Here is a 288,358-nt window from a genome sequence, read left to right as displayed (position 1 = left end):
GTTAGGCAGTTTCTCCATGGCTAATTGGGTTTCCCTGGTAGCTCAGTGGTAAAGAATCTGTCTGCCAATGCAAGAGACATGGATTTGATCCCTAGGTCAGGAAGATCCCCTGGAGAAGGAAATGGCAACCCACTCCAGTATTCTTGCCTAGTAAAGCCCATGGACAGAGGAGCCTGGTAGGCTACAGTGCATGGGACTGCAAAGAGCTGGACATGCTGCTGCTGCTGCTAAGTCGCTTCAGTCGTGTCCGACTCTGTGCGACCCCATAGACAGCAGCCTGGACATGGCTTAGTGACTAAACAACAAGAACCATGGCTTGTTTGGCCCTATCTTGAAGTAATACTCTTCTGAGGACTCTACTTGATGCTCCATGTCTTAGGAAGTGGGAATACAAACTATTCTTATCCCTGTGTGAGCTCCAAAAACTATTACATCTGATCCTTCTGATGATTCTTTCCCATGCCTTGCATAGATTTTCACATGCTTTTTCTAGTCATTTCACAGAAGAAAACTCATTAGGTACTCTTTGCAGGTCTCTGGAGTTTTCTTTGTGCAGCTTTATTATTTGTTTTCCTGACTTTTGTCTTTTCAATTCTAGCTACCAAAACATATATATATTCTACCTACCATATACCTCTTGAATTCTGAACTGTCTTTTAAACTCAGGAGGTTTGCCAGACTTTGTTAATACCATTCAATCAACTGGGGCAATTATAGATGCTTTACATGAAATGTTTGTATGTTGAAACTGTAGTGCTTAATGTGGCAGTATTTGGAGATGGAGTCTTTGGAAGGTATCTAGGTTTAGATGAGGTCAGGAGAGTAGAGCTCCCTTGATGGTATTAGTGACCTTATTGAGAAGAGGAAGAGAGAGTGCTCTCTCTCCCTCTGTCTGCCATGTGAGAGCATAGCATGAAAGTGACTGTCTGCAAGCCAGGAAAGAGGGCTCTTATCAGAACTCAACCATGCTGGACCCTGATCTGAGACTTCCAACCTCCAGAACTGTGAGCAATACATTTCTGTCCCTTAAATTACTCAATCTGTGGTATTTTGTTATAGCAGCTCAAACTGACTAATACAGTTGGTCTTGCCTTATTTTCCTTTTTTTGGGGAACAGTGACCATCTTACCTATTGTCCAATGTATAAAAAATATTTTTTTTCTGTATTTTGTGTATTTTTAAAATTGTTTTAGGACAGGAAGATAAATATGTTCCCAGTTACTCCTTCATGGATGGATGCAGACATCTCTTTCAATTATATTTTTGCTGAGCAAATGCAAATTCATTGTAATAAAAACTTGTGTTGAACTATGATCTACAGAAACCTAATATTAATTATGAAGAAATCTAAGATATTGTAAGCTTTCAGATCTGACGTCTTTTTCTCTTCCTCAACTTATATTGATTTGAATGGCATGAGGTTTAAAAAAATTAATATCAGTTAATGGAATTAAATATTATTCTTGAACAAAATTCATTCTTCCTCCTATTTAGTATGCAAATTGAAGAGTTTTGAAAATTCCTGAAACACCGAGGGGTCTTGTTATGACCTATGCAAAAATTAGAGAACAGCAAAATATTGCTTAATTCCCATGGCATGAAAGATACCGTGAAGTCAGTAAATTCCTTTAACATTTTGGTAAATAGATTCATTTGTTATTTTGTTGCTCATTGGATCCTAGAGATCAGAATTTTACCAGAAAATACGTCCTGGATAGGCGTAATTTTAATCATAAATAATACATTCCCAGGCCAAACAATAATGACTGTACCATTTTCTGCAATTTAAAATTATCCCTATCTCTTTTCTTTTCTCTGATAGTACAAAAGCAAGTATTGTGTTTTATCCAGTTTTCTTTAAGCAAAGGTTCAAGCATCAGAAATAAGGCCATCAGTACGATCCTTCCAGGACAGATTGGAGACGACAGAAAAAAAAATGAGAAGGTTTTTCCTGAAATTGCATTTTCGTTTTTCACCTGGAGAGAAAACATCTTTTAGACATTGCTTTAGATCTCTGAGAATGATTATGTATTAGGTCTTCAATGTGTTTTTTAAAACTCCCCTGAAGGGTTTGGGTGAGAGTAAGCAATCTGATAGAATTCTTATGCATTCACATCCCAGATTTTACCTAACTTTAGAAGGCTGTCTTTCTGACACCTTTCACAACTCTTAAAACAACTTACGATCTGAGAGATGATGAAAAGAAGCAACTGTGCAGACAGAGGCTTTGGGCTTCAGGCATTGGCTGGCTGCTTTCAGTGTCCTCTTTCAGTTTTGCCACCTTTCAGGGTTTTGTTTGGTATTCCATACAGCTTTTCAGAGACTTAATAGCCTTTCAGTAACCAGTGTAAGAAAAGGAACTGTGGCCAGGATTGACTGTGTTTGTGCTGGCTGGACTCAAAGGCACATGAAACCTCCTGCCTTACCTAGCACTTTAACCCTTTGTAGTAAAAATACCATGACCTCTTGTGACAAATCAAACTAACCTATATAACCAGTTCTAGATAAAGGGAGACAGATGTATTTGTAGCCCGTTGTGACCATTGTCACATTTCTTTTTGAACGTTGGTATTTGGAGAAAGTTGAGAGAATCCAGAGGAATTGGAAATCACAGTGTCTAAATTCAAAAGGAGCTACCACTTTGATGTTTTAATTTCATCCCTCCCTGACTTCCAGGGTTCTTGATCTAGATCTCATTTAGCCACATTAATACTTTTCCCTTTTCTCCAGACCTCATGGATACAACAGCCTTGCTTTCTAACAGCTCTCCCAACATTTTTTCCCCCCAATCTCACTAGGAACACCAAATGATAAATTGAGAGAGGCTAGCTAAATTTTCTCTTCCTTTCTTTGGTAGGAAATGAAATGTCAGCTACCTAGGACAGATTTTGGTAATAGTTTTTCATATGCCTTAAGGAAATGGCAACCCACTCCAGTACTCTTGCCTGGAAAATCCCATGGATGGAGGAGCCTGGTAGGCTATAGTCTATGGGGTCGCAAAGAGTCGGACCTGACTGAGCGACTTCACTCACTTATCTATTTTACATATTGAGATTTGATGGCTTGTTCTGATGTACCTGATTTGACACATGCATGTTGCTGTGATAAATATTGAGCAATATGTGAGCATATGACTTATGTTGAGTAGCATTCCTTTGTCAGTGATAATTCCATATGGTACCCAGTGGCATCAAGTTCATATACAGTGGTCCACAGTGTCTAATTTCTATCGAAAACCACAAGGATATCTTAAAATGAAGGAAAGCCTGCATTGATGGGGCAGAAAATATTGTGTGGAAAAAGGAGACAAATCTTTCAGTGATTATGCTGTAATTCACACTGCTTATGAGTAGGTTCCTGAGTTCAATAAGTACGGCAATGTATGGGTAATTGACTTCTTGAAGAGTGCAAATTAATAGCCATACAGGGTACGTGGAAAACATTAAAACTCAGCAACATGAAGGAGATTAAAATATAGCATTGAAACAGGCGAATAATCCTGTTTGAGAAAGTAATCATTGTAGAAGACAGAAATAAACAATGTGAATTTGCACAGGGGCCTCTTAATGTCCCCACTGAAAAAAGACCCTGTTGACCTTCTAGAAAAATTTTCCTGATGAATGATTAACCATTTGGCATCACAAACATGAATACATGCTCAAGGATTTTTGTTGGGATCAAGAATGTACACACATTACTACTTAGGTAAATGAGAGCATTTAGTTTTCTTGATTTTGTAAAATGAAATAAATCTCTCCTATGGGAGCCTATTTCACTGGGTAGCAGGGTGCTTGTGTTTATGTGTGTAGGGGTTTAGAGGGCCATATATTTATTAGAGAGCTTGGGAGAAAATCTGAAATCTACCAGTTAGTGATAATATTTCAATCTCTTCCAATTTAAATGTCCCTTTTGGATTTTTTATTATGTTGGCTACACTCACTCCTTCAAATTTCCTTTCTCTTTTGCTGCTTTCCTCCAGGTTGCTATCTGCAAACTGAAAGGAGGTCTAGGTTACTCTGTGTTATTAGAGAAAAGAGTGGTCTGATATCTATAAGTCATCCCATGACTTCTTACCGATTTTGGCTGTGTTGTTGTTCCAGTCTCCTGCTGATCTTCTCTAGCCTTTTGAGACATGGTGATGCATCTGAATGGGGCCTGTGGTTGCAACCATTTGCCTCCATTTACAGTGAGACTGCTCACTGTGGACTCTGTTCCAGCCCCAGGCCTTTGCGCACCTCTTCTGCTTCTGTTTCCTCAGTGGGACTTAAGACCCTTTCTGGATCATCCTCATATTATACAGGGGCTGAGAAATCCAAGGGTGCTATTTCAAACTCATATGCTCAGCATACTATGTCAGTCTTCAGTGAACTGTGTTTTGCAGTGTATTGCACGTAATTGAAGTTTCTAGAGTCTTAAATCCTCCTCTGAGCAGAACTGGTGAATCCTGCCTTCTCCCAGGGCTGAGGATTTCCTATAGCTGCTGTGGCACTCCCATCCCTTTCTCCCTATGGCTCCATTCTAATGAGAGGATAGGAGGACCTGTGCATGAGACCTCTTTACTCTCCCTCTCTCTTCCCATTTCTCCAAGGCCAATGAGATTGTTTTTCTTCTTCTTTCTTTCTGGCTAAGACTTCTGTGTCTTCTACTTCTGCCTAGGTCCTACTTTGCCTAGGTCCTCAGTGGTAAAGGGATCTTGGAACTGCTGCCTTCCGACTAGAGGAAGATTTAAAAATAATATCCCTGTTACTCATGGGATGCATGGCTTAGGAGAACAAAAAGTCTGGATTAAGAGTCCTTTCTGAAACAAGGCAGAGAAAAGTAAATAAGTATCTGGCCAATACAGGACTCTTTCCTACAGTATACTGGATGGGGTCATGCAGCTTTTACCTGTATCTCTCTTGTGACCAGTTCCTTGCTCCATGCCTCAGTCCATTCCAGAGTTGCACAGTTATATTTATTCTCCTGCATTCTGTGACCATAATAAGTTGTAAAGTACTTGAGAACAGGGACTTTAACTAGTTTTTCTTTGCATACTCCACAGGTCCAACATAACGCTTTATATGTAGACTGCTATCAGTAGTCAATATTTGCTGAAATAATGAGTGAATTCTGTTGAGGCACATTCTGCCACTATAATTCTTATTTCTTGCTCTGTTCTGCTCCTCAGTGCTCAGTATGACAGTCCTTTAGTATGACAACAAAGAAAGAAAGAAAGAAGTGAAGTCGCTCAGTCGTGTCTGAGTCTTTGCGACTCCATGGACTGTAGCCCACCAGGCTCCTCCGTCCATGGGATTTTCCAGGCAAGAGTGCTGGAGTGGATTGCCATTTCCTTCTCCAGAGGATCTTCCCAACCCAGGGATCGAATCCAGGTCTCCGACATTGTAGGCAGATGCTTTATTGTCTGAGCCACCAGGGAAGCCTGTAGGCAGATACTATGTTTTTTATTTAAGCCTGTTTTGGACAGGCTCACTATTTCTATTTCTTTCAGTTGCCCTCAAGATGATTTCTACACCACTCTGGTCACTTTAATTTGAATTTTTTAAACAGAAAAGCAGAGCACAGCTCTGTGGTCATATCAAGTGGCGTGGTCTATTACCGTTAGAAAACATGGCAAGGAGGTTAAAAGAGAAGAGGAAAAAATTTTACATATATATTAAAGAAAAAGACTTGGAAAATAAGTTCTCTGGTAAATAAAGAACAGCATGAATTTAAGGCTGAGTTTAGAATATATATTTGGAGATTAATAAAGCACTTGCTATAGCCTCTCATGAAATTTTACTTGCAAATTTGAGCAAAATTGGCTTGGCTAAACACAGAATCCTATTGTCTCAAAAAAATCACTCCGGAGTCTGTTAACAGAAGGTAATGCAAAATTTCAGGGATTTGGGATTAGGGGAAGATCCAGAAACCACTGGTAGGGTCTGAGAGAAGGTAGAGAAAGTCCTATGCACGGTTATGTGAATGTTTGGAAGGATGAAGTAAAGAGTAAGTATATGCATGTGTGTGCTTAGTCACTTCAGTCGTGTCTGACTCCTTGTGACCCCAAGGACTGTGGCCCACCAGGCTCCTCTGTCCTTGGGATTTTCCAGGCAAGAATACTGGAGTGTGTTGCTATTTCCTACTCCAGCGGATCTTACTGACCCAAGGATTGAACGTATGTCCCTTACTTCTCCTGCACTGGTAGGTGGGTTTTTTACTACTTGTACCACCTGGGAAGCATGGAATAACCGCTTTTTAAAAGTTCAGAGCTGCAAGCATGAACAAACACTGAGGTAAAACAAAAAGGATGCTAATAAGACATAGAAATAGTCAGCCATAAATTCAAATGCACAATATGTTGATTCAGACTGCCACAGGGTTTTACCAAATGCTATAGTTTTCAGCAGTTCTCTGTCTGGTTTGTGTGTAGTTTAATGAAATATCTGTTCAGTGAAGAATATGAGTGTTAGTGTCTAGCTCAGGCAGATCTTCAAAATGATTTTGAAGGCAGAACCTTCAGAATGATTAAAGTCAGACACATTTTTTAAACTCACTTATGGTATCTGACCTGGTACCTCTGGTAATCTCAGAACTTTTTCTAAAAGCTTAAAATCAATGGTAATGTTAACAATACTAACGTTTTCTTCATGATCATATTCCTGATGTATTCATATAGTCTCATAAAAATCTTTTTAGCAATGTGGACCTAAAGCTCTGAATACTTCTTTCAGTCCTTATTTATAATGCTTTCCAGGCTCAGCATCAAATGACAGTTGACTTTATATTTATTTGTTCCCAGATGCACTATGGTACTCAAAAATTTTGTATTTCTTTTTCAAATGTTCTGGCTTCCACTTACTTGTGTTTTAGAGGACTGTTTCTTTGAAATAATACTTATATGACTTTAAAACTGGCAAAGAAGTTGGAAAAAAATTTGCTATTCAATTGGTTGGGAGATTTGAGATATTCTCTATCTGAGATAACCAAATAATTTGTTGTTCACATTTGGGGAGGGAGGTGGGAGGGGGGTTCATGTTTGGGAACACATGTAAGAATTAAAGATTTTAAAATTAAAAAAAAAATAAATATCGCATTTATTTATTTAAAAAAAAAATAAAACACATTTGAGAGAGAAATGGCATGCTACCATTAGAACACTGAAATACTCGGAAAATGGACATTAACTGATACCGTTCTGGGAAAACTAAGACGTGTAGTCAACTACATTTGATGAATGGAATGGATCCCTCTAGCAGCTTTGAAGGTTATATCCGCAGCTATAGGATTTGAGGTTTTGAGGGAAGATGAGAAATTTTTCTAGGTTATTTGTCTCTACCTATCAGCCAAAATACATACAGTAAATTATCTACATTTTGGAAAGTTATTTCCCAGCTTTGAACTCTCAAATATTCTTTGCTTGCAACAGAGCTTAAATTGCTTATTTAACCTGTGTATTATGGTAGACAGGCATTCCAGTGAACTTCTGCAGGTGGGTTGCCAACTGAGGAATTATAGTGTTATGATGATATCTAGGAGAAGGATTACTGAGATGAAGGGTTGTAGAGTAGGGTACCTTTTTGCAAGTAAGGTCTATAAGTGCAGCTTAATGTCAGAGCAAAGCTGAACTGCCTGTGTACATGAGAGGATCTTGCCTTGGGAGTGTATGTACATGAGTGTGATTAGTGTAAAAAATAAACTGTGTATTTCAGACCATAATGCAAAGCTGAAGGGTAGCCAGCTACGTAGAGTAGTGACAATTCATTTTCATTTCATTTTTGAATGTATATGTAAATACTCACATTTTCCTTTTAACCCTTCTGAGTTGGACATGACTGAGCGACTGAACTAACCTGAGTGTGCCACCCAAAATTCTCGTGTATTTGGTCATCAGAGATACAAAGATCATAAGGCTGAGATCCATTACTTTGAGGGTTAGAGTTAAAACCAGCTAGCAAAGTAAGAGCCTGCATGCATGCTAAGTTGCTTCAGTCATGTCTGACTCTTTGCAACCCTGTGGACTGTAGCCCGCCAGGCTTCTCTATCCATGGGATTCTCCAGGCAAGAATACTGGAGTGGGTCGCCATGCCCTTTTCCAGGGGAGCTTCCTGACCTAAGGATCAAACTTGGTTGAACCGCAAATGAAAGAAGCTCACCACAAGAGATCACACGTTGTAATTCCATTTGTATGATATATCCAGAACAGGCAGATCCAAAGAGACAAAAGGAGATTTGTGGTGGCCTGGGTATGAAGAAGGCTGAGCGCCGAAGAATTGATGCGTTTGAACTGTGGTGTTGGAGAAGACTCTTGAGAGTCCCTTGGACTGCAAAGAGATCCAACCAGTCCATTCTGAAGGAGATCAACCCTGGGATTTCTTTGGAAGGAATGATGCTCAAGCTGAAGCTCCAGTACTTTGGCCACCTCATGGGAAGAGTTGACTCATTGGAAAAGACTCTGATGCTGGGAGGGATTGGGGGCAGGAGAAGGGGACGACTGAGGATGAAACGACTGGATGGCATCACGGACTCGATGGACATGAGTCTGAGTGAACTCCGGGAGTTGGTGATGGACAGGGAGGCCTGGCATGCTGTGATTCATGGGGTCGCAAAGAGTCGGACATGACTGAGCGACTGAGCTGAACTGAACTGAAGGTATGGGAAAAATGGGAAGTGACTGCTAATGGATATAGGGCTTCTTTTGATGTTGATGAAAATGTTCTAAAATTGATTGAAGTAATGGTAGTATAATTCTGTGACTATACTAAAAACCATCGAATTGAACCATTTGAATGGATAAATTGTATGGTATGTGAATTATGTCTTAATAAAACTGTTATTTTAAGAAGTGCCTTCTGTATCACTTACCTCAGGGAAAGACTGTTCTAATTTTATTATTTATCTTTATTGAGTTTGCCATTTATTTACCTTTCCAAGTTTGTTGTTTTTCTCTGGTGTCTTCTTATTGTCAAAAGTAGAGCATCTCTTACGTCTCCTGCACTGGCAGGGGGGTTCGTTACCTCTAGCCCCACCTGGGAAGCCCCAGAGTGAGAGCTTAAAGGCCAAAGAATGGGGATAGGGCTTCCCATGATTTGGGGACAACATTAAGAGTATGCGACTTGTGCCTTTTGACTATAAGAGAAACAAGCAGGTTCTTGAGGAAGACGCAAGTCTACCAGACGCCTTAGAGTACCATAGGGGACTCAGTGATATTTGCTAATATGTGAAGCATATTGAGCATTAATTAAAGGGCCAGCTGTATGACTTAGGCTAATGCAGATATCCTCACTCTGCAGGAGAGAACATATGCTGTGTGGGGACTACGGGGAGACCGCCTGGTTCCAGAGTCTCTGAAGACCCAAAAGGACAGTCAGTCTGCTTAGGCAGCTGCTTTCATCATAGTCAGTCTAGACATGACTTGTGCTATTATCTGACTTTTAAGAAACCCAGAAATTCATGAGAGAATAATCGTATCTCAAGTGTGGAAGCCTCCTATTGCCATGGGATGCTTGATATCTTTCTAGAACATTGACTCCGGATCCCCCCTCTTCTTACCGTATAGCTGAGCTTGTTAAAATAGTTTACTTCCGCTGTCTTCCTTTTCTCTTCTACCTTCAGTTCTGATTTCTATTCCTGTAGATTCTTTGAAAGATCTCTTAGTGGACTTGTTCAGCTCCTTGTGAATATCTGAATTATTTCCTAGACAGTCAGCCTCATGAAGGTAGAGTCTGAGTTCTGTTGTTCCCCACCATGTCCCCCAGTGTAATTCCTGCCTCGTATGAAGCATAATCTAAGTATTAGCTGAATGAGTGAATGAATGAATTATCCAGTGGTTATGGGCAATGCACTGACTAGTCCTTGATTCTTTCCATTGAAACATGTTCTGTCTCTTTACTTGGTTTTCACCTAGCCCATAAATACTGGCATTTATAGCATTTTGTCCTCGTTTTGTCTGACTTTCTGCACTTCTCTTGGGTGGCCTATCCTTGGAGAGGGGTCAGTAGGTGCTCCAGAGCACTGTGCCCAGTCAAGTGCTAAGACCTTCCTCTTCCACAAGTTGGATTAGTCTAGCGAACTGTCTGTTGGACATTTCCACCTGAGTAAGTGCCTCCCCCCCACCGCCAGCTTGTATTTGGAAATATCCCGTGGCACAGTACTCCTCCAGATTCTTCAGGCTTCTCCATATTTCAGCAAACTAAATACATTTTCTTGTGCTATCTATTCTTCATCGTGGTTTTCCTGAGGACTCTTCTGGATAAGTTTAATCCTTCGTCACTTTTTGCCAGCACAGTTTTTCTATGTTCTAGTTATTAAATAATCATTTAAGATTTAAATGTATGAAAAATGAAAAAGAGAAAGTTGGAGCATCTTAGAAAACATGGATGCTACAAGACTAGTTCTTTGGCTAAATAGTACCTATATCTGAGCTCCTAGTATGTATCAAGCTGTGTGTTAAGCACTTCTACACAGAAATTTTTAATCCTCATAAGAGCTTTGTGAAATTGTTATTATTATCCATAGTTTACAAATGAAGAAACTAAAGCTCAGAAAAATTAAATGTCTTATCTCAGATGATGCACCTAGTATGTGCTAGTGCTCTGACAGGTCGGATTGACTCCAGCCAAAGCCCTTAATCCACTGTGTGCCCATTTCCTGGGCCTCTTTATGTTTAATGTAGTCAGTCGTCTTGGTATGTTTGTTAGCAATATGCTTTCTTTGGTGAAACTTCGACTGTTTCTCTCTGACTCGGCCCCTCCTGCTTACACGTGATCTCTGAACCTCTTGCTTTTTCTGAGTCTTCCTCTTAAGATGCTGGGCTGACTAATAGAACCACCCTGACTCAGAGCCAGAAAGCATCACGATTTTGAGGGCTTTTGGTTGATCACCGAGGTGGCACGTGGGAAGCCTTGAACAAGAATAGGAACTTCGGGAGGCGGGGAGAGAATGAGTCTGTTCTGATATCATCAGGCTATGTTTTTCTGTTTTGCCACACTGGCAGGAAGTGGTGAGGATGAAGAGGCAGAGGGCTGAGAGATGACATCCAAGGACGAAGATTCGGGGATAAAAGAAAGAGTTGTTGAATTTGTGGAAAGACGCATCACTGTCCCAGTGTTTTGCTTATGGGCTGGGCTACTTTGATCTCAGACAAGGGCAACTTCAGTGAAAAGATGTCAGGAGAAGAGAACTTTGAGCACCAAGTTTGAGGTGAAAGATCATGGAAAGTGATTCAGATGCTTCCAAATGACTGTTTCTTTGAAGCTTCCTCTTAAAATGGAATCAGGCCTTGTAGGAAATAGGGAGTTAGGAAAACATCCCTGTGAACAATAGGTAATTAATAATTATTATTGCTGTTGTTATTATGGAGTGTTTTCTCTGTGATGGGCATCGAAATAAGACCAGTGTATCCATACTTCAGCGAGCCGCAACTCCTGTGCAGAGTATATAATTTCCTTTATTTTAAGGTTGAAGAAATGAAGCTAAAAGAGGTGAAAAGTGCCTTGTGCAGAGAACAGCCAAAGCATGGCAGAGCTGTACAGAACTCCACTGCATTCGATTTCTTGTTATTTTCCTTGGAACGTGCGCGGCTTTGGTCACTTCTATGCTTCCGGAGACTTAGAAGAATCATCTAGATCTTCTCCTGGTTTGCCCCAGATGCTCTTCTGCATTTCTTGCTGAAACTCCGGTACTCTCAGCAGTCCTAAAGGCTGCTGGGCGTATGGCTGCCTTCACACACACACTCAGGTTGCCTTGCCCTCCCGACCGCTTAATAAGTGAGGATACATTATCAGAGCTAATAGGACTCAAATGAAGAAAACTGGTCAAGTGAAACCCCATACATTGGCTCGTGTGCTTCCACCATCTCTTTTAATACCTGATGCTGGGGATTTCCATCCTTGTCTGGCCAGGCTACAAGGGAAAGGATTAGTGTGAATAACTCCCACAGCAGTGATGAGCATGCCGCCAGCTGCTCTGATGGCCCATTTATTAGCATGACAGAAATTCAAACCTACACATGGGGATCCTCTTTTCAGTGAAAATATTACCGCTTTGCTTCAGAAAGATGACCACTCCCCACGCCCACCCTCTTCATCTTGTTCTTTTCCTGCTGTTTCCTCTGTCACAGGGAGCTTGCCACCCTCTTCCTAGTCTCACCCTGACAAGCTTTTTGCTGGTGATGAACGAGGTGTGAAGTACATGGGGCAAAGCTCCCTGGAATGCTTGTCTCTGTAGTGCTGTGGGAACCACAGAGCCTAGGTTCTCAGCCTGGCTCCTCCGATTACCTCCTGCGTACTCTTGGAGCTCTTGCTTAACTTCATGGTGCCTAATTCCTTCACACTCCTTGGTAAACCGGGGTCATAAAAACACATGCCTTGTAGGTAAATATAAACGTTGAGAGCCATGTCTGGCACAGATTTAAGAGGTTAATTCATGTTAACTGTTGTTACTGGTGGGGCAACTTCACTCTGGCCACAGGATATGATTTGAGCTGCTTCAGCTGCAGGGTCACTGAGTGACCTCAGCCGTCATCTTGCTTCAGGCTGTCAGTGTGGGGGGCAGGCAACACAGACGAGAATGATCTAAATTTTCTTTTATTTCTTTTAAAGGTGGTCTGTTCATTACTCAAGTTTCAGGAACACTAGGAAAATGTTGCTAAGATTATGTGCCCCCTTTTTTCTTATTCTCTATTCACTTTCCTTCAACTATTTATTTTTCTCTGATTCTGTTTTGCTCCTTCACATTAGGCTTAGTGTCATTAGTCCTACTAATGACTTCTGGTCTGGTTGGAGTTAACTACTTATGTCGTCAACACCCCTTCTACATAGGATTCCTCTGCCCAGAGGGATTGGTTCAGGAATAGGCCAATGGCCAAGAGTGGGCTGATAAGATGTGAGGATAAGTTTGAAGGATCTGCCTGAAGCCAGAGTTCTCTTCTTCTGAATATTGTAGTTTTGCCACCATGAGGAAAGTCAGCCTAGTAATGAAATAAATGGTCACTGCAAAAAGTGAGAAAAGATATTCTGATGGAGTACTGAATCGATAATTTCAAAAGCCATCTTTTCTTTGAACTCTTTGTTACATAGACAACAAGTTTTCTGTTAGTTTAAACCAGTTGAATAAAAATAAAGAGCTCTGAGACATGTGTCATAGTTGTACAAACTTGTAATGAATTCCTGTTTTTTTATCAGTTCTAGTTCCAGGTGATTTTCACTTACCCATATTTGACAGTGGATTGTGGTTTGACTATAAAATTCTTTCTTCAATATTGGTGACTTCATTCTGCATCTAAATAACTAATTTAGGCTGTGTATCAGTTGTTTTCTTTTTTTAGTGCTGTGTAACAAATTGATGGCCTTCCCAGATGTCTCAGGTGGTAAAGCTGGCCCTCTTACTCCAGATTTAATAGGGAAACTAGCATGCTCTGCATCAGAGTTAGTGAGGATCAAACTTATTGAGGGTCACTTTTGTCACTCCATGTGGTATGCATTACATTGCCAACAAAGATGTGTCTAGTCAAAGCAATGGTTTTTCTAGTAGTCGTGTGTGGATTTGAGAGTTGAACCGTAAAGAAGGCTGAGCACAGGGGAATTGATGCTTTTGAACTGTGGTGCTGGAGAAGACTCTTGAGAGTCCCTTGGACTGCAAGGAGATCAAACCAGTCAATCCTAAAGGAAATCAACTGTAAATATTCATTGGAAGGACTGACGCTGAAACTCCAATACTTTGACCACCTGATGCGAAGAGCAGACTCATTAGAAAAGACCCTGATGCTGGGAAAGATTGAAGGCAGGAGAAGGGGATGATAGAGAGAGGATGAGATGGTTAGATGGCATCACTGACTCAATGGACATAAGTTTGAGCAAACTCCAGCAGATGATGAAGCCTGGCATGCTGCAGTCCATGGGGTCGCAAAGAGTCAGACATGACTGGGCAACTGAGCTACAACAGCATGGTATGCAGAAAAATGCCCCTGCAAACTGATCATGCCCTGATTCTCATAACTTGTGAACTTGTTACTTTACATTGCAAAAGGACTCTGTAATGGGGATATTATTCTGGATTATCCAGGCAGGTCCAGTCGAATCCCATGAATCTTTAAAAGTGTAGAACCCTTCTTGGTTGCAATTTGAGAAAGATGGTACAAATAAAGAAGAATTAGGGACTTAACTGTTGATGTAGTGGTTAAGACACCATGCTTCCACTGTAGCAGGGGATGTGAATTCAATCCCTGGCTGGGGAACTAAGATTCCATATATTGTGAGATGCAGGCCAAAAAAAAAAAAAAGAAAAAAGGTTCATATATACAATGGCTTGATTTCAGTACCTGTCACAGAGAAACCACTTCATACTAGGAATAATAATAATAATAATAATACCTGTTGCTCACAGTGGTATTTTTCTAACTCCCTGTTTCCTAAATGGCCTGATTCCATTTTACGAGATAGCTGCAAAGAAACAGTCATTTGGAAGCATCTGAGTCACTTCCCATGACCTTTCACCTCAAACAGAAGTTGCCCACTTCTGAGTTGAAAATAGCCCAGCCTATGAACAAAGCACTGGGATACTGATTTGTCTCTCCACAAATTCAAGAACGCCTTCTTTTATCCCCATATGTATGTCCTTCTTGGATGTCATCTCTCAGCCCCCTATCTCTTCATTCTCTCCATCTTTTTTTTTTTTTTTGTTTGCCAGTATAGCATAACAGAAAAATGATGTTAACTAAACAGTTACTATATGCCAGACACTTGACCTTGGACATTCACCTCTAGAACTGTGAGAAATAAATGTCTGTTATCTAAGTTACCGTCAGTGGCATTTTGTTATGACAGCTTGAGCTGACTAAGACAGGGCCAGTCATTTGGCCATGTAATGCATGTGAAGTATCCATATAATCCATTGATAGTTTAGAGAGGACACACAGAGAAATCGAGCATGGGGAAATCTTCATATAGGCATTTTCACTATTTTCATATTAATTTTGTATTCTAATGATTTAGAAAGAGTTGGCTGGAAATCTAAAGCTTCTAGACTAGCTTCTGAACATGAATAAACTATTTCAAGCTGGCTGTTAAAATCTCTGCTGTGTATTGTTTTCCTTGGGATGCTCTCTGTCGGGTACTAGCTTTTCCCTTTGCATAGTGTGCCTTTTCCCCAGGGATTCACATGACTCCTTCTCTTATTTCCTTCAGATCTTTACAAGGATATCACCTTCTCAGTGAGGCTGTCTTCATCCACTCTGTTTAGAATTACAAGTCTTCACCCCAGCCACTCTCTCTTTCTCTTCCCCAGCTTATTCATTTTGAATAGCTCGTAGCTCTATCTCACACACTGCATGCATTTCTTTCTTATGTTGTTTACTATTTTCCCTCAGTAGGATGCACATCCTCTAAGAATGGGGCTTTTTGTTAGCTGTGTCGACTGTTAGAGTCCTAGTACCTAGAACACGGTCTGGTACATGGTTCAATAGTTCTTGGATGAAGTGATGTTGTGTTCCAGGCTCATTTCCCCCCCCCCCCCCCACCCCCAACCCATATGGATTGTCTTATTAAATTCTCATAACTCTTTGGAGTAAATTTACTTTTATTATCATTCCAATTTTACCTGGAAGCCAAGGCCTTAGGAAATTAAATAACAACTAAAGTCCTATGCTTACAAAAGGCAGAGCCAGCTTTCAAACCCAGGCAGTTTATTTCTGTGTGGGCCCACCCCCTTATCCATTCATTATTAGTCCTCCCAATCTTTAATTTGTTTTGCTATTTGCTGATAAGTGAATAGCTTATTATTTTTGTATTGAGGTTGCATCAGCTGTACAAGTGAAGCAGACCTCTAAGGACTTGTTCAGGCAGGGCTTTCTTTGTTTGCCACGAAAGTCTGGAGTGATGTTTTCCAGGGACAGCATAGCTGGTTAAGGAAGGCATTGAGATTCCAGGTTCCTTCTGGTTTACCGTTCTATCACCCTTAGTATATTGGTAGCTCAACCTCTGAGCATATAGTCCACATATCAAGCAGGAAGAAGGTGAAAAAAGCAAAAGGCAAAGGACACTGAGAGCCATCTCTCCTTTTCAAATTTATTTTAATAAGACAAATAGTTGCTTTCTCGTCAGCTATAATAGTAGATATCTGTGTACATTTTATTGTCTGCAAATGACTGTGTTTCTGCAATTGGGCTACTTGAAACAGGATGGAGAGTAATATCAGTGAGGTAGAAAGGGAACATAGACATTGGGGGTTTACAGTAGTATCCACCATGCTTTTGTTATTTTCTTTGAAGCCTCTGTATCAGATGCCTTGTCCTATAATAATCAGCAACTCGGATAGCAAAAATAATTAGGAAAAATACTGATCTCACACTAGGATGCCCAGAAGTAGGAAGGAATTCAGAGCTGGCTGAAGGAGTTGGGCTTCTTAAAATCTCTGTCCTTTGCCATCTGTTACAATTGTCTTCATTCTTATGCTAGAAGCAAGGTGACTGCAGTGGGTCCAGATGTTAGATCCACACATGGCAACATCTGTAGGAAGAAGAGGGACCTATCCCTCTTTTCTTTTTGTCAAGAATGAAATTTCTTCATCTGAAAACCTTTTTTTTTTTTTTTAAATAAAATGAACTTATTTGTTTTTGAGTGTGGTGGGTCTTTGTTGCTGCAGGGTCTTTTCTCTAGTTGTAGAGAGTGGCAGCCACTCTTCACTGCGGTGCACGGGTTTCTCATTGCAGTGGCTGCTCTTCTTGTAGAGCGCGGGCTCTAGGCTGTGCAGACTTCAGTAGCTGCAGTGCATGGGTTTAGTAGTTGTGGCTCCCAGGCTCTCGAGCACAGGATCTAAGTTGTGGTGCATGGGTTTAAGTACTCCCTGGCATGTGGAATTTTACCAGATCAGAGAGCAAACTCGTGTCTCCTACACTGGCAGGTGAATTCTTCACCACTGAGCCACCAGAGAAGCCCCAAAAACCTTTTAATGGACTTCTCATGTCTTGGCAAGAATTGTGTTACATGCTCACCCCTGTACCCTGTATGCACACACACATTTGACTTAGACCCGAGAGAGTCATCCATCCCTTACAGCACCTCCAAAGCCCATGAGGGAGCTGGGCAGAGGCCAGAATACAATTTCTTATTCTGTTAGAAGGGAAGAGAGGAAGATAACAGTTGGATAATCAGTAGTATCTGCTAACATAATTATAATTTTGAAAACTATAATTTGGTTCATTATTTATCATTTGGTTTTTGAGTTATGACTTCCTTAAAGATGAATTTATGACAGATTTTTAAAAATACTGAAACTGTTAGATCACTATGAATCTGAGGCTTGGATACATTTTAATTCATAATCTTTGATCACATTCCTACAGCGAATCTGCACTCATCTGGCATATTAGCTCTGGAGGTGATGACAGTGAAGAGGTGAAAGAAATAAGGGAATCCTTCTAAAGAGGGGCAAGTCAATTTTTTCATGTGTTACTATCCTCCTTGTAATTCAGGACTGTGTCTGTGTTAGTCCTGCAATGCTGTCTTATGTGAGTGATGTCATGAAAACAAACAACAAAAAAAATCGTTGCAGCCATCAGACTCTCTGGGACACTCCATATAGCCTGAAACATTTTCCAGGGAAATTGATTTTCCAATTTAAACTTCATGTTTGACTGGTTGTGCCATTTATAAACAAATAGCTTGAATAATTTAGGTGAAGATTTACTGTAAGTTACAGATATCACTTTTTTTTAAAAAGCTGTCTAAATATACTGTTATCAAGGAAAGAGGCAAAATCAGAGAAGGCATTATTAGAGTTTTGAGCAGATTTTGTTGGAGTTTGCTACATTTGATGAAAGTTTTTATCATGCCTAGATCAATTTAAAATGAAATGAAAGTAACTTTAACAAGTGTATTCTGTGAGGGCGTGTTGTCCTAGACTTTTTGGTGTATATTATCTTATAAGCCATAATACCTCATTTTATATAGATGAAGAAGTTCAGAGAGTTTTAAGTAATTTGATCTAGGCTAAACTGAGCACCGAAGAATTGGTGCTTTTGAACTGTGGTGTTGGAGAAGACTCTTGAGAGTTCCTTGGACTGCAAGGAGATCCAACCAGTCCATTCTGAAGGAGATCAGCCCTGGGATTTCTTTGGAAGGAATGATGCTAAAGCTGAAACTCCAGTACTTTGGCCACCTCATGTGAAGAGTTGACTCATTGGAAAAGACTCTGATGCTGGGAGGGATTGGGGGCAGGAGGAGAAGGGGATGACCGAGGCTGAGATGGCTGGATGGCATCAGTGACTTGATGGGCAGGAGTCTGAGTGAACTCCGGGAGTTGGTGATGGACAGGGAGGCCTGGCGTGCTGTGATTCGTGGGGTCGCAAAGAGTCGGACACGACTGAGCGATGGAACTGAACTGAACTGAAAGGTAATCAACAAGTGGGCTTCTTGGTAACTCAGATCGTAAAAAATCCACCTGCAGTGTAGGAGACTAAGGTTTGATCCCTGCGTCGGGAAGACCCTCTAGAGAAGGAGATGGCAGCCCACTCCAGGATTCTTGCCTGGAAAATCCCACGGTCAGAGGAGCCTGGTGGGCTACAGTGCATGGGTCGCAAAGAGTTGGACACGGCTGAATGACTAAGCACAAAGGTGATGAAGTCAAACACAGCGCTGATGTGAACATCTATGCTGCTTTCACACCACTATCCATCACGTTTCAAAGGCACAGAGAAAACAGGTCATTGTCGTCTCCCTGTGGAGTGCAGAATTCAGGCACATCTTCTGTGGAACATCAGGCCTACAAGACGCCCTGTGAACCAGTGTCTCATGGCTGAGTTAATCTGGGAACGAAGACAGACTAAGTCACCACTTTAGAGAGTTTATGATACACAATCACAGAGCACAACCTCTGAGAAATTCTGCAGTTAAGGAATCTGTTTAACCTTGTGTAACCAAAAGGTTCCTGCACTTAATTGACTACTGAATACCTTCACCAAACTCTGTTGTTGATTCAAACGTACTAAAAAGTGGGCGCCTTTGTTTGGAATACTCTTTGAGAGATTCTGTGGTAGAAATTAAATGTAAAACTTGATGATATGTTGGAGTCAAACATAACCAATGCATCCTGGGAAACAAACTAATGTCTGTGTTTCCTTTTTGCTGACTTAACACAGAGTGTTTTTTGACTTAACTCACAGAGTTCCCAGTCTCGGTTCATTTCCTAAGGATTGTCAGGAACACCATGTTGCTTTATTACTATCATAGGGGACATAGGTTGGTTTGCTTTTTCCTTCCCTGTGATGTTCACAGAATCTTTCTCCTGTGACTCCTGGTTCATTTAAAAATATGTGAACAATGTAAACCAATGAGAATCCTCCGTAGCACTCTTCCACCAGTGCTATTGGAGATGTTCTTTTTTCCTCTGATGTTGCTGAGATCTCGAAGGTGTCTTGCGCTGCCAGGGATCATAATGTTTACACACATGGCTGGAGCCTAAGAATTGAATTCTGATGAAAATGCTTGAGCTCGTGGATCCTGCTGTGCCTGAAGCCCTAAAACATATCCCAAGATTTTCAGGTTATATGAGCAAATTCCCCCTTTCCCCTTCTCTCTATCTCTTCTTCCCTCCCATCTCCCTTCTTTCTTTCCTTCCTCTGTCCTCCCTTCCTTTCTTCTCTCACCTTCTCTCTCTCCCTTTCTCTCCATCTCACTTCCTTGCTAGTAGTTAAAGATTGCCACTGCTGCTATGAACTGAGAGTGTTGATTAATATGTCTGCTTTCAATCAGTTCAGTAAATCAGTATCTTTTCCTTCTGAAACTTTGTATATTACTGAACCGCTAAATCTCAGTTGTGTCTGATTCTTTGCGACCCCATGGGCTGTAGCCTGCCAGGCTTCTCTGTCCATGGGGCTTCTCCAGGCAAGAATACTGGAATGGGTTGCCATGCCCTCCTTCAGGGGATCTTCCAACCCAGGAATTGAACCAGGGTCTCCTGCATTGCAGGTGGATTCTTTACCAGCCAAGCTACTAGGGAAGTCCAAATAATAGAGGGTGTATGGAGAGTTGACCATAAAGCTGAGCAAACTGATGCTTTTTTAAAAAAAATTAAATTTATTTATTTTAATTGGAGGCTAATTACTTTACAATATTGTATTGGTTTTGCCATACATCAACATGAATCTGCCACGGGTGTACATGTGTTCCCCATCCTGAATCACCCTCCCACTTCCCTCCCCGTACCATCCCTCTGGGTCATCCCAGTGCACCAGCCCCAAGCATCCTATATCTTGCATCGAACCTGGACTGGTGATTCATTTCTTATATGATATTATACATGTTTCAATGCCATTCTCCCAAATCGTCCCACCCTCTCCCTCTCCCACAGAGTCCAAAAGACTGTTCTATACATCTGTGTCTCTTTTGCTGTCTCGCATACAGGGTTATCATCACCATCTTTCTAAATTCCATATATATGCGTTACTATGCTATATTGGTGTTTTGAATTGATGCTTTTGAATTGTGGTATTGGAGAAGACTCTTGAGAGTCCCATGGACTGCAAGGAGATCCAACCAGTCAATTCGAAAGGAAATCAGTCCTGAATATTCACTGGAAGGACTCATGCTGAAGCTGAAGCTCCAATACTTTGGCCACCTGATGCAAAGAACTGACTCATTGGAAACGACCCTGATGCTGGGAGAGATTGAAAGCAGGAGGAGAAGGGAACAACAGAGGATGAGGTGGTTGGATGGCATCACCTACTCGATGGACATGAGTTTGAGCAAGCTCTGGGAGTTGGTGAAGGACAGGGAAGCCTGGCGTGTTGCTGTCCATGGGGTCTCAAAAAGTTGGGCATGACTGAGCAACTGAACTGAATTGATACAAGTAAGTGCCAAAAAGACTAGGAAAGCTCTTCCACTGCCAGTAGAAATGGGGAGATTCAAAGTATGTCATCATTTTCACTGCTGTAATCCTAATGTCTAACACCATTCCTGGCTATGATGAGAAGCGTTCAAGGAATATATGTTGACTGTTTAATGAGCACATTGGGCATCATCTTTCAGGAAAGATCAACCCCCTTTTCTCTCTTTATAAACCCTGCACACTAATTTTGAACCAGAGGCTTAGAATTGTGAAAGAAACTGTATTTTCAAGGAGCTTATATGCGAATGGGATAGACATTTAGAAAATATATAAACTTTCAAAAAGTGAATCTGTAAAAGAGAAAGGCGTTTTCTGGGAAGACAAAAGAAATTCTGACTTTTCACAGATGTGAGAGCGCAAAACACAGACACCCACGTTAGAAAACTGGCTAGTTTTAGATCAACAATATGTTTGAAAATTTGAAAAAAATGTACATAAAATTTTGTGTTTACATTGTTTATTTTTCCACTTGTATTGAGGTATAATTTACATACAGCACTGTATAAATTTAAGGGGTGTGTGTGTTAGTCACTCAATCACATCCACCTCTTTTGTAGCCCGTTGGGTTCCTCCATCCCTGGTATTCTCCAGGCAAGAATATTGGAGTGAATAGCCATTCCAGGTTTAAGGTGTACAGCATAATGATTTGACTTACATATATCATGAAATGATTACTACAAGTTTAGTGAACATTCATCATTTCATATTGGAGAAGGCAATGGCAACCCACTCCAGTACTCGTGCCTGGAAAATCCCATGGATGGAGGAGCCTGGTCGGCTGCAGTCCATGGGGTCGCAAAGTTGGACACGACTGAGCGACTTCCCTTTCACTTTTCACTTTCATGCATTGGAGAAGGAAATGGCAGCCCACCCCAGTGTTCTTGCCTGGAGAATCCCAGGGACAGAGGAGCCTAGTGGGCTGCCGTCTATGGGGTCACACAGAGTCGGACACGACTGAAGCGACTTAGCAGCAGCAGCATCATTTCATATAGATACAAGATAAAAGAAAAAGAAAACTATATTTTTCCTTGTGATAAGAACTCTTAGGATTTACTCTCTTAACAATTTTCATGTATAACATACAACAGTGCTAATTATATTAAACATATTGTACCTTGTACCCCTACTACTTCATATTATAACTAGAAGTTTATACCTTTCGATCATCTTCATCCAATCCCCACTGCCCATGATATTTACATTGCTTCTTTTTTTTCCCCACTCTTTATTTTCATTTATCTATTTTTCCATTGTTTCTTTAAATGCTAGAAAATCTGGCAATGTGTGCTTGTGCGTCACTGTGGGGAAAATGGTCAATACTGAGTACCTGCTCATTCCTTTACGTGATATGAAACATACACACACCAACTTTGCACAGCTTTTACCACACCTTATTATCTTGTACCTAGTCCATTTCGCTCATCTGTGTCACCTGCTCTCATAAAGGTGTGTTAATGACACACTGCCCTCTTAGCGGCAGCCGAGATACAGCACCTGGGTTCAAGAATCACATAAGCCATCTGCTGATTAAAATGCCTTTTGAAGGATATTAGTATAGAAACAGAAAAGAAATGAGTGTTCTAGGATTGAGGTAGGAGGTCGATGGGTCCCTGGGCTGGACAGCTGGTGTTTGTCAAGTGGAGTAAAACCAAAGCTTTAGGTAAAACCAAGGCATTTAGTAAAACCAAGGCATTAGGCATCATGGAGTGGGAGGGGAGTTCAATATAAGGTACAAAGCACAGTGCCCGGCATTCAGTAAGCACTTAATAAGTGATAGCTTCTTTAAAGTTACAAACTCCTGCCTTCTGAGAGCAATTCTGTGCCCCTCTGCTTTATTTTTAATTGTTCTCACATTTTTGTGCACATGCTTCACTTGACGGCAAATTGATATTGGTGAGACGGGCACAGAAAACAGACATCCTTCCTTTTTGAGTATATTGATTTATTGCCAGTGGGAATGTAGAATTTAGTAGAGATAATGGTTGGTCTCGGAAGCTGTAATTCAAACAACTGAGAAACTCACAAGTAGGATTATCCAGCTCTGTGGCCTGTTCATCTATGTTTCTCTAGTGTCTGCACCATGCTTGACATGTGCTGAATGATCAATAGATGCTACCCAGCTACATCCTTCAGGATCTACTGGCAAGTGATTTTAGTAATAGCTGATATTTATTAAGTACTTAACTGAATTTAACTATCTATGCCGAATGTTTACACATACTGTCTCATTTAGTTTTTCCCCTTTCACATGTGAGAAAGTTAAGGCTTAGAGAAGATATGTCGTTTGCCCAAGTTCATACAGCTGCTACAGTGGCAGACATAGAATTCATCCCTAGGACTGTCTTCTTCTAGAACCAAATTTTTTTTTTTTAAACATCCCTACTCTAGTACTTTGGCCACCTCATGTGAAGAGTTGGCTCATTGGAAAAGACTCTGATGCTGGGAGGGATTGGGGGCAGGAGGAGAAGGGGACGACCGAGGATGAGATGGCTGGATGGCATCACAGACTCAATGGATGTGAGTCTGAGTGAACAATGGGAGTTGGTGATGGACAGGGAGGCCTGGCGTGCTGCGATTCATGGGGTCGCAGAGTCGGACATGACTGAGCGACTGAACTGAACTGAACCAGGCCATCCAGACACAGTTCTCTCTCTATACTTTGGTCTCATGGATAGATGAGAAATGATGAAAAGCAGAAACTGAGCCTTGCCCTGGTTACTGGACTGGTAGACACTGTTGGATTTCCAGCCTCTTGAAATTCATTGTCATTCTTGCAATTGTCAATGCTAGTACTTATTTAGACTTCTCATTAAAGCAATCTACCAGATGTTGGTATGACTCTTGTGCATGCAAGCATTCCTTGGGAGACAGTCATGGCCATACTGACATTCTTGGCTAGTGAGGTTGTAATGGCGACAGCAAAAGTAGGGTGCTTTGCTTTGAGAATAGGCTGTCAGGCATATATTTCAAAGTAAATGAATTTCCTCAAAACTCCAGTGTCGGCTGAGCTGTGTGAGAGAACTCAGCTCTCTTTCTCTGTTCTTACTTTATTCTGTAGCCTTTGGATTTTGAGACAGCTAGTGACTCATCAAGAGACCATCAGACATGTGATGTTTGCAAAATTGAGAAGAAGCAAAGACTCCACTTATGCCATGATCTAACCTTTTTTTTTCTTCCCAGTTTGACTGGGACATGGCAAAATTCCCGCCCCCCATTTGCATTAGCCAATGCTACGAAGATTCTCAATATGTCTGGCCTGACTCAAGAAACCCATTAGCTTCAGAGATCACTACCCTTTCCCTCTCCTCAACTCTATTTAATGAACAAGCCTATCTTGTTTGTGTGACATTTAATTTTATACAGTGTTAATTTAAGAAATGTATTAGTACAGTGGATGTATTAATGGCTGTGTCTGTTTGATCTATTACTGAGCTGTCAGTTTATCCCTGAGAAAATATTACTAAGCCAGGATCATTGCTCAATAAGAGTGATTCTGCATTGCTGATGGCTGTGCCCTTGTTTTGTCAAGGCTACATTACAGACATTCTTTATTTCCTACAAGCCCAGTTGGTACTGTTTGGGGGACGGAGTAGATTCAGACCAGATCAACCCCTACCTTTCCTACACAGATCTATTTGTCATGATCATTTTCATTGTCTGTTTATCCTTTGGATGGGACACTTTTTTTTTTTTTTCTGGTTTCTTTCTTAGACCTCAGTTTCAGTAGATTGAATAGTGACATATCTTGATTCACGTGCATGGTCTCTACTACTTTCAAGACCTCTGCTATTTTATTTTATTTTTTGTCTTTACTTTTATCCCTATTCTATACCTACTCCCATTTCCCTCCCTTCCTCACGACAACCATTCTAATCAACCAATTCATACTCCTTTGCTGTGTGTCTGTCTTCCAAAATGTGCATTGCAGTTTTACACACATGTGCTTTTACATTAGGTAAGTGATATGATATCAAGTATCACACCTAGTCATTGTTTTAAAATCAACATTGTACTTTTTAAGATCTACCCATGTTGCCATGTTGGCACCCCACTCCAGTACTCTTGCTGGGACAATCCCATGGATGGAGGAGCCTGGTGGGCTGCAGTCCATGGGGTCACTGAGAGTTGGACACGACTGAGCGACTTCACTTTCACTTTTCACTTTCATGCATTGAAGAAGGAAATGGCAAACTACTCCAGTGTTCTTGCCTGGAGAATCCCAGGGACGGTGGAGCCTGGTGCGCTGCTGTCTACGGGGTCGCACAGAGTCAGACACGACTGAAGCGACTTAGCAGCAGTAGCAGCAGCATGTTGCCGTGTAGAATCTAATCCTTTGCCTTTAACTGCTCTCTTCTTTCTTTCTAAGGCCTTGAAAGGAACTGTCAGTGTCTGGCATGCAGACCCACTCAGATCATTGTGCTTTTTCATTCGAGGTTGACATCAGAGTCAAGTGACAATGTGATGATCTCAGAGGAGCGCCTTTGCAGTTTACAGAGGACCCTGAGCTCATGACAGGAGACATCGACATTTTAAGAGTTGTTTGTCAGTTCCTGAAGGTACAATGAATTTTTTTTTTTATTTTTATTTTTTGCAGAGAGGTAAAGCAAAATCCTATACTGACATGAAAGCAATGGAAAAGACTTTTTCTGAGGGCAGCCTCAGTGTCTTCAGTTATGATCTAGAGATGATAATAGTACTCCCGTCATGAAGTTGCTGAGGTTAATAGGAGATAATTTATGCAATCTGTTTAGGACCGTGCCTGACACGTTGATAAGTGGCTTGCAATTAATATTCTAAGTCCGGTGTTCCATTCACATTATAGCATGCTGCCTTATAGCAAGAAGATTTGTTCTTTTATTGGTGTGGGCACTGTATGGATTATCTGAAAAATGTGAGAGTAAATGAAGATGGGGACTGATGCTCTACATCATGATATTTAATTGTGAGCTGGCACACTCATGCTTCATGTGCGACAGACGGTGAAGGCTGAGAGTGTGAACACAGCTCATGGTTGTAATCAAATACAGTATACAAAAAAGTTGTTATCTCCCAATCAGTATTCATAATTGTTACTGTGTTGCATGGTCATTGCACATAAATGGTAGATGGTGTATACACGCACATGCACTGAATATTATTGCTCTCACCAGCAGAGCAGGCTTTACTTTTCCAGTTGTTGTTCCTGTTTTGTTTTGTATTTCTAGTGTCACTGACCTTCATCCATGTGAGGGAGATGTGTACAGGGAGAAAGGGACCCTGACTGGGGGACAGCTTATTTCATTCTTTAAACTTTATTTTAAGAATTTAAAATTTGTTAGTAGTTGACATAGCCATTTTAAATGATACGTTTATTTTCTAAGAATTTCATGGTAAAATACATTCTTTCTGGAACAGTATTACTTTTGGTGGGGGAGAATTTTATTTTTTAATTAATTTTGATTGGAGTATAGTTGCCATACAATGTTGTGTTAGTTTTTGCTGTACAGCAAAGTGAATCAGCTATAAGTATGTATATATCCCCTTTTTTTTTCTTTTTTTGGATTTCCTTCCCATTTAGGGCTTTCCTGGTGGCTCAGATGATAAAGAATCTGCTTGCAGTGCAGGAAACCTGGGTTTGATCCCTGGGTCAGAACGATCCCCTGGAGACAGGAATGGCTGCCCACTCTAGTATTTTTTGCCTTGAGAATTCTATGGACAACGGAGCCTGGCAGGCTACAGTCCATGGGGTGGCAAAGAGTCAGACAGGACTGAGCGACTAACACTCTCACTCCTTTCACTCCCATTTAGGTGACCACAGAGCACCGAGTAGAGTTCTCTGTGCTATACAGTAGGTCCTCGTGAGTTATACTTGGTGTCGATAGTGCGTGGGGGGCATCTTAGAAGGAAGTATGGGTAATGCTTGAGGCCCTGAGTTTTGACATGGGGGCTGGGCAGTGAGAGAAACTGATGAGTCTGAAATCTCTCTTCTCAGTAATAGACATCAGGAGCTTCCTGGGGCCCATCTTAGTCATCCCTTGCTCAGGACAGCAGAAGCTTGTAGAAAATATGCAAAACCTGTGTCTCCCAGGGGTGGTCCCACAGAAACCCCAGACAACTGAGGCCAGGCTGCCTTTCTGCTGAGCCTGATAGCTTTGTCTGTATGGCTTGACATTCCTCTGACTCAGGGTTTTGCAAAGATGATCTGCAGGCAAAATCCATTCCACTGCCTGCTTCTGTAAATAAAGTTTTAAGGGAAGACAGGGACTCCCTAGTAGCTCAGCTGGTAAATAATCCACCTGCAATGCGAGAGACCCCGGGTTGATTCCTGGGTCAGGAAGATTCCCTGGAGAGGGAACAGTCTACCCACTCGAGTATTCTTGGGCTTCCCTAGTGGCTCAGCTGGTAAAGAATCCGCCTGCAATGCGGGAGACCTCAGTTCAGTCCCTGGGTTGGGAAGATCCCTTGGAGAGGGGAACAGCTACCAACTCCAGTATTCTGGCCTGGAGAATTCCATGGACTGTATAGTCCATGGGGTCACAAAGAGTCAGACACGACTGACTTTTACTCACTCAAGGGAAGACAGCCACCACGCCCACTTGTTTTCCTCTTGCCTCTGGCTGTTTTACAGTAAACCACAGAGCAGTAGTCATGGTAGAACCCCAGAATGGGCAGACTGTTGTATTTAACTTTGTCTGGACCTTTATAGAAAAACTTTGCCAGCCGCTGCTCTAACTCAGTGTGATGCTTCTTTTTCACAGATCAGTCTAGGGAGGCAAAGCAGGAGAGGGTGGAGAATGGGCATGCTCAAGTCAGATGAAGCAAAGGCTGCAGCTCTTCTTGCTGTATGGCATTAGGTCCCCATTTCCTCCTCTGTAAGGCAGGAAAAATGTGCCATTTCATAACGGGGAAAATCAACATGATAATGCGTGCAAGGTGCTTGCTGGTACCTGGAATTTAGTAAGCACTCGCATATGGGGCTTCCCAGGTGGCAGTAATGGTAAAGAACCTTCCTGCAAGTGCAGAAGACATGAGAGACATGGGTTCGATCCCTGGGTTGGGGAGATTTGCCAGGGTCCAGCCCTGGTGGATCCAGGGAATTTGAAGGGGAGACGGTGTCAGCAAGGAGAGATTTATTTATTTAGAGATATAAAGAGAGATTAGGAAAGAATAACGTAGTGAAAAAATAGAGGAGAAAAGAGGCTGATATTCCTTGGTTTACACAGAAAGCTAATAAAGTCTCAAGACAAGAGACTTGCTCTGTCCACGTAGGCCACAGGCGCCCACTTGAAGAGCGGAGAGTGCCCCGCCTTGGGCTCCCTCTCGCATGGGTCTTAGAAGCCTGGGCAGAAAAGTGAATGCAGAGAGCCTCTGTGTTCCAAGGGATCAACCTGAAAAAGAGAGGGAGGGAGAGGGAGAAAGAGAGAGAGAGAGAGTTGACACGGGGGAGGCCAAGCTTGTACAAAAACCCCATGACTTTATTTTCCAAAAGTGTTTATATACCCTAAGTTTTATATAATGGAAGATGCAGAGCCATGCAGGGACAGCAGTCCTGACCCTTATGGATACCAGGCTTTCTTTCTGCATATCTTTCCGTACACAAAAGGTCTCAGGTGATTTACATTATCTTCTGTCCAAGAGGCCTGTTAACATTTTATGGCTCTCTTCCTTGATGAATGTTAATCTCATTTTCCCTGAAGTGTTTTTCTTTAATATGCATTCCCCTCAAAGTACTAAATAAAGTTACATCCTTATAGAATAAAGGTGCAGTGGGTTACAAGAAAGAAAGTACTTAACCCAAAGATCTATGTTGCTACTTGTTTTTTTCTATATACCAACTATATTAATTAATGCACTCCCGGGTACACAACAAATAAAGGATATGAAAACTTGGCAGCAAATATTGGCTCAACAATGAAACCCTTAATCAGTTCTATTCTAATGATTTTTAACTCCTCAAAAGGCTCTACATTTCTAGAATTTTTAAGCCTCCTGTGCCTCTGGCGCGGTTGGGAGGCTGTAAACAATCATATTTGCAGTTGTAAAAGTCCGGACAAACCTGTCAGGCAAGTTAGAAAGCTATCAGAGGGGTTTGAATAGAAACACTTCAATTATACCCAGGAAACTTATTAACTAGAGCTCTAAGTTAATTTTCTTTAGAGAAAGGTGGTTGGGGATAGCCCTCCGTTAATGTCAGAGTTGTTGGTGAGAGACATGAAATAATAAAACAGACAGATTCTGGTTTCAGGGTAGATGCTCGGGCAGCGGACCCCTTGAGACCTGATCCCCCTTGACCTGTCAAGCTCTTCCGCATGACCTTGTCATGGGTGGGATCTCCCATGCTGGCTCCCGGCAGAGATTCCATATTCATTTGGGATTGCCTGGTGGTTGAGACAGTAAAGAATCTGCCTGTAATGTGGGATAGCTGGGTTCGATCCCTGGGTCAGGAAGATCCCTGGAGGAGCAAATGGCAATCCATTCCAGTATTCTTGCCTAGAGAATTCCATGGACTGAGAAGCCTGGCAGGCTACAGACCAGGGGGTTGCTAAGAGTTGGACATGACTGAGCGACTACCACTTTTACTTTCTTTCCATGCATATTATCTATTTGTAAAAATCAAAAGGTTGATGTAACTACACAGAAAGTAGAAGCCTGTGAGTCAGTCACTCTGGATGTTTGTGTGTTGGGAAGCATATTGCAATTGATTGTAAGGGGCCTGTTGAAAAGAGGCCTGGGTTGTTGGAGGTAAATTATGCCCCAATATTTCTCAAGGTCTGTCCTCGTCATTTTAAATACAGGAAGGTGCAGACAGAAGCTCTCTGCCATCAGCCTTGCTGTCTGCTCACGTATGTTGTGAGCGGAAGAGAGAATAGGAATTTCTTTCAGTCTATGGGGGTGTCTTCTGTCCCTCTGCATCAGTGGGGCTCAGGTCAGATCAGATGCTCAGGAGGGACAGCCTATTATAAATTGCAACAGCCATTCACTTAGGGAACCAGGAGGGATGTGACCTACTGCATCATTTCAAATGAGTGGATGGCCAGGGTCTTTCCTCACAGTGATATTAATAGAGGTCTAACTGGGGAAGTTAGACCCAGAAGGAAGGGGATGTTAGGTGGTGAAGTTAGACCCATGTCACAAGATAGAGCATGAGAAATTAAAACTCCAGATTAGAAGATCTCCCCACCCTCGAGTGGCCGTAAGACCATTTTCAGCCTGTGTTGCCATAACAGCCGTGCTTCCTGTGCAGCTGGTAATGAGCACTGTGTGACGGAGGGTAGCTCACACCTAAGGACTTAAGTATTTCCTTCCCATCACACTTTTAGTCTGTTAATAACATAGGCTGCTGCTATTATTGTGTGAAATATTTTTTTTAACATACTGTTATTTGCCCTGTATGACTTGCTAATGTACCTGCCATTTACAACAGGCTCTTAAAAGCAAGTTACTGATCTTAGCTGCTGCTGCTGCTGCTGAAAAAGTTTTGTGAGCATGAATTCTCTAAACATTGCTGATAAGCAGTGTTTCCTCATTTGGATCTAGTGTAAAGTCTGACACATATTAATAATTATTTGTTGAATGATGATAAAGCAATAAATATATTAGATATAGTTCCCATTTTATGGATTTCCAGGTATAAGAGGGGATGGTAAACACTAATCCTATTATATACATAATGATCAGCTCTGTGAGGTAGGTATTGATGGATAAGTAAGTTATGACCTGCTTAATACCATATACCAGTAAGTGGCAAAACCCGACTTTGATCCCAGGTCTGACCCTGTCCTCTTCATCTTTAAACTCTATTGTACTGTGTAGATAAGTAATGTATCAGAGATAACATACTTGTGGTGAGTGAGTAATTTGAAGAATATGATGAGAGCACTTACAGATAGGAATAAACTTTGTTTTTGCCACTAGGTTGTGAAGTGTGCTGCCTACCTGGAGTGATTGATCTGGGCATCAGAATATTCTCCAGTATGAGTCCACGTAGAGCAGGGATCCTGAATATTAAAGCAACCTTTCTCAGTGTGGACTTTGGCCACTTACATCAGAGTCACCTGGAATGCTTGATAAAAAATATAGCTTTCTGGGCTCTTTCAAGAAATGCTGCATCTGAATTTTTATGCAGTCCACCAAATAATTTTGTACACACTTAAGTTTGGGAACCACTACTAGTATTAAGTGTTTCTGTTTAATATGAAAGTGAAAGTCAAAGTCACTCAGTTCAGTTCAGTCACTCAGTCGTGTCCGACTCTTTGCGACCCCATGAATTGCAGCACGCCAGGCCTCCCTGTCCATCACCAACTCCCAGAGTTCACTCAGACTCACATCCATCGAGTCCGTGATGCCATCCAGCCATCTCATCCTCTGTTGTCCCCTTCTCCTCCTGCCCCTAATCCCTCCCAGCATCAGAGTCTTTTCCAATGAGTCAACTCTTCACATGAGGTGGCCAAAGGACTGGAGTTTCAGCTTTAGCATCATTCCTTCCAAAGAAATCCCAGGGCTGATCTCTTCAAGAATGGACTGGTTGGATCTCCTTGCAGTCCAAGGGACTCTCAAGAGTCTTCTCCAACACCACAGTTCAAAAGCATCAATTCTTCAGTGCTCAGCCTTCTTCACAGTCCGACTCTTACATCCATACATGACCACAGGAAAAACCATAGCCTTGACTAGACAGACCTTAGTCAGCAAAGTAATGTCTCTGCTTTTGAATATACTATCCAGGTTGCTCATAACTTTTCTTCCAAGGAGTAAGCGTCTTTTAATTTCATGGCTGCAATCACCATCTGCAGTGATTTGGGAGCCCAAAAAAATAAAGGCTGACACTGTTTCCACTGTTTCCCCATCTATTTCCCATGAAGTGATGGGACCGGATGCCATGATCTTTGTTTTCTGAATGCTGAGCTTTAAGCCAACTTTTTCACTCTCCTCTTTCACTTTCATCAAGAGGCTCTTTAGTTCTTCTTCACTTTCTGCCATAAGGGTGGTGTCATCTGCATATCTGAGGGTATTGATAATTCTTCCAGCAATCTTGATTCCAGCTTGTGTTTCTTCCAGTCCAGCGTTTCTCATGCTGTACTCTGCATATAAGTTAAATAAGCAGGGTGACAATTTACAGCGTTGACGTACTCCTTTTCCTATTTGGAACCAGTCTGTTGTTCCATGTCCAGTTCTGACTGTTGCTTCCTGACCTGCATACAGATTTCTCAAGAGGCAGGTTAGGTGGTCTGGTATTCCCATCTCTTTCAGAATTTTCCACAGTTTATTGTGATCCACACAGTCAAAGGGTTTGGCATAGTCAAGAAAGCAGAAATAGATGTTTTTCTGGAACTCTCTTGCTTTTTCAATGATCCAGCGGATGTTGACAATTTGATCTCTGGTTCCTCTGCCTTTTCTAAAACCAGCTTGAACATCAGGGAGTTCACAGTTCACGTATTGCTGAAGCCTGGCTTGGAGAATTTTGAGCATTACTTTACTAGCATGTGAGATGAGTGCAATTGTACGGTAGTTTGAGCATTCTTTGGCATTGCCTTTCTTTGTGACTGGAATGAAAACTGACCTTTTCCAGTCCTGTGGCCACTACTGAGTTTTCCAAATTGGCTGGCATATTGAGTGCAGGACTTTCACAGCATCATCTTTCAGGATTTGAAATAGCTCAACTGGAATTCCATCACCTGCACTAGCTTTATTCGTAGTGATGCTTTCTAAGGCCCACTTGACTTCACTTTCCAAGATGTCTGGCTCTCGATGAGTGATCACATCATCATGATTATCTGGGTCATGAAGATCTTTTTGTACAGTTCTTCTGTATATTCTTGGCACCTCTTCTTAATATCTTTTGCTTCTGTTAGGTCCATACCATTTCTGTCCTTTATGGAGCCCATCTTTGCATGAAATATTCCCTTGGTATCTCTAATTTTCTTGACGAGATCTCTATTCTTTCCCATTCTGTTGTTTTCCTCTATTTCTTTGCATTGATCACTGAAGAAGACTTTCTTCTCTTCTTGCTATTCTTTGGAACTCTGCATTCAGATGCTTATATCTTTCCTTTTCTCCTTTGCTTTTCACCTCTCTTCTTTTCACAGCTATTTGTAAGGCCTCCCCAGACAGCCTTTTTTTTTTTTTTTTTTTTGCATTTCTTTTCCTTGGGGATGGTCTTGATCCCTGTCTCCTGTACAATGTCACGAACCTCATTCCATCGTTCATCAGGCACTCTATCAGATCTAGGCCCTTAAATCTATTTCTCACTCCCAGTGTATAATCATAAGGGATTTGATTTAGGTCATACCTGAACGGTCTAGCGGTTTTCCCTACTTTCTTCAATTTAAGTCTGAATTTGGTAATAAAGAATTCATGATCTGAGCCACAGTCAGCTCCTGGTCTTGGTTTTGTTGACTGTATAGAGTTTCTCCATCTTTGGCTGCAGAGAATATAATCAATCTGATTTCGGTGTTGACCATCTGGTGATGTCCATGTGTAGAGTCTTCTCTTGTGTTGTTGGAAGAGGGTGTTTGCTATGACCAGTACGTTTTCTTGGCAAAACGCTATTAGTCTTTGCCCTGCTTCATTCCGCATTCCAAGGCCAAATTTGCCTGTTACTCCACGTGTTTCTTGACTTCCTTTTTTTGGATTCCTGTCCCCTATAATGAAAAGGACATCTTTTTTGGGTGTTAGTTCTAAAAGGTCTTGTAGGTCTTCATAAAACCGTTCAACTTCAGCTTCTTCAGCATTACTGGTTGGGGCATAGACTTGGATAACTGTGATATTGAATGGTTTGCCTTGGAGATAAACAGAGATCATCCTGTCGTTTTTGAGACTGCATCCAAGTACTGCATTTCGGACTCTTTTGTTGACCATGTTGGCTACTCCATTTCTTCTGAGGGATTCCTGCCCGCAGTAGTAGATATAATAGTCATCTGAGTTAAATTCACCCATTCCAGTCCATTTTAGTTTGCTGATTCCTGGAATGTCGACGTTCACCCTTGCCATCTCTTGTTTGACCACTTCCAATTTGCCTTGATTCATGGACCTGACATTCCAGGTTCCTATGCAATATTGCTCTTACGGCATCGGATCTTGCTTCTATCACCAGTCACATCCACAACTGGGTATTGTTTTTGCTTTGGCTCCATCCCTTCATTCTCTGGAGTTACTTCTCCACTGATCTCTAGTAGCATATTGGGCACCTAATGACCTGGGTAGTTCCTCTTTCAGTATCCTATCATTTTGCCTTTTCATACTGTTCATGGGATTCTCAAGGCAAGAATACTGAAGTGACTTGCCATTCCCTTCTCCAGTGGATCATGCTCTGTCAGAGCTCTCCACCATGACCTGCCCGTCTTGGGTTGCCCTGCAGGCATGGCTTGGTTTCACTGAGTTAGCCAAGGCTGTGGCCCTAGTGTGATTAGATTGACTAGTTTTCTGTGAGTATGGTTTCAGTGTGTTTGCCCTCTGATGCCCTCTTGCAACACCTACCATCTTACTTGGGTTTCTCTTACCTTGGGTGTGGGGCATCTCTTCACGGCTGCTCCAGCAAAGCACAGCCACTGCTTCTTACCTTGGACGAGGGGTATCTCCTTACCACCGCCATTCCTGACCTTCAACATGGGATAGCTCCTCTAGGCCCTCCTGCGCCTGCGCAGCCACCGCTCCTCGGGATGCTCCTCCCAGCCGCCGGCCCTGGCCTCGGGTTCGGGGTGGCCCCTCAGGGTCACTGCCCCGGGCCTCGGGTGCGAGGTGGCTTCTCCCAGCACTCTTTGCAACCTCATAGACTATACAGCCCATGGAATTCTCCAGGCCAGAATACTGGAGTGGATAGCTATTCTCTTCTTCAGTGGATCTTCCCAACCCAGGGATTGAACCTTCAGTCTCTGGGCTTCCTTGGCGGCTCAGTGGTAAAGAATCCACCTGCCAATGCAGGAGACATGGGTTTGCTCCCCGAGTTGGGAAGATCCCCTGGAGAAAGAAATGGCAACCCACTTCAGTATTCTTACCTGGAAAATCCCATGGACAGAGGCATCTGGAGGGCTACAGTTCACGGGATCACAAAGAGTTGGACACAACTTCACAACTTAGCAACTAATCCACCACCACCACTTGAAAGGATGTACCAGGCAGTTCAGTCAAGATAGCATAAGCCTACCTTATGCATTTTGAATGAGAAACCATTTAATAAAGGAGATTAGAAGGTTACATCACTATTGACGAGGTTAGGGAGCAGAAGGCAGCATGGCCATTCCAGACTTTCAAGGAATCCTAAAGTGCAGAAATTACAGGTAAGTTGCTGTTAGTTACCTCTTCTGGCTGGAGCTTCTAAGTGGATGAGTCTCAGGGGGACTACAGGAAATCAAGAGCAAGCTTCATATCTGAAACATGCCATCCCCCATGTGACGCCAACGCTACTGTCAGAGGACTGACTCCACCTTCTTCCTTCTGCATCTCACATGAAGGTCTTAGATTCTTGACCGAGTCGTACTAGAATTCTTGTGATAAGAGATTCTGAGCAATGACACTTCCAAGATATCAGCCTCTTTGGTACACGGAAGAGCATGGTGTGGAAAATCAACAAGTAATATCTGGCATCAAAGATCTTGAAACTCAGGGCTCTATTAAATAAAACCAAACAAGTAATTGAGAACTGAGCTTGTGAAAAAAAATCTCCAGGTGGTCTGCTAAGAGATAGTTTGCAAAAAGAGATACTAGCAATTTAATAAAACCAAACCCAAATAATAATAATACCAAGTAAGTGAAGCGTTTGGTTCCTACGTTACCTTTCCACCACTTGGGATGGATCACTTTGCTCCCGGTCCAGACTCACCTCTGTCCTCATCTTTGGGCACCAGGACCATGTCTCCATCTTGTCCTTGTGAGCTTTCCCCTTCTGATCCAGGCTAGTTCTACTCCACTGGCTCATTCAGTTGGAGTGGACATCTGACTGAAACTGGGACCAATGTGCTCTCTTGGGATTTTGAAGATAAAACAAGCAGTTGACACAATCAGACAGAATTGGGCTTGTACTTCACTGTCATTTTAAATTGTGACTTGAAGACCTGGCAACCCAGAACCTTCTTTTTTCTCTCCCCAGAGGTTTTTTTCTTTAACCTGGAGTCATAGAGAAGCAGCAAATATGGTGCATCATTAAGAGAAAGACATTATCAACTATAAATCCATGTCTCAGAGAGGCACAACCTGCCACTTACACTATGACATGATACCTTTTTATCATTTAGAATTTTTACTTTATGATTATTGAAAAAACTTTTCCCCTATTGCTGATAAAAAGGGAAATATCAGTAAAATAAATTAAGATGTTCCTAAAACTTCATGTTCAGAGTTCAGCTCTTTGAAATCACCTTTTCTATATTGTATCATCTGCTGTGCCATTGAGAACATTGGTGATGGAACATGTCTTTGAAAAAAAAACAATGCTCTACTGTGACTTTTAAAATTTTCCTCTAATGTAGTGATATCATTCTGAAGTTTGGGTGCAAACTTATGGACCCAACTGCATCAGATGTCACTGAAAGTTAAGATATTTATGAGATATAACAAACCCACAGCTAGCATCATACTCAATGGTGAAAGGCTGAATGCATTCCTTTTAAGCTCAGGAACAAGACAAGGATGCCCACTCTCACCATTTTTATTCAACATAGTTTTGGAAGTCCTGGTCACAGCATTCAGAGGAGAAAAGGAAATGAATCAAAATTGAGAAGGAAGAAATAAAACTCAATTGTTTACAGATCACATGACATTATACATAAAAAGTCCTAAAAGTGCCACAAGAAAACTACTAGAGCTCATCAATGAATTTGGTAAAGTTGTAGGATACAAAATTAATATACAGAAATTTTTTGCTTTTCTATACACTAACAATGAGATATCTGAAAGAGAAATTAAGGAAACAATCCGATTTACCACTGCAACAAGAAGAATAAAATACCTATGAATAAACCTATATAAGGAGGCAAAAGACCTGTTATTTTAAAGCTATAAGATGCTAATGAAAGACATAGAAGACCACACAAACAGATGGAAAGATATACCATGTCCTTGGATTGGGAAATTAATACTGTTAAAATGGCCATATTACCCAAGGCAATCTATAGGTTCAAGGCAATCTCTATCAAATCACCAATGGCATTTTTCAAAGGACTGGAACCACATTTTAAAAAATTTGTATGGAAACAAAAAAGACCCTGAATAACCAAAATAATCTAAAGAAAGAAGAATGGTGCTGGAGGAATCATGCTCCCTGACTTCAGACTACACCTCAAAGCTACACTAATCAAAACAGACACACAGAACAATGGAAGATGATAGAAAGCTCAGAAATAAACCCACACATTTATGGTCAATTAATCTATGACAAAGGAGGTAAGAATATACAATTGAGAAAAGACAGTCTTCTCAATTAGTGGTGCTGTAAAAACTGGTCAAGGTCATGTAAAAGGATGAAATTAGAACATTCTCTAACATCATATACAAAAATAAGCTCAAAATGGATTAAAGTTCTAAATGTAAGACCGGATACTAGAAAACTGCTAGAGGAAAGCATAAGCCAAACACTCTTTGATGTTAATTGCAGCAGTATTTTTTGGATCCATTTCCTAGAATAATGGGAAAAAAAGCAAAAATAAATGGGACCCAGTTAAACTTAAAACCTTTTTAACAGCAAAGGAAGCCATAAGCAAAACGAAAAGACAGCCTACAGAATGGGATAAAATATTTGCAAATGATGTGACTGAAAATGTATTAATTTCCAAAATGTACAAGCAACTCATATAGCTCAATATTAAAAAAAAAAAAAAACCATCAAAAAAATAGAAGAACTGAGTAGACATTTCTCCAAAGAAGACATACAGATGGCCAAAAGTTATATGAAAAGATGTTCAACATTGCCAGTTATTAGAGAAATGCAAATCAAAACTACAGTGAGTTATTACCTAATACCAGTCAGCGTGGCCATCATCAAAAATGGCTATCATCAAGTATTAACTCCTAGAGAGGGTGTGGAGAAAAGGGAACCCTCCTTCATTGTTGAAGGGAAAGTAAATTTGTACAGAAGTTATGGAGAACAATATGGAGGGTCCTTAAAAAAGCTGAAAATAGAATTTCCATATGATCCAGCAGTCCTACTCCTGGGCATATATTTGGGCAAAACTCATAAATTTTAAGGATACATGCTCCCCTATGTTCCCTGCAGCACCATTCACAGTAGCCAAGACATGGAAGCAACCTAAATGTCCATCCACAACTAAATGGAAAAGGAAGATGGGATTCACACGTACACACACTGGAATGTTACTTAGCTGTAAGAGTGAAATAATGTCATTTGGAGCAAGGCGGATGGACCTAGAGGTTATTATTCTGAGTGAACTAAGTTAGAGGAAGACAAATATCATAAAATATCACTTATGTGCTTGCTTAGTCATTCAGTCATGTCCAGCTCTTTGTGACTCTTTGGACTGTAGCCTGCCAGACTTCTCTGTCCATGGAATTTTTCAGGCAAGAATATTGGAGTGGGTTGCTATTTCCTCCTCCAGGGGATCTTCCTGACCCAGGAATTGAATCCAAGTCTCTTGTGTCTTCTGTGTTGCAGGAAGATTCTTTACCTGCTGAGTCATCAGGGAAGCCTGGGTATGATATCACTTATATGTGGAATTGCTCAAAATTCTCCAAGCCAGTCTTCAGCAATACGTGAACCGTGAACTTCCAGATGTTCAAGCTGGTTTTAGAAAAGGCAGAGGAACCAGAGATCAAATTGCCAACATTGGCTGGATCATGGAAAAAGCAAGAGAGTTCCAAGAAAAACATCTGTTTCTGCTTTATTGACTATGCCAAAGCCTTTGACTGTGTGGATCACAATAAACTGTGGAAAATTCTGAAAGAGATGGGAATACCAGACCATCTGACGTGCCTCTTGAGAAACCTATATGCAGGTCAGGAAGCAACAGTCAGAACTGGACATGGAACAACAGACTGGTTCCAAATAGGAAAAGGAGTACGTCAAGGCTGTATATTGTCACCCTGCTTATTTAACTTATCTGCAGAGTACATCATGAGAAATGCTGGGCTGGAAGAAGTACAAGCTGGAATCAAGATTGCCAGGAGAAATATCAATACCCTCAGATATGCAGATGACACCACCCTTATGGCAGAAAGTGAAGAAGAACTAAAGAGCCTCTTGATGAAAGTGAAAGAGGAGAGTGAAAAAGTTCGCTTAAAGCTCAGCATTCAGAAAACGAAGATCATGGCATCTGGTCCCATCACTTCATGGGAAATAGATGGGGAAACAGTAGAAACAGTGTCAGACTTTATTTTTTTGGGCTCCCAAATCACTGCAGATGGTGATTGCAGCCATGAAATTGAAAGATGCTTACTCCTTGGAAGAAAAGTTATGACCAACCTAGATAGCATGTTGAAAAGCAGAGACATTACTTTCCCAACAAAGGTCTGTCTAGTCAAGGCTATGGTTTTTCCTGTGGTCATATATGGATGTGAGAGTTGGACAGTGAAGAAGGCTGAGTGCCGAAGAATTGATGGTTTTGAACTGTGGTGTTGGAGAAGACTCTTGAGAGTCCCTTAGACTGCAACGAGATCCAACCAGTCCATTCTGAAGGAGATCAGCCCTGAGATTTCTTTGGAAGGAATGATGCTAAAGCTGAAACTCCAGTCCTTTGGCCACCTCATGCGAAGAGTTGACTCATTGGAAAAGGCTGATGCTGGGAGGGTTTGGGGGCAGGAGGAGAAGGGGACGACAGAGGATGAGATGGCTGGATAGCATCACTGACTCGATGGATGTGAGTCTGAGTGAACTCCGGGAGTTGGTGATGGACAGGGAGGCCTGGCGTGCTGTGATTCATGGGGTCTCAAAGAGTCAGACATGACTGAGCAACTGAACTGTACTGAACTGAACCATCTTGCTGGGGCTTCTCCTTTGCCCTTGGACATGGGGTATCTTTTTTTGGTGGTATCCGACATTCTCCTGTCGATGATTGTTCAGCAGGGAGTTGTAACTTTGGAGTTCTTACAGGAGAAGATGAGTGCACGTCCTTCTGCATCTCTATTGTGGTTCTTTCTCTTCTCTAGTGATTGTATTGTTGTTTATCAAAATCTTGCGTTTTTCTGGCCATACCCAATATCTTTGCGTAGTTTCCCTCTCTTGCTTGAGCTCACTCACCACCTTGTCAAGGTCTTTCTTCCCTGTGCTAAACAATGTTGAGCTCTCTTCATCCTCCTGTTTTTACTGCTGCCTTCCACCTATTCTTTCTCTACTCAAAATCACCTTTTTATCTGCATTTCTCTGATAATAAGGGATTTTCAACATCTTTTCATGTGCTTCTTTATCATCTGTATGTCTTCTTTGGAGAAATGCCTGTTTAGATCTTCCCCCAATTTTTAATTGGGATTGTTTGTTTGTTTTTGAAACTACATAGAGCTGTTTATATATTTTGGAGATTAATCCTTTGTCAGTTGCTTCATTTGCAAATACTTTCCCCCTTTGTGAGGGTTGTCTTTTCCTCTCATTTATCATTTTCTTTGCTGTGAAAAAGCTTTTAAGTTTAATTAGGTCCTGTTTATTTTTGTTTTTATTTTCATTACTTTAGGAGGTGGGTCAAAAAAGATTTTGCTGTGATTTGTGTCAAAGAGTGTTCTTCCTATGTTCTCTTCTAAGAGTTTCATAGTATCTGGTCTTATATTTAGATACTTAATCCAGTTTGAGTATATATTTTTTGTATGGTGTTAGAGAGTGTTCTAATTTCATTCTTTTACATGTAGCTGTCCCATTTTCCCAGCAACACCCACTAATTGTTAGAGAAATACAGATCAAAGCTATAATGAAGCATCATCTCACACTGGTCAAAATGGCCATCATAAAGAAAATCTACAAATAATAAAAGCTAGAGAGGGCATAGAGAAAAGGGAACCCTCTTGCACTGTTGGTGGGAGTATAAATTGATACAGTCACTATGGAGAACAGTATGGAGGTTCCTTAAAAAGCTAAAAATAGAACTACCCTATGGCCCAGCAACCCCACTCCTAGGCACATATCTGGAGAAAGCCATAATTCAAAAAGACACATGCAGTCCAATGCCCACTGTAGCACTATTTACAATAACTAGGACATGGGAGCAACCTAAATGTACATTGACAGATGAATAGATGAAGTTGTGGTACATATATACAATGGGATATTATTCAGCCATAAAAAGGAACCAAACTGGGTCCCTTGTAGTGATGTGGATGGACCTACAGTCTCTCTTACAGAGTGAAATAAGTCAGAAAGAGAAAATTGTATATTAATGCACATATGTGGAATCTGGAAAAATGGTATAGATGAACGTATTTGCAAGACTGGAATAGAGATACAGACGTAGAAAACAGGTATGTGGACATGGAGTGGGGGAAGGAAGGCGACACGGAATGGGGGAGTCGGGTTGACATCCACACACTGCTGTGCGCAAGGGCTCTCCAGGTGTCGCTAGTGGTCAAGAACCTGCCTGCCAGGGCTGGAGGTGTAGGAGATGCAGGCTCAGTCCCTGGGTGGGGAAGATTCCCCACTCCAGTGTTCTTGCTTAGAGAATCCCATGGAGGGAGGAGCCTGGCGGGTTACAGTTCATGGGGTCACAAAGAGTCAGACGCAGCTGAAGTGACTTAGCACAGCACACGCCATGTCTAAAGTGGATAGCCAGTGGGAAGCTGCCACATAGCACAGGCAGCTCCGCTCAGTGTTCTTTGGTGCCTTAGGTGGGTGAGATGGAGTGGGGGAGGAGGGAGATCCAAGAGGGAGGGGATATATGTATACATGTAGCTGATTAATTTTGATGTACAGCAGAAACTCACACAGCATTGTAAAGAAACTATACCCCAATTTTTTAAAAAGGGAAAAAATCATGTTTTCACTCCCAATTCCTCTTCTTTCAAGAAGCTTTCCCTTGTTATACTAGTCCAAGCTACAGCTTCCTTCTCTTAACAATTCTTATATCAAAACTATACTTCCTTGTTTTAATGTGACTGATGTTATTTTCTCAACTAGGTTGTCCTTTCTTGGAGGTTGGAGACTATATTTTAATACTTTGGTTCAGCAAATATATAGAGTTATGTTGTTTGTGTACTAGATTCTGAGCTTAGTGATGTGAAATAAATATGGTCTAGTAGATGAGAAAAAATACATAATAAAAACATGCATGCAAAAAAAGTGGTGTAAAATGGAGAAGGTATTAACAAAAATAGGGATCAAGATCTCTTGGGGTTTAGGAGAGGAAGAGCTGCCTTCCAGTAGGGAATATGAGAGGAAGATTTTCTGATGTGGCAGTACTTGTATTCTTGAAAGATGGTTAGGATCTGGGCATACAGAGAATGCGGTGGAGGTGGGAATCCTGGTGGCTCCTCACAGCTGATTCATTCAGTGACCGTGTGTCTAGGGCTGGTGTTGGTGAACTTTTTTGGCAAAGGTCTAGATAGGTAAGTATTTTAAGTATGGTCTCTGTGTCAGTGCCTCAATTCTGCCTTTGTGGTGTGGAAGCAACCATAGACAACAGTCAACAGGTAAATGAATAGATGTTCAGTCGCTCAGTCGTGTCTGACTCTTTGTGACTGCACGGACTGCAGCACGCCAGGCTTCCCTGTTTGGATGTGTTATAGTAAAATCTTAGTTATGAGAACAGGCAGTGATTCAGAGCATAGACTGTTGGTGTAGTTTGCCAACTCCTTGTTCAGGGTGTTACATGATTGAATATGTAATGGAACATATAATAACAGCTGCACCAATGCTCAAAATTAGTAAAAACTAGAAATAATTTGCTGAAATGCTGACAATAGTTGTCTTTGATTACTGGGGCTACAAATATTTTATTCTTCTGTCTACTTTTTGATTTTTTTCCAGACACTTTATGAGGACAAACAGACTTTATTTACAGAACTAAGTCTAGATAGTGGGCAGTATGGGCTTCCCCAGTGGCTCAGCAGTAAAGAATCCACCTGCAATGCAGGAGCTGCAGGAGACATAGGTTCGATCCCTGGGCGGGGAACATACCCTGGAAGAGGGCATGGCAACCCACTTCAGGATTCTCAGAGAATCCCCATGACAAAGGCGGGCAACAGTCCATAGGGTCACAAAGAGTTGACACGACTGAAGTGAGTTCACACACACACACACACACACACACACACACACACACACACACACACAGTGGGCAGTATACCGAACCTAGACCTTGGCACATAGATTTTCAGGGCATACTTGAGGTTGCCACATCAGTACCTTTTCTGCAAGTATTACCCGTAGTGCTAAAGAATCTATTGTCCTTGGAATGCCAGCTCAAGATCCAGGAGACAAGCTTGCATCACGACTGGGCTGTTTCTTCTGCTGCCCTCTGTCATCAGCTCCACAGAGCCATTATGTTGTTCAAGAAACATTATAGCAAAAGGCTGCCTAGGCGGAAACTAAATTGATTTTCTGATTCCACCCTTAACCCTCTTTTTTGTGGTCTCTGAAAGGAGCCCAGAGTTTTTATAGCACTCGATGTGACATGCTGCCAAGTCAGATAGGAGATAGAATAATTGCAGACTTAGCCTTCACCTCAGATCACAACAATGTCAATGAAATATGGTCAAACAACAACAGTTGTCTGATTAGAAGTGAGCTTAGGAAGCAGACGTTAGGCTTTAAATTCTAAGGTGGAAGTGCTGCTAATGATAAGAGCTATGACTTCTTAAGTACCTTCACTGTGCTTTGCTTAGCGTGTTTCCTTGACTTTCAAAACAATGCTTCAGGATAGGTATGGCTATCCCCATTTGACAGGTAGGGAAATTGAGGTTTGGAGGTGTATAGTGGTTTGTACAAGGTTATGACTTTACTTGGTAAAGTCGAGATCTGAACCCAGATCTGCTGATTTCAAAGGCTATTCATTACACTCTGCCACTCTGCCTCCTACTAGCCCTCCTTTCCTTCATTGCAAGAGGTTTGTGCCCACAGTTGAGTCTCAAAGTGACCCTGACATGCTTGAGCAGTCTTCCTTCGAGTCTCCCTGCTCAGGGAAGAGAGTATATGACAAGCTAAGTAACTATAGACAGCATGTGAGAAATCAAATAGATTTGGAGGGCGGGAATCAAAGACATTTGATTGAGCTTAATTAAATTTAGGCTATCGGCAAGAGAATAAATTCTTAGGAGAAAATGAGAGAATACCTCCCATCTTTTTTTTTTTTTCAGACCAAATGGTATTGCCAGTTTTCAGATGCTATTGTGATGGCCCTGTAAAGAACAATAATGGCTAAAGAAAATTTTGTGAGTTGAAAACAAACTTTGGGATGGGATTTGTAATAAGATTTTCTTAGTTTAAATTCAAAGTTTTTCAGTTACTATGTGTATGTATGTATTAGGTTTCTCAAGACAAACAGAGCCACTAGGAAATATGTATATACATATATGTGAGAGACAAGGAGAGACAGATTCTAAAGAATTGGCTTATATGATCCTGGGGCCTGGGAAGTCTGAATTTTACAGCATAGGCCCAGGCTGGAGACCCAGGAAAGAAGTGATATTGTACCTCAAGTCTGAAAGAAGGCTGGAGGCAGAATTTTATCTTTTTCAAGGTTCTCAGTCTATTTTCTCTTAATACCTTCAATATATTAGATGAACCCTTCCTCCATTATGGTGAATAGTCTGTTCTACTCAAACTCTACTGATTTAAATTTTAATTTCATCTTAATAAAAACACTTTCACAGCAACATCTAGACTTATGCTTGACAAGGTAAATGGGTATACCATGACCTAGTCAAGGTGACTCATATAACTAATCCTCACTTTTTGTAAACATCCATAAGAATTCAAGCACTTAGATCTTGTTTCCTTACCTGTTGAATGGGACTAATAGTAGTATCTGCGATATAAGGATTGCTGTGAGGCTTGAATGAGCTCATGTGTGCACATTTCAGAGTGCTGGGACCCTGTAAGTGCTCAGTAGCTGATACTGCGTGTGCTCAGTTGCTCAGTCGTGTCTGACTCTTTGCAACCCCCTGGACTATAGCTCACCAGGCTCCTCTTCCCATGGAATTTTCCAGGCAAGAATATTGGCTTGGGTTGCTATTTCCTACTCCAGGGGATCTTCCTATCCCAGGGATCAAACTCTTGTCTCTTGGATCTCCTGCATTGGCAGGTGGATAGTTTACTACTCTGCCACCTGGAAAGTCCCGATAATGTATATTATTACTGTTGTTATTATTGTTAGTGACATTATTATTTTTCACTACCATTTTTCAAATTTGGAAGCAACAAGAGTTTTGCTCCACAAGTTGGGTTTCTCTTTCTGCCTAAGTCTTCTATTTTATTTTCCTAGTTGGCTTCTAAGCTATTTTGTTATTTATTAATGTGTACCCAAGATCCTGTGCTCTGAACCAAAGATTTGTTTTCATTTTTATTGACATATAATACAATACATACAATATTATATTAGTTTCAAGTGTGCAATGTAGTGATTCATTATTTTTATTTATTATGTAATGATCACCATGATAAATCTAGTTGTCATCTGTTGCTCTGAAATGGTATTACAATATTATTGACTGGAATCCCTATGCTGTACATTACACACCTGTGGTGACGTATTTACCTTATAACTGAGCTTTGTAGCTCTTAATCCCCTTCCCCTATTTCTTCCATCCCCTATTCCCTCCTCTCTGGCAGCCACCAGTTTGTACTCTTGTATCTGTGAGTTTGTTTCTGTTTTATCTGTGACATTTGCTTTTCAGATTCCAAATGCAAGTGAAAATGTAAGTGAAATATGGTATTTGTCTTTCTCTGTTCAGCTTATTAATATTTCACTTATAATAATACCCTCTAGGTCCATCCATGTTGTCACAAGTGACAAGATCTGATTCTTTTTATGGCTGAAGACTATTTCATTGTATATATATTAAATCTATATGATATATATGAAATATGCATGAAATATATTTCATTGTATGTATATATCCATTTCTTTATCCATTCATCTATTAATTAATCTATTAATGGACACTTAGGTTGCTTCCATATCTTGGTTATTGTAAATTATGTTGCAATGAATATAGAGGTGAGTAAATCTTTTCAAATTAGTGTTTTCATATACTTCATGTAAGTACCCAGAACTACTGGATACTTAAGTGCTGGATTATACGGTAGTTCTAATCTTAATTTTTTGAGGAAACGCCATACTGTTTTCCATACTGGTTGTACCAATTTACATTCCCTCAAACAGGGCATAAGGATTCATTTCTCTCCACTTCTGCCCCAACACTTGTTATTTCTTGTCTTTTGGTAGGTGTGAGGTGATATCTCATTGTGGTTTTGATTTGCATTTCCTTGACGATTAGTGCTGTTGAGCATCTTTTCATGTTCCTGTTGGCCATCTGTATGCCTTCTTTGGAAAAATGTCTATTCAGATCCTGTGCCCATTATTTTATATTGAGTTGTATGAGTTCTTTACATTTTAGCGAATATTTTTACAGTGAGATTACAAACTTCTCTTAAATTTCTCTAGCTAAAATATTAAGAAACATGGAGAACTTTATGCATTGCTGATTTCCCTTAAAAGTGCCCTCTTTCTATTGTGAGGGGAAGTTGAAAATTACCATTTATTAAATCTGAGATAAACAGAGCCCAGAGAAGTCAAGGGTGGAATGATTGGTGCTAGGTCAAACCACAAGTCAAGCAGAAATAGTTCAGGGTTTTCAACCTCTGTGTGGCACTTCCCATTAGACTGTCATCATTTATCATGTTCCATTTTCTTACAGATGGAGCTGTTTCCACAGGGTATTTTCCAGGAAATTCACACGTAAACCCCAGTAGTGAAGTAAGGCTCGTTTTTCAGCACGATCTGAAATGTCAAAGCAGTTGGAATGTTCAGAAGGTCAAACATTCTCAAAGTTGAGAGAGATTTTGGTCTCTGTGCTTTAATTAAAAGGATATATTTTTAAGGTAACCAACCTTCCTGGAGGGATTTCCCTCGTGGCTCAGACGATAAAGCGTCTGCCTACAATGCGGGACACCCGGGTTCGATCCTTGGGTCGGGAAGATCATCTGGAGAAGGAAATCGCAACCCACTCCAGTACTCTTGCCTGGAAAATCCCATGGATGGAGGAGCCTGGTAGGCTACAGTCCGTGGGGTCGCAAAGAGTTGGACACGACTGAGCGACTTCACTTTTAACCTTCCTTTTGGTCCCCAGTAAGGGTCCTTCTGGTTGTTGTCATTTGAGCCAACTGAACGAGACCCAGTTTGGTTCAGAAGCAAAGGAAAGTTGTATTCTGTGATCAAAGAACGGAGAGATGGAGCTCACAGTGTCAAGTGCGAGCAGTCCCTGAAAGGTTATGGGAAGGGCTGCTTTACTAGGTGCTGTCAGCAGGGAGGGGGTTGAATCTCGCGGGACAGTCACCGCGGAGCTGCTCATGCTCCAGATCACACCGCGTCGCCACATACAGCCCGCCGCTGCCATCTTGAATTGTGGTGTCCTGGGCAGCGCTTCTACACATGGCTAGAGTTGAAGTATTTGTTGAGCACAGCTGTTTCACACTAGGAACGCTGGTCTGAAGTGCTGGGGACACAGTGTCTGCAAGCCACATCCTGTTAACAAATGAAACGAGACCAAGCATCAAGGAAAAAAAAAGTTTAGACTTTATCACCTAGATTCTGTTTTTATTTCCTGGAAATTGTAAATGGACTTTGTCTGAGACATTAATGGACTGGCTAACCAACTTGTTGTGATGAGGAGGAATATTATAGTGGTTTAAAGTATGTGCTCTGGAGCCAGGGTGTGTGTGTGTGTGTGTATGAGTGTGTGTGTGTGTGTGTGTGAGTGTGTGTGTGTGTGTGTCTCAGTTATGTCCAGCTCTTTCCAACCCCATGGACTGTAGCCCACCAGGCTCCTCTGTCCATGGGATTCCCCAAGCAAGAGTACTGGAGTGGGTTGCCATGCCCTTCTCCAGCGGATCTTCCCAACCCAGGAATTGAACCTGGGTCTGCTGCACTGCAGGCAGACTCTTTACCATCTGCGCCACCAGGGAAGTGCAGTGCTTAGGTTCAAATCCTGACTTTTCAGCTGTGCCATCTCAGTTTCCTGAACTGTAGTGTCAGAGAGAACCTTACAACACCTCTGCCATGGGCCCTGTGGTGGTTCTGAAGCAGTGCATGGGAAGTAGTCAGTGTTCACTGGTTTATTTTCATCATTGTTGCCACTACAGTCACCACTATTGAGGTAGTATTCTCCATATATAGTGTCTGTCAATGCTGCCTTTTGCCCTCCAGAGTTTACAGTTTAAAACACAATATGAATTAGCACGGCCCTCTTGTTTGCAAGTAGCAAAATTCGAACTCAATTCAGTTCCAAACTAATTTAAGCCAGAAGGGGAATTTATAGGCTTGTTTTTAATCAGAAACCCAGATTCCCAGGGGAGTCTCTCCTTTCCTCCTTAATCTCTTTCCCCTGTTTTCACCAGCTTTACTTTCTGAGCCCCGCCTATCCCTGGAGTGGAGGACATGCTCTCCAGAAACTTTGCTTTTATGTGCTTATACTTTCATGATCAGAGTGGAAAAGGCACTTTCATGCTATCTTTACCTTGAAAAATTCCAAGGAATCACTGTGACTGACTGGTCACTGGTGCCGGTGGGTGACTGGTCTAACCTAGGTTATGTGCCAATTACTATAGTTAGGGACAGACCCTATTTCCACTAAAGAGTTATAAAAATTATCAAATGGAAAAGGGCCTTGAAAGTCATGTTTCTCTGGGGTTGTCCAAAGCTCAGACTGTATAGAATTGTTCAGTTTGGCCAGATGTTGATTTTCTGCTCCTTCCCACTCACATGTTCGTTACATTTTCAAAGGATGTGTGTGGTGATTTTATATTAGGAGATAGTTGAAGGGTCTGAGAGCTTTTGGAGGCAGGGCTGTATATGTATGATTTAAAAAGACCTCTTTGGGTTCCTTATTCACACTTTGGCTGGTAATTGAGGAGACAGCTGGGCTGGATATGAGGTGCCTCCTCCCTTACCGTTCCCAGACTCTCTTGATACAATGACTTTAATGCAAAGCCACTGGGAGAAGACAAATGAGGGTCAGTAGAAAGTGTAAACTATGGATTGTGTTTTAAGAAATGCCCATTTTGCAACTTAAGCATGCAATTAAAAAAATTAATATCGACTATAGTGTTTCCAGGTAGACCTCCTGAAGAGGTCCCTCTTCAGCACTAACAAAGCTATATGTTTTGTTACATAACGTTTACAAAGATTATGAAAGTTGTTTGTAAAGAGTGCTGTTCAGTAATTAAAACGCTTATATTCTGTAGCAGGTTAAGCATTTTCTCTTGAGATTTTGTTCAAACTTTAAATTTGCCAAGCAAAAGAATTTTGAAGAAACTAATGCTGAGTGAAGCCATAAGGCCAAGTTGGAAAGAACTTAAAAGCATTTTTGTAGTTGAGTGGAGGAAGGGGGCCAGGGACTACATGATTCAACATTTAAACTTTCACTTAATCCGCATATTTTAATATGGTACTTTAACTTCACTTGTTCCAAGTGACCATTTGAGAGTGTGTTTGAATTAACCTCCTCAGAGGGTAAATCCCTAGTTTTCTATGGGAATGGTAGTAAGGTTTGAGAGTGATCCTAGATTTAAATACTTTGTTGTAAGGATATTCAATTTATTTTTATTTTTTTTTAATTTTTATTTTTACTTTATTTTACTTTACAATACTGTATTGGTTTTGCCATACATTGGCATGAATCCACCACAGGTGTACATGTGTTCCCAAACATGAACCCCCCCCCCCTCCCCACCACCTCCCTCCCCATAACATCTCTCTGGGTCATCCCCGTGCACCGGCCCCAAGCATGCTGTATCCTGCGTCGGACATAGAGTGGCGATTCGATTCTTACATGATAGTATACGTGTTTCAATGCCATTCTCCCAAATCATCCCACCCTCTCCCTCTGAGTCCAAAAGTCCGTTATACACATCTGTGTCTTTTCTGCTGTCTTACATACAGGGTTGTCATTGCCATCTTTCTAAATTCCATATATATGTGTTAGTATACTGTATTGGTGTTTTTCTTTCTGGCTTACTTCACTCTGTATAATCGGCTCCAGTTTCATCCATCTCAACAGAACTGATTCAAATGTATTCTTTTTAACGGCTGAGTAATACTTCATTGTGTATATGTACCACAGCTTTCTTATCCATTCATCTGAACTGTAAACATATACACCTCGTCTTTCAGAATTAGGTGGCATTTCTTATTCTAGAGCATTTCTGAGATTGTGTAGCATGAATCATCTACTTTGAGGGCTTCCCAGAGTTAGTTTCAATTTCAGATTCATTTGCGATACAAGAAACTACTACATGTCTATTTACTTTCCACCTTCCAATATTCTGTGTCTTCTCCTATAACCTTTGCTTCTGTGGGTCTTTGATAGAAAAATCACTTTATTGTCATTTTAGTGATATTGTCATGATAACTAGATGTTGTCACCAGCTTCTTCCGTCTAGCAATATAGGTTGAAAATATTTTCATGTATTTTTATATTCTTAGATAATATAGTTTAATATCTATATAGAATTTATAGTTGGATTAAACTATACTTCAGTTACTGTATTTTTACATATATTTATATTATTCTTATTTTTATGATTATGAAAAGAATGTGATAAAAATCCTTGTGACTGCATTTTTGTGCACTTTATTTTGTCCTTGGGATAAAAGGATGACACTTGAAAACATTTGGTACATGTGTGGGAGTGAGTGTATTTATCCATGCTCTTGAATCCCCCAGGGACACCTAGTCATTCTTTTCTGCCAGTTGAAGAATTTGGATGAGATTTTGAGAATCATAGCTCTATCAGGCTGTCATGCAATCATTTTATATTTGTTTGGACTTTATATTTTAATAACAAACCCTTTAATGGTGTTAGAGAACTCACAGTTTATCAGGAAATAAATCATGCTGTTGACATTTAGAGATGTAGCCCCAGTCTTTTTTAAAACAGTCTTATTAAGATAAAATTGATGTACAAAAAACCGCACATGTTTAATGTAAACATTTTTATGAGTTTGGACATATGCATACATTTATTATTACCTTATTGGGTAATACATATCCATTACCTCTCAAAGTTTTCTTGTGCTCTCTCTTTTTTTAAAGAAGACTTAACATGTGGTGTATTCTCTTAGCAAAAGTTTTAAGTGTACAATACCACATTGTTAACTATAGGTACTGTGTTGCCCCAGATCTTTTGATGTACTTTAGAAAATTGGAAAACCTTAATTGAGGAGTCATGTGGTAGTGTCAATGAACAACTGTCCCCAGTCTAATTCAGACTTTATTGATGTGAACTCCAAGATGTTTGCATTCATTCATTCATCTGTCATTTAATCAACAATTTCTTACTGAGCGTTTGCCATGTGACAGGCACTGTCTAGGCGCAAGATCTAGACAACTGAATAGAACATCCTGGCTCATATTTGAAGTGTGTATATAGAGTGCATTATTTAATCAGAGACAGAAGGGAAAATAGACTTTGAGAATGTAACAGAATTTTTCAAGGTCTGTAGTTAATGAGTGGCTTAGTCAGGTTCACCCTGATGGATGACAAGACTATGCTTGAACTTGCACTGCCTGCCCAACAACCCCAGAGTGTAAGAAATTAGAAAGTGTCCAAAAGTATGAAATATACTGCAACAGTCATGCCTCACACAAACATAATATGAAGATGCCTGACGTTTCCTATTGATTACAGTGCAATTTTATAATACAGACGCAGCCTTCCAAATAAGCCAAAGGAAGACCAGCTTTTTATAGGACTTATACTCTGGCCAAGGCAAGTTGCTGGTCCTTGAAACTATGCTAAAGCTAATAATTATGCCTGTTTTACAGATGAGAAATAGATTTGGGGGAAAAAAAAGTAAAGCTTTCCTTTCTTTTTTTCCCCTTTCCCTGCCAAAGTCCCACAAAGTGGCAGAGGTAGAATTTTGCCTGAGGCATGTTTGGCCCCAGACTCATACTGCCTCCAACAAATTAGGATCAGTGACTCAGGAGACACCTAGAGACTGGAGGACCTTACAGATAATAGAAAAAAACCTGAAAGATTAGGTTTATTACCTGATAGAGTTGCTATTTTTTATTTTGTCATGTAAGGGGAGATGGATGTGTTTCAACCCTTCATTGTGCCTCCTGAAGCTTTAAAAATTCAGTCCCACATGTCATATTCACCAAGAAACTGAGAAAATAGAGTTTTGCTCATTTTACTATTAAGTGCACGTGGCCCAAGTTGAAAGTGCTTGGCAATGGGTCATTGTGACTTCAAGTAAGGAGTGACTTCTCAGACACTTTGAGAGTACTACTACTGTAATATTGATACTTAGAAATTTCATTGTTGTCTTGGATAGTAGAATGAGTGTGCTTATTAAATACCCCATTGACAGGAAGTTAGATGTGTTGGCTAATGCCTTGGAAACAAGATTGAAATTGAAAATGACCTTAACAACTGGGAGAAGTGGGAATATAGAACAAGGGTGACATTCAATAGCTTGAAAAATTGATGGTGGAAAGAAATGTCAATATACTTCACTGTTTCATTAAACTTTTCAAATGTAAGAATATCAGGGCTGTTGGTCCACAGTGGTATTGCCAATGATGATGATGATGATTAAAGGTAACAGCACAAGTTTTCTAGGAGAGAACAGTAAAAATCAATGGAAGAATAATTGATTTTCATGGCCGCGTGAAAGACTAGGTGATTTAAACGTTGGTACAGATTTGTCTTGAATGGCAGCTTGTGACTGAGTCGTGTTTAATCAAGTCTTTCTAGCTATGATACTTAAGTTGAATTCTCTATTCTTTCTTCCCCAGAGGAAGCTATATGTCTAAAAACCAAGCAGTAAGAGAATCCATTTTAAGATTGGACTTTATAGGAAATGTAAGGTTGGGGATCCAAGGTTATGACAGCCTCTTTTAAAACATAAAGAGGCACCTAATCTTAGTGCGTGATAACCACACAAAAAATGGCAATTCATACAGATAGGCAATGATGTGTATACCAGGGCATTTCTGACAGTCTAAATAATAACCATTCATAATTCTCTTTCCTGTATATCTGTTTCTAACCACTGAGATGTATAGCAGGTCCTGTTTTATAACTGATCAAGAAGGTAGATCAAATTGCCGACATCCATTGGATCACTGAAAACGCAAGAGAGTTCCAGAAAAACATCTCTATTTCTGCTTTCTTGACTATGCCAAAGACTTTGACTGTGTGGATCACAACAAACTGTGGAAAATTCTGAAAGAGATGGGAATACGAGACGACCTGATCTGCCTCCTGAGAAATCTGTATGCAGGATAAGAAGCAACAGTTAGAACTGGACGTGGAAAAATAAACTGGTTCCAAATTGGGAAAGGAGTACGTCAAGGCAGTATATTGTCACCCTGCTTATTTAATTTATATGCAGAGTACATCATGCAAAATGCTAGGCTGGATGAAGCATAAACTGGATTCAAGATTGCTGGAAGAAATATCAATAACCTCAGATATGCAGGTGACACCACCTTTATGGCAGAAAAGAAGAAGAACTAAAGAGCTTCTTGATGAAAGTGAAAGAGGAGAGTGAAAAAGTTGGCTTAAAAGTCAACATTCAGGAAACTAAGATCATGGCATCCAGTTCCATCTCTTTATAGCAAATAGATGGAGAAACAATGGAAACAGTGACAGACTTTGTTTTTTTGGGCTCCAAAATCACTGCAGATGGTGACTGCAGTCATGAAATTAAAAGACGCTTGGTCCTTGGAAGAAAAGCTATGACTAACCTAGACAGCATATTAAAAAGCAGAGACATTACTTTGCCAACAAAGGTCTGTCTAGTCAAGGCTATGGTTTTTCCATTGGTCATGTATGGATGTGAGAGTTGGACTATAAAGAAAACTGAGTGCTGAAGAATTGATGCTTTTGAATTGTGGTGTTGGAGAAGACTCTTGAGAGTCCCTTGGAGTGCAAGGAGATCCAACCAGTCCATCCCAAAGGAAATCAGTCCTGAATATTCATTGGAAAGACTGATGCTGAAGCTGAAACTCCAATACTTTGGTCACCTGATGCAAAGGACTGACTCATTGGAAAAGACCCTGATGCTGGGAAAGATTGAAGGTTGGAGAAGGAGACGACAGAGGATGAGATGGCTGGATGGCATCACCGACTCTGTGGACATGAGTTTGAGTAAGCTCTGGGAGTTGGTGATGGACAGCGAAGCCTGGCCTGCTGCAGTCTGTGGGGTTACAAAGAGTTGCACACGACTGAGTGACTGAACTGAAGAAGGCATAATTTTTTTTTTTGGGGGGGTAGACCAACAGAAGGGGACAGAATGATGTTTAAGTGTCTATTTTGGGTCAGGACACCTGGGTTGGCTTTGACATTCTATGGATAGGATAGTTAGGACCAAAATGTGATCAGATTTTTTTGTGAGACTCTGAGCATAGGCAGAAGTTTATCAAGGCCTAATAACTAAATTTGGCAGAGTTTAGAAGGAAGCCCTTCTTCCTCATTTCTGTATGAAGCCCAGAAAGACTCTGTCACTCCAAAGATTAGAAGAATTATTATTCAGAATGCTTTCAGTTTCAGATAACAGTACAAGTCACCCTAAATTGATGAAAGCAAAAAATACATCTATTAGCTCTCTTAATAGAAGTATTTAGGACTGTATCTTCTGGCTTTAGGCATAGTTGGATCCAGAGGCTCAAATGAGGTCATCACTGCTTGATATCTCTCTATCCCTCCAACCTGTCTCTTTTCTGTATTGAATGTCTACTCAGATGTCTTAGTTTGACTTCTATATGATGGTAGGGTGGCTGCCAGAACTTTTAGATTTTTATTTTAATCCCTTATTTTCATCTAGGGTTATCACAAAAGTCTTGGGTCTGACTCTTAACTACTCTGAAAGGTGTCACATGCTGGTATCGTAGTCAGGCAGCCAAACTACCCAGATTGACAGTGATGGAGACATGGCTCACCAAGAGACCTAGGAGGTACTGTTCCTAGAGGTGGAAGCTAGCAGCATCAACAAACGAATGTCCACCAAAGAAGTGAGCTTTGAAGGATATAGGGACACAACCGTGTGCTTGTATATGAGGCTTCATGTGATGGATATGGACTCCAGGGAACTAAGACCTCGCCAAATGTCTCCTCAGGCAGAAACATGGACTAAGAGGAAGCAGAAGAGAAATGGATGTTTTGATGGGTATGCCTCACAAACTAGGATGTGTCTCTTTAAGCTCTCTAAGAAGGAAGGGGAGGTCTTTGAGGGGAAATTAATTTCTGGCAATTAGAGTAAAGGGGACTGGCACTAGAAGAAATTGGTCATTGTAAGAAAATGTAGCTCTGGTTTGTAGTCATAGGCTGATGAAGTGCATAGAATTTGGATTGCGACACAGTTCTTTTTGTGGGATTTAGTGTGAAATAAATTGACCATATATGGATTAAGTACTTGAAGAAGGAGAGGAGACATGAGACCCAGAAAGCTATTTCCTCTTGAGAACTGTTGATGAGACAATTTGATGACTATGTGAAATGATGCTAATTTTGACCCTAAGACATGGGATGATTTGCAATTTCCTTATCCTTGATCCAAAATTATTAGAATGATAATAGCTCAAAGTTTATTGCTATGTACTAGGCACCATTCTAAGCACTTTCCATGAATTATCTTAATTGGATTCTTCTGGTAACTGTAGGCGTAGGTAACATTGTTATTACCGTATTTGTGATGGGGAAACCGTCATACAGACAGTCTAAGTCCTGTCCTGGACCAGGAACCCCATGGCTGGTAAGTAGCAGAACCAAGACAGAAACTTCAGACTGTCTGCTTCTAGCACCCAGGCTCTTAACCAAGCCATGTATTCTCTCCAGGAGAACAAAGGCAGGCTTGCTGCTTGTGGACATAAATCTGCTGAGGCTATAATGGGGCAGGGGCTTCATTCTTTGTCTTCCCTTCCTCTCTCCCTCCTTTTCTTCCTCCATCCTTCTCCCCTCCCTTCCTTCCTTCACTCTCTTCTCCCTTCCTCTTCCTTTTCATTCTCTTTCTCTGAATATTCATTGGCCTGAAAACTCGGCACAGTTTCCTACACTGAAGCTGTACCTCCCTTCTCCCCAGTTATAAAATAGATTGACCCTTGCTTGGATACCTACATATTTCAGACTTCTGGATGGGAAGTATAAAGGCTCATTCTTACATAAAATTAGAGTGACGTATTAATGTAGCATGAAATGGGATCATCTTGTTCAACTCCCACCTTTTGAACTCTTGCTGTATTTTGCTATTTTTCATTTGCGGTGGTACGTGTTTTTCATTGTAACTCGTTCCGGGGGCACTTCAGGTTTGGAGACTAATGGGCACTTATAGCAGCCTGCCTGCGTGTGTTCCAAACACAGATGCCTTTGGGCAATTGCTTGTGGAAAGAAGGGTCGGTGTACCTAAACGCTTTAAACTAGTACAATATGACAAGTTTAATGGAGACTTTAACCTCTTCAAACTGTCAAAGTTTCTTGTAAGCCAAGAACAGAAATCCTTTTGCAACTGCCTGGTCATCTGATGTCCAGAGATATATCCCCTCAGGTTCAGAAGTACACAGAGGAGGCTTAGTGGGTAAAGAATCCACCTGCCAATACAAGAGTCTAAGAGACATGGGTTGATCATTGGGTCAGGAAGATCTCCTGGAGGAGGGCATAGCAACCCACTCCAGTATTCTTGCCTGGAGAATCCCATGGACAGAGGAGCCTGGTGGGCTATGGTCCAAGGGTTGCAAGGAGTCAGACCCAACTGAGCAACTTACACACGAGGAGAAGCAGACCACAGGACAAAGGTCTCCAAATCACTCACCAAAGGATGCAATTTTTTATTTGAAAAAGGCTGTGGAGGGGTTCAAGCCTTCCCATATGGCTCTCTGAGTGAACTCCGGGAGTTGGTGATGGACAGGGAGGCCTGGCGTGCTGCACTTCATGGGGTCACAAAGAGTCGGACACGACTGAGCGACAGAACTGAACTGAACTGAAAGGATTAGGAATTACGACACAGGCATGCACCCAACAAATGGCAGTTATTGTCATTTTTCTAGGAGTAGAGTATGAGTGAGTCATGCAGATCCGAGTTAAATTCTATCTCTGAGGTGTTTAGGTTTTTACAGATTTGGCTTCCTGTTAGTGTCAGGGAGATGATAGTATCAATAGTATCTATTTCAGAGATCAACAAACTCTTTGTAAAGGGTTAGGTAGTAGTTATTTTAGTATTTAATATTTAGGTCCATGTTGTGACTATTCAATTCTGCTGTGGTAGTATAAAAGCAGAAATAGATAATATATAATCAAATGGGCACACTACGTTCCCAGTAAACTTTATTTATGGACACTGGAATTTGAATTTCATATAATTTTAATGTGTCGTGACATGTTATCTTCTGTTTGAATTTTCCCACTCAACTATTTAAAAACATAAAAAACATTCTTTGTTTGCAGGCTCTACAAAAACAGGTGCAGGCAGCAGACTGGCTTTGGCCCATAGGCCATACTTTGCCAGCCTTTTATTTATTTCAAGGAAGGGAAGAGAAAGTCGCTGAGTCGCGTCTGACTCTTTGCGACCCCATGGACTGTAGCCTACCAGGCTTCTCAGTCCATGGGATTTTCCAGGCAAGAGTACTGAAGTGGGTTGCCATTTCCTTCTCCAGGGGATCTTCCTGACCCAGGAATCGAACCCGGGTCTCCCGCATTGTAGGCAGACGCTTTACCCACTGAGCCACCAGGGAAGCCCAAGAATGAAACACTATGTATTATATAAAGTGTTTAATGCTTGGCACTGGCATTAAATAAATTGTAACAGTTATTTGGTAATTTTTTTTGCTGTTTTTAATTGTGCTTAAAGCTTTTAGATTTTTTAAAAGAAAAATCCAAATGTGTAACAAATAGTAAAAAATAAATGAAGACCACTCATCAATTATTTGCATCCCCCCCACTCCATCAAGAAAATAAGTCTGTTTTTCTTATCCTTGAATCTGTAGTGTCTGTGGCTTCTTTTAACCAATAAAATGTGTCAGATGAGATATCGGGCAGTTTTTAAGGTTAGACGGCTGTGGGGGTTTTGTAGCATTCATTTTTGTTAGGAAGTTCTGTGATTCTACATGAAGCCTTTGCTCCCATGGTGGATTATGAGACTATATGAGAAGAGGCCCCAGATACCCCAGACTTCTCAGCTTGACCACATGAGTTTCAGGCCAGTTGACATTATCTGAGGCAGAGATGAGTCATCCCAGGTGATCCCTGCTCAAATTGCCAGCCCACAAAATCGTGAGCCATTATATAATTATTTTAAACTACTGGATTTTGGAGTGGTTTCAGTTCAGTTCAGTTGCTCAGCCGTGTCCCACTCTTTGCGACCCCATGAACCTCAGCACGCCAGGCCTCCCTGTCCATCACCAACTCCTGGAGTTTACCCAAACTCATGTCCATTGAGTCGGTGATGCCATCCAACCATCTCATCCTCTGTCGTCCCCTTCTCTTCCTGCCCTCAATCTTTCCGAGCATCAGGGTCTTTTCAAATGAGTCAGCTCTTCGCGTTATGCAGCAAAACTAACTGATATGAGATGCTACTTGTATCACAAAGGAAAACACTGAAGGCTGCCGTAAAGCCGGACGCTTGAGCTGAATCTTCTCCTATCTGGTCTAGTTCAGACAAAGCATCCTGAAAAGCAGAAAAGGACCAAGAGGAGGTACACAGTGGCAGAAAAAGGCATTCCAGGGCATGAGAAGTGGACAGAGGGATATTCTGGCTAAAGTGAGCACCATTTTATCACAAGCGTTTGCAAACTGTAGAACTAATTGTGTAGGCAACAAGTAAGAAAAATATGGTTGTATAAGATGAATAGTTCCAAATTTGAGTTGGCATTGTGCATACATTTCAGGCTATGAAAGCCATTGATAACCTAAATAGCCATATCAGACTTAAATTGAGTATGCTGTACATATGAATCTGTTTTTTTTTTTTTTTTTTGCATTGCATCACAAGTGCAGACTGGAACTTAGAATACACCTTTGGAAGATAAAAAAGCATTGTAGCTTGGAGAGAGCATAATTCAAAGGACTGAAGCTCCAGGAGAAGTAATTAAGGAATAATATTATTCTCCAGCATCTCTAACTCATGTTTACACGATATGGCACCAGGCTGGAATTTGGAGTCCTTGACTGTTATCTTAAGTGTCAGTCACTCAGTCTCATGTCCAACTCTTTGTGACCCCATGGACTGTAGCCCACCAGGCTTCTCTGTGCATGTAATTCTCTGGGCAGAATACTGGAATGGGTTGCTATTTCCTTCTTCAGGGGATCTTCCTGACCCAGGGATTGAACCTGGGTCTCCCGCATTGCAGGCTGACTCTTTACCAATTGAGCCACCAGGAAATGGTCATCTCACTCTTAACTATGTTGGCTGCCATCTTGTTTATTCCATTGTTGAACCCCAGGGATTCTGTTCCTCTCATTTTAATCATTTGTTATGTGGAAACATGCAAACCAATTCACTTACTTTTACCTTGAGCTCTTTAACTTGTGGAATAACAATAAAATATTCCTCGCTACCTCTCAGGAGCAGACACGGGTTGGTATCTGTTCAGTACTAGTGAGTGTTAAGACATACTGCTATTTATGTCATCGGTTCGTGAAGTAAATAATCAGTGCTGAGTGTCCTTCTGGATGCAGGAGAGAACAGTCTGAATGATTCCAGACTTCAGGAGCTTTATGGTTTATAATTTATTTAACAAATATTTATTCAACAACTTAGTACTATGTTTTAGTTCTCTAACTGGAGTTTCAAAATAGGTTTGCAACTTGACTAAAGGGCATAAAATGTTAAGTTTCACTGGAGCTTATTTTTCCCTTCTTCATAAAGACAAGAAAGGATTTTTTTTTTAACAACCAAAGCTTAATCTACAATCAGCCATATTGGCAAAACAGCATAGATTTTCCTCAAAATCTTTTTTTTATTATTTCTGCCCTCCCTCGTCCTTTCCAAGTGCCTCTGAACAGCTCTTCTCCTGCTGTGTCTGAAATGTAAGAGAGATAGCCAGTCTAATTCTATCTATAAAGCCATTTCCCTGCATTCCCCTCAGACTTTATGCAGCAGTGTAAATCTCAGATAATGTGTCCAGGTTAGCAGAGTTGCTTAAAAGAGAGGACAGTCAGTGCAGCACATTTATTAACATCACACACAACAGGGTTGTAACTGCACAGTAACTTCTGTTTAGTCAAAAAGGTGGGGGGAAAGTGCTGCTGAGGTTTATGGGTCAGACTACGGACCGGCGAGGTAAGTTATGTACCCAAATAGCACTTGTGTATCGTAAGATGGAAGTTAATAAACCATCTTTAAACTGTATACTATCTATCCATTAGAAGAAATGGATCTATTATGTCCTGTCTTTGAAATGGCATAATAATGACTCCACTGAAACACACACACACACACTGTCTCTCTCTCTCTCTCTCTCTCTCTCTCTCTCTCTCTCTCTCTCTCTCTCCTGAGAAGCTTCCTGGCTGTTCTCAACAAAAGCTTTTCTGCCCATATGTGACACAAGGCAGGTTATCTAGGAAAAAGAAAAGGCTTTTTAAGTTGAACAGGAACTGATGGGATGTTGGCACCAAGAATATTGTAGATCATAACTTGTCATTTCCATCCTACAATGGTAAGTGTCTTTGGTTGGGTAACTTAGTAAGGTAGTTAAGCATGTATTACAACACAGTGCTGTGCTGAAATAACCTGTTTATGTATCTGCCTCTCTCCCTGGGCTGAACCTTTCGGGGGCCTGTGTTGTTTCTTATTCATCTTTATGTTTCCTCTTACTCAAGACATGAATGTACTTAAATTCACTGTAGCTATCCTTAGTCTGCTTTCTGTTTTGTTTTCTTTCCTGGCCCCTGTGGTGACAGCTGCTATATCTCATGCACTGTGGGATCCTAATTCCAATGTGAAGTATCTTTCCTGTAAGAAGGGAGACATAAGTATGTGTTGCTTCAAGTTAGAGACAGTTCTTTCTTTTGATGGTACCAAGAAAGGGGAAAGCTGATCTTGGTCTCTAGAACAACAAGTAATAAAAGCATCCCTCACAAGATGACCTCTAAATGTCCTTGGTAGATGACACTGTAGAGGAAACTCATGGACTCTGAGTTCTAAGCTCTCAGACACACATACTTACTTTTCCCCAAGTCCTCCCCTTTCTTTCCCTGGTTGCAGGATTTTGACAATTTGTTTCCTTCTCTGTACTCAGTTGCACCAATGAGCACCATGTCATGAAATTCTGATACATGGGACAGCGAAGCATGCAACAGGATAAAATTTGATTATTCATGTGAAAGAGAGATTCTTTCACAAGAATCTCTGTCATGAGATATTTCCTATAAATAATCCCTATAGCATGTTTATAGTGCTTAATTTAACACAGATTTACATAAAACACCCCCTATATATATATATATTGGGTAATACATATAGGCTTGTATATACATACAGGGTAATGTACAGGCCTGATGTTTTCTAATATGCTCTCTAAAAGCATGATTAAAACGTGACTGGTGCTTCTGTTAAAATACACCAAAGCAGGGCAGCATCTTGGGAAGTTACTGCTGAGGTCCTAGAAGAAAGATAGAAAGCCAACAAGTGTAAGAGAGGGTACCAGCCAGGCAGAGCATCTATTTTCATCATCATCTTAGGGAATTACTGAGAATGCATGTTAAGGTTAGACTTTGCTAAAGAAAAAAAAAAATCAGCAGTGTTTACTCAGAATTTTTTTGTGCTGAAATTGTTTTTCTACTTGGCACTTCTTTGCCTTCTGCCCTGTTTTTTTTTCTTTTCATTTTTTAGGTTGGGAGAAGGAAATGGCAACCCACTATAGTATTCTTGCCTGGAAAATCCCATGGACAGAGGAGCCTGGCAGGCTGCAGTCCGTGGGGTCGCAAAGAGTTGGACATTGTTGAGGTCCTTTAATGGACCGGAACCTGGTGGTCCGGAGTTGACTATGAGAAAGTGAAAGAGGAGATAGGCTAATATTTCCTGGGTCACGCAGCTGGCTTTCACATTCCAGGAAATCAGCCAGAAATAGAGAGATAGAGAGAGAGACAGAAAGAAAGAAAGACAAGGGGACCCAAGCTCTGATGGAACAAAGGTGTTTTAATCAACATGATGTGGGTATATACACTGTAGTTATTCTCAGCAAACATAAAGATTAAAATTCCAGACTTACAAAACATAGGCGATCCATATTAAAGAGAGAGAGAGTTGTAAACAATTACTTTTACCATGTGGTTCATAAGAAGGAAGAGGGTACTTATCACTGTATTGAAAAACTAACGGAGGAAATGCCTGGATTCCTGAGCCCGCGGGGAGGCTTGCCTCTCCTCTTAATTCCTGAATATGCAGGGATTAATAAGGAACAGAGGATTCCTGACAGATCCAAAACAGCACGCAGGAAGCCTCCTGTTAAATGCTCCCTGACAGGACATGACTTGGCAACTTCACTTGGTTCTTTCACACGTGCTAAGCAGCTGCTAGGTGTGCTCCTTTCTAGGAACATACCATGAGGTTCTCATGTTCAGGGATTTTAACAGAGCTTTCTACATTGTGAATGTAGACAGGGGGCGCCCGTGAAACTAACTGATCCATTAGTGAAAGTGAAAGATTAGTTGCTCAGTCCTGTCCAGCTCTTTTCAACCCATGGTCTGTGGCCCACCAGGCTGGCTCCTCTGTCCATGGGATTCTCCAGGCAAGAGTACTGGAGTGCGTTGCCATTCCCTTCTCCAGGGGATCTTCCCCATCCAGGGATTCAACTCTGGTCTCCTGCATTGTAGGTGGGTTCTTTACCATCTAAGCCACCAGGGAAGCCACTTAATTCTTCTTTTAAAAAATCCCCTTTATAGGAGTCTGAGGATTTTTTTTTTTTTTTTTTTTTTGGTTGGGCAGGTTTTGACTTGTTAGATAAAGTCTCAAGTCCTTTCAAGCTTGGACTTTTGGTTTTACTCAGATTTGGGTGTTAGAGGACAGTTGAATCCTCAGACAAATACATGAGTGGTTCCCCCTTATGCAGCCAGAGCTCTGACACTTGAGTGAGTTAGGAGAACCTCTGTTTTCTCTGATCAGAGAAGTCAAGATTCAGGGGTAACAGCAGATGTGAAAGGAAGAAACACAGACCAGAGTTTGTTTGGGGAGATTCTTCTGAGATCAGGGAAGGTTCACAAAGAGGCAGGCTCTGTGAGAGTCATGGGTGGGGAGGCGGGGTGGGGAGGCCGGATGTGTTGGGCAGAAAAGGCACTCAGGGCAGTAGCTGTGCTCACCCAGGGAGCTCTGACATCACGTCTCTCGGCTTCCTCGCTTGACCACATACACATACTCTGTGAGTTAAAGAACACAAGGTCTTTTTCATAGAATCTCTATGGTGAAGACCTCTGTGCTCAGTCACTCAGTCGTGTCTGACTCTCTGTGACCCCATGGACTGTAGCCCACCAGGCTTCTCTGTCCATGGGGATATCCAGGCAAGAATACTGGAGTGGGTTGCCATGCCCTCCTCCAGGGGATCTTCCCCACCCAGGGATCAAACCCAGGTCTCCCGTATTGCAGGTGGATTCCTTACGGTCTGAGCCAATAGGGAAGGCCAGGTAAAGACCTCAGATTCTTATATATCATTAGAGGTTTAAAAGGTTCCCCCAACTCTCCTTTCTCCTCTGATGGAAATTGAGTTTTCCTCCAATAAAGAAAGTTTAACTAATTTAAGAGAAATAAATGGACCATTTTTTCACCCTAGTGTTAAGAAATATAATTTATGCCTGCTACAAATACATTGGGGCTTCCCAGATGGTGCTAGTGGTAAAGGATCTGCCTGCCAACACATGAGAAATAAGAAACATGGATTCAATCCCTGGGTCGGGAAGATGCCCTGGAGGAGGAAATGGCAATCCACTCCTCTGTTCTTGCCTGGAGAATCCCGTAGACAGAGGAGTCTGGCAGGCTATGGTCCATAGGGTCAAAAAGAGTTGGACACAACTGAATCAATTTAGCATGCACACACAAATACATTTGTAAAGCATTCAATACAATGGCTAAAAGATGATTAGTTAGTAGATTATTTCTATTATTCTTAATTAATAAGTCAGTTGCAGTGAGTTCAAGACCTTTGTAAAAACAAAAGTTGTTAGTCCCTCAGTCGTGTCTGATTCTTTGTGACCCCATGGACTATAGCCCACCAGGCTCCTCTGTTCATGGGATTCTCCAGGTAAGAATACTGGAGTGGGTAGCCATTCTGAAGCTGAAGCTCCAATATTTGGCCACCTGATGTGAACAGCTGACTCACTGGAAAAGATCCTGATGCTAGGAAAGAGGGCAGAAGGAGGAGAGGGTGTCAGAGGATGGGGTGGCTGGATGGCATCACTGATGCAAAGGGCATGAACTTGGGCCAACTCTGAGAGATGGTGAGGGTCAGGGAGGCCTGGGGTGCTGCAGTCCATGGGGTCACCGAGAGTCAGACACGACTGGGAGACTGAACCGCAACAATAGCCATTCCCTTCTCCAGGGAATTTTCCCAACTAAGGGATCAAACCCAGGGTTCCTGCCTTGCAGGCAGATTCTTTACTGTCTGAAGCAGCAGGGAAGCCTGCAATTCTTTTGTAAAGAAAGATAAAAATGCTACTTTATAAAGTTGTTCTGAGAATTCAAAGAAAATTAGAAATACCTGTAAAGGTGATGACTGTGTAATATACTGACTTATAAAAGGTAGTCTATAAGCTGGAGCTACTCTTAACATTTATGTGTATTTCTTTTATTATACTTTTTATTTAGAAGCTGGTGAAAGTTTTAGAAGAAAATCATACCACACAGTGTGTTCTGTAGCTTAGTTGCTTACTGAATTAATTATCAGTATGAAATCCAGTGAACAAGGTGATGTGAGTTTTCCTTTTCATTTAGATAATTCAACTGTATTCTTTTCACATGCTTTCTTCACTTCCTCTTAGCATTTCTTGTTTTATTTGTGGGGAAATAGGATCTTGGTTCTTTGCTTTTTCTTACTGTCCTTCATGGGTATGCCATGAGTATTATAATAATGCCTCACAAAAATACTAAGTCCTTTTTCTTAGTCTGGTCATGGGCTTCTGTTTCTGTAGGTTGAGTGGATCAAACAGATTTGGGTCCTGCCAGGATGAGAGGTTCAGAGTGGAAACTTCTGAGCTTCAGCAGTACTCTGATCCTGTTTCTTTCTACAAAGAATGATTGGTCCTGAACCATGGAAGGAGATGACTGGATGTGGTATTAACTCCTTCCAGAAGGGATCCATAATCTGGGATGCTACACTCTGGGACCACTGATGCTACTGATTCTTGGTTCCTGTAACTTGGCTGTGCATGTCAGAGGCTGGAGCCATTTGCAGTGTATGGGAGAAACTATATAATTGTATAGTATGTGCAGTAAAGCCACGTTATATGATATAAATTTGAGTCAAGAAATATATTAGAGGTGAGCAGGGAAATTCCTGCAGCCTGCACAAATAAGTCATCCAAATTGATAGTACTATTTAAGCATTTTAAAGTCAGCTAGTAGTTGGTCAATCCTTTCTGGTAAAAAGATTCATGTAATATAGATAAAATCAAAGTTACTTTTGAACATCATTGGAAATTTCAGTCTCCTCCCCTAAGACAACTACTGTTATCATATTGTTAATTACCTTTGGGATATTCTAGTGTGTTTGTGTGTGTGTAATATAGTTTTATTTTGTGAAGTTTCCTCCTACAAATATATCGTACTTCATTATTTTACAAATATAATTTCATTGAACACACTGCCAGTTTCTATACTCCACAGTATACATTTCCATTGTTTAATTATACTTCTCTTGGTGGACATTTAAAATGTCTAGTTTGCTGTTATGGGCATCTAGAGGCAACTTTCAGAGAAGGCGATGGCCCCCCACTCCAGCACTCTTGCCTGGAAAATCCCATGGACGGAGGAGCCTGGTGGGCTGCAGTCCATGGGGTCGCTAAGAGTTGGACACGCTTGAGTGACTTCACTTTCACTTTTCACTTTCATGCATTGGAGAAGGAAATGGCACCCCACTCCAGCACTCTTGCCTGGAAAATCCCATGGACAGAGGAGCCTGGTAGGCTGCAGTCCATGGGGTCTTGAAGAGTTGGACACGCTTGAGTGACTTCACTTTCACTTTTCACTTTCATGCATTGGAGAAGGAAATGGCACCCCACTCCAGCACTCTTGCCTGGAAAATCCCATGGACGGAGGAGCCTGGTGGGCTGCAGTCCATGGGGTCTTGAAGAGTTGGACACGCTTGAGTGACTTCACTTTCACTTTTCACTTTCATGCATTGGAGAAGGAAATGGCAACCCACTCCAGTGTTCTTGCCTAGAGAATCCTAGGGATGGGGGAGCCTGGTGGGCTGCAGTCCATGGGGTCTTGAAGAGTTGGACACGCTTGAGTGACTTCACTTTCACTTTTCACTTTCATGCATTGGAGAAGGAAATGGCAACCCACTCCAGTGTTCTTGCCTGGAGAATCCCAGGGATGGGAGAGCCTGGTGGGCTGCCGTCTATGCGGTCACACAGAGTCGAACATGACTGAAGCGATGCAGCAGCAGCAGCAGAGGCAACTCTGGGTAGCTGTTGGGAACAGAGACTATGTAGCCAGTTCCACTGCTTACTGAGTTAGGGCAAGTTGCTTACCACTGTGCCTCAGTTTCCTGACACAAAAATGAGCCATTGTTTTGTGTTGAATAGCTGGTATATGTAAGATGCTTGGAATCGTACTAGCCTCACAAGTTTTAGACTAGGAATCACTATTTGTAATGTTATGATGACTATCAATATGTACTTCCTTTCTTTTTCTTTCTCTCTCTTCTTTTCTCCCTTTTTTTCTCTCATTCCCTCCCACTCCCCTTCTCTCACTTCTTTTCTTTCTTATTTCCTGGCTAGATACAAACAGGTATTAGAATGCTGCTGCTAAGTCGCTTCAGTCGTGTCCGACTCTGTGTGACCCCATAGACGGCAGCCCACCAGGCTCCCTCGTCCCTGGGATTCTCTAGGCAAGAACACTGGAGTGGGTTGCCATTTCCTTTTCCAATGCATGCATGCATGCTAAGTCACTTCAGTCGTGTCCGACTCTGTGTGACCCTATGGGCTCCTCTGTCCATGGGATTCTCTAGGCAAGAATACTGGAGCAGGTTGCCATTTCCTTCTCTAAAGAAGTAGAATAATTGTGTCCAAATGTATGCTTATTTAATTTTTAAAATAGATGTTCTAAAACATACTCCAAAAAATGGCATACCAATTTATATTACTGTCAGAAGAGTACTTATAGTAAATGTTTTCTCATTCCTTCTCTAAAGTGTGTTATTATCAACCTTTATTATTTTTGCCAATCTGTTTTGTCTAAAATGCTGTCTCAGTACACGTCTGACCCTTGAACAATATGAGGGTCAGGGAGCCGACTGTCCACACAGTGGAAAATCCATATAACTAATAGCTGACCTTCCTCTCTATCGGTGGTTCCTTCATACCCACAATTCCACACCTGTACACTTGCAAAAGGGCCTCCCTGGTGCCTCAGATGGTAACGAATCTGCCTGGCAATGCAGCTAACACAGGAGACGCAGGTTGGTTACCTGGGTCGGGAATACCCCTGGAGAGGGAAGCGGCTACCCACTCCAGTGGTCTTGCCCGGAGAATCCCACGGACAGAGGACTGGTGGGCCACAGTCCATGGAGTTGCAGAGCTGGATGTGACAGAGCAGCTGACATTTTCACTTTTCACCCTTGAAAGAACTCCGAGTATAAGTGGACCTGCGCCATTCATATCCCTGTTGTTTGATGGTAAACCGTAGCTTTAATTCACATGTCCCTATTTACTGTGGGATTTTGTGGTGTGTGTGTTTTCAATTAAACTTTAATTTTGAGATGCACTGTAAAGTCCCATGCAGTTGTAAGAAATAATAGCGATCTGTGCAGCTTTTATCCATTTCCCCCCTATGGTAAACGTCTTGTAAAGTTACAGTACAATTTCACAATCAGGATATTGACATTAATTCAGTCAAGATACAGAATATTCTGTCAATCTAAGATTTCTTCTTGTTACGCTTTTATAGCCACTCCCAATTTTGCCTCACCAACTTAACCTTTGTTATGTTAACCACTAATCTGTTCTCTATTTCTGTATTTCTGTCATTTTTAAGAATGTTACATAAATGGGGTCATACAGTACATAACCTTTTGTGATTGGTGTTTCATATGGCCTAATTCTCTGGAGAATTATATCTCTTTAGTACTATTTTCCTTCCTTTATCAGGTTACTTGTTTATCATATTTGTGTATTTATTTCTTCCTAACTTGTTTGTATTTTTCTTACTGATTTTTGAAACTGTAATATATATTGTATGTTAATCCTTAGATTGTTTTAAATGCTATAAATGTTTCTTCATTTGTCATGCCTTTTAGTTCTGTTTATAGTCTTTTGGGTTTCGAAATTTTATATGTTGAGAAAGTGAAGTCTGTTAATGCAGCCTTTTCTGAAATTTCCATTTTTATCTCTTAAAACAAGTCTTTCCTACATCATGATTGTGTGTGTGTGCACATGCATATTTAAATACAGGTAACTAAACAAATGGATATATATGTATCTTCTGTATTTTATTATGCTTTTATGCTTTATATCAGGAATCACTAAACAGATTATGGTGTATTTGTTATGATCACAAGATACTTTAGAAGGCAGTGTAACAATGGAACAAGGCAGTTATTATGCTCAAATGTTAGGTAATCATTTTAGCACCTACTATTTTTTTTAATACGAGGCTAATATCACAGGTCTATATTAAAGGCATACCCCTTGCAAGCATATGAGTTTGAAACTCTTGTGGTTTTCTTTTTTTAATGGTTAGTTTTTAATATATCTTTCATTTATTTGTTTTCTGAAAAAATAACACACTTCCCAACAAAATTTATACTATTTAATATACTTAACTTTTAACAAAAATTCAAGCTTAAGTATCTCTTATTCTATTGCATTGGCCAAAAAGTTTGTTAGGATTTTTCTGTAAAATGTTACAAAAAAAAAAAAACAAATTAACTTTTTGACTAACCAGATATTTAAAATATGTCTTCCTACCTTGGTGTCAGGACATATTGAAATATTTGTAATAGTTTATATTTCACCTTGCAAACTTCTCTTGGTTGTAGTCATATGAAGGGACGGCAGTCATCACAATGTTAGTATCTCGAGGAGAATACTTGCAAGTTATAGAACTTGGGTATATTAGAGACAATTTTGTGGAAATTTAACCCTTGGAACTTGGGATTTTACTGAGAAAATTTGACCTAGTCAGAAATAAGATTAGATCTCAACTCCTCTGGTGTCTAATCTACTATGTTTATTCTCAAGTTACTTGGACATTAACAACTTAACAAGGACCTCAGGGAATAGGGCCAACTCCCTGATAGAGCGGCTGTTAGGAGACTGCGCTTCCTTGGTGGCTCAGCTGATAAAGAATCTGCTTGCAATACAGGGGACCTGGATTTGATCTCTGGATTGGGAAGATGTCCTGGAGAAGGGAAAGGCTACCCACTGCAGTATTCTGGCCTGGAGAATTCCATGGACTGTATAGTCCATGGGGTCGCAGAGAGTTGGACACGGCTGAGCAACTGTCACACTTAGGAGCCTGGCAGAAGTGATGACTAACGGTTGTTGCTGTTCAGTCACTAAGTTGCACCTAACTCTCTGCATCACCGTAGGCTGCGGCATGCCAGGCTCCTCTGTCCTCCACTATCTTCTGGAGTTTGCTCAAACTCATGTCCATTGAGTTGGTGATGCCATCCAATCATCTTGTCCTCAGTCGCCCCCTTCTCCTTTTGCCTACAATCTTTCCCAGTATCAGGGTCTGTTCCATTGAGTCGGCTCTTTGCATCAGATGGGCTAAGTATGGGAGATTCAGCTTCAGCATCAGCAACAGTCCTTTGGAAGGATACTCAAGGTTCATTTCCTTTAGGATTGACTCATTTGATCTCCTTGCAGTCCAGGGGACTCTCAAGAGTCTTCTCCAGAACCACAATTCAAAAGCATACATTCTTTAGCTCTCAGCCTTCTTTATGGTCCAACTCACACATCTGTACATGACTGTCGGAAAAACTCTATCATTGACTATATGGATCTTTCTTGGAAAAGTGACATCTTTGCTTTTTAATATGCTGTCTAGGTTTGTCATAGCTTTCCTTCCAAGGAGAAATATCTTTTAATTTCATGTCTGCAGTCACCATCAGCAGTGATTTTGGAACCCAAGAACAGAAAATATGTCACTGCTTCCACTTTTCCCATTTCTATTTGCCATAAAGTTGTGGGACTGGATGCAGTTATCTTTGTTTTTTGAATGTTGAGTTTTAAGCCAGGTTTTTCACTCTCCTCTTTCACCCTTGTCAAGAGGCTTCGTTAGTTCTTCTTCACTTTCTTCCATGAAAGTGGTATCATCTGCTTATCTTAGGTGGTTGATATTTCTCCCGGCAATCTTGATTCCAGCTTGTGATTCATCTAGCCCAGCATTTCACATGATGTCCTCTGCATACAAGTTAAATTAACAGGGTGACAGTATGTAGTCTTGTCGAACTCCTTTCCCAATTTATAACCACTCATTTGTTCAGTGTCTGGTTCTAACTTTGGCCTCTTGATCCTCATATAAGTTTCTTCGGAGACAGGTGTGGTTGTCCCATCTTCTTAAGGATTTTCCAGTTTGCTGTGATCCACACAGTCAAGGCCCACTTGACCTCACACTCCAGAATGTCTGGCTCTAGGTGAGTGACCACACCATTGTGGTTTTCCAAGTCATTAAGACCTTTCTTGTATAGTTCTTCTGTATATCCTTTCCACCTCTTCTTAAATCTCTTCTGCTTCTGTTCAGTCCATAAGGTCCATTTCTGTGCTTTCTTGTGCCTGTCCTTTCATGAAATGTTCCCTTGATATCTCCAATTTTCTTAAAGAGCTCTCCAGTCTTTCCCATTCTGTTGTTTTCCTGTTTTCTTTGCATTGTTTATTTAAGAAGGCTTTCTTATCTCCCCTTGCTATTCTCTGGAACTCTGCATTCAGTTGGATATATCTTTCCCTTTCTCCTTTGCCTTTTGCTTCTCTTCTTTTTTCAGCTATTTGTAAAGCCTCCTCAGACAACTGGTTTGCCTTCTTGCATTTCTTTTTCTTTGGGATGGTTTTGGTCATTGCCTCCTGTACAATACTATGGACTTCCATCCATAATGACTAGGGAGGGAAGTGGAAATACTTGAATTTCCCTGGAAAAGGGTTGAGGAAAATGCTGGCAGGTAAAAGGATAGTGAAAGAGATTTAGAGATGTCATCATGCTAAAATTAGTGCATAATTAGTACATACTAAAATTAGGACATAATAGACCCAGCAGAGGATGATGCTCTGAGGTAGGCCTGGGGACACACCCTTCACTAAGACATCAGGAATATGCTGGTGTGATGTGCAGCAGTCTCGCTAAGAAGTTCATTGGTGGCTCTCCTCTATAGACCAAGGCTGACGTGGGAGGGGGTGGGTGGTGGGTGTCACAAAGCTGGCTCATTATTATCAGGGACAGTGGGCCCAAGTAATGGAGGTAGGGTGGTATATAACCACTTGAAGTCAGGAGGTCACAATTACGATAACTGCTGGAAAGTTGGAAGGGCAGTAAAAGGGGCTTGACTCACAGAGAATTACAGATACAGCTAATAGAATTATAGATATGGCTAATCGAGTATGGTGGGCTTCCCTGGTAGCTCAGGTGGTAATGCCGGAGACCCTGCTTCGATTCCTGGGTGAGGAAGATCCCCGATAGGCTACCCACTCCAGTATTCTTGGGCTTCCCTTGTGGCTCAGCTGGTAAAGAATCCACCTACAATGTGGGAGACCTGGGTTTGTTTCCTGGGTTGGGAAGATCTCCTGGAGAAGGGAAAGGCTACCCACTCCAGTATTCTGGCCTGGAGAATTCCATGGACTGTATAGCCCATGGTGTTGCAAAGAGTCAGGCACGACTGAATGACGTTTGCTTTCCTTAGGTGCAGAAGAGACCAGCAGCCAACCACAGGGTCTCTTAATATCTTTAGCCCCTAAAGCAGAAGTCTGAGTGTGTTTGCCCCCATAAAAAGTCAGCAATTCCTTGCTCAGTCTCAGACCCAAATCAGTTTTTAATATCTGGAACCACTGGCCCATAAGGTAGCCAGTCTGAGGAAGGACTTGAAGCATTGTGGCAAGTATACCCTATTTCTATGATTCCTATGTTTCTTCCCCAATAGGACATATGGCTATTACTCAGGTATTTGTAAACTGATGAAAGGGGAATATCTATGTATTTCAAGGGTCTGGGCAGGCTTGATTTCACATTAATACTTGAAAGCTGAAAGCATTGTAATTCTTCTTAGTTGGAGTAGGGGCTTACAGAGACCCAGTAATAAGTGGAATCCTGGCTAAAGTCTGGCTCAGAGTGAATCCACTGTATTTGTGCACAAGCCCTATGGTCATCCCCTGAACCAAGTGTATAATGGAATTGATGTACTTGGCAGTTGGAGCAACCATGATACGAAGGTCCAGAAGATGACGCTATAGTGGGAAAGGCCAAGTGGAAACCTCTGAACCTGCATCGCCTGGCCAAGATAGCTCATAACAAACAAAGCAAATCAACATTGCATCTTTAGGCAGAGATTAGCACCAACTTTATAGACCTAAAGGATTTAGACTGTTGGCTCCTATCACATCTCCATTTGATTCACTGGTCTCACCCCTCCAGAAATATAATGAATCCCAGAGGCTGACTGTAGCATCGACCACCACAGTCTTAATTGAGTTGCAGCCCTGATTACACCTGCTATGCTGGAAGCAGGATGCTGGACACGATGTTACTGTTCAGTTCAGTTCATTTCAGTCACTCAGTCGTGTCCGACTCTTTGCGACCCCATGAATTGCAGCACGCCAGGCCTCCCTATCCATCACCAACTCCTGGAGTTCACTCAAACTCATGTCCATCGAGTTGGTGATGCCATCCAGCCATCTCATCTTCTGTCGTCCCCTTCTCTTCCTGCCCCCAATCCCTCCCAGCATCAGAGTCTTTTCCAATGAGTCAGCTCTTCACATCAGGTGGCCAAAGTATTGTAGTTTCAGCTTTAGCATCATTCCTTCCAAAGGACACGCAGGACTGATCTTTAGAATGGACTGGTTGGATCTCCTTGCAGTCCAAGGGACTCTCAAGAGTCTTCTCTAACACCACAGTTCAAAAACATCAATTCTTCGGCACTCAGCCTTCTTCACTGTCCAGCTCTCACATCCATACATGACCACTGGAAAAACCATAGCCTTGACTAGATGGACCTTTGTTGGCAAAGTAATGCGTCTGCTTTTGAATATACTGTCTAGGTTGGTCATAACTTTCCTTTCAAGGAGCAAGTGTCTTTTAATTTCATGGCTGTAATCACCATCTGCCGTGATTTTGGAGCCCCCCAAAATAAAGTCTGACACTGTTTCCACTGTTTCCCCATCTATTTCCCATGAAGTGATGGGACCAGATGCCATGATCTTAGATTTTTAAATGTTGAGCTTTAAGCCAATGTTTTCACTCTCCTCTTTCACTTTCATCAAGAGGCTCTTTAGTTCCTCTTCATTTTCTGCCATAAGGGTGGTGTCATCTTCATATCTGAGGGTATTGATATTTCTCCTGGCAATCTTGATTCCAGCTTGTGGTTCATCCAGCCTGGCATTTCACGTGATGTACTCTGCATATAAGCTAAATAAGCACCGTGACAATATACAGCCTTAACATATTCCTTTCCCAATTTGGAACCAGTCCATTGTCCCATGTCTGGTTCTAACTGTTGCTTCTTGACCTGCATACAGATTTCTCAGGAGGCAGATAAGGAGGTCTGGTATTCCCCTCTCATGAAGAATTTTCTGCAGTTTGTTGTGATCCACATAGCCAAAGGCTTTGGCATAGTCAATAAAGCAGAAGTAGATGTTTTTCTGGAATTCTCTTGCTTTTTTGATGATCCAGCAGATATTGGCAATTTGATTTCTGGTTCCTCTGCCTTTTCTAAATCCAGCTTGCACATCTGAAAGTTCTCAGTTCACATACTGGTGAAGCCTCACTTGGAGAATTTTGAACTTTACTTTGTTAGCATGTGAGATGAGTGCAATTGTGCAGTAGTTTGAACATTCTTTGGTCTTACCTTTCTTTGGGATTGGAATGAAAACTGACCTTTTCCAGTCCTGTGGCCACTGCTGAGTTTTCCAAATTTGCTGGCATATTGAGTGCAGCATCTGCATTATAACCACATTCAGGAGTTAGAATTTGGGGCTTCCCAGGTGGCGTTAGTGATAAAGAATCCACCTGCCAGTGCAGTAGATGCAAGAGATGTTTGTTCGATCCCTGGATTGTAAAGATCATCTGGAGCAGGAACTGGCAACTCACTCCAGTATTCTTGCCTGGAAAATTCCACCAGCAGAGGAGCCTGGTGGCTACAGTCCATGGAGACACAAAGAGTCGGACGTGACTGAGTGACTGAGCACAGGGAACCCCAGTGCAGAACTGTAGCCCCATTTGTTTTGGCTCCCTGATCAATGGAAATGTTTTCTCACAAATTACAGTTGTTTAATCAGCTCCAAACTCTGATTCTTGCTTCTTCAGCTCAGTGAGAAGTCCTGTTCTACTTTGCTTCTAGGTTCAGGGTACTCTTGGTAACTGGTTTCTGCAAGTGTCTCTAAAGAGAAAGTCTCAGAAATAGGGGCTTTCAGCCTATATTTCCTTTCTCTCAGTTGTTACAATACTGTTCCATTGTTCAGTTCCTAAAAACAGTTACCTATTATGGTTTTTCCAGGTTTATCTCTGACATGGCAGAAATGCAAGTTCTGTTCTGATCACTGCATCCTCATGAAGACTGGAAGCCCCTCTCTCCTCTGCTTTGAACTGAGTTTACTGAGACATAGGTGATTAGTCTCAAACAGTTCGTGCCAGTCAGGTCTCAAATTTAGATCTAATTTACCATCCCTTTTTATATCCAATACACCCAAGACATCAAGGTTTTATATATGATGATAATAAATCTGATTACGTATAACTTCTAGGCTTGTGTGGCAAGTTTGGGCTCAGTGGAAAAGTATGCTGAACTCAGGCTTCAGTGACTGGTTGCCATGGTTATGGGAGGAGAATATCATGGCCAGAATGGTTTACTCTCCAAACCCTGTATTACACCAATGTTTAAAAAAAACAAACAAACAAAAAACTAGTAGAGAAGTGATTTGATAGGACTGAGAAGTCCTGACTTCACCTGGTGATTTGGGATTCACCTTGTGGGTTTCACCTTCTGTTTTTCCAACTTTGAAGAAGCACATGGATGTCTCCTGGGTAGAGCTGGTTTGAATTGAGTTGGAGTGGGTGAATGTGGGCCCATTTACTATCCTGGCAGGTGTACTGTACTCCTCAGTTCTCATCCTTGGCAATTAATAATGGATGTGAAGTGAGACAGTATGGGAGTTCTTATGTTAGACTGAATGGGTGATAAATGCCTACAATTTCCCATGGATCTATTTTACTGAAGAGTTCTATCCCTGAAAAAAGGGAACTGAAAATTCAAACAGATCAATTAGCAATTGTTTTGAGTATACATTTTTGGACCCAAGGATGTTTGGCTAATTTTATAGTTGGCTTTAGTTGGAGTCATTACTGAATGTCTCCTGCCTAAATTATGTTGTATTCAAAATGTGAAAATTTTCATTTCATTTGGCAGCAGCCACTCAAGTGGAAAACTGAAAATCCCCAAACAGAAAATTAGCAAATATTTGCTCTGTCACAGCTCAAGCACGTGGCATTCTTTCCCACCCTGAACAAAATTATCCTGGCCTCCTAGCCAATGCATGCAGCTATTTTAGAACGTCCCAGGGGAAAGGCACCCCATGGGAACCAATGAGCTGATTATTTAATCATAAAAGACAAAGGTTTAAATAAGAGAAATAAAAATGTCTTCAGAAGAGTCACTCGGGACACCAGGGCTTAGGAGCTCATCATGTAACTGAGCCTGCTCTCTGTTCTGAACATCATAGATTCTGGAATGCTGGGGCACAGTTGAATGCACCTTGGTGGAGGCCCCCCACCCCCAATAGGATAGCTGCCTTGCCATTTAAACATCACATTTTGTTCAGTGAGTTGATATTATGCAAGTTGAACTAAACATGTGGACCAGAGTAAACTTCTAAATATCAGACCGTTTGCTCTCCTTTTTCCCATTTTATTTCATAATTGCTAATACTTTGACATAATATAAACCGCATCCATCCCCCTTTTTTTAAACAAAGAAGTACCTTGCAAGACTTTTTTTTTTGCTTCTCTTGCCCTTTGGGTCAAATTAATGCTTAATGTAGAGAGAAAGAAATGAGTTAATGCTATTTTTGAATTAAAAAACTGACCTTTGGAGTCAGGGACAGAGATAATATACAGTATTCATGAGGAAAGTGTGTGTGTGTGTGTGTATGTGAATGCGTGAGCTGTATGTTGCCAGAACCTACTTTTTATTGTTTGTTTTATTTTGTTTTTGTTTTCTTTTTTGAACACCAGAAGCTTATGCCCTAAATAATAGATTTAGGAAGTAAGACCACCTTATCCCTGAAAGGTAGCTAAGGATTGAGACTGATGGGGAAAGATGTAAAAAAATATATTAGGCGCTAGTGAGTCCCTGTTCCCTCCCCACTTCTGGACTCTCCCACTGTGGGAATAGATTGATGGAAACTACAGCGAGGTCTGGGGAGGGGATCTGTGGGCAGAAAGGACAAGTGCTCAGCCTCAGGGAGGCCCGGGAGAGTGAGCCACCTTCTCCGAGACAGCAATGGTTTGTGGAAATGGCAGCGTGCCGGGTCTAGGGATTAGAGGGACGAGGGCAGCCCCCAAAGCCTTTCTGTGCCCAGACATTCCCACGGGGCAGGTGCAAGAAGCTAGCCTAGAGAGGCTGGCGGCCCTGACGGAGCCCAAACACGGAAGAGGCAGCATGGCCTCCAGCAGGGCCCTACTGACCGGAGGGCATGGTAGGAATGTGGCCATCAGCGCCAGATGCTGCAGGAAGGGCAGATCGTGGGGACAGATTGCATGTTAGTGGAAGGCCACAGAGGTCCTAGCGTGCCTGTGGACCTGCTGTCTCACCCTATCACAGCCTGATGCTAAAAAGACCCTTCCTCTGCCCAGCCCTTTACAGAGCTAAAAATCTTGAACTGCCCCATCTGCAACCTATGTTGACTGAATTTACCCAACGTAGACTAAATACACCTGGAAATACTAGATAAAATTTCTGTTACTAGGTAGAAGAAGAGCTATTTCAGACAGAAACTATATTCTGTGGTAAGAAAAGTATAAGAAAGTTGAACTTGTTAGTATTTGTATTTATGACTTTTGAAATTCATAACCATTTTCACTGGGTTTAATATCCAGACTGTGTTTTTCCCACGGAAGTGAAGTGAAGTGGCTCAGTCGTGTCCGACTCTTTGCGACCCTGTGGACTGTAGCCCGCCAGGCTCCTCTGTCCATGGGATTCTCCAGGCAAGAATACTGGAGTGGGTTACCATTTCCTTCTCCAGAGGATCTTCCCGACCAAGGGATCGAACCCGGTTCTCCTGCATTGGAGGCAGACGCTTTAACCTCTGAGCCACCAGGGAAGCAAGTGTCAGCCTATTCAAAGAGCTAAAACGGTTCCATGCCTCTAAAACCCTTCCTCTGGTTTCTGCCTCAAGGTGGCAGTGTCATTTCTTTCCCCTAGGGAGGCCCACGAATATTCAATTTATTCTTTTCATGATGCTGATCACGTCTCATCTTTTATTGTGGTTATTTCTATGTACTGTAAATATATTATCTGTATATTATATTCAAATAAGGATACTTATTCAGAGAAGTTAGATTATTGATAAATAGTGAACTCCATCTTTGTGTTTTCCTTGGTTGGTTGTCTCCTTCCAGTGCTTCTCAATCACTGTGTATGTTAGAACCACTCTGGATTCTTTTAAAAAGTATGAAATGTACTGGCCCCAACCTGGAACTGAGTGAGTGTCCCAGGACGTTAATTGCCTCCTCCCCTTCCTCCTCCTGACCCTCCTCCTCTTTCCCCTTTCCTCTGTTCTTCCTCCCTTCCTCCATCTCTTCTCTAACATGTAATGCCTTCCTTCCTGTTTCTCTTCCTTCCGTGCATCTACCCCTTCATCAGCTCTTCCCCTTCTTTGTTCCCATGGCTGACATGCAGCCTAAAGTTGCCTCCATCAGCTTTTCAGATTAACCAAGGACAGGATAGCCAGCAAATAATCCAGTTGAAGTGACTAGCAGTATTGGGTCCCATTTGATAGAGGGACTTCTAGATAATTGATTTTCAATTCTTTTGTTCCTTTATTACATGAGGAAACCAAAATAGCTTAAGAACAATGTTTTTGCATGATGAATAAAAATATTAGATGAGGGAGTAATCAAGCTGCAAACTTCTAATGACTGTCACCCTGGAGGACTCAAGGAGGGTGGCTGTTGTTTGTCTATATTGACCCTAGTAGATGCACCAGAGGGCTCTGCTGCCCCAGCGTCTTGTCTGGCTGTTGGTAATTAATAAAATAATCAAAACAACCATTACCATTCAGGGATGGTTTTACCTGTTGACTGTGATTCTAGTGAAGAGGTCAAGAACTATATCATTGGCAAGGAACATCAAAAAGACCTATTGTTTATCTCTGAGTAGGCAGAAAAAAGTGCTGGACTAGCTGGATCACTGAGCCTGAGGCTTTGTGCCTTTAATATGTCTTGTTCCCAACTTCCAGAGTTGATATACAAACGCGGGAAACAGGGCCTATGGGATGACCTGGAGGGGGTGCTGAGTAGCAAAGGAAAAAGGAACTGAAAGCAGATAGTCATCATCTGATGATGAGATTTATCCCTCTTGTCTGTATATTTCCAGACACATCTTTTCCTTTCTGTCCCAGAACCCTGCATCTTGATAATGTAGAGCTCATTTGTTAGCACTTTGTTAACAGTCTCTCTCCTCAACCTTGGAGCCTAGGTGTGCTTTGCTAGGAGTTGTGGGTCAAGGTGTTGTTGCTTCTGGTCCAGTCTTTTCTACCTTACATATTAGCCACGTGCCTTTGAACAGATCATTTCCCACCTGTAAATGTCGCTTTCTTCAGTTATCCTGTTGGGAGGATAATAATGGCTCTCTGCCTTTGTGACCTGGGAACCTTGTCTTCACCTTTGCCGTTGGGGCAAAGCCTCCTCCTCTTGGTCTGTGTGAGATCCTGGTTGCAGACTACACTGAAGTACACGGTGTCAAATTCTTCCATGAAGCTCTTCATTCTTAGAATCATTTTGATGTAGATCAAAAGGCTTGCTGTGATCTCTTGCTATTCTTCTGCATACAGGTGGAGTTTTATGTTAAAAATATTCGTATTTTGTGGGAGAAAAAAGGATCTCCACCCCATTGGGATGTTATTACCATTAGTACCAACTTGTTCAACCTTTAAATAACTGGCAAAATGGTGACCACTGACTCTGCTATTTCTGTTTTACTAGGGTAAAGCTGGAGTTTCCAGGGCTTACAGTATATAGGTATGAATATATATCTAATGCATATATATACATATACATATATTTATGTTATAAGACTGATGCTGGATCTTATTTTTCTAAGTATTGAATACACCACAAATTAACCTGATTTTAATGAAACTGAATGGTCACATTCTATTCTTTTCTGCATTCAAAAAAACCTTTTGTGGTCAATTATATGGATAAATATCATGGCTTGAAAGTTTGTAGGGTGGGAGAAAATGCACTGAAGTCATCCAGCATGGAATGGGATGCTCAGCACATGGCAGGTATGATGATGACTATTAAGCACAAGCGTTTATACAGTGACAACTCAGTGCCTAGGACTAGTTAGTTCCCGGGAACATGTGAGTGGATATCGCCCCTACCCTCAGGGAATTTAAAGCCTGTTTTATTTATTAGATGGCTTTTGGCCCCTTTTTGGTTACGTGCCTGCCTGTGGGGAAGTCTTTATTGTTAGAATGTGTGCCTAGCCTGAAGTTAAGTTAGACCCTGTCTTATCTTGTCCTTCAGCCCAACTTCTTCCTGTCCTGGGATATCCTTGCCCCAGACAGTTTATGGGGCTTCTCGGCCACAGTGTAGCAATTTATCTCTTAAAAACTAGGTTTCAAAGCTACCGATTTTACTATAATATGTCCCAGTTAAAATTCATACACTGAAATCAGTAGCTTTATCTAAGCAGCAGGAAAATTATCTTCTTGAATAAATTTATCTTAAGAATTTACTAAAGGGATAGGAAGAGATTTCCCAGTTTCTATATTAGTTCCCTCTTAATTAGGTTATTCAACAACATTTACTGATCCCAACAGATAGTGGAGATACAAAGTAAGGAAGACAGAGTAGTTTCTGGTTTTAAGAAATTTACATTTAAAAACGTTGAACACTTTTGTGGGCTGTTACAGAACCACAAAATTATTACTGTCTCCCTGCTCAAGCCAGTTCATCTCTGGATATTTCACACATGGTAATTTCATAGATAAAATTATATATTTTATATATCATAAATTATATTCTTCCAAGTTATGTATTTATATAATTTTATGAACAAGTTGTATATTATTTTTGCCTGTCCTAATGAAGTGACCTTAAATCCATCCATTATGGGTATAAAAATAAATACTACATATATTTAAATTTACCCCAAATGTCCATATAAAAGACTTCCTTCTTTTCTATGCCCTCAAACTTTTTGGAAATTCTTCAGCTTAAAGTGTGACCTACTCATCTATGAACAATTCAAAATAATCCATGTTAATAACAACAATAGAAAAAAACCCAACAAATTTCAGATAGAATGAGGAAGGTGTATTTGAGTCCTCAGATAGGAAAGTGATGGAAATAGAAGAAATTCTCCAGGAAGATTGTGGTTAAGAGCTCAAGTTTTGAAGTCACAAGCGAGTATTATATCCCACTGCATCACTAAATCATCGTGTGATCTATAACAACTGGCTTGACCTCTTTGAACTTAGAATTTGTTAAATGGGGGCTTAATACCGAACTCACAGGATTGTCATAAGTAGCAAGTTTGGAGTGCTTGTAAAACCTTTGGTATAGTGCTCGGCCCATGTAGAGTGCCCAATGCATGTTTACTCTCCCATTTTATGGATGAGGATACTGAGAACAAGAGAGGCTGCTTACCTGCCTGAGATCACACAGCAAGATAGTGGCCTGAAGTCCAAAGCACTTGTATTCTATAGAGATGCATACAGAGGCAATTTCACTTTTTTTAAGTCAAGTACTGTCCCTGGATTCTTAAGCCTACACAGAGATCCCTGCAATTTTTGAACCTAGGCAGGATCCCTTCATTGCTTGTGTGTTTGGTGTTTCTGGGTGAGAGTGTTTGTGTCTGTATTCACAGATGCCCATGATTCCGGTTCCCACCCTTCAATCCCTCCTAGCGGAGGGCAAGGGCCCTTTGTTCTGCATGGACTTTTTGATGGAAGTAGAGTCTTTCTGTTTAAGGAAAAGAGCAGTCAAACAAATTTAGACTCCGCACTTTCTAAATCATTTGAATTCAGAGACTTCATTAATGCTTTTTGCATAGATCTTTGAGAAGGACGTCTCAGGGTCTGAGAGACTTGCAGGGAGTTTTTCCTGTAGATCCGTGGTTCTCCAACTTGACCCTGGCATAGAATCACACAAAGGGCTTTTTAAATCACAGATCGCTTGGCCTCACCCCCACAGTTTCTAATTTGGTGGGTCTGCAGCAGATCCTAGAATTTGCATTTCTAGTATGTTCCCAAGTGATGCTGACACTGCTTGGCTGGTAACCACGCTTGTAGAACCATTGCTTAGATCTTTAGCAAAGAGCCAGTATTAACCTGAAGAAGGATGACACTGGGCAAGGAGAGCTCAGCAGATGCAGTGTTTTCAGAATGAGATCAACTATCCAGAAAGTGCTGACAAAAAAGAGACATACTTCTTCATAGATGAATTCATGTACTGGGATAAATCATATGCTGATTTACTCTCTGACTGGGGCAGGAGGAGAAGGGGATGACAGAGGATAAGATGGCTGCGTGGCATCCCTGACTCAATGGACGTGAGTCTGAGTGAACTCTGGGAGTTGGTGATGGACAGGGAGGCCTGGCATGCTGCGATTCATGGGGTCGCAAAGAGTTGGCCACGACTGAGCGACTGAACTGAACTGAACTGAGTGACACCATTGTTGAAGCAGAAGTTTTTTTTTATCAGATGTGGGAAATTCAAATCCCATTTTCAAAGGAGAGACTTTCTTTAGACTGATGGGAAGAACATGAACTTTAGCTCTTTGTGCTCAAATTGTGGTCTGTATTTGCTTCAAAACTTTGAAGTTAGTTAATATTTCCAAGCCCAACTAGAAAATGGAGATGTTAAAGCCTAATCTTGAAAGACTGTTTAAGGGCTTTACAAAGTGCTTATTTGACAGTAGGAATTGAATAAAGAGCAGATATTTATGTTATCATTCAAAACAGTGGTAGTTTTCCTGTCATTTGACTTTAGAGTGCTGAATCAGAGAATATGAACCCATAAATGTCTCTAAACTAAACCTTTAAATACCTTTTCCCTTCAGGCTATCATTGCAACTAAAATTCATACAATTCTGTGTAAAAATCTCCATTGATTTAATGTCAAGTTAAATAGGGTTAGGGGTTGTATACTTCATTCAATTCAATATGCATATATTGTAGGCAAATGGGTCCAAAGGAGTTAATTCTATGGGAAAGCATTGTTTCATCATTCAAAGCTATGACAACCCCCATTGACCAATTGCTGACATTTTTGAGGGCTAAAACAAAAAACAAAAAATCAGAAAAACAAAACATTGGCTAAAACAAAAAACAAAAATCAAAAAAACAAAACATTGGCTGAAGGTCAGAACTTTAGATGAAAATTATTTTAGGATTATATACGAAAAGTTTTCTATGATTTATTGGCAATTTGTGGACTTTCCAAGATCATGCTTTCTTACATGTATTTGTTGTCTGATGTAACTTCAGTAGCCAATGTCCAGGTAAGAGGCAACGCTGCCCAGCTTCACCGACCGCATAGTTGACCATTTAAAACTGCTTTTCATGAATGGATGGCTGATGTATGTAAGTAACTTTCTGTTTTAGACTTATTTATTTCTGGGTGCTTCGGGTCTTTCTTGCCTCACTTGGGCTTTCGCTAGTTGTGCAGAGTAGGGGCTACTTTCTTGTTGTGATGCGTGGGCTTCTCATAGCAGTGGCTTCTCTTGTTGCAGAAACCTGGCTCTCAAGCTTCTGGGCTTCTGTAGTTGTGGGACGTGGGCTTAGTTGCCCCACAGCATGTTTGATTTTCCCCAGACCAGGGTTCAAACCTCTGTCCCCTGCACTGTCAGGCAGATTCTTAACCACTGGACCACCAGGGAAGCCTTGTAGATACCTGTGTCAATTGGGTAAATGATCACATGACCTAAATGGTCAGCGCTACCGCTGACTTCTAAGACTTCATCATCCTTGGAGTCATGTCAGGGTCAGTGTAAAGGGAATGACATTGACCTTAATTATTTATTCCTAATTAGGCAGCCTCTTGTGGGTGATTATAACTTCATTGGATAATTGATTCTATTTGACAGCCATACAACGTGATTCTACTCTAACTCATCCGTGATTGAATGGGTTTCAGCAATAGTCATAGAGAGAGTTGGAACAGATAACAAAATAAATTGCCACCCTGGTTAACTTGTAGAGGGAGCGCAAGACATCACTTCCCACTACTCCTCCTCCACTCAAAGATAAGCAAGTTGGAAATAAAGGACTAAAAAGGTATTCTCAGGGATATGTGATTGAACATGAAGTTTAGTAGAAAATTTTAAGTGGAGAAACAAAAGAGTTTTATCTAAAATAGAAATATGACTCTTCCTTTCTGCTCATTCGAAAGTTTCTTGTAGTTGGGTAGTTTAACATTTTCTTCAGTAGAACAGAATAGGGAATGGTTCTCTTAGGCCCATCTGTTTCAGCTATTGACTTTCTTACTTATACTTGTCTTATATAATCCTTTCAACATCTAAGTGCTGAGATCCAGGAAGGCCAAACCAGTGTGTGATTCTGGAGGAGAGAGGCCAAGGAAAAAGTTGCTTGATTTGCCTAAAATGTATAGAGTGTGACAAAATATATGAAAAAGCTAAATGGAATACTAACTGGTGATTTGGGGCCAAGGCTCATCTAATAATGACATCTATTTGGGCATATACCATTTGAGAAGATTCTGTATTTCTGGTAGCATAATAGGGATTCTGGAGGCCAATAATGTCCTGCAATCTCTCTGTCTTATTATAAGTAGGGCTTATCAAAAGAAAATTTCCCACAGTTACATGGTGCCTCTGCTAACATTAAAACATGCTTTAAAATACATTTAAATGATGTATAAAATAGATGAATTTATGTATATTGCTTATAATTGCATAGTAAAATTTTAGAAGGCTAAAGAAGCAACTGTTGACACTTATTTCTGCCCAGTAACTTTGAGTTTTGACCACCCCGGGCTCTGGGGGCAAAAGAAAGGCTTACTGTTCCTTGTATAAGTGTGTATGTGTGTTTATGTGGCTGTGTGTACTAAGTACTTCTATTCCTTTTCAGTAAATGTTATACACTGAAATGATCATTGTTGTTATTTATAGGTTGTAGGTTTGGAAATGATTTATTTATCTCTTTTAAAATGTCTTTCTGTTTTCTGATAATTTTTTTGGCATTCATCATGTATTACTTTAAAATGAAGCAAAAATAGTTTCTATTCATCATTTAATCCTTAAAGCAACTAAGCCCAGGGCTCTCTGGGCTTTAGTTTCTAATAGGATTAAATAATTTGTCTATGATATTATCTGGCAAAACCTGGATTCAAACCTGCTTTTCTGACTCGTTTAGCCATGCCAAACAGGCCTAATTATGACAAGAAGAACAAAGACTTAACGTCTTCTTAACGTCCACTACCCCAAGAGACCCCGCTAGTCATAGCACCATTTCACAAAGTTTCCCATGACTCATGAAGATGAGTCCATTTGAACTCTGGATGCCTCTGAGTCAAAACTTGGGGAGAAAGGGCCTTGAAGAGGGGGACTGTGATGATACCAAAGGGCTGACCTTCTCTTACCTGTCTTGTTCAAGGGGTTGCATTCTTTACCTATTAAAGTTCTATTTCTCTGGGTACATTCCTAGGGACCAGAAAGACTCATTAGAATTCAGTCCCTACTGTCTGCAGAAAGGCAATTTACATGTGGCACCAGCTCAGACATGCTACTTCTAATTCATTTGAAGGGTGCCAAAGGAGAGCCGCAGAGTTTACTATTTGCCTGCAGCCTCACTGGTGCTCATTAAGGTGGCTTTATGGTCTCATTTTTGGTCTGGCTACTTTCCAGAAGGATTTACCAGAGTTCTTAGGGAGAGGCCACCATATGAGGTGAAGGTGAGCCCAAGGCCCAGAATTGAATTTCTGCTTGTCAAAGGATGCTGCTCTTCAGGCAGCAACGGCCAGCACCTTGGATAAGTACTACCACTCCTGCCCCGTGGCTGTGACAGTAGCTGCTAATTGATTTCTTGGCTGAGTCTGCATAGTTTCTGCACCCTTGGGCTTCCTATAGCTCAGTTGGTAAAGAGTCTGCCTGCAGTGCAGGAGACTCCGCTTCAATTTCTGGGCTGGGAAGATCCGCTGGAGAAGGGATAGGCTATCCGCTCCAATATTCTTGGGCTTCCCTTGTGGCCCAGATAAAAGAATCTGCCTGCAATGAGGGAGATCTGGATTTGATCCCTGGGTTGGGAAGATCCCCTGGAGGAGGGAAAGGCTACCCAATCCAGTATTCTGGCCTGGAGAATTCCATGGACTGTATAGTCCATGGGGTCACAAAGAGTCGGACATGACTGAGCGACTTTCACTTTCACTTTCTTCAGCATGCTCATCACGTCACTCTAGGAAGTTATACCCATTGACCATGCTTGTCATGCAACAAGTTGAAATCTGTTGGCTGCCCCTGAAATAAAGCGGGCATGGAGCTGAGACCTTCTGCGTGTACATGCTTAGAGCATCATCACCAAGAGATTTGTTTCCTGGTTCAAGTTTACAGCGGTCCCAGTCACTTTTCTCTGTGCTTCTCTTTTCTTGATCTCTTTAGTTTTTCTCATGAGGAACTGACCACAGCACATCATTCGGCGGAATGATCTGCTTAGAGCAGAGAAGAAAGAGTGGGCTTCTTACCGTCTTCAGCCCCAGATGGCTCTCTAGATGTTGATACAGCAGCATTTATGACCTCCTAGAATGCTTGTTGCTGTGGATCTGTGTCTACTCCACCCTGTAGAAGTGTTTAGAATAAAAAAAAAAAGAATTCTTTTGGAACTCATGTGGAGGGGTATACTTTTATTCATATTAAATTTATTGTGAAGACTTGATTCATTGTTCAGCCTTTGGTCATCATTTGGTGCAGAACTCTGTGGTGAGACATGTTTTTTCTTCCTCAAAGCTTTTGTCGCCCACAGGTTTGGTGAGCAGCATCTTCTATCTTTCTTTAGGAACAATCCATGATATTTAGTGTTTCAACATCTCTGCATAAGAGGAGAGGAGAGTAGGCCCTTCTCCTTCTCTGGTTAGTTTCTATCCATTTTTCAGTTCTCAGCTGCTATCTTTTTCTTGGAAGACTTTCTTAACCCCCAACTCTGTTACCTTTCCCAGACTTGTGACCTTGAATTGGTCAGGCGGTTCATCTGTGAATTGAAGGATTAAGCATTAGATGCTATTTAAAGTCTCAGGATGCTACCCTGGCCTAACTGGCAAACATCTTGGCTACATTTACTGTTTTCTCTGTTCAATTTAAAGTATCATATTGGCTTATCAAAAACTTCCTCTTACATTACTACAAAAACATTGGTCTGCTGTTCTTAAACAAAACAAAACCAAAAAACCTGCCATAAGTACTAGAATTCTTTATTGTTTAAATCCAAAGCAGGTTAAATAAGAACTGAGATAAAGGAATTGTTTATACATGGAAATTGTTTTCCACTTATGGTACATTGATCTCTGATTATTCTTTCCCACCCTTCTTTTATCTTGCCTTTATTGACTTTGGTGACTGCACGCGCTCTCTCTCTTTCTCTCTCTCTCTATATGTATGTATATATAATATAATATAAAATCAGTTCAACTGATCTTTAAATCAAGATAGGGGAGATCAGTATTTTCCTTCCTAGGGGATGTGTCAACCATCATTAAAGATGCAGACAGCAAAACAGCAATTTGAGCCTCAGAGAGCAAGTTGGAAAAAAATAATTTACAGTTCTGTTTTTGCTGCTGGCATTACACTAAATCACACCCAGTCCATTCATTTGTTAGGCATGCTTTCAGTCTGGGATCAGAACAAGTCTAACACTGTAGCTTCCCCCCACCCTTTTTTGCAAATAGTGTTTTTCAGAAATCTAGAGCCGAGAAAAAGAGAATGGTGCCTGCACAGATACAAATGCCTGATCTGTCCCTGGACCACAGACCGAGGAAGGCAGGCAAGGTTGAATGTGAGAGCATGACTCATGGCAGTTGAGGGGAGAAAAAAGTCTTGTCTTTTTTCTCCTTTTCCTTTTCAGAAAGCCTCAGTCAATACCCTACTTGTAAGTGCACCAAGGGGCACAGGAGCAGGGACTCCAATACAGATGCATTAGAACCTTTTAAATTTGATACAGTACAAAGGCAGAAGTATTCTTGTCATTGAATTTCTTGTATCGGGACAATTATTTCAAATAACCTGGGCTGGAGGCCTTTTGGAATAGAAGGAGTTTATGCCAATTTAGCATTACCCTTTGTCTTCTCAGAATTTTAAGGTGTTTTTTAAATTAATATTTTATACTTTGGTTGACATTATCAACAATAATGAAACCAAATCCTCCTAAAACTGAATTCCCTTACTGAGTTTATGATTAATCTTTGTATCCAAAACTTGATTCCTTCTCTTTGTTCTGTCTGACTTCAGTTCTATGCTAACTGACAGCTAAATCAATCAGATGATTAAGATCACCATCATTGATAGCATCGTTAATGCACTAAAATTGCTGTTGCAGATATCATCATTAATATACAAACCCAGGTTGTTTCTCCAGGGCAAGATGAGCTTACAGATCCCTGAGCCACAGACCACCTGGCCTGAGAATCATAAACCAGAGACACTCTGACTCCTGAAACTACCATTAAGAAATGTCACAGAAATGCCACTAGCTGGTGATTAATCCCTGCCTCTTTGTTCTTCCCCTCTAAAAAATCCCATGACTCAAACATCAAGTTAGAGTGGATCTGAGGTTTCTCTCCCTTGCTTGGTGCCCTGCAAATAAATCCTTACCTTGCTGCAAACACCTGCTGTCAGAGTTTGGCTTCCAGTACTACGAGCACGTGAGTTCTTGTTCAGTAACATTGGTGATCCATTGTTGCTTTGAAAGTTCTATGGGCCTTTGATATAGAATTTGGAAATCAACTATGCCAATATTATCTATTTTGAAAATGAAGACTTTGAAGTTTAGGCAGGAGAATACCTTGGCAGATTTAGGACTAGAAAGTTTCTGCTGGGTTTCAGTCCAGATTGAGCCACAGGGTAAATCCTTTTCAGTCTGACCACATCTGCATGAAGCCCTCATGTGTCTAGTCATTGCTGCCATGGATATCTCACAATGAAAAGACTTGGAGCCCTAGAAGGCTGGGTATCCTGTCACAAGCAGGAAATGGTAGGTCTCACAGACCTTCTTGATTCATGGGTCTGTTCTGAAATGAACATTTTTTAAGACAACAAGCCTCATAGCTTAAGAAGGCGAAAAAAAGAACAAACAAAAAGATTTGGAGGCAAGAACAACACATAGAAACAACGAGTGAGCATGTTGCTTTGAGGATGTCAAGGCCACTTTTAAGTGTTTAGATATAGTTCATTTATTGTGAATACTCAGACGCTTTTTCTTTTGACGTTTATCCTAGGCCATCTCTTCCCTTTTGATGGTGTTGATTATTGGTAGATTATCCAGTGCAAATATGAGTAAATGAGGTCATCCATTTCTGTTTTCAAAAGAAGAAAGTGAATTTTTCAGTGATCAATTCCTTTTAATTCATTTTGAAACTCACATTGTAACTGTTTGCCAGATTCCATGATATGCAATGCTGGTTTCTCCATGTACTAAGATATTGTTTTTCTTTGCCATAATCAAGTCCATAACTTTAGCACCAGCAGCACTGCCTGCAAACCAACTAAGCCATCCTCCTTGTCTTCCTTTTCGTATTTGCAGTCCTGAGTGACTGTTCTTGGTTCCTGATCAAGAAGAACAGCCGTAGTGTCAGGACTGACGGAGCAAGAGATTCACAGCCACCTCCTCTGTGAGTCCTGGCTCCTGAGATGAAAGTTGAGGCAGCTAAGAGCCAGCTCACTGCTTTGTTGACTGCTCCCTTCGTGGACAGAGAACTCGCCAGATCAGTGAGTCTCTTCCTCTGTGGCCACGGTCTTCACATCCGCTCCTTCGCTTTGCTCCCCTGTAGACTTTAGTGCTATGAAACAAAGTTTTCCTAACACCAGGGAACTGCTTTCCGCCCTCTGAAGCTAGAATCCAAAGGAAGGAAAGGCTCAAACCAAGCCCCAGAGAACCCCTCACAGTGGCCTCAGCATCTCTGTGCTGTCCTTTTTTGTTATTCAAAGTAAGAGTGCTGCTCTGTTGAAGTAAGTGAGGGGAGTTGCTGAGAAGTCAATTTCTGCCCAACTCCCTTTTTAGGGTTCTGTGAATTCTAGGACAGAGCTTCAGCAGAGCTTTCTAAAGATCCAGCCATATCCTCCGCCTAGGTTTGGAAAAACATGCTCCATCATTTCTAACTCTTCCATCAGCCATCTTGTTTGCTTGCTTAGCTGTGTCCGATTCTTTTGCAACCCATGGACTGTAGACCGCCAGGCTCCTCTGTCCATGAGATTTTCCAGGCAAGAATACTGATGTGGGTTGTTGCCATTTCCTTCTCTAGCGGATCTTCCTGACCCGGAGACTGAACCCCTGTCTCCTGCGTTGAAGGTGGGTTCTTTACCACTGAACCACCCAGGGAGCCCCATCAGCCCTCTACCTTTTGTGATCCAAATTGTCGCTCACAATTATCTTATTGATGTGAAAGGTAAAGGAGAGCTCAGACCTTCTGGAGTTGTTTTGGGAGCTCTAGAGCTGATAAGACAGTAAAGATGCAGTTTCTCTCATGAAAATCAGGATTATTTTTGTATAGGAAACTCCTTTGTAAATTCTCCCCAGTCATTTGTCACAGCAAGAGTCATTTTCAGTAAAATGAGTAAAGTTCTTGTGCAGAGTTAACCTTTTAAATGTCAGGGTTTTAATGATATCAGAGATAAATAAGTAGTTTGAGGGCAGGAGAAGCTTAGAAAATTGACAGGGCACAAAGAATGATGAAAATGGTTTTATTGCAAGTTAGAATTTTGTTTTCCTGAGGCCTGCAGTTGAGAGTCCAGCTTTGGATGTAAAGACTACTGTCATCGACAGATTGGGACGTAATGATGTTTACTGAGTTTTATTGTGTATATATACACTTAATATCATAGACAGCAGTCCTCTTAGCTTATATTTGGACATAGATCAACTATTTAACCTCTATTTATTCTCCATCTCCACCTAGGCATGGACACGCCACACACATACACACATATGCTGCTCATTCCTGATAAACTTGTGAAGGAAAAGATGACCTTGAAAAGGAACTTTAAAAATATACAAATTGCAAGTGTGATGTCGAATATAGAAGAGACAAGACCAAGCAATAGACAGTGGTTTTCAGAATGTTATTGTCAGTCAGTTCTCTTCTGTGATTATTCATTTCGTGACTGAAAAAAGACAAACACAAAACCAAGAAATAGCAATGTCATCTCAGCCTCAAACAGATCTAATAAAAATCTTTTCATAGAGAACATCTATGATCCATAGTAACAGCTGTTGTCCATATTTGGCAATTATAAGCATATTACTTAGTATTTACTAAATACCATAATAGCAGAGTACTATGAAATGAATTATTTTATCTAGTTCTTTCTTCTAGGCAAAAATAGAAAGAAAAGAAACAGGCAGAGAGTGAAAAAAGGCAAATACTTTTGGGAGAGCAATAAAAAAATTTTGCAAGGTTCGGTAATACAAGATATGGTATAATTAATTCTGGCCATGTTAGAAGTATCTTGAGGATAAAGTATCTTGATGCAAAGCATACATTTCTAGGAAATAATGAGTCTTAACTCTGTACGATGAAGTAAAAACTATCCTCAAAGTCAGATACACCAGAGATTCGAATATATTGACTCATAACTTCTAGGGCTCCATAGGTGCAGAATAACCAGAATCCTTGCTATTGCAGAAACTTTGAGTGACTTTTATTCACCATTTAGTTCGACAAGGGTTTTCAGGGGGGTGTTTCTCAGCTCCTACCTCAATGCACAGGGTGATACAACCTCAGCTCTATTATGAATACTTCATACCTAGGCCCAGTATGGTATAATAATATGAATTGATTTTGTACTATCAGAAACCCCCAAACACATGCCAGATTCCACTCCTACTTCCAACTCAGAATCATATTTGTAGTCTCAATGAGGCTAACTTTTTCTCCTCAAACACTCTGTGGTAAAGATATCTAGTCCTGATTTGTCATCTTCTTGACCTCTTTCCAAATCCCAAAGTTTCTCCTTGCCTAATAATTTCCCTATGGAATTCTGGCTTTTCTACTTCCTGGGTATATAATCTCAGTTACCTTCTCTAACACTCAGAAGTCTCATTGGACAAATGAGTAGGGAAATACTGGCTTCAGCACAGGAGTGAGTATGAAATGAGCACTGTATCTGGCAGAGAGACAGTATTCAATAAATATTAGCCTGACTCTTTCTCCTCCCCATCCTCTGACTCTGAAACATGTCATAAGGAGACCAGAGGGTTTGTAGGACAAAAAGACCAAGACGCCCCCTGTTGGTCAGTCCCAGGAATGTCCCTTCTCAGAATATTGCCATTATTTAGGACCATAGATATTCCTTTAAAACAGATGCTGATTTATTTGTTTAAATTACTTATATCATGTATACACAAAATGGGGCTTCCCTGGTGGCTCAGATGGTACAGAATTTGCCTGCAATGCAGAAGACCTGGGTTTGAGAAGGAAATGGCTACCCACTCCAGTATTCTTGCCTAGAAAATTCCATGGACAGAGGCTATAGTCCATGGGATTGCTAAGAGTTGGACACAACTGAACAACTAACACTCTCACTTCCATACACAAAACAGTAGGTTAGGGGCTGTAAAGAGAGGACTCAAGTAAGTCTGAAAGGGATAGGCAGACATAAACACAGCATATTATAAGAAATTTTAAAAGTGCAGAATTATCCTAAACAGTCCACAAAGAACTGTTAGAATCAATAAATTAATGCAACAGTTGCAGGATACAAAGCTCACAGAAATCAGTTATATTTCAGTTACAAATCAGTTACATTACATTGTTTCAAGTAACAGTGAACAATCCCCAAAAGGAAATTAAGGAAACAATTTCATTTACAATGGCATTAAAGAAAATACATGTAAGAAAACTTAACCAGGGAGGCTTGTTCAATGAAAACTACAAAATGTTGCTAAAGGATATTAGGGAAAGAATAAATAATTTGAGAGACATCTTGTGTTCATGGTTTGAAAGACTTAATATTGTTTAGATATCCATTCAAAGCACTCTATAAATTTGAATTCCATTCAAAGCACTCTGTAAATTTTCTGCAATTTGTGTAAAAATCCTATCTACATTTTTTTTCTTCAGAAATAGAAAAAAATATTCAAAACTCATAGGAAATCTTAAGGAACCCCAAATTGTGAAAATTGTATTGAAAATGAACAAAGTTGGAGGATTCATAATTCTTGATTTAAAAACTTAACTTTAAAACTAATCAATACAATGTGGTACTAGCACAAGAGTAGGCATATAGAACCAGGGAATAAAATAGAAAACCCAGAAATAAACTTTCATGAATGTGGTCAAATGATTTTAGACAAGGGTGCCAAAGCCATCCACTGGGGAAAGGAGTCTTTGCAACAAATGGTGCTGGGAACACTGGATATCCACATGCAAAAGGATGGAGTTGAACTCTTACCTTATACCATACACAAAATTACACTCAAAATGGATCAACAGTCTAAATGGAAGACCGCAGAATAGTAAACTCTGAAAAGAATGGGGGAAAGTGTTCATGACATTGAGTTTTGTAATAATTCCTTGGATGTGACACCACAAAACAAAGGCAACAGAATAAAAAATTGAACTTCATCAAAATTAAAAATTTTGTGCATCAAAGGACACCATCTACAGAGTGAAAAGGCGATTCATGTAATGGGAGAAATATTAGCAGATAATATGTTTTATAATAGCTAGAATACACAAAGAACTCCTATAATTCAACAGTAAGGAAACAGCCCAACTGAAAAATGGACGAAGGACTTTGGTAGACATTTCTCCAAAGCAGACATACAGATGGCCAATAAGCCCATGAAAAGATGCTCAGTGTCATTAATTTTTAGAGAAATGCAAATGAAAACCATAATGAGATAACATTTCATGCCTATTCGAATGGCTGCTATTAAAACAAACAAAACCAGAAAATACAAGTGTTAGTGAAGATGTTGAGGATTATGTATTGCTCATTAGAGTATAAAACAGTTCAGCTGCTGTGGAAAATATTATGGTGGTTATCCCAAAATTAAAGAATCACCATATAATCCTGAAATTCTACTTCTCGGTATTTCAGTACTCAAAGGAGTTAAAAGCAGAGACTCAAACAGATATTTGCACACCCATATTCATAGCAGCCTTATCCACCATAACCAAAAGGAGGAAACAACTCAAATGTTCACTGATGGATGAAAGGATAAACAATGTGGTGTGGTGTGGTGTGTGTGTGTGTGTGTGTGTGTGTGTGTGTGTGTGTGTGTCTTTACACACATACAATAGAATATTATTATTCATTCTTAAGGAATGAAATTTTGACATGTGCAGTGACATGAACAAACTTTGAAGATGTTATGTTAAGTGAAATAAGCCAGACACAAAGCACAAATATCATGATTCCAGTGATATGAAGTACCTAGAATAGTCAAATTCATAGAGACAGAAAGTAAGTAAAATGATGGTTGCCAGGGAGTGGGGGAGGGGGAAATGAAAACTTCCTGTTTAAGAGTGCAGAGAGTCAGTTTGAGATGATTAAATAGTTCTGGGGGTGATAACTGTGATGGTTGAACAATAATGTGAATGTATTTAATGCTCTTGAAATATATACTTAAAATGGTTTAAGTGGAAAATTTATTTTTTTGCATGTTTTAATACAATAAAAAGTGCAATATGAAAGATACAATAAGGGCTTTTGGGAACAAATGAGATACTAAGGGTGTCAGCAATACTTCTTCAGTTCAGTTCAGTCGCTCAGTCATGACCAACTCTGTGACCGCATGGACTGCAGCATGCCAAGCTTCCATGTCTATCACCAACTCCTTGACCTTGCTTAAACTCATGTCCGTTGAGTTGGTGATGTCATTCAACCATCTCATCCTCTGTCGTACCCTTCTCCTCCTGCCTTCAATCTTTCCCAGCATCAGGGGCTTTTCTAATAAGTCAGTTCTTTGCATCAGGTGGCCAAAGTATTGGAGTTTCAGCTTCAGCATCAATCCTTCCAATGAATATTCAGGACTGGTTTCCTTTAGGATTGACTGGTCGGATCTCCTTGCTGTCCAAGGGACTCTCAAGAGTCTTCTCCAACACCACAGTTCAAAAGCATCATTTCTTTGGTGCTCAGCTTTCTTTATGGCCCAACTGTCACATCCATACATGACTACTGGAAAAACCATAGCTTTGACTATATGGACTTTTGTTGGCAAAGTAATGTAATACTTCTTAGAGGAGGCATTGTTTGAAGAGAAGTTTGAAAGATTGCTGGGAAGTTTTTGATCAATATAATTGGATCCCAGAACTTTCAAAGCTGAGTGTAATTGTACAATGGTTTATTTAGTATAAAATGAGAGTAGGCCACACTCATTTCTATGTTCAACAAATATTTACCAAGCATCTGCTAAGTATGAGACATTGTGTTGAGGCATTGTGTTTAGGCAGGAATTCCCAGGTGGTGCTAGAGGTAGAGAACCCCCATGCCAATGTAGGAGACAGATGCAGATTTGACCCCTGGGTCAGGAAGATACCCTGGAGGAGGGCATGGCAACCCAGTCCAGGATTTTTGCCTGGAGAATCTCATGAACAGAGGAGCCTGGCAGGATACGGTCCATAGGGTTGCAAAGAGTTGGACACACTCACATTGTGTTTAGGCATTGGAGATTCTATAAAGCAGGAGTCCCCAGCCTCCAGGATCTAATGTCTGATGATATGAGGTGGAGCTGATGTAATGATAATAGAAATAAAGTATACAACAAATGTAAGGCACTTGAATCTTCCCCAAACCATGCCCCCTATCCAGCTTCCCAATCCATGGAAAAATTGTCTCCCATGAAACTTGGTCCCTGGAGCCAAAAAGGTTGGAAACTGCTGTTGTAGAGAACAAAACAACCCCAAATCTTGACCACAAAGCTTATATTCTAATATGTGTGTGGTTGGGGAATAGGGGTGAGGTGAGGATGAGTTGGTTAATGGGAAGGAAGGAAGCTTGGTAGAAAGAGGACAAATGGGAGAAGGCTTTGAATGTCAGCCCAAATAATTTAGACTCTGGGGAAACAGTAGGTATTTCTTTGTGGATATAATATAAAATATGAATTAGCTAATATGAGACAAGATTGGATAAAGACTTGTTGAAATGAATGGGTTACACTAAGTTAGAAGTAATGAAGGCTTGGAGTAAGGAAATGGCTGTGGAAAACGGAAGGTATTTGAAAGGTGAAATCAACTAAAAATGGCAAGTGGATAGACAGAATGTGTTAAAGATGAAAAAGACATTTTTTTTTTTTTTTTTTTTTGCCTGGATGCCTGGGAAGAATCAGGTATCTAACCCGTTAAGTAGAGCCTAGTCCTTGGACAATCAATAAGATCCCGAAAGAAAGCTCAGTCATTTATAATAATTGACAAAAAGAAGGTAGCATGAAATCTTTTCTCTAAATTTCAGGATAGGATTAATGAAGATCTCTCCAGAATTTTATGAGGTTCTATTATCTAACTATGAGAAACGCTGGGCTGGAAGAAGCACAAGCTGGAATCAAGATTGCCGGGAGAAATATCAATAACCTCAGATATGCAGATGACACCACCCTTATGGCAGAAAGTGAAGAGGAACTAAAAAGCCTCTTGATGAAAGTGAAAGTGGAGAGTGAAAAAGTTGGCTTAAAGCTCAACATTCAGAAAACGAAGATCATGGCATCCGGTCCCATCACTTCATGGGAAATAGATGGCGAAACAGTGGAAACAGTGTCAGACTTTTATTTTGGGGGGCTCCAAAATCACTGCAGATGGTGATTGCAGCCATGAAATTAAAAGACGCTTATTCCTTGGAAGAAAAGTTATGACCAACCTAGATAACATATTGAAAAGCAGAGACAATACTTTGCCAACAAAGGTCCGTCTAGTCAAGGCTATGGTTTTTCCTGTGGTCATGTATGGATGTGAGAGTTGGACTGTGAAGAAAGCTGAGGACCGGAGACTTGATGCTTTTGAACTGTGGTGCTGGAGAAGATCTTTGAGATTCCCTTGGACAGCAAGGAGATCCAACCAGTCCATTCTGAAGGAGATCAGCCCTGGGATTTCTTTGGAAGGAATGATGCTAAAGCTGAAACTCCAGTCCTTTGGCCACCTCGTGCAAAGACTTGACTCATTGGAAAAGACTCTGATGCTGGGAGGGATTGGGGGCAAGAGGAGAAGGGGACGACAGAGGCTGAGATGGCTGGATGGCATCACTGACTCGTTGGACATGAGTCTGAGTGGACTCCGGGAGTTGGTGATGGACAGGGAGGCCTGGCGTGCTGCGATTCATGGGGTCGCAGAGTCGGACACGACTGAGCGACTCTACTGAACTGAACTGATTATCTAACTACCATTTATTGTGTTAAAAGTTTACTTCTTTGACTCTTCCCACATATCTTGTTACTTCTCTTATTGTACCGTTGAAAATGTCTTGAGCAAGTACAAATGTTGTATTTGCCGAAGATAAGTTTATTTCGTTTGAAGTACTTGATGACTAACTCTACAAGTGTAGTGATATCATAGTTTCATCAAGATGACAGATTGATCAGGGAATTGTATCTGACTCTTGCATGATAATTAGGTAATTTATTTAATCCACCTCCAGGAACATGATTTAGATAAGAAAATATTGAATTCAGATCAGTCCTGTTTATGATATCACATAGTGTGCTTGCTTAATGATTTAACAGCCAAGCCATGCTAAACAATTCAACCTTTTAAAGAAGCCATGTAAGATGAATGTTAATATAGTCTTATAATTGCCTTTCAACTGTTAAGGAAAATGCTGATGAAAGTTTACATTATGGTTCCTGGTAGAGATGGGTGGAAATTAAATATATATTTATAAATATTTTAATATCATAAACCATATCCAAGCAATCAATTTGAGCAGCAGAATAAATATGGCCTCCACTACTTTAAAGCTTCATTGTTTATTCAGAAATGTCCTTGTAATGTCACCTGCTCAGATCCATTCCTCCTGCTCTTTTCCAGTGGGTTTCTTTGGTTAGTGGCTCACAGTGGTACCACTTACTCTGCGGGTGCAAGAGGCAAATGTTAATAGCTACGAGTCACTATTTATTTAGATTTTGACTTAGTAAAAATGAGCACCCGAGTGGGAGCCAAGGGGCATGATTCTAATCTTGATTTGGCCTCTATTTGATCTTGGAGAAGGTTATAAAATTTCTTGGCCTCAATTTTCCTACTTGCAAAATGGAGGAGTAGATGACCTCTTTGACAAAGTATAAACTTTGTATATTGTGACTCCAAACAGCCAGGTCATTGCTGAGAATGAGATGGCTGTTGCGATTAAAGTTAACCCATTAGGACCAAGTTTACATCCCACAGTTGGTTTCAGAGTTATGCTTTTAAGCCACGAGACTATAAACTCCCAGATTTCAGGGACTGAATTCTTTTTCATCTTTGTATTCCTAGTTCCTGTTTCACGATATGCACTTGTCTGCATTTCATTCAATAATAATTTATTGAATGTCTTTTTTGTGCCCAGTAGTTTAGCCAGTGGGTAAGAGCCCAGGCTCTGGAATAAAACTGTGTGGTCACTTAATGGTGAAAGCTGGCTTGTCACTTACGAGATGCGCAAAATTGGGCAAGTTAAGTTCTCTGTGCCCCAGTTTTCTTATCTGTGAAATTGAAGTAATAAAATATCTTATTATGCAGTTATTATGAAGATTAAATAACATGATTTGTGTGGTTTTTGACATAGTATATGGCAGTGTGTACGTCCTCAGTAGCTAAGTCGTGTCCGACTCTTTGTCACTCCGTGGACTGCAGCCCGCCAGGCTCCTCTGTCCATGGGATTGTCCAGGCAACAGTACTGGAGTGGATCTTCAGGGGATATTCCAGTCCCAGGGATCAAAGCCATGCCTCCTGCTGGGCAGGTGGATTCTTTACCACTGAGCCTCCAGGGAAGCCCCTGTGGCACAGAGTAATTGCTTAGTGATTTTTTTGTTGTGATGGGGATGAGGAGGGAGCAGAAGGATTGGGATAAGAGGAGGAGAGACTCCTGAGGAGCACAGTAAATGTATACTGAATAAACACAGATCTTTAACTATATATCTCCATCTGTGTGCTAGATCTGCCCCAGTGTTATCTTGATTTTGTCCCTTGAACCGATAGTCCTTTAGATACATGCTTTCTTCATATAGCATATGAGCAAGTGCTCTTCGTGGTCTATTTTGTCTCCCTTGGTTTTCATTTCTACTTCCATTTTTTTAAAAAAAAAATCAGAATTATATTAGTACATGTTTTAATGAAGCAAATTTACAATGTACCTAACAATTCTTGTTATGAAAACAACCCATCTTGTGTCTCCTGTTCTACAGAAGCAACCAGTTTCAACTCTTCTGGCTGATTCTTTTGAATCATGTATTTTGAAAATGTGCTTTCATTGCTGTTCCTGGATAGTCCCCTTTTAAGCACAATCTATCAGTTTTCCACAATGGAAGACGAAGATTTAGCTGTCTTTGCCCACTGCCGCCTCATAATGTACACGCACACCTGATCTCTTCACCCTCCCCATATCTACCCTGAGAACTGTACTTTGGTCACGAGTCAGTGTTTACACAATTTTGAATAGTACACATTATTCTTAGCTGAGCCATGCCATGTACATGATTTCTTTTCCTTTCCTACGCAACATTTTTTTTCTTTGGATTTAGTAATCATTGTTTTTGGCTTATGTTGTTTCATAATTGGCTTATTTTCCTGTGACTCAGTAGTTCAGTCATCCCTGCACTCTTCTTCCATTGGGTAAATTTCCTTTGAATATGGTCAGATACATTAAGAATTAGTTTTAGTCTTACTTCTTGACATAATTTTCCTAAAACCTTTTGACCAGTTTGCTCCTCAGCTGTTGACTCGGAGCACTTTCCCAGGTGGTGCTGCGGTGACATATCTGCCTGCCATTGCAGGAGGAAAAGGAGATGCACAGATTCCTGGGTTGGGAAGATCCCCCAGAGGAGAAAATGGCAACCTGCTCCAGTATTCTTGCCTGGAAAATTCCATGGACAGAAGAGCCTGGCGGGCTACTGTCCATGGGGTCACAAAGAACGGGACACAAGTGAGCAACTAAGTATGCACATTGCATTAGGAATCTGTTTTCACTGTTACCCTACTATTCCTCTGCCCTCTCTTCCACTAATTCCTTCTTCTTGCTTTACTTTATAATTTTGGTGACGTGTGGCCTCCAGTGCTTTGTTGAGGAAGAGAACTTGGGAAGCAAATTTTTGAGATCTTGCATGTCTAGAAATGGGCTCATAATATTCTCACACTTAATTGATAATTTGGTTAGATGTACAGTTCTGGGCTGGAAATTATTTTTTCCTCAGAATCTGAAGCATTACTCTGTTCTTTATTTGGCTTCCAGTGTTGCCCTGAGAAGTCTATGTCCAACTCTGCATCCCCTTGGATGGTAGCCTGCCAGGCTCCTCTGTCCATGGAACTCTCCAGGCAAGAATACTGGATTGAGTTGCCATTCCCTTCTCCAGCGGATCTTCCCAACCCAGGGATTGAACCCTGGTCTCCTGCATTGCAGGCAGTTTTTTTATGGTCTGAGCCACCATGCATGCCACATTGAGAAGTCCAGAGCCATTCTGTTTCCAAAATCTTTTTAGGAAAGTGTATTTTTCCCTCACTGGGAACCATTTTGGGTATGTTATTTACTCTCTGTGTTTTCAAACTTAATAATGATATGTCTTAGAATGGGTCTATTTTCATTTGACTGCAGCCATGAGATTAAGAGACGCTTGCTCCTTGGAAGGAAAGTTATGACCAACCTAGACAGCATATTAAAAAGCAGAGACATTACTTTGTCAACAAAGATCTGTCTAGTCAAGGCTATGGTTTTTCCAGTGGTCATGTATGGATGTGAGAGTTGGACTATAAAGAAAGCTGAGCGCCGAAGAATTGATGCTTTTGAACTGTGGTGTTGGAGAAGACTCTTGAGAGTCCCTTGGGCAAGGAGATCCAACCAGTCCATCCTAAAGGAAATCCGTCCTGAATATTCATTGGAAGGACTGATGCTGAAGCTGAAACTCGAATATTTTTGGCCACCTGATGCAAAGAACTGACTCATTGGAAAAGACCCTGATGCTGGGAAAGACTGAGGGCAGGAGGAGAAGGGAACGACAGAGGATGAGATGGTTGGATGATATCACCAACTCAATGTACATGAGTTTGGGTAAACTCTGGGAGTTGGTGATGGACAGGGAGGCCTGGTGTGCTGTGGTTCATGGGGTCACAAAGAGTCGGACACGACTGAGCGACTGAACTGAACTGATGTTGATCATATGATGGCCCATTTATTCTGTCAACTTATTTCCTTCAGTTCTCTTTAATTATTCCTTTGATGATTCCCCACTCTCCTACTTTCTCCCCTTTCTTTCTTGTCTCTTTCTTTCTCTAGTACCTACTATTCTGACATTAATCCTAATGCATAGGTCTTCTATTATTTAGAATCTTTTCTTCTATTTTCTGTCCCCTTGTTTTCTTGTGGTCATACAAAAGTCTTCTGTTATTCTGTTCATTTCTGCTGCAGCATTTTTATTGCCAAAGATGATTTTTTCATTCTTCAAGTGTTCTAAGATTTTATACCACTCTTTTATTTTAAAGGAGCAGATTTTTTTTTAAAAATTATTTATTTATTTGCTGCACTGGGTCTTAGTTGCTGCAACTGAAGATTCCATATGCTGCATGTGGGATCTAGTTCCCTGGCCAAGGATTGAACCCGGGCCCCTTGCATTGGCAGCGTGGAGTCTTAGCCTCTGGACCACTAGGGAAGGGCCTATGCTATTCTTTCTTTGATTCATTAATAAAATATCTGCTCTTACAAACTTATGACTTAAATGCTAGATTTTTGTTTGGTAGTTTGTTTAATTTCCCCCCGTTATTTATTCCAAATAGGAAAAGAAGTACGTCAAGGCTGTATATTGTCACCCTGCTTATTTAACTTCTATGCAGAGTACATCATGAGAAACGCTGGACAGGAAGAAACACAAGCTGGAATCAAGATTGCTGGGAGAAATATCAATAACCTTGGATATGCAGATGATGCCACTCTTATGGCAGAAAGTGAAGAGGAGCTAAAGAGCCTCTTGACGAAAGTAAAAGAGGAGAGTGAAAAAGTTGGCTTAAAGTTCAACATTCAGAAAACGAAGATCATGGCATCTGGTCCCATCACTTCATGGGAAATAGATGGGGAAACAGTGGAAACAGTGTCAGACTTTATTTTGGGAGGCTCCCAAATCACTGCAGATGGTGATTGCAGCCATGAAATTAAAAGACGCTTACTCCTTGGAAGAAAAGTTATGAGCAACCTGGATAGCATATTCAAAAGCAAAGACATTACTTTGCTGACTAAGGTCCATCTAGTCAAGGCTATGGTTTTTCCTGTGGTCATGTATGGATGTGAGAGTTGGACTGTGAAGAAGGCTGAGCACCAAAGAATTGATGCTTTTGAACTGTGGGGTTGAAGAAGACTCTTGAGAGTCCCTTGGACTGCAAGGAGATCCAACCAGTCCATTCTGAAGGAGATAGACCCTGGGATTTCTTTGGAAGGAATGATGCTAAAGCTGAAACTCCAGTACTTTGGCCACCTCATGCGAAGACTTGACTCATTGGAAAAGACTCTGATGCTGGGAGAGATTGGGGGCAGGAGGAAAAGGGGACGACCGAGGATGAGATGGCTGGATGGCGTCACGGACTCAATGGACGTGAGTCTGAGTGAACTCTATGGACGTGAGTCTGAGTGAACTCCAGGAGATGGTGATGGACAGGGAGGCCTGGCGTGCTGCGATTCATGGGGTCGCAAAGAGTCAGACACTACTGAGCGACTGAACAGAACTGAACTGAACTGATTTATTCTTTCTTTTAGCGTTTTTCCTCCTTTTTCTTTCTTCCTGTCTCTTTTCTGTCAGTTATTTTAGGGGCATGCTATTAATAGCTTGAGATCATTGGCTGTTTGCTTATATTTAGAGTGAGATGCTCAGAAGCTTCTTGGAAACTCTGTATGTATAAATAAGATGTTTCAACTCTGTATTTCAACAGAGGACTATCTATCTGAAGTATTTCCTTAAAGAAACTCTTTTGTCCATGTCTTTAGTTCTCTTCTTTTTGCCTGGTTAGTTTCCTCAGAGAAAGGTCCTCCAGTTTCCTGCTTAGTGGGGATATTGCTGGCTCCCGCATTATGGAAGGAAGAGGCAGATGCAGGAAAAATGACTGAGGCCTCAATATTCAATATGGATGCTTTGGCTCCCCATGGCCCTGCTTCCAGATGGTGATCCTGAATTAATCATTCTTGAATTCTCTCAGTCCAGACAAACCATGTTTTAGTATTTTCAGAGAATAAATCTTACCTTTATAACTTTATGTTTCAGTTCAGTTCAGTTCAGTTCAGTCGCTAGTCATGTCTGACTCTTTGCAACCCCATGGACCGCAGCACGCCAGGCCTCCCTGTCCATCACCAACTCCCATTGTTCACTCAAAGTCACGTCCATCGAGTCGGTGATGCCATCCAGCCATCTCAGCCTCTGTTATCCCCTTCTCCTCCTGCCCCCAATCCCTCCCAGCATCAGAGTCTTTTCCAATGAGTCAACTCTTTGCATGAGGTGGCCAGAGTACTGGAGTTTCAGCTTTAGCATCATTCCTTCCAAAGAACACCTAGGACTGATCTCCTTTAGAATGGACTGATTGGATCTCCTTGCAGTCCAAGGGACTCTCAAGAGTCTTCTCCAACCCCACAGTTCAAAAGCATCAGTTCTTCGGTGCTCAGCCTTCTTCACAGTCCAACTCTCACATCCATACATGACTACTGGAAAAACCATAGCCTTGACTAGATGGACCTTTGTTGGCAAAGTAATGTCTTTGCTTTTGAATATGCTATCCAGGTTGGTCATAACTTTTCTTCCAAGGAGTAAGTATCTTTTAATTTCATGGCTGCAATCACCATCTGCAGTGATTTTGGAGCCCCCAAAAATTAAGTCTGACACTGTTTCCATTGTTTCCCCATCTATTTCCCATGAAGTGATGGGACCGGATGCCACGATCTTCGTTTTCTGAATGTTGAGCTTTAAGCCAACTTTTTCACTCTCCTCTTTCACTTTCATCAAGAGGCTCTTTAGTTCCTCTTCACTTTCTGCCATAAGGGTGGTGTTATCTGCATATCTGAGGTTATTGATATTTCTCTTGGCAATCTTGATTCCAGCTTGTGTTTCTTCCAGTCCAGCGTTTCTCATGATGTACTCTGCATGGAAGTTAAATAAGCAGGGTGACAATATACAGCCTTGAGATACTCCTTTTCCTATTTGGAACCAGGCTGTTGTTCCATGTTCAGTTCTAACTGTTGCTTCCTGACCTGCATATAGGTTTCTCAAGAGGCAACAGACTCTAAAGTTTACAAAATTTTATTGCCATTGCCTTTTCTTCCACATTATTTGCCCTTGTGGGCTAAGTCTTTTAAATATCCAATTAATGTTATTTAAATAGGGTTTTAGGAGTGGGTAGAGACTGTTGCTTGAGTACAGTCTGTTGTTTCAATTGGAAGACCAAGTATGTGTTCTTTCCTTAGAGTTGGATCCAACCCACGAGTCTCTTTGCAGCAGCCTCTGCTTGCATAGTTCTCTCCTGAGACATCACACCCTTGGAAACTACTCCTTACAAGTTCCTTTCACTTTTGGACATCAGAATATTATAATTTCCTTAACATCTTATGTGGGACTCAGACCAGATGCTGACATGGAATCTGTCTTCATTTAGCACTCTCATCTGCTCCAGACTTTTCTCCAGATGGTGAATGTCAGTGACAGGGTCTGTATTTCAACACTGGCTAAAAGGAAAACCATGGTAGTTAGGATTATGGTTTGTTTGGGTTTTTTTAGTAGAAATAAATTTTACATAATTGGAGGGTAACTGCTTCTTTGACAGAATTCAGCTCTATCAGTTTGAACTCTTTCTGGGCTTAGGAGAGAAAATACACAATTTATACTGCTTTACATATTTATTAGTTCACAATATTAATTAGTTAGTTCTGGTGTCTATCTTGGTTTATTTCAGGGGCTCAGACAATATCAGAAATTTTTTCTCTTTAATTAAGCTTCCTTGAATCAGTTTGGAAATGATTGATTCCTAAGAAAGAAATTCATGACAATAAATAATGGTAATGTTAAAAATAATAAAATATATAGTATGTATTGATATTATGTTTTAAAAGTAAGCCTAATACCTAATTCATAGCATGTACTTAATAAGCTGTTGTCATTATTATTAGTGCTGATCATCCTACTACTATATCAGCCTTTACAACAACCCTTTGTGGTATGGCTATTATTATATCATTTTATAGTTCAGAAAAGCAAAGTACAAGATAGTTCAGTTTAGCTCAGTCACTCAGTTGTGTCTGGCTTTTTGCCACCCCATGGATTGCAACACGCCAGGCTTCCCTGTCCATCACCAACTCCCAGAGTTTGCTCAAACTCATGTCCATCGAGTCGGTGATGCCATCCAACCATCTCATCCTCTGTCATCCCATTCTCCTCCTGCCTTCAATCTTTCCCAACATCAGGGTCTTTTCTAATGAGTCAGTTGTTTGCATCAGGTGGCCAAAGTATTGGAGTTTCAGCTTCAGCATCAGTCCTTCCAATGTATATTCAGGACGGATTTCCTTTAGGATGGACTGGTTAGATCTCCTTGCCCAAGGGACTCTCAAGAGTCTTCTCCAACACCACAATACAAAAGCATCAATTCTTCAGTGCTCAGCTTTCTTTATGGCCCAACTCTCACATCCATACAGGATTACTAGAAAAACCATAGTGTGACTATATGGACCTTTGTCAACAAAGTAATGTCTCTGCTATTTAATATGCTATCTAGATTCAGTTCAGTTGCTCAGTCGTGTTTGACTCTTTGTGACCCCATGCCAGGCTTCCCTGTCCATCACCAGCTCCTGGAGCTTGCTCAAACTCATGTCCATTGAGTCAGTGACACCATCCAACTATCTCATTTCTTCCAAGGAGCAAGCGTCTTTTTATGTCATGGTTGCAGTCCCTATCTGCAGTGATTTTGGAGCCCAAGAAAATAAAGTCTGTCTGTTTCCCTTGTTTCCCCATCTGTTTGCTATGAAGTTATGGGACGGGATGCCGTGGTCTTAGTTTTTTGAATGCTGAGTTTTAAGCCAACTTTTTCACTCTCCTTTTTCACTTTCATCAAGAGGCTCTTTAGTTCCTCTTTGTTTTCTGCCATATGGGTGGTGTCATCTGCATATCTGAGGTTATTGATATTTCTCCCACAATCTTAATTCCAGCTTGTGCTTCATCCAGCCTGGCATTTCGCATGATGTAATCCACGTATACTACTTAAATAAGATAGTAAACTTGTCCAAAGTCACAGAGCTATAAAGTAATAAAGCTGAGGTTTGAATTGAGAACTGTTTTCAGAATTGAAGGTTTAGTGTCAAGGCACCAACGAGTATAAGAACAGTCGTCTCCTTCATTGACATTTATACACCACAGAAACAGGCTCATTTTATTTCATTTGCCCATCCCAATGTATGAAGACTGGTAGTATTGTTCCTTTAGGGAGACAGGAAGACTTGAGTTTTCAAGCATTTAGGTGATTTTCCCAAGCTATCCTTTCCATGGCAGAACTAGGAGCTGGACTCAAGTTGCATTTTTTCCTTTCTACACTGAACTGAACTGATGTCATTAACTTCCAGATGAGCATCTCATTGGCATAGCATTTGTAGCATTGTTAATCCTTGTCAGTAGAAGAGTTCTCAGTGACTGCTTGTTTTATTGTTGTCTGCTTGACAAAACTAGGCAAGCTGGAAACTAATGAGAGATGGCAGAACATGATGACTTTCTAGCCTTTTTGAGATGTTGTACCTGGCTTCCAGCAAAAGATCAGAGGCAGGCTAAGGCAGGACTGATGGGGATAGGGCTGTCAGAAAGTTTACCTGATTTCAAGAGGTTTGGTGTCAGGAACATAGTCTGGCGTTCTGTAGGGCATCTTTGCTCTTAGATTCCCAAGAGGCCCAGCATGGAGAGGATATCTGAGTTTACACATTGGGTAGGCTTCAGTTTGAATCCTGGTTTTGCTATTTATTGGGCTTCCCTGATGGCTCAGATGGTAGAGAATCTGCCTGCAATGCAGGAGACCAGGGTTCCATCCCTGGGTAAGGAAGATCTTTTGGAGAAGGAAATGGCTACCGACCCCAGTTATTCTTGCCTGGAGAATTCCATGGACAGAGGAGCCTGGTGGGCTACAGTCCATGGGGCCTCAAAGAGTTGGACACAACTGAGCGACTAACACACTTTTCATGTCGCTATTTATTAGTTGTGTGACCTTGAGCTTGTTTCTCAGTTAGCCTCAACTTCATTTTCTTCATTATACATTGGAGGTAAAAATGTGCTCATAATGTGAATTATGTGAATTAAATCATGTGAATTAAATATGACAGTGGAGTTTAGGTACTTAAGACTGTGCCTGGCTCTTAAAAGGGGTCAATAAATTCCCAGTGATGCTAGTGGTAAAGAAATCACCTGCCAGTGCAGAGATGTAAGAGACGAGGGTTTGATCCCTGGGTTGGGAAGACCCCCTGAAGGAGGGCTCTGCAATGCGCTCCAGTGTTCTTGCCTGGAGAGTCCCATGGACAGAGAAGCCTGACAGGCTACAGTCCATAGGGGTCGCATAGAGTTGGACAAGACCAAAGTGACTTAGCATAGCACATTAATACTACTATTCAGATACAAAACATAAGTTTATCATTGAGCGTTAGTTTCATGTCACAGATACTTTCTAGAAAACAGATCTCAGTCTGCACACTGAAGAAGGGCTTGCTCTTTTCCTCTCCTGTAGATTTCTTTTATATTTCTCTCCCCTCTTCACCCCCTCCCTTAGTCATACTATATGCCCAACTTAGGCCCAAGTTCTTTGCTTTGACCTTTCCTTAATAAGGTAATTTTATTTTTTGACATTAGCCTTGAGGATATGCTGAGGCTTTGTCTGAAATGAAGCTTTGATTGCAACCATTATCAATATCTCAGGCTCAGAATCACCTTTGAGCAGTTATACAACCAGGAACCTGATTGATTACTTTGCTACTTTGCTGAGGTCTATCAAAAGGTTGAGGCTGGGTAGAAACTGCTTTCATTTTATAGGTCCATGATGTCAGATGGGAGGGAATGAGTGGAATCTCAAGTTGACGGGTATTTTTTTTATCCTCATGCTTCAGATCAAAGTCTGTCTTTCCTGCATAAAACAAGGATATTTCTCTGAGGCTTCAGGGGATAAAATTCTGTCTTGTGTGGGATGTCACAGAATCATGGAATGTGAGAACTGGGAAGAGGAAGCCTTCAGGATCACTGTCGCTGGAATCCTTGTAAGCTGTAGAAGCGCTGTGAGTGCAAGGGGTGCGTGAGAGGGTGGGTTCCCAGGCTTTTATTTTCATCCTCCACTTTTTCTATTTTACGTACTAGAGTTTAGCATAGCATTCAGTTCAGTCACTCAGTCGTGTCCAGCTCTTTGCGACCCCCATGGACTGCAGCACACCAGGCTTCCCTATCTGTCACCAACTCCTGGAGCTTGCTCAAACTCATGTCTATTGAGTCAGTGATGCCATCCAAGCATCTCAACCTCTGTCATCCCCTTCTGCTCCTGCCTTCTTTCCCAGCATCAGGACTGTTCCTTTCTTCAGGGGATCTTCTCAACCCAGGGATCAAACCCAGGTCTCCACATTGCAGGTGGATTCTTTACCATCTGAGCCACCAGGGAAGCCCAGGCATAGCATAAGGGTTTTTAAAGAATCATAATGGGATTAGCTGCTAAACACAATGTTACAAAACCCTTAGGTGCTCAGTGTTCTACAGTTAATAAAATTAAGGTCAGAAAGGTAAAGTTAGCTGTTTTTTAATTTATGCAGCAAATATTAATCGAACATCTTCTGAAGGCCAGATGCTGGTCTAGCTCCTGGGAATACAGTGACATACCTAAAAAAGAACAGATTCTTATTAAGGCATTGGCTCTTGTAGGTACTGGTGACCTTTATCCACTCTGGCAAATAGAATTTTGTAAAATCATATTTATATTGCAAAATATAAATCAGGTCTTTCTGGTCACCCTTATTATAACCTTTTATAATAATATTCATTGAAACTGCTATGATTAAGGAAAGGCTAACCAGATTTTCTTGTTTTTGCTTAGTTTTGTCCTATTCCTATGCTCTAAATCCCCAGAGAAGGAGTTGGTGAGGAGAGGTGGAATTAATAATTGTGAGAGTTTTGGTGGGTGTGAGAAATTTGAATTTTAAATTTAGTAGGAGGAAGTGATTTCGGAGAACTAGAGGCAGCCTTGTGGGGAAAAAAATTAAGGTTATGCTTGGTTGAACCCTAGGGAGGATTCTTATACCTGCAAAACAATTTCTAAAGATACTGCATTATAGAATTAACTCTTTAAACTTACCTTAAGTATAAATGGACTTCTCTGCTGGCTCAGATGGTAAAGAATCTGCCTGCAATTCAGGAGACCTGGGTTCAGTTTCTGGGCTGAGACAATCTCCTGGAGAAGGGAATGGCCCCCCACTCCAGTATTATTGCCTGGAGAATCCTATGGACAGAGGAGCCTGGGGAGGCTACAGTGTATAGGGTTACAAAGAGTTGAACACGATTGAGCTACTGACACTTTCACATACATCAAAGCATAAACAGGAACACCTCTATAATTACTCAGTAGCTAAAAATATGTTTTTCTGCTGGATTCTGATGAAATCCTCAAGCACATATAGGTAAGGAGAAATTCCTTGTCCTGCTTCCAATCTAAATGCTTTTCTTCCATAATCCTAATCTTAGGAATTCTCTTCTTTGTTCTTGTTTTACATCTTACCTATGTTAGTGAATTCCTCATTGGACCTGATCATTTTTTATTTTGATAGTTAATTCAGTTGCAGAGGGTTCTCAGACGCTCTCTGTAATTACTCAAAGTTTGGATTTTAAAAATATGACGTCTTTGTTAACAGACTGTAGTTGCTTTTGGTTTCCATCCTGTGTGATGTAGTCATATCCTCCAAGGATGTATCCTCACTCCAGCTAAGTGAACATTCTTGCTGTAGCTGCTTTGGAAGGTCTGGGACTAGAAGGGTAAGAGGTGATTAGAGAGAAGAAGTGAAGAGGGAAATAGAAAGATGATCGTTATAGAACATCTTGTCTTTTGGCCAGCAAAAAAAAAATATCCCAAGGGCTGAGAGCGATTGCAAAGTTTTGTCTTCTTATTATTAAAAACATACAACAATACTCTTTGGTTAGTTCTGGTGTCCCACTCTGAGATGTCATTCCTGTGAGAAGCAGCCCGGAAATTGTGGTTTGACTATTGTGCATACACAAATGTGTGCACTGCATAAACAGACTATATATATACGTATGCTGCTGCTGCTGCTGAGTCACTTCAGTCATGTCCGACTCTGTGCGACCCCATAGACGGCAGCCCACCAGGCTCCCCCGTCCCTGGGATTCTCCAGGCAAGAACACTGGAGTGGGTTGCCATTTCCTTCTCCAATACATGAAAGTGAAAAGTGAAAGTAAAGTCGTGTCCGACTCCTAGTGATCCTGTGGATTGCAGCCTACCAGGCTCCTTCATCCATGGGACCTTCCTGGCAAGAGTACTGGAGTGGGTTGCCATTGCCTTATATATAAATATATATAAATACATACATATAAATATGTATATATGTATATATATATTTTTAAAATAGAGATGAAGGTCTAAATAAGTGTAGTTTCATTCACAGTTGGAACACTCTCCATTCTCTAGTTTAGATCCCAGATAACAATCAAAGCTGCTAGAAGGCTCATCACATAATATATACAGTTTGAGGCCACATACTATTATAGTCTAGTCTATTTCAAATGTTTTTGACCTTCATTTATACAAAGGAAAAAGTCACCATGACAGCTTAACATTAAAACAATTTCAAGGCACTCTGATGAGGAGTCAAAAGGAGAGATTTCTGGAGGCAGAAGTTGTGGGTGACTGATCTTAGCACTGAGGTCCCAGGGATTGACTTTGCAAAGTAATTCTGTGGTTACAAGGCTGCTTCTATCTGTATAGCAAAGCAGTTACAGCTTTCCTTGGAATCAGACAGGCAAAGATCCAAAATACATTAATTGCCCAGATTCACAGGGACAGGAGATTGGTAGCCATACTCCTCCTTTGTAAAAGGGGAACATGTGTTTTCCCTACTATTCTTTTCCAAGCTGTTGATAAATAACATGTCATTTCTGCTTGTGTGCATTATATCAAAGATGAATGTACTTCAAATAAAAAGAATGCTAAGAGAGCTGAAATTTGGTATCCTTTAATGTATTGAAAGTTAAAGTGTTAGTTGTTCAGTTGTGTCTGATTCTTTGACTGTAGCCTACCAGACTCCTCTGTCCTTGGGATTTCCCAGGCAGGAATGCTAGAGTGAGTAGCCATTCCCTCCCAGGGATGAAATCCAAGTCTCCTGCATTGCAGGCAGATTCTTTACCATCTGAGCCAGCAGCTAAGACTAGTGTATTGGGAGGTTCTATATTCTGTATCTATCTATATGTCCTGTATGTCATCTATAGCCATATGTATATATGTATCTATCTGTATCTATCTACAAAACAAAATGCGAAGAAGAAATGAAATAATCCACACATTGTTTCAGTTATGGCTCTCAATTTTGCCAGTTTAATAGTTGGACAGAAATAAAATTACCTTTTACCACACAAAGACTTGATCATTGAACTGAGTGTCTTCTGTTGCTGAAAGAATATTAGATTTTTCATCTTAATTTGAGAGGCAGTGAGGCAGAGTGAAATAGGACTTCTTTAGGATCATCTATGCCTGGCTTCCACCTCTGCATCATTGCCCCCACTGGCCAGTCTTGGGAGAGGTACCTTTCTGAGCCTCAGATTCTTCATGTGCAAAATGAGGATATTTTAAGGTTGTTGTAAACTTTAGAAGGAAGTCAGAATGTTTCAGAAGGAAACAAGGAAATTGATAAGAGGGTTAAACAGATCCTGGAGAGCTGATGCCTTGAGTCTGATGTTTAGGTGAAAGGCTCAGGTGCTGCTTTCTCTTATTCCCTCCAAATTGGTTTTCCTATTTGTTATTGCTGGCCGTTCCTTCATCTGTCCTGCGTCACTAATGCATTACTCTTCACCGTGGCTTCGCATTTTAGAGCATGCTCTCTTTTCTCAGATGGTTGGAGTTAATTTAAGACAAAATAGCTTCAGCTGCTCAGCAAATAACAGGCCGCTGAAGACGACAATATAGTTAGAAAAGAAAATGTTAAAAGGCAAGAAAACAGACCACTCGGAATCTTCAGCCTGAATTGAAGCTTAGGTAAGCAGGGCAACTGTGAAAATAAACCAGATAATAGCAGAATGCAAAGATGTTGTAGCTGCCGGTCAGAATATTTTAAGAATCTGTTTAGAAGCTTAATTAAATGGGAAGCAAGACTGTCCTTGTGTCAACATTTGAAAACTTAAAATTTGCTTTCCCCTTCCCTTCTAGGATAATGCCTCCCCATTCTGTATTCAGTTAATTCACCCATTATTAAAATATGATCCCATCTGGGACAAATCTATTGTTCTAACAGACCTAGAATGAGAAAGTAACCAAGGGTATGGTCTTCATTAGAAAGACGGTAGTGCTGTTTTCTTTTTAGAGGAGACTGGCACCCCACTCAGTACTCTTGCCTGGAAAATCCCATGGACAGAGGAGCTGGTGGGCTGCAGTCCATGGGGTCACTAAGGGTCGGACATGACTGAGCGACTTCACTTTCACTTTTCACTTTCATGCATTGGAGAAGGAAATGGCAACCCACTCCAGTGTTCTTGCCTGGAAAATCCCAGGGACAGGGGAGCTAGGTGGGCTGCCGTCTATGGGGTCGCAGAGTCGGACACGACTGAAGTGACTTAGCAGCAGCAGGTTGCTGATAACCTGTGAAAGTAAAGGAACATTCAGAACAGTTCTCTTAAGTGAGTAGATCAAGAAAGAATACAACTTCTTTCATTCTATCCAGGGCAAACATGCCAGAGTTTTGCCCTTATGTATGACATCTTTCACACAGGACTCTGTTGGTGATTTCTCCTATTTCCCCAAGATTTACTGTGGGAGAGAAAGGGATTGTGTCTCTTTAAGAGTTGACCCACTTGTGTTCTAGCCATCGTCTCTGTTAAAAGAACAATAACTTGGTACCACTGTCTATTTCCATTATAATCCTTGTCCTGTGAACAGATTGATTATGGATCATTTCTGATTCCTTTTTACTGTGTTTGTCAAAAACTGGAGGTTGCACAGTCAGGGTAAGAATAAAACTTTTACTAAAAGTCAATGAAGGGGGACTTCCCTGGCTGCCCAGTGGTTAGGACTTTGCGCTTCTACTGTAGGTGGAGAGGGTTCCCCAGTCGGGGAACTAACGCGGGTTTCCCCTATGCAGTGCAGTGCAGCCAAAAAAACAAAAAAGTTAATGAAAACTTACCAGCTTCTATGACTGTGGTGATAATAACATTGTCAAAGGGATCAGGGTTCAGACCAGGCTCACAAATTCCTGTGAGTGGGCATGTTGGAGGGGTTTCAAAGGGGGAGGCATTGTTGGGGAGGGTGGTAGAGATAGAAGATGCAGAGAGCACCTACAGATTTTCTAATGGATGGAGCTTAGCAATTATGGTCCAGTTACTAGAACTAACACCTGCTTCTACTCTTGAAAGTTAGCATTATTTGGTTTTCTTTCAGAGGTAGTGTTTTATATCAGGAAAAGGAGACAGGCTGACCTCCTCTGGAATTTAAGTTCTGACTTCAGCATGTTGTGGCTCAGTTTCCATATCTGTAGGATGAAAATAATAATAGAAGCTCCTTCATAGGCTTATTGTGAGAAGAAATGAGTAGTGAGGCTAAAGCATTTAGAAAAGTGCTTGTCACACAGTGTGCATTTATACTGTGCAGGATGCTATGAATCTTTGGTCTTCAGTCATTTCCTGTTTGTAAATTAAAGATAATAGCTGCTTTTCAGTGTTGTCAGTTCAGATCAGTCGCTCAGTCGTGTCCGACTCTTTGCGACCCCATGAATCGCAGCACGCCAGGCCTCGCAGCCATCACCAACTCCCGGAGTTCACCCAAACTCATGTGCATTGAGTCGGTGATGCCATCCAGCCATCTCATGCTCTGTCATCCCCTTCTCCTCCTGCCCCCAAACCCTCTCAGCATCATAGTCTTTTCCACTGAGTCAACTCTTTCCATGAGGTGTCCAGAGTACTGGAGTTTCAGCTTTAGCATCATTCCTTCCAAAGAACACCCAGCACTGATCTCCTTTAGAATGGACTGTTTGGACCTCCTTGCAGTCCAAGGGACCCTCAAGAGTCTTCTCCAACACCACAGTTCAAAAACATCAGTTCTTTGGTGCTAAGCTTTCTTTATAGTTCAACTCTCACATCAATATATGATCACTGGAAAAACCATAGCCTTGACTAGACGGACCTTTGTTGGCAAAGTAATGTCTCTGCTTTTCAATATGTTATCTAGGTTGGCCATAACTTTTCTTCCAAGGAGTAAGTGTCTTTTAATTTCATGGCTGCAGTCACCATCTGCAGTGATTTTGGAGCTCCCTAAAATAAAGTCTGACACTGTTTCCACTGTTTCCCCATCTATTTCCCATGAAGTGATGGCACCAGATGCCATGATTTTCGTTTTCTGAATGTTGAGCTTTAAGCCAACTTTTTCACTCTCCACATTCACTTTCATCAAGAGGCTTTTTAGTTCTTTACTTTCTGCTTAAGGGTGGTGTCATGTGCATATCTGAGGTTATTGGTTTCTCCTGGCAATCTTGATTCCAGCTTGTGCTTCATCCAGCCCAGCGTTTCTCATGATATACTCTGCATAGAAGTTAAATAAGCAGAGTGACAATATACAGCCTTGACATACTCCTTTTCCTATTTGGAACCAGTTTGTTGTTCCATGTCCAGTTCTAACTGTTGCTTCCTGACCTGCATATAGGTTTCTCAAGAGGCAGGTCAGGTGGTCTGGTATTCCCATCTCTTTCAGAATTTTCCAGTTTATTGTGATCCACACAGTCAAAGGCTTTGGCATAGTCAATAAAGCAGAAATAGATGTTTTACTGGAACTCTCTTGCTTTTTCCATGATCCAGCAGATGTTGGCAATTTGATCTCTGGTTCCTCTGCCTTTTCTAAAACCAGCTTGAACATCTGGAAGTTCACGATTCACATATTGCTGAAGCCTGGCTTGGAGAATTTTGAGCATTACTTTGCTAGCGTGTGAGATGAGTGCAATTATGCAGTAGTTTGAGCATTCTTTGGCATTGCCTTTCTTTGGGATTGGAATGAAAACTGACCTTTTCCAGTCCTGTGGCCATTGCTGAGTTTTCCAACTTTGCTGGCATATTGAGTACAGCATTTTCACAGATTCATCTTTCAGGATTTGAAATAGCTCAACTGGAATTCCATCACCTCCACTAGCTTTGTTCGTGATGATGCTTCCTAAGGCCCACTTGACTTCACACTCCAGGATGTCTGGCTCTAGGTGAGTGATTTCAGCATTGTGATTATCTGGGTCATGAAGATCTTTTTTGTACAGTTCTTCTGTGTATTCTTGCCACCTCTCCTTAATATCTTCTGCTTCTGTTAGGTCCATACCATTTCTGTCCTTGATCGAACCCATCTTTGCATGAAATATTCCCTTGGTATCTCTAATTTTCTTGAAGAGATCTCTAGTCTTTCCCATGTTGTTGTTTTTCTCTATTTCTTTGCATTGATCACTGAGGAAGGCTTTCTTATCTCTTCTTGCTATTCTTTGGAACTCTGCATTCAGATGGTTATATCTTTCCTTTTCTCCTTTGCTTTTTACTTCTCTTCTTTTCACACCTATTTGTAAGGCCTCCCCAGAGAGCCATTTTGCTTTTTTGCATTTCTTTTCCATGGGGATGGTCTTGATCCCTGTCTCCTGTACGATGTCATGAACCTCATTCCATAGTTCATTAAGCACTCTATCTATCAGATCTAAGCCCTTAAATCTATTTCTCACTCCCACTGTATCATCATAAGGAATTTGATTTAGGTCATACCTGAATGGTCTAGTATTTTTCCCTACTTTCTTCAATTTAATTCTGAATTTGGCAATAAGGAGTTCCTGATCTGAGCCACAGTCAGGTCCTGGTCTTGTTTTTGCTGACTGTATAGAGCTTCTCCATCTTTGACTGCAAAGAATATAATCAATCTGATTTCAGTGTTGACCATCTGGCGATGTGCATGTATAGAGTCTTCTCTTGTGTTGTTGGAAGAGGGTGTTTGCGATGACCAGTGTGTTCTCTTGGCAAAACTCTATCAGCCTTTGCCCTGCTTCATTCTGTATTCCAAGGCCAAGTTCAGTGTTGTAGAGATCAGCAATAATGAATGTGGAGGGTTTCTGCCTTAGAATGGATGAATAAGTTTGGGCATTAGCTTCTGTGCAGGTACCAAGTAGGTGTGGGAATCATTAAGGAAGGATAATATTTGTGTATAGCCTCCATCAGTCAGTTGTTGATCATCTTCAACCTTCCCACACTGGGAGAGAAAACCAAGGCCCTCACTGTTAAGCTCCTACGGCCATGTCTCTGTTCTGAGCGGACTTCTGTGCTTTTCTCTTTGTTACCTTTGTCCTAGGCCCTAGAGAATCATTCTGACTCCCTGCTGCTCAGTGTCTCATTTAGTCTTCTCTTCCGTGAGCCTGCCTCTGATAGACTTACCTCACTGGGACCCCAAAGTTAATCACGCAAGCTCTTCCCCTTAAATGCTTTACCTCTGATCCTTGGAAGGAGTCAAGAGAAACACACATGGCAAAGTAACATGGATTTAGGAATATCTCAAGAGTAGTACATAGATTCTTGACTTCTGGTTGATAGTCTCTGAATTCCTTCTTTTGTTGCCCAAAGACCTTTCTGATTTGTTGTTTTATTCCTGCTTCTGGAATTTAGCCAATTAGATCTCTTGATGCTGAGGCCTGGAGATGTAATGTAGGCAGCCATCTGTGTGATTCATATATTCTCTACTTATGCCTGGCAGGCCATATGCATTTTTGAGACCTGGGTGATATGCAGTAATGGGTGATTCTTAAGTTCCTCACTCTCCAGGTCATGCTGAGATGCTCACTTAGGTTTTTGCTGTTTCCCCATTTGGGGAACTTTTTTTTATTCTTCCTTTCTGTCAATTTGGAGGTGAAGCATTCTTCAATGTTCAACTGAATACACCTATACCATAATGCTGCTCCTGAGTATTTTCAGCCTCCCGGTAAATACGATATACCATCAGGCATTGTGCCTACACTGATCACCCCCTTTACCAAATCCCAGCCAAATTTCAGCTTCAGAATCCTTTAAGATTTAGCATTTGTCCAAAATGGTTAATTTTTTTTAGCAGTGAATAATTACATTGTTTAGTAGAGTACTTTTTCTCAAAACTCTTTCATATCTATGAGTCTATTGTATCCCTTTAGTAACCTTATCAAACAGGGAAGTTATTTTTATCCTTATTTGACATATAAAGAAACCAATCCCCAAGGAATATGTGTGTGTTTATGTATTTGTAGGGAGCTAGTAAATGACTTGAGTAAGATTCCATAGCTAGTCTGTGGTTTAGCTGGGACTAAAAGATTTCTTTTCTTCAAATCTGTGCTTTACCCATGAAATCATCCTACCTTCTTAAACATACTGTGCCCTTTATGTTTTCATCAATGAATATTATTAGTTTCGAATTCCAGTGCCCGCCCCCCACACCTGCAGGTAAGAGCTCTTATCAGTGATCTTTTAATTCTCACTATAATTAATGTAAGAACTTTCATGTTTAATTAATGAAAAATGAGCTCAGTATTAAATTGGTAGTATCAGGACTCTGCATGTCTGATTATAGACAGTAAATAAATGTAAAATTTGTCATTGCACTCACAAAACACCAACTTTTCTGAAGCAGATGGAACTTATTGGAGCTGCAGTGGCAGTTCTTGTTATCTTGCCAGTTGATTAGAGACTGCGGATCAGGACAAACTGGCTGAAGCGTTCTGAGGGTATAGGAGCTGCATCTGCACACATTTTTTGAGATAAAACATGGAAATTTTTGCTGAAATACAGTATTTCCTGTGGGAGAGTGAAGAATTAAGAGTACTAGAACCACAGGGTGAGACTAAGAACATCAGCCTGATGGAAGATCTGATGTTTCCTCCCTCTGTGAGAGCTTAACTGTCTTATGCTGCTCCAACAGCAGAGCTGGGTGTATACATTGTAAGGGCAAATTAAGGATTCTCCCTGTTAAATTGTGAATATTTTGCAATGTATACATATATCAAATCAAGTTTTGCAATGTATACATTGTAATATATTTTGCAATGTATACATATATCAAATCAAGTTTTGATATTTTGCAGTGTATACATATACATTTTGCAATGTATACATATATTTTGCAATGTATACATATATCAAATCAATATTTTGCAATGTATACATTGCAATGTATACATTGAATATTTTGCAATGTATACATATATCAAATCAAGTTTTATAACTTAATATATACTCATCTTTGCCTGTCAATTATAATTCAACAAAGTTGGGGGAATAAAAAGGAAAACAATTCTCCCTTTCTGAAAACAGTGAAGAGATTCACTCCGTCTCGTCTCCCACTCCTTCCCTTTTCTTTAGGAAATCTCTAATTTAAAATTCTTGTCCTGTCTGTTTGAAACATATGTAAATCTTTTTAAAAATTAAATAAGTCTCTTGTTAGCTTCACAGCCCAGGAATGTCTTTCTCAAGGACCAGGGATCCATCTCTTTGAAATGAAAGCATCAAGAGGATAGGGCCCCACCTCCCTGTTTCTGTAGGTGTGTGCGTGTGCAAGCTCAGTTGCTCAGGCGTGTCTGACTCTTTGCGACCCCATGGACTGTAGCCCTCCAGGTTCCTCTGTCTGTGGGATTTTCCTGGCAAGAATACTGGAGTTTCTGCCGGAAGGTACAGATCTAACTTGTGCAGGTGCCCTGATGCAAGCTGCAAAACTACACTTGTCATAAACAGATGAGAAGTACAGATTTCCTTTGGACAAAGCCAGTTAGGTAACACAGATGGTCACCTCAATTACCAGGTGAATTCACGATAAATTACAAGTGCCAAATGGCGCTGTCAAGCTCTCTTACATGAGGTCTAGTTAAAGAACCTGGCGGGCCACAGTCCATGGGGTCACAAAGATTTGGACATGCCTGAGCGACTGAGCGTGCACACACACACATGTGTTTATCTTGAGAGCATGTATGTTATGGATTGTATCTGCGTAGCTGTATAAAAGGGTGAGATTTCTTCCTATTTTTGCGATCTCTTAGTGGAATTCCTGTGATAACATTCTGGTTTAAGCTTATTCAATAATAACATTGTTTTCTTCTTAGAAAGATTTAACAAATATCTTTTCCAATAAGGTATACACCTTACATGAGCAAGAACTTGTGAGGAAATCATTTGCATTGCATGTCTCCAAATAAACATTAGTTCTTTAAGAGCTGTGCCTTCTGGGCATGTTTTTCTATGTCACAAAACACTGAAAATATCATGATCTGGGATTCTTAGTTAAATCTTGCATGGTTATGTCTGTGGTGTGACCAACTGAAGTAACCATCTGGGTAAATATTTCGTCTAATTATGTTATATGGGCAACTTTCTGTATTACAAAATTATATTAAAAGAATTTTTTTACTGGTGAATAGAAGCTAGTTGCTTCTATTGCTAGTATGCTTTTAGAGAAGGAAATGGCATGCCACTCCAGTATTCTTGCCTGGAGAATCCAATGGACAGAGGAGTCCATGGGGTCACACAGAGTCATTCAGACATTACTGCAGTGACTTAGCATGCACACACCAGTATGCTTGTGAGGACCGAAAAATAGAGGCATGAGGTTCAATCCTCACCACTTCAACTTGAATTCATACAACTTGAAGGAGATTATCAGTGTTTTGAGACCTGCTCTGCAATCTGAGACATATCATCAGTTATACACTGAGTTGGTTATGCACTGAATCCGTACGCATATACATATCAGTTACACTTTCTCTCAAGGGAAGTGGATAAACTAACCAACCAATTCCAGTTTACGTTTTCCTTCTGTTGGCATGTCATCTTCTCGCATACACACACATCGCTGCTGCTTCTATGGATATTTTTCTTGGCAGAGAGGTATCTCCGATCTTCCGTAAGGCTTTAACTCGTTAGTGAATCCACTCATCCATCTTCCATCTTTTGTATTAAATGATGTAGCAGGGAAAACTTAGGCCATGCATCTGCTTGAATTGTTGGCTGGTTGTCTAGCAGGTATCAGAAAAACCTCTCCAGGCAAGGCTACAACCACATTCCGATTTGAGAGCCAAGGCTAAAGCCCAGAGCTCTGCTCTTAAGGATGTAGGACTTGCCTGAACTAGAGAAATGAGTCCTCTGCAGGATGGGAAGGATGACGGAGATTGTCAACAGTGATTTCTCTGACTTAGCATAAATAGTATTGATAAACTAGGGGCTTTGAAAATGCCTTATATATCTACTCCATAATTTCTTCAGGCCATAAATGGTGGGTTCAGTGGAATTTTATAGCCAAGGAAGAAAAGGAAATCAAACATAATAGAACACATTCAGGTCAGCACATTGCCTTCAGGACAACTGGGCTAATGGGGGGGGGGTCAAGCGCATGTGGAGAATTTGCAAATGAAATGACCCTGGAGAAATTTGGGCACAATAACACCCTGATTAGTGAGCACAGCTGCTCAGGATTCAGAATCATTCTGTGTCAGTCTCCACTGAAAACTTGCCATTGCCTTCCTAACATTTGGTGTCTCATCCCTGTGCTCCTCAGTCCTGCCACACAGCAGCAAAGGGGGGCAAATCTAACATTTATACATTCTGAAACAATCAGCAAATTTTAGGAATTCTTTTTGTTAATGGCTCGAATATCTCATCAGTCATCTGATTATGCTCATTCGCCTTCTCACTTCTATCTCTGCTGCTTTCTTGATGGCATCGTGAGTTCTGAAATGAGTTCGTAACAGGAGTAACACTCCTTAGAAATATAGAGAAGGTAGGACTATCAGAAAGTCTACTGGGCTTAGAATTAGGTCTGGCTCTAAATCCCAGTTCCAACCCTTCACAGCTGCTTGACTATGTGAACTTAACTGAGGCTTTGTATGCCAGTGTCCTTTCTAGTGATGCAGAGTTAATGGAGGTAATGTTCTGGCCAATAGGAATCACTGCACAAGTGTTAGGCACATTTGATTCTGAAAAATGAAGTGTGGGGAATAAAAGCAAGAGTTTTCCGGATAGGTTAGGATTTGTATATTTCAGAGCAATGGTCCTTAAGGCTCGAAATGCTTCCTGGGAATATATCAGAATATAGAAAGAAGGGATATGTATTTTTCTTTAAGTATCTTTACATTTTCTGTCATTAAAAAAGTCAAAACATAAGAAGAAAAAGTTCCACAGTATCTTCTAAGTATGGGAGGATATCCAGAAGATAAATTAAAAAGGCAAAGTTAGAAAGAAGGGAAAGAAGAAAAAGAATATCTATTGAAAAGGAAAAACAAATAGTACAACATAAGATGATTGAAGTAAGTCTAAATATAAAAAGGGTAATTGTAAATTGCCTGGACTCACCAGTTACAGCATGTATTGTGTTGAATTAAAATAAAAATTCAGAAATTGCCTACTTATAAGAGACAGACCCAAAATATTTTAAAATGGGAAAAAAATATTTCAAGTGAAAGGATGGGAAAACAGAAGCCAAATATTAACCTAAAGAAAAAATATATTACAATGACAGGGTTGAAAATTTTAAAAGAATTAATGTAAACAATAAAATAGAGCATACTGGACATGAGAAAAATACTTAAAATTGAACCATAAATAAAGGTACTGCACATCAAATAACTAAATCAATAGAGTAGACCATAAGTGATTATATAGGAGAAGAAGAAAGACTGGAAATTAAGGGACTAAGTTTGCAATTCAATATTAGAAAAACATAGTAAGCTTATGGAATATAAAAGTATAATTAATATATGCATAGATATTAATGAATAATAAAAAGGTGCAATAGAGTAACTCAAGATCAAAATCAGGTTATTTGAACACTCTGATTTTATTAGTGTTGCCTAAAAAGTATGCAGAATCTAAAAGTTGAGACATAGGTTTTGTTGGGTGGGAATGTTAGGACTTGAGCCCGGGAGATAGTATCTCAAGAGAGCTGACTCCAAGAAGGTGGGGCGGAGCCAGGCTGTATACAAGTCTGCTGCAAGGGGCAGGTGAAAGTGCAAGTCGCTCAGTCCTGTGTCCGACTCTTTCCAGCCCCATGGACTATACAGTCCATGGAATTCTCCAGGCCAGAATACTGGAGTGGGTAGCCTATCCCTTCTCCAGCAGATTTTCCTGACCCAGAAATCAAACTGGGGTCTCCTGCATTGCAGGCAGATTCTTTACCAACTGAGCTTTCAGTTCAGTTCAGTTCAGTTCAGTCACTCAGTCATGTCTCCATGGACTGCAGCACGCCAGGCTTCCCTGTTCATCACTAACTCCCAAAGCTTGCTCAAACTCATGTCCATTGAGTTGGTGATGCCATCCAAACATTTCATCCTTTCTGGCCCCCTTCCGAAGCCCAAAGGGGCAGGTAATCTGAATATTAAAAGATTACTGTTAATTAAGAAAGAACACTAAATGTCTCACATGAAGACATTTAGATATCTTCTATGTATGAAAAGATGCAAGCATCCTAGCTTGCTAAAATCATTTCTTTCATATGGTAACTTGCAATCTGGGACCAATCCTACTTTCTTTATTCACACTAATACCTTGTTTACAATAAGAGATGGTGAATGCGGCTGATGGCTACATCTCATATTCTCCCAGCTCTTTAGTGCTTACCTGGGAGGAGGTGGCTGATGGCTTCCAAATAGCTGGCTTTGTTTCACTGGGCTCAGAAATTTGCGTTTGGAAAAGGCTTGTTTACTGGTAGAGCATAGAGCAGAAAATATTTCATTTCACATTACACATTTTTAAAGATATATTTTTGGTAAGATTGATCAAGAATAAAAAGAAGACTCACAATAAAAATATTAGAAATTTAAAAAATGGAACGTACATAAATATAGCAGATATTTAAAAATAATGTAATCTGTTAAGATGTCTATGACAATAAATTTGAATGTAAGCAAATTGACAGTGTCCTACAAAGCTATGCTTTATTAATATGCAAAAGAAAATAGAAAACTTGAATACATAATCATTAAAGAGCAAAACTGGATTTAGAAAAGGCAGAGGAACCAGAGATCAAATTGCCAACATCAGCTGGATCATAGGAAAAGCATGAGAGTTCCAGAAAAACATCTACTTTTGTTTTATTGACTATGCCAAAGCCTTTGACTGTGTGGATCACAACAAACTGTGGAAAATTCTTAAAGAGATGGGAATACCAGACCAGCTGACCTGTCTCCTGAGAGATCTGTATGCAGGTCAAGAAGCAACAGTTAGAATTGGACATGAAACAACAGACTGGTTCCAAATCCGGAAAGGAGTACATCAAAGCTGTATATTGTCACCCTGCTTATTTAATTTCTATGCAGAGTACATCATGCAAAATGCCAGGCTGGATGCAGCACAAGCTAGAATCAAGATTGCTGGGAGAACTATCAAAACCTCAGATATTCAGATATGCAGATGATACCACCCTTATAGCAGAAAACGAAGAAGAACTAAAGAGCCTCTTGATGAAAGTGAAAGAGGAGAGTGAAAAAGTTGGCTTAAAAGTCAACATTCAGAAAATTAAGATAATGGCATATGGTCCCATCACTCCAAGGCAAATAGATGGGGAAACAATGGAAACAGTGACAGACTTTATTTTTGGGGAGGCTCCAAAATCACTGCAGATGGTGACTGTAGCCATGAACTTAAAAGACACTTTCTCCTTTGAAGAAAAGCTATGACCAACCTAGACTGCATATTAAAAAGCAGAGACATTACTTTGCCAACAAAGGTCCATCTAGTTAATGCTATGGTATTTCCAGTAGTCATGTATGGATGTGAGAGTTGGACTCTAAAGAAAGCTGAGCGTAGAAGAGTTGATGCTTTTGAACTGTGATGTTGGAGAAGACTCTTGAGATTCCCTTGGACTGCAAGGATATCCAACCAGTCCATCCTAAAAGCAATCAGTCCTGAATATTCACTGGAAGAACTGATGCTGAAGCTGAAACTCCAGTACTTTGTCCACCTGATGCAAAGAACTGACTCTTTGGAAAAGACCCTGATGCTGGGAAAGACTGAAGGCAGGAGGAGAAGGGGACGACAAAGGATGAGATGGTTGGGTGGCATCACCGATGCACTGGACACGAGTTTGGGTGGACTCCAGGAGTTGGTGATAGACAGGGAGGCCTGACGTGCTGCAGTCCATGGAGTTGCAAAGAGTCGGACACAACTGAGCAACTGAAATGAACTGAAATGAAGGAAATTAGGGGCTTCCTATGTGGTTTAGTGGTAAAGAATCTGCCTGTCAATGCAGGGCGTACAGATTCTATCCCTGGTTTGGGAAGATCCCCTGGAGAAGGAAATGGCTACTGCTCCAGTATTCTTGCCTGGAATATCCCATGGACAGAGGAGCTTGGTGGGCTATAGTCCATGGGTTCACAAAGAGTCAGACATGACTGAATAACTGAGCACAAAGAGGTTAAATGATTGGTTAAAATAAATCTAAAAGCTGGAAAAATCAAAATCATATTGCCCAGATGACTTTTCATAGGCAAGTTCTGCTGCTGCTGCTGCTGCTGCTAAGTCGCTTCAGTTGTGTCCGACTCTGTGCGACCCCAGAGACGGCAGCCCACCAGGCTCCCCCGTCTCTGGAATTCTCCAGGCAAGAACACTGGAGTGGGTTGCCATTTCCTTCTCCAAGGCAAGTTCTAGCAAACACTAAAAAATAGCTAATTCCAAGTTTATGCAGACTATTCTAGAGGGCAGTAAAAGACAGTGCTTTTTAGTTAATTTTAACAGTTAAGTATCATCTGGATGTTGAAATCAGAGCTGAGAAGGAAAAATTAGAGATCAATCACACTAATAAATCAAGATTAAATAACACTAACTTTTTTTAAAAAAGAAAGCTAAACCCAGATATGTTTAAGAAAAGAATACATGTTAAGCCATTTGTGTGATTTCAAGAATGTTTTAGAAAAACCTATTAAAGCGGTTTACCATATTAAACAAATCATGTTAAATATAGAAGAACAAATTAAACAACAACGACCCTAAGCCTCTTAGCAAACTGGCAGTAGTAACAGGAACTTCCTTAACCATGTAAAGGTACATAAGAGAAACAGAGAACATCTTTCATGCCCAATGGGAAAATATTAGATATGTTTCCTCTAAAGACCAGGAGAAACCAAAGATGCACTTATCACAGCTTTCATTTTATATTGCATAAGAAGCTCTAATGTGTTATAAGACACAAAATTAAGTAAAAGGTATAAAAATTCAAAAGGAAGAAGCAAAACTTTTGTTCCTTCCAGAGTCTACTATTGCCTACATAGAAAATACAAGAGACCTTTTGGATGAACTAACAGAACTGAGTTCAAAACAGTGACTGAATACAAGACCAACATATAAACATCTTTAATGCTTTTCTGTACCATCAGCCACAAACAGCAAATAGATAATATTTAAAATGTAAAAATAAAAAATGTATAATATTTTTGTAGAGGAAAATTTTAAATCTTTGTTAAAGATGTAATGGCTTTTAAAAATGTAGAGATATGGATGGGATTATGGATGGGAAGTCTCAAATCATAAAGATTCTCATTCTCTAAAAATTAATTCATAGACCCACATCATTTGCAGTTAAAGTCCTAGTAGGATTTTCCATGGACCTTGGCAATCTCATTCTAAAGCTTACATGGAAAAACAAGGAGTCAAGAATAGATAGGGCAGTTTTAAAGAAGAAGATCAAAACAAGGGGACTAAACTTACAAATATCAAGAATCCTTACCATGTTTTATTCATTAAAACAATGTTCTATTAACTCAGAGATAGAAATATTGAACACAACAGGAAGCCTGTACAGAGTTTATACATAAAGAAACTTGATAAATAGTGCAAATAGTATTGCCGTCAGGGAGGAAAGAGAGACTATTCAAGAAATGAATCTAGGACAACTAGTTACCCTTATGAAAAAAGCTAAATTGAACTTGTTCTTTATAACCTATTCTAAAATCAGTTCTATTTGGGTTAAAAATTTTCACGATAAACAAAATTTATCAGTTTTTAGAACACAGTATTGAAAACATCAACAGAAGTATAGTATAGAGAATTTCTTTAGAAAATGGAACACAAAACTGTAAAGCCAGAGATTGATAAAATGAACCGTGGTAAATATTAAAATCTCTATATCAAAAGATATGAAAACACAGAGTGAGAAGGTATGTGTCACAGATGGAGAGAGTTTTGAAACCAAAATAACATATAGGACTATTGTGCAGCGTGCTCAGAGAACGCCTAGAACACAAAAAGATAAAGACAATTCAAGTTAATGATAGGCAAAGCCTATACGATAGATCACCATGCGAAAAAACTCAGAAGGCCAACAAATGCGAGCTGTGCATTCTATCAGTAATGTTCAGGAAAATGCAAATTGGAGCCAAAATGAAGTATCATCTCTTACCAGTGAAACTGTCAAAATTAAAACAATTAACAGTTTCAGTTGTTAAAAGAAAGTGGAAGCTCGGTGACGCTCTTATACTACTGGGAAAAGTAGAGATTGATCCACTGACTTGAGAGGGCAGCTGACAATAGCTGGTAAAGGAGAACCTACCCTATGACCTCTGGTATTAGAATGATCACTGAGGCATTGCTTGTAATGGTGAAAAAATTGGAGATAACATAAATGTCCATTAAAAGGAGAAAGGATAAATCAATTCCACTTTATTCATTCAACAGAATCCTTTACGGTGGTTAAAATTAATGAAGTAGAGATAAATGTATCCATCTGAATAAATCACACAAAAAACATAATGCTAAGTGAAGAAAGCAAATTGGAAAAGAATGCTGTTAGTCCAGGTACTCTAAAATGCAGACACCAAGAGAAAATTAGACACAAGTATTATTTATTGGGGGAAACATCTGTGAAAGAGAAGGGGAAGGAGCTGGAGAAGGTGGGAAGAGTTTTCAGACTCTGATGCACCTCTAAGTTCTGTGGAGGAGTTGTATGAACTTGGGCAACTTTCTTAAACTCTGTGTGTTTATTTTGAAAATGTAAAATCAGCATATTATTTAATTATGAAGGTAGTAAGTTAGGAAATATAAAATATTTACAACAGTCCCTGGCACATACTGAGAGCTATAAAGCATTTTTCTATTATTTCTGCCACAATACATAACACCCTAGATTCATTATAATACCATGGGCTAGAATTTAGATGCCTAAACAATAGAATTTAAGAACCAAAGTTGCCCATTAAAATAGGTCTGCATTTTGCAGGAATGTATCTGATTAGCAATCCTCTTGTCCTCAGCTTTTGGCTATAAGTAGCATAGTTGGGGCTTCCCTGGTAGCTCAGGTGGAAAAGAATCCACCTGCAATGCAGGAGACCCTGGTTCGATTCCTGGGTTGGGAAAATCCGCTGGAGAAGGGATAGGCTACCCACGCCAGTATTCTTGCTTCCGTGGTGGCTCAGATGGTAAAGAATCTGCCTGCAATGCAGATGACCTGGGTTTGGTCCCTGGGTTGGGAAGATCTCCTGGAGGAGGGCACAGTAGCGCACTCCCATATTCCTGCCTGGAGAATCCCCATGGACAGAGGAGCCTGGTGGGCCACAGTCCATAGGTTTGCAAAGAGTTGGACACGACTGAACAACCAACCGCCAGCACACCAGCATAGCTGTTCAGGGAAACACACTGACTGAAATCACCCACCCTGGCCAGGTACCATAGTAACCATTGCGTAAATTATTTTACAACAGGAGGTCCTAAGAGTTCAGCCATCACCCACTGGAAGAGTTGGGGAAATGTCCAAAGGGGATGCCACCTGTCCTTCCACCTCCCAGAATCCTTCTCTCTGGCATCCATCTTGGTTGAGCAGTGTGTATGACACAAGGAAGGACCCTGAGTCAGGACGATTGGTCAAAGACAACCAGGAAACTAATCCCATCCCCATAAAACCTGAGACTGCAGGCCACATGGGAGAGCAGTTCTCCTGGGTTCCCTTGCCCTCCTGCTCTCTACCCAGGCATCCCTTCCCAACAAAGTCTCTTGAAGTGTTAGCACATGCGTCTCCTCAGACCATTTATATCTGAGTGTTAGACAAGGGTCCACTCTTGGGCCCTGAAAGGGGTCCCCCTTCCTGCAACATAGCAACTGAGCAGGCACGCACTCGTGAGAAGCAGGCAGGGGAGAACCCAGAAGGCAGCAGCTGTGGCCATCAGGAAATCTCCACTTGAGCAAGATTTGAGTGGTACGTTGTCATGGCTACCACATAGCCATACAGCGTGATTCTGATTATATAAAATTAAAATCTGGGATACAGTCCTACATATTGTTTGTAGATACGGAGATATACAGGAAACATTTTGCCTTGGAATAAGGGTCAAATAAAGGGGAATGATTTACTACAGAGACCAGGGAAAGAGGAAGATGGGAACAAGCAGGGGACTTCATTTCATAAATCTTTATTGTTAAGAATCTAGATAGTAATTACACTGGTATTTGCCATATTAAACTCTCTATTGTTTTCATCATCCTAATGTATTTTTTAATAATAATACACTAAAGCTAATTAAGAAGCAATGAAGTGGCTGTGATTTACAAAAAGTGGTTGGGCAATCTTGTTTTGATGGAAAAGCAGAAGTCAGGGAGATATGCACAAAGCTCATAAGTCTCCATTTAAGACCACTGATGTGAATCACGTCACATGATATAAGGTAATCCCTGAATGAAGAACAATATTCCTGCAGATCAGCTTCTATTTCCATTTAGGGGCATTGCAGAGAAAGGGGTTTTTTTTGTTGTTTTTAACAAATAATAGAGTCACAGATTAGTCTGTATAACAATTGCAAATGCCCTAACATACAGAAGGGACTTTTTTTGTCTTGAGGGCAGGGAAAGATAAGGTAATGCCATTGCTGTTATTTGTCTGTCACTGTTTTGTTATTTATAGTTGGTCACTAGTATGAGTGTTTTGGCATCCCTGGTGGCTCAGATGGTAAAGAATCTACCTGCAGTATGGGAGACCCAGGTCTGATTCCCAGGTAGGGAAGGTCCCCCGGAGAAGGGAATGGCTACCCGCTCCAGTATTCTTGCCTAGAGGGTTCCATGGACAGAGAAGCCTGGTGGGCTACAGTTCATGGTATCTCAAACAGTCAGACATGACTGAGTGGCTAACACACACACACACACACACACACAGAACATGAGTGTTTTAAGGAGATAGCTAAGGGTTTACATAGGTCCCACTGAAAATGGGAAACGAGTATTTAACTTTTAAGTCCTTTAGTTTAGGCATCAAAATTCCACCCCATGATGTCAAATGGATACAGGGTATTATGTGTTGTAGCGGGAACAGTGGAGCAAATGCTTTATAGTTCTTGCTATGTGCCAGCGACTGTTGTAAACATTTTACATTTCCTAACTCACTACTCTGTGAGTTTAATAATATACTGATTTCGACTTTTTGACAGTAAAGACACAAGAGTTTAAGAAAGCTGACCACGTTTGTTCAACTAGCAGACTGCCTACGATGGCTTCAAGGTTTTGTTCAATCTTGTCTCTTGCCTACCTTAACCGCTTCCCATGCACTTACCTCCAGTGTAATGCTCCCTTGACATAGGTCTTTTGCAGTTGCATAAGCACATCAAGTTCTTTCATTCCTCAGGGTATCCACACAGAGTGGTTCTGACCTGGAATGTTATTTCTCCCACTGTTCCTTTGATGAAATATTTGTATAAAACTTTAGCCCAATTTTTATTTTTTTTATGTTTTCTTATTACTCAGTTCTAAGAATTTTTACATATTTTAGATACTAATCCTTTTCATTTTTGGAGCAGTGCCTTTTGAGGAACATAGTTTTTAATATCTATAAACATATGTCTGGGGCTTTCCCAATGGCTCCTCAGGTAAAGAATCCACCTGCAATGCAGGATACACAGAGCCATGGGTTCTATTCCAGGGTCAGGAAGATCCCTTGGAGGAGGAAGTGCAACCCACTCCAGTATTCTTGCCTGGAAAATCCCATGGACAGAGAAGCCTGGCAGGCTACAGTTCATGGGATCACAAAGAGTTGGACACAACTGAATGACTAAACATGGAAACATATATCTGATGAAGAACTTGTATCTAGAATCCACCAAAGAAGATATACAGATGGCAAAAAAGCAAAAAAAAAAAACATTCAACATCGTTAGTGATTCAGTCAGTTCAGTTCAGTTCAGATGCTCAGTCCTGTCCGACTCTTTGCGACCCCATGAATCACAGCACACCAGGCCTCCCTGTCCATCACCATCTCCCGGAGTTCACTCAGACTCACGTCCATCGAGTCCGTGATGCCATCCAGCCATCTCATCCTCTGTTGTCCCCTTCTCCTCCTACCCCCAATCCCTCCCAGCATCAGAGTCTTTTCCAATGAGTCAACTCTCTGCATGAGGTGGCCAAAGTACTGGAGTTTCAGCTTTAGCATCATTCCTTCCAAAGAACACCCAGGGCTGATCTCCTTCAGAATGGACTGGTTGGATCTCCTTGCCGTCCAAGGGACTGATTAGTGATTGAAGTGAAGTGAAGTCTCTCAGTCGTGTCCAACTCTTTGCGACCCCATGGATAGTAGCCTACTAGGCTCTGCCGTCCAGTGATTAGGGAAATGCAAACCATGGGAAGACACTCCTGAGCTCCCACTAGGATGAAGAAAATAAAAATTACTGCTGTGTGAGATGCTGGTGAGGATTTAGAACAACTGGAACACTCATAATCTGCTGATACATATATAAAGTATACTTTTTTGAAATATGCTTTCCAAGAACACTGGAAAACAATCTGGTGGTTTTTTAAAGAAGTTAAACATACATCTACCATAAGAGTCAGCTGTTCTACTCCTAAATATTTATCCTACTGAAAAGAAATGAAATGTCTAAAAAAAAACTTACACAAATGCTCACAACAACCTTATTTGCATTGGTCCCATAACTAGGAACAACCCGAATGCTCATAAACACTGATGGTCTGTGAATAGATTTTAAAAATTGATGGTTTATTATATAGATGAATACATGCAGCAACATGGATTGATCTCTAAATTTTTTTTGCATTTACCTTTTTTCCTACAATTTTTGTATTATTTATTTTAGTAACTTTGATATAGATTTCAGATAATTTTTTTTTATAGCTGAACATGTCATGTGCAAATAATGACATTTTTACATATTTTCCCATCTGAATATTTTTAATTTCCTTGGCTTCAGTTACTGCACTGGCCAGAATCTTCAATACAATATTACATAGAAGTGGTGAGGTGAACATGCTTGCCTTGTGCCTTATTTTAGGAGAAAAGCACAGGAAGTTCATTTATATTCCTAGCTTACTAAGAATTTTTATTAGGAACAAATGTTGGATTTTGTTAACTCTTTTTTCTGCATTTTTTGAAATTACCACGTTTGTTCAGATTTTAAGTCCATGATGAATTACGTTGATTGACTTTCTCATGTTAAATCGAACTGGTGGTCTTACACATTGTCCTGCTTGTGTATTGTTGCATTTGGATTTCATCAGGTGAAACTGAGTTAGGAAATTTTGCATCTATGTAGCTAAGGGATTTGATGTGGCATTCTCTTTGTTTTTGGTGTGAGCGTATGATAGGAGCTTTCTTAGATAGGTTGGCCAGCATTCCCTCATCTTGTCTTTTTTGGAGAGAGTTTATGAGGAACTAGTATTTGTTTCTTCTTTAAATGTTTGGTCAAGTTCCCCAGTGAAGTCATCTCTATTGGAGTTTTGTTTTTGAGAGATTTTTAATCGCAAGTCCAGTTTCTTTGGAGGGTGTAGATGGCTGTTCAGGCTGTGTGTTAGTCTGTTTGGGCTGCTGTAACCAAGTACTTTGGCCAGGTGGCTTATCAACAGCAGAAATTTATTTTATTAGGTTCTGTAGATTGGAATTTCAGGATTAGGGTACCTAGTTCTGGAGAGAATCCTCTTCTGGATCACAACTGTCCACTTCTTATTGGATCTCCACATGCCGGACAATATACAGGCTTGAAGGACTGATGTTGAATCTGAAACTCCAATATCTTGCCCACCTGATGCAAAGAGCTCACTCATTTGAAAAGCCCCTGATGTTGGGAAAGATTGAAGGCAGGAGGAGAAGGGGAGACAGAGGATGAGATGGTTAGATGGCATCACTGACTCAATGGACATGAGTTTGGGTAAACTCTGGGAGTTGGTGATGGACAGGGAGGCCTGGTGTGCTGCAGTCCATAGGGTTGCAAAAGTTGGACACGACTGAGCGACTAAACTGAACTGACATGCCAGACAGCAGGGAGGGAAAGATACTTTATTGTGACTCATATGGGACTGGCTGGCTGCATTTTTGAGGACCCTATTCTAGGACTATCTGATCCTAATTACCTCCCAACCCATCTTCTAACACCATCACATTCGGGATAGAGTTTCAACATATGAAATTTTCAGGGACAAAAATTTTCAATCTATATAATATTTTTTCATGAAGGAATTTGATAGTATGTATCTTTCAAGTAATTTGTATATTTCATTTGTTATTCAATTTATTGGCCTAAATTTTTAAAAAATGTTCTATTTGGATAAAAAATTTCATGATAAACAAAATTTAATAGTTTTGTATTACTTTCATTCTTATGATTGGTATAAAATATTAGTTACTCAGTCGTGTCCAACTCTTTGCAACCCCATGGACAAATAGCTCCTCTGTCTATGGAGTTCTCCAGGCAAGACTACTGGAGTGGGTAGCCAGTCCCTTCTCCAGGGAATCTTGCTGACCCAGGGATCAAATCCAGGTCTCCACATTGCAGGCAGATTCTTTACCATCTGAGCCACTGGGAAAGTCACTTGTTATTTTTCTAGTTTCCAAAGGTGGAAGCTGAGATCATTGTTTTACAAGCTTAACACAAACCTTCAGTCTATATGTTCAGTGGTCATACACTTCTACTTTTTGCTATTTCCAGTGCTCTTCATGTCTTTATGTTGATGTAGATTTCTATCATTTTCCTTCTGCCCCAAGGACTTTTAAAAAACATTTTTGTGTAATATATGTCTGCTGGTGATGAATTCTTTCTGCTTATATTTGTTTTCCTTCATTTGTGAAAGATTTCTTTGCTGGGAATATAATTAACAGTTGACAGTTTTTCTTTCAATATTTAAAAATGCTTTTCTATCTCATAAGTTGTATTTTCCTGCTTTGTTGTATGCCTTCTAATTTTTTGATTTGATGATAGGCATATGTAATTTTACCTGATTAAGTATTGGATACTTCTGTATTTATATGACTATTCTTGGCTGCAGTAGCCATCTGAAGTGATTTTTTGAGCCCAAGAAGAGGAAATCTGTCACTGTTTCCACCCTTTCTTTTACTATTTACCATGGAGTGATGACATGACTGCAGCCATGAAATTAGAAGATAATTGCTGCTTGGCAGGAAAGCTATGACAAACCTAGACAGTGTATTAAAAAGCAAAGACATCACTTTGCTGACAAAGGTCCATAAGTCAGAGCTATGGTTTTTCCAGTAGTCATGTATGGATGTGAGAGTTGGACCATTAAGAAGGCAGAGCACCAAAGAATAAATGCTTTCAAACTGTAGTGCTGGAGGAGACTTTTGAGAGTCCCTTGGATAGCAATGAGATCAAACCAGTCAATCTTAAAGGAAATCAACCCTGAATATTCATTAGAAGAATTGATACTGAAGCTGAAGCTCCAATACTTTGGCCACTTGGTGCAAAGAATCAGCTCATTGAAAAAGACCCTGATGCTGGGAAAGACTGAAGGCAGAAGGAGATGGTTAATGACATCATCAACTCAACAGACATGACCTTGGGCAAACTCAGGGAGATGATGAGGGACAGGGAAGCCAGGCGTGCTGCAGTCCATGTGGTCACAAAGAATCGGACACAACTTGGCGACTGGACAACACCAGCAACAATTATTCTTGAGTTTTGTTCTGGAAGTGTATTTAATTGATCGTAAAATAGTTTAGTCCCTTCAAAGTTTTCTGTTAAACTTCATTAGGCACAGCCAAAACAGCCTTTATTCCAGAACCAAATTTGTTTCATTAAAAGCCAGTATCCTTTTGAATACCTTCCATCATTCTGGTTGATTACAGTTTCTTCTTCTGGCTTGTAGGAACAGAAATATTCCCGTCTCTGTGTTCTGTAGGGTTGGTTCCCTACTTCCGGTTAGGTGACTCTTTATCTGGTGATAAGTAGTTTCCTCACCTCCATGTTCTTGCCAGTACTCAGATGAATCCTCGAGGGGAGCTTTTTACAAATCTCCAAGCGTCTCTCTCTCTTGACCTCTGCTAACTCCAAGGTTTATTTCCTTGTCTTTTATGACCTAGCCTTGAGTTTGAGCAGGCTCCAGAAAATGGTGAAGGACAGGGAAGCCTGGCGTGTTGCAGTCCATGGGGTTGCAAACTGTTGGACAGGACTAAGTCACTGAACAACGAAATGCATGTAGCGGGGAGGGGAACATAGACTTCATTCCTCAGTGGTGGTATGCCATAACACATTTTAGGAAGAACGTGTGGGATAGTATATAGAGTGGTATGATCACCTTTAGGAAATATAAACCTGCCACATCTTCTTTATATTTTTACCTTTTTTCTTACTTTATTGAATTGATAGAGTTTGCTTTGTTCTATTTTCCCTCACTACTGACTTCAAAGTTACTCATCTTACTTTTAGTTTATCAGTGATGGCTTAAATTTTTTTTTGACAGGCATATGTAAACTTATATCTTTCTTAACATGTAACTTCACCTTAACAAACTTGAAGTTAATTCATATCTCGTTCTATCAAACAAGGCAAAAAGTGGCACACTTTTACTTCCCCTCTGCCTGCTTGTACTCTGCCATAAAACATGTTGGAATTGACTGGACTTTTATGTTTGTTACTAAAGTACATTTAAAAAATCAGTATTTACTTTATGTTCTGATTTCCTTTTGCTTGCTGAGAGGTGATAGAATGAAATGCTTAATTTCACTGATGGAAGAGGCAAACTGGGCTTGTTAGAATCTTACTAGAAGTGTGACTGGGCAGTTGCCATCTGAGCATCAAGTATTTTGTCTTCAATATGGGAGAAGGGTCTAAAATATTACTTACCTAATAGATAGAAAAGACAAATGAGATGATGTCCATAATGCACTTGGCAAAATGCCTGACAGTAAATTTTCGGTATTGTTTTAAACATTATCAAAGGTTTATAAATATTTAAATATAAAAGCTTCTTGTATTTTCCTTGGTACTGATATCTTTTACTCCTAAAGGTCTTCAAACTTTTTTTAAAAAATTAATCTTGTCTTTCTCCCCAGGCTTTACATGACAAGTACATTGGGTACACAGATTGGGTTTGTTATGTAAGCACAGACATTGCTAAATATCCTAAATACTTGGATTACTCTTATCAGCTAAATAAGGCTATTCTCAATGAAAATTGCAAGAAACGTTTATAAAAATCACATGAGATTGGTTCTGACATTGATGGTTTGAACCAGAATCTGTCATATATCCTTGCTACAAGATTAGAATATTTTGAACGGCATTTAGGCAGGTGTCGTAAATGGAAAAATATATGTCAGGATGACAGAATAGACTATAAACTGGTGATCCTTGTATTTTCCCTGGACATTTTTTTACCATCAGTTATTATCCAAGAACTTTGCCCCATTTTATTTCTCTTTTAATCTCTTACTCTCTTCTTTTTCTGGTATTTCTAATGACCACTCAGGCTCTTACCTAGCTAAGACCCCTTGGGTACAGTTGGGGAACAATTATTAGAGGTTCAGGCTTAAAAGAATCAGAAATGCTGTAAGCTACAGAGATGATTCAAGGTCGTCTTTGCAGCCCCATGTACTGTAGCCCTCCAGGCCCTTCTGTCCATGGGATTCTCCAGGCAAAAATACTGGAGTGGATTGCTGTTCCCTTCTCCAGGGGATCTTCCAAACCCAGGGATCAAACCCGGGTCTCCCACATTGCAGGCAGATTCTTTACCATCTGAGCCACCAGGGAACCCCATAGATAACAGCACATGTTACCTATCAGGGATGAAAGTGGAAAGGCAAAAATTTGGTGGGTTCAGCAGTAGATGGATGGGCATTGTGGTGCCAATTGTAGTATAGCTTGTTCTAAGGCAAAAAGGCATCATGAGTCACCATTATATCTCTAAATCTGGAGGTTACAAAATAGCTTTGGTATTTTGTAAAATAACTTATGGAACAAGTCAAACTGCTCTGCCTGGACAGTGACACCAGGCTGACTGGTTACCGTGGGGATGGAAGTTTGCAATCAAGAGTATATAACTCCAGGAGAAATTCTGCTTGCATACGGATTTGGGAGGGTTTGTATCTATTGTGAGAAGATTGCACGGGTCATTTGAAGAGTCATCGGTCCTTTGAAGCACATGGAAAAAGAGGAGCATACTACACATCATATATATGAGCAGACCCCTTTATTGGCACAAAACCCAATTCCTGTGACTCCTCTATTCTGAAGAAATTACTGGGTAAAGAGCAAAAATAGAATAGGAGCCAAACAAATGAGCCCTTAATACTGCCTTGGTGTGAAATCTAACTCTAAAACCTACTAGTTATATCTGCGTGGGCAAGTTATTTAACTTTTCTCTGCCTCACTTTTCTCATCCATTAAATGGATTTAATATTAGCTAACTTATAAGGCTATTGTGAGCATTTAATGAGACAATACAGGCAAAATACTTATAACTGTGCTATTCACATCCTAGGCACTCAATAAATATTACTAATCATTCTCAACACTTCAGAGACTGAGGGTGGGGACATGGAGAGTAAGTGCAGGGTGTTTGGAATTTGTTCTCATACCTGTGATGAGTTTTAAATTTATTTGTATCTCAGACTGTCTTTAAGGATTGCTGTTGGTGCACAGATTATTGGGGCTTCCCTGGTGGCTCAGAAGGTAAAGATTCTGCCTGCAATGTGGGAGACCCAGGTTCAGTCCCTGGGTCAGGAAGATCCTCTGGAGAAAGGAACGGCTTCGCACTCCAGTATTCTTGCTTGGAGAATTCCTTGGGCAGAGGAGCCTGGTGGGCTACAGATTGGCAAAGGAGAGAGTCTAGTGCAAGTTTTAAAGAACACAGCTCAAGGCTTTTTGAGTTCTGGATATAGGATTTGAGAAGTCAGCCTAGTTTTTTAAGCCTCAGTTTTCCCTTTTCTTCCTGATAAGAATATTAATCTCTGTTCTTACTACCTCACAGGCTTGTCAGAAGATGGAATGCTTTATAAATTATAAAGTGCTATAGCCGTCTCACATCCTTTTGAGGATCAGCTGTGTATAAATTATAAATAAAAAGTACTATGCAAATATAAGGAGTTATTACTGTTGTATATTCTGGATGTGCCATTCTGAGATATGCATCCACTTAACATCAGTGTGTGTGTCTGTGTTTGCCTATGTCAGAAGATTCCTATTTCTAAATAACTCTGCTTGCATGTGTGAGAATGAAATGTATATATATTGAACAATGTAATGCATTATGACAAGTTGATTGTCCTAGAAGGAAAAGGAAAAGAAAACTCTTAAGATGGGCTAAAAAATCAAATCATCTGACAGTCACCTTCTACCAGAATGCCCAAGCACAGCTGGCTGAAAACACAGCAGCCATTCATCACTCAGCCCTGGGAGACAGTGACCGATATGAAATGCAGGTTGCTTGGAAGAGCAGCTCACTGAATGTGGAATGATCTTGGGAATATATTGTCAGGTTTATAGCTAATTGTCATTTAAACTAAAATGTTCTTCTCAGGCAAACAGAGGGTGGCCTTGTTACGGCGCAGCAATTTTGACCCTTTGGAGACTCTATTCTAGTTGTCTTCGGTTTCGCTTTGGATTTAAGAGGTAAAGAGGCACTGATATATTATATTTGACTTGATCTGATGAGAGATGGTCTCGTGAGGTGTCCATATTTTCTTAATGAAGTCTGTACTCTTATACTTGAAGAAAAAAGCTGGTACTGTTTGGTTCTTGCTTATTTCTCCAGTCTAGCCTCTTCCTGCTCAGTGTTAGCAATTTGCACTCCAGCCTTCTGAACAATTTGGGGTTCCCTGAGCAATTTTTTTCCTGCTTTGAACAGATTGCTCCTTTTGCCTGCAACATTCAGACCTTAAAACTTATCTCTTCACTCTCCTCCAGCAAGTCTTCTCTAGCTCTACTGGATTAGATCATGAGTCCCTACTATGTGGTGTCCCAAGGTGGCTGTTTTGGTAACTGTGATCTGGACTATAATTTCTTGTTTACTTTTCTGCCTCTCCAACTAGACTGTAAGTAAGCTGAGGGTAGGTTATTGGATAAACTGAACTTCAGTTTTAACTGTTACTGTCTTTGTAGGCTTAATCACGACTGCTTCTCTAAAGCTTATTTTCTTTACTTTTAAAAATATTAGACTAATACCTTCTCTTTTAACCTTGCAGAACTTTATGAGGATGAAAAACAGACACAAATGTGAAAGTGAATTGAAAACAAAACCAACATAAATGTAAAATCTTTTTTTGAAAAGTGCTATAGAAATAGGGCATTTAAAATGGTTTTGTCTTTTTAACATAAAAATTAAACATTGGTGTTCTCCCTCAGAAGAAGATCTCACAGAGAGATTGGGGGACTGGGTTACTATTGAATTAGAGATTATCGATTCCTTAGAGATTAGGAATAAAATTAGTTTTATGATTCTGGATCTTGGGTTTAGCCAGCTGGAAATCAGTACTGCTTCCACAGCAAATTGCCAAATAAATGTAGCCGACACTAAGTTACTCTGTTAACAAATTGTGAAGTCTGCTTTGGGAGAATCACTGTAATTAGGAACTTGGAAATGGTTTTGATACAGTGAATGAGTATGGTGATGAAGTCTTATTTATGAAAACACTGGTTTTTCATAAGTTTGAGAGGCCCCACCCCAATAATAGCCCTATTAAAATAGCTTCTATTTTAAGTTTTGTATCCATTGGGAATTCAGACAAAAGAGTAAGGCAGACTAGAGAGAAAAATGTCACCGCTGCTATTCATAAAACTCATCATGGAAGCTGCAACTTCTAACTATACATAAATGAGCTTATTAACACTGAATCTAGAAAACCTGGCTTTCACTCAGTTGCAGGTAGTACTGGACCCTTGTGAAACTATCAAAAATGTAGAGGCGTAGTGCGACACACACATTCTTTTAGGGAGGACTGCACCTACTGGGAAGACAGGAAGGTGGTCTGCTATGTCCTGATACTTTTTCCCAACCGATAATCAGATGACGCTTCTTCCAGAGAAGGCTGAGTCAGAGCATGGGATGAGTGCAGGAGTTTATTCTGGTCAGACCTTCTCTTCATGTGAGCATGACAAAACCAAACACACCAAAAAACAAACACAGGAGAGGGAAGGAAGCAAGGCCTACATAACATGGAATTATCAGTTTGTCCCTCCTGGGGAGCACCGTTTCTAAAGAATTACTTGTTCACAGACTTTAGCTGTGTGATTGACTTGCCAGGGAGCTGTTGATAGAATACCATCGCCTGTCTCAGACCTCACATCTCTAAGAAAGGGAACCCTGACATTATAGGAATGAAAAGCTTCTTGCCACTATCTTAGACATCAACCTTTCTATACTAGAAAACTAGGCTCACAACTGTTAAAGCCATTTGATGATTCATAACACTGAACACTGACTTTGTGCCATAAATTTTGCATCCCTCACAATGACCCAGAGATAGGTGGTATTATTCCCATGTTTGGGATATGGGAACCAAGGCTTAGAGAGGTCGCTTGCTCGAAATCATAAAGAGAGCAAATGAGATTCACAGTCAAGCTTGTGGAAATCTAAAGCTCATTCTATTTCCTCTTTATTGTGAAAATGAAGCAAAATATAATCAGAAAATGGAGAAGTTTGGTTCTTTTTACAGCTGTTCTCTGATTTGGATGGGCATGGATAGTGTAATTTTATATTAAAGCCAGGTCCATGTTAAAGCTTTATCTGTGGGCCCTGTTTTGTTTCTCTGGCTGTGTGTTAATTTCTCCATCAGTCCGTGGGAGATGAGTAACAGTCAGGGCATTGGATGATGTTGATGGTGGGTTAGAATGGAAAAATGTTGGCAGCAACAAGAATTTTTTTTTTTTTTTACAGCTATAATTATGCCACACTTGGCTGCTCAAATAATAATGGATGAAATGCGTCATTTAGAAAGGACTGGAAAGAACTCCAACCCAGTCACAGAGATCACTTAGGAAATTTGTCTCTGTATTCTGAAATTTCAGCAAGATAATTAGAGTCTTTGTGAAGATATGTCTAATGTACATTTGTGTATAAACTGTTGCTTTGTAGTTCGTGCTAGGGTCCCTGTATATCCTGACCTAAATGGCATTTCCTCTCATGATGCCGAGTATATGCAGCTATAAAAGAAAACCTACTGCTCTCCTCCTGCGTGTTTCTCCTTTACTTTTACACTACTATCACACTTAACAAAGCTTCGCTTCTGACACTTTTGGTCACCAAATATGTGGAGCTTTTCATCCACAGCAATCGGTTCTTGGCAGCACCAGCTGGGCGTCCTGCAATTTAACTCACTTCTGACACTATTTACTTGGAAATGTTAAGCTTTGGAGAGGAAAAGTAGAATGTGGCTTTGAGGTGGATATTCTGAGTGATAAAATAATCATAACAAAAGTTGTCTCCTTCTGTGTTGGATTTCTGCTTTTGTCCCTCCAGATACAGCCCTTTCCCCTTTGCACCTTGCACTTTGTGCTGGGATCCTGACCTGTGTGAGTTACATAAACAAAGTGTCTGTAGCTCCTGGCGCCTGGTAGGGTGTAGCCAATGGGGAGAAAGGAGAGTGCATCTCTCTAGTTATTTTACTGTGAGGTCACCTGGGGCCAGTTGTGCCAGTGAAACAGGATTGATCTTTGCTCTTCTCAGCTAGCCTGATCTTCCTGTTCTGTCCTGCTGGGTTCTTTACATAATCCCTCCTACTTTGCTACTTTTCAGGCTTTTTGTAATCACAGCCCTGACGCTGCCAGTTTCAGGCTCCCGAACTCTCTCTTGGGGTTCCTGGGATCTCACACCTTTGCAATGAGTCCCTTGGCAAAGCAGCAGCTCTGGGCTTGTTTTTATTTGGCCGTTCTGTTGTTTTCACTTGAGATGCCGAGCAGATACCCCCATTCCCGACAATTAATTCATAAGAAGATGTGTTTGTGTTGAGTGCCTTAACATTTACTTTCCTTCTCATTAGTTTCGCAATAGCCTCATGAGGTAACAGATCAGCTGCTGTTATTCCAATTTTGTAAAGGAAACCAAACCTTTAATAAGACATGTTCTAGGTCACACCACAAACAAGCTGCACTTGAACCTGGGTCTGCTGACTCTAATCATTGTCTATTTATTCTCTCACACCTTGATTTATCAGAAGTAAACTAATTTGATTAAAGTGATTGCATTTTGAAATCTTTTTTTTTCTCTAAACCAATAACTAGGTGTTATAGCAATAAGTGTAAGCAGATGCAGTTCTCCTTTAAATAGATGCAACAGACATTTGGTAACATCTGAACAGAGAAAGAAAAATTGTGTTAGTGGGCAAATAATTAATCTACATTCTGCATATGAAGAGCCACCTTACATAGATTGCAAAAATGGGGGACAAATGATTATAGATATGTTTGTACATCTTAAAACAACAAACAGTTCAATATGATTCATGTAGTTGAGATAGGCTAAAACCTCACTAGTATAACAGCTGAGTCATTTGTCTTAGCAAGTATCTTGTTATTGGCAATCAATAATGCAGCCTAGATGACTGATGGCTTTGTTTTCTCATGGTGCCTCAGCTAGTCTAAATTATTTATTTGACATATTGCCTCTTGGCAGATATAAGGAAACCACCAATAATATGTTTGTATTGCTTGGGTGTGTACATCTGAGAGGGGAAAATGAGTCTTTTCTTCCTGTCCCTGATCTTGGGGCATATTATATCGGTAATGATGTGTTTCCTAGAATTGTCATCTCATCCACTATGTGTACTGGGAAGAATGAGACCATGAGGTTTTAAAAGTACCATTTCTGGTTGTCTTAAAAATGGGATAACTTCATTACCGTCAAGAGCACAATTCATTGGCAGATATCTGATTTCTTCCCAGCCACAGTGAATATATATGGGCCCAGGGCTCTATGTACCATACTCCACTGTGATTTATATGTTAAAATGTCTTTCTTTCCCAACAGACAGGGAAGTCCTTGAGGACGAGAACTGTGTCTTATTTATCTTTATAATCCCAGTGCCTGGCACAGAGTCTGATATACAGTAGTTACTAAATAAATTGTTTGTTGATGAATGCAATTCAGGAGTGAATGAATCAGACAAAGATTTTGTAGCCTTTGCCATAGGTTTAGAAGTTATTGCTGCTGCTGCTAAGTCGTTTCAGTCGTGTCCGACTCCGTGCGACCCCATAGATGGCAGCCCACCAAGCTCCCCCGTCCCCAGGGCTCTCCAGGCAAGAACACTGGAGTGGGTTGCCGTGTCCTTCTCCAATGCATGCATGCAGGCTAAGTCGCTTCAGTCGTGTCCGACTCTGTGCGACCCCATGGACAGCAGCCCACCAGGTTCCTGTGTCCACGGGATTCTCTAGGCAAGAACACTGGAGTGGGTTGCCATTTCCTTCTCCAACCTCATTCAATAAAGTACTGCTTTGAAGAAAGGCATAAATTAGAAATCATATCTATTTTTTATTTCTTTGAATTTCAGGGACAATAGGCAAGTTATTTAACCACTTTAAGCTTCAATCTTCTTTATGCAAAAACAAGAAGACAATACTTTCTTCATAGTATATGGGAATTCAAATGTAATAATGAATTTGAAGACCTTGGTAAACTCTAAATGGCCATATAAATAAGAAATTCATGTGAGAGTAGTGTTTTCATGTTAAATGTTCTTTACCAAAATAATAGTAACAAAAACCCCAGCTCTGATTTGTAGCATTTGCCAATTTTTATGGCATAAATACTCCCACCATGGCTGATTTCAGATTTATAAAGATTTGAAAACCAGCTAACAAAATTCCTGAATATTTGACAACTGCCTCTCATGAGCTGACATCTAGATACCAGTGGGTGAGAAGAAGGGATTTGGCTTATATGAGTAGGAAATATGATGCCCTTAGTATTTGTTGGCATATGGAAGAGAGACCTGTATTTTGAGAGGGGAAAAAGTAGCTGGAAATTTCTGGAAGGAATAGATGGAGACTTCAGGTCTTTACCGAGTTGATTAGTATGACAGTGTTGTCGTGATTGTCTTAGTGACAGAGAGGAGAAGTTCTGTCTCCTTTAACAGAATTTGGGGGCACCAAAAATTGATTCATTTACCAAATTTTATTTAGCTTGCGGGAAAGAGAGTTACTGTTGGAAAAGTACTAAAATAGGGAATCAGGAGATTTGGGATCCAAGGAATAGACTCACATTGGCCTTTTTCAGGTAAAGGGGGGCTTAAAGGAAGGACACCATGGAACTGACCAGGAGACGTCAGAATCCAGGATAGTCCTACGGATATATCTTCCCTTGGTCTTCATGATCTCTCATGGTGTCCTGGTTTCTCTACTCATCCGCTTCATCTTTTCCATGCTCTCGTAATGCAACAGACATGCAGATGTGCTAGCGGCCACATTTTTGTCGGATGGGCTTGGCTACCCTAATCCATATTCATAGAGACATATCAAAAGTTTAGTGTGCCGAAGTTAATGTGCGAGTCAGGAAGTGACTCTCAACTATTAGCATGTATTAGAGTCACCTGGAGAGTTAGTGAAACTCAGGTTTTGAGAATGTAGCTAGAGTCACTATAATTCTGGAGAAGGCAATGGCACCCCACTCCAGTACTCTTGCCTGGAAAATCCCATGCGTGGAGGAGCCTGGTAAGCTGCGGTCCATGGGGTTGCGAAGAGTCGGACACGACTGAGCAACTTCACTTTCACTTTTCACTTTCATGCATTGGAGAAGGAAATGGTAATCCACTCCAGTGTTCTTGCCTGGAGAATCCCAGGGACGGGGGAGCCTGGTGGGCTGCCGTCTATGGGGTCGCACAGAGTCGGAGACGACTGAAGCAACTTAGCAGCAGCAGCAGCAGCAGCAGCAGCAGCAGCAGCAGCACTATAATTCAGTCTCCTAGGGTGAGCCCAGGAAAATAAATAGCATAGATGATCTGATGCAGGTGGTTGGAAAAAGGCATTTGGGGGAAAAAAAAAACCTGCCAATTTTTAAGTACCATACCTTTCATGGTTGGGCTTTATCTTCTAGGTCAGTGGTTCTCAACTTTGGCTGCATACTGGAATCACCTGGGAGCTTTAAAAATGTACTGGCGCTTGACATTCAAAAAATTCGAATTTAATTAATCTGGGATGTGGTCTAGCATCAGGATTCTTAAAAAACTCCTCAAGTGACTCTAATGTGCAACCAAGTTTGAAAACCACTGTGCTATGGGGAGCTTCTGAAGGTTTTAAGCAGGTAAGGTGTTTAAGAGGGAGGTAGTCAATTTTACATGTGAATTACTCTAACAGCCAAGTAAAGGAATTGAGAGGTATAATACTGATAGCCTCCAACAGGAATGAAAGGACAAGATGTTGGGACCAGAAAATGAGATACTCATATTTAATATATCTAAGGTAGGGGACAAGTTCCAGGTGGATATAGGGTCTGGAGTGTGGTCATGAGGTGAGAGGTTGTATTCGAAAATAAGAAAAGGTCACTGGTGTTCAGAAGGTCACTGAACAGAGAGTCTGGGCTAGATGGTGACCACAAGAAGAGTTAGAAGGGATGCTGCTGCTAAGCTAAGGCGCTTCAGTCGTGTCCGACTCTGTGCGACCCCATAGACGGCAGCCCACCAGGCTCTCCCGTCCCTGGGATTCTTCAGGCAAGAACACTGAGTCTGTTTAAAAACAGCAAAGAAAAATGGTTTTTACACAAGGATGGAAGAATGATAATGGTCTGGAATGCGTGCCTGCTAAGTCGCTTCAGTCATGTCTGACTCTTTGAGACCCTTTGGACTGTAGCCTACCAGGCTCCTCTGCCCATGAGATGCTCCAGGCAAGAATACTGGACTGGGTAGCCATGCCCTCCTCCGGGGGATCTTCCTGACCCAGGGATCAGACCCACGTCTCCTGCAGCTCCTGCATTTCAGGCCGACTCTTTTTACCGCTGCTCTGGAGCAGGATATGATGACACAGGAAGTATTCTGACCCTATATGGTGATTCTGGGAAGAGAAGGAGGTGACTGTGTGCATGAGAGAGAAAGGAAAAAAGAGAAAAGGGGTTACTGACCATGGTAATCTCAGAGAGAGACAGTTAAATCATGGATGGAAAGAATATTCTAGGGTCAGATATACATTTTAACAACGGAAAGAGTTTCAGAGAGTGCATTAGGAATGTCAGAATGAAGACTGAGTTTGGGGTTGGGGTGGTCACTAGGGCTGCTCACAAATATTACAGTCATCTCTTCTTTAGGGACCATGACATAACTGTGTTCCTGAGTCCAAGCTCGCTCTGCTCGCCATACGACAGGCCAGTGAATCCGAGAGATGAGCTGTTGAGCCAAGGAAGATGACTTTATTTGGAAAGCCAGCTGACCGAGAAGATGGCAGGCTAGCACCTAGAAATAACCATCTTATCTGGGTCTGGATGCCAGGTTCTTTTATAGATCAGAGATGGGAGGAGATGAGAAAGCAAAGTAAAAAGGCCTTTAATCTTGAAAATGTCTCCTCGAGTGGCCAACCCTCAGGCAGAGGATATGTTCGTCTCTTCCTTCCTGCTGTCTCTACAGGTAGAGAGGGTTCTGCACAAAGACACATTAGTTTAACAGTCAGGCAGAGGGGCAAGGTCCTTTTAAGCAAGTCATTCTGTATGATTATAATAACAAAAAGCAAGTCAAAGAAATAGTTTGCAAAATGGAGTCAGAATTGGCTTCTCTGCAACATTGTATTTTTCATCCTTCTGGAATTAAGGGTGTGTTGGCTTCCCTGGTGGCTCAGAGGTTAAAGTGTCTGCCTCCAATGCGGGAGAACCGGGTTCGATCCCTGGGTTGGGAAGATCCCCTGGAGAAGGAAATGGCAACCCACTCCAGTACTCTTGCCTGGAGAATCACATGGAGGGAGGAGCCTGGTAGGCTACAGTCCATGGGGTCCCAAAGAGTCGAACACGACTGAGCGACTTCACTTTCACTTTCACTTTCCTCTGATTTGCCTGGACCAAGGTGACCAGTGAACAGAAGTGATGTGTGTGTTACTTCTAGAGGGAAGATTTAAGAGCTTGTTCAGGGTGTACCGTGTCTTCTTGCCTGTGCCTTGGCAGCCATGGACATTTTAAATGCTGAAGCCACATCAGCTCGGGTTCCTGGAGACTGCTGCTGATCTATGATCGACATAAAGCATGAACTGGGACTGAACGCTTGAGTTTTTTTAAGACCACTGAAATTTTGAGTTTGTTGGTATTCTCAGCATAAGCTAGCTTATTCTGACTAATATAGGAGTTAGTGCCTCAAAATGGTGCTGCCATTAAAAAAATTAAATATACAGCGTTTGCATAGGGACTTAATGGTAAAAAAAAATTAGCTGCTTCAGACTAGAAAAGTGACAATCCATACTATTCTGTGCTAAAGCATTTGGTAAAACAAGCACTTGAGGTGACTTGGGAGGCAGACCATGTACCAGTGAATGTAAGTCCATGGTGAAAGTTCAGAGAACAAAATGTTAGTATCATGTGTTTGATGTAGCTGGCTATATTTAGGGGAAGTGAGTGAGTGAAGTTGCTCAGTCGTGTCCGACTCTTTGCGACCCCATGGACTGTAGCCTACCAAGCTCCTCTGTCCATGGGATTTTCCAGGCAAGAGTACTGGAGTGGATTGCCATTTCCTTCTCCAGGGGATCTTCCCAACCCAGGGATCGAACCCAGGTCTCCCGCATTGTAGACAGACGCTTTATCATCTGAGCCACCAGGGAAGGTCTATTTAGGGGAAAGAGGGCAAATTTGCAAGCAGTTCAGTTCAGTCACTCAGTTGTATCCTACTCTTTGAGACCCCGTGGTCTGCAGCATGCCAGGCTTCCCTGTCCATCATCAACTTCCAGAGCTCGGTCAAACTCATGTCCATCGTGTCAGTGATGCCATCCAACCATCTCATCCTCTGTCATCCCCTTCTCCTCCTGCCTTCAATCTTTCCCAGCATCAGGGTCTTTTCCAATGAATCAGTTCTTTGCATCAGTTGGCCAAAGTATTGGAGCTTCAGCTTCAGCATCAGTCCTTCCAATGAATATTCAGAGTCCAATGAATATCCCTCCAAAGAAATCCCAGGGCTGATCTCCTTCAGAATGGACTTGTTGGATCTCCTTGCAGTCCAAGGGACTCTCCAGAGTCTTCTCCAACACCACAGTTCAAAAGCATCAAGTCTCCGGTCCTCAGCTTTCTTCACAGTCCAACTCTCACATCCATACATGACCACAGGAAAAACTATAGCCTTGACTAGACGGACCTTAGTTGGCAAAGTAATATCTCTGCTTTTCAATATGCTACCTAGGTTGGTCATAACTTTTTTTCCAAGGAGTAAGCGTCTTTTAATTTCATGGCTGCAATCACCATCTGCAGTGATTTTGGAGCCCCCCCAAAATAAAGTCTGACACTGTTTCCACTGTTTCCCCATCTATTTCCCATGGAGTGATGGGACCGGATGCCATGATCTTCGTTTTCTGAATGTTGAGCTTTAAGCCAACTTTTTCATTCTCCTCTTTCACTTTCATCAAGAGGCTTTTTAGTTCCTCCTCACTTTCTGCCATAATGGTGGTGTCATCTGCATATCTGAGGTTATTGATATTTCTCCCGGCAATCTTGATTCCAGCTTGTGTTTCTTCCAGTCCAGCGTTTCTCATGCTGTACTCTGCATAGAAGTTCAATAAGCAGGGTGACAATGTACAGCCTTGACGTACTCCTTTTCCTGTTTGGAACCAGTCTTTTGTTCCGTGTCCAGTTCTAACTGTTGCTTCCTGACCTGCATACAGATTTCTCAAGAGGCAGGTCAGGTGGTCTGGTATTCCCATCTCTTTCAGAATTTTCCACAGTTTATTGTGATCCACACAGTCAAAGGCTTTGGCATAGTCAATAAAGCAGAAATAGATGTTTTACTGGAACTGTCTTTCTTTTTCCGTGATCCAGCAGATGTTGGCAATTTGATCTCTGGTTCCTCTGCCTTTCCTAAAACCAGCTTGAACATCAGGGAGTTCACGGTTCACATATTGCTGAGCCTGGCTTGGAGAATTTTGAGCATTACTTTACTAGCATGTGAGATGAGTACAATTGTGTGGTAGTTTGAGCATTCTTTGGCATTGCCTTTCTTTGGGATTGGAATGAAAACTGACCTTTTCCAGTCCTGTGGCCACTGCTGAGTTTTCCAACTTTGCTGGCATATTGAGTGTAGCACTTTCACAGCATCATCTTTCAGGATTTGAAACAGCTCAACTGGAATTCCATCACCTCTGTTAGCTTTGTTCGTATTGATGCTTTCTAAGGCCCACTTGACTTCACGTTCCAGGATGTCTGGCTCTAGGTGAGTGATCACACCATCATGATTATCTGGGTCATGAAGATCTTTTTTGTACAGTTCTTCTGTGTATTCTTGCCACCTCTCCTTAATATCTTCTGCTTCTGTTAGGTCCATACCATTTCTGTCCTTGATCGAGCCCATCTTTGTATGAAATATTCCCTTGGTATCTCTAATTTTCTTGAAGAGATCTCTAGTCTTTCCCATTCTGTTGTTTTCCTCTATTTTTTTGCATTGATCGCTGAAGAAGTCTTTCTTATCTCTTCTTGCTATTCTTTGGAACTCTGCATTCAGATGCTTGTATCTTTCCTTTTCATCTTTGCTTTTCACTTCTCTTCTTTTCACAGCTATTTGTAAGGCCTCCTCAGACAGCCATTTTGCTTTTTTGCATTTCTTTTCCATGGGGATGGTCTTGATCCCTGTCTCCTGTACAATGTCACGAACCTCCAAATGAGTTTCCAATTCCAAACAGAAAAAGATATAATTGAGAAAACTTGGGAACAGAGCAATTAAAACAGGATTAGAGTGAGCATCAAATTAAAAGTATGCCTATCACTCCCATTGTGGAATGGTTTACCTCAAAGTAAAGGTCCAACTAAGAATATGTTGTCCAATTATGTGGTATAATATGGTACAGAGCTCTCTAACCGTTGTCCTAGTTTTCTGGCAGTTTTAGTGCAAAAACGATGAAAGTCCAAGGCAAACTAGAAGGAGTCTGTGATGGATATTTTGCCTGAATGAGAAATAAGCCTTTGTAGTTTTAGCTACGGAACTTTTTGGCATGCCTTGTTCCTACAGCGTAGACTAGCCTATTTAGACTGCTGCAGGAAGGGAGGAGATGTGGGGAGTTGACCAGAGTGCTCTATTCTGACTCCTAATGATGTGTGAGGAAGTGAGGCCAAGATGATTAGCTCACCTCAGAGTTCTAAATGGAACTCTGGGTCAGAGTCCTGCCAACTGATGCAGAAGGCATGTGAGCACAGAAGACAGATTTACTTTGACAACTTTTCATTTGTTTTTAAAGTGAACTCCCTATGTACCCTTACAATAATTTAATCCATCCCTTAAATTCACAGGCAAAGTTTCCGATGCACATCTAATGCATGGTGTATGGTATTCTTATCCTGTGAGTTTTAGGGGAGGTTTAGGACCTGTGGTCAGGCTGAGGTCTCTAGACCAGTTTGAACTGACTGGGGAAAGCATCTGTTGCCTTCTGTCCTCCCTTTGGAGGGTAACCGTAGGCTCAGAATTATAGTGATTGAATGCGAATGAGATCTGGGACTTTTTATTTTTATTTACCCTTCTTGTTCAAATGAAATGAATATGCATTGTACTGGGAAGGCAGACAGGGCTATTACCAGTGCAGCTGAGAACAATTAGTTCCTATTTGCTTAACACCGTTTCTTAATGTGCAGTTGTAAAACTTTTCACAGGATGTTTTAAATGTAATCAATTTTTCATTGCCGTTCCTAATAATTCAAAGAGCCTGACATTTGCAATCAAGCCCACTGTGGTCAATACCCATTTTCTCTTAGTTAAACAGGAATTTAACTCAGTGACACAAGTGGTGGCTTCTGGAAGGAATTCTATGTATTTATTCTTTTCTGAGGGCTACACCAGATGCAACGAGTTTGCAAGACAGACTGTCAGGATCGCAGGACCAGAGCGACTTAGTGCCATCAGCCCCTCAGCACTCACAGACTGGCTCTAAGCATTCCCGGAAGTGTGCACTCAGTAACTAGCTTTTCTGCACCTCTGTCTCCTTGCTTGCGAGGTGAGGAAGCATTTCTTTCTTAGAGTTGCATTGTTGGTCAGTTGTTTACTCATGTCTGACTCTTTGCAACCCCATGGACTGAAGCAGGGCAGGCTTCCGTGTCCGTCACTATCCCTTGGAGTTTGCTCAGATTCATGGCCAATGAGTTGGTAATACCATCCAACCATCTCACTGTCTGTCTCTCCCTTTTGCTTTCAGTTTTCCCCAGCATTGAGGTCTTTTCCAATGAGTGGGCTCTTCGCATCAGGTGGCCAAAGTATTAGGAGTAAATAAATAATGCACTGTTAATCAGTATCTATTGCTCATTGTTAGCCCCAAGTGACAAAAAGAACCCAAATCAACAAAAACTAAAACAGAATTTAGGGCCTTCAGGATATATTATAGCCAAATGTGGCACCTCGGCATGTTGAATATTTTAAATTGAAGGAATTTGAGAAAGAGCACGAGCAGGAAGGACTTTCTGACATTCCCCTGAAGCAAGTCTTAAGACCCTCCTGTGAGAGGTGCCCACGCTTTACCTGGAGGAAAGAAGCATCCTTATCTCCACAGATGAAGGGATACCACGAAGAACTGGAACAAACAGGCTCTGCTAAGTCTTTCCCCAGTTCACAGCTCTTAGCTCGCACTTTTTGTCCTAGCACATTTTCCCGTTGACTTGCCACACTTCATCAAAACTAGTATAAAAACGCTCAGGTTGAATTGTTTCTTTGGGTCTTCATTTCCTGATGAAGGCTTTCATGTCAGGTGAAACTTACATTAAATAAATTTGCTTGTGCTTTTCCTGTCTTCTGTTATAGGATCCAGCCGAGATGGGGATAGGAAAGATACTTTCCTTTCCTTCAGACTCAAAGGAAGCATATCTACAGTTTCACTAATTTCAGGGACAGCTGAATCCAGGCACTCAAGCGATGTTTGCATCAGATGGTTGGATGTTTGCATCAATATGTGCTGGCCTCATTCTCTCCTTTAGATTCAGGCTCTCAATCTAGGGTACCAAATGGGTCTGGAACCATGAGGAAGAAGAGTTTGGGGAGAACAAAACAGAGAAAAAGTGGCAAGTTAGTGACGTTTTCAGTAGTTCTCCTGGCTTGCCTCCACACTACTTCCTGGAACATCTGTTCAGTGTTTTCTAAGCCAGGGACCCACAAGCTGCAGCCAGCCAGTGGAGCCGTACCTGGCCCGCAGCCTGTTTCTGTAAGTGGACTATCATCAGAATCCAGCCACACTTGCTCATCTCTGTACTGTCTAGCGCTGCTTTTATGCTATGATGGCGTTGTCGATTAGCTGTGACAGAGACCGTGTGGTATGCAAAGCCTAGTATCTAGCCTTTTCCAGGAAAAGTTTCCTGGCTTAATTATCAGATAGTATACAAGACACAACCCCTTGGGAAAACAGAAAAATATATTTCAGCTTGTACTTTCTCTCGTTTTCTTTTTTAAAAGCTATTTATTTATTTTGGCTGCGCCGAGTCTCTGTCGCTGCACGGGTGCTCTCTGGCTGGGGAGAGCAGGGTCGGCTCTCTAGTCGTGGTGCGCTGGTTTCTCACTGAGGTGGCTTCTCTTGCTGCAGAGCGTGGGCTCTAGGGCACAGGGTCTTCAGCAGCTGTAGCACGCAGGCGCTAGAGCGCAGGGGATTAGTTGCCCCAAGGCTTGTGGGATCTTCCCAGACCAGGGATTGAGCCAGTGTCTCCTGCATTGCAAGGTGGCTTCTTAACCCCTGGACCACCAGGGAAGTCCTCATTTTCTTTTTCTTTTCAATTTCAGCTTTATTAAGGTATAATTGACATAAAATTAGGAGATATTAAAACTTTACATTGTGTTGATTTGATACATGTATATGTTGTGAAGGGATCTAGTTAATCTTTATCACCTCACATGCTTATCTTTTACTATGAGAACATTCAGTCTTCACTTAGCAAATTTCAATTATACCACACAGTGTTATGAACTATAGTCAACATTTATACATTCTATCCTCAGACGATATTCCTCTTACAGCTGAAAATTTGTTCCCTTTTAGCAATATCTCCTCTCCCTTTTCATCCTTTCATCAATTTCCTACCCCCCTTCATCCCCTGGCAACCACTGTTTCTAGGCATTAGATCTTTTTTTTTTAGATTCCACAGATAAATGTTACTCTGAAGTATTTGTCTGACTGGCTTATTTCATTTAGTATTATGGCCTCCAAATTCACCGATGTTATTGCAGATGTCAGGATGTCCTTTTCTATTGTTGAGTCATATTCTATTGTATAGACCACACCGTTTTAATATCACTTTCTTTCTAAAATATTTGAACAGTAAACTTTTCTAATATCTCCTATATATCTTGACAGTATTTAGTGAATATATATGACTAAAATATATGTTTTGTATAATATATAATACTTATATGACACTAACATATTAAATATATAGATATGTATGTATTCATATTAAATGTAACTATAGCATAATCTCTAATTAAATATGTGAATTATATTTATGGTGTATTTGTTTAGTCAGTGAGTCATGTGCAACCATTTTGTGACCCCATAGACTGTAGTCCGCTGGCTCCTCTGTCCTTGGGATTGTCCAGGCAAGAATACTGGAGTGAGTTGCCATTTCCCTATGGTGTATTAACTATATATAAATATATTATATAAGCACATTAACAATATATAGTAGTTATGTTCTTTATATAAATATAAATGTATGTGTATAGTCTGTATTAGTGCATAAAGAACTCAAATTCTGTACCACCAGTACAGCACTTTGGGACCATATGCCTGTATTTAACTCTACTCTCCTTCCCATCCCAGCTGGCTATGTTTGTTTCTTGTGCAGACCTGTGCCTCTCACCTCTGCTTGATGAGGCGGCATGCTAAATCTGTTCATTTAGAGATAGATATAGGGCTATAAAAATGTGGCAGAAGGAAGAGTGAAGGAGGCAGGCTGTGTCTCTGGTTCTTGAAGCCAGGAGCATGGTAGACGCATCAGAGGAATAAGCAATCAGATCTGTCTTATTTCGGAATTGTAAACGAGAATGGTATTTCTAGTTATTCTATCTATCTTGCCTGGGATTTGAACAATTACAGGATTTCTGGCAGCAATTATTGATTTTTCAATATTTATAGAAAATGACACATGTTCTGTCAAAAGTGATATTTAGGAAGTGAGGTGAGTTCTATAAATCCAGAGGATTGGTGATTGTGCTACCAAGACAATTTGTAAAATGTGTTAAAGCTGATTAATAAGAAATAGAAATGTCAATGAGTTTGTTAAAGTGAAAGAATAAAGGGGTGCTGGAACCTAGATAGCATATTGAAAAGCAGAGACATTGCTTTGCTGACTAAGGTCCGTCTAGTCAAGGCTATGGTTTTTCCTGTGGTCATGTATGGATGTGAGAGTTGGACTGTGAAGAAAGCTGAGCCCCGAAGAACTGATGCTGTTGAACTGTGGTGTTGGAGAAGACTCTTGAGAGTCCCTTGGACTGCAAGGAGATCCAACCAGTCCATTCTGAAGGAGATCAACCCTGGGATTTCTTAGGAAGGAATGATGCTAAAGCTGAAGCTGCAGTACTTTGGCCACCTCATGCGAAGAGTTGACTCATTGGAAAAGACTCTGATGCTGGGAGGGATTGGGGGCAGGAGGAGAAGGGGACAACCAAGGATGAGATGGCTGGATGGCGTCATGGACTCGATGGACATGAGTCTGAGTGAACTCCGGGAGTTGGTGATAGACAGGGAGGCCTGGCGTGCTGCGATTCATGGGGTCGCAAAGAGTCGGACACGACTGAGCGACTGAACTGACTGAACTGAACTGGAACCAAGTGGGAATATCTGAGGCTCAATTCTCCAAGGAGTGGCTGGGCTCAGCACGTGGAAGCCTGGATCAGCCTTTCTCCTGAAAAGATCTGGTCATGGGACAAAGAAACCTTGACTGGGGAGCAATAGGTGTGTTCAAGGAGGGGCTCTGTTTCCCAATGTTCGTTTTGTCAATCTAGCCCTCTTTTTTTGGAGGACTTGCTGCTTGGATCTCTTGGATTTTTCCCTCACTTGAAACATACATAGGTGCATGAGAGAGAAAAACTATTGTCATGCGGTGAAGGTTCCTTAAGAAATATGGGTCCACTTGCATAAGGGGTTGGAAGAAAGGATGGAGATCCTAAATCTTCATTATAACATGTGAGGCTCCTGGAACCTCTTAAAGTGGGTGGACCAGGGTAACTCCAGCCAATACCAAGGCAGGCACTGATCCCAAGGCTTCCGCTCTAAAATTTTCACTGCAGAGAGGACCTGGGGCCAGCAAACTGATGCTGCGCTGAATCTGTTGAAAGGAGTTGGGGGATGGAGAAGGAAGAGGAAGTTTGTGTCTTTGACAAAATGATGGTTCAAGTTCTTCCCTATCCCTGCTCACCTCCCTATGGCAAATTTGTGTCCTGGGGGAATGGAGAGAGAAATATGTTCCAGAGTTGGGATACTGGAAACCTGGGTCAATTTGGGGTGTCAGACTTGCCTGAGTATTACAAGCCAGGAAGCATTCTTCTCTCATACTCTGAAGAACATTTACGTTCTTGGCAAGGAGCTGTATGAGGGAAAAGAGCTCAGCCTCCTTGCTTCAGATGAGATAGGCAGCCCCGAGCAATTTGCCAAGCAATTTCCTGTAGTTGTTGTGGGATATGCCAGTGGCAAGGGGGCATCACTGGGCTGTGACTCCTGTGTTGAGACAAAGAAATTAGCATTTTTGAGATGGGGGATTCTGAGAGAAGCAGGGAAAAGAAGAACTGTATAGGGAAAGGCTGGATTTCTTCCTTATATGGGTAGGTGGGGGGCCTGAGTTGAAGCCATTGTTCCCACCCCATTAGTAAGGTGGGAGGGACACTAACCACGCTTGGAGTGTGCCGTGCAGTGCTGTGCTAGCTTTCGAGGCCACAGATGTAAATTAGACATGTGATGTCTGTGATGGTAGGCTTACTCAAGTGGGCAGTGAGAACAGGTGAGATGACTCTGATCTTGGGGCATAATCCCAAAAAAGTTATTGGAATAGAATGTTGAAACTGATTCTTAGCAGGAGGTGAGAGACCTGGGGTTATGTCTCTGCAGAAAGCCCACTAGTGGGAAAGAACAGAGGTATCCTAGAGCAATATGACCCAGGGAGAGCGATTTGGTATGACCAAAATTTGGGGAGAGGGCTCCGTGGGAAAACAGCACCTACCTGGAGTTCTTTCAAGGTAGAAAAACTGCAGGTCATCAGACGGAAGGCCTCAAATATCAAGTTAAGAGGTTTGGATGGTAGGCAAAAATGCCATGAAGAGCCATTAAAAGATTTTGTAAAGGGGCAATATCATTGTGTTTTTATTTCATTGGGTTTATTTTGTTATGAGCCAAGATATACTGAAGGTCTAGAGGCGAGGTGAGGTGAGTGAGAATTGCAGTAATCAGGATTTGTTAATAAACCTTATGCATACACTCTGTAGCACTCGCCATCTGATCTGGAATTTGGACAAATGATTTGCTTGCCTTTGCAGATAAAGTCCTGATAAAGTGTACCCATATCAGACCAGATGACTGAGATGATTCAGATGGCATCTCTCTTCCTGCTGCAGGGAATTCTTTCTACCAGGGTCTTCTGCATCTGGGAAGAACGTGTGGTGGATAGTGTGAAACGTGTGCCAGAAGGGCCTCCCCAAGGTGGTTCCAGTACTCTCCTCTGAGACGGATGAGCACACGATGCTTTCCTGTCCTGCCACACCGTGTCCTCCAGGTTCTGCATCATTCAGTCCTGATCACTCAGGACGGGATTCAGTCCAGGAATCCACACGTGGATGACCTAATAGGTTCCTCTCCATCTTAACCTCCCCTTGTTGCAAACACTACTGAGGCTATCCTTAGCCCCGATGGAGCAACTAACATTTCACTTTACTTGCAAGCTCAGGTTAATTATCTTTCATGAGACGTCGGGGAGTCATCTCATGGCCTTCTCGAGTTTCACCGTGGTAGATCCTCAACATCGGACTCCCTGACTTGGAGATCTGAAGTCTTGCCACGAGGGTTCCCTCTAACTGAGCTGTTGCAAGGACAGATCTGGAAAGGCGGCCCCAGCCTGTGGCTGCAAAGGCGGCCAGGGGGCAGTAAGCAGCATTTTTAGTCCTGGTGTGGAGCCAGGGTAGACAAATATCCTGGCCCCGACCTCTTCTTACGCTGTGAGGGGAACTCAGCCTTGCTTTCAATGCTACAGATTGGCCCCTGCTCTGGTGGAGATCGCTTCTGAAATGGAAACACTAGTCCTGGCTGCTAATGGGAACAGAAGTGTCCGCCGAGGGGACGAGAAGACCAGCGGAGCCAGAGCTGTCTCCTGGAGTTTCTCACCCCTCTCTCCTCCTCCCACCCAGCACCTGGGAGTCTGGGAAACTCCGCGCAGGCGAAGGAGAGAGTAAAAGCAGAAACCCTGAATGCAGGCGTGCAGGCAGGAAAGAGTGTGAAAGCACTGGTTTGTTGAATGAGTTTTTCCCGTTCTCTTTGTGGGTTTGTTGGTTTTGTTTTCTTTTGATTTTATCACTGGCTTCCCTTTGGGGGCATAAAGCTTTCATCTAGCCAGAAAAGCCTTTAGCTTCAGTGATGGTTATATGATTAGCTCTCGTTCACGGAAGTCCCAGTTGCTACCTCTGCTCCTGCACACCTGAGCCATTTACTCTCTGGACTCAGCCCTGCCCTGTGGAGGTCCAGGAACCCAGGTGAGTTCCTGACGAATGTGAGAACTGGTACAGCTAGATATTCAGGGTAGGAATTTGGCAGCATTTAATCAACTATATATATATATATACACATATACATATACATATACATATATATATGCACGTGGCTTATGCTCCAGCAAGTCATTGCCTGAATACACTTTTTAAACAAATCCTTACATGGACCTGTAAGGGGACATTATTAGGATATTTATTGTAGCTTTGTTTGTGATGATTTGGAAGTAGTCTGGGTGATTTAGATAGCCAGTCCCGGAGAAATAAACAGGTGCAATGTAGCAGGCTCCACCAGGGAGCACCAAATAGCATTTAGAAGTGAGATGCACACATAGAGACGTGTGTAAATCTAAAAATGCAATGCTAGATTTTGAGACACAAACAGATCTATAGCATAACACTATAAAAAATGCATTCAGAGAAAACAATGTTACATGTTTTTTTAAGAAGCTATACAAACAAAAGAGTAAACATCAAATATATTAGAATATTTGGAATAAGAGAGACTAAATAATACAGGAAAGAAGTCTTATGCAAATGAGGGATGATGGTGTCACAAGAAATGAAGAATGTATTGATCCTCTGAAAATCAGTGAAACAAAACCTGGTCAAAATCAGTTAATAAAGTTGCTGTTCCTGCCTTTCACCAATTTACCCCCAAACCTGATAGTTTCAAGTGCTGATTTGCTCAAAATTCTTTAAAGTCAAACCCATTCCTTGAAAACACCTGGGACGACTATATGATTTGGTTCAGAAGATGTCTCAATTTTTTTATGGATCGTTCCAGACACATTCTAGTCTTTTTGTGGCAGTAAGTTCCCAGCCATCGTCACCTCTTCCTTCTCTCTCTGTTTATCAAGACAGATGGTTCTTCTCTGTGCACCACTGCTTGTCCCACAAGCTCAGGCCAGGCTCCCTCTCAATAATATGACATTACTGTATTACTCACACTTCCGTCACTCCTGTCTTTGCCTTCCAATCTTCATAATTATGGAACAGCCTTTCTTCCTTCATCTAATAATTTTATTAATTGTATTTTATGCAAGCCCCTGGGTCTTGTGTTAGGGGAAAAAATGTGGTCAAGGCTGTATTAGTTTCCTATTGCTACTGCAGGAGGCTCCCCAGGTGGCTCCCAGGTGGTGAAAAATCCACGTGCCAAGCAGGAAATGGGGGTTCCATTCCTGGGTCGGGAAGATCCCCTGGAGGAGGTAATGGCAACCCAGTCCAGTATTCGTGTCTGGAAAATCCCATGGACTCTGGAGCCTGGTGGGCTGTAGTCAGTGGGGTCACAAACAGTCGGACATGACTTAGTGACTAAACAATAACAACAGCTGCAAAAAATTACCGTAACCTTGGTAGGTGAAAACAACAGAAGTGCGTTATTTGACAGTTTTGGAGGTCAGAGGTCCAAAGCCAGGTTCACTGGGCTAATATCAAGGCAGCCGTGGGCCTGTGATTATTCTGGAGGCTCAGGGGTAAAATCAGTTACCCTTGTCTTTTTCAGCTTCTAGAGGCTACCTGGGTGGGCTTTGCTGCTGGCTCATGTGGTAAAGAATCTGCCTGCAATGCAGGAGACGCTGGTTTGATTCCTGGGTCAGGAAGATCCGCTGGAAAAGAGGGAGGCTACCCACCCCAGTATTCTTGGGTTTCCCTTGTGGCTCATCTGGTAAAGAATCCCCCTGTATGGGAGATCTGGGTTTGATCCCTGGGTTGGGAAGATCCCCTGGAGAAGGACTAGGCTACCCACTCCAGTATTCCTGGGGTTTCCTTGTGGTTCAGCTGGTAAAGAATTCCCCTGTAATGTGGGAGATCTGGGTTTGATCCCTGGGTTGGGAAGATCCCCTGGAGAAGGACTAGGCTACCCACTCCAGTATTCCTGGGGTTTCCTTGTGGTTCAGCTGGTAAAGAATTCCCCTGTAATGTGGGAGATCTGGGTTTGATCCCTGGGTTGGGAAGATCCCCTGGAGAAGGACTAGGCTACCCACTCCAGTATTCCTGGGGTTTCCTTGTGGTTCAGCTGGTAAAGAATTCCCCTGTAATGTGGGAGATCTGGGTTTGATCCCTGGGTTGGGAAGATCCCCTGGAGAAGGACTAGGCTACCCACTCCAGTATTCCTGGGGTTTCCTTGTGGTTCAGCTGGTAAAGAATTCCCCTGTAATGTGGGAGATCTGGGTTTGATCCCTGGGTTGGGAAGATCCCCTGGAGAAGGACTAGGCTACCCACTCCAGTATTCCTGGGGTTTCCTTGTGGTTCAGCTGGTAAAGAATTCCCCTGTAATGTGGGAGATCTGGGTTTGATCCCTGGGTTGGGAAGATCCCCTGGAGAAGGGAAAAGCTACCCACTGCAGTATTCTGACCTGGAAGAGTCCATGGGGGTGGGAAAGAGTCGAATGCGACTGAGCGACTTTCACTTTCACTTTTCAGAGGCTGCGGCTGCTGCTGCTGCTTACCTGCATTCTTTGTCTCAATCCCTCTTTCATCTTCAAAGCCAGCCGCTCAGCAGCTACTTTAGTGTCTGACCTTTGACATTTTCCGTCATTACATCTTCTCTGACTCTGATGCCCCCGCTACCCTCTTATAACTACTCTTATGATTACATTGGGCTCGCCAGACATTAGAGCATTATTTGCCAAAATGAAGATCTTTGATCACATCTGAAGTTCCTTTTACTACGTAAAATCACATGTATTTATACTGGGAATTAGGATATGGACATCTTTTGGAGGATAGTTATTCAGCCTAAACAAGATCCTTGCTCTTGAAGCCATTCGTAGTCTAGAGCGGGACACCAACCAGACCAACAGTTATAGTGGAGAGTGGTGAAGGTCATGAGCAGGGAAGCATTGGATAAAAGAAGAAAACTTAATCTGATCTAGGATTCCACCTGACTCCCCAGGGTTCTGTTCAAGAGCGAGAAAGCTACTAGGCTGTGGCTGTGTGAAGGGATGAGTGGGTGAGCACCGTGTGCAAAGACCTAGAGGTGAGAGAGAATTAGCAGAGTCAAAGCTGACCTACTTCCTGCGTTCTCTACACACCCCCTTGGTTCCACCTCTCTGCCTTCGCTTATCTTCTTTCTTTTGTTTGTAAAGCCTCTCTCACCACTTCACCTATCCCTCAACATTCCTTCAGGAAGTCTACATCCATATTCCATAAGCAGCATGATCACTTCAATGAATTCCTGTAGCTTTTCATCTGTACCCTTCTTACATTTGCTTTTACTTTGGTGTGTAGGTTACAGGCTCCGAAACACTTGATAAAAGTGTTTTTATGTATCTCTTCTTTTCTCTTCTCAACTTGAGACTGGAATCAGTAGGTAACTGTAAATTCCACCTCCTCACCTCCCCTTCCCTTCCAAAGCTCTGTACTACAGCAGCAAGAACATTCTAGCCTACCAGCAAGGACTGAATGATTAAACAAAGAATAGCACATCTGAATTCCATGATATATCAGCTTCTCTGGCTCCAGCCACGCTGGGCATACCTGAGAAGCACACGTTTCTTATACTGAGGAGGTTTTTAATTTGATTTTTAAAGATACAATGAGAACTCATTGAGATACAATGATACAGTGAGAACACAAATTATCCATCTATTTACTTAAAATGATCACTAAGGTAAGTATATAGATGGAGCTGAAACAGTTTGTTGGCTTTATTGATAATGATTAATTTTGACTCAATCTGGGGAAGTGGTGGTGAAATGAGTATACTCACTGTTTTGGTGGATATGTATAGAGGGGACATAGATAGTGAAGAATCAGATTGAGATAACTTTTCACTACATTTTCCCCCAAGTTTTTGTTGTTTGCAGTGGGTATAAAAAACGTGTGCTCAGAAGCATCTCGTGGGTCTGGCTCTTAGAGCCTTTGAGACTAGACTGTCCACTGGGACCTTCGCATCATCTGCCTGTCCTTTGAGTCTTCAGCCTGTCCTAACTCCAATCCGAGATTCAGCTCCAGGTTTTCTTATCTCCTGATCTGGGGAGTCAGCTGAACCTCCTCTGCTCACCTGCCTACATAAGTTCACTTTCCCCTTAGGTGGCTCTTGCTTATTTCTTATTCACTCTGACAAAGTTGGGATTTCGCATTTTGCCAGAGGTCCCATAATTAGTAGCCAAATATTTGGGGCCATAGGTCCTTTTCTGCGTGTGACTCTCAGGCTGAATCCCATCATGACTGTCTTCCCTTTTAATCTTAGGCATCATCACATGATCATAGCTTTCAGACAATCTGTCACCTGAACAACTGGAATTGAGGCTAAGAACCTGATGAGATAAGCTTCAAAAAATGGAAAAAGAATGGAAGGGGTGGGCTACCTCTGATTTATGGAGTATGCACTTTTAATCCCATTGCAAAGGTTTCTTAATTGTCTAGTTGACTTCTTTTGGATATTTTAAAGGTCCACCAAACTTAAAATATCCACAATCAAACCATGTCCTCCCCTCAAAGCCTGGTCCTATACTTCTTCATTTAGTAAATAGCACCATCATCTATTCAGTTGCACAGTCCAGAAATCTGGGGTGAATCTTTATCCCCCTCTTCTCTCTACTCCCCTCATCCAATACAGCACCACCTCATGTTGATTTTGTCTCCTAAATATGTCTTGAGTTCATCATCTTCACTAGCTGCCCATCACCTCTGAGCCTTCCTGTATGTGAAAGAAGTGATTATGTCCCTCTTCTCAGCTAATGAAATAGTTTCCTAAAGTTCCATGCTTTATTCAGTCCTTTCTCTAATCCATCCATTGACATTTATTCAGAGTGATCTTTATATAAATCTGATAATGCCAGCATCCTTTGAAAAAATTGTCCTGTGACTTTGGACTGTTTTTAGGATTAAATAGAATGCTAACATAACTGATACTAACTTGGGTGGTTTGGTCATTTCCTACATCTTGTCATTCAACATCCTCACTCTGCCTATCTCCACCATTACCTTGCTGTAGCCACATATTCTTAATTCTTTCTGTTTATTGTTATTTCTGTTCTAACTCCCCACCAAATTATAGTACATTTTTAAAATATTCTCTGCAAGCAATATCCTTCCCTCCTCATTTGACTAATTTTATTATCCTTACACTTTTATCACTCAGGGAAATCTCTGACATTTTAGAGTGGGTCAGACTTTGCTATATAGACTAGCAGAAAATAGAGAATTTCTTCTTACTCCTTGTCACAGATGGAGTTTTACATTTACTTGCTTAAATATTTAATTTATGTCAATTTTTCCTACCAAATTGTAAGTTCCATGAGGGTAGGGCCATGTCTCATCATTGTTTTTCCCAGAGTTTGGTACAGAGTGAAAACTTAATAAACATTTGTTAAATGAATTAATTAAAGTCCCTTACATACAGCAAACTCTGTATGGACCCTGTCTGGAATAAAATAAGATTTACTCCCAAAGTGGCCAACAATAGTCCTTATGTATTTTAAAATGCATAAATGGGGAGAAAAAGAGAAGCTAAAGAGAGTTAATTCAAAGTGCATTTCTAAAGATGGCTTGCAGCAGTCTGGTTTGGTCACTACCAGAAACATAGTGTAGAGATGAAGGCTTTAAATCAGGGACTGGCATGCGTGAGGATGTGGGAGGAGCTGAGACATGAAGAAGCAGTCACCAGCTGCTTCAGAGCCCTGGCTTGGGTAGAATCATGGAAGCTTTTTGAGGAACTTTGAGAAACCAGTGAGTCTTGCTATTACAAAGAGGGAACCCCTGGCAGGTCCCGCTCAACTGCTGTGATTGTGGAGTGGGAGCCTCTGGGGAGGTCTGGAAAACTGCCCAGTCAAGGTAGCTGCCTTGCGTGACTCATGGTTTCTTAATATTAATGACCTCAGTTTTATGTATACTTTCCAGATCTCCCGGAAACGCCTCTCATTGACAATCCCTAACCTAAAACCACATAGGAAAAGGATTTCTGGGGAGCAACACACGTGGTGGTCGTTGGTGCTGGCAATTTGCCAACCGGCCACACAGTCCAGGAGGACTTTCTTGATCCTTTCTGGGGCTTTCTCTGGGCACCTCGTTTTGAACTGGACTTGCTAAACTCAGTCCTGACGTCCACTCCAGAATTTGACTTTTTTTTTGAGGTCTCATGGTTGTAGATAAAAATGAAGCTAAGGTTTAATAGGTGCTATTAACATGTAATCTTCTGGTGGAATCCAGATTTTCTGGTCTTTGGGATAATTAAAAAAAAAAAAAAGATACATGTTTCACCTGATTCTAAAGGGTCATTAGACAGTGTATGAGTCTGAGTGGTCTTGTAAGTATATGCAACCGTTTCTCCTCTTTGGTCTGAAAGTTTCCCATCCACCAAAGAAATGAAAGCCCCCTCTACCGTGGTACAGCAGTGGTAGTGCCTGTTTATGGAACACATATCATGTGTTATATTTATGGTTTATATCCATGCAGTTACCTGGGAAGAATGAAGGTGCAGAAGCAGGAATGCATATTTGGGTTGTTATGAATTTTGAATGAGACTATCTGTTATGCACCTAGAATGTTGACTGAATACAGAATTCACATTCAGGTGACCAGTCCTGCTGACAGTAAATGACAGTGGAGAGATTTAACACTTTGTTTGCCACAGGTTTTTAAAGGTAGACATCATTATTATATAATCCTCGTAAATTAGTGTTTTGGTTCTCATTTGTTCTTGTCATCCATTCATCTATCACTGATACCTCCAAACACAAGTTAATAAAGAACCATAAGGATAGAATACTACCCTAAACTTTGTGATTAATTTTCACTTTTCAGAGTATTTTCACATGGGTAACGTTTTATCTCCTCAATAACCCTTTGAGATAGACTATCCAATGATCATTAACTTCAACTTATAGGTATGGAAACTAAAACTCTTGACTGGTTAATGAAGAAAGAAGAAATTATATTAATTACAGTGAATTTTTAGCTTCTATTACAGTCATATGAATTTCCCCCTTTAAAGATACAAAATAGAGACTAATAATTTAAAAACATAAATAAAGGTCTACAATTGGTAAAGACAATCTGGTCTGATCATTCAAATCCAGGGCTCTTTGGCTTCAGAGCTATTATTCTTTCCATTGTATCTTGGTATTTGAAGCCTTATGAGACTCAGGGACATAGCCTAAGCTAGGACCTTGAACCTTGGTTGGGGTGGGGGTGGGTGCATCCCTTCAGTCCTGTCTGACTCTTTGTGACCCCTTGGACTGTAGCCCATAAGGCTCCTCTGTCCATGGGATTCTCCAGGCAGGACTCTGGAGTGGGTTGCCGTTGCCTTCTCCAGGGGATCTTCCTGATACAGGGATCAAACCCAGGTCTCTTCCATCTCCTGCACTGGCAGGCAGGTTCTTTACCACTAGCACCACCTGGGAAGCCCCCTTGAACATCAGATCCTTTTCCAAACTGGTAATCTAATCAATACTGTATTCTTCTGCAAAAGAGCCTAGCTATAGTAAGTATTATGGAACTGTTAGGAAAAGATTTGAAACTGTACTTTGCTGGTGTTTTATTCAGCCGTGTTGTAGAAAGGATGCTATTCAAATGATTAGGCACATTCCTTTGTCTTCAAGGAAAATACTAAGAATATAATTTTAGGTACTTCGTGTTTGCTTTTATTCATTTGCTATTTCTGTTTCTTCTTAACAATGTTCTGTTGTTTGTATGTTTTATGTATGTTCACAAACACATATACACATCACACATTAATGCATGCCTAGTTGTGTCTGACTTTTTGCAGCCCCATGGACTGTAGCCTTCCAGACTCTGTCCATGGAATTTTCCAGGCAAGAATACTGGAGTGGGTTGCTGTTTTCTACTCCAGGGGATCTCCCTGACCCAGGGGTCTAACCCACATCTCCTGCATCGGCAGGTAAATTCCTTACCGCTATGCCACCTGGGAAGCCCTGATGTCACACATGTACACATCTAATTGGTCTCTACCTAAACAAAGATGTCTATTTTGTATGCTGAACGTTCTAGCTATAACAGATTACAAGGGATTAAGATGGCGATTACCTCTGCCTTCCATCTGGGAACTGAGATCATTAAATCTTAGTCTCTGGAATGGGCTTCACAATTTCTCCTTATCTGAAAGGTTACTCATTTCTCCCTTTGAACTTGCTGAGCAATTTACCTCAATAATACCCCCTTCAGAGCTCTATAGGTTAATTTTACATTATGTAAAGATCACTTTCCTTTGATCTAAACACTGTCATAATTTTATATGATGGGACAAGGTTAATCAGATTACACCATTAGTTTTTTTTAATATTATTATCATTATTTCATATATCTTTATCTCATCTCCTTTTATTATTCCTCTTTTCAGAATCTCTTAAATCACATGCCACATACAGAATATATTTTAAAAGTTTTTTTAAAAGCTAAATTTCTGTGAGTTTAGAATTTGGCATATACTCTATTAATAACAGCTTCTCCATGCTATAAAGAAGTCTGCCTTAAATACGAGCACACCCACAATGAGACAAGCTTAAAGTCACAGCATTACAGCTAGAAATGATCTTAGAAGATGGTTTTCTGTGGGAGCAGGTTCAAAAAATGGTTTTGCATTTGGAAATTAGCATGTTATTGATGTCTAGGAGAGAACATATTTTCTGTGGAGTGATGGAACTGAAGGCAGATTCCTGTGTACTGCAGAGCAGCCTTGGAAGTAAAACTAGAGCTGGATGGTAGACTGTGCTTCCAAAGTGTCTAACAGAGAAGATGTGGCAGCATTCAGAGGAATTAGGGTTGACACAGGGACCTTGAATGAATTAGAAGATCCATATGATAACCCTTGAACGATGCTCTTGAACTGTGGTGTTGGAGAAGACTCTTGAGAGTCCCTTGGACAACGAGGAGGTCCAACCAGTCCATCCTGAAGGAAATCAGTCCTGAATATTCATCAGAAGGACTGATGCTGAAGCTGAAACTCCAATACTTTGGCCACCTGATGCGAAGAACTGACTCATTGGAAAAGACCCAGATGCTGGGAAAGATTGAAGGTGGGAGGAGAAAGGGGATGACAGAGGATGAGTTGGTTGGATGGCATCACTCACTCGATGGACAGGAGTTTGAGTAAGTTCAAGGAATTGATGATGGACAGGGAATTCTGGCATGCTGCAGTCCATGGGGTCGCAAAGAGCGAGTGAACTGAACTGAACAGATTGGCATTATTTTACGAATGAAATGTTTTCAGTATGTTTATTTGGTCATTTATTGATACACCTAAGTAGACTCCTGGATACGTTTAAATATCCCATGCCTGTCCATATCCCTCTTCCCTCCCTCCCTTGTTGCCTTCCTTCCTCTCCTCCTTCCTTTTTCCCTTCCTTCTCTCCCTCCCCTTCTTTCATTAACAATAGTCACTGAGTGCCTGTAACACCCCAGCAGAGTATTAGTATCAGATCGTATATGATGAGGTCATATTTTATGTCCTCAATGAGTGGAAACACTGCCATGCTGCCATCATCTACTGACCTGAGAGTGAAAGGGAAAGCTGCTCAGTCGTGTCTGACTCTGCAACCCCATGGATTATACGTTCCATGGAACTCTCCAGACCCAAAACCACCTGCCTAAAGAAGAGAAGAGGGAAGGGAGCCGTGAGTTGTTTTTAGTTAGTTGGCTCCAGATGGTCACTAGCCTTTTCAAAATCCTTCAAGTCATATCCGTAATAGCCTGTTCCAAAGTGTTGCCAGGGGTAAGTATCCGGCTTACAGGTTTGTAGTTTCTAAAACCACAGTGAAGTGGGACAGAGGATTTCCCTGACTGTAATTGGCATTTCTCCAGTTCCCTATGAATTTTCAGAGATTTCAAACCGTGACCCTGCAAATATATCTGAGTTTCAGCATTCTTTTGTCTAGTTCATGCTGGCAGAAAGACTTTTACTATCTTTTCATCTATCTTAGCCTCTATTTTTCAGTTAAAGACAGTTCTTGGAGTCCAACCTGGTGTTCTGTGATGACCAAGAGGTGTGGGATGAGGGGAGGTGAGGGGGACTTATGAGGAAGGAGATTTGTGTATAATTATGGCTGATTGTTGTAGGGCAGAAACCAACACAACATTATAAAGCAATTTTCCTGCAATTAAAAATTAAAGACCATTCGTTTTACAAACACCAAAACTGAAAGAAAATAAAATTACAATAGCAAAATAATTTGGTTGGTTTTTTTCTCTTTCTTTTAAAATGCTTTTAAGCTTCAGCAAGTTTGTAAAAATAGTTGAAAGAAATTTTTCTGAATCATCTGAGAGGAAGTTGTACCTATGATGCATCAGCACCCTTGAATATTTTAGTGTGTAATCCCTACAAACAAGGGCATTCTCTTACAACATTAATGTGGCTATCAAAATAGGGAAAGTAAGTTGTTCAGTTCAGTTGCTCAGTCCATGGACTGCAGCACGCCAGGCTTCCCTGTCCATCACCGGACTCCTGGATCTTACTCAAGCTCATGTCCCTCAAGTCAGTGATGCCATCCAACCATCTCATCCTCTCTTGTCCCCTTCTCCTCCTGCCTTCAATCTTTCCCAGCATCATGGTCTTTTCCAATGAGTCAGTTCTTTGCATCAGGTGGCCAAAGTATTGGGGTTTCAGCTTCAGCATCAGTCCTTTCAATGAATATTCAGGGGAAGTAAAATGGATAATTGTTTCTACCTAATCCACAGATTCAAGCTTTGCCAGTTGTCCCAATTATGTTCTTTAGGATCCAATCCAAAATCATGTGTTTCATTTATTTGTCATAGTTATTTTAATCATCTTTTTTAGCTTGGAAAACTTTCTTTAGTTTTTTTCCCCTGGCTTTTAAAATCTTGATACTTTTAAACATTATAAGTCAGTTATTTTGTATGTTTCTCAGTTTGGGTTTTTATGATGATTCCTCATGCTTACTTTGAGGTAATGAAATTTGAACATGGCATCAGTGTGGTCTTTTCATTCTCTGAATCCTAATTTCAGTTTGTTTAGTTATTAGCCAAGTTAAAGTTGATCACTTCTACCACTTTAGAGTGACTTTCACTTCTTTTTTTTTTTTTCTTGACTTTCACTTCTATATTAATAAGCACTTTTAGAAAGTACTCTGAGACTATGTAAATATCCCACCTGTATCCAAATTTCACCCAGAACTCATAACATATATTGGTGAAGTGGTGTTAGTCATGCAGTTGTGTGTGACTCTTTGTGACCCATGAACTGTAGCCCTCCAGGCTCCTCTGTCCATGGGATTTTCCAGGCAAGAATACTGGAGTCTGTTGCCATTTTGTTCCCCAGGGGATCTTCCTGACCCAAGGATCAAACCCAGGTCTTCTGCATTGCAGGCAGATTCTTTACCATCTGAGCCATCATTGTTGGGTTTTGACTGAATAATTATCATGATGGTTCTTATGTGATGATTTTCTAATATTATTCCTTCAGTACTTCTTAGGCACTATTCCATTGTAGATACAAACTTCCCTTTGCATTGCTCAATTCACTTATTTATATCAGTTTGACCCATGGATTTCCACTTTGTTTAATCGATTATCATCCATGATCATTATTACCAAAAGCATTCTTCAGTTCTTCTCTTTCCCTGACACCCCATAATTGAATCCTTCATTAACACCTGATGGAGGTACCTTCAAATCACATTGACATCTTTGATATCACATGGAATCTATTGACATCTTTCACTTTTTGCTATTACCAAGATAGTTTAAGCTATCTTTATCATTATTTTAATTTACTCTAGTGACCTCTTGACTAGTCTTCTTGCCCCACCTTCCTTGCCTGTCTCTGAAAGAACTCAGTTTTTCACAGAGCAGCTGAGTTATCTCCTCAAATGCAAATCATACCGTGTCACTCACTTCTTTGCTTAAAGTAAACTTGTGGCTTCCTGTTGCCCTCAGGGTAAAATCCAAATTCTTTCCCCTAGACAAATAGGCTATCACTGCCTAACCCTCTGACTTTATTTCATTCATTTCTATAGTTACCGTATTTCAGCTATCTGTGGTATTAAACTCCTTCGGATACATGCCCAGTTTATTACTTTCCTAGGTTTTGGACTTGCTGATCACATTTCTTCATTTGATTTGCTTCTCTTTCCTTTCAGGCGGAAGTTTAAAACTTACTCATCAGAAAAGGCTGCTTTGACCATACAAATTAAAATAGCTCCACTAGCAAAAATGTAAGACACTGCAAATGTTCTGTATGCCCTGTTCCTGGATCCCTAGGGCTGAGCAAAGTGTCTGGCAGAACTGCAGGGGTACAATGAGCTTTTTGCTGGATTTTTAATTTTTTATATTATCCGATACTACTAACACCACCTTCTTGGAGTAGATGGGTAGTTCTTTCTTATTTTGTTTATGTAAATATAAGTATAATGAATGCACATGTCAAGTAAACAATAAGTTAAAATGGGCTTCCCTGGTGGCTCAGTGGTAAAGAACCCATCTGCCAATGCAGGAGATGCAGGACACTCAGCTTTGATCCCTGGGTTGATAAGATCCCCTGTAGGGGAGAATGGCAACCCACTCCAGTGTTCTTGCCTGGAGAATCCCAGGGCCAGAGGAACCTGGTCAGCTGCAGTCCGTGGGGTTACAAAGAGTCGGACGTGATTGAGCACGCACACATGTAAAATGCTATCTATTGTCATCAGCATTTTTAATAGATTTATATCTTTAATAGATTCAGATGTTTGAAAGATATATACAAAGATAAGAGTATGGCCCCGTTATCCATGATGTCGAAAAGACTGGTATAAAACTATAAAAACACGTAGACAGCTGAAGTAAACTACATGCTATGGTGAGGAAAATAAAAGATTCAAGGAAAATTCTTGGTCTTTTTTACACGAGTGACACTCTTTTGGATCATCACCAGAATTACTATTTATCTAGTTGTGAGATTATCAGAAAGTTCCTTGTATACCCATAAATACTACACATAGCTAGATGTTCATTTTAAGTATTCATCTTGTATGAGTAATTTTTCTCTTGAGAGTTTCTGATCCTAGCATCATATATTTTTCCTTTGAAATTTTAGAATTCTGCCTTCCTAAATTCTAGATTGAACAGCTGATAATCTCATATCTTTTATTTATTTGTTGATTGGATAATTTCCCTTACAGAATTCTGTGCTAACTCCAATACTCTGAAAATTACTGTGATTTACATATCACTAATGACAGGTGGAAGTGGAGAATAGTGAACAGTTTTAAGATATGCTTTCTAGTTGCTACCAATTGGACTCACTAACGGGTTGAATGTAGGAGCTGAGGAAAAAAGGGGACATGCTAGATAAATTATTAAAAATTATTTGCAAAGAAAAATGGATACATTTTTTCCCTCTGCATATTATTCTAAGTTGAAATGCCAGTTTGCTCATTTTATTTAGGCATGTAATAAAGTATGATAAAGCTTGCTTCTGGAAGAAAAGCTATGACAAACCTAGATAGCATATTGAAAAGCAGAGACATTACTGACAAAGATCTGAATAGTCAAAGCTATGATTTTTCTAGTAGTCGTATATGGATGTGAGAGCTGAACCATGAAGAGAGCTGAGCATGAAAGAATTGATCCTTTTGAACTATGGTGTTGAGAAGACTCTTTAGAGTCCCTTGGACTGCAAGGACATCCAACCCGTCCATCCTAAAGGAAATCAGTCCTGAATATTCATTGGAAGGACTGATGTTGAAGCTGAAGCTCCAATACTTTGGCCACCTGATGCAAAGAGATGACTCACTGGAAAAGACCCTGATGCTGGGAAAGATAGAAGGCAGGAGGAGAAGGGGACAGCAGAGGATGAGATGGTTGGATAGCATCACCGACTAAATGGACATGAGTTTGAGCAAGCTCTGGGAGTTGGTGATGGACAGGAAAGCCTGGCATGCTCCAGTCCATGGAGTCACAAAGAGTTGGACACGACTTAGCAACTGAACTGAAATGAACTGATGATAAAATAAATATACTTAATAACCATGTCTCCTTGTGTAATTTGGAGGTCAGTGAATTCTCTAAAACCATATGGAAAATTTTAAATTTATGCATATGCTTTAGGAAGAGAACCCATAGATTTCCTCATATTCTTCAAGAAGTTTTTGAACAAAAACAGAGTAAAAGCTTCTGTTAGTCCATTATCCCATAAAACGCTATATAACAAATCATTCCAAACCTCAGCAACTTAAATCACCATCATTTGTTCTTACTCACATGCTTGTCCACCAGCCAGAATTATTTTGCTGATATTAGCTGGGCCTGGCAGGACCCCGCTCAGGTCACAGAGCTACTCCTGTGTTATTCATCCTTCTCGGTCCACTGAGCCCCTTGGGATAAGTTGTTTTCATGATGGAAGAAGTACAAGAGTGAAAGCCTGGTCCCAAAAGCACATTTTAAGCCTCTGCTTGAGTAGTGTCTGCTGGTATTCCACTGGTCAAAGTAAATTGTATGACAAATTCCAAAGACAAAGGATGGGGAAGTTCACTGCATCTCTACATGTGAAGGGCTGTAAAGTCACATGGTAAAGGGACATCCAAAATTAAAAGGCAAGATAATATCTTGTTTATTTTTGAATTTTTATTTCCCTTTCTAAACTTGCACCAGAAAAAGTCAAGTTGGCATTTTATGAAGTGTGAATATACCAGTTTCTCTCATTCTTGCAGTATCTCCCTGGCCTTTGTATTTGAGATCTTATTCAACTGAAGTTCTAGTCTTTGGATGTGGCTTGATTGAGAATAATTTGAGATCCTAGAGGTTTATCTTTCTAAATGAGCTTAACTCGGTATCCAACCCTAGGCCTTGTGAAGATGAAAGGTTTTTGCTCTGCTTGACTTTATGCTTCCCTCTGACAGTTTGTAGTCTGATCTCAAAGAAATAAAAATCCAATAAAACCAACATACAGAGGCACAGAGCCAGACACAAACACACCTCCCCCCGCTATCTATAACGAGATATTTCTATTCCTTGAAATGCCATTTCAGTTTTTCCAGCAATAAGGTATTCCTGGAGTAGGGGATGGTATTTAGTCATGAAGTCATGTCTGACTCTTGCCACCCCATGGACTGTAGCCAGCCAGGCTCCTCTGTCCATGGGATTCTTCAGGCAAGAATACTGGAGTAGGTTGCCATTTCCTTCTCCAGGGGATCTTCCCGACTCAGGAATCAAACCTGGGTCGCCCAGGAGCATTTAAATAGGGCTTCCCAGGTGGCACTAGTGGTAAAGAATCTGCCTGCTGGTGCAGGAGATGTGAGAGATGTGGGCTCAGTCCCTAGACTGGGAAGACAGCCTGGAGGAGGGTTTGACAACCCACCCCAGTACTCTTGCCTGGAGACTCTCATGGGCAGAGGAGCATGGTGGGCTACAGTCCGTTGGGTCGCACAGAGTCAGACACGACCGAGCAACTGAGCACCACAGACTCAGAATATCTTCTCTTTTTCTCCAACTTCAACTCCTTCCAAGAAGGAAATACTTTGCATCTTTTAAATAAAAATGCAAGCAGTGAGATGATCTACTTAAAAATCAGCTAGCAGAAGCTACCTCAGCTGATGGGATTAAAACTCATCTGTGGATTCAGGAGCTCCCCGCAATCATACCCAGCCAGATTTCAATCAGAACTCAGGCATATGAAAGCCGCTAGGTTTCACATTTTTTTTTAAAAGAAAACATTTCTTTTCATTCTCTAGATATTTGCTGAAGAATAAACTTTGCATTTTCTTGAAAGGGTCTCCTCTGGTGTGTGCATGCAGTTTTTAATCTTTTCCTCTCACCAGGGTACAGATTGAAGCGATCTGTAATTAATGACTTGAAAAATATTAAGCTGGATTTAAAGAAAGAGACCCAAACAGTAAAAAGCTCCACATAGGCGCGTTTCCTTTAATTGAGGGAATGCTAGAGCATTCTGCAAAATTTGCTAAGATGCTGAGGCAGTTCCACATTAACCCATGCAAGGGCAATGGAGGCCCACCTAATCCCATGTCAGTGGCTCTCCGGAGACTGGTTAGAATCAAGATTGGTCTAAAGATGGTCAATGATTAATCCTGAATACTGAAAGTGTGCTTTTATTTGGTGGCAGGGGACTTACCTAGGTGACCTCTTCCCATCCTTGCCAATTTAGACCAAACCAAGTTGACTTTATTAAGGAGGATTCTCTTTGTCCCTCAAAGCTATCTGTGTTTAGGGAGAAAGCACATAAGTCTATCTTTGCCTATCGATTGCTCTCTTCATAGAATATGTGAAGGATCAACATCTTACCAGATCTTTCTCCGGGATAGGATTAAGTGGACACTCTAATCTTAAAGGCATCAAATTATGAGGAAATATATGTGGCGCTCTGGAGTCACAATGGCTTGCATGTGGATCCTGACACCCTGACTTCCTTTACTCTGTGACCTTGAGTTAGTGGGTAACCCGGTTTACTCTCAGTTTCCATCAGAGGTTTTTGTAGACATTGTGGGGGCACGTAAAGTCTGTTCTCAGTCCAGTTTGTGAAAAAAGGTAAGCATTTTAAGTGAAAGTGAAGATGTTAGTCACTTAGTCGTGTCTGACTCTTTGTGACCCCGTGGATTATAGCCTCTGTCCATGGAATTCTCCAGGCAAGAATACTGGAGTGGGTTGCCATACCCTTTTCCAGGGGAATCTTCCCAACCCAGGGATCCAACCCAGGTCTCCCACATTGAGGGCAGATTCTTTACCATCTGAGCCATCAGGGAAGCATTTTAAAACATTATTTAATAATAAGCTGCTCTATCCACTGCCTTTGTTTAAATATTTAGAAGTAAGTTGTGGTGTGGTCTATGAAAATGAGTGAAATGTTAGATTAATTTATTGAACAAAACTAACATATGAATGTACTATGTACAAAGGCTTGTTCTACCTTCTGGGTGACATAGAACATTCTTCTTAAATGGCTGTCTAATGAAATGACATCCTGAAAGCAACTTGTAAATGAGTGCTTGTCACCAAGGTCTAATCAAAGTATGAGAACAGAGGTCAGATAGCCAGTGGGTCATCAGTTGGTTGGATTAGTCTTAAAAGAGTTCCTCGAGGGGGACAATTTAGAACTAGATTTTAAATAGATAGAAAGAAACAAGCGTTCACTGTGTCAATCACTTGTAGTTCATTTACCTTTTATGTCCTAGCCCCTATTCACTGTGAAATGATGGAATCAAAGGTGAAAATACAATGTCCCTGAGCAAGCAGAGCCTCTGGAGTAATGCGTGCTTGTGCTGGAACTTAGTACTTTGCAGAGAATGCCTAGAAATCTACTCCTTCCTGGTGGTGGTGGGTCTGACTGGGGGAGTAAGAAACCATGCTGGTGATCTGGGTGGAAACATTGGGGAAATATTTCGGAGGCCATCCTGAGAAAGCTGAGAAAAAATGTTGGGAAAAATAAGAGAAAATCCTAATAGGTTCTTGATATTTTTCTAGGAAGAAGTGGAATGATCTAAATGGTATTGCAGAATGCTGTCTTTGGCAGCTATAAGTGCAGTTGATTAGATAAGGGAGAGAATGGGGGTTAATTGGATTATATACATATGCACATATAGGGCTTCCCTTGTGACTCAGACAAGATTCCCTGGAGAAGGGAATAGCAATCCACTCCAGTAGTTTTGCCTGGAGAATTCCATGAACAGAGGAGCCTGGCAGGCTATATGTATATCTATTTTCTAGAGAACAGAATTATTAATTATTTTCTTTATTTGTAGAGTGTGAGAGAGTAATGATAATAGTGAATGAAACCTAGAAAAGCCACCAAATCACCCAGTAGGACACTATAGAAGCTAGTTTTGTGAATCTTATTTACATTTTACCAATATCTGAACTTATCACTGAGTATTTCTCTGTTCTTCAAATCTTAGTTCTTGGCAAGACTTTAAAAAATGAACTAATTAGAATCCTACCTCCAGCGGGAAGATGCCTAGTCAACTTACTTATTTCTAAGGTGGTTCAGAGTTAGGGCCAGAGAAACTGCTACTCAAGTATGTTAGAAACTAAAGGTGATATTTACTTTGTAGACAAGGAGATAGGGTGGGGACAAAATGCTTTACCGTTGTTCAGAGACAAACTAGATGTGATGTTTAATATTTCCTTGTGACTTTCTATAGGTACATAAGGCTTTTTTTAAAAAAAAAAATCATTAAGTGATATTTATTATATCAGATGGTATTTATAATACCTCTCTTACGAACTGAATTGTGCATCTTTTTCAGTTCTTATGTTGAAGCCCTAATCCCCAATGTAAATGTACTTGGTGATGGGGCCTTTAAAGAGTTAGTTACGGATGTCTGAAAGTCTCTCAGTCATGTCCGACTCTTTGCGACCCCATGGACTATAGAGTCCATGGAATTCTCCAGGCCAGAACACTGGAGTCCCCTTATAAGAACTTACAGACATCACACACACACAGAGAATGAAAATACAGAGAGAAAAGAGTCATGTGCAAAAAGGGCCATCTGCAACCCAAACTTGCTAGCACCTTGACTTTGAACTTCAAACCTCAAAAACTGTAAGAAAATAGGTTTCTGTTGTTTAAACCATTCAGTCTGTTGTATTTTGTTATGAGACACTAACAGACTAATACAACCTCTCTCTATAAAACATAAATATGAAATTGAAACAAAATATTATAATGTCCCTCTCATTTTTTAGGCAAACGCCCTCTGTTGAGCAGGTGCTGGGCAGTGTCTCTCTATGTCCATTAACTTGTCACAGGTTTGCTACGTGGTAGTTATTCCTGTTTCTTGAGATCAGTTGGCTGGAAAGTAGCAAATCCTATTCCAATTCAGCCCCAAATCTCGGTTTACAAGGATAATTGTTTTTCCATAATGCTATGCTAGTGTCACTGAATGGAATCCAAAATTCAGTGCATTCTAACTCATCACCATTATTGCATGGCCTCTCGAGGTAGAATTACCATCCTGTCCCTTTAATTCTTTCGCATATTCAGACATGCCCTCCTACCTTACAGCAACATTGATCAACTGGAAACAGAGAGCATCTGGTTTTGCTGCAGGCAGCAAGCACATCACTTTCTATGAACACACGTATTATGAACTCATGGTTAGGAAAACCTTGCATCATGTTTCAATTTAACGGCTATTACTTCTTGTTCAAAAGTCTTGCTGTGTGTTCAATTTTCCCTCCAAATGTCAGAGGGGAATGGGAAACTGAAGTGCCATAAAACACTTGGAGCCTTCATTTATTGCAGATTAATTAGAGAATCAAAGAGGAGGAAAGAACAGGTCTTCTATTTCCAAACCATGGGGAACTAGAGTGTGGCAGAATAAACCACATAGACGCTAGGGACTGAGATTTTTTCATGTGCAGAAGAATAAAGTTCATAGGAGCAGGACTGATGTAAAAGCTATCATGTCATGAATAATGTAGATTAGAACAATATGAAGATGGGGATTTGTTCACTAAATACTAAGCCTCTAGAATGAGGACTTTTATGAAACTCTTCAGATGATGTCCAGCCAGTTTAGAAGTTTAATCTAAAAGACACCTCTCATTTCCAGATAATTAACATTTTAATTGACCCAGTCATTGACTCCAAAGTTGAGACCTTCTTCCTTATACTGTTCTAATTCTTCTCTTTCTCTTTCCCCCTGCCCACCCCAACACAACAAAGACAGTGTATATGTGACAAGAAGTATAGAGAGAGTAGAAGTGAAGGTTATTTCTTTTCTCAGCCACAGGATCATAATTAAAATCTAGGGGCCCATTTCTAAAGGATGAGACCACATGCATTATGGGTGGAATTGGTTCTGAATCACAGAACTTTTCACACAAATATCAATGCACTGATGACTTCCTAATGAACTTGGAACTTCTTAGCTTCTTCTTTATTTGGAAAACTCAGCCTATTGTACATTAGGAATTGGAATTAGAGACTCCCAAACACTGTTTCTTGGCTCCATTAAGGAAACATTTGGAGAGATGGCAGAAGGGGTGTCTGTGATGTTGGGCAATGTGCCAGAAAGGATGAGTTACACAATCCCCTAGGTCTATCACCTTTTCCTTTGTGTTGTTCCCACTGTGAGAGTAGGTGGGCATGCCGGTGGCTCATTGTCAGTTCACACCGTGTCTGTTTTTTTTACCCTCTCAGGCTCTTGTCTCCATAGATGTGATAGTTGGAAATTTGACAAATGGTTGCCTTTGGATTCATGAAAGAAAATTCTATCCAAATGTGGGCCAAGATGCAGTCTATAAAGGATAGTAGATTAGGTTTTGGGATGATTTGTTGGAAATGTAAATAGCATTTTCATTTCTGATGAGATGGATCAGTCATAGCCCTAGGAAACACATGTGTGTGTGAGAGAGAGGAGGAGAGAGTGCACATGAAAGAGAGAGAGAGAGGGAGAGAGAGAAAGAGAATTCATACTTGTAAAAGGCTTCTGATCAATATAGTGTTTCTATAGGAAAAGAAGTCTGTACTTTATGTGGTATTTTCCATGTAGATTATGTCATTTTATTCTCATAACATCCCTATGGTATAGATACTACCCTGGGTTGAGAAATAAGGAGGCTGAAATACAAGTGGCTTTGCTCCTCTGGTCGGAGGCATAAATATGACTTGAATCTATTTTCAGGCAAACATTATGCTCCAGCAATGGTGCTACACTGACCTAAGCCATAGAAAAACAGTACCCCTACTTAAAGAAATTTAGTGTAAAAAATAAATACTGTTAAATTTTTACCCCTGAAATTAAGATTGTGCCTAATGGTTTTGTTAAACCAGTGGTTACTGTGACAGTTCTTTTCCCCCTTTTCTTTTAATATGGTTTTCTCTTTATAAAAGCAATATACAAATACTGATTTCAGTTCCAACATGGGAAAAGCTTGCAAACCATCACTCCTGTATTTTCAACATTATGAAACTTAGCAAACAGAAAATTAATGACACTTATTGGACCTATCCAGGAATTGAAATAGAGGACAAACCCTCACCCTGGAATCTGGAGACTGGTGAATACCAGGCAGGAACCATACGTGGTCAGAATACTTCATTGGTAATTTTGGTAAGTTGCTACAGGCTGATTCTACTCTAAAGTGAAAGGAGAAACTCTTGTGAGACAGTTGTGGTGAGGGTTGCACACTTCTGTGGGTTTTACCTCCAGGAACTCCACCAGAATTTAATGGTAAGATCTGAGAAATATCCCCTTAAGGCTCTGAGAGGGGAAGTAATGAAATAACCATTGTGAAATTTGTTCAGGAAAACAATGGACTACTCTCCAGTAGAACAGTCTTTAAAACAGCCTCATCACACCTGGAGAAAGGTCATGCCTCCTACTTTACACCTTTTAACCTTGTGATGGTGAGAAGGGGGATTCCATACTACTGGATCAATACTTCTGAAAGTCACAACCCAGGAAGTGAGACCCATGGAGTTTAGGATTTAATCATAAGAATGCAGAATTCTTCTTTTCTCTAGTAACTTATGCCTACAATGGGCCTCCCTGGTGGCTCAGATGGTAAAGAATATGGTTGCAGTTTGGGAGACCCAGGTTCAATCCCTGGGTCGGGAAGATCCCCTGAAGAAGGGCATGGCAACCCACTCCAGTATTCTTGCCTGGAGAATCCCAAGGACAGAGGAGCCTGGCAGGCTACAGTCCATGGGGTCACAAAGAAGCAGACATGACTGAGCGACTAACACTTTCCATTTTACTTGCTTTATGCCTACAGTGGGGGCTCCAGTATGATAACAGCATGTTGCAGCTGAAAGAGCTATAAGACACACTGTCTCTGAGGAGGACTACTTTAGGGCGGCCCAAAGTCAAGAGGTGAGACAAAGACAGGGACATTTGAGGAATTTGAAGCTTCTGACACTTACAGTTTCTAGAAAATCAAATCCTAGCCAGACTTATGTCAATCCTCACATTAAAGTCCTGTTTACATAATTCTTTTATTACCTAATATGACATGCATAGTTTTTAAGAAAAAATTATAAGGCAAGAAATAAAAAACAGTCTTAAAAAACAAAGCAAACATCAGAACCAGACTCAGATATGACAGCGATGTTAGATATATTAAACAGGAAATTTACAGTAACTGTCATGGATATGTTAAGGACTAGAATAGAAAAGCAGATAGCATACAAGACTGGAAGGCGATATAGACATAGACATGAAGGCAATAATCAAAGGAAATGCTAGAAATGAAAAGCTATAACAGAAATGAGGGCCTTTGATATACTCATCAGTAGAGCAGACAAAGCTGAGAAGACAATTGATGAGCTTGAAGATGTCCATAGAAACTATAAACTGAAATTAAAAAAAATAAAAAGAAAACAGACTGAAATATTCAAGAACTGGTGTTCAGTTGCTTAGTTGTGTCAGATTCTTTGCGACCTCATGTACTGTGTGGCACGCAAGGCCTCGCTGTCCTTCACTATCTCCTGGAGTCTGTTCAAACTCAAGTCCATTGAGTCAGTGATGCCATCCAATGATCTCATCCTCTGCCAGCCCCTTCTCCTCCTGCCCTCAGTCTTTCCCAGCATCAGGGCCTTTTCCAGTGAGTTGGCTCTTTGCATCAGGTGGCCAAAGTATTGAAGCTTCAGCTTCAGCATCGGTCCTTCCAATGAATATTCAGGGTTAATTTCCTTTAGGATTGACTGGTTTGATCTCCTTGCAGTCCAGGGACTCTCAGTGTATTCTGCAGTACCACAGTGGGAAAGCATCAGTTCTTTGGTGCTCAGCCTTCCTTATGGTCCAACTCTTACATCTCTGCATAGCTACAGGAAAAACCATAGTTTTGACTACACGGACCTTTGTTGGCAAAGTAACATCTCTGCTTTTGAATATACTGTCTAGGTTTGTCATAGTTTTTCTTCCAAGGAGCAAGTGTCATTTAATTTCAGGGCTGCAGTCATCATTTGTGGTGACTTTGGAGCCCAAGAAAATAATCTCTGTTACTGTTTTCACTGTTTCCCCATCTATTTACCATGAAGTGATGGGACCAAACACCATGATCTTACTTTTTGCAGTGTTGAGCTTTAAGCCAGGTTTTTCACTCTCCTCTTTCACCTTCATCAAGAGACTCTTTATTTCCTCTTTGATTCCTGCCATAAGGGTGGTGCCATCTGCATATCTGAGGTTATTAATATTTCTCCCAGCAATCTTGATTCTAGCTTGAGCTTTATATAGCCTAGCATTTCACATCTGCATAACCCTTAAATAAGCAGGGTGACAATATACAGCCTTGGTGTACTCCTTTCCCAATTTGGAACAAGTCTTTTGTTCCATGTCCAGTTCTAACTGTTGCTTCTTGACCTGTGTACAGGTTTCTCAGGAGGCAGGTAAGGTGGTTTGGTATTCCCATCTCTTTAAGAATTTCCTACAGTTTATTGTGATCCACACAGTCAAAGGTTTTAGTATAGTCAATGAAGCAGAAGTAGATGTTTTTCTGGAACTCTCTTGCTTTTACTATGATCCAATGGAAGTTGGCAATTAGATTTCTAGTTCCTCTGCCTTTTCTAAATCCAGCTTGTACACCTGTAGTTCTCATTTCCCATACTATTGAAGCCTAGCCTGAAGGATTTAAATGAGTGTAACTGCTCTAAAATATAAAGCAAAAATACCCAAAGTGGTGTAATGTATCAAATGGACACAAGAGCCAACTGAGGAACTCCTCATGGCTAGAGCTGAAATAAATTAAGCAAGAAAATAGTGATGAATTCCATCCTAAAGTATGAAATAAATATCCATGAGTGCATACCAATGTAAGTGAATGGTTAAATAAATAAATACATGGTGGAAAACAGACACATTTCTCATGCAGAATTCCAAATCGTTTATAGAGATCCTCTGGCCTCAAGATGGTAAGACATAACTCCCTGCTCTCTAAGGGTAAGCTGCTCAAAATACCTTCCTTCCAAAGAGCACAGTATGGAAAGGGTGGGGTGGAAAAGAGAAACTTTACAGTGGAAAAGTCTGACAAATGCCCCCTCAAAATCGACAATGAAAAGTCATGATGATAGTATGTACCGTAGATATTTTGTGATGGAAACGCCACTTTTCATCAGTGCTGTTTTGCCCCAAAACACATAATGCCAATCCAATCATGAAAGAACATCAGACAGATTTCTACTGAGGAACATCCTGCCAAATACTTAAGTGATACTTAAAGCCACTAAGCTCATCAAAAAAAAGGGGAAGTGTGAAAGACTGTCATAGCCAAGAGGAGTCCAGAGACACATTACCACTAAATACAATATAGTTCCTGGATGGAATCCTAAAACGAAAAAAAAAGTTTAAGTTAAAACTAAGTAAATCCAATAAATATATGAATTTCAGGGAATAAAAGATAATATATAATTATCTTATAGTTATAGAAAACACTGAAAGTATGGAGAGGAACACAGTTTTCCTACAAAATAAACATTTTGGTGTATTTCCTGTTACTCTTACCTGCATGAATATGTATACATCTAAATGTATACCATGAGAGGTATCTTTTTCCTGAAATAATGTCAGAAAAAATTACCATATTCATGGAATCATAGGTTTTAAAATTTGCATATGCTGCTTTCCACTTATTTATCATAATACTGCCCCAACCCCATGTTAATTAGGTACTCCTAAAGAAGTGGGTTTTAGTTCTCTTAACTTGATTTTGCTTGATCTGATCATAGTTGACTGATCAGACTTGGCCTGATCAGACCACTCGCTCTTGCTTGCTCCTCCTGTGTGTGTTTTGGGTGAGCAGCTCTCAGCACCAGGCTGCATGTCCTGCACACATAGGCTTGCCTCCTAGGGCTCGTGTGGATCGTGCTAGATGATGGCTCTGCAGTCTGTGAGATCTGGGTTCTCATCTCCACTCCTAATTGTTGTGTATTCTTAGGAAAGACTCTTTAACTTTTCTGAGTGGTAATAACCTCCTTCAGAGTTGTTGTAAGAATGAGACAGTGAGGCCTGGGAATTCTCACGGCAGTGTCTGGCGTGTAGAAGGTGTTTAATGAATGAAGGTTTTTTACCCACTTCTTATTGTTGATTGAAAAGCCCTCTGCTGTTTCCCAGCTCGCCTAGCTTCAATAGATTCCTGGTACCTGGGCTTATGCTTCCTTAATATAATAATTGCTTGGAATGTCATTGGGAAGGTGCTGAGAGATACCAGTTACTGACTATGTGCCAGTCAGCATGCTAAGCCCTCGATATTCAAATATACCCCTGAACTGTCCAAGGTATCATTACACCTTGCCGAGACAGTATTGCTGCTATATTTGTCTGCTCATGCTGCCATAGCAAGATACTACAGCTGAGTGTCTTAAGTAACAGACACATATTTTCTTACAGTTCTGAAGGCTGGAAGTCCAAAATCAAGGTGCCAGCAGGGTTGAGTTCTGAAAATGTCTCTCTTCCTGGCTTGCAGATGGCCATCAACTCTCTGTGTCCTCACATGGCCTTTCCTCTCTATGCATGTGAAGAGAGAGCTCTCTAGCACATCTTCCTTTTCTTATAAAGACACTGGTCCTGTCAGATTACAACCCTCCTCTTGTTACCTCCCTCATAGCTCAGTTTAAAGAATCCCCCTGCAGTGCAGGAGACCCTGGTTTGATTCCTGGGTCAAGAAGATCCCCTGGAGAAGGGATAGGCTACCCACTCCAGTATTCTTGGGCTTCACTTGTGGCTCAGCTGGTAAAGAATCTGCCTGCAATGCGGGAGATCTGGGTTCGATCCCTGGGTTGGGAAGATCCCCTGGAGAAGGGAAATGCTACCCATTCCAATATTCTGGGCTGGAGAGTTCCATGGACTGTATGTGACCATGGGGTCACAAAGAGTCGGACACAACTGAGCAACTTTCACTTTCACTTATTACCTCATTTAACCTTAATTATCTCCTAAAAGTTTCTGTCTCTAAATGCAGTCACACTGGGGGTTAGGTCTTGAACACACACATTTGAAGGGAACACGATTCCATCCATAACAGCTCCTAAGTGGCAGAGTCGGGATCTAAACACAAGTTCATGTATGATTTTAAAGCCACATCTGTCAACTGGCATTTGCTTGTAATGAGAAGGAAAACATGTTATTCGTCAGCATTATGGGTTGTCATTACCATCCTCATCATCGTTATTCAGAACTTATGAACTGCTCTGTATCTGCAGCCATCATTCTTTTGAAAGCCTCTCTCTTTGGGCTGTGATTAGATCCCTTTCCTGCAATGATGTCAGATGAATGTCAGAAGGAGCTAATGAATTGTGACAACAGACTGGAAAGGGCTGCCTGATGTGGGGGGAGGCGGGTTTTGTCAGCTTCAGCTGTGCAAAACTCTCCTAACAATACCAGACCTTTGATCCCGGGAACTTCCATGCAGTCTGTTAGGATCCATGAATTCAGTCTTCTGAATGGCTGGGGTCATTTTGGGGCTCTTCTGAAGACTCAATTTTATTCCTTCTTATCTTTGTATGGCCTTTGGCCACTCAGTGTCTCTGTCTGCTCTTCCCTTGGTTTTGCATCATAATCCCCTTCGTGTCTTTTTTGGTATCAGGTGCAATTTGTAGTCTTGTCTGAAGCCACCAGCTCACTTCACAGATGGCGAATTGCAGTTGAGAGTAATGGGCCTATTCAATTCAGCCCAGAGAGTATATTAGTGTCTGATAGCCTCTAACTGCTGAACATCACACATCATTCACAGTGCTCCAAGGTCATCTGCAGGGCGGCCTCTCCCTCCCCTTTCTCACTCTCCTCCATTCCTCTCATGGCCTCCATCAGATATGAATTTCACAAAAATCACGAGGCCATTAGAAGTTAGTTCTGGACTATGGAGTGATGAGTCTTTGTTACCGATCTGGCTCAGTTTTACTCTAACTAACTCAGAAGGCTGAGCACTGGAACGAGAACTCAGTGGAACGGTAAGGCCAGATTTAACTGCTACGAAGACACGGGTTGTCTCTTAGAGGAAGTATCAGCCCCATGCTCTAGGAGGTATCGTTTCAAATAGAAAATCTGAAATCGCGCAACTGGTGGAGTGGGTTCATGGACTATTTGAAATATCAGTTTCTGTATGTGCAACAGGGTCCTGGCAATTCTGATTCCACATTCTAGGCTTAATCTTAAGTAAATGAAGCAAGTTATGTGAATGTACCTAGCTGAAATACTCAAAAGTATAATAGTGTAAATATTCCCTCCCTCCCTCCCTTTCACCCTCCCTTTCTCCTTCCCTTCTGCCCTCTCTCTCTTTCCTTCTCTTTTTCTCTTCTTTCTGCTCATGTTCCTTGCTTCCTGAGCCTTCATATTCATTGAAAACACTGAGCAGCTGAGGAGAGACTTCATGGTCTGAGCCATTATTTGATATGTAGTTGGATATTTTCAAATGTGTCTTTTTCTTTAATTTTAGAACTTTTGAAATAACTTCCCAGGAAACACTGAGAATCTTTTTGGAAATAATTTTGAAATTTTACTTATTAAGACAGCCATAGTATGACAACTTTGAAACTATGGGTTTGCCCAGGCTCAACTCCATTAAGGAAGGTTGCATTCCATTTCCCTGAGAGGTTTTTACCAGTGTTAAAGAGAAAGGATGAAGATAGAATAAGGAAATTTACCTGTCAAAAGCTAGAAGTGATGGGCAAGGGGTCCGCGCATGGGAAAGTTGTCTACCTAGATTTTGAGTACTATTAGAAAAAGGAGGAAAGGAGAATCCAGTAATTATCAAAATTAATAAGGAAGTCAAATGGCAGCTAACCTCAGGATCAGGAAATATTGGAGCTCAACAAGACATGTTGAAATTATCTAGTTCAGAGATGGAGATAAATTTACTGCATTTGTTCTCATTCACTCTAGGTAGGGGAAAAATTGATGAAGGCAACACCGAGTTTGTTTAAAATTTTAAAACTCGAATTTTCTGGCTCCTGGTCTAGAGGCTTTTTTTTTTTTTTTTTAAAGAAATACTCCAATACTCCATCCACATGGACTCTGTTGAGATGTCACTCTGGCTACAGTTCCAAACTTCTCCAAACATTTTCTTTTTCCCTCCCCTACCAACCCAGAACCAATATCCTGTATTAATGGTAGATTTTGAAGGGGCTGGATAAAAAGTAATTTTCTTTCCCACCTGAATGTTAAGCCAACTGAGAGATAAGATGAAGGAAGAGGCAGATGGAGACCACTGTCAATTTGATCATAATAGAGCTGACATTGAAGAATGAGATTCAGTGTGAAGCAACCTTGGCCTTTCCAGTACTGAACCCCCAACCCTAGAAACCTCTTCAAGCCTGTCTGTCTATCTCTAAGGAGGAGCAAAGGAATTGAAAAAGAAGCCACCAGAATTTGGGAAAAATTATTTTCATGGAAACCAGAAGATTGAGGAATAATTATCTTCCTACCTACTCCCCTCTCCTTTCCCAGCACATAAGATGGCAATCAAACCTCTAAGTCAGAATTCATTGTCCAGTAATAGAATGTGATATTTAAAACCTGGCCCAAACTTACAAATTCCAAGAAGCTGCTATGTTTTTCTTTGAACAGTTCCTGATTCTTATACAAGTCCCAGAGCAGATTCTGTTCTTTATAAAATGACAGAAAATTAATATGATAAATTTAGTGGCTACTGATCATCTGGAAATGACTAAGAGGGAAATTGAGGGCTTACACTCCCTTTGAATAACTTTAACAAAATAATAGTTTTCTGGAAATACTATCCCTGCCTTTAGCTGTCTGGCTCAAAGAGTCATCATTATATATTATGGATGACTTCAACTGGAATTGGTAAGGTATTTGGACTCTTAGATAGCAGTAGCCTGAATTCCAATTTAATAATTTTCGGTCTCGGATTCTTTAGACATCTATATTTCTTTATTAAATAGAGTCATTGATGGAAAACTCGAGTACCTTTCATCAGAGAATACTTTGTCTTACTTTCCCTTTGGTTGATTTGTAGCATCTGCCTTTTCATTCTTGGCTTTTTGATGCTAATCCCTGGGGACATTTGCAAGCAAGAAGGTGGAAAAATGAATAGCCCAGGACACTGAGAGCTGCTCACAAAGAGAACCTGGGAGGAAATCTCCCAATACAACGTCTCCAAACTAGGGTGGAGCTCAGAGGGGCAAGGTGTGAGAAGGAAGATTTTATTTTTTAAAACAAGATTTGTCCAGAATGTCCATTTCAGAGGTGAATGGGGCAGTGTGCTATCCATTCGTTGCTCTGTTAATCACATTGATATTTGTATTTATTGTTTGATTAAGTTAATAGAAGATTAAGCATTTATTATAGTATGTCAGCACATAAAAGAGCCATAGGAAAAAGTTTACAGAAAAGGAAAACTTCATATTAATAACAAAATGTTGATAATTTTGGGTCAGGTCAGAGGAAAGATCAGTGGAGTGACGAGGCATTGGTCAGATCATGTTTGAGCAGAGGCGGGAGTATGCACAGAGAGAAACCATATAGCTGCATCTTAGGGACATCTGTCTTCACAAATGTCATGTCCTGCTAGAGTCTAAAACCCAGTTGGAGTCATGAATTTCTTAGTCCCTGAGATTTTGTGATCTTCTCAGCAACTTGTTCCTAAACCTCTCCAGTCCCTGCTGTGGAATCCCCCTGCCAATGTGGTTGGTAGACCAGAACTCAGGGGCTCTGCACCTTTTTAAAGATTTTTTGATATGGACCATTTTTGAAGTCTTAACAATAGAACTTCTGTTTTATCGTTTGGTTGTTTTGGCCCTGAGGCACGTGGGATCTTAACTCCCCCACCAGAGATCAAGCCCACACCCCGTTGCATTGGAAGGTGCGGTCTCAACCACTAGACCACTAGGGAAGTCCCATCGGTGGCTCAGCTTCTTTAGCCATTTGCTTATTCCATCTGCCTTGCTTTCCACTTCTAACAGTCAGCTTCCTGCACTGAGGCGCGCTACCTCATGGTACAGCAGCTTGTTCTTTTTTGTTTTTCCTGCTCTGCCATGGCTTAGTCACTGGGCTTACCTAGGAATCCAGGTCACTCGTGGCCAAGACAAGCAGTTGCTCCTTTGTTTCTCTCAGGCCTTGAAATCTTGCTGTAACAGGCAGTCTTGTCTTTCTGTCTACTCCTCTCTTATCTGCTGAACTTGAGGACTCTCATGAACCCGCACTTTCTTGCCATTTCTCCTCATTGTGCTTGTCTGCCCACTTTCTTAAGAGTTCAGCTATTGGCTGCCGACCCACGTATCTTGCCTTTACATATCTCTGGAGACAATACAATCACAGACCAAGTTTTGCAGAGCATACTCTCACTTGGAGGTTTGTGTGCAAGAAGTTGAGTAGAGAGTCCTTGTTGGGGCATGCAGGGAGTAGGATGAGACAGGTAAACAGTGGTTCATTCTCCACAAGGCCTCATTCTAAAGAAGCTCTGAAGCCGGAGTGCGCTTTAGAATTTTGCTGAAAGGAAGCGGGGGGCAGTGGGGGAAGACTTTTTCGGTTATTGGACAGAGTCTGTCCCCAGGGAGGATGGATGATCATGGCGGAGGAGGCTCTCTTCAAATGACAAACTCCCCTGATTGCTGCCAGCTGCCAGCACTGAGCACCTGGAGAATGAATCCTGAAGGAAGGTGCAGCAGGATGCAGTGGAGCACCAAGCCCTGAAAATGGATGAGGGAGACCCGCTGCATGTACTTCAAGCCCTTTTCCTAGGTTATTTCATTCAGTGTTTGCAATGACCCTGCAGGGGAGGTATTGTTTTTATTATTTTAATTTTATTTCTTTGTGATAAGAACACTGAACATGAACAAATTTTAAAGTGTAAATTTTTGTTGACTATAGATACAACCTTTAGCAGATCTCTGGAGCTTATTTATCTTGCCTAAGTGAAAATTTATGCTCATTGACTAATAACTCCCCATTTCCCACTCCCCCAAGTTCCTGATAACTATCATCCATCATTCCCCTCTTTAAGTCCACAAACTTGACTATTTTAGATACCTTATAGAAGTGGGATTATCTTTCCTTCCTTCCTTCTTCCCTTCCTCCATCTCTCCCTCCTTTCTCCCTTCCTCCCTCCCTCCCTCTCTCTCTCCTTTCTCTCTCTCTCTCTCTCTCTCTTTCTTTATTTCTTCAGAGACCTCAAGTTGCTTGAGCTATAAGCTGCATGGAGTTGATAGAGACATTTAAATAGTCTGCAAAGGTCTGCAAAGAAATTGCCTTCTGACACTACCTGTCAGCTGAATATGGTAGGTAACTGTGTAAAACTCCCTCTATTTATACGAGAGGGGAGGGGAGTGTCATTATCTCACTCATTAAGGTTTTGCCCGCTCAGCTTTAATTAAGCTGAAGTTGGAACACGTCTATTTCATTTGTCTGCTTAAGTTTTTCTAGTACAGCAGAAAGTGGAAGTAGGAGGCCAGGGTCCAGTCACAGAGTTCAGACCTCTGTGAAAGGCTGGCCTGACAGTAAGGGTCACGTGCTTGTTTTTTTGCTCCTCTGTTGACATTTTGTAATTCTTAGTGAAATTTGAACAAAGGGCACCACATTTTCAGTGCATTCAGGCCCTGCAAATGATGTCGCTGTTTTAGTAACTCGTATTCATTCGGGGCTTCCCAGGTGGCTCAGTGTTGAAGAATGTGCCTGCCAATGCAGGAGACACAGGAGATGTGGGTTTAGTTCCTGTGGAGGAGGAAATGGCAACCCACTCCAGTAGTCTGGCCTGAAGAATCCCATGGACAGAGGAGCCTGGTGGTTTAGAGCCAATGGGGTGGCAAAGAGACAGCCCAACTTAGTGACTTGAGTATGCACACATGCAGACAATCATTCATTCACCCAAGATTCAGAGGTTTTAGCACGTGGTTTCAAATCCTAGGGCTATAACCCTGTCCTTGAAAATATGATAGTATTTTTTCCCTTCCAGCTTTATTTAAATATAATTAACATATAACATTTAAGTTTAAGGTGTACAATGTGTTGATTTGATACATGTATGTATTGTGAAATGTTTACAGCAGCAGTTATTTGTGCAGCCTTCCCCTCTCATAATTCAGTCAGTTCAGTCACTCAGTTGTGTCTGACTCTTTGCAACCTCATGGATTGCAGCACACCAGGCTTCTCTGTCCATCACCAACTTCCAGAGCTTGTTGAAACTCATGTCCATCTAGTCAGTGATGCCATCCAACCATCTCATCCTCTGCCATCCCCTTCTCCTCCTGCCTTCAATCTTTCCCAGCATCAGGGTCTTTTCCAAAGAGTCAGTTCTTCGCATCAGGTGGCCAAAGTATCGGAGCTTCAGCTTCAGCATCAGTCCTTCCAATGAATATTCAGGACTGATTTCCTTTAGGATTAACTGGTTGGATCTCCTTGCAGTCCAAGGGGCCCCTTAAGAGTCTTCTTCAACACCACAGTTCAAAAGCATCAATTCTTCAGTGCTCAGCCTTCTTTACAGTCTAATTCTCACATCCATACATGACTACTGAAGAAACCATAGCTTTGACTAGACGGACCTTTGTCAGCAAAATAATGTCTCTGCTTTTTAATATGTTGTCTACATTGGTCATAGATTTTCTTCCAAGGAGCAAGCATCTTTTAATTTCATGACAACAGTCACCATCTACAGTGATATTAGAGCCCCCAGAAATAAAGTCTGTCACTGTTTCCATTGCTTCTCCATCTATTTGCCATGAAATGATGGGACCAGATGCCATGATCTTAGTTTTCTGAATGTTGAGTTTTAAGCCAACTTTTTCACTCTCACTTTCATCAAGAGGCTCTTTAGTTCTTCTTCACTTTCTGCCATAAGGGTGGTGTCATCTGCATATCTAAGGTTATTGATCTTTTTTCCAGCAGTCTTGATTCCAGTTTGTGCTTCATCCAGCCCAGCATTTCTCATGATGTAGGCAGAAGAACCAGAGATCAAATTGCCAACATCAGCTGGATCATGGAAAAAGCAAGAAAGTTCCAGAAAAACATCTATTTCTGCTTTATTGACTATGCCAAAGCCTTTGACTGTGTGGATCACAATAAACTGTGGAAAATTCTGAAAGAGATAGGAATACCAGACCACCTGAGCTGCATCTTGAGAAATTTGTATGCAGGTCAGGAAGCAACAGTTAGAACTGGAGATGGACCAACAGACTGGTTCCAAATAGGAAAAGGAGTACATCAAAGCTGTATATTGTCACCCTGCTTATTTAACTTATATGCAGAGTACATCATGAGAAACGCTGGACTGGAAGAAGCACAAGCTGGAATCAAGATTGCCAGGAGAAATATCAATAACTTCAGATATGCAGATGACACCACCCTTATCGCAGAAAGTGAAGAGGAACTAAAAAGCCTCTTGATGAAAGTGAAAGAGGAGAGCGACAAAGTTGGCTTAAAGCTCAACATTCAGAAAACGAAGATCATGGCATCTGGTCCCATCACTTCATGGGAAATAGATGGGGAAACAGTGGAAACAGTGTCAGACTTTATTTTTTTTGGGCTCACAAATGACTGCAGATGGTGATTGCAGCCATGAAATTAAAAGACGCTTACTCCTTGGAAGAAAAGTTATGACCAACCTAGATAGTATATTCAAAAGCAGAGACATTACTTTGCCGACTAAGGTCCATCTAGTCAAGGCTATGGTTTTTCCTGTGGTCATGTATGGATGTGAGAGTTGGACTGTGAAGAAGGCTGAGTGCCGAAGAATTGATGCTTTTGAACTGTGGTGTTGGAGAAGACCCTTGAGAGTCCCTTGGACTGCAAGGAGATCCAACCAGTCCATTCTGAAGGAGATCAGCCCTGGGATTTCTTTGGAAGGAATGATGCTAAAGCTGAAACACCAGTACTTTGGCCACCTCATGCGAAGGATTGACTCATTGGAAAAGACTCTGATGCTGGGAGGGATTGGGGGCAGGAGGAGAAGGGGATGACCGAGGATGAGATGGCTGGATGGCGTCACGGACTCAATGGACGTGAGTCTGAGTGAACTCTGGGAGATGATGATGAACAGGGAGGCCTGGCGTGCTGCAATTCATGGGGTCACAAAGAGTCGGACACGACTGAGCGACTGAACTAAACTGACCCTTCATATAAGTTAAATAAGCAGGGCGACAATATACAGCGTTGATGTACTCCTTTCCTGATTTGGAACCAATCTGTTGTTCCACGTCCAGTTCTAACTGTTGCTTCTTGACCTGTGTACCAGACCACCTTACCTGCCTCCTGAGAAATCTGTATGCAGGTCTGTATGCTCTCATAATTACCTTTGTTGTTGTTGTTATTGTTATCATGAGAATCTTTACTATCTACTCTCATAGCAGCTTTCAAGTATGTAATATGGTAAAGTCTAGTCACCACGCTGTACATTGCTACCCCAAAACTTATTCATTCCTCTTATATCTGGAAGTTGGAACTCTTTAATCAACATTTCCCCATTTTCCCCACTTCCAAGACCCTGACAACCACCAATTCACTCTCTGTTTCTGTGCTTTTGGCTTTTTTAGATTCTACACGTACTTGAGATTGTATGGTATTTGTCTTCTCTGTCTGAATTATTTCAGTAAATATAGGCCCTCACGGTCCATCCATGTTGTGCCAAATGGCAGGATTTCCTACTTTCTCGTGGTCAAGTAATTTTCCATTGTGTATATAGAGTATTTGCAGTATTTGTTCATCCATTGACAGACACTTAGATTGTTTCCATTTCTCAGCTATAGTCAGCAATGCTGCCATAAACATGAGAATGCAGATAAGTCACTGAGAGAGTGATTTCATTTTCTTTGGACATATACTCAGACGTGGGATTGCTGGATCATACTGTAGTTTCATTTTTAATTGTTTGAGGAACCTCCATAATGTTTTCCATAGTAGCTCTGTAAAGTTACATTTCTACCAACAGTGCACAAGGATTCCTTTTTCTCCAGCATTTTTTAATCTCTTGACTTTTCAATAACAGCCATTATAGCAGGGGAGATGTGATATCTCAGGGTGGTTTTGATGTGTATTTCCCTGGTGATTAGGGATGTTGAGCATCTTTTCATATACTTCTTGGCTATTTGTATGACTTTTTGAAAATGTCTATTCAGCTTGCTTGCTTGTTTTATCGGTTAAATTATTATGTGTGTGTTTTGCTGTTGAGTTGTACGAATTCCTTATGTACTTTGGATGTTAACCTCTTATAGGATACCTGGTTTGCAAATGTTTTCTCTCAAACCATAGGTTACCTTTTCATTTTGTTGACTTTTGTCAGTGTACAACTTTTAAAATTTGATATAATCCCACTTGTTTGTTTTTGCTTTTGTTACTTGTGCTTTTGGTATCATATTCAAAAAACCATTGCTAAGACTGATGTCAAGGAGATTTTCTTCTATGTTTTCTTCCAGGAGATTTAAAGTTTCAGGTCTTACATTTATTATTTAATCCATTTCTGTTTAAATTTTGTGTGTATGTGTAAGTTAGGGATCCAGTTTCATTCTTTTCCATGTGAGTATTCAATTTTCCCAATATCATTTAATAAAGGATCAATTCTTTCCCCACTGTGTGTTCATGACTCCTTTGTCAAACATTAATTGACAATATATGTATAGGATTACTTCTGTGCTCTAAATTCTATTCCATATATGTATGGTTTTATGCCACTACCATACTGTTTTTATTACTATAGCTTTGTAATATAGTTTGAAATCAGAAAATGTGCTTACAGCTTTGTTCTTCCAAATGATTGCTCTGAAAAAAAAATCCCCATTGATCATGGTGAAAAAATCCTTTTAATGTTCCATTGAATTTGTTTTGCTAATGTTTTATTGAGGATTTTCACATCTCTATTCATCAAGGATATTGATTTATAGTTTTGTTTCTTGTAGTATCTTTATCTGACTTTGGTGTCAGGGTAATACTGACCTCAAAAATAAGTTGGGAGTATTTTCTCCTCTTCCTCCTTTTTAATTTTTTGGAAAGTGCTTGAGGATGAGTGGCATTCATTCTTTAGGTGTTTGGTGTAATTTACCAGTGAAACCATATTATCTGGGGCTTTTCTTTGTTGGGAATTTTCTGATTACTGATTCAATCTCCTAATCTGTTATCAGTCTCTTCAGATTTTCTATATATTCATGATTCAGTCTTGATAGTTTGTATGTTTCTAGGAATTTATCCCTTTCTTCTAGTTTGTACACTTTGTTTTGGGTATCATTACTCGTGGTAGTCTGTTATAAGTCTTTGCATTTCTTTGGTATCAGTTTCAATGTTTCCTCTTTCATTTGTAATTTTATTTATTTGGGTCCTCTCTTTTTTTCTTGATAAGTCACTGGGAAGTATGATTGCTCCCACTCACAGTATCTCTAGTGGCTGATACTAGTTGCCCTTGCCCTTCTTCCTGCTTCTTAACTGTCTTTGTATAGCTCAGCTTTGCTGATCTCTGGGTGGGATGAATCTAAAGTGGGTTCTTGTTCAGTGCCCTGAAAGGCCAAGGAAGCTAGTCCCATACTCCTTTCTCCCTTTCCAGTGATGGGAACTCTTTGTAGCTGGAGAGTTTCCTCTTGGCATCGAGAAGTGCTAACCTGGGGGATGAGATGATGTGGGTGACATGAAGCCATTCTTTCTTAGTTTTTGTGCAGTTATCCTAAGGATTTTTTTTTTTTTTGGGTCCCAGTGTATTTCAGAAGTTTATTAAGTGGGCTCCTGAATTCTCTCACAGCTGCTTGTAGTTGTAGATCACTGTCATATGGTTGATCTTTGTGACAGTATGGAAACTGGAGTCTTCTCCACCCCGCCCCACCCCATCTTGGTGATATGAGCCCCAAATTAGGATATTGATTTCCAGTTGCTGTGTGGGAGATGTCAAGGAAAAAGATGCTAGGATTTGACTGGAATTTTTGTGGCAAAACAACCTGAAGGAAAACTGTGGGTAAAATTATGAAAGGACACTAATGTTTGTTGACACCCTGCATTTTATAACTGGGAAATATCTTACAGATGAGGGTCAGTAAGGCTAAGTAGCTGACCTGAGATCATATAACAAATAAATGCCAGAGCTTGATATTAATCTTAGATCACTTTGGTCAAAATGTGGGCAAATACATTGTCTTCTGAATATAGCTGGTTATTTAAAAAGTCTATTTAGGGTTAGGTTTAAGAGAGGTAAAATGATTAGATGAAAATCCTTTGTAGAGAACTGGGGAAAGGGCATGATTTTAGAATATCAGTTTTGAGAGAGAGCTGAAGAGGTCAGACCTAGAACTAAAAACTGGATGTGATGCTATGTTAAAGTGAAAGTGTTACACAAATGCTGAGATGCAGAGGATGCCATATTCAAAGTGAAGGGCAGGGAGCAGATGTACGTTTTAAAAGATTTAATAAAACAATAACTGATTATAAAACTCTTGTACCATTTACCCATATTAAAATTTATAAAACCTGTCGGAAAGGATGAAAATGGAGATTAACTTCATAAATATAAAATCTGAAGAAAACTTTTGGTGTGTTGTGAATCTCACCACTCAAACCAGGTGAGATGGGGAAGATGCACCTCGAACCTAATGACTGGTTTCAGTCATCAGTAGATGTCCGCTTTAGTTTGGAGAACAGCGTGCCTGTTTCTAAACTGGGCTTGAGAAATTTAACTAGCAAGAGTCTGATCAGTCACTTGATTTGAGGTGAAGCAAAGGAGTGGTATTGTAGCGCAGGGATATCTTACATTCCTAGGGTTTGGGAGAAAGAATGAGGGAGTGTTTCCCATGGGCTACATGTAGGGGAGAGAGCTGGAATTTGGTTCACATTAGAGCTATATACGGAGAAGGCAATGGCACCCCACTCCAGTACTCTTGGCTGGAAAATCCCATGGACAGAGGAGCCTGGTAGGCTGCAGTCCATGGGGTCACTAAGAGTCTGACATGACTGAGTGACTTCACTTTCACTTTTCATTTTCATGCATTGGAAAAGGAAATGGCAACCCACTCCACTGTTCTTGCCTGGAGAATCCCAGGGACAGTGGGCTGCTGTCTATGGGGTCGCACAGAGTTGGACACGACTGAAGCGACTTAGCAGCAGCAGCAGCAGCAGCAGCAGCAGCAGCAGCAGCAGCAGAGCTATGTAGGAGCTTCCCTGGTAGCTCAGATGGTAAAGAATCCATCTGCAGTGCATGAGATGTGGGCTTGATCTCTGGATCAGGAAGTTTCCCTGGAGAAGGAAATGGCAACCCACCCCACTATTCCTGCCTGGAAAATTCCACGGGCAAGAGGTGTCTGGCAGGCTACAGTCTATGAGGCCACAAACAGTCAGACACAACTGAGTGACTTGAGCACAGAGCTATCTAAAAGGCTGAACATTCTTCAGGCAACAGAAACTGATGTTATCACCAGATTCCTAGAAACTGACAAAGGAGTAAGTGACTAGTTGAAACAAGATTTATTTGTCAAGATCAAGAAAACTGCAGACAAGAGCATTTCAGTGGTGAATGATGTGTTTTTGAAAAAACCTATGGAAGTACCTCCCAGAGGAAAAGTCAGCTTTCTAGTATATACTCAGCCCAGCGAGTACAAAGAGACTCATAAGAGAGCCAGCCAATAAGAATACTTCTGCTTCACCTTCTTACCTCTTCTCCATCCTCAGTATCAACCTGGGAAGAGAAACCAACCACGTTTTCATTTCCCAGATTTAGGGAGCTAGACCAAGGAAGGGGAGGGTCTTGAACTTTAGAGCAAGTTCGTGAGTTTGACTGTCGAATTAGATATTTTAATTTCTAGTCTTCTCCAAAAGAGTGAGAAAAACCATTGAGTTCACCTGAGTTTAAAGTCAGAAACAATTGAAAAGGTCTCGCCACTGTGTACATTTGAAAGGGAGAGGGCTACAAGTGAAATTGCTTGTATTACCACCTGTGACTCACATTTGTGCACCATACTGGCTGAGGAGACATGAGCTCTGATTGTAACAGGTGCTGAAGATGGGTGACACCAGGCAGTACCCAACAACAGACAACGGGTGATGTTTGGGAAGATGGTGAGGGTCACCTGGGTCAGTCTAGGCAAGAAGCCAGCGGAGAGTTGATTCCTTGACTTCTGGGTAGAATACAGTGGTAGGTATCTTGGAACTCATGTTTTCTGCAATAAACTCTTTTGGTGGCCCCTCTAGATAACCTTTATCACACTGGTGCATCCATCTCACACTTACTTTGATTTCCTAAAGATTTTCCTTGGATGACATGAGCCTCTTCACATGCAAATGTTTGGGAGATTGTGCCCTCCTAGAGTGGTTGTTTGCCAATGCCTGACAAATATGGAGGTTCAAAAGTCTGACCACCTTCCTTAAAATGGGACAACTCTGTAGGTCTCTATATGTTCTAGAGTTCTCTGAGATGATGACTTCCCTGGTGGCTTAGATGGCAAAGCGTCTGCCTACCATGCAGGAGACCCGGGTTTGATCCCTGGGTTGGGAAGATCCCCTGGAGAAGGAAATGGCAGTCCACTCCAGTACTATTGCCTGGAAAATCCCGTGGACAGAGGAGCCTGGAGGCTACAGTCCATGGGGTCGCAAAGAGTCAGACATGACTGAGTGACTTCATTTCACTTCACTTCTCTGAGATATCAATGTAATGATTATATTTCAGCGAAATCATATCTTTGCTTAGCTTTTTGTTCTCCTCTGTCCTGCTTTCTGATTATCTTTTTATAATTTTCTTTTGAGAAATTCTCTCAATGAATCACTGGTACAAAAATCCTGTCTCAGACTCTGCTTTTAGGGAATTTGACAGAAGACCACGAGTGATCTTAGAAAGCTGGATGTAAAGAATGGGATTCCGAGTTGGGTTATCTGCTGGCTGAATGCCAATGAGGACCCTACTACTGGTGGTAAAGTATTAATGATTCTTGGCTTGGTACTGCAGCTGGGAAATCACTTAGGTTTTCACCTGTGAGGAACTGGTAGAGGAAATCAGTGGGAGGGGACATATTAGCTTTTGCAATTGGACTGGAATTTTACTGGAATAATAATCATAGGTCTTGTGAAACTGGATGGTGGTACAAAGCACCATTTGATGGACTGAGGAGAGAAAATTACAAGTTTTCATCTATTAATCACGGATTTGAAGCAAAGTGAAATTCAGAGGGCCTCCTTAGCTACTTTTAAAAAGATATAATCCTTTGAAACTCGGAGGGCAGTCTGAGCTGATGACTAAGATTCTTGGGGTTTTAGAAGAGCATGCTTTCTGCAAATGTGAATGCTGCTTTCATCCGTTTATTGGGTGATGTCAAAGGCTCCTTATTTTGAGTGAGGCTCAGAGCAAGAAAACCCTTTGTCACAGACCCAGTCTGTTGCTCTGCCACTTGAGCCATATGGCTTGGCTGATCTCATGTCACTAAGGTATTTGTATGGAACAAAGACGCCATGTGGTGTCTCTGCTAAGCTCTGGAGGGAAAGTTACAGCACAGGCCCCTAAGATTCTGGAGAAAGGCCATGCCGTCTGCAGAAAAACTATACATTATTCAAAAAGTAGCTGTAAGAATGATACTGGGCCCTGGTAGAAACTGGTTATGTGACCGTGGGGTATCTGGTGAGTGTGCAGCCAGCAGTATTCATCACAGAACTACATGTGGGTAAATGGTTAAACCCACCAAGTCTGAGTTTAGTGTGCCCAGCAGCAGTCCACTGCAAGATGGTATAGTAATTCTGGGATTAGCTTCAGAAGTCACAGGTTAACCATATGAATAAGTAGCCCTGGCTTCCACATCACTCAGTATTGTTGCACTGATGATGCTCCCTCAGTTCACACCTGTGGCCTCATGGAAAATTCCGTATAATCAGCTGATAAGAGAAAAACTGCACTTGGTTTATGCAGAAGTCAGTTCTAATATATTGTTGTTCAGTCAGTCACTTGCGTCTGACTCTGCAACCCCATGGACTACAGCCCTCCAGGCTTCCCTGTCCCTCACTGTCTCCTGAAGTTTGCTCAAACTCATGTCCATTGCGTCGGTGATGCCATCCGACCATCTTGCCCTCTGTTTTTCCCTTCTCCCCCTGCCTTCAATCTTTCCCAACATCTGGGTCTTTTGCAATTAGTTGGCTCTTTGCTTAAGATGGTCAAAGTATTGAAACTTCAGCTTCAGGCTCAGACCTTCCAATGAATATTCAGGGTTAATTTCCTCCAGGATTGACTGGTTTGATCTTGCAGTCCAAGGGACTCTCAGGAGTCTTCTCCAACATTACAGTTCAAAAAAGCATCAGTTCTTTGGTGCTCAGCCTTCTTTATGGTCCAACTCTCACATACATACATGACTACTGGAAAAACCATAGCTTTGACTAGAAGGACCTTTGTCAGAAAAGTAATGTCTCTGCTTTTTAATATGCTGTCTACGTTTATTGTAGCTTTTCTTCCAAGGAGCAAGCTTCTTTTAATTTCATGGCTACAGTCATCATTTGCAGTGATTTTGGCACCCAAAATAATAAAGACTCTCACTGTTTCCATTGTTTCCCGATCTATTTTCCATGAAGTGATTGGACCAGATGCCATGATCTTAATTTTTTGAATATTGAGTTTTAAGCCAGTTTTTTCACTCTTCTGTTTCACTTTCATCAAGAGGTTCTTTAGTTCTTTGCTTTCTGCCATAAGGGCGGTGTCCTCTACATATCTGAAGTTATTGGTATTTCTCCTGGCAATCTTGATTCTAGCTTGCACTTCATCCAGCCTAGCATTTTGCATGACGTACTCTGTATATCAGTTAAATAAGCAGGGTGACAGTATACAGCTTTGACCTACTCCTTTCCCAATTTGCATCCAGTCTCTTGTTCCATGCCTTTTCCATAACTGTTGCTTCTTGACCTGCATACAGATTTCTCAGGAGGCAGGTAAGGTGGTCTGGTATTCCCATCTCTAAGAATTTTCCACAGTTTGTTGTGATCCACACAGTCAAAGGCTTTAGTGTAGTCAATGAAGCAGAAGTAGATGTTTTTCTGGAATTCTCTTGCTTTTTCTATGATCCACCAGTTGTTGGCAACTTGATCTCTTGTTGCTCTACCTTTTCTAAATCCAGCTTGTACCTCTGGAAGTTCTCGGTTCATGTACTATTGAAGCCTGGCTTGAAGGATTTTGAGCTTACCTTGCTAGCATGTGAAATGAGTGCAGTGTGCGGTAGTTTGAGCATTCTTTGGCATTGCCCTTCTTTGGGATTGGAATGAAAATTAACCTTTTCCAATATATTGATATAAACTAAAAGTAGAAGGTGGTTTCAGGACAGTCCTACTCATGAGTGGCCTTCTAAAATAGTGGTGAGTTGAAATTGTCCAAGTGGGAAGGAGTGGACGAGCTTTAACTGATTTTATTTGTCATCTATTTTGTGTGAAAACTAAGTCATTTGAGTTGTACAAATTCACATGCAGTGATGAATTGCTTTACTGGTTGGTTAGGAGGCTTAAAGGAGAAAATGATTGGAAGATCCATGACAGGAAGGCCTGGGGGAGGGTCATGTTGATGAATTTATGGGAATAAATATGAAGTAAGGGGATTTTTGTATCATATACTAACACTTACCACAGAGTGTCTAGTGGAGAGGAACTTGAACAAATGGCTATATAGGATGACTTGACCAGTAAATGTTACCCATTCTTTTGTCTTCAGTCACTCTTAATTGAACAGTGGACTAAAAGAAAAAGTTACAGTTACAGTGATGGAGGGTATGCGTGGCTGTTAGCCTGAGCTTCCTCTTACCAAGGCTCCTCTAGTTACTGCCGTTGCTGAATGTCAGTGTTACCTTCCAATAACAGAGCTCAGCACTGTCTTCAATAAGTTACCTTCTCTGGTACATTTGTGTAAAATTAATTGCATTAGACCCCTTACCATTATGGAAAAAGTAGCAATTCACCCAGATTGGAGCTGAAACATATTCCAGGGATGGTTTGCCTTTTCCGGCTATAGTGTTCAATCAGATTCTGTATGACTTCTAGTTGAACTAAGGGACCTCCTTTATAGCAATGAAAGTACAACACTAGGCATATGACCATGAATCCAGAACCACTGGACCCTTGTCATCCCACACCATAATGTTATTAATATTGGCTTCATGGAACAGTGGCATGAGGGTACAGCTGTGATGCCGGCTTGGAAAGAGCACCGTGTGTCTATGAGGCACTATCGTTCAATATGTAATAGATCTCCTTAAGCCAACAGCCATTGTGTAGGGGTGTCCACAAGAGGTAGAATACTGAGTCTGGGAACCAAGATATGAAAGTAGGAATGTCCTATTATTATCACTCCCAGTGACCCACTGGGGGAATTTGTTTTTCCATTTGTATAACTTCAGGCTCTATGGGTCTAGAGTACCTATTTCTGGAGAAGAGATGCTTCCAACAGGAAACTTATTGAGAGTTTCACTACAGCTGCAGTTATAGCTGTGGTCTGGTCACTCTGAGCTTCCCATGCCAATAGATAAGGCAGCACAGAGCAGAGCTACTACATTTGAAGAAGAAATTGACCCTGATCATCATGAGGCAATAAGGCTGCTGCTATGTCATGGGAGCAGGGGGCAGATATCTAACATATTTTTGGCACTATCATGCCAAGTTTTAGCTGTAAATGGCAAGTACAGCAATACTTGTCTGATAAACAGGTATTCAGATCCCTGAGGGTTGAGGTTCTGGGTCTATGATTCAGGCAAACTACCAGCAGAGAGGAGGGATATCTCTGGGTGGTGTAGAAGATGGTGAATGTTAGTTACACCTCAGGACCAACTTCAGTAGCTGGGGCTGGAGTTTATCCCACTAACCCTCTGTTTATACATTTACCCAGAAATTATGGCCAGCTAAAATCCTAGAGAATGTGTGTCTGAATAAACAATGTAAGACAAGGAAGATATTACAAAGAGTATACAAAATTCTTAACACTGGTCTGGTACATAATAAGAATTAACTAAATGATTATTTTTGTTCATTTGCTAAGTCATGTCCAACACTTTGAGACTCCATGGACTGCAGCATTCCAGGCTTCCCTGTCCTTTGCTATCTCCTGGAGTTTGCTCAAACTCATCTCCATTGAGCTGGACGGCATTATACTTGTTAGAAATAATTTGGAAAATGTAGCATATGCACTGAAACATACAGAGTCAAGCTTTCTGTGACTTTTCCTTGATTTAAACACAATCACAATTAATAGGCCATGTTGAGCAATTGTAGGACTTTCTGAGGACTAGGAATTATGCATACCAAAGAGAAGACTCTTCCAAATCCCTTGCATTGTTTTACCGTCTCTCTTGAACTATGTCATAAAGTGATATGATTTTCTGCTTCTTTTCTGCGGGCTAGTGATGCCTTCTAATTTGGATGCTTGAAAGCTAGAGACATATCTCTTATATTTACTGTATGTTTAGCCTAGTGCCTGTCACTGAGTGTGTAGTCAATAAAAGCTTATAGAATAAGTAATAAATGTAACAATATTACATCAATTCTTGCTGCTACTCATCAGGGAGTTATCTAACATAGGTTTGTCTATGTGAGAAGCAAATCACAAATCACTGCCAATAATGTAGAGCATTTATCCTCAGCTTTGAATTAATATTTAAAACTAATCTCTATTTTTTCTGACCCTGGCAATATCTCCCCTTTTCTCTCTCTAATCTATCTATCACAACTTTTTTCTCCAGTCTTCAGTCACAGTGACATTTTTCTGTGCTTTTATGTCAGTTGCCATGGAAAATAAATGACTATCCCATCCGAACTATCCCCATGTGATTTTATGTGAGCTTATTATATATCAAACTATTCTAAACAAACCATTGGTGGCCTGGAAATTGGGGAGAAATCAGTCTGTAGACATTTGAAACTTCTTAAAGGCAAAATATAATGAATAATATGATGCAAAAAGGAAAGTTTGGACAGGGTGGTAAAAGGGCTCTTGGGGAACGCAGGGAAGTTACCTTTAGGCTGATTTGGTGATAGATTTTGAATGTGAGGAATAAAGGAGACAGAACAGTCAGGAGTGATATTCAGGTAACTTGGTGATGGTGCCATTTACTGAGATAACACAGGGTAGGAACATAGAATTTGAATACAAAACACTGAAAATACTTTCAAACATTTAGTGTTTGTACGGTTATAATTTGTTGATTTGGAGCTCAAGAGAGAAAGATCTGGGAGAAACATGGGAGGATATGTCTTTAGTGGGATCTAAGGCAGAGTGTGTAGAGAAAGGAAGAACAGAGTACAGAGGACAGGACCCTTAGGAACCCCAAACGTGAAGCCGAGGAAGGGGCACTCACAAGGGGATGTGGAAGACGAAAACAAAGTGGTTTTAAATAAGCTACGCATGCGTGTCTGTTCAGTCACATTCAACTCTTTTTGACCCCATAGACAATAGCCCACCAGACTCCTCTGTCCATGGATTTTTCCAGGCAAGAGTACTGGAGTGGGTTGCCATTCCCTTCTCCAGGGGATCTTCCCGACCCCATGATCAAACCCACGTTTCTGGCTTCTCCTGCATCGGTAGGCGGACTCGTTTCCACTGCACCACCTGGGAAACCAAGTGTGTCACCAAAGTCAAGACATGGGGCAAACTCTATGTTGCTTCTTAAGTATCCTGTCCTATATGTGTGGCCTCTCTGCCTCCTATGCTATTCTGCGTGTCGTTCCTTGTAAACTGTTCCTCCTGAAAGGAGGCCACCTCTTTTGGGAAGTTCCCCCTGAGTCCCTCAGGCAGACTTTTTGTAGCACACTGCTTACAGTTCTATTTGTTTGGATTCTGCTCATCACGTTACACTTAAATCATCAGTCTACAAACCTGTCTCCTTGTCAGACTGTGACTTTTGATTCTATATTTCCAGCACCACTACGTTTCAACCTTGGCTGAATCCCTAGTGCCAGAGTAGTAATTTTATGGAAGACACTCAAAAGTTATATTTTGAATGAATAAAAAGCTACTCCAAAAGCTAAGGGAATCTAAATTGCTAATGATAAAAAAAAAAAAAAAAAAAAAAACAAAACCCAAAGTTTCAGGGCATATTTTCCTTCCGGATTGTGCCACAAACTAGCTTATGCAACTTGCTGCATTTTCGAGGGAATTAGCTTCTTCTTTAGGAAAATCAGGATGTTAGTTAATGACAATATTCTATGGCCAGTTTTTCAGCAATTATTGTATTTCTGGATTTAAATAAGTATTTTGGTTGGAAAGTAATCTTTCTCTTTCTGCCTGTCTTAGTTTCCTCTGGTTTGTAAATGGGTGTGGTCTGAGTTGAGAAAGTATTGGATCTTATTTTCCACGAGAATTACTGAGGACAGTTTGGTTAAGACTTACAAGCCCAGCAATGTCTTAAATACATGTCAGCAAGTTTCGAAAGGCTGTAGATAAGAAAGTGCCATCACTTCCTGGGTAATTGGAACAAGGAAGAGGGCACAGAGCACAGGGATTTAGCAAAGGAGTGACCTGTCTCCTGTCCTGTAGAGCAGTAATGGGCTCGTTTGTTACTCATGGCCCTGCCTGTCACCGCATGATAGGGGTAACACAGTTTCTAGCACACTTGCCCAGGGTCCCTAACCGAATAGCCGAAAAAAAAGATGTGAAGATAGGACGTGGAAATTGATCTATTCATAGCACACACTTCAAAGTTCCTGGGGTGTGTCACAAGCCGTGGATATAAATACCAATCCATGTGCCTAGTGGCTCTTTAAACTTTGGGTAGATACAGGAGATTAGATGGTAAGCCTAAAAGTCATGCTTCTCAAATCATATCCCTTTTCTTTCTATGATTTTCATGGTAATTCATGATTTGGGAAACCCTGAGGATAATTTCCTGTATGGAATTGGTGAAATAGGGTTATCCATATAGCCAAATGGAATATATGCTCTAATTCCTGGCATAGAACCTGACACTATGAAAATAGAATCAAGACCTTATAATAGTAGGTATTACTACATAAATGCTGAGTTATTTAAAAGGAGAATTTGTCTATGTTGGTGAGAAAATGAACATTTTGTGAACTGTGTATTCATTTTGCATCATAATGAATTGAAAACAGTTAGCATGTCAAGCCTATAATTAAAAATGTATTTAAAATATATACATAAGACAATGTTCAGTTCAGAATTATTTATTTCAAGCTGTTTCAATAAGTAGTTTGAAATAGAAAAATACCTTTTATCATGGGGTTGACTAAAACACTCTAGAGTGTCAATCCAAAGCAATATTATGAAGTCATTTTTTAGAACATATAATACGACTACTAAGCAAAGTTATTGCATGTACATGGCGATTATAACCATATAACTAAATGCATATGAAGAAAAGTCCATAAAAGTAATTGTGAGGATGGTGATCTTTGGATAAATATTTTTCTTGTATCTAATTTCCAAATTTAGGGATTAAATATTTAATCTCACATACTTAAAATAAAATAACTTAAGATTTCTAATAACCTCAGACATTGACATTTCACAGAGGAAATACCTATAACTAATCTTTAGTGGGTGGGATCCAGCAAAATCAGAGGATCCTAAGCAAAATCAATGTTTTGAAATTTGAAAGTAAATAGTAATGATGGCTTTATGTGGTAATTGTGTTTCTATTCATAAAGGAGTAGACTTAAATCCTAACTTGGATCTCTGGACACATTACATAACTTCTCTGAGCCTTGGTTCTCCTCTCTGTGACCTGGGGATAATGTTGCCTCTTTCACAGTTTTTTTTGTAAAAAATGAAGTGGAATAATATATGTTATTAATAAATACTTAGCATGGTATTTTCTAGAAAGTAATTGGAAAATTATACTTATTCATGCTGTTTAATGTAATGCACTCCTTGGTTCTTTCAGTGTTCTTGTGAGATGGAAAGGGGTAACCATTCATTATGTTTCTTTTTAAATGGAAAAATGGAATCCCTAGGCTTGGATGCCCTAGTTCAAAGCCAGGTAAAAAACACTGAAAACATGAATACAGTTGATCCTTGAACAACACAGATTTGAACTGTTTGCGTTCATTTATAGAAGCTTTTTTTTTTTTTCACTAAATGCCTGTTACAGTCCTACAGGACCCATGGTTGGCTGAATCCTCAGACGTGGTACTGCAGGTATAAAGGGCTGACTATAACGTTTCATGAGAATTTCCTCTGCAAGGAGGGTTGGCATGCCTAATCTCTGTGTTGTTCACGGGTCAATTGTATACAGCTCTAGCTTCTCTACATATCTCAACCAGACAGGGACTAGGATACATTCAAAAGCCAACTGACTTATTTTTCTCATATCAGGGAAGTATATGGAACCAGGGTGTTCCTTAAAATTTGCAATAAGAATACTATCTCAGAGTAGCATCTCAAACACAAAACTTGAAACCCACATACTCAGTTAACATGAAGTTTAGTTTCTTTCTGTGGATTCTAAAGGGAATGGCAACCTACTCCAGTACTCTTGCCTGGAGAATTCCATGGACAAAGGATCCTGGCGGGCTACAGTCCATCCCGTTGCAAAGAGTCTGACATGACTGAGCAACTAACACAGACACCCTACCAAAAGAACCTTTCAGAGGCTCATTCATGTGCAAAAGCCATTACTGCTCCTCCATCTCTGAAATAATCATGAGGCTAGAGAACTTTACAGCTATGATGTGAAGTCAGTACCTCAAGAATAATGTGCCATCCTTATTTCTGGGTAAGAAGCCTGCACTGGGTAAGAAAACTGGGTAAGAAGCCTGCACATAGCAACAGTAGACATGCTTCTTCTCGCTTTTGTCATGGCTGGAGAAAAACACTGAGCCTCCTTTTCCACCCACTTTTAATACTGCGCAAGCCTCATTGGTAATTTAAAACATAAGAGAAAGTCCTCATCTTGTCCCACTTAGCCGAGTGAGCCCCATTCCAAAATTATGTTGGCTTCTCAATGGTAGAGCTGATATTATGAACTAATATGACCATTCCTGGAGTGAAAAGGCTGATAACTAGGATGGCTGCCTCAGAACAGGTTCTGGTGTCTTGAGTCCTCATGAAGCTAGACTGCCGTTATCTTCTGGGTTTTAATACTGATCTGTCCATAGCGCCATATTCTTCCTTCATACTGGTTTTGTACTAAGAGACTGATGGGCCCTTCTGTGTCTCTGGGTCTGCATCATGACCAAGCCAATCCACCTGGATAAGCTTTAGTGACTTTCAACGTTGGGGAGAATAACTGAGGATCTTAATCTTTTTCCCTGGAAAGATACCGTGGTTTACTTACAAATTGTCTTCCTAAGAAATAAAACTTCTCACGTTTACAAGTTTTCTCATGCAAAAATACACACACACACACTATATATATATATATATATATATTTCCAAACCTCAATCTCAAATGAGATACTGCCAAACATAAACTTTGAATAAAGGCTCTACTTCATTACGAGTCTTTTATAGCCCATCATGTTTATTATTCTTTTAACGTAGTCTTTCATATTCTTCAGAATAACTTGGTTATATAATTTAAAAAAGGCAAATAGTAATTATAAAAGTTAATATTTATTATTTATTATGAGCCAAATCTTGTTCTGAGTATTTTACATATATTACCTCATTTAATCCTCACAATTACCCTTGCAAAATAGGCCTCTTGCTCTTCTCACTATAAAGATGAAGAAACTGAGGATGAGAGCGGTTAACTAACTCACCCAGGTCACGTGGCTACTAGAGCTCAGAATGATGAGTCCAAGCAGTGTGGTGCCAGACACCATGTTCTTAATCCCAACAATACCCAGCCTGCAAGATTTCCAGAAAAGAGAAATAGAAATCCTCTACTCACCTACTTCTTTTCCCCTAAGGGACGATCTCTTCAATTGCTTCAGCTATAAGCAATATTCTTATTGTAATTAATAGTCTTTGTTTTACAAGTTTAGATGTTATATATGTTGTTTCAGCTATGGAGAGTGACAGTGCCATCCCCACTGTCCCAGTGTTTTCTTCCTAATACAGTTTTATCACCTGTTGCAGAAATAATGACTCATTGTTTCCAGCAGCAGTGGAGCAGATGTAATAATAATAAAAGTAAAATGCGTGATATAGGCAATGCATTTAAACCATCTTGAAACCGTTCCCTCTACCCTAGTCCCTGGAAAAACTGCCTTCCATGAACCCAGTGCCTGGTGCCAAAAGGTTGGAGATCCCTGGTTTACAGTATTAGTATTGCTAAATGAGTATTTTTCACTGACTTCACTTCCTTTTCGTGCAGCTATTCATTTGCTATTTTATTGTTCATTCGCTAAGTCATGTCCAGCTCTTTGCAACTCCATGAACTACAGGACGCCAGGCTCTCTGTCCTCCACTACCTTCCAGAGTTTGCTCAGATTCATGTCCATTGAGTCTATGATGCTATCGAATCATCTCATCCTCTGCCACCCTCTTCTCCTCCTGCCTTCAATCTTTCCCAGAATTGGGGTCTTTTCAATGATTTGGCTCTTTGCATCATGTGGCAAAAGTGTTGTAACTTGAGCTTCAGCTTCTGTCCTTCCAATGTATATTCAGGGATGATTTCCATTAGGATTGATTGTTTTGATCTCCTTGGATTCAAAGAGACTTTCAAGAGTCTTCTCCAGCACTACAGTTAAAAAACATCAATGCCTCAGCACTCAGCTTTCCTTATGGTTCATAACTTTTGTGCTTGCTGCATGGGTATCATTTAGGGATTGTATCACCTGTACTGACAGAGTGTACATTTCTTCTTATATCTGCACCCAGTGACCTTACATTAGTAACTTGAAATTGACCATAGTGTATTTGCTTCATGATAATCAGCAAACACTATAAATCAGTATTTTTGTTTGTTTGTCTGATGGATTCATTTTCCTGGAAAGCCACTTGCTAAGCATTTACCAGAATGCCAGTGCTGGGACCTGTTACTCTTGAGCCTTTCAGGTGGGGGGTTGGGTGGTGGAGATTTACAGTGAAAACTGCTGAATCAACTGATTTCTGGTCTGCATTCTTCTCTGCCAACACTGAGTAATTGGCTTTCTCCTATCTGCTTACTTTTTCAATGTCTTCCCTTTTTATAGAAGTTTGTGATTTCTTCATCATACATCTTTATTGTTCAATTCTTGATTAAGGCAGGTTTGAAGAGAGGCAAACAGCAAATATATTTTTAAATTTCACCATCAGTTCAGTTCAGTTCAGTTTTCTGAATTACAGTTCAGTTCAGTTTTCTGAATTACAGTACAGTACATCAATTCAGTTCAGTTCAGTTTTCTGAATTTCTCAAGAGGCAGGTCAGGTGGTCTGGTATTCCCATTTCTTTCAGAATTTTCCACAGTTTATTGTGGTCCACACAGTCAAAGGCTTTGGAATAGTCAATAAAGCAGAAATAGATGTTTCTCTGGAACTCTCTTGCTTTTTCCATGATCCAGCCAATGTTGGATCAGTGATAAATAAACTGTGGAAAATTCTGAAAGAGATGGGAATACCAGACCACCTGACCTGCCTCTTGAGAAATCTGTATGCAGGTCAGGAAGCAACAGTTAGAACTGGACATGGACCAACAGACTGGTTCCAAATAGGAAAAGGAGTACGTCAAGGCTGCATATTGTCACCCTGCTTATTTAACTTACATGCATAGTACATCATGAGAAACGCTGGACTGGAAGAAACACAAGCTGGAATCAAGATTGCTGGGAGAAATATCAATAACCTCAGATATGCAGATGACACCACCCTTATCGCAGAAAGTGAAGAGGAACTAAAAAGCCTGTTGATGAAAGTGAAAGAGGAGAGCGACAAAGTTGGCTTAAAGCTCAACATTCAGAAAACGAAGATCATGGCATCCAGTCCCATCACTCCATGGAAAATAGATGGGGAAACAGTGGAAACAGTGTCAGACTTTATTTTTGGGCTCCAAAATCACTGCAGATGGTGACTGCAGCCATGAAATTAAAAGACGCTTACTCTTTGGAAGAAAAGTTATGACCAACCTAGATAGTATATTCAAAAGCAAAGACATTACTTTGCCGACTAAGATCCATCTAGTCAAGGCTATGGTTTTTCCTGTGGTCATGTATGGATGTGAGAGTTGGACTGTGAAGAAGGCTGAGTGCCGAAGAATTGATGCTTTTGAACTGTGGTGTTGGAGAAGACCCTTGAGAGTCCCTTGGACTGCAAGGAGATCCAACCAGTCCATTCTGAAGGAGATCAACCCTGGGATTTCTTTGGAAGGAATGATGCTAAAGCTGAAACTCCAGTACTTTGGCCACCTCATGTAAAGAGTTGACTCGTTGGAATATACTCTGATGCTGGGAGGGATTGAGGGCAGGAGGAGAAGGGGATGACCGAGGATGAGATGGCTGGATGGCATCACAGACTCAATGGACGTGAGTCTGAGTGAACTCCGGGAGATGGTGATGAACAGGGAGGCCTGGCGTGCTGCAATTCATGGGGTCGCAAAGAGTTGGACACGACTGAGCAACTGAACTGAACTGAACTGAGCCAGTGTTGGCAATTTGATCTCTGGTTTCTCTGCCTTTTCTAAAACCAGCTTGAACATCAGGAAGTTCACAGTTCACGTATTGCTGAAGCCTGGCTTGGAGAATTTTGAGCATTACTTTACTAGCATGTGAGATGAGTGCAATTGTGCAGTAGTTTGATCATTCTTTGACATTGCCTTTCTTTGGGATTGGAATGAAAACGGACCTTTTCCAGTCCCTTGGCCACTGCTGAGTTTTCCAAATTTGCTGGCATATTGAGTGCAGCACTTTTACAGCATCATCTTTCAGGATTTGAAATAGCTCAACTGGAATTCTATCACCTCCACTAACTTTGTTCATGGTGATGCTTCCTAAGGCCCACTTGACTTCATTCCAGGATGTCTGGCTCTAGGTGAGTGAATACACCATCGTGATAATCTGGGTTGTGAAAATCCATAAATCCCAATTCTAAATAGAAGAAAACTCCCTCAGTTCATTGCCAAGGACAGCAGCCCAGACAAAAGATGGTATTGCCTTGGATCAGAAAAGTAGCAGTAGAGATGGAGAGAAGTAGATTCACTTGTGAGATTTATGAGTCTATGAATGATGTTTCAAGAATGTCTCCCAAGTGTTTGAATGGATGGGTTCACAAAGTGCCATTTGTCATTTAATGAGAAGATGAAATCTGAAGTAGGAACAGAGCAGGCAGGGAAGATGAAGAATTTGTATGTGGCTATGTTAAGTGTGACATGCCTTTGGGACATACAAGTAAAGATGTCAAGTTGGCAGTTGGTTATGTGAAAATGGAGCACAATAGAGAGGCTTATTTCATTTCTGACTCGACTCTCCAACCTTGATTTATTTTCCTTCTGGATAAGCTGCTGGTTGACTGTAGTTGCATGCATATATATTCTTATGATCAAATGTGGGGAAGAGTCAGAAGATCCACGTGTAACTTATTATGCTGTCTTGAGGGTCCTTGGTAAATCCCATGGAGATGAAATTTTAGTCGTTATGATCATTGGCATCCTAATGGTATCCGGTATTGAGGCATCCTGCTAATGAAGCAAAAAGTCTTTATTATTATGGCATTGTCAGAGTGTATACCTTCTTCTTGCCTCCATCTCTGGCCGTCATAGCAGATAATCTAAACCTTGGCAATACCTTTCATCTCACGTGTGGACAGAGCTATCACTCTTCAACTTCCATTAAAAGTAGTCTCATGCCAGGGACTGCTTCTCTAAGGATTTCTCTAAGGTAGTCCCATGACAGGCCCTTAGACTACTGACTCAGCTACACTTAGCTTCCTCCATTGAGTCAGTAAGAATTTCCATATCCATATTCATATCCATGGAGGATGAGGGAGACTCTAGTGACATTATCTTTGATTCTTTCCCTGTGTGTGTGTGTGTGTGTGTGTGTGTGTATGTATGTGTATGTGTGTGTCTGTGTGTGTGCTAATCACTCAGTTGTGTCCAGTTCTTTGTAAACCCATGGACTGTAGCCTGCTAGGCTCTTTTGTCCATGAAATTCTCCAGGCAAGGATGCTGGAGTGGGTTGCTATTCCCTTCTCCAGGTGATCTTCCTGATCAGGGAAGGAAATTTGGGTCTCTTGCATAGCAGGCAGATTCTTGACCATCTGAGCCACCAGGGAAGCCCTATCTTAGCTTTATCCCACAGCTGTTTGTTAGCCTAACACCCTGATAATATCTTATTGAAATCAGTACTTTTTTAAAGGAAACTGAATCTTCCCTGCTATATGGCCAAAGAAGTGAGAAAAGAAGCTCTATTTTGTCTTAGCCCAAATTTTATGGTTATTTTAACAGCTTTATCTATCCATGGTATTGACTTAGGATGGAGAGTGAGGACATGTATCTTTCACTGCTTCACCCTGCCTCCTATCCAGAACCTGCTAGACTGGCTTTTGTCTTCTATTTCCTATCAGGTGGGGAGATAACTTGCTCACATAGTATCCTCCGTCTCTCTAATCCATGATTCCTAGTAAGAATCCACTTTCAGACCATGAGAAGCTTTGTTTTCCATAGAGGTTATTTCTAGAATTTGAAAATTCAATTTCTTTCTTGACCAATTCTGCCCTTCAAAACTAACATGTGTTTATAATACTCAAAATGTCATCCTTGAGAATTGATACAAGCAGTGTTTTCTTTACCTGGATTTTTTGGCTTTAACAATAGGCATCCTTCCCGAAGCAATGTCTAACTTTAAAACAAGGAAGAAAATGCCATAATGTAAAAGAGAAGTGGAAAAGCACAGCCATCTCTCTTTATCATCTAACTATCTAAACAGTATTTGAAGTAGTGGGGTGTTTGTGTGTACATTCACAAACACTTTTAAGAAGCTTAATAGAAATCAGTACCTCATAGGGGGCAATGTACACTGAACAAATGAATAGTTTATTTTAAAAAAATAAGAAATAGTAGAGCATGTTTGTTTGCTAATGGGAATGGGTGATTAAGTAGAAGTAGAGACTTAAGAGATATATAGAGAGAATAATTTAAGAACTGAGATTACTGAGGAGTCAAGGAAGAAGGGGACCTAAGGCTTCTGACTGGAAGTTGAGGGTTTCCCCTTGTTAAAAACAAAAGGAAAGATGAAGGTACTGACATGTCTGTAGATTCTGTAGCGAGATCTATGGGAGTTTGTGGTTAATAGCTCCTCTTTCTCATGGAGTATGAGGCGAGGTCATTAATGTGGAAGAGAGGCTGGATGAAGGTGGAAAATGCAAAGAGAATTCAGAAGAAGTGAAATCATAGCTGCAGATTTAAGAGCAAGAGAAACACCAGATGCAATATCTGGGTCTGGTGATCCTTAGGGTCTTGCTGAGTTTTGCTGTTGTTGTTGGTTATTGTTTAGTCTTGTTGTTGTTCAGTCACTAAGTCGTGTCCAACTCTTTGCCACCCCATGGACTACAGTGTGCCAGGCTTCCCTGTCCTTCACTGTCTTCCAGAGTTTTCTCAAACTCATGTCTGTTGAGTCAGTGATGCTATCCAATCATCTCTTCCTTTGTCACCCCTTCTCCTTCTTCCTTCAATCTTTCCCATCACCAGGGTCTTTTCCAGTGAGTCAGTTCTTCACATCAGGTGGTCAAAGTATTGGGACCTCAGTTCAGCATCAGTCCTTCCAATGAATATTCAGGATTGATTTCCTTTAGGATTAAGTGGTTTGACCTCCTTGCATTCCAAGGGACTCTCAAGAGTCTTCCTTAGCACCAAGAACTTGCAGATGTATAAGCTGGATTTAGAAAAGGCAGAGGAACCAGAGATCAAGCTGTCAACTTTCATTGGATCATAGAGAAAACAAGGGAATTCCAGAAAAATATCTACTTCTGCTTCATTGACTACATTAAAGGCTTTGACTATGTGGATCAAAACAAACTGTAAAATTCTTAAACAGATGGGAACACCAGACCACCTTACCTGTCTTCTGAGAAACCTGTATGCAGGTCAAGAAGTTGCATAGTCTTAGACCTTTGCAATGGTTTTACTGGCCCAAAAGACTTGCGAGTGTTTCTCTGGTTAACCAGAGCTGAAGCAAACATCTTCAGACTTCCCTAGCCCCATAGCCTCATGCTCCTTTGCACATTCTAAAGTCTTGTTGTTAGAAGCCAGAAGTCCCTCTGCCTCTGGTTTCCTGACTTAAGAGAGAGGGGAAATGAGTTGCTCTCTAAGATTTAATCAGCGCACATGCCACTACTCTGTTCTTCTGTTCTGATTCCTGTGTCCTTTTCATACGTGCCCGTTCCCCTCTTGCCTCCTAATATTCAAGTTGATGCCGTAGCTCATGACCTACTTTGAAGCTCAGGTGGTACTTGCAGAAAATCTTTTCTTTGCGGTCATGCAGAGGAAGCTATGTTCAGGCTCCAGAAGAGGCCTATTTGTGCCAGCTTGTCTCTTCGCTTGCACTGACACATTGTTCGTTTAATTTTCTCAGTCTACTACTCCATTAGCTTTATCCTATGGGGCTGGCCCATTTATTCCTGCTTAAAATTTAATCAGACATTTCACTGCTCATCAACATTTTAACGGGGCCATTTAGAGTGCTGAAACTCCACACATCTCTCCTAATTACTGCTAGCCGACAGATGTCACTTTCGCTGTTCTGTCTTCCCTGTCTCCTCCAGTTGCACAGACCTGAAGGAGACACTCATTCTTTAAATAAACCTTAAAGCAGAAAACACAATCAGAGATTAATGGGGAGATGCCAACCCATGTTTCTGCCTGATTGGAATCTAGTCATTTAGGGAAGTTAAAGACTGCATCTGGTGCCTCTTCAGGACTTGAAGCCTACTCTCGATTTTTGTTGTTGTTGTTATGGTACAGAGTGCAAGGGTCATGGGAAGTAGAAGGGATGCAGAATCGACAACTAGACTCCCTGATCTGCCATGCTTGTCATGCCTTTCTTGGGCTACTGTCTGCTCAGGCTTGTTCCTTATTCAACTGTGAAATTGGAATCGCAAGAGCAATGTTGCATTTTCATAGCCAGGACTCCTCTCATGATGGAGCGCAAGGAAAGGGGGACTGAGTTTGGAGCCAGAGAAAAACATGGCAGGTGACAAGCACTTCTGGCATGTAACCGTAGGCCGAATTTATTTGGTATTATCAAATCCTGGTTCTCTCCAACTACATAGCCCCTCCTCCTCCCACACACATATAAATAATGTTTGCAAGGACACTGTAAATATTATTGCAGAAGGCATCAGAATAGGAAAAATTCATTAAAATGAGGAAAAAAATTCATATACAGTGAGATGATGATAGCTCATGCCCTTTAATCTGAGACACTTGCAGAAAGAGGAGGGCCATGTTTTATGCTTTGAGATTATGGAAGAATTTCAGATAACTAATTGGTATTCTTGGATTGAACAAAATGGGATTTATACAGGCTGATTCTAATCTACCATATCAGCTTTTTAGTGCCAGAACAATGCTGCATGATAAACAGTTGTAAAATTTCAGTGGCATAGAGCAGTAAATGTGTTTGCAAGCTACAGCTGCTCCGACCAGCCTTAGGTAATCTCAGATAGCCTTTTCCATGAACCTACAGTCAGCTGCAGCTCAACTGGGTGGTGTGACTGGGGCTGGGCTTGCTCATATGCCTGGAGGTCTCTAGGTGATGGGGTTGATTTGCAATAAATAGACTTGGCTAGGATGATTGAGTCAACGTGACTCTGAACCACTTATCTTTTATTTCTGGGAGGCTAGCTCAGACATGTTTTTATTGAAATCAGTTCAGTTGCTCAATCATGTCCAACTCTTTGTGACCCCATGGACTGCAGCACACCAGCCTTCCCTGTCCATCACCAACTCCCAGAGCTTGCTCAAACTCATCTCCATTGAATTGGTGATGCCATCCAACCATCTAACCCTCTGTCGTCCCCTTCTCCTTCTGCTTTCAATTTTTCCCAGAATCAGGGCCTTTTCAAATGAGTCAGCTCTTCACATCATGGGGGCAGAGTATTGGAGTTTTAACTTCAGCATCAGTCCTACCAATGAATATTCAGAACTGGTTTCCTTTAGGATTGACTGTTTTGATCCCCTTGTAGTCCAAGGGGCTCTCAAGAGTTTTCTCCAATACCACAGTTCATAAACATCAATTCTTTGGTGCTCAGCTTTCTTTATAGTCCAACTCTCACATCCATACATGACTACTGGAAAAACCATAGCCTGGACTAGACAGACCTTTATTGACAAAGTAATGTCTCTGCTTTTTAATATGCTGTCTAGGTTGGTCATAACTTTTCTTTCAAGGAGCAAATGGGTTTTAATTTCATGACTGCAGTCACCGTCTGCAGTGATTTTGGAGCCCAAGAAAATAAAGTCTGTCGCTGTTTCCATTGTTTCCCCATCTATTTGTCATGAAGTGATGGGACTGGATGCCATGATGTTAGTTTTCTGAATGTTGAGTTTTAAGCCAACTTTTTCACTCTCCTCTTTCACTTTCATCAAAGACTCATAGTTCTTCTTATTTATTGAAATAAGAGAAGGCAAGAGAGTAAGTAGAAAGATAGAAGCACTTTTTCCAGCCTCATCTTGAATTATATTTATTTAAACTCCATTGACCAAGGTAAGTCTCATAGCCAGGTCTGGAGTCAAAACAGTAAGGTACTATAAGATTATATTGAAAAGGTTGGAAATAAAAGAAAGGGCAAAATCCTAGTGAAAATGCCTCATTGGTTTTCTGAGTGTAAGGGTAGATATTGTCTGCTGTTGCTGCTGCTGCTGCTAAGTCACTTCAGTTATGTCCGACTCTGTGTGACCCCGTAGACGGCAGCCCATGAAGCTCCCCTGTCCCTGGGATTCTCCAGGCAAGAACACTGGAGTGGGTTGCCATTTCCTTTTCCAATGCATGAAAGTGAAAAGTTAAAGTGAAGTCACTCAGTTGTGTCCGACTCTTAGCAACCCCATGGACTGTGGCCCACCAGACTCCTCCGTCCATGGGATTTTCCAGGCAAGAGTACTGGAGTGGGGTGCCATTGCCTTCTCCGAGATATTGTCTACAAAGTGATATAAGGGAATTTGGAGAGTCATAGAAGTGTTCCAAAATTGATTGTGGTGATGGGTTCACTATCGTGGATATTTCTCCATATCTATCAAACCATATACTTAAAATTGGTGAATTATATGGCTTATACTTCAATAAACCCAAACAATATTTTTAAACTGATAAAATTATTTCTGCCATGGGACTAAAGGATCCAAAGTCCTTCATTGGCCTTCTTACAGACATCAGTGTACCAGAAAATATAGTTGTTATGATATCCTTGGTCCTGAACTTATGAAAGGGGGACCTAATGAGGTTAATGACCATCTTTCTCCATGGTCATGTGGGCATTTTAGGTGGTTAGTGGTGAAGAATCCATCTGCCAGTGCAGGAGATGTAAGAGACATGGGTTCAGTCCCTGAGTGGAGAACATCCCCTGGAGAAGGAAATGGCAACCCACTCCAGTATTCTTGCCTGGAGAATCCCATGGACAGAGGAGCCTGGTGGGCTATAGGGTTGCAATAAGTTGGACATGACTAAAGTGACTTAGCATTCATTCATTCCATGGTCATATGAGCATGCAAACTGCTTCTTCCCTAAAGAGATCGATGTTTTTCAGGACATTCTACCTCTTTCTCTGAGGTAGAGAAAGAGGGCCACATATGTCTTATAAGAATATCCATCAGAATGGACCACAATCCTCTGTGTGCCTGCTCAGTCACTCAGTCATGTCTGACTCTTTGTGACCCTATGAATGGCAGCCCACCAGGATCTGCCGTACATGGGGTTTTCCAGGAAAGAATACTGGAGTGGGTTGCCATTTCCTCTTTCTGACCCGGGGATCAAACCTGTGTCTCCTGCATTTTATTCAGATTCTTTACCACTGAGCCACCTGGAAAGCCCAAGTGCCAAATAAAATCACCTAGTGCTTGTGAGTGGGACTCTCAGAAAACCAAAGAGGCCAGGGATGATGCTGGCCAGGACTGGAGGAAAAATGATATATTCTTGACTTGCTTTACCTTACTTTTCCAATCCTTTTCTTCTCTTTCTGTGTTAAGGATAAATTTTTGTTGTTCAGTTGCTCAGTTGTGTCCGACTCTGCGACCCCATGGACTGCAGCACGCCAGACTTCCCTGTCCTTCACCATCTCCCAGACCTTGCTCAAACTCATGCCCACGGAGTTGGTGATGCCATCCAGCCATCTCATCCAATGTTGTCCCCTTCTCCTCCTGCCTTCAGTCTTTCTCATCATCAGGGTCTTTTCCAATGAGCTGGCTCTTCACATCAGGTGGCCAAAGTATTGGAGTTTCAGCGTTAGCATCAGTCGTTCCAGTGAATATTCAGGAATGATTTCCTTTAGGATTGACTGGTTTGATCTTGCTGTCCAAGGGACTCTCAAAAGTCTTCTTGAGCACCACAGTTCAAAAGGATACATATACTTATCTATTGATAAGATTGTCTGTCTCCATTGGGTTTTTAGCACCAAATCAACTTTATGCTTGTCTGCTTACCTAGTGTTTGGCAGTGCTGATCATATTAGAATCTGTACCTTAAGATTCAGGGTAGTGACTGCGTCCTAACACTGATGCTGTGAACAGGAAGAAAGGAGAGATCTGTTGATTTTTGCCAAAGATCTGACTGTTTTATCTAGCAGTTGGAGATTAACCCATTACTAATTGCTCATTGGATTACATTTAAATGTCTGTTTGTAAAGTCGTGTTTTACCACAATTAGCGCTTTCTGTTTTCAAAGAGGTGTTGCACAATTCATGTATTTTGTTTTGGAGAATGTCCACTAAATATAGTGCCCAGCAATATCTAAAATATGTGGATTTTCTCCCCTGCGGATGTGGTATTCAGAAGGCAGGTTTGTACTTAGTGGTTTGTATTGATTGGTAATTACAGATTCAACTAATAGTGAACCTGAATAAAAGACTTTCGGAAGTCAGTTAATCCAAACTTTTATTATATACATTAGGAAAATTAGGCACAGAAAAAATAATTTGTCCAAGGTCACAAAGTGATCGACCTGGGGCTAAAACTGATGTTTTCTTTTATCATGATACATACTTCAAGGCCAATGATAATTCAAATATCAGACTCAGGAGACTTTCCCTAAACAAGCGTGATGCTAGGGCCCTATATTCTAATGTCATGTGTTGATTGTAACCAATATCTGGGGTATTCAAAGACTCATGTTTACAGGCTCACAGAACTGAGTTGGTAAAAGGCAAAAAGTAAGTGGGTGGGGGTTTTAATAGCTCCTGGTAGTAAAAAGAGTGACACCCTCATAGCGTGTGATTCTGTTGTCAATATTTTATAACAAGTTCACTTTACTCCAAATAAATGGTGGTTCATGTGGTTCCAGGATGAATTTCTTCTATAAAGGTTCTTACTCTTTAAGAAATATAGATATGGCCATAAAAACAATTCAGTCTTTTGCCACATTGCCTCCTTTTTCAGCTGGTAATAAATTGTTGGCTGAGGCTAGATAGGCATATAACAGGCAGCGGGAAAACCCTCCATCTGTTTAGAGATTTATCTCTGAACAGTCTAAAAACCATTTCTTATGCAATAAGTGCTAGGGGTGGGAGATATGGGCCAATGAAGAATGAACGGATTATAAGGAGGCATTTATCAGGATGATGATAAATATTAACCTTCCCAAAAAGGAGAATTCTATAAACCACAGTCACTACTTAATTGATGTGCTGCTTTTGACAGGATCTGCCTTGAGCATTATCTCCTTAAACAAATTTATTCTAGACTTCCATAGAAATTCTACTCACCACTCTCCTCTGTGTCTTATGTTGAAAACTGATTGCTGTGTAACATTTGCTGTATATATAGTACTTATTTTTTATATATTTTACTATATATAGTAAATGTTACACAGCATTTTTTTTTGCTAATTTGATTGATTTTATAGTTCAGAAGAGTCTAGTTTATTCCATTTCTTTGATACCTGTTCAGAGTGTTACTTGCATGGGCAGAGTTTCTCAGATAATCTTGTAGAAAATGCTAATATGGATGGAGGTTTGTGACATTGTACAGGAGACAGGGATCAAGACCATCCCCATGGAAAAGAAATGCAAAACACCAAAATGGCTATCTGGGGAGCCCTTACAAATAGCTGTGAAAAGAAGAGAAGTGAAAAGCAAAGGAGAAAAGGAAAGATATAAGCATCTGAATGCAGAGTTCCAAAGAATAGCAAGAAGAGATAAGAAAGCCTTCTTCAGCAATCAATGCAAAGAAATAGAGGAAAAGAACAGAATGGGAAAGACTAGAGATCTCTTCAAGAAAATTAGAGATACCAAGGGAACATTTAATGCAAAGATGGGCTCAATAGAGGACAGAAATGGTATGGACCTAACAGAAGCAGAAGATATTAAGAAGAGGTGGCAAGAATACACAGAAGAACTGTACAAAAAAGATCTTCACAACCAAGATAATCACAATTGTGTGATCACTCACCTAGAGCTACATATCCTGGAATGTGAAGTCAAGTGGGCCTTAGAAAGCATCACTATGAACAAAGCTAGCGGAGGTGATGGCATTCCAGTTGAGCTATTTCAAATCCTGAAAGATGATGCTGTGACAGTGCTGCACTCAATATGCCAGCAAATTTGGAAAACTCAGCAGTGGCCACAAGGTGGGAAAAGGTCAGTTTTCATTCCAATCCCAAAGAAAGGCAATGACAAAGAATGATCAAACTACCACACAATTGCATTCATCTCACATGCTAGTAAAGTAATGCTTAAAAGTCTCCAAGCCAGGCTTCAGCAATACATGAACTGTGAACTTCCAGATGTTCAAGCTGGTTTTAGAAAAGGCAGAGGAACCAGTGATCAATATACCAACATCCGCTGGATCATGGAAAAAGCGAGAGAGTTCCAGAAAAACATCTATTTCTACTTTATTCACTATGCCAAAGCCTTTGACTGTGTGGATCACAATAAACTGTGGAAAATTCTGAAAGAGATGGGAATACCAGACCACCTGACCTGCCTCTTGAAAAACCTATATGCAGGTCAGGAAGCAACAGTTAGAACTGGATATGGAACAACAGACTGGTTCCAAATAAGAAAAGGAGTACGTCAAGGCTGTATATTGTCACCCTACTCATTTAACTTCTATGCAGAGTACATCATGAGAAATGCTGGGCTGGAAGAAGCACAAGCTGGAATCAAGATTGCTGGGAGAAATATCAATAACCTCAGATATGCAGATGACACCACCCTTATGGCAGAAAGTGAAGAGGAGCTAAAAAGCCTCTTGATGAAAGTGAAAGAGGAGACTGAAAAAGTCGGCTTAAAGCTAAACATTCAGAAAACGAAGATCATGGCATCTGGTCCCATTACCTCATGGGAAATAGACGGGGAAACAGTGGAAACAGTGTCAGACTTTATTTTTTTGGGCTCCAAAATCACTGCAGATGGTGACTGCAGCCATGAAATTAAAAGATGCTTACTCCTTGGAAGGAAAGTTATGACCAGCTAGATAGCATGTTGAAAAGCAGAGACATTACTTTGCCGACTAAGGTCCGTCTAGTCAAGGCTATAGTTTATCCTGTGGTCATGTATGGATGTGAGAGTTGGACTGTGAAGAAGGCTGAGGACCGAAGAATTGATGCTTTTGAACTGTGATGTTGGAGAAGACTCTTGAGATTCCTTTGGACTGCAAGGAGATCCAACCAGTCCTTTCTGAAGGAGATCAGCCCTGGGATTTCTTTGGAAGGAATGATGCTAAGGGTGAAACTCCAGTACTTTGGCCACTTCATGCAGAGAGTTGACTCACTGGAAAAGACTCTGATGCTGGGAGGGATTGGGGGCAGGAGGAGAAGGGGACAACAGAGAATGAGATGGCTGGATGGCATCACGGACTCGATGGATATGAGTTTGAGTGAACTCCGGGAGTTGATGATGGACAGGGAGACCTGGCGTGCTGCGATTCATGGGGTCACAAAGTCGGACACAACTGAGCAACTGAACTGAACTGAACTGAATGCCTAAAAGGTACTCAATAATTTACTACTGATTGCTTTTTGGAACCAGCTGTTCTCCACTGTCAAGAACTCTTATTTCTTCATATGATGATTTTTAAGATGGTAATGACTTTCTCTGAAAATCAGTGTAAATTTGTGTGATTCTCCCTTCTCCTGGATCTATCCTCCTCTTTAGGCTTTCTTACATCCTGGGGGAGACCTCTGGTGGACAAGCACCCTGTGCAGTTTGTATTAATTACATCTCTAAAAGTCTTCTCATTTTACTATAAGTTCAAGGACCAAAGCTGGGTCTAAATAATGGAAGATGCAATTTGATTACCAAGAACTATGTTCTGATTTATTGCCCAAGCTGTATTTTCTTTAACCAGAAGCTGAAATTGTGGACTAGCAGTGGATTTGCAGACAGCTGTTGATCATCACCTTAACTCTCTATTGGTAGAAATATGGTTGACACCTTAATAACACAGGGGTTAGGGTGCTAACCTTTAGTACAACTGAAACTCTGCTTATACCTTATAGCCAGCCGCCTATCCATGGTTCCTCCATATCTGAGGTTCCACATCCATAAATCCAACCAACTGTGGATGGCATAGTGGCCTAGTGCATTTTATTGAAAAAATATTCATATATAAGTAGACCCATGCATTCAAAATATTTTAATTTTGGTGGTTAATGTGAGAATTTGGATTTCAATACCCAAGTTATACACTTATCCCCCCACCTACCACTTCCCAGCTTAGGTTGAAAATCCGCAACTGAATATCTGATGTTACACCGACTGATTTCCTTGAGGGTGGAAAATTTGGACTGGCTTTAGTCAACAAACATGTATTGAGATCCTTCTATGTTTTTAATATTATAACATAAATGTGGCAATATCAGCATGTATCTAGAGCTAAAGTTTACTGAACACTTACGAGGTTCCTGACAACATGATTAGCACTTTGCCTGCAATATTTTATTTAATACAGAAATCTTGAGGCTGGTGTTGCTGGTATCTGTACATTGTAGATAGGAGAACTGAGACTCAAATAGCTTAGGTATTTGCCTGAGGTCACTCCCTTATAGCAAAACTGGGACTTGAACTCACACTAGTATGATTCTGGAGTCCCTGGTCTGAACCTACATGCTGCACAACATCACGGCTGAAGTTTGCTTCCCCTTCAGACCCGATCCCCCTCTGCAGTTTCATCCAGCTTTTAGCATTAGGATACCTGGGTTTTGTTCTCTCTTTGTTCCCAGTGATCGATGACCTACTTGGCATTTAGTTTGTGTTCAATGAATCTTTGCCGAATGAACGTATGTATAGGGTGCTCCTCCTCACTGACCTTGAATGGCTCTTCATTTCATTTGTTAAAGCACAGATGTTAATGCAGAGGCACTAAGAAGGACAAAGATGTTCAAATAACCAAGTGAAAATGTTATATCCCAGACACTAATAACACAACATTGTAATGAAAGTACTGAACATAACAGATTCTTTCCCCTCCTCCAGAGAGTCCAGTTATGCATGAAGCGAAGGACAAAGACAGTTTGTAGGGTTTTTAAGAAAGAGAAACATATATCAGTGGGTATAATGAAACTTTTGGTAATGGAGTTTTGCTTTTCTTCACAAAAGTCTCTCTCGCAACATTCATTCTTAATGGAAGGAAAGATCAACAAGCTACAAACAAATCTTTTCTGTGAAAGATAAAGCAATTAGGAAGTAAAAAAAGAAAGAAAAAAGCTCCAACAAACTGAACAATTACAGACATTATAAGAAAATCAATAAAATCAAACCTACTCTTAAGGCAGCAAGTCTCTTTAAACATTGTTACAGACTGTCTAATCAATGGCAGCCCACTCCAGTACTCTTGCTTGGAAAATCCCATGGACGACGGAGCCTGGTAGGCTGCAGTCCATGGAGTCGCTAAGAGTCGGGCACGACTGAGTGGCTTCACTTTCACTTTTCACTTTCATGCATTGGAGAAGGAAATGGCAACCCATTCCAGTGTTCTTGCCTGGAGAATCCCAGGGATGGGGGAGCCTGGTGGGCTGCCGTCTATGGGGTTGCGCAGAGTCGAACACGACTGAAGTGAGTTAGCAGCAGCAGCAGCAGCAGCACAGATTATCTGATCATTACCAAGAAATCTCAGCTTGGAAGATTACAGTGGAATTAAACAAAACCAAATGTTAGGACCAAGCAGAGCACGAATGATTTTATGCTCTACAAAGATGTCACTTCACAAAATATGTCCTTGTGTGGAAGGAGACCTGCAGAGGTCCTCAAATGAACTGAATCACAGGTGGAAAGGCAAAGGGTTGGGATTCACTTCCTTGCAGCTCGTTTGTTGGCTAGCCATTTCAGTGTTATTTATGTCACTAACATTGAGTTACAATTGAGAGCGTAGAACTGTGCGAGATAATGTGGGGAGAAACTCGTTTTCAGGTGCTCTGTCCTCCCAGTTTGTTTCAAAAACTCTTACTCATCCTTTAAGAGTCATAGCAGTGGCTTCCTCCTCTGTGACATTGTCGCTGATTTCTTTAGGCAGAGTGAATCACTTTCTTCCCTGGGCTGGGCAGCAATTTATTTAGTCCTGAAATGGCCCCTGCATATCTTTTACAGCCCTTCGTCATTGGATTATTATGATTTACTTATGGCTGGTTCTCAGATTAAGACATGGAGTGGATCATCAAAATATGTTTCCTGTGGAATGAATAAAGCAACAAATCTAGAAAACAGAATGGTTATCTTAACCTAGTGCCTGTTATTCTTTTGCTGTAAAGGAATTTACTGGGACTCCTGGCTTAAATGGGATCTGAGGATTAGATAGTAGTAATATATTAGTGGTCATACCCTGATGTTGGTGATATGAGAATGTTCTTGTAAAGAGTCCTTTGGGCAGGAGGAAAATACCACCAGCTGGAAATCTAGATCTACACAGAGAAATGCAGATCACGGGAAATGATGTATATTACACACACACACACACACACACACACACACACACACACACACACCACTTTCCCATAGATTCATGGAACCATTTCTAATTTCAGTCACTTCAGTGACTTGATATCGCTGATGGAGAGGAGTTGGCTTTTTTTCCTTTGGAGAACTTTGTACTCTTTAACATCCAACAAAATCATTATGTGTGTTGGAACACACCACTGGTGAGAGTTTTTCAAGGATTAAAAACTCTTTGAGAGCCAGAGTGTTTCTCTGAACATCACAGCTTCTCCAGATTCTCAGGGACCCAAACCAAGCACAGAGTTTGACCTTGTTCTAAAGGAGGTTGGGTCCCATTGCTCCTAGGAAGGATCATCGCATCACCTTCTGGCTGGTCAAGGGTAGGAACGTGGGCTTTCTGTAGTTTTATCTTTAAACATGACTTTAAATATATATATATATATATATATATATAATATGAAGAAAAATTGACTACTACCTATAATAACACAATACAGAGATAACTACTTTAATGTCTTATTGTAGTCCTGTTATCATACATAAGTAATGGGTATGAATTTTGCCCTCCAAGTGTACTGGCAAGAAGCATGACATATTTTTCTCCAGATTGAATTAAATGTCTTTGAATCCTTTTTGGTATGATATCCTTTGTTCCTAGGATTTCTTAAGAAATCAGGGATTTATGTGTGCTACAGTCACTTTAGTCATGTCTGACTCTTTGCAACCCCATGGACTGTAGCCCGCCAGATTTCTCTGTCCATGGCATTTTCCAGGCAAGAATACTGGAGTGGGTTGTCATTTCCTCTTCCAGGGGATCTTCCCAACCCAGGGATCGAACCAGTGTCTCTTAATTCTCCTGCACTGGCAGGCAGGTTCTTTACCACTAGCACCACCTGGGAAGCCCCTGGAGATTTATATGGAACCCCAGAAGTGAAGAGCTCCTAGTCTTTAATCCATTACAGTCTGGACTGAGACGTTCACTGACCAGACTATCCTGATCAGTGTTCTCTATCCTACAGTACCGGGAAGCTGTATGTAAGGCTTTGAAAGCTATAGCTCTCAATACCATAGTTCTCAGCATTGAGGTTTCCAATATCTACAAGCTACCTGGTCCAAGGTTCTGTCTCCTGGGTGTCCTCCACTTGTACATCTTCCACCAAATACCCAACTCTGTCCACTTGCCTTAGGACAATCCCTTTCAGCTATTTCTTCTAGTCACACATCTCAGGGGTGTATCCTCCACCCGATACATAAACTTTAGCTCTTTGCCTCTGTAAGCCTTGACTTTTGACTAAAGTCTCTTGTGAAGATCTCTGGATTTCATGATCCAAAGACTTCCATTTTCTCCCTGGGGATGGATATTATGTATCTAGTTCTTTCTGATTCTTCTGCAGTAGGGAAAATATATCATGTTTTAAATTGTCATAAAATATATTTATCATATAAATATATCATTTAAGTTATCATAAAATATATCATATATTGAATTATCCTGCCACACATTTCATAATTTTGTATTTTATAGTGTGTAACTCTTTCAGGTCAGTTGAATAAATATTTGTTGAGATCTACTATGTGAGATGATGATGAAGACATTTTCTGCAGTGAAAAACTCAGTTTGTTGAGGAACATAGGCCCTCAAATGGCTATTTATTCTGACTGTGAGTGATGGTCTAAGTGACTACTTCTGAGAATGGGCCTCACTTTTACCCTTGATGCTCCTGTTTCCCTCTCTCTCTCTTTTACCGCCCACCCCCCTCCCCCCCCCCCCGCCTTTTTTCACATATAAGCACAGGTGCAAGTTACTAACATCTGTGCTGCCGTGTAAGGAAGCAATTCAGCCATTCTTCAGGCTTAGTAATGCCAAGAACCATGGGTGTTCCTGATACCTTGCTTTTTAGTTGATTTCAACTCTTTACCTGCCTCTCTTATAGTAGGAATGGGAGTCATTGGTGTCCACAGACACCTGCTGGGTGCAGAGATTAGCTCCAGATGCTGCTCTAATGTGTAGTCACCCAAGCAGAAATAGCCCTTCATTAGGGCAAAATTCTGCCAGCAGAGATGCTTACCTGGCTTTTCCTACTGTGTGGTACCTGAATATTGACTGTGATTCTTCCGCTGGGTCCACCCAACCCTAACACTGTACCATCTCAGGAGCAATTGTTTAATTGGGCCTTTATGAAAACAGAAAAATGATTTGTTTAAAGTGCTAGCATTCAGAATGAAAATTCTACCCATATAGGAATGTAAAAATAATGCAAATAAATGACTTTTATTGAGCTTATTATATACAGGTACTGTGCTAAGTGTTTTATGTTGAATTAGCACATTTAATTTTCATCACTCCATAAGGTAAGTATTATCATCTTTGATTTTATTTCTAAGGAAAGCAAACTTTGAGTGTTTATGCCCAAGGTCAACAGAATGAACAACGGACAGAGCTCATGCTCTCAACCCTTCTGCCTCAGAATATGTGCAAAGCGTGTAAATGATATTCAGTACACTTTGGATTCCAAACTCTTAGTTCCTTCTCACTTCTAGAGAAAGGGCCCATATTCTTGCCCTTACGTAGTGTGCATCCAAATGACTGGTACCTTTCCCTGGTGGCTGAGACGGTAAAAGCGTCTGCCTACAATGTGGGGGACCCGGGCTGAATCTCTGAGTCGGGAAGATCTCTTGGGAAGGAAATAGCAATCCACTCCAGTACTCTTGCCCGGAAAATCCCATGGACAGAGGAACCTGGTAGGCTACAGTCCATGGGGTCGCAAAGAGTCAGACACGACTGAGCAACTTGACTTTCTTTTTCTTAGAGTTTACAGAAAACTTTCGGTGTTGCCCATTTGTTCCAGGTTACCTATCAGTATTATCCTTATTGACAGGCTTCTGTGCAAAATTGTTTTCATCTTTGCTAAATGCCTGCTGCTAATTATTCATCATGGAATGTGTTGGTCTCTAATTGCCACTGTAACAAACCACCACAAACTCAGTGACTTAAGTAACACAAGTTTATTAGCTTACAGAGATAGAGAAGAATCCACTTTCTTGCCTTTTGTAGGTTCTTGAGGCTCCCACATTCTTGGCTCATGACTCCTCCCATCTGAAACCAGCAGTGATGGGCCAGGTCTTCCTTATATGGCATCACTCTGGCACTAACTCTTCTGTCTCCTTCTTCTGTTTTTAAAGACTCTGGTGATTACAGTGGGCCCATCTGGATTAGCCAGGATGATCTCTTTAAAGTCAGCTGATTAACAATCTTAATTCCATCTGTAACCTTAATCCTCACCCTGAAATGTAACATTTTCACAGGTTCTGGGGATTAGGAAGGGAATATCTGTGGGGACTTATTACTGTGTGTATCACATGGAGGGGTAGTTTTACCTCCCTCTGGAGCTTCTGTCTATTTATCTCTGCATTCTGATTCAAAAGTCTCTCCCTCTCTTCAGTCTCTATTGTTCTCTGACAATCTGCCAGATGTTCTATACCTTTTATTAGGGGGAAGAGATCCTTTTCGGCTGAGAGTGAGCTGACATTAAAGTTCGTGATGGGGGAACTCAGGGCACTTGTAGCACTTTGTCTGTAACCCTAAGCTAGAGCAAAGAGTCGTTCTTGTTTCACTGTTATCCATACAATGTGACCTGGTTTAAGTTATTCAGGGTTCTGGGGCAGGGGTGGCGGGGGGGGGGGGGGGGGGGGGGGGGCAGCTCCCTTAACTAGACAGAAACTAGGGCCTAGGGCTATAGGATTGGATAGGATATTCTAAAATCCCATGTTCCCTGAAGATAGAGCCATTCTTGCAAAGGCATTATTTTTAATCATTGGCATTCTGAGTTTATGGAGCTTTACATAATCTGGCATAATCCACTCCTTTTTCAGATAAGGAAATCAAATTCCAGAAAGATGAAATGACTCATCCAAGGTTCTACTTCTAATAAACTTCAAGATTAGAACTTGGATTCAAATCACTGTTTTTCCCGTCAACCACATTTCCTTCCATTAAGTATTGGCCCCTTTTATACTGGCTCCAGTGCGTTCAGTGACTTGTCAAGTGCCACCAAGCTCTAAGATACAGAAGACTGTCACCGGTGATTGCTGTTTCCTGCCCTCTAGTTTAGAAAGATGGATCCTGGGATAAGGCATTCTCGGGCGTTGTTCTAGCTCTGGGTGAGGTGTTTCTTGTGTGTTAGAGGAATAATGAGATCTGATAATGAAAGGCAAGGGGGCAATGTTGCTGACAGGGGTCTTGTGGAGTAACAACTGCTGGTTTTGATCATGACCATCATGACTGGCCAGGTACTTCACTGACCATGTTATCAGCATTTTGCCTCTTATTCTGCACAACAGCCCTATGGTTCCCTGCTGCCGAAGTTTGTCAATACCTTATTATTTGTTTATTTTTTTCGCAGGCACAAAGAGAACTGTACTTTTCAGTCCCGTGGTGGGATGGGGTTAGAAGCTAGTTCATAAGTCTGACACATGAGTAGAACAGACACACTTCAGTTCCAAGCTGAGGCTGGGTGAAGCCCTAAGCAGTTCTTCAGGCTGTCTTCTCGTCTTCCCTTCGACAAGGACAGAGGCCCTAGTCTTCCTGGCTGCTCATATAGGGAGTGGTTGTGGGTGGTGGAGCCCCCTGTTGACTGATATTAGACATGCAGCTTCAGTGGCAAATAAACTAGGGGTGGGTGTAGCCCCTGATCCTGTGGGGTTGCTGGCTGAACCTAGCCCGTGCTGCTATAATCAGGGCATTATTATCTCCAATTTTAGCTGATGGAACTGAGAGGCAGACTAGTTAAGTGGCTTCTAGTCACTGACAGAGCAGGGATGCAACAAATTCCTGCCCATGTGCCGTCAGAGCCCCTCCCGTGGATCCACCTCCCACGCTTACTGTCTCACGAAGCACAAGACAGGCATAGGCTGGCAGCCTGAAGGGTAAGGTGTGTTTGAGGAAGGATCTGGACATTTGTGTAGCAAAGTTTGGTGTCTCTGGGGTCTTTTTCACTGAGTCTTCACAACTTCCTGGTTTCCTTTGCCTCCTTGCTTCCTTCTTTATTTTGAGCCCGTGCCCTCAAATAACATCAAACTCTTCTTAGTTAAGCACAGTTCTAGTTTTCCCTCCATACGTCAAGGCATTTTTGAGAGTACCCTTGAATGATTTTCAGCTTTGTATTTTTTTAATTTTAATTAATGAATTATTATTATTATTCTGGCTCTGCTGGGTCTTCGTTGCTGTGCAGGCTTTCCTCTGGTTGTGGCATGCAGGCTTCTCATTGTGAGGGCTTCTCTTGTTGCAGAGCACCGGCTCTAGGTGCCTGGCCTTCAGCAGTTTCAGCTCCCGGGCTCCAGAGACAGGCTCAATAATTGTGGTGCATGGGAGTAGTTGCCTCCCAGCATGTGGGATCCTCCTGGACCAGGGATCAAACCTGTGTGTCCTGCATTGGCAGATGGATCCTTTAGCGCTGAGCCACCAGGGAAGCCCCTGATTTTCAACTTTAAATAAAGTCCTCCTTCACTCTCCCTCTCTGTGGCTCCTGAGAAATGTGCCTGCTTCCACCCCTTTCATGGAAGAAACCACTTTGTTCTAGACAAACATCAGAGAGAAGAGTGAGCGAGTATTGGAAAGAGGTGGCTGCCTAGCTGAGACAGGGTCGACCTGTCAGTTAAGCTGGAGTGGAGCAGAGAGGTGGGGACAATAGGTACCAGGTGACGGGATCATTTCAGACTTGCTTTTGCAGGGGTGCCCACTTAAGCTGCATCTTCACCCTTTAGGGTGGGGAAGGTATGGGCGGAAGGAAACAGTTCTGCCTTTGATTTCTCCTCAGAGCATGGCTGTGGTTGAGGAAAGTTAATTGTTGGAAAACAGGCTTGGCTCTGTTCCCGTATAGTCAGGCCCTTCTGGTTTCAGCATCAGACCCAGCTGCTTTGCCTAAGGCTTAGGGCTCAGAGCCATAAGACAGCAAGAAGCTGCTTCAGCGATTGATTTTTATGCATTTATTTGTGTTTTTGGTGGGAGAAGGGTTTTGGCCATACGTGAAACAAGCCATAGAGGGAGAGGAGGGGGAGGTGAGAGATGAATTAGAGGGATTTTTCATCTCCACTCTCCCCTGGAAAGAGGAGTCCTAGACTGGCTTTGAATTCTCCAAAAACTAACATACAGTGTTGGGAAGAAACATTTTGTAAGGCCCAGAGAGGCAGGGATAACTTCTGTGAGGCAGAGTTACAGGACTAGGTTTCTGGGGGGAAAATGTAAAAAACTGTTTCTAACAGACTTATAATAAAGGAAAGTTATTACAGTGGTCTTAATCTTCATATAGATGCAATGAGTTTAAACAGAGTGAGGGAACATGATACAAGGAACTCAGACATCTGGTAGACAGAATGTCCTTAATTGCTCTCTGTAGTGGTTACCTTCCTTCAGAATCCACTAAAGGGCCCTATTACAAATGTCTGTTTCTGGGCTTCACCTCCGACTCAGCATTTGAAAATGTCTTTGGGGGTTGGAATCTGAGTTCCCTCAGAAAATCTTTTATAGCTTAAGGACCACTCTTAGACAGTTACGCTAAGATGACATTCAGAGGTACTTTTTAATTCTGGGAATTTGTGGCTTAGGCTCTGGACTGCTTTTGCTGTTGACAAGATATGCATCTTTCAACAAATCATTTAATTCTTCAATTCCCTTATCTATTCAGGTGCGTTTGGGGACTGAAAAATTAATATGTATTTCTGGCTTCTACCCCTGGTGATTCAACTTTTTAAGTCTACGGTAATTTGTATGGTCAGCCAGATTTGGGAACCAGTGAACTAAATTATCTCCAAGGATTTTCTATCATCAAAATTTCATAAGTCTACATTATCCAAAGTTATTAAAACTGTGTTATGCCCCATATTATCCATATCTTCTCCAGGGAGGATGTTTGAGGAACTGGCTCTCTTTCTGGACCAAATTTTGATTATTTGTTTCTTAAAATTGCAGTGAGATAGATATTAGCCAGGGATATGCTTCTCCCGCACCCCACTTTAATGACTATAGAATCAAACTACTATAATACCAAAAGATGGCTGAGTATTACCTCCAATGTGCCTACCTTTTCCTGGAGATGAGAGTGAAACTGTTAGTCTCTCTGTCGCGTCCAGCTCTTTGCGATCCTGTCCATGAGTTTCTTCAGGTGACAGTACTGGAGTGGGTTGCCGTTCCCCTCTCCAGGGGATCTTCCCGACCCAGGGATGGAACCCCAGTCTCCCTCACTGTGGACAGATTCTTTACCATCTGAGCCACCAGGGAAGCCTTGTGTGGAGACTGGGCCCCAGAACTCCTTTGTTTTCCTGGTGATAATACAAAGTCACCTGCTCTTTGTGTCATCCTCTGTGGGCTATACTGAGGGACTATTATGGAATCAAGAGGTCTTCTAAGGCCTTTTAATTTTCTCTCCCAGAGGAGAAACTTTGGGTCAAAATGTATTCTAATCACAAGATTCTCTACCTTACTTACAATAAATACCATGAGGCAAAAATTTACCCAGTCTTTTATAGAAACATCTAAGTCAGGCATACATGGCTTCTTAACAAAGGAAAACTCTAAGGGAGGAGTTTTAGACCACACGTCTTTTCTAAGTATTGTAGATATGCAGCTTATATTTTAGAAGGAGCTCAGAGAATACAGTATATGTTATCTAGAAAAAAATAACTACAGTCATTCAATACAACTATTCTTGGGAGGAGGAAAAATAATTATCTGGGAATTCCAGGGATCTCATAAAGGAAATCTCCCAAGTTTCCATCCATACAGACTCTGAGGGCTTCAGTTGGGATAGTCTCAGCAACATCTAAGTGAGTCATTAAGTATAAACCTATATGCTGGTGGCTTTGTGCTACACAAGGAGAGGGGGGCACAGATGTCCAAAGGTAACCCCTGTGTCCTGAATCTCTCATTTAAACTGAGATTCTTTGATTGCCCTGAAAATATTTTTGGAAGGGATTCCCAGGTCTGATGTTGGAACATTAAATGGCTTCTAACTTTATCTCTGTGTAGAATGTTTCTTTGTATTGCCCCCAATTACCTTTCTTGTTTAAGAACTTTCCTCTTTTAGGTTAAGCGGCAGGTGCTTATTAACAATTAACTCTATATCTGCTACCATAGTGAGTCCTTTGAAATCAGGGTGATGCCTTTCTTCTCCCTGTCCCTCAAGTCAAGAAATTCACAGCAATCCCGATTTTTAATGAGCACAAAATTCACCTGGGGATAACTGGGAAAAAAGGCGAAAAAGAATTTCTGACATTGCCAGAGATCTGACTCCATGATGTAGGTCTGGGATATGGCTAAGAAGTCAGCATTATAACACCAATCCTATGCATGTTTCACTTTGGGGGATGTAGTCCTAATTTTCTCTTGGCAACGAGTATGGCATGTGGGTTAGAATGGGGCAAGAGTTTTGCCTTCTGAATTATCTCTAGACACACTGGTTGTCTTGTTTTGAAAAGCCATGGACATATATCCTACAAATAAAATGTTACTGGTATAAGAAAAATCATTTGACTCTTAAAAGATAAAAATGGAATTCAAGAGAAGGGAGTTGGAGAATGTTACTTGAGTTTTGAACAGATGCAAACATAAAATAAACCTTCATACAGAGGAATCACTTTGGAGACTTTAAAGCATTAGAGAGTTATTTTAAATAAGGACAAGGAAGGTAGAAACAGAGTAAAGAAGAAATACGATAAGTGGGAGTTGACAAAACATTGTTTATACAATGATCTTAAATACTAATTAGATGGTATTTGTTCTTTCCTTTGATTTTTCATTCCTCTATTTATTCATTAAATATTTATTAATAATATGCTACATCTATAGTCCTATACCAGGCACTGTTAGTCATTTTAAAAGAATATCATGCATAGTTAGTACTTTTTTAAGAAGCTTATAATGTAGTGGGAGATTCAGGGCAAGTTCACATGAAAAGCTATATAACAACACAAGACATGGAATAAACAATGTCATCAGGCAGTGTATGATTTTTGTGCCAAGTAAGTGGGACTGATGTGCTTCAGAATGTACCTGTCTCTCTTCCACTTGATGCCTCCTACCAGCTGGTTCTGTTCTATTCTGTTCTGTCTGCCCTTGGTGTTAGGTCCAACCCCAGTGAGTTCATAATAGAAAATATCTTGTTGGTCAGAAGCTGCTTTGAGAATAAAGGTTCCTTTTTCTGGCCCTTTAAGCTTACTCACCTGCCCACTTGGCTTGAAATTTCTGAGGCTTGTGGATCAATCCATGCTGGCAACATGGATTTGTGGTGTTTTTTCCCATGGACTTACCTTGGATTGGTCAGTGATAGATCAGTTGCTGGAAATGAAGTCTGACTTAGATATGGGTGAATTCAAAGTTTGAATTGTATCAGCATTCATTCATTCTTACTCTCTGTTTCTCAGCTCTATTTTTTCCTTCATTTGTTTGAAACTTTGGTTAAGATTTTGTCTCAAGGTAGCAAAGAAAGCCCAGGGCAGCAGCAGGCTTATGTTTGGCAAAGCTATCATTTTAACAAGAGAGTGCTTGTTTTACTCATAGTACCAGCCAATATCATGAGGGGGAAGGTAGTAACCAAATCTCAACTAACAACTATGATTTAAGTGATTGGTTTTTTCACTTCCAGAGCTGGTGGGTGCTAGAAACTCAAAAGACCTGGTGGGTAGGTTAAAATTATTACACGGTCCCTGCACCTTGTCCTTCAGATTATGATAAAAGAAGTATAATTTTATAAGTATACTAGTGATCAATGCAAAGAAATAGAGGAAAACAATAGAATGGGAAAGTCTAGAGATCTCTTCGAGAAAATTAGAGACACCAAATGAACATTTAATGCAAAATGGGCACAATAAAAGGCAGAAATGGTATGGACCTAACAGAAACAGAAAATATTAAGGAGAGGTGGCAAGAATATACAGAAGAACTGTACAAAAAAGATCTTCATGACCCAGATAGTCATTATTGTGTGATCATCAGCCTAGAGCCAGACATCCTGGAATGTGAAGTCAAGTGGGCCTTAGGAAGCATCACTATGAACAAAGCTAGTGGAGGTGATGGAATTCCAGTTGAGCTATTTCAAATCCTGAAAGATGATGCCGTGAAAGTGCTGCACTCAATATGCCAGCAAATTTGGAAAACTCAGCAGTGGCCACAGGATGGGAAAAGGTCAGTTTTCATTCCAATCCCAAAGAAAGGCAATGCCAAAGAATGCTCAAACTACTGCACAATTGCACTCATCTCACATGCTAGTAAAGTAATGCTCAAAATTCTCCAAGCCAGGCTCAGCAGTATGTGAACCGTGAACTCCCTGATGTTCAAGCTGGTTTTAGAAAAGGCAGAGGAACCAGAGATCAAATTGCCAACATCCTCTGGATCATGGAAAAAGCAAAAGAGTTCCAGAAAAATATCTATTTCTACTTTATTCACTATGCCAAAGCCTTTGACTGTGTGGCCCACAACAAACTCTGGAAAATTCTGAAAGAGATGGGGCTATCAGACTACCTGACCTGCCTCTTGAGAAATCTGTATCCAGGTCAAGAAGCAACAGTTAGAACTGGACATGGAACAACAGACTGGTTCCAAATAGGAAAAGGAGTACATCAAGGCTGTATATTGTCACCCTGCTTATTTAACTTATATGCAGAGTACATCACGAGAAATGCTGGGCTGGAGGAAGCACAATCTGGAATCAGGATTGCTGGGAGAAATATCAATAACTTCAGATATGCAGATGACACCACCGTTATGGCAGAAAGTGAAGAGGAGCTAAAAAGCCTCTTGATGAAAGTGAAAGAGGAGAGTGAAAAAGTTGGCTTAAAACTCAACATTCAGAAAAGTAAGATCATGGCATCTAGTCCCATCAGTTCAGTTCAGTTCAGTCACTCAGTTGTGTCCGACTCTTTGTGACCCTATAGACTGCAGCACACCAGGCCTCCCTGTCCATCGCCAACTCCTGGAGTTTACTCAAACTCATGTCCATTGAGTCAGCGATGCCTCTGTCATCCCCTTCTCCTCCCACCTTCAGTCTTTCCCAGCATCAGGCTCTTTTCCAATGAGTCAGCTCTTCGCATCAGGTGGCCAAAGTATTGGCGTTGCAGCTTCAGCATCAGTCCTTTCAGTGAATATTCAGGACTCATTTCCTTTAGGATGGACTGGTTGGATCTCCTTGCAGCCCAAGGGGCTCTCAAGAGTCTTCTCCAGTACCACAATTCAAAAGCATCAATTCTTCAGCGCTCAGCTCTTTTTATAGTCAAACTCTCACATCCATACATGACTACTAGCAAAACCATAGCTTTGACTAGATGGACGTTTGTTGGCAAAGTAATGTCTCTGTTTTTTAATATGCTGTCTAGGTTGGTCATAGCTTCTCTTTCAAGGAGCAAGCGTCTTTTAATTTCATGGCTGTAGTCACCATCTGCAGTGATCTTGGAGTCCATGTGGTAAATAGATGGAGAAACAGTGGAAACAGTAACAGACTTTATTCTGGGGCGGGGGGGGGGGGGGGCTCCAATACTTTGACCACCTGATGTGAAGAGCTGACTCATTGGAAAAGACCCTGATGCTGGGAAAGGTTGAATGCGAGAGGAGAAGGGGACGACAGAGGATGCGATGGCTGGATGGCATCACCAATGCAATGGGCATGAGTTTGAGTAAAGAGTCACACACAACTGAGAAACTAAACTGAACTGAGCTTTTATTGATGTGTGGTTTCAGTCTTCTTGAAAACACAAATGTATTTTAATCAATACATATTTGGCAGCATACAATACTGCCCAAATAAAATTCTTGTTCCAAAATGTAGCAATAAAGGTATAGGAATGATAAATGATACTGTCAAACTAACAGACAAAAACTTGAACACTCCAAGTTCCTGTGATTGTTAGGACAAGTATCTGCCTTTCTTCTTTCTTTTACACTAGAACAAACCACCTTAACTCTATTTTACAATGGAAAACTTGTCTTTTTATTATTATTTACAGCTGAGAATGATTATTTACTGCATGGGAAAGTAAAATGCTGTCAAAGGAATCCTATAATTATTAGTTTCAAAAGTGTATGTGCACATGAATGGGAAGGAAGCAATTATAAGTAAATTTGTAGGCTGTCATCCAATAAATTTGCTTTAGGGTAAATATGTTTATTTTAAAAATTCCACTGGAAATATATCAAACATATATTTTCTCTTGTTACTGAGTTTACCAACACATATTCTTGGGATTCTCACAACACAATGAGGGTATTATGTTATTTGAAATTTAGTTCAAGGACCAAAACTGAGATGGTCGTTTTAGAATGAGAGAAGAAAACTGTAACAACTGAGGAGACTGAAAGAGAATCAGTGATCTGATCGGTCAGGAATAACTGAAAATACTCTTCATCTGTTTCCTTGGCTCCTAATGGGGTGTTCTTCAGATATCTTCTGTGAAATGGTCGCATGAGATATGAGGAAGAACTGTGCTGTATTTAGGAAGGTCAAATTTAGGAAGCAGGAGTTCAAATCCTGCCTTTACCACCAATTGGCCAAGGAGCTGTGGCAAAGTCTAAGTTTTCTTATCTATGTAATAGAATTCAAATAAATATTTCCTGGTATCAAAAAGAACATCCATTGAGACAATGTTTGTAAAGTGCTTTCTAAAGTATCTGGCAAAACACTCTGCTTTACCCCTGGAAGCAACAAAGAGGATCAGAGGCATGAACAGAGATTTAGATTTCTATAATATGTCATCTATGTTCTTCTCTGAAGGGCTTCCTTTCTTAAATGTGCTTAATGACCATTGGGCTTACCAGCAGGGGACTCCTCAGGAAAGGGGTGGTATTTCAAGATGGTTTGGGTACTACTCTTGCTTGATCTGGAGAAGGCGATGGCAACCCACTCCAGTACTCTTGCCTGGAAAATCCCATGGATGGAGGAGCCTGGTGGGCTGCAGTCCATGGGGTTGCGAAGAGTCGGACATGACGGAGCGACTTCCCTTTCACTTTGACTTTCATGCATTGGAGAAGTAAATGGCAACCCACTCCAGTGTTCTTGCCTGGAGAATCCCAGAGATGGAGGAGCCTGGTAGGCCGCCATCTATGGGGTCGCACAGTCGGACACAACTGAAGCGACTTAGCAGCAGCAGCAGCAGCAGCAGCTTGCTTGTTCTTGCAGGTGAGGAACACAGAAACTTTCAACTACCTCTCTTCTGTAAGGAAGCTGTGACTGTAGGACCCTAATCAAAAGCAAATATAAGTTTTACAAAAGCAGAGAGATAATTCAATGGAGAAAGTAAAATATTTTCAACACACTGGCCGAAACCACTGGATAGCCATATAGAAAAACAAAATAAAATTTTAAAATCAATTCTTTTCTCCCACCATATATAAAAATTTGAGATAAGTAATATACCTAATTATTGACTATGCCAAAGCCTTTGACTGTGTGGATCACAATTAACTGTGGAAAATTCTGAAAGAAATGGGAATACAAGACCACCTGACCTGCTGCTTGAGAAACCTGTATGCAGGTCAGGAAGCAACAGTTAGAACTGGACATGGAACAACAGACTGGTTCCAAATAGGAAAAGGAGTATATCAAGGCTGTATATTGTCACCCTGCTTATTTAACTTATATTCAGAGTACATCATGAGAAATGCTGGGCTGGAAGAAGCATAAGCTGGAATCAAGATTGCTGGGAGAAATATCAATAACCTCAGATATGCAGATGATACCACCCTTATGGCAGGAAATGAAGAGGAACTAAAAAGCCTCTTGATGAAAGTGAAAGTGGAGAGTGGAAAAGTTGGCTTAAAGCTCAACATTCAGAAAACGAAGATCATGGCATCCAGTCCCATCACTTCATGGGAAATAGATGGGGAAACAGTGGAAACAGTGTCAGACTTTATTTTTGGGGGTTCCAAAATCACTGCAGATGGTGATTGCAGCCATGAAATTCAAAGATGCTTACTCCTAGGAAGAAAATTTATGACCAAACTAGATAGTATATTTAAAAGCAGAGATATTACTTTGCCAACAAAGGTCCATCTAGTCAAGGCTATGGTTTTTCCAATGGTCATATATGGATGTGAGAGTTGGACTGTGAAGAAAACTGAGTGCCAAAGCATTGGTGTTGGAGAAGACTCTTGAGAGTCCCTTGGACTGCAAGGATATCCAACCAGTCCATTCTCAAGGAGATAAGTCCTGGGTGTTCACTGGAAGGACTGATGCCAGAGCTGAAACTCCAGTCCTTTGGCCACCTCATGTGAAGAGTTGACTCATTGGAAAAGACCCTGATGCTGGGAGGGATTGGGGGCAGGAGGGGAAGAGGATGACAGAGGATGAGATGGCTGGATGGCATCACTGACTTAATGGACATGAGTATGAGTGTACTCCATGAGTTGCTGATGGACAGGGAGGCCTGGCGTGCTGCGATTCATGGGGTCGCAAAGAGTCGGACACGACTGGGCGACTGAACTGAACTGAATATACCTAAAGGAAAACACAGTTCACAATGTTGAAGCAGGCAAAAATTTCTTAGAACTCAAAAAGCACTAAATAAAAACAGAAAAATATGATATGTTTGATCTCCTTAGAGTAAAAATTTACAAATATCTGCTTATCACAACACCATTATAAAAAAAAATGGCAAGCCACAGTCTAGAGAAAAATATTTGCAATGCATATTTCTGGAAAATAGCTTGTATCCATAAAACAAACAAACAAAATCCCAATTTCAGTTCCTCAAACATTCAAATCAGAGTAGAATGGACATTTCACAAAAGAAGATATGCAAATGGAGAAGCAGATATCTTCAATATCATAAGATATCACTCTGTGCTTAGTAGAGTGGCTAAAATTAAGAAGACTGACAACATGAAATGTTTGTGAAGATGCAGAGTAACTGTAATTTTTAAAGAATAATATATTTACTTTAAATTTAGTTTTATTATAGTAACATTGGTTGATAACATTGTGTATGCTTCATATGTACAAATTATATTTTTACTTCTGTGTGTGCTAACACATGCTCATCACCAAAAATGCAGTTTCCATCCATCACCATACAGTTGAAAGGAGTTCTTCTACTAGAAACACAAAGGCAAAGGTACACAAAACTCTGAGTAAGGTGATAAATAGAATCAGAAAATTGCAACTGGATTTTGTTTTTACATTTCTCGTAGGACTATAAAGTTGAATAATCTCTTTGGAAAATAATTTGGCAATTTCTTAAAAAGTTCAACATCCACCCTCACTGAAGTGAAGTCGCTCAGTCATGTCCGACTCTTTGTGACCCTATGGATTGTAGCCGGCCAGGCTCCTCTGTCCATGGGATTCTCCAGGAACAATACTGGGGTAGGTTGCCATTTCCTTCTTCAGGAGATCTTCCCGACCCAGGGATCAACCTCTAGTATCCTGCATTGCAGGCAGACTCTGTACTGGCTGAGCCACAGACAGCGTAGTCCACCTACATTATCGCACAGCAATATCATTTTTAAATATTTACTGAAAAGAAAGGAAGCCATATGAGCACAAAAGGACATGTACAAAATTCTCATAGCAGTGTTTTTTATATATTAGTTTACACTGGGAAGTATCCAAATATCCACCAACAGATGGACAAGTTGTACACTCCAGTAATGTAATACTTGTTGTTGTTCAGTCGCTAAGGCATGTCCAACGATTTGCAATCCATGAACTGCAGCACACCAAGCTTCCTTGTCCTTCATTATCCCTGGAGTTTTCCCAAACTCATGTTCATTGAGTCAGTGATGCCATCCAAGCATCTCATCCTCTGTCACCACCTTCTCGTCTTGTCCTCAATCTTTCCCAGCATCAGAGTCTTTTCCAATGTATTGACTCTTTGTAGCCGGTAGCCAAGTAAGTATTGGAGCTTCAGCTTCAGCTTCAGTTCAGTTCAGTTGCTCAGTCGTGTCCGACTCTTTGTGACCCCATGAATCGCAGCACGCCAGGATCAGTCCTTCCAATTAATATTCAGGGTTGATCTCCTTTAGGATGGACTGGTTTGATCTCCTTGTTGTCCAAGGGACTCTCAAGAGTCTTCTGTAGTACCATAGTTTGAAAGTATCAATTCTTCAGTGCTCAGCCTTCTTTGTAGTCCAACTCTCACATCCATACATGACTGGTGGGAAAACCATAGCTTTGACTGTTTGGATCTTAGTCAGCAGAGTAATGTAATATTAGTCAGCAATAAAAAGGAGAACTGACTATTAGTAATATAAACAAGCTGGATAAATTCCCAAAAAAATGCTAAGCAAGAGGATCTAGTCAAGGAAAGAGTATATACTGTGCATTAACACTCATACAAAGATCTTTAACAGATAGAAATAAACTGTGATGATGGATGTTGACTCCAGTGGTTTCCTGAAAGGAATACAAGGGAACTTTCTGGGTGATGGAAATGCTCTATGTCCTGACTGGGGTGATGGTTACTCAAGTATATGCATTTGTCAGAAGTCACTAAAGTGTTAACGGGTGCATTTTATTGTTTGTAAATTGTGCTTTAAAGGTGGAGAAAAATGGAATGCAGAGGAGTATGTGTTAATTACACAGTTATCAGGCCATCCCTTAAGAAAATAATACTCCGTTTCTAAAAAAAAAAAAAGAAAATAATACTCCGTTTCTTCAGAATGGTCTGAGATAGCCTTTAGCTCCAAAAGCACAAAGTTCCTACCATGCACACTTGTATATGCTTGACAAAGAGGTAACAGAACTCTTAGATAGGACCCATTGGGTATCATGGTGATACTGGGGCTCAAGACAGATCATTCCCAAATATGCCATGATGGCATCTTGATTATTTTGGATCAAAGTCACATAAGAAAGGGCAAGTACAAGAGGAACATTCTGACTCTCCTTTCTGTCTCCCTGAAAGCAGGAAATAAATCTCTCATGTGGAAGGTGCACTCCCTACAATCCGAAGCTAGAAGGACACTTATGAACAGAGAGAGGGAATCTGGGCAATAAGGCTATGCACACACCTTGTGATTTCAATTGACACATGACTGAGCGACTTCACTTTCACTTTTCACTTTCATGCACTGGAGAAGGAAATGGCAACCCACTTCAGTGTTCTTGCCTGGAGAATGGGGTTGCACAGAGTCGGACACGACTGAAGTGACTTGGCAACAGCAGTTCGAGCAGCAAGCTTGAACTCTGTTTAGAGTCTTCGGGAACTGAGTACCCCACACCTAAGTTTCTTTGTCCTGTCACTTCCTCACAATTGTGTTATTTCTCTGTCTAAAAAATGTAAAAGCTGCTTGCTCTGGCCGCCTCTTAGGTCCTGTTTCTGTGTGACATCTGTGAGCACAAATTAAAATTTGTTTCTTTTTCTCTTGTTAATCTGTCTTGTGTCAGTTTTACTATTAGTTCAGCCACAAGAACTCCAGAGGGGCTGCAGAGAAGATTGGCCCCTGGTGACACACAGAGGTGATTTCCTCTTCCTCCCCTCCCCCCTTCCCTCCCCCTCCTTCTGCTCTGTTCTCCCAACCCACTCTACCCCATTTCTCTCTCCCCTTTTCCTTTCGCCTCCTCCTGTTTTCGTACCTTCCTCCCTTTTACAATATACTTTAACAATTTTAGAAAGCGTGAATGTACACATGAAAAACAGCAGGGAAACATTCACTTATGTTTCACCATTCATAATCCAGAAATTTCCATCATTCAGTTAGTTTCACTCCGGCTTCAGTTAATTTCTTTCCTATTTAAGATGATGCTGATTGTACAGCTTTGAAACCTGCTTCTCACTATTAACTTTTAAGCATGTATTTACTGAACCTTGAGCTAAAGGTGATTTTGTTAGTAGTACATTCCATTATATAGAAAATAGTAATTTAGCTATTCATTTTGTGAATGTGGATATTAGCATTAATTTTTATAAACAGTTCTGTGATGAGCATCTTTGTGTATAAATCTTTTGTGTTTATTTTAAAATTTTAAACAGTTATATATACATATACTTTGAAGAATCAGGTACTTGTACAAGCGATATTAAAGAAAGCAAAGCACTGTTCTCGACTCCTCTTTCTTATCACCACATTTTCTCTCCCTAGAGGCAACCACTTTCTATTATTGTAGCTATTCTTTTTGATATTTACTTCTGTATTTCTAATTAACGTGCTTGTGTTGGCACATGTAATTTTTAAATTTCAGCACGGTCTGTTGAATTTACACTATGGAAAATGAGATTGAATTATCTTTTGTGCCACTTCTCCTCTTGCACCACACATACTGATCTATACACCATCTCAACAGAGTTTTGAAGGTCCATTTTCCGTCATATGTTACTTTACCTTTCTTTGGAAAGGTAGTTGTGTAGGATTCGAGCATCCCTTGCTCCTCTGATGGAATACCATCACCACATTATCGTGATGACCCCTCAGTCTCACATGGATTTTGACACATATTTAAAGCTATTACATATTTGCAGACAAATTTGCTTTTTATCGTCTTGGATGACCTCAGGTTCTATGAAAAAAAGCACTACGGGGGTTTCTTACTCTCTAGGCTTCATGTTGATAATAACACACATTAGCCAGGCTTCAGTCAGAGAAGTAGAACCACGAGCAGAACTGCTAGCGTGTATTTATGTGTGTGTGTGAATACCTTGTAAATATATATACCCACACACACACACATATTGTGGACTCCTGGATCTCTAGCTTGCTGACTGCAGATCGGCAGATCTAGGGACTTTTCAGTCTCCACAATCACTTGAGCCTATTCCTTATACTGCATCTTTTTATTTGTTATGAAGAATAATTATGTATTTACTATAAATAATATCCAGGTCTTTCTTCCTGAGCACCCTGTTCATCTTTATGAGATACTCTGACTCCTTCATTTGCTCCACGATCACATGCTGGGTTTGGCAGCCACATACATGCTCAGTGTTAACACAGGAACCATCATCTCTGGTTTCTCACAATGAGCTATAGGTGGCTTCACTCTCCAGCACATCGCTATCTTTCTTCTAAGCTTTACATTTACAAAACCCAAAAAATCTATGGGGCCCATAATAGTAAGGCTTACTGCCTCAGAAATGACAGGCTAATAAGACACTTCCAGAAATTCTCTTGAAACTCATTTAGCACATGATAACATGCCATTGTACTTTGCTAATTAAAACTTTTTAGAGATCCTAATTTCAAGCTAACTTTTGTTGAGAAGTTATTATATGTCAGCTACTGTGCAAGGCAATTATATGTATAATATCATTCAGCCTTCAAAACACATGAGAGATAGGTGGTATTAATCCCATTTAAAAATGAATTAATTGAGGTCTGCCATGGCTAAAAGCCATCCGTAAGGTCTACATCCAATAAGTATTTATAACCAAGATTTAAACTAAGTATACGAGATTTTGCTTCATGGGATATGAGTATATCTTTTGTCCATGTGAATAAACTGATAAACCTTTTAATAGTTTAATAAAAAAGGAATTTATTTCATTATGTAATTTTACAAAATTGCTTTGTAAGATCATTAATTTAGACAATTCCAGTAGCAAGGACTTTTAAAGGATCACATGTAACTATTTTTGGTTTTGAACAAGAAGATAATGTACATTTGCATCAGGAGTTTCAATGAGTTCAAATTTTCTAATATCTTGATCAGTGTTGGAAACTGAAATAGAGACTGCTGTTGAAAGTTTCATAATATTTATTTTCCTATGTTTATACCCACATGCATGATTTTAAATTAACAATTGCAGTTATTTTTGTTCTTGCAATGAATAGGGAGAAGCCTTGACCTTACAACCGCCAGGATGTTAAAGCACTCATTATCTGGATCTTTCTATGATGCTGTTCTTCATGGTGGCCACCATCAGGACCACCAAGGAGATTCCATCCCTGAATAGGCTGAGACTTGAGGGAAGCAGTGTAGGCTAGAGGCTAAGATCTTGGGTTCTGGAGTCGGGCAGATCTCAGATCCTAACCCAGCTCTGTTACTAATTAGCTGTATAAACTCTTACGTTACTTAATCTTGCTAAGTATCAAGTTCATGTTAAAAAAATAAAAGATTAATAATAGTATTTACCGAGTAGATTTGTTGTGGAAACTAAGTGAGATAATGCAATGAGAAATTCTGAGTACAATAGCTGATGAATAGTAAACACTTAAAAAAATTTTCGTTAGTGCTATGACATCATCATTGTCATTGTTATGTCGTTATTGGCACAAGTAGCAGGGAAACTTTAGAGGGAAATGGGAGATCCCTGTAACCCTGATGTGGCTATAGATTATGAAACAGCCCTGGAGGGTCAGTCTCTGTGGACCCATTCAAGGGAAGCACCCAGAGGTGTAGAGGAAGACATTTTGGACAGGATGATTTTGAAGATCTTATTTAGAACTGTAGTTGTCTTATCCTCAGCCATTAAGTAACTATGTCTGCTATTAAATATGAAGGGGTTAAGTATGAAAAGAATTCATTCATTCATTCAAAATCTATTTATTAGCTGCCTATTTTGGATCTGACAAGTATTGTTTTAAAAACTGGGGCACAGCCTTGAATTAAAAAGATAAAACCTAACTTCATGGAATTTGCATACCTGGGAGAACACAGACGATGTATCAAAAAAGATAAAATATATGATGTGCCAGATAGTGAAACATGTTAGGAAGAAAAATGAAGAACAAAACATAGAAGAGTGATAGTTGATTCCGGGTGGGAGTTGCAATTTAAAATAGGAATGTCAGAGAAGGTCTCACAGAGAAGGTGACATTTTAATCAAAGAACCAAAGGAGATAAAGAATGAAGGAAAGAACATTTTGGGCATGGGAGAAAGCAAGTGCAAAGTTTTGAAACTGAACCTGACTATTTTGCTTAGCAAAGAGCAAGAAGGGGCCATTGGGCCAGGGTGGAGGGAGCTAGAGACAGAATCTCAGGGGACCAGATCTGAGAGGTGGGTTGGGAGGGGAGCAAATTATTTAAAGCCTTCTAAACCATCTAAGGACTTTGGGTTTTACTCTGAGAGAGAAGACCCTTAGTAGCTTTTGAAAAGAAGAATAACGTGATTTGACTTACTTTGAAAAAGTATTGATTTGCTTGAGTTGAGAATAGAATATAGGGAAACAATGCTAAAAATGTCTTAGGATAATGCAGGTGAGCAGGTTAGTTACTTGGATCAGGGTGGCCGTGGTGGGTGTGGAAAAAAGTGATAAGCTTCTGGATATATTTTAAAGGGCAAACCATCAATATTTGTTGCTTAGTTGGATTTGGATTATAAGAGAAAGTGATGAAACTAGGGTGATTCCAAGGTTTTTGCTATGAGCTAAAGAGGGTGGGTGAAAGTGGAGAGTGAAAAAATTAGCTTAAAGCTCAACATTCAGAAAACGAAGATCATGGCATCTGGTCCCATCACTTCACGGGAAATAGATGGGGAAACAGTGGAAACAGTGTCAGACTTTATTTTTCTGGGCTCCAAAATCACTGCAGATGGTGACTGCAGCCATGAAATTAAGACACTTACTCCCTGGAAGAAAAGTTATGACCAACCTAGATAGCACATTCAAAAACAGAGACATTACTTTGCCGACTAAGGTCTGTCTAGTCAAGGCTATGGTTGTTCCTGTGGTCATGTATGGATGTGAGAGTTGGACTGTGAAGAAGGCTGAGTGCCGAAGAATTGATGCTTTTGAACTGTGGTGTTGGGGAAGACTCTTGAGAGTCCCTTGGACTGCAAGGAGATCCAACCAGTCCATTCTGAAGGAGATCAGCCCTGGGATTTCTTTGGAAGGAATGATGCTAAAGCTGAAACTCCAGTCCTTTGGCCACCTCATGTGAAGAATTGACTCATTGGAAAAAACTCTGATGCTGGGAGGGGTTGGTAGCAGGAGGAGAAGGGGACGACAGAGGATGAGATGGCTGGATGGCATCACGGACTTGATGGATGTGAGTCTGAGTGAACTCCGGGAGTTCGTGATGGACAGGGAGGCCTGGCATGCTGCGATTCATGGGGTTGCAAAGAGTTGGACATGACTGAGCAACTGAACTGAACTGAAAGAGGATGGGTTGTCATTTACTATGACAGGGATATGAAGAGGACTAGATTAAGAGTGGAAGATCACATGTTTGTAGATACAGATAGTAGGTACAGAGAAATGATCTAAACTTTAAAGGCGTGCTGAGTGCTAAATCGCTTCTGTCGTGTCCGACTCTTTTTGACCCTTTGGACGGTAGCCTGCCAGGCTCCTCTCTCCATGGGATTCTCCAGGCAAGAACACTGGAGTGGGTTGCCATGCCCTTCTCCAGGGAAACTTCCTGACTCAGAGACCACACCTGCATCTCCTGCTGTTCTTGTTGTGGACGGATTCTTTACCCCTTAGCCAATGGGGAAGCCCTAATTTTTTTTTTAATACTTACTAACTTGCAGCGTGCATGTGTGCTAAGTCACTTCAGTCCTGTCCAACTCTTTGTGACCCTATGGACTGTAGCCCACTAGGCTCCTCTGTCCATGGGATTCTCCAGGCAAGAATACTGGAGTGGGTTGCTGTGCCCTCCTCTAGGGACTCTTCCTGACTCAGGGATCAAACCCTTGTCTCGTGTCTCCTGCATTGGCAGGCAGCTTCTTTACCACTAGTGCCACTTGGGAAGCTCATTAAATATCAGATGCCATCCAAATAAAGATGTTGAGTAGATAAGAGCCTCATTGAGTCTGGAGCTCAGAAATTAGTAGATCAGGACTGGAAAAGCACATTGATGAATTATTGAAATGGCATTTGAAACTACAAGATTAGGTAAGGTCAGCAATGGAGTGAATGCAGATAGAAAAGATGTGAAGCTCAATAAATGAGACCTAAAACACTGCAAAATTTAGAATGAAGATTGGCAAGGAGGAATTAGTGAAGAATTCTGGGAGACAGAGAAGTTGGGGGAAAAACAAGGGAGTTTGGGATCCTAATTGTCAAGTGAAAAAAATGTGTTTTTAGGACCAGGAACTGTCCGTTAGATTTAAAAACATGAAGGTCATTGGTGACCTTGACACTGAATGAATAGAAAGCTGATATGATTTGGAAATTAAGCTGAGCTTGCCTCTATTCATTAAGAGAACTCCAGGTGGACAAACTGAACTGAAGGCTTGAACACAGACAGAAGCAGGACATGGCGTCTGAAGAAGCACCAGCCATATTGGGTAAAGTAATGAGAAATTTGCCCAGGGGAGCTCACTGATGAGCTAGGAGAACTGCGGAGCTCATACTGCATTCATGCCACAACCTGGGGAGGCAATGGCAGCTAAAGATAAGTCCACTGCCTACTTGACTGATATTGTGGCTTAAAAAAAAAAAAAACTATTCATATATTTTTATTTAAAGGTATGGCCTATATGTGTAATTCTGTATAGGATGCTTTTGAATCTCACTTAAGGTCTTTAGATTTCCCTTATGTCTCCTTAAAGCGGTTCCTTTTAGTACTCATAGCATAAAACTACCGTCTTGGTAATTATGTTTATTAAATGAATTAGGGAGTGGGAAAAAAAAAAACAAAAACTGTAGTCGTTCAATTTTCCTCTGGGGCAATCTTAAACTTCAGTTTATTCTACTTATTCAGCTTCATTCAGTTACACAACTTGGGATTTTTCAACAAAGCTGATTTGATCTTATAAGTCTTCCTGTGATACTCTCTAAATTGCTGGAAGATGCCTATAGAAAGGGGGTCAGCCATCTTACTGTCTGGATTATACCTGAGACACAGCTTCTTCCATTTCCTAGTATGGATAATGTCTGTGCTTAGTAATTACCTAAGGCCATTAAAAATATCTCTTCTTAGCCTACCCCAGGGTCCCTGGCAATTTGCAGCTATGATGTATGGCTTTCATTATTAGTGAAACTAGAGATAGGTGTTCACCTTGAGTGTTCTCTGGAATTGGGTTATCCATGGGGGTATTGCTGGGATCAGACAGCAAGGCTGAAGCATGTGATCAGATTCTTAGCAAAGGGATGGGAAGTCCACGGCATTAGTGGAGCTGCAAAAAGCTTCTGATTATAACATGCAGGCTGATCAGAAGTTTTCTAAAGTTTTCCTTCAGTCAATGTAGTTATCTCAGTAAAAAATAAAATAATTAAAAATACTTATTTTGCATCTACTGTGAACAATATTACCTTGCTACCTACAAAGGCATCACTACACACTTTTTGTTAATGGTGCTTCTACTGTTATTCACTGTTCAGAGGCAATGTATTAACTAAGAATAATATCACAAGTGAAGGTGAAGATGTGAGGTTTTTCTCTGCCATTACTAACAGTGTGAGTCTAAGTTAGATATTTATTATTTAAGAGACTCAGGTTACTTACAAAATGGAAGCAGCATTTACCTCCCATGATGTAGACTAATAGTGCTTTTGATATAATACACTCATTTTAATAAATGGTATGATTTCCCCATAAAATATTTTGTTTACTCTAAATCCTACCTGAAGTACCAGACTCAACTGTAAATCATAATAAATATTTTCAGTAAAATTGAATCCCTTTTCAAAGGATTTCTTATAAGCAATCATATTAAAAAGTGTGTACCATGAGCACCTGATGTATGTGACACTCTGTGTGTGTGTGTGTGTGTGACAGAGAATCGGCTTAGTGGACTGGATTGTTGACTGCAGCCCTTTCAAATGTGGGTGTTGAAGTTTTCCCCTTTGACCGTACCTTGTCCCATAGCCCCTCTCTTAGGATACTCTTTAGTCTTAAATTGTCCTTGGAGCACTGCAGGAAGGCATCCTCAAGGGGCATTAGAGGGTGGCAGTTACCTTGCTCTTAGGCACAGTGATGTGTCGGAATGGATAGAGGGATGTTGCTGCCCTTGCGATGCCTGGACACTGGTCCTTATCAGATTGGCCATCAAGGACGTTAAGTGGTGCTGAGGAATTCACAACAAGCCTCTCTTATCCACTCATCAACATATTCATGTCAGATTTTCCCCTCTTGGATGTCTTTTCCCGGTTAGAAAATAAGTGAAACTCCCATATCGTGATGTGTTTACTGTGATACATGGGTTTCCCTGGTGTCTCGGACAGTCAAGAATCCACCTGCAATGTGGGAGACCTGGGCTCGATCCCTGGGTTGGGAAGATCTCCTGGAGGAGGGTGTGGCCACCCCTCCAGTATCCTTGCCTGGAGAATCCCATGGACAGAGGAGCCTGGTGGGCTAGCCACAGTCCATGGAGTCACAAAAAGTCGGGATGACTGAGTGACTAAGCATAGCACAGTACACATAGCAACAGCAGGGAAAAAAAAAGAAAAAGCTTCTGTAGAAATAAAATAGCTGTTCTGTATTAATGCTTCTACCTCCATTTTCTATTGTAAAGTGTTTGATTCAATGTATTTAGCCTCTGGGCTTCCCTGGTGGCTCAGCAGTAAAGAATTCCTCTGCAATGCAAAGAAAGCATTCGGATGAGGGATATCCCCTGGAGAAGGAAAAGGAAACCCACTTCAGTATTCTCACCTGTGAAATGCTATGGATGGAGGAGCCTGGGGGACTATAGTCCATGGGTCAAAAAAAGAGTTGGACAAGAGGAAGCGACTAAATAACAGCAATTCTTAAGCCTCATCCTTATTGGCAGAATAAGACAGTTAAGGGTATTGTTTCTCTATTAGGTGAACAATTCCTGGAAGGAAAATATTTCCCCACTGAGAAATACCACCGTGTCTTCAGATTTCTGAAACAAATGTAAAATAATGTAAGAGAGAAAATGGTCCATTGTCTTGTCTTGGAGGTTTGTCATGAGTCCCTCATGCTTGAATTCTTTATTTTTCCCCACAGCTTTATTCAGATATTCACACAGCATACAGTTCAATGACTTTTAGGATATTCACAGAATTAAGCAGGCACCACTACTGTCAATTTAAAAATATTTTCATCACCTTAAAAGGAAACCTCTTACCCATTAATGTCACTTCTCTTTTCCTCCCTTTCCCAAAACCTAGGCAATCACTTATTTATAGATTTGCCTACTTTGGACATTTCATATAATATAAATGGAATCATACACTATATGATGACTGCCTTCATTCTTTTTGGAAACTGTTTTCAAGGTTTATCCAAGTTGTAACATGTACAAATGCTTCATTTTTTATTGCTAAGTAATACATTTTTGTGTGGATATACCATGTTTTATTTACCCATTCCTTAGTTTAACAACATTGATTTGTTTCTCATTTTTGGCTATGGTGAATAATTCTGCTGTGGACATCTGTGTACAAGTTTTAGTGTGGACATGTATTTTCATTTAGGTTAATACTTAGGAATTGAGTTGCTGGATCATGTGGCAGCTCTTATGTTTAATCTTTTGAGGAACCACTAGGCTTTTCCAGTGGCTGTACCATTTCACAGTACCAGTGTATGAATGTTCAAATTTCTCTGCAGCCTCATTAGCACTTGCTACTATTTTTCTTTTTGATTATAGCCATCCTCATGGGTTTGAACGGATATGTCTTTTTATTTACATTTCCTCAGTAGCTCATGATGCTGGGCATCTTTTCATGTGTTTATTGACAATTTATTGTCTTCTTTTCAGAAATGTTCATTTAGATATTACATGCATTTTAAAATTAGGTTGTTTGTCTTTATTGCTGAATTATCAGAGTTCCTTATATATTCTAGATACAGTTGCTTAGCAGATGTATGATTTGCAAATATTTTATCACATTCTCTGTATTATCTTACTTTATATTCTTACTTTTATGCATTTATTAGAGGCATCCTTTAAAGTACAGAGGTTCTTATTTTGATAGAGTCCAATCTACAGTACTTACTTTTCTTTCACGTTCATAGTTTTAGTGTCATCTCTATGAAGACCAAGGTCACGAAAATTTACTCCTATATTTATTTCCTTTTGAGAGTTTTGTAGTTTTAGCTTTTACTGGTAGTGTTCTCATCTGTTTTGAGTTAATTTTTGTGAAAATTGAAGTCTAGCTTTTTTCATTTTCATATGGTTATATAGTTGTACCGGCACCATTTCTTGAAAAGACTCATTTTTTCAACCATTGAACTGTCTTGGTACTTTGGTCAAAAATCAATTGATGATCATTGCAGTTGTCTAATTCTAGACTCTCAGTTCTATTCCACTGACCTAAATGTGCACACTTAGGCTAGTATCACATTGCCTTGATTGCCATACACTTCCAATATGTTTTGACATTGGGAATTATAAGACCCAATATTTTTTTTTCCAAATTGTTTTGAGTACTCTAGGTCTTTTGTATTTCTATAGACTTAAATATCAGTTTGTCAGTTTCTGAGAAATGTCAGCTAAGTTTTGGTAGATAGAATTGAATCAGTAAATTGATATGAATATTGCTATCTTGACATTAAGTCTTTGGATTTCGGAATGTAGGCATCTTCATATTTACTTAGATCTTTAATTTCTTTTAGCAGTGTTTTGGAGTTTTCACAATATGAATTTTGTACTTCTTTTTGTTTATTTTTAACCTTTTAATTCTTTTTGATCCTGTTGTAAATGAAATTGTTTCTTTAGTTTCATTTTGAGATTTTTCATTGATAGTATATAGATATACAATTGATTTTATGTATTGATCTTGTTCCCAGCCACCTTGCAGCATTTTCAAATTAGTTCTAATAGATTTTTGGTAGATTTCTTAGGATTCTCTATATGCAGAATCATGTTGTTTGCTAGTAGGATTACTTCTTCTTTTCCAGTGTGGATGTCTTTTATTTCATTTTCTTTCCTGGATTGACCTAACCAGAACGTCTAGCACTATGTTGACTAGAATAAGAACAGATACCTTTGTCGTGGTCTTGATCTTAGGGAGAAATTATCCAACATTAAAAGATGCTTGCTCCTTGGAAGAAAAACTATGACAAACCGAGACAGCATATTAAAAAGCAAAGACAATACTTTGCTAACAGAGGTCCGTATAGTCAAAGCTACGGTTTTTCTAGTAGTCATGTGTGAATATGAGAGTTGGGCCATAAAGAAAGCTGAGCACTGAAGAACTGAGTGACTGAGTGAACAACAACTATCAAACATTTCATCACCAAATGTGACGCTAATTGTGGCTTTTCCATAGGTGCTCTTTATTCAGTTGTAGGCGTGTTCTCTCTTTCTAGATTTGTGGTGTTCGATCACTAAGTCGTGTCCGACTCTGCAACCCCATGGAGTGCAGCACACCAGGCTTCCCTGTCCTTCACCATCTCCCAGAGTCTGCTCAAGCTCATGTCCATTAATTCACGGATACTGTCCAACCATCTCATCCTCTGTCATCCCCTTCTCCTCCTGCCTTCAGTCTTTCCCAGAAGTTTAGGGTCTTTTCCAACGAGTCAGCTCTTCATATCAGGTGGCCAAAGTATTGGAGTTTCAGCATCAGTCCTTCCAGTGAGTATTCAGGGTTGGTTTCCTTTAGGATTGACTGGTTTGATCTCCTTGCAGTCTAAGTGACTCTCAAGAGTCTTCTCCAACACCACAGTTTAAAAGCATCAATTCATTAAGAATTGATGAATAGGTGTGGAATTTTGCAAATGCTTTTTCTTTTACATTTATTGAGATGTCTGTGCATTTTGCCGCATATTCTAATACAATATTCTGGTAGTTGATTTTTTTTTAAATGTTAAAACAACCTTGCATTCTGATATAAGTCCCACTTGGTCACTTAGCAATCATTTTTATGTGTTCCTGTACTTAGCTTACTTATATTTTATTGAGAACTGCTTAAAGTTATCACCAAAAAATATAGGGAGGAAACAGGTCATCTTTCAATATTTTTCTCATCTTTTTCTCCAGGAAGAAAGATAGATGCGCACACACACTCACATGTAATGTGCTAGCAAAATACATCCTTGGTGTTTTCATTCAATTTGATGAAAATAATAACTTCTTTTTTCCTGTTTGGTGGTTTTGGCTCCATTATCAATAGAGTATGTTTATGATTTTATTACATTCTTCTCTCAGGCTCTTAGTGGTGTGAAGTAAGTGAACAGAATTGGTTCCAAGATCCAGAAATTGATAAGGGAATGAACAACTGAATCCAAGAAAACTTTCAAAAACAAGAATAAAGTGAAAATTAGTGGGTGAGTATTTTAAATGATTCCTACTTCCATTGGACTTTAAATTTATAAACGTTAGTACTTATTTGATCCAGGGACACAAGATCATGGGAAGGAATGGAAGAAGGATGCTGAAACATTGTAAAGAGGAAATAGAGCTGAGAGTAGAGGGTGGGTTTGTTTTGGGGTCTCTTTTTCCCTTCACTGTGTCTCCTTGGTGTTAACAGCTGTGGGCTCAGCAGTTCCCTTTTATGTTACAGAATCAAGCATTAGCCACACTGAAAATCTTAGTAAAAATCTGGTGCAATAAATCACTCCTGTCCTATATTCAGGCTTTCCTATCCATAAAATAAAATTGCTATGCTAACTTTCCTAACAAATCCTGGCGTCCTGAATACCTCACCTATAGTTACCTATTCTAACCCTAACTATAGGTAAGGGTCACATGTTTTAATTAATACTAACCACATTTAATTCTCGACAACATGATGAGGTTTCTTATGAGTTGAGATATCGTTATCCCCATTTTATAGATGGGGAAACTGAAGCCTAGCATGCACTTTGCTTGGAATCAAAGGTTCAGTCAGAATCTGAACCTTGCTGACTCCAGAGGTAGTGTTCTTCCTATTATGCTGTTAGAGATCTGATTCCTTTGTATCTGGGAAGTAGTATATGAAAAATAGCTGATACCTAGATTAGTTTAATAAATTAATTCCATGGTGTAGAGCTGGTAAGGTTGTGTTGATTTTTCTTCTCAAACCAAACCACATTTCATCTTGAACTCACTAATCAGAGAGAAGATGGTAACTACAGTCTCTTTTTAAATGATATCTTACATGGAAACAAGTCTTATTTTTTAAATGGCACTCTTATCCTCTGGTGAAATTTATTTATACTCCCCATTAGGTCCACCACATGTCATGGTGAGGGGAGAAAAAAACCAGTTCTTAGCTCTCATAACTGGTGAAGGAGGGAGAGGGGTAGAAAATGCAATTCACAATCTTATATGATTTGTTCTGGTGTGGACAGAGCCTGATAAGTAATGTTCAGATGTCCACACACTCAAGTTTAGGATCTGTCAAACCATCATTCAGTCGCTTCACTATAAAGAACTATTTATTTACTATTTATTATCACAGGTTCTAAAACCACACCAGATATTAATATCCTCTGGCACATATTATGAGTCTGATGTCGGCTGCTGTGTTTGTATTTGCAGTGACTTGCCCCCTCTCTTCCAATATAAAAAGTGATCCAACATTATGCAGCAAAATGTGCTCCTAATATCAGTTGGAAGTTGGTATTAAAAAACTGTGGCATGGTAATGCTTTGCTGTTTAAAAATTAAATGAGGTTAAGAATGATTATAGAGAAGCTCACCGGGTATAGTGGAAGTTACTCTGGACCTGAAGCCAGAAGCTGCAGGATGCCCAATATCACAGCCCGACCTGGGTCTGAGAAATTACAAAATGTGGGGGTAGGTCAGGGAGCAGGGGGTGACCTCTCGGAATAGAAGACCCGTGTCTGATGGTAGGACTTCCACCGAAGGGGGTGCCCAACGTTCAAATAATACTTTAAAATGAAATGTGGCAAACTCACATTCATTAAAAATTAATACTATTTAGTTCTAGTGGGTATTCACGGAAATGGAGCCTCATGTATTTCTGACGTGAGTAACAATATTTCCCCAGAGCGTAATTTGGCAGCATTGTTCAAGAGCTGCTGTGCTGTCCTTGGCGTATTCATCTGTAATTTTCTCATGGGCTTGTCCGTAAGGCATCTTGTTTGCTGAGTTGTCGTTTCCAGCGGCCACACTATATTCTGTTATGTGGATGCAGCCCTGCGGGTTTTTAACATCGCACACTCCATTATTGTACTATTAGGCTGTTTCCAATTGTCTACTATCATAAGTGGGTCTGTTAGTAAGAGCTGGTAAGACATATTTTGAAATCAGATGATGATAATTGTTAAACCCAGAAGTTAGGTACATTGATAATTATTACAGGAGTATTCTACTTTTGCGTGTGCTTGAAATTTTTTTCAATAACTGATATCAGTTCATGTATTTCGGGCTGCACCAGGTCTTTGCTGCTTTGCCTGGACTTTCTCTGGTGGCAGCGGGTGGGGAGCTACTATTCACCGTGGAGTGCGGGGCTTCTCATTGCAGTGGTTCCTCTTGTTGCAGAGCGCAGGCCCTGGAGCTTGGGCTCAGTAGTTGAGGCACAGTGGCTTAGTTTACTCCATGGCTCGTGACTGAATCGATCTGACCAAGGATTAAACCCGTATCCCCTGCATTGGCAGGCAGACTCCTATCCACAGCACCACCTGGGAAGTTCAGTAATTTTTAAATAATCAGACTTGATTAGTAGTTAAGGGAAGGAGGGAGTGAACTCTGGTTTTGGGGCTCAGAATCAAAAGTAGAAATGTGCAAGGTTAGGCGTGTTGGTGCCTTGTGATGGGAACAACTGCTCTTCTTCACTTTATCTGGCTTTGAGAATTAGCCTCTTAGCATCCCAGAACTCAGAAGAAACTGACCTCAAACACATACCTTGGAAAGATGATTGACCCTAATATAAAATATGTCCTGGCATAGCATGTTGGTCATATTCTTGACTAAGCCAGACTGGGTCTTGCGTCTGTTGCTATTCCTAAAACTTCTGGTCTACCATGAGGTCTTAGGACTGAGTCAGTTAATTTCCTGACTTCCAGTTCTTGCATTTTCTGCTCTCCTCCTTTGTCTTAGAAGTAGAAATTCTGGGAATCTTTTTCAGGAAAGTGCTGAATCATCTCATGGGCTGGGCTCACACCCAGGAAATCAAAGCATGTTAGGGATTAAACTAATTGAAAACAAGTCTCTGAGGTCTTCACAAATTAACATAACTCCTTGACTGGCACAGGTGGCCTCTGTACAACCGGTGGCCCCTCTGAAATCATGTGCTAATTGAACTTATAAAAATCTAATGATGTGTTAATAGTTCTTTGGAAGAAATTTAAAGTTAGCCATCTTCTAACACATTTCTATCACAATGAATCACCTCACCCTCCTTTCATTTCTTGGTAAATCTGGATGTGGGTTTAGTATATCAGGAGGGTATATATGGAGCTGTGTAACCTTCATGGCAATCTAAGTAGAACATTTCTATCAACCTAAAAAGAAACATCTTGCCCACTCTCCCTTTCTACCCACAGACCTAAGACGACCACTATTTCAGTCTCTATAGAGTTTCCGTTTCTGGATGTTTTACATGCATGGATCATATATGTGCATTTTTATATCTTGCTTTTTTCACTGAGCATGATGTATTTGAAGCTCATCATATTTTAGTGTGTATCAGTATTTCTGTTGCTTTTTATTGACAAATAATTTTCCATTGAATGGATATATATTTTGCTTGTTTATTCACCAATTGATAGGCATTTGGATTCTTTACACTTTAGGGTTATTGTGAAGAATGCTGTATGAACATTTGTGAACAGTCTTTGTATAGACATATATTTTTACTTCTCCTGGGTAAATACTTAGGAGTGGAATTCTTGTATCACATGATAACTGTGTGTTTAACTTTTCAAGAAACTGCTAAAAGTTTTCCAAAGTGGTGGCATCATTTTACATTCTCAACAGCAATATATGATGGTATTTCTTTATGCCATCGCTGACTCTAGTATTGTCTGGTTCATAGACATTTCAGTAGATAATGGCTGGGTGGGCATTTCTACAAAGGCTGTGATCTAAACTAGAATATAGATGGATCTTAGCATCATGCACTCCTTTTAACCTTTTTCCTGCTTAGGGCATTGGAGGGTGCAAGATCCACCTCAACCAGTCAATCACACTTTGAAGCAAAATTCCAATAATGTGCTTGTGTCTACACAGGCCTGTATCCATGGTAAATGCACTTCCAATTGGAGGACACTGTTTTCCCTTCTTTACTTTTATAAAATATTTAATTGAATTCTTTAGTATGTTCAAGTAAAACATTAATTTTAGCTTATGGAGTTTATTTTCATAGCTCTTGATACCTTGCTTGGACTTCCCTGGTGGCTCAGCTGGTAAAGAATCCACCTGCAATGCAGGAGACCCGGGGTTTGATCCCTGGGTTGGGAAGATCCCCTGGAGAAAGGAATGGAAACCCATTCCAATATTCTGGCCTGGAGAAATCCATGCATTGTATAGTCCATAGGGCTGCAAAGAGTTCAAGTCGACTGAACGACTTTCACTTTCACTTGATACCTTCCTTAGATATTCACTAGTAAAGAGACTTGACATTAATCAAAGAAAGAAAGTCTTCGATTGTGCAACACTCATTTGTAAGAACTGAGGAGAGGAATGGGATTTTTGAATCAACTGGTGACTCTTCCAGCGGGAAAGGAGTCACACTGTGAGAGTCATTTTGCCTTTCATCTAACATAGCTTTACCAAAAATCGTTAAATTTTTTAACATTTTATATTTAAAATTTTTAACATTTAAAATTTTTTTCCAGCAAGAATAGCAAATTGAGTGGACTGGTTTCCCTCCTTATGTTGTATGCACACATACCACACAGACTCGGCCTCCTGGCGCCAGGGATTCTGCCACTGTCGGTTCATCAGAGCTGCTCAGTGCTCTGTGCCATGGAGCACAGAAGAGAAATGAAAGTTACAGTCCCACCCTTCAGGCGTGAACACTGTAGGTGGGAAGACACAAGTCAGGGCAGTAGACCACAATGCTTTAAAATAAATCGCCAAGCTGAACATATTCTAGGCATACAAAGGCGGACTCTAAGGTGTGGTGGTGAGAACTCTGAGGGGCAGTTTCATGGTCTGAACTGGAGATAATGCAGAATACAAAAATTTCTAGAATTTCTACTAATACACAATTGGAAGCAACCTAAATTATCCTGATATCTGAGCAAATATCATATTTTCTAAGTTTAAAAACTGCATATATTTCAACAATGGTAGGAAAGGAAATTTGGATAGCAGAAGTAGATGGGTATTATTGTCTTTACTGTCTCTATTATTATTATGCCTGTCTTCTTAAAAAATTTTTATTTTATATTGGCGTATAGTTGATTAACAATGTTGTGTTAGTTTCAGATGTACAGCAAAGTGATTCAGTTATACATATGCATGTATCTATTCTTTTTTATGTTCTTTTCCCAATTAGGTTATTATAGAATATTGAGCAGATTATGCTACAGAATAGGTCCTTGTTGGTTATCTGTTTTAAAAATAGCAGTGTGGGCATGTCAACCCCAAACTCTCAGTCTGTCCCCTACCCCACCCTTCCCACCTGGTAACCATAAGTTAATTCTTTAAGTCTGTGAGTCTGTTTCTGTTTTGTAAATAAATTCATTTGTATAATTTTCTGAAAACTCCACGTAAAGTGATATATGATATGTGTCTTTTTCTGACTTACTTCACTTAGTGGATAATCTCCGGGTCTATCCATGTTGCTGGAAATGGCATTATTTCATTCTTTTTAATGGCTGCATAATACTCCATGGTATATATGTGCCCCTGTATTAGGTAAGAGAAAGAAAAGGGAGGAAGGAGTCTCAATCTAGGACACCTTCAGTTACGAGTTGCTTCTCTCTTTGACTGAATATTGTCCCTTAAATGGGTAGTTTAGCATACTTCTCCAGTTACTTTTAACCAGGCTCTACTTCATGTAAAGCAAGGGCATGTGTATCTGGGGACTAAGACACAGGTTGGAAAAATTCTGAAAATTACATCAGTTAATAGCAAAACCTATCAAGAGACAAACAAACATAAAAATTCATTATTTTACTTCTGTAACTTGAAATCTCTTGCAGGTTCAAAAATTCACAAAGACATTATTTTCATTTTTTTAAAAAAGGTGTGATTACTGTTTGGTTTCAGTTTAGTTATACCTGAAAGTATTTTTTAAGGAGAGAATGAAAAATCTTCCAGTAGATAAATTTGACATATTCTATGCTATCATTTTGTTTTCAATATAAAGTCACTTAAGATATACTTATTTTTCTTCTTGGCTCCTTCATTCAAAGCATACACTTTAATATTCTATCTACAGAAATGTCATTAAGTCCACCATAAAATTAGAGGCAGGCATTTATCAATTATTTCATGAAATAACAAAAGCTTGTATTCTTTTAGACATTGGTAATAACTAGATCATAAATAGAATGTTAACTAAATTTGAAGATGAGAAAACTGAGTCTTAGAGAAGTAAAATTTCCCAAGAGCACACAGCTGGTTAGAGGCAGAGGCTAGAGTCACAATGAGATCTGTCTGCCCCAAATTATAAAATTTTGTTTCATTTATTCCAAAGTTAAAATACCCTCATAATCTAAAACTCTGATAATGCTCCTATGTTAGCACATAATAAAATACAAAATTACCAGTAAGCATTTTCTAAATATTGCTTGTAACATATTCTCATAGAAAGTCCACCCTTTGTAGTTGCTTTATACTCTTTTAGGTTTAGCTTTATCTAGATTATTGTTGCTCAAAATAAATCAAAGCAAAGAATTATATAAAAAATACTAAAATTGGTTATTTATAGCCAGTAGGGTTATGGGTTTAAAAAAATTCCTTTTTTTTTTCCTATTTCCCAAATTTCTGCCTGTTTAAAATAGCTGCTGTAATTTAGTTGCCTATTATAAGCGAGTGTATTATATACCTTTTCACTGCTATGCCGTCTCTGCCTGGAATAGCGTTAGTACCCAGTGAATACATGTTGACAAAATGAATGGATGAAAACAATGAATGAACTGCGCTAACTTTCTTATATAAATTGTTTCTTTTTTAAGTCATCTTTTAACATGAAGACACTTTATTATTATCATCCTTTAACATGAAGCAACTACAGGTCAGAATGGTTAAGTAACCTGTGTAAAATCAAATGGCTAGTAAGTAAGGAGCTGACATTTAAAAGCATTCTGTTCTATTGCTGTGATGATGGAAATTTTTATTTTTACATTTGGAAACTCAGTAATTCTGAAAGTTTAGCATGAACTCTTCTGGAAGGTGGGTAATACTGAGTGGAACCAACTTGTTTCTAAGACAAGTGTTTAACAAACTCAGATGGATAGTTTGGATTTTTCCTCCAGCGAACACCCAGAGCCAGACCCCTCTCACCCCCTGCTATGGGAACAACACCTTGGATGGAACGAGGGGGTTCTGGGAACTGTCTGCTCTCACGCTGGGAAGTGTGGACCTGGGTGAATCCTGAATTCTCAGCTTACTTTCCTAGCTACCAACATGTATTCAGTTTTTAAAATTAGAAAAGGAAGAAGAAACTAACTAAGCCTTTCCCTTCTTCAGACCAGCATTTTTCTGTATCAGTAAAAGGCCGACAGAACCAGCAGGCCTCCAACTAATTGACTGTTTTGTGTTCTGGGCTCTCACTGGCTTTTTCACTAAGGCGTAAGAACAAACCCCAGATGGTTTCTCTAAACCTAACTCCGTGCTCCAGGCCTTGGCCAGTCCATCTGGCCTTTCATGCCTATTAATAGATTTTTCACCTGAGCCCAAGAACTCAGGACTGGAAATGTGCTTGTTTCATTGGTTCCTGTGTGGTCAAGAGATAAATCACTGAAGACCATTGGAAAGATTTAAGCCAAGCCGTGTCTCTTCCCAAAGATAGCAGCAGTTCCTGGCTGTGTAGCCTTGTGTTAACTCCTTAGTCTTGCTGCGCGAAGTGGAACTCTGAGAGAGGTACATTAGACCATATTTAAAGTTCCTTCGTTCTCATTCTACATACAAGTGTTTCTGATTTTCCTCCACTACTTCCTCTATTCCCAACCTTGTTTTAATGATGATAATGATCATATTAAATCTTCTGAATTATTTGCCCTTCAGTGGACAGATGTTACAGGCAATAAATGTTATGTTATAATATTCATGATAATAGTTTCCATTTATCTAGTATCACCAATCCTGTTAAGGTATGAATAAAGTATCTATATTTTACAGATGACTATGTTTAAGAAAGAGTAACTAACTTGCCCACGTACACACAGCCATGTTAATGGCAGATCCAGAATAGGAACCTTCTTCTGTTATCAAACCCATGCTTATTTAAAACTATACCAAATTCTCAATTACTAAAATTTATAGTTATGGCTTTACTCTAGCCACTTAGTGTGTTTTTCCTCTTCTGAATCTGACTGTGGTTTGCAGCAAGGAGGATCACATGGTGAACTGGAAAGAGCAGGGTAAGGGGATATTGTGGGTGTATGCATTTTGAGCCTTCCATATCTCCATTAAAAATGCCAGTAGGATAAAAAATATAAGAAAAAATAAAACTAGTGTCTACATGGGAGTCACCAAAAGATCACATTCAAAGCAAGAACAAACATATACCAGCCAACCAACCAGAGAACACATGTTCCAGCCAAATAAAATAATTTGGAAATTTGCTGCACTTTTATGCTCTGAAACAAATCATGTAAGAATTATTTCCTATGTCTATATGAAGGAATTATTTCCTATGTCTATATGAAGAATTATTTCCTATGTCTATATGAAGGAATTATTTCCTATGTCTATATTTCCTATGTGATGTGATTAAAATGTCCCTGGTGGCTCAGATGGTAAAGAATTTTCCTGCAGTGCAGAAGACCTGGGTTTGATCCCTGGGTCAGGAAGATCCCCTGGAGAAGCGAATGGCAACCCACTCCACTATTCTTGCCTGGAGAATTCCATGGACAGAGGAGCCTGGCGGGCCACAATCCATGGAGTTGTAAAAAGAGTGGGACATTACTGAGCAATTAACACGTTCACTTTTCACTCATGCTCTAAAACATATCATATCATATAAGAATTATTTCCTATCTCTATATGAATAGTATGTGATGTGATTAAAATGTCATAATGGAGAAAACATTTAATATTTTATATATTCCAGTTCTGATGAAAAATGACCATTTTCCTAGTCTTCAAGTTTGATTTTAGTGGCTGTCTCAGGACATTATTCTTATTAAATTACTCTTTTGAATGGCATTGATGTCAACTGTTTTTTTTCATTCACACTAGTCACTAATGTGATCTTGCAAATAAGAAAGCAATAAATACCTCATGGTCTTAAAAAAAAAAACGAAACTATTTCTTGATAATTTGGGCCTTTTCTCATTGTGTGAGGTAAAGAGTTTGGTACTATTAACTCAGCAGTCTCTAAACATTTTTGTCATACATTTATAATAAAGACTTTGGAAAATTTATCCTGATATATGACTATGTTGTGGTTGTTCAGTCACCAACTCATGTCCGTCTCTTTGCAACCCCATGGACTGCAGCATGCCTGGCTTCCCTATCTCTCACCAGTTCCCAGAGTTTGCCCAAGTTCTTGTCCATTGCATCGGTGATACCATCCAACCATTGCATCCCCTGTCACCCTCTTCTCCTCTGCCTTCAGTCTTTCCCAGCATCAGGGTCTTTTCCAACGAACTGGCTATTTGCATAAGTATTGGAGCTTCAGCTTCAGCATTAGTCCTTCTAATGAGTATTCAGGATGGATTTCCTTTAAGATTGACTGCTTGGTTCTCCTTGCAATCTAAGGGTCTCTCAAGAGTCTTCTCCAACACCACAATTCAAAAGCATCAATTCTTGGGCACTCCACCTTCTTTATGATCCAGCTCTCACAACCGTATGTGACTGCTGGAAAAACCATAGCCTTGATGGTAAGAACCTTTGTTGACAAAGTGATGTCTTTGCTTTTTAACATACTGTCTAGGTTTGTCATAGCTTTCCTGCCAAGAAGCAATCATCTAATTTCATGGCCGCAGCATATGAATTTTGGATTGAGTCCTCCCCTGCGTTGACCTGCTAGTAATAAGAGCGCTCCCATTGAGTATATGTTAAACATTAGTAAACATACTTTTTTCTCTATTATTTTACATACAAATAAATGTAATGGTAGTTGTAATATTTTCTTTTCACATCCCATTGATTTACTTTGTGCATCCTTTTGTTTTTATACTAATACTACCCTTGTTGTTGTTGTTGCTGTTGCTGTTGTTCAGTGGTTAAGTTGTGTCCAATTATTTGTAATCCCATGTGCTGAAGCATGCCAGGCTTCCCTGCCCTTCACTATCTCCTGGAGTTTGCCCAAGTTTGTGTCCATTGAGTTGGTGATGCTAACTAACCATCTCATCCTCTACTGCCCTCTTCTCCTTTTGACTTTAATCTTTCCCCGCATCAGCCTTCCCTTAGGCTTCGGTAATCTGATATTTTCTTCCCTAATTATTATATCCCTACTTAGTTGCTTGCCAGATCAAAGCTGTTGTGAAGCCATCTTCTGAGGGTCCTGATGTATACAGAGGGTGTGATGTAGGGAAATGGTTTAGGGGGAGTGACATTAGCTTTTTCCTAATATCTAGGGCTTCCCCACTGCCTTCCAAGGGCCAGTTATTAAAGCCTTTTTCTTTTTCTCTGAGTTACTTAAGGCTAAACAGAAACCACTGATTTGAAAACTAGTCATCCAGGCTACTAGCTTGTCTCAGAAATTTGTTGTAAATGATGCAATGAATAAACACACTAAAGAAAGGCATGGCATTTGTTTGCAGTTTCACATAGCAGACCATAAAAAATATATGTACTTGGCTGGCAGTAAAATCTATCAGAGTTTTTCAACAGCCCCATATTTTTTACATTCCTTTGCTGCCACCAGCAGCTGCCTCTACATATGTTCCTTGATTTTATGGGTGCATTACAACAGCATCAAAGCTGTTGTAACATTGCAGGCACATTTTTATGGGGAGCGATTTCAGCACCATGCCATCCGGCTGGACCACCCCGGCCTTCTGTTGCTGGAATGAATGGCAAAGTCATTTGATGAAAGGGATGAAGCATAAGATAGAGAGTGGGTGGCCCAAGATGAATACTGCCTTTCCTCCCTGCTAGGGGAAGGGGTTTGGCATTTGTTTCCTTCAGCAACTCATCAGGGTAACCAACTTCCCTAGAGATGACCAGGAGGACAAAGCATTGGAGCAGCCTCATTTCTTTGGGGAAATAGTCCATGAAGAAGCAAGTTATGACCTCCATAATGAAAACATGATACGTGTCTGTGATGGAAGGACAGTGTTTGTGTTCCATTATGTTGGTCAAATGAGTATCATTATTGTCATCACATGTAATAATTACGTAATGATGTCATTAATACTGAATATTTAGGCTGTATATGTGGGCTTCCCAGGTGGCACGAATATAAAAGAACCTGCCTGCCAGTGCAGGAGACGTAAAGAGAAGTGGGTTCAATACCTGGGTTGGGAAGATCCCCTGGAGGAGGGCGTAGCAACCCCCTCCAGTATTCTTGCCTGGAAAACCCCATGGACAGAGGAAGCTGGCAGACTACGGTCTACAGGGTCACACAGTCGGGCACATCTGAAGAGGCTGAGCACGCACTCCTGCAAGCACAGGCTATATCTCCAGGAGGGACACACTGAGGATATTGCATCTGGGCGGCTTCATTTTTCTCTAGATAGCAAATGAATGGATGATGTGTAGGTGGCCTTGTATTCAAGTCCTTAAGGCCCCCAAACACCAAATCCTTTCCCCAGACTTACCTCTGCTTTCTGTACTGGACACAAACTTGAACGTGCTCAGCCTCTCCCTCCTGATAAAACATGCCAGGGACTGAGAGTAAGGAAGAAGGATGAAGGGATGTGTATAAAAGAGGAGATGGAAACTTCCTTCTTGGCTTAGAGGATATTAGCTCATGTCGCCACCTTTAAGACTGAACAAAGACTCTTTTGAAGGAAGGGAGGCGACCCACTTATATTCTTGCTGAAATCATGGTTTAATGCAAGAATTTCTAGAATGGGATGTCAGTCTGTACCAGTTCCAGTGTAGTAAAATCCTGTATCCTGCAAGTGATCTTAGATTTCAATTAACCAGATGTTATCTAACCACTTTGAGCATCACCTAGACGTCCATTGATTGATTTTAATTTTGAAACAGTGCACATCCAAGCGTATACTCTCATTCAGCTTCGACTATTCCAGGCTCTATGCTGAAAGCTGCCTGGAAATTTGCTGGTTTCTTGATGCTAATCAATCTTGAATACTTTTGACAGAAAAGAAACATAGCATTTGTTGGTGCTGAAAGGGAGCCCAGAAACTGGCCAGCGCACCCTCAGTCCACCTTACATCTTACACAGAGGTGCAGAGAGAGAAAAAGAGGTTTCTTTAGGGTATGAAGCAGGCTGAAGAAGTGGTCAGAAATAAAATCATTGGACACCTTTTCCACTGAATGTTTTCAAAGTGGCTTTTAAATTTAGACTTGAAAGTCAAAGTGTCCTTACCCTATAGGTCGTTACTTCTGATTTGCCCTTTATGCACTCAGACAGTCCTTCTCAAAGGTAATGAGTGTTTGGGGCATATTTTTCCAGGAGTGGTGATGGATTGGCATCAAGCCCATAGCAATCATCTTTGTCTTACATGTGTTGGGCCTGGGCACACCTTTTGAATAGATACACAGCCTGTATAGAGGTTCCATGTGCTCTTTCTGCCTTTTCTTTGCACCATCCTGAATATTTAACATTCTTCCCAGTGGCCCAAACATGATCTGGCTTCATCCCTGTGAATTCCTCTCCTGATATTTTAAACTTAAAAAAAATCACAGACTCACTAATATCCTGTTGTATCATAGGTGTAACTCTCTTGGTCTCTTTTTGAATATAAATATGTAAAAAATCAAAATGTATACTGTCTTGACATTATTGGTTTAATTCTCATAAACTTTTTACTTTTTAGGGGAATTGTCTGGATTTTTTAATGCTTGGCATCTCTTTTTTTCATAATACTCCTTCCTTCTATCACCACCTCGGTCGAAACCCCAAATTAGAAGGCTATCCTGGTTTGCATCTTCTAATGAGATTGAAACGAAAAAGAAACTTTAAAAAAATAAGGATAACTCAAGAAATAGACTCTGCTCTAGGCACATTACAAATAGTTTTTTCATCTTTACAATACATTTTAAAATTCAGTGTTGTTTGGCATTTGACAGATGAAGAAGAGGCTCAGAATACCTCATTTACTCCTGCAGATTTTCATGGATAAGCAGTAGCACAGACAAGATTCCAACTCTTCCATCTAGCTTCCAAGCTCATGTTCTTTCTGTTGCATCATGTGGCCAGGTTGTACCCAGAGTACATTTATGTCATTTCTCTCATTTAATCCTCATGGTAACTCTCTGGGATGTGTGTTTTAAGTCCATTTTACAGACAAGGAAACTGAGGCTGAAAGGTGTTACACAATCTGTTCAAGGTCACTAAGCCAGTAAGCAGCAGAGCTGACGTTCAGATTCAAGCTGGTCTAACTCCAGAGGCCATGCTCTTCCTAAATAACCATCTGCCTTTTAAGTGATGGGCGCTCCTGGTGGCTCAGATGGTATAAAATCTGTCTGCAATGCAGGAGACCTGGGTTTGACCCTGGGTCGGGAAGATCCCCTGGAGAAGGGATTGGCTACCCATTCTAGTATCTTTGCTGGGCTAATTCCAAGGACAGAAGAGCATGGTGGGCTACAGTCCATGGGGTCCCATGATTGGACAATTAAGTGACTAACACACAATCTGCATATTAACTGCTGAGACCAGAGACAGAGGAGGGGGACGTTTTGCAAAGTTCACAGCCATGGAATCACAGAGAGTCAGACCTGACTGAGGGACAATCAGTTTCTTTTAAGTGACATGTATTTACGGACTCTATTTGGATCATACTGCCAATTCTCAATTATTTGTTTAAAAATTAAACCATACTATCATTATTATTTTATCTCAAAGGCAGTTATTTAGATACGTTCAAGCTATTTCCCTGATCTCCCTGAACGGTGGGGAATAAATGAAGAACTGAAGAAAGATATGGAGCTGTCTAGCCAGAAGAAATGGCAACCAAGGGAAGAAGTGACTGAGGTTCCCAATTTTTTCAAGGGTTACCATATGGAGAAAAGATTCACTTTTACTCTAAATGACTTAATAGATTAGAAGTATAACAAATGATAAGCATAAGCTACAGGGAAAACATTTTGGATGAATATAAAGAATAGAAGGCTTTCTAGAAGTTGGATCTGTCACAATATGGAATAGGCCATCTCGGAACGTGGCAGTGTTCAGGAGTTGCAGGGCAACCACTTGGCAAGGCCACAGTAGGAGAGATCTGCTGACATTTAAGGTCCTTGAGATCGGATGATTTTCTGACATAGCTTTGCATCCCGGCACATTCATTACTGGATGCTTGCCTGCCTCTGCAAAATCTGGGATGCATTCCGTAACAGTTGGCACAGGTGGTTTTGGGAAAGGGAGAGCCAGGGAGGGTGGCTCTATGTCTCAGTCTTCATCAACCCTGGGAGTGTCAGTCCACAACCCAAAGGAATGAAATGCTTTGGTGCCAAGAGTCATCAATGGGCCTTCTCCAAGTCCTCGGCAGAGAGAGGGAGGGGGTACAATCTGCAGTGTTCCTTTTCATTTATATTTTCCTGTGTCTTGCTGTTACAATCATCAGAAAACAAAAAAGAAACACTCCCTGCCTGTTGTTTCAAAAGGGCACAAAGTAACTAAAACTCCAGTTTTGAGTGAGGTTATCATTTGCAGCATGATATGTTTCTTTTTTTGGTTGAATAGCAATCACAAAATTATTATATATAACAATGGTAATAGTGATGAAATTATAATGGTCATTTATTGGGAGGTTAGCTTTTAAAGAATCTGCCTGCAATGCAGGAGACCCCAGTTTGATTCCTGGGTCAGGAAGATCCCCTGGAGAAGGGATAGGCCACCCACTCTAGTATTCTTGGGCTTCCCTGGTGGCTCAGGCAGTAAAGAATCCACCTGCAATGCAGGAGACCTGGGTTCAATCCCTGGGCTGGGATAGTTACCTGAAATGAATGGCTACCCACTGCAGTGTTCTTACCTGGAGAATTCTGTGGACAGAGGAGCCTGGAAGGCTACAATGCATGGGGTCGCAAAGAGTCAGACACGACTGAGCAACTTTCACTTCATTCACTTACTGTTATTTTAAGTCTATTTATTCCTGATTTCTTTTTTTAAATTAATTAATTGATTTTAATTGGGGGCTAATTACTTTACAATATTGTAGTGGTTTTTGCCATACATTGACATGAATCAGCCATGAGTGTACATGCATTCCCCATCTTGAACCCCCCTCCCACCTCCCTCCCCATCCCATCCCTCAGGAGCATCCCAGTGCACCAGCTCTGATTTCTTACAGAGTCGCACAGTAAACTGTAAAAAGCTTCTGCATCAAGGTCACACAGCCATGCAATGGCAGAGCAAGGGTTCTACCTAGATATGATATCAAAGCTTGTGTTCTTTTATTTTTGTTGCTAATAATTTTCCATCACTTACGGTATTTCTTATTCTTTATATAATCGTCCTAAGTTGCTTCAGTTGTGTCCGACTCTGCAACCCTATGGACCCAATGGACTGTATCTTACCAGGCTCCTCTACCCATGGGATTCTCCAGACAAGAATACTGGAGTGGGTTGCTTGCCATGTCCTACTCCAGGGGAAATGCCTAAACCAGGAATTGAGCCTGCATTTCCTATGTCTCCTGCACTGGTTCTTTACCACTAGCGCCACCTGGAAAGCCCCCTGTATATAACGAGGTTTTTTACTATTTCTCTGTTAGTAGATTGTATCTTTTTGGATGAGATGCTAAGAAGGAGGGTCTCTTCTGGGGATGCTTCTCAACCAAGTGGGCTGTCCATCCGTACCCACCCAGGGCAGCAGAAAGAACATTGCCCTCAGTCTAGTTGCATTATTTCCTTCTCACCCTAAATGTCTTTCTTTTGTAAATTGAAAGCCTGTCTTAGTTTGTGTTCCCTGAAAGCAGAACCTGAAACAGGTACTTGGGAGGAAGGAGGTTTTTTTTAGGAGGTGATCTTAGGGAGCAGATGTGAAGGAGTAAGGAAGGAAGAAAAGCTGACAGAAGGGGAACATTATTGAGGTCACTGCTGTAGGCAACAGAGTTCGCTTCTTCTGATATTTCTGAGCAGCCTGCCTGATGTGGCCCAGGATCATCCACCTGGAAGATGGGAGAGTGGAGTGCCCACCCCACACTCTTATCCTCTGGTTGTTGAGAGTCGCACCCAACAGTTAGTTCTACTTGCATGATACTTAGTGAGCTGACCGTGGAGCAGGACATGGAAAGGAAAGACATGTGCTTGAGGTGGGAAATGGCATCGGCCTGTCCAGCCCACTTGCAGTTGAATTGCCATTGAATTTCTGCATAGAATTTTGAAATTCATGTTGTTTTTGATCTGGAGTTATACGCAACCACTTAGCCTAATCCCAAGGCATCCCTGAATAATTGGTAAAGAATTCACCTGAAATGTGGGACTATCTGGGTTCAGTCCCTGGGAGTGGAAGATCCCCTGGAGAAGGGAATGGCAACCCACTGCAGTATTCTTGCCTGGGAAATCCCCTGGACAGAGAAGCCTAGCGGGCTATAGTCCATGGAGTTGCAAAGAGTCGAACTCAATTGAGCATCTGAACATAACCTAACTCCGTTTTTTTCAGTGGTGAGAGCTGAGGTCCAAAAGGGAAATCATTTTTCTAAGACCCACAGTGAATTAGTGGGTAAACTGAGCCTCAAATTTTCATTCCCTGCACTCTGGCCTCTGTATCTCTGGGTCCATTTCCTAGCTGATGCTAATTAGTGCCTAATTATTGACTACTTCCTCTTTGTAGCCTGGAAGTTCTGAAGATGGTTATCTCATCTAAAAGCTTCTTGAGCCTTTTCAGAGGCTACCCCAACAGGGTTGCCTTATCTGTGTTTGCTAATCCCTCTCTAGACTCCAGGATAAGAGGCATCAGGATGATAATTAGGGAGAGGAAGGTGGCTCCTTCTCCAGGACTGTGCCATCTCTCATATGCTCATCTCTGCCCCTTGTAATCCTCTCGCTCTGCCATTGCCAGCTGCATTTGCATTTATCTGTTGTGCACAGCAAAGTCTCCGACAGTGATGACGAGGGATTGCCAGAACGTGAAATCCAATAAGGCGACGGAGTTCCATCTTCTGAACTAAGAAGCCTGGTAATTAAGGCAGTATTTACAATGCAATAAAGGCAGAGCTAATTACTGGCAAATGGGATTGAGACGATGCTGTCTCCCAGTGAAACTAGACTGGGATCAGCCTTCACTCTAAATCCTCCAGCTGACTCCTTTGTTAATTATGATCTTCATAATTCCCTTCTTGGCAATACTTGCCTAATTTATTACTGCTCAACAGAAAAGAATTAGTGGAAACTGAGGTAGGAGTGATAGGGAGAGCCCAGAATGACTGTTGAACAGGAGAATGGCTAACACAGAAATAAAGACCTGGAAGAAGAGAGGGCTGTTGGTAAATACTCTTAAGGCAAAATGAGGTCATTCTTGCAAATAAGCTCCAGGACATGGTGCTTTGCTGAAGGGCAATGGGGATTTATATTTGCTAACAGCTTCCTGTCCATATACGGCTGCCCTGGTGGCTCGGATGGTAATGATTCTGCCTGCAATGCTAGGACTGAGTTTGATCCCTGGGTCAGGAGGATCCCCTAGAGAAGGAAATAGCGACCTACTCCAATATTCTTGCCTGGAGAATTCCGAGGACAGAAGAGCCTGGCGGGCTACAGTCCAAAAGTTCATAAAGAGTCAGACACGACTGAGTGACTTTTTCCTGTCCACATACAGGTGTGGCACATTAGGAGCTATCTAATCTTCATCTTCATTATTAAAAATATGTCCCAGGTTAGGGATCTTTTACATGGTGCTGTGTCTCATCAGTACTCTCTAAAGAATGCCAGTATCACCACCTTGCTCTCAAAATGCCTGAAGTGAATGGGTAGCCTTTCCCTTCTCCAGGGGATCTTTCCAACCCAGGGATCGAACCCAGATAGTCCCACATTTCAGGTGGATTCTTTACCAGCTGAGCCACCAGGGAAGCCCATGAATAGTGGAGTGGGTAGCCTATCCCTTCTCCAGGGCATCTTCCCAACCCAGGAACTGAACCAGGGTCTTCTGCACTGCAGGCAGATTCTTTACCAACTGAGCTATCAGGGAAGCCCAATACAGAACTCAGCAATTTTTTTTTTTTTTTATAAAGACCAAGGTAGTAAGTATTTTAGGCTTTGTGAAGCCATATGGTACCTTTGTCACATATCCTCCCTTTCCTCCTCCTCCTCCCCCTTTGTTCTTTTTAACTCTTTAAAAGTGGAAAAAGCATTCCTAACTTCGAGGTCATACGAAAACGGCCTGACTGAATGTGGCCCGCAGGTCATGGTGTGCTGACTGCTGTAACACATTGTATACGCAAATACTCAACCAGAAGGTACCTCTACTGGTACAGAAGCATATAATTAAGCAGTAATATTCTATCCATATACTCCTACCAAGGATTACATTTGGGCTTGAAATTAAGGTATAGAATTAGGGGAGGGTGCCTGAAAGATTACTCTCGGACAATGAAGAACAATGCCGTTTTTTCTATGATGACCCTTTCTAGGTCAAGCCTTAATTGTTAAGTCAAGAAATCTAATATTTGCAACTTGGATTAAGAATCCTTCTATTGTTTCTCCCATTTCAACTCTTTCTCTACATTGTTTATCATTTTATAGCTAAACTTATAGAACATGAAGTGAAGTGAAAGTCGCTCAGTTGTGTCCAACTCTTTTCGACCCTATAAACTGTAGCCCACCAGGCTCCTCTGTCCATGGAATTCTCTAGGCAGGAATGCTGGAGTGAGTAGCCATTCCCTTTCTCCAGGGGATCTTCCCAACCCAGGGATCGAACCCAGGTCTTCCACATTGCAGGCGGATTCTTTACCAATCTAAGCCACCCAAGAGAAGGAAATGGCAACCCACTCCAGTGTTCTTGCCTGGAGAATCCCAGGGATGGGGGAGCCTGGTGGGCTGCTGTCTATGGGGTCGCACAGAGTTGGACACGATTGAAGCGACTTAGGAGCAGCAGCAGCAGCAGCAGCAGCAGCAGCAGCAGCAAGCCACTCAAGAATAAGTCATCCAAGGTTAAGCCCAAGAATACTGGAGTTGGCAGCCTATCCCTTCTCCAGGGGATCTTCCCAACCTAGGAATTGAACTGGGGTCCTCCTGCACTGCAGGCAGATTCTTTACCAGCTGAGCTACCAAATTCAGTATCTGAGGCAATATGGTGTTTAGTAATACCTTTTGCATGAGAGAAGTGTTTGAGGGATCAGAGAGGCAAGGAAGTATTTTGACATCAGACTTCAGTCACAGGCTTGGGACCAAGCAACAGCTTTATGGCAGTATTTCCCAACAAAGGAATTGATATCTTGGTATTTTCCTGGACAGTCTCATGTATCCCCTTTAGATTTCTCATCCCCTCCCACTAAAAGATCAAATCTCCACTCCCTGTGACAACAGCAACACTTCCCACACTTCACATACATATTTAATCCCCACCAGCAACTCTACCACCCTGAGGGATGGGGGTGGGCTGAGAGCCCCTGCAGCATCTAGTTCTTAGGGTGCTGGGGATGTGGTGGGAAGGGGTGTCTCACAGGTCATTGAGAATGCGGCTACAGAGAGGAGACCTGGACTCAGGGCTCTGTGGTAGGGACATAGCCTCCTTCTCAGTCCCACTGCATGTTATATTCAGAAGAGAATCTTCTTACTGCAGCCCCTCTTCATGAAGGGAGTAGGGCTGATTTTCTTACGTCTGTGCACCTTCTCATTCATGCTGTCAGATGCTAGGTGGCAAGGTTTAAAAAAAATCACATCACAGGTGGCCTGTCCATAGCTCAGTCCAGTGTGGCCTAGTGGTACACATGTGGGACAACTTCCAGAATCAATGGACGGCTTCCTTAGTTTGTATAAAGAGTGAGTGGGTTACAATATGTCAAAATACATATTTTGGTTTTGTGTTTCCAAAAGGAGATTGTATTCTCAGAGCCAAGTAAGTCAGAGGTGGCTATTCCCGGGCATTTCAAATTCCACATGTGCTTTTGTGTCTCTCGTTTGTTGGGAGAGATCAAATGTGGCGGTGTACTGAGCCTTCTGTTCCCCTTCAGTAACGCTTCAAGGGTAAGTGCTGCGAATAATACATGGCCCTTGTGATTCAGTGCCAGCAATAGCTCCATATTTGAGTGTTTCTGCATGATGTATGGGAAGAACATGTGCGTTTCAAGTTAGTTAATTGTATATTTCAATCCCGTCTCTACCACTTGCTAGTAGAGGAACCCTCAGAAATTTACTCAACTTCTCTGAATCTTAGAATTTGTAATGTTTTTCTTGCAGGAGAAGACAATTCACTATAAGTGAAGTGTCCGGGACAAAGCCCAGGCTATAGTAGTGGTTCACTGTTCCACGGCTATTGATCACCAAAGAAATAAATTAGACACAGTGTATGCAAGCATGGCCGATTGACTCTTCATTATTGACTGCTGCTAATAGTGATAAACCAAATGGGTGTTATGCACTATCTAGGAGAGCAAAGCGGGGGCCACACCTCTTTTCCAGCCAGCATCCTTTGGCGTGTGGCTTTAAACAAAGGGCTGTGTGAGGCAGTGTGGCATATTTTGTGGGAGCACCCTATCTCGGTCCTCCCTAATTCCAGGTTTGCCTCTTCCCAACTCCATATCTTTAAGGGAAGTTTTTTCTATCCTAACATACCTTTCCTTCTTTGTAAAATAAAAGTATCCCAATAGCTCTCTCTGGGTAATTGTGTGGATTAAATGTGATGACAAATCAACAGCTGCAGCATTTAATAAATACGAGTTGCTCAGTACAAGTAGATTTTCTTTATCTTCCTGTTCAGGTTTTGTCTGTGCAAGATTTTCGATAGACAGTGTTTTTCTTTGCCTTGATTTCCTTGCTTCTCTGCACTTTTCTCTTTCAGTGTATAGAATTTCCTGGTCTCTGAGGCACCCTACAATAGTCCATTCACATTAAGGTGAAGGTAATTTCTTACTTAGCTGTCTCTTTCCATTTGGCACACAGAGGGTGAACCCTGCCTCTGTGACTGTTAAAGAGGTACTAGACATTTTATGATCACTGAAACAGTGACAGTGTATCAGGGTCAAGTAAAAGAAGTACTTTCGGTCATTTGGAGCCAATACTGGACCCCTGGCTACGTCAAGCCACAGGGAGGGAGGTTGGACTGGAGTTCATCTCATACATGAGTGACAGTAATTTGGGGCCACAGTAAAACACACCAGCCTGGACTGAGTTTAGCATAAGACAAACCTCAAACAATAAGCCAGAAGGAAATAAAGAAGCACAAGTTTATAGGATCTGTAAATTTCATAGGTTTATCATAATGTTTTACAGGTCTACGGGTTTTCATCTAAAACTCTTGGGGGCAAATGTGCTTTGAAATTCAAAGTTTTTCAGGTTTAAAAAGGTGCATATAGAACATGTTATACACCACTCCTGGCAAAGTCTGGGACAGCACCCCATTATCAAACACACTATTATTTTCCCTGCAGAGTAGATACATATTCACATTAATTAGAGTAAACAAAGATTAAAAATAGCCTTATGTTAGTCCAGGTCAGGTTTTTCCACTGAATGAGATCAAGTCAGGTTATATTTTGACACTATAGAAATCAGAAAAATACTTTCTGGCTTTCAGAAGTTTTTGCATTTTTGCATTGCTAATAATGGACTATAAACCTGCATAGACAGCAGAAATTATTAATAGTTTAATGGAAAATTATGGTCAGGGGCTTCTCAGGTGGCACTAGTGGTAAAGAATATGCCTGCCAATGTAGGAGACATAGAGATGTGGGTTCTTTCCTTAAGTTGAGAAGATCCCCTGGAGTAGGATTATTCACTCCAGTATTCTTGCGTGGAGAATCCCATGGACAGAGGAGCCTGGAGGGCTACAGTCCATGGGGTAGAAAAGAGTCGAATATGAAGCACCTTAGCATGCACAGTCAGATAGGAGTCAAGATAATAAGACTTCTCACATTCTGTTATCCTTGTACCAGAGTTCATTTATCTGTCCAATAAATACTGAGTGACAGCAACAGCCTGCCAGGCAGCGGATATGACAGTGAACAGGATGGACGAGTCCACACAAATGTGCGTGTCCTGCCATGGGCCCAGGCACTTCCTCTTTCTCTTTTAGGTAGAGGAACTGTTACCTGTCATCTGCTTTTACCATTTCTGTAAGATTATTTCTGTGAGATTTCACCTTTGCTGTAAGATTATTTCTGTGAGCTTTCACCCTTTCTGGGCTTATTCAGGAGGAAAAAGTAGTTTCCTTCTCTGTGCGCCTAGGGTGCTTGGTTCATGCCTCTATTCTACCATGTAACTCAGTTCGATCTATTCTTTTCCCATCCGATTCCTCAAATAAAATGTGACCACTTGAGAAAAAGGAATTTTAGAGCCTAGATGCTTAATCTAGGGCTTCACACATAGTAGGTGCTCAACAAATATTTGGTAAATGAACATTTGTTCTTCTGGATGATGGAAACACCTTTATATCTCAATTTTATTGAATTATGCAGTGGGGAAAAAGAATTTAGCCACTTCCCCTTTTTCTGGCTCCCTGGTGGATTAGATTCATATTATTCTCAATTGTTAAGTTCAGTTCAGATCAGTTCAGTTGTTCAGTTATGTATGACTCTTTGCGACCCCATGGATTACAGCACGCCAGGCTTCCCTGTCCATCACCAGCTCCCGGAGTTTACTCAAACTCATGTCCATCCAGTCGGTGATGCCATCCCACCATCTCATCTTCTGTCATTCCCTTCTCCTCCTGCCTTCAATCTTTCCCAGCATCAGGGTCTTTTCAAATGGGTCAGTTCTTCACATCAGGTGGCCAAAGTATTGGAGTTTCAGCTTCAGCACCAGTCTTTCCAATGAATATTCAGGACTGGTTTCCTTTAGGATGGACTAGTTGGATCTCTTTGCAGTCCAAGGGACTCTCAAGAACCTTCTCCAATACCACAGTTCAAAAGCATCGATTCTTTGGCGCTTAGCTTTCTTTATAGTCCAACTCTCACACCCATACATGACTACTGGATAAACCATATGCTGTCTAGGTTGGTCATAGCTTTTCTTCCAAGAAGCAAGCATCTTTTAATTTCATTGCTGCAGTCACCATCTGCAGTGCTGTTAGACCCAAATAATAAAACATGTTTTTAGCATCGCCTACCAGCAGAGAATTAACAATAGTGATGATTATTTTACCTTTTCCTCCTGGTTTTGCTCTATAACATTATTATCCTTTTGCAGTATCAGTATTAAAATCATATTACAATCAAGAACTGTATTAAACTGTTTAAAAGTTAAATAATATAGTAGCACATTTAGGTTAGTAGCACCCTTTGGGGATAATCATCAAGAATAAACTTAGCCCCTTGCTTTTCTGGAAATACAAAGACAATATTGTTTTCTAGGAGATTAATTACGATGATGATATCTTGGAATATGCAATAAAATCAATGTTGTTTGGTTGTCTAAACTTTTGAAGTTGCAAATTAAAAGTTAAAATGGTGGACTCACTCACCAGAGGCAGGGCAGAAGGGCTCCATACTTTGGCGGTAATGTCTTTCACACATGAGGTGACTCTCTGAGTGACCTGGAGACCACCTGGTCCCTACGAGAAGTCAGGACTTTAAGGGCCTAAGGTATGCACCATGTCCTCAAGGACAACAATCATGTTAGCACACTTTCTGGGACTTCCTGCTTACTGCATCCTGAATTGTAAAAGAAGACACTAGGAACTCATCATTTAACCTTCCTCTTTGTAAGCTCAGAAGAGACTTTTCCCATTAGGAGGCAAGGCCAGGATTGGCCTTTGTGCACTCATGTATGCAGTTTCTCTTCCTGGAGGGCTCCCTTCTCTCAAAGTGTTAATCTACCTAGCTTCTATTTTTCCTTAAAATTACCAGTTGAGATCTTCCCATCTCAGCAAAATCTTCACTGAATCTCGATATTCCTCCTTTGCCTTCCAAGTCCATCTGCATTTATGTTACAGCCCTTGTCTTACTTTACTGTGATTACATTAAAGTTGACTTTAAAAATAACACCCTACTGGAAAGGCCTTGAAGGCAGGAATTGTGTCCTCCATAGTTCTAGCATCTAGCATTGGGCCTGGAATATATTAAAAACACAGCAAATGCCTGTTGAATGGAAGAATATAAGAATAAATGAGGTTGAGTATAGAGAGTGAAGGAGATAACTCATATTGAATTTTTTTCACTATTTGTAAATTGCTTCAGTAAAAGGATTTGCTAGAGAAGTGCCTACTGCAAAATTGACGGATTTTCTTGAGATTGCAATTATCTCTGCTAACCAAATCTTTCATTCATGTGGATTAGGAGAGGTGACTGAGGAATGAGTTTTCTCCAAGGATTGATTCATTCTTTAATGTATTATTCCACTTGCCAAATATGCAGTGTACAATTAACACTCTCAGTGAAAGTTAGTTTAGTGGTGAAATACACTATGGGTAAAAAAAAAGATGAGTGAAAAAATGATTCACATCATCAAGGAGTTTACGTGGTAAGGGGAATACAGTCTGTTCTTGGATAGAATGTAGTAAAATGCTATATTTTACAAGGGTTGTAAGGATTCATTAAAAAGAAAGAGAATACCCTTGTAGTAAGAGGTCAGGGAAGATGTTTCTAAAAGAAGTATTTTTATAGTCGGAGTTTGAAGAAAGGTCTAACAGAGGCATAGAAACCAACCAGTAGGCAATACACATGTGGAAGTGTATACTGGTCATTGTCTGGAAATGGCAAGTAGCATAACCTTTTCAATTGTAAATTTCAGAGTAGGATGCTGGTGGGGACAATGCTGGAAAGATGGTTTAATCTTCTAGATTAGAGAAGACACAGAATGTTAAATTAAGGAATTTATATCTTACTTTATAGGATTATGGGGTCTTCCCTGATGGCTCAGTGGGTAAGGACTCTTCCTGCACCATAGGAGACATAGGAGATGTGGGTTGGATCCCTGGGTTGGGAAGATCCTTTGGGGAAGGAAATGGCAACCCATTGCACTATTCTTGCCTGGGAAATCCTGTGGACAGAGGAGCTTAGTGGGCTACAGTCCCTGGGGTCCCAAAGGGTCAGACGTGACTTAACATCTAAGCACACAAGGAGTAACACCCAAATCCCATTTTAAGGACCTTTGATCTATTGAAAGGGGGGGAATATATATCAGAGTGGCAGACATAGGAGACAAGGAGGTCTCTAAAGAGATCTTGAAAGAAGTCTAGGTGAAAGAGGATAAATGAGCAAAGAAGGCAAATGACAAAGAGAAAGGGTGGAGAGAAATCATAGGACTTGGTGCTTTGACTTTGAGGGAGATGCTGAGACAAAGATACCTCTGGCATTCTGATTGTATGAGACAGTGATGGCTGTGATTGTTCAAATCACGAAGGGAAATAAGGAAACAGAGAGAAACATGAGGATAAAGGACATGAATTCTACATAATTCATAAAAGATCGGTCAAACCCAGTAAAAATTCAATAGGTTGGAGGTGGCAATTAGAATCACAGTTTTTGATTAATCACATGTTGATTATACTGCCTACTATCCATGAACTTGGTTGATGGCAGCAGAAGAAGACCACTGTGTCATAGTACTCGTCTTGACCAGGAAGCCTAAAAACTAGGCTCAGTGTCTTCCCAGATTATAAAGACTATGGTAACCAAGGCTTATGAGATGGTAATTGTGACCATCTTCTAACCACCATTGTGACTCCTCAGCTTGGCAGAGAACACTTTTAAAATCTAGGACAGATCCTTAACATACTCAGAACATCCTCTCCACCCAAACACTCATCTTGGATTTGCCATGGAAATCTTCTTTGACTCAGCCTTATCCCCTTTGATAATGAAATTTCAGCTCTTCCCTCTTGTCACTGCCTGTGGCAACTTTGTCTTGCTCACTGGTTCATACTTACTTTAACTGCCCTATGTATTGCTTGACTTACGATACATCTCTTGTGAATCCTCTCATCCCCCTCTACAAGTGCTGGAATTTTGCAGTTCCGTCATTTCTTTTTTTGCAGTCATATCTGACCATGGCCTCTTTGAATGATTCTTACTGAATGATTTCAATATTCAGCTCCCAACTATATTGTAACAATCAGCACATAAACGAAAGCTAAAAGCCGTCAATTACTTAGGACTGAAGAGTCAATATATTTTACTTTGCATGCTAGCTTTAGTAAAGTGGAAGTGGCATTTTAGAGCACTGGGTTGAGAAATATTTCTGCACTCAGTGGAAAAGTGTACCATAATTGATTAATGTGTTCCTTGTATACATGAAGACAGAGAGATAGCATTCATGCAGAAACATCCTGTTCTTATCTAGAGAGCTAAGGGTAAAATATGAAAATAGAACTCTGGGAGGTTTTTTGCCAGTAAGTGTGGTGGTTATGTTTTATGCCCTTTTGGCTAGGCTGTGATATCCAGCTGTTTACCCAAAACCCTGTCTAAATGTTACTGTGAAGGTATTTGTAGATGTCATTAACATCTACAATCAGTTTGGCTTTAAGTGAAAGAGATTACTCTCAATCATGTGGGTGGGTCTCATCTAATCAGTTGAAGCCCTTAAGAGCAGAAACTGGGGCTTCTCAGAAAAGAAATTTCACGTCAAAACTTAACATAGAAGTCCTTCCTGAGATTTCCAGTCTGCCAGCATCCCTGACTGATACGAGGAAATCAAGCTAGAGTCTGACAAGTCGAATCCTAGTTATTCCTCTAATAAAATAGTTATGCCTGCTACTATTTTGGACAACAGAAGAAGAGTAGTGTTTATTACCCATGAAGCAGCTACATCCAGGGGCTAAAGTTCTCCTTTGTATACCTTGAAACTGTAGTGATGCCATATTATGGGGAAATGGGATTTATTGATCTAGAGTGGACCTTGGCTCTGCAAATACTTCTTGCAGCTACCCATGCATCCTGTACTGGTAACATTAGTGATGAAGCTCAGAAGTGTTGCTTAGATGAAATATGACAGATGGCAGACTTCTTTCCCTTCATGTAATATACTCCTGAAGCCTTAAGTGACCCTGGAGTTCGCTGCAAAGTTTGCCATTTTCTGTTACTCAGTCATTTTCTTTCCATGTGACCTGCGACAGCTGTTCTTTCACCAATGAAACCATTTCTTCCTGATAAATTAAAAACTTTTCTAATTAAAGAGTATAATGAAATCATCAATCTATGTTACAGAAGCAAAACTGTAATGTAATTAGTTATTGATACCACAAAACAGGGCTCAGTTAGAATGAGAGTTGGGTGGGTGGGAGACTCTAGGATTCTCACAAGGCACATGGCCATTGTTGGGGATACCTAACTGATTCATCTGGTTGTTTTCCCGAAGGGCAGTTTTTATGTTAACATGGTCCACGGAAGCAGTATAATAATAATTTCAAAATGACAATTCTCAGTAGTACCAGTGAGACCTATAGGGACAGGATGGCATTTTCCTTGGATAATCTCAGCAATAAATAATTTCCAGGGAAAGAACAATTGATTTGAGAAATGAATGAAAATTATGGAAGTATAAGGAGAACTTTGGGGGCTTCCCCAGTGGCTCCGCTGGCCAAGAACTGAACTTGCCTGACCTTGGAGAGGCAAGAGACAGGTTCGATCCCTGGGTCCGGAAGATCCTCTGGAGAAGGAAATGGCAACCCACTCCAGTATTCTCGCCTGGCAAATCTCATGGACAGAGGAGCCTGGCGGGCTACAAAGAGCTGGACAAGACTGAGCACACACGCCAGGCAAGCAGAACTTTTCTAGTTTGAATATCATTGTTTTTCCATGGAAACTGTGGTAGTGAGTGCTGCTTGATAGCTGGAATTAACTCATTATTAATTTTGTGCATTCCATCTTAGCTACCCAATATATACAGAAAGTAGTAATTGCTCACAGGATGAATGCCTTGGTGCTTAGAGTAACTGTATTAGGCAGCTCAGTTTCATCTTTCATAGAACTGTATTAAAACAAATCACCATAATAAAAACTATACCTGTAAGAACTCGCTCTTTTTAACAACTCAAAAACATATATGCACCATAAGTATAAACAGGAAAAGAAAAGAAATGGAAAATCTATTAGTTTACTAAGATTGGGTTACCATGTCCTCTGGACTATATAAAAAATGGCTAGTGTTTAAATGTTTGGGTGTTTTCTTCTCTTTAGAATCTCAGTAACAGTGTTAACATGTCAATAGGAATGAAAAGAGTTTTTTTATTTAATCTATAAATGTAATACTCTCTGATTAATTATTTATTTGTTCAGTAATTGTAAAGGTGTTTTGCCTTGCAAGCAAGCAATAGCAACTCTAACCAGAAAAGAAATTTATGAAAGGTTACTTGCAAATTATGACTCTCCAGGAGGGCAGGAGTACTAGATTCTTGAGTCACAAATACAGGGACAATTTTTAGTCCCACTAAAGGACCTTTCATGGAAAAATGCTGCTCCATCACTGTTTGACCTATGATACTCTATTGTTCTTAGGTCTGGATGCCAGATGCTCTCCTATTGCTACCTACAAGGAACCAGGTGCCTCTCTCACCACAATGGCCAGAACATTAATTCTTATATGCTCAGAAATGTGTTTCTGTCACTTCCTCAGAACCCAAGTGTGCTTGGTCAGGTGTGTCCGACTCTTTGCAACCCCAAGGACTGTAACCCACCAGGCTCCTCAGTCCATGGGATTTTCCAGACAAAAATACTGGAATGTGTAGCCATTCCCTTCTCCAGGGGGTCTTCCCAACCGAGGCGTCAAACCAAGGTCTCCTGCATGGCAGGCAGATTCTTAACCAGCTAAGCCACCAGGGAAGTCCACATTGGTTTGGAAAGGATTAATTTATTAAAGAGTTTGAAAAGAACTTTATCTGTATGCCTTAGAAAGACATCCAAAGACCAGGATGACCAGTTATTGGTACTAGATATATTGTATAGAGGGAAAGTTTCTTCTAAAGAAAAAAGCTTTTCCCTAGAGATGTTTCAGGGCATACCACCAAATCTACAGAAGAATATGTAATAGGAAATAATGCCTTCATCAAATTTCTCAATTTGAAAGAGATTCAAAGTTCATTTCTATAGGATTGCTTGGAGGCAAAGAGATCAGCAAAATCAGTACTTTATTCTAATTTATGTTAATTTCTTTCACCTAAACTCAACTTTATGCTAATTTTCTTCCTTACCTTCATAGGCATTTTTCCTATTTCCTGGGAAAGTCTTGAAATATTAAACAGTATTTGATTGTTTTTTTCTCCCCTCCTGATAATTCTGTTCTCCTGGACTTTCTTCTTATTCAAAAAGCCAGGGCACCCCTGGTCCTTGCCTCAGGAGAGGGAAGTGGCAAGCCAGAAAGAAAAAAAAAACAAAAATATTAGGACGCCAATTTTCCCCTGACTTTGGTTTCCAGCCTAAAGCCTTTAATAGAATTGAGAGGGCTCCAAGCCAATTATGTTTGGAAAAACATAATAAGATAGAAGAAATTGTTCCCCCTCCCTTGCTGATTCTGCACATTCCTTCTATCACTGTGTCCATCTTTTCTAGAACAAATTCATCTAAACTGAAATCTGGGCTGGGCTTCCCAGGTGGTGCAGTGGTAAAGAATCTGCCTGCTAATGCATGAAATGCAAGAGATGCAAGTTCAATCCCTGGGTTAGGAAGATCCCCTAGAGAAGGAAATGGCAACCCTCTCCAGTATTCTTGCCTTTAATTTCTATGGACAGAGGACCCTAGCAGGCTACAGTCAGTGGGGTTGCAAAAGAGTCAGACGCGACTGAGCACAAGAACAAACTGAATTCCAGGAAGCAGTGGTATCCCCAGAAATGATTGTTTGTTGAGTTCAATCCAAGGTTCAGTTCAGTTGCCCAGTTGTGTCCAACTCTTTGCAACCCCATAGACTGCAGCACGCCAGGCTTCCCTGTCCATCACCAACTCCCAGAGCTTACTCAAATTCATGTCCATCCAGTCGGTGATGAGATCCAATAATCTCATCCTGTCGTCCCCTTCTCCTCACACCTTCAATCTTTCCCACCATCAGGGTCTTTTCCAATGAGTCAGCTCTTCACATCACGTGGCCAAAGTATTGGCTTTTCAGCTTCAGCATCAGTGCTTCCAATGAATATTCAGGAATGGTTTCCTTTAGCATGGACTGGTTGGATCTCCTTGCTGTCCAAGGGACGTTCAAGAGTCTTCTCCAACACCAGCGTTCAAAAGCATCAATTCTTTGGCACTCAGCTTTCTTTATAGTCCAACTCTCACATCCATACATGACTACTGGAAAAACCATAGTTTTGACTAGGCGGACCTTTGCTGGCAAAGTAAAGTCCCTGCTTTCTAATATGCTATCTAGATTGATCATAACTTTTCTTCCAAGGAGCAAACGTCTTTTAATTTCATGGCTGCAGTGATTTTGGAGCACCCCCCTCCCCCCAAAAAAAGTCTCTCACTGTTTCCATTATTTCCTCATCCAAAGACATCTTTCCAAAGCCTCAGAAGGTGGCCCAGAGTGACCTAGAAGCTGAATGCTTCCTCTAAAACCAAGTATTGCACAGAAACAGCAGAAACAATACTTGAAGGGCTCATGTGAGTGGAAATTGAGCCTATCACTTTGGCTACCTGTGTGGACCTATGACCGAAGACAAAAGAAGATGATGGCCTTACCAACTGGTGCCTGCATGGAGAAATGAGACCAAGGAACAGAATCCTTATCTTGATCCATGGAGCTGGTACAAACCCTCTCTGGAACTCAGAAGCTTCCCCAGGGAGAAGAGAAGGGAAACAATCAAATTGGCTGAGGTTTCATGACATTATCCAAATCTTGAAGGGTAAAATGTTTCTATGGAAGAAAAAATAGAGTCTATTTTGTATGCCTGGACTGGGATAACATGTACACAGAGAAATGGAAGAAAAGAAGAATGGAAGAAACATTTTTGGTGGCTTTTTTTTTTTTTATTAGAATGAATTCAGATATGGTTATTTTGTTGAATACAAATATACTTATTTATTATTTATAGAACTGAGGATTCTACTTACAGAATGAAGAATAATAAATAGTTTTCTTTATTCTTCATACTTTTCTGAGGGGGTTTGTGATTTTGTAATGTTTATTTATATGAATGGGAGCCAGCTCAAAGGAAAGGTTTCTGTTTTTCTTTTTCCTTTTTAAACGTAATTATAGTAGAAAAATTCCTACAAGTTTTACATACGATCGTTCAGCTTTAATGAAGTATAATTGGTAAGAAATTGTTCTTTATCACTAACTGCACATTGACTAGAATTTAAGGATCTCTTAGTCGTCTGTCACTGTTATTGGCCTCTTGTTTTATGCTTTATTTTAACAATTCCATCCCATTTGGATCTAATAATTTCTTTTTGAATACAAGGTAAAATAATAAGTAACTACTACCACATTTTCCAGAAGAAAAGTGTAGACTTTGGAGATATCAATGTCTTAAACTATCTATATATTTAGAACTAGGTTTGAATGAAACCAGTGAACACGGTACAACATGCTGCTCATATCACACTAATTTCTGACTGTTCTAAATTCAGGTTTTCAAGTTTTTAAGATGAACTACTAGGTCTGAAAGGAAGAATTCTTTGGTCAAAATGGTGTCTTTTCATCTCAGCAGGCTTTCTGGGACTCATTCATAATTCTGTCTTTTGTTCTTTGGGAATTTAGAGAAGTTCTACATTCTCTTTCTCTCACGGTTTTTTTCCTCTTCTAGATTTCAATTTCCCTACCACAAAAGCAAATAAAAATAAACCCTTCAGTTCTCTTTACTTAGCTTGCTAGGGGACAAGCGCCTTCTCAGTTGACAATTCTCTACTCTGACCACCCTGCCTTTCCTCATGTCCTATTAAGCAAGATTGGTGACATAAATTCCATGATGTCACTGGCTGAATAAAATACTGAAGTCTGGACAAAGCAGCAGTTTTCCATCTTTCCATGGAACTAACGCTTTCCAATTTTCATTCTATTCTTAGTTTTATCAATAGCTTTAAAAAATATTACTTCAGTTAATAAGTGAGTTTATATATATTAGGAAACAACTGAGCTTCTATGAAAAACAATTTCTTCACCAAAATTTGAGCTGCAATCCTTTACTAAATAACTTTTACAACTTTGTTCTTACCAATCTACGTTAACAAGAGTAGAAAAGTTTTCTGTTTCCATTCAGGTTTACCCTGATTTTTAAAAAAACACACTTCAACATTTTTTTTTTCATTTTTCTAGTATTTATGGAAGGCCAGTATCTACAAGCTTCTGTGTTATGTCATGTCTGAGATATAGGGATACAGAGGCTCCCTCCCCTCAAGGAGTCTGAATTCTTGTAGCAAAGATAAGACTTACACTAAGCAGAGAGTGATAAGGGGCAGTAGCAAATGATAAATTCCACAAAAGAAGTACAGATAAATTGCTCTGGGTATGAGAGGCTAGGAAGATTACAGAACACAACAAGGTTTTAAAATAGATATAAAGTGTTAGCTTCAAAATGTCAGTATGGTAAAACAGTATAATATATTTGTTTAGTAGGCCCCTTGACTATATCTGACTGCATTATTTTTCTCTTTGCTCTAGTTTTCAAACAAGGTCTTCTGATGCCTTTTTTTTTTGATACCAAGTTTGTGTTTTCCTTTGGGAAAGGCTCTGTCATCCTGGCCCATGGCAAGGATGGTTGGAGATATTATTGCCTCTAGCGGGGGTGGGCGCCCTTTTGATGTGCTGAGAGTCTGATGCCTAACAGAGCGAAGAGTTCAGTAATAAAAGGGGTCACTCTATGTGTTGGGTATTTGTTAAGCTTGATGAGAACTGATGGAGAAATAACTTGTTATTCTGGACCACAGATGTCTTTCACAAGTGCAACCATTTCGTGAGGGAACTTTTATAATCCGATTGTAAGATTTTCTTCCCTGATTGATGTTCATCAAAATTTTATAGTTTCTGTTTGCTTGCTGAGCTTGAGGAATTAGAACAACTTTTGGCATTTAGAGATCCATGACACAGAGGGGTATTTGAAACGTACAGAAAGAAAGGCCTTTCCAGCAGGAGACAGATGGCATGATCTGTTCTAAGGGGCCATGTGTTCTTGGCTGGCCTAAGTCTGAGTGTGTTCACTCCCTCTACCCATTAGTTTATAGAGAAAAGGAATTTCTTTTTAAGAAAAAAGGACATAGGGGAGGCGTTAGAACTAAAACTCAAGTTTGGCTTTTGTGATTTGTGCTTGTAATGGTTAAGAGGATTTTTGCTGCACAAAAGCAAAACTTTGTTCATCAGCTATATTCAAAATAGGAATTTTTATCTTGTTGATGTGATTGAGGCCAGAGTACAAACATATGTAGATAATGATCTAGGGGCTCAAAAATTACCATAAGTTCTTGGAATTTTTACGATATCACATTGAAACTGACCCTTGTTAGTTTCACTTGCAGGCTCCATGTGGTAGCTTCAGGTCTAACAGGAAACAGAGGCCCTACCTTAGTCCTGAGATGCATTCTAATTGGACCAATGTAGGTCACACATCCACGGGCTTCCCTGGTGGCTCAGTGGTAAAAAATCTGCCTGCAATGCAGGAGACATGGGTTCAATCCCTGGGTCGGGAAGATCCCTTGGAGGAGGGCATGGCAACCCAGTCCAGCACTCTTGCCTGGAGAAAACCATGGACAGAGGAACCTGGTGGGTTACAGGACTGAAGCGACTTAGCACAGCACGGCACAGTCGTATGTCCACTGTTCCTAAACCAGTCGTCGGGGCAAGCGAAATCCTTTTGCTGAGTGGCTGGGGCTGGGTGATGTGTTCTCTATCTGGAAACAGGAGTGACGCCCTACCTGAGGCTGATGGATGAAACATGGAAAAGCTAATGTGTAGTCAGAAAAATCAATGTCCTATATAGTTCTAAAGGCCTTGTTGCTTTTTATTCTGGATCAGATGCTTGCTAATAGCAAAGGGGTCTAAGGTCCTATTTATATATATAAACAGAATTATTAAGAACCACAAAATCATGCAACCCTAAAAATACAGTATGTGCATATGTTTGTATGTGCATGTGTGTGTGTACAGTGGGGGAAGGAAAATACAAATTTGATTGGAAAATTCTAAAAGGATATATGTGACTCAAGTAATAGCTTGGTAATACTAAATAGTAACTAAATACTAAATAATTTCATAATACTAAATAGTAACACTATTGGCAACCTACCCTAGCACTCTTGCTTGGAAAATTCCATGGACAGAGGAGCCTTGTAGCCTACAGTCCATGGGGTCGCAAAGAGTCGGACATGACTGAGCGACTTCACTTCACTTCATGTATATGCATAGGCGACGGCACCCCACTCCAGTACTCTTGCCTGGAAAATCCCATGGACAGAGGAGCCTGGTAGGCTGCAGTTCATGGGATCGCTGAGAGTCGGACACGACTGAGCGACTTCACTTTCACTTTTCACTTTCATGCACTGGAGAAGGAAATGGCAACCCACTCCAGTGTTCTTGCCTGGAGAATCCCAGGGATGGGGGAGCCTGGTGGGCTGTCGTCTATGGGGTCGCACAGAGTTGGACACGACTGAAGCAACTTAGCAGCAGCAGCAGCAGCAGCATCAGCATATATTTAGGGAAGCATTATTCATATGTAATCCATAAAATTATTGAATAATAAATAATTTTAATTTGGGGTTTTCATTTTGTTTATCTGAATTTTCCAGTTTCTATTGCAATCTATTGCAATTAAAATAGTAACTAGGTACTTTAGAACTATGTATTTGAAATAAACCAAATAGCAGTGTTATTAAATTATTATTTTAAGTAAAAATTTTCCTTCATTTTTATATTTAAGCCAATCTACATATGACAATTAATCTAGACCATACCTTGTTGTTGTTCAGTCGCTCATAGTATCTGGCTCTGCGACCCCATGGACTGCAGCACACCAGGCTTGCCTGTCCTTTACCATCTCCTGGAGTTTGCTCAAACTCATGTCCATTGAGTCGGTGAGGCCATCCGACCATCTCATCCTCTGTCGTCCCTTTATCGTCCTGCCTTCAATCTTTCCCAGCATCAGGGTCTCTTCCAATGAGAGATTCTGAATTGAAGATGTGCCATACTGAGTTGTAGTCATACCCTCTGAACTCTCTACTGGTCCCCCTAATGAAAGGCAGGAAAATAATCTCTCCTTCTTTCCTCTATGAATTCTTTCCAGTGACTAGGCTCATATTTTGGGATTTACTACGTATCTATACATTTTTTTCTCTCCTATAATAAACATCCATAATGATAACTAAAATGATGATAAGAGCAATAAGAAGCATAACAGAGTAGCTACCATTTATTGGGCAGTCCCTGTGTTCCATGTGCAGAACTAAGTGGTTTATAAGCATTATCTAATTTGATCCGTACAATCACTCTATAGAATTCATCTATTTACTTAATATATATTCACTGTGCAGGTATGATTTCCTAAAAAATAAACTGAAAGATAGATATCTGAATAGAAAACTGAATTGATCAATGTGGAGGAAAAGAACCCTTGTACACGATTGGTGGCAATGTAAATTAGTGCAGTCCCTATGGAATACAGTAAGAATATTCCCCTAAAAACCAAGAATTACCATATAATCCAGCAATTTCACTCCTGAGTATATATCCAAAGAAAATGAAACACTAATTTGAAAAGATACGTATCACCCCAATGTTCATAGCAGTATTATTTACAATAGCTGAGATAAGGAAGCAACCTAAGTGTCCATCAACA

Source organism: Budorcas taxicolor, chromosome 15, assembly GCF_023091745.1.
Source record: "Budorcas taxicolor isolate Tak-1 chromosome 15, Takin1.1, whole genome shotgun sequence".
Taxonomy (NCBI): Eukaryota; Metazoa; Chordata; class Mammalia; order Artiodactyla; family Bovidae; genus Budorcas; species Budorcas taxicolor.
The sequence above is the reverse complement of the archived record's forward strand: the minus strand, read 5'-3'. Positions refer to the sequence as shown.